General features: G+C 40.1%; 2 pseudogenes; both read left to right on the forward strand.

Moving 5' to 3' along the window:
* Positions 1–179,015: 179,015 nt before the first annotated feature.
* Positions 179,016–179,407, forward strand: LOC100763838 (annotated as a pseudogene).
* Positions 179,408–247,182: 67,775 nt separating this feature from the next.
* LOC113835945 lies at positions 247,183–248,034 on the forward strand (annotated as a pseudogene).
* Positions 248,035–288,358: the final 40,324 nt, after the last annotated feature.

The following is a 288,358-nucleotide window of genomic DNA, read 5'->3' on the forward strand; positions in this document are numbered from 1 at the left end:
GGGAGAACAGAAAGTCCCACCCTAAAATAGAAGGATTTTTGTATACCCAAGCAACTTAGAATGGTGGGAAGAATGATCACCAGAGCCCTAAGCAGGTACATATTTGGTTGGGTCTAAAGATTATAGAGAGTTCAACTTTTATTCCAGCTTGTCCTAGTTACATTTAAATGTCAACCAGACATAGCCTAAAGTCATCTGGGAAGAAAAGCCTTAACTGAGAAACTACCAGATTGGATTGGTCTGTAGGCACATCTGTGAAGTATCATTTTGATTGTTAATTGATGTATGAGGACCCAGCCCACTGTGGGTGGCACCATTCCCTGGAGACATGATTCTGAGCTGTATAAGGAAGTTTTCTAAGATGGAGCTGGTAAGCAACCCAGGAAGAAGTGTTCCTCCATGGTTTCTGTGTCAAGCAGCTGCTCATATTCCTACCCTGACTTCCCTCAATAATAGACTGGACCTGGAAGCATAAGTCAAATAAATCCTTTCTTCTCCAGTTTCTTTTAATATTGGTATTTGTCACAACAATGGAAAGGAAAGTAGAACAAAAATGTAATATGAAACCAACAAGAATTTAACCAAGGGAATTATATGATGTTACTTATGCTTCAAATTTTCCTTCTAGCTTCTGGGATGTAGCAAAAGTTCTCATGGGAAGAAGTATGCTACAGAGGACTGAGACTTCAAGGGATCCAGGCATCCTCTATATTAACTGTGTGAGTTACCGCATTGAATATGTATATGCCACATGTCAGATTACCTGTCTTACCCCTCATTCAGGGTCTCCATGTGACAGGCACATCTAACAACAGTGTAGTTTTCAGACAGGAATAGATATCTCAAGTTAAGTCTTGCAGACACTAAAGCTGTGTCATTTCATGAAATGAAGTATAAATAAAGCAGGGAAATGGACCTATTGGTTAGGCTATATCTGGACTTGCTTAAGTTAGACTTATATCAGACATCTATAAAATACTCAGGAATCCTAATATGGGGAGTGCATGAAGATAGCCAACCCTCACTCAGAGCAATCAGCGATCACATTAAGAAATAATGGCAAGTCTATCTGCACTGAATATAAATGTGAAACATAATGGGCTGTTGCTCAGCAAAATGCTTTGTCATGCATGGACAATATTTCTGATTGTTGCTTGGTTAGAACATACAGTGATTGATATTTCTAATGACTATTGTCTAAATGACACATTTTTATGGGCTTTAGTTCTGTAAATAATCTTTCTAATAGTCATGAATTCTTGAGACACTGAAAAAGCTAAGGAAAACCAAATCAGCAAGGTGAAAGCCATCTCTTGAGGTAAGGTCCAGGAGGAAAAAATAATAGCCAAAAACACATCGGGCACTTTTATAGCTGTCTCTCTTCTCTCTACAGACACCTTGCAGTGAAGGCTAGCAACTTGATTAGCAATGGAGAAACCAAAGCCCACTTGTGTTAGGAGCTTGCTCATTATTACAGAACAAACTAGTAAATATTAACAGTGTTGTGGTATTCACATCTATGCCTACATGGAGACCCCGAGTCTTGTCTATTGCACCAACAAGGTCATAGCCACCAGCAAAGAAATTTCAGTATACATTCAGAGGGACTGATGCAGAGGAAATGCTGAAGAAGCTTTTACAAAGGTGACCATGTGTCCTTCATAGTGAGCTTCCTCTTCCATCACCACTAAACCTACCACGATCTCAAGTGAAGGCTTCCATGAAGGAGGCAGCATGTGCATGGTCTCTAAGCCTAGTCAACTTCTTTATTACCAGCAAACTTTCACACTTCTGTTTTCAAAATTAGTAATACCATACAATTACCAGCCTTTGCTCTTAAATTAATTCACATTAGAGCAGAAACTTGACACACAGAAAGTAGATAAATTTAAAGACAGATATTTTATGAGGATGAGAAATTTAAATTAACAAAACTAATCTATATTTTTATAGATTAATAAATAAAGTGAAATGATAGAGATCCAGGGTCTGTCTCAGGTCCCGAATCAATTTTCAGAAGAGATTCTCTGTCTACCTAAGGAACACCTGTTCAGTTGCCCATCACATCTGCTTTATGTCTTGCTTCTCGCCTTTCAGCCCATCTTCCAAAGCATGCTTTGACCTTTCTCTCTCTCTACTAACCCTGACCTACAGTTGCCTTATTCCTGGTCTTTCTCCAAACCATATTTAGGTCATCTGTTGTTAAATGCCAGCTCAGTGGTTTGTTTTTAATAATAAATCTTATTAGCTTTAAGTGTGTGCTGTTAATAATCTTATATGTTAGTGCAGAGCCTGAGTTCTTTCTAAAATGCCCCAGAAAAGATCAAAGCAATCAGTAAAGTAATTGGATGCAATCTAAGATATTTAAAATTCAAAAACAAATAAAGTATAAGATATTTTAAAGATAGAAGTGATTAAAATTTAAAGTGTGAACTGCCAGGCCTAGCCAAATACATCTTCAAATTCCTTGAGGTTTTCTAATTACAATATTCATTTGCTAACATATGTATTCAAATATATTCAAATGACAAATGGTTATGAAGCATCTAGCCTGTGTCCAACGAACATATTAGATTCCAATGAAGTAAACAAAAAGGATAAGATTTAGTCCACACAATCACAATCTAGTGCATTTCATGATTATTATTATTTAACATACATAATTTACTAGGGTAATAACCTGTACATTTTATCAGTCTGTCACATTAACCAACTGGCCCTCTCTTCCACACCTTTGCAATTTATTAGTAAATATTATCTCCCAAGTAAAGAAATTTCCTTAGAATCTGAAATCACATAAAGTCAATGACCAAACACATAACCAGTAGCACTTGCTACAATATTCAAAAGACTTAGAAAGCATAGAACTAACCTTATGTCTTCATATTAACAACTAATTTTATAGGTACCAAAGAGAAGAAAATACATGGGGCAGATCCTTATCCATGAACACATTGTTTTATAAACACTGCATTGTATTTTATTTCATTCTATGCTGTCTTTTTAATTAAAATATATAACAGTCAATTTTTCATTTAAATGGTACAGTTTATGATCTGACCAGGCAGAAATGAAGTATAGTTTATACTAATGGAGTTTCTAAGCAGCACAAAATTAAACTCTACCATTCTATCAAACACAAGGCAAAGATGGAAAATTAAAGTGAGATACATAGTATGTGTCAACTCAGAGTCCATAGCTTATAATGACTATGACTTGAATAATTGCCAGTATACTTTAGATGCTCAAAAACACTTGCTAGGGGACTAAATGATGTTAGAAATCCCTGAATGAGAAAATAGCTTCCTGATGGGAGAACACTGAAATCTGTATTGATTACCTGGTTTCCAGTTCTTCAAATATCTGATTACTTTTGTCTACTTTAGTGTCTTCATCTATAAACAAGGGCTCAGATTATCCAGCATTTCGTGACTGAATGACAGTGCAAAGCCAGTACTATAAGTAGTATGTCTACTGTGACACATAATATCCTTCTAATACTGAACACAGAAAGATGTGTTCCATGTATGACTTCCAGTAGGAAGATGCTAATTGCAACAGTATATAAAAATAAGCCACTGGCCACTGCAAGTTTAATCATTTCCAGTCAGTATGGGCAACACAAATTGGACTTGTTTTTATTTTTTGTTTTGCTCTTTCATTTTTTGGGGGGTGTAGAGTCACAAGGGTGGAGGGGTGCACCTGAGAGGACTGGGAAGTGAGTGTGATCAGGGTTCACTATGTGAAATTCCCAAATAATCAATAAAAATATTATTTAAAAACATAAGCCCTCAGTATAAAGATATATACCATATCCTATATTATGATTCAGAAAGCTTAGTACCCATGGTTCACAATGATAATATGAACAGAGAGGTTCATAAAGCCATCACTTTATAAAGTCAAACAAGCATGAATTCTACGTTTATTGACATGAGCATGTCTTTCTTGGGCCTATGGTTTGACATCTTCACTTCACTTATGAAGCAAATGAAATGGGGATTGGGGGGGTTATGAGCTGTTCCAGTATGCACAGATAACCAGTTGGAAGCCTCTACTAGAAGTGACCTTATGGAACTGGCAGTTGTTCTCAAAGTACTTGAGAGCAAGCATCTCAAGAAACCTCCAGCTGAAAACACTAATACTCTTCAATGCTCTTGTCTGTCATTTCTTGGTTCATTTTTTAAATCCCTGATTTCTTCCCAACATTTTCCACACTAAAAATCTGAAGAAAAATAAGAAGAATTCAGATAAACATGGAGTCTTAATGTGTTACAAACCAAGCTCGGTAATTGGCACCTAATGCTGGCATTAGAACACATGAATAGAGCAACCACAATGACAGATAGAATGTGAGCCTCACTCTTGATTGTCGATTTGATAGGGTCTGGAATTACTTTGGAGACACACATCTCCGGAAGCCTGTGAGGGTGTGCCCCAAAAGTATAGCTGATAGGAAAAGACCTACCCTGAGAGTAGGTGGCATCTTCAGGTGACTCAGCTATACAAACTGAGGAAAAAGTAGTGCCCTACCTGCCTTCACTATTTTATAATGGTGTGAACCAGTCACTACTTCTGCTGACATCAGGCTCCAGCTGCTTCAGGAATCCACCAGAATGAGGCATCTGTCTTCATAGATTGATCAGCTGTGTGGGTTTTTTGCCTCTCCAGTACATCAATGGCCATCCTTAGACTACTTAAACTCTATTGTGTAAGTCAATCATAAATTCTGTTTTATAGCAATATCACAGAAAATTATCTGTAAGCACATTTTGATAACAGAAAGCAGATATAAAATACCTTTTGTGCCTTTTTCTGCAAGAGGAAATATACTGTTGCTAACCTTATGAACATCGTAGTCTTTGTGAGGAAAGTTTGACTAGCAGAATGACTCTAAAACATCTTTGAAAATGGTTGACCCCATATATTACTCTATCTAAAACAAATTATCTAGGACTGAAGACATCTAACTAAATTTTGTCAATTTCCTTTTCCCAGTTATTGCTACTATTGCTGATTGTGGCTTCCTCATCTTCACAGAAGTAGATCTTAGATCAACTCAGCATGTTTTCTGGAGCTAAGTCATACATTCATTTTTTTCTGGATTTAGGGAGTTTACATACCATTTTTTAAATTGAATTGACAGACATATTCTTCCAAAGGTCATTTAGAGCCTTCAAATAGCATTCCATGTGCTATTAGTACAAACCTCTCCTTACCACCTTGAATGCCACATGGAACAAGAACCTCAAAGAACCAGGACTCTAGGAAAATGACTTCTTCATTGGTCACAACTCTCTTGTTCATTTAAAATGTTTTCATTCCAAAAGCTTATAGTTTAAATCTTTAGGAGGTACATGTTATACTCACCTATTTTATTGGATGATAGGAACATTATTTAATAACAATCTAATATAAAGATAATGATAAAGAAACTACATTTGAGAGTAAGGTGGATTAAGACACACTCAAATAAAGTTTGGAAGTTTTTTCCCTTTAAAAAAAAATTAAAGCATTTAAACCTAGTTGACTTCTTGCCTCAATAGTTCAGCTTATTTATCAGTGTGATGAATAAAAAGAAAAGCTAAGTTATATGGGTAATAAGAAGTTGTAAATTCCCGGACGTTCGTGGCACATGCCTTTAATTCCAGCACTCAGGAGGCAGAGGCAGGCGGATCTCTTTGAGATCGAGTCCAGCCTGTCTACAGAACAAGTTCCAGGATAGGTTCCAAAGCTATAAAGAGAGACCCTGTCTCTGAAAAAAAAAAAAGAAGAAGAAGAAGTTGTAAATCAGAGACAGCCTTCTACCAAGACTGGTGACCTGAGTTCAATCCCAGAGTCCCACATGATGGAAGGAAAGAAACAAATTTACAAGTTTCCCTTTGACCTCCCCCACACCATGGCATGTATGTACACACTTACACACAGTAATAACAATAATAATAATAATACATAAAATATTTTAAAAAATACATAAAATTTAAAAAGATGTTACTAACCATAAGAGAATCAATAAGAATAAATATTTTCCTTGTGTTCTAGATACAAGAAGTTAACTGACAGATTAGGGAGGGACTAGGAATTTCTTATCCTATAACTTAACTGAGAATATTTAACCCCTTGAATATAAAACAGAATGGCCCAGGAGATATTTTATTTTATTTTTTATCTCTCAGACAGGTAAAATAGATAACTGTAATATATTTATATGAGTAAATCTGTGGAGAATTCAGACTAATTGATTAGTGGGAACCAGGACTGTATCCTGCCCTCTGTGGGCCTACACCTGGCTCAGAGGAAGAGTGGGCACAACTTAGGGTCCTCTATAGGGACAAAGTGTGGTGGAATTGGCACATAGCAGGCTGAGCAGCCATCCTTAGCCCCAACAAGTTAGGTTACAAGCAGACTCCAAGTTTCTCATCCAAAGAACTCCTACTGAGGTCATGGTCTTTGTGTGATGCTATGCACCATAAGAAGTCAAGCAGGCCTCTGTTCAAGTGATAAAAACTTCTTCTACTCAGCAACTGACAGGACAAGGAGCCAAGGTGAGGAATAGTGACATACCAGGAGACATTTTAAATGTACCTACCTCATGAGCTATACTTCACCTGGTCTGGTGAGGGGTCTAATCATAACAAATCTTTTCTTTTACTTTTTGAGAATTTTACATATACTACTGTATTGACATCATTCTCCTCTCTCTCGATCTCTCTCTCCCTCTCTCTTTCTCTCTCTGTCAAACACACACACACACACACACACACACACACACACACACACACACACACACGTACAATTCCTCCCAGGTCCCTCCCATTCATTCTCAAGTGGCCTCTTAGTCTGTAATTATAACTATTACACATATATTACTTATATGTATATAAGTTTGTAAACACAACCTGCTGAGATCACGTTATTGTTCATATGTGTTGAGGGATGACCTCGTGGTATTGGCTAACTACCAAAGGACTAAACCAATAAAGGCTGATTCTTCATCCCTCAGCAACCAGCATTTTCCTTTAGCTCTTGTAGGGGTGAATCCTTTTGAGATTTCTCCAATCCATGTTGACCTGCCAATTGGTGTTGTCATTTTTAGGTTTTGTTTAGGCAACAATACTGTTGATATTTCTCAGGTGTAGCTTCCATGTCATGTATGTGAGCAGATGTCTCAACTTAGCCTTCTTCTTGTCATTTTCCCAGCCCCTTCCATGCTGTTCTCTTGTTCCTGAGTTTTATTTTCTATCTATCTTGAACTTTACCCACCCCCCACTTTAAGCGTCTCTTCATAGTCCTACTTCCAATAATGATTTTACCTTCAAACAGCCTTAACCACTTATATCTTACTGATTATCTTATAGCCTATTCTAATTTCTCCTTATCAATTACCCCTATGTTCTTCCAAATAAATGTCAGTAAATACTAAGTCCTCAATACATATTTATAATACACATATATATGGATGAATTAAGGGATATATCTGTTTACCTATATTCCCTACACTTAGTCCCACTCACTGTCCCATTTCTTAATGAATTCCCTGGAACATTATTGTCACTTCCCTGAAAAAAATGCAATCAATCAGCTGAGAGGCACAATATTGCTATAACTATAATACTTAGAATACACAGAAAAGACCATAAGTTAAAAATAAAAATAAGGGAAAGAGGGCTAACTTATCAACTGACTGCCACCAGTAAAATTAGAGCCCTACAAATGAATTTACCTTTGGTTGACTAAAAACAAAAGCTTTCTTAAGATTATTCTATACCCATGTGCCTTGCCATTGAATAATCAACCATAATAATCAATAATAATAATCACACTGTCTTCAATTTGTATAGTATTCTCTGTTCTGATCCCAGATCAATCCAATGTGAATCTTGTACTATGCATTACCATAATGCCATGATGATGGCTAAGTTCTCTGTCACAGTGTTGCTGTTTTGAAAATGCCACTGGAAAATCCAGACAGGTTCATATTTCAAACTGGATACTTCAAATAACAGAAAACTTCCTCCTTTAGCGACAGATCATTTCTTACCTGTCTAGACTCGGGCATTCAGGGTTGGTCATCCAATTTGATAAATGTTGACTTTCTCCCTTTTTCACAAATACTAAGTTAGGTGATTTATTTAAAGCTCTGCAGAAATGTAGTGGACCATGACTTAAAGATACAGATAAGTAAGTTTGGAGAAATAACTATCTGATTGTTAGAACCCTGTAGAGCATGTGAGGTAATAAATGGCTGCATTGGACATGGAGCCAGGAGACAGTAAGAAAGCAGCTTTGGTTTGATGCCCAGCACAAAGTGCAGAGTTTTAAAGTCAGAGCAATTCCTTCCAGGGTACCACCTACTTTCTCTTCTTAGAGTTTAAGTGTGGCTGGATTTATGTTGAGGTCTTTGATCCATTTGGACTTAAATTTTGTGTATGGCAATAGATATGGGTCTATTTGCAGTCTTCTACACACCAGCATCCAGTTATGCCAGCACCATTTGTTGAAGATGCTTTCTTTTTTCCATTGTATAATTTTAGCTTCTTTATCAAAAATCAGGTGTTCATATGTGTGTGGGTTAATATCAGAGTTTTGAATTGGATTCCATTGGTCTACCTGTCTATTTTTGTGCCAATACCAAGCTGTTTTCAGGATTATAGCTCTATAATTGAGCTTGAAGTTGGGGATGGTGAGGCCTCCAGAAGTTCCTTTATTGTACAGGGTTGTTTTGTCTATTCTGGGTCTTTTGTTTTTACAAATAAAGTTGAGAATTGTTCTTTCAAGGTCTGTGAAGAATTGTGCTGGGATTTTGATGGGGATTGCATTGAATCTATAGATTGCTGAAAAGTGGACATGGGGTCAGTCTTCTCAAAGCCACTTTCTGTATCGTCTTACCAACCTTTCACGAGTTTCCTACAAGCCAGCTGTGAAAGGTCCAAGAAAGGATCACTGGAACTTGTGATTACCATTTTTACTAACATATCCAAGAACATGGGAGATCCTTCCATTTTCTGGTGTCTTCTTTAATTTCTTTCTTTAAAGACTCAAAATTCATCTGACACAGATCTTTCACGTTTTTGTCAGTGTTACCCCAAGGTATTTTATGTTGTTTGTGGAAATTGTAAAGGGTGATGCTTCTCTGATTTCTTTCTCAGAACCTTTATCATCTGTATATATTAGGGCTACTGATTTTTTGAAGTTAATCTTATATCCTGCCACTTTGCTGAAGGTGTTTATCAGCTGTAGGAGTTCCCTGGTAGAGTTTTTCGGGTCACTTATGTAGACTATTGTATGTGCAAATAGTGAGAGTTTGACTTCTTCCTTTCCAATTTGTATCCCCTTGATCTCCTTTTGTTGTCTTATTGCTCTATCTAGAACTTCAAGGATAATATTGAAGAGGTATGGAGAGAGTGGACAGCCCTATTTTGTTCCTGATTTTAGAGGAATCACATTGAGTTTCTCTCCATTTAGGTTTATGTTGGCTGTTGGCTTGCTGTATATTGCTTTTGATATGTTTAGGTATGTTCATGTTGTCCCTGATCTCTCCAAGACCTTTATCATGAAGGGGTATTGGATTTTGTCAAAGGCTTTGGAGACTGCTTCCTGAACATAACATCAGGAGCACAGACACTGAGATTGACAATTAATAATTGGGACTTCCTGAAATTGAGAAGCTTCTGTAAGGCAAAGGACACAGTCAACAAGACAAAACAGCAGCCCACAGATTGGGAAAATATATTCATCAACCCCACATCTGACAGAGGGCTGATTTCCAAAATATACAATGAACTCAAAAAGCTAGTCTCCAAAACACCAAATAACCCAATTAAAAAGTGGGGTTCAGAAAAAATAGACAATTCTCAATAGAGAAATCTAAAATGGCTGACACATAAGAAAGTGCTCAACATCCTTAGCCACCAGGAAAATGAAAATTAAAACAATATTGAGATACCATCTTACTCCTGTCAGAATGGCTAAAATAAAAAACACCAATGACAATTTATGCTGGAGAGGATTGGAGAAAGGGGATCACTCCTACTCTGCTGGTGGGAGTGCCAACTCATACAGCCACTTTGGAAATCAGTTATGGTGATTCACCAGGAAAATGGCAATCAATATAACACAAGATCCAGCATAGACCCAAAAGATGCACATTTATACAACAAGGACATCTGTTCAACCATGTTCATAGCAGTATTATTTGTAATAGCCAGAAAATGGAAGCAACCTAGATGCCCCTCAACTGAAGAATGGATAGAGAAAATGTGGTACATTTACACAATGGAGCACTACTCGGCCAGGGCGTGGGGGGGAGAAACAATGGAATCTTGAAATTTGCAGGCAAATGGATGGAACTAGAAGAAACCATCCTGAGTGAAGAAGTAACCCAGAAACAAAAAGGCAAGAATGGCATGTACTCACTCATATATGGATTTTAGATCTAGGGCAAAGAAGTAGCCTACAATCCACAACGCCAGAGAAGCTAGGAAACAAGAAGGACCCTAAGAGACATACATGGTAGCCCAGAGAAGGGGGAAAGGGGCAAGATATCCTAAGATAATGGGGAAATGGGGGAGAGGAGAGAGAGTTAGAAGAGAGAAAAGGTGAGGAGAGGAAGGGATAGGAGGACAAGAGGGAACGGGAAGATCTAGTCAAGGGAAGAATAGAAGAGAGAAGGTAGAGATACCACAATAGAGGGAGCCATTATAGGTTTAAAAAGAATTCTGGCACTAGAGAAATGTCCAGAGATCTACAAGGTTGACCCCAACTAACAATCTAAGCAATAGCTGAGAGGCTACCTTAAATGCCCTTCTCCAATAATGAGATTAATGACTACCTTATATGCATCCTAGTACTTTCATCCAGTAGCTGATGGAAGCAGAGGCAGATACCCATAGCTAAACACTGAGATGAACTCTGGAATCCAGTTGCAGAGAGGGAGGAGCAGTGAGCAAATTGGTTAAGACCAGGCTGGAGAAACCACAGAAACAGCTGACCTGAACAAGGGGTTGCTCATGGACCTCAGACTGATAGCTGGGAAACCAGCATAAGGCTGTTCCAGACCCCCTGGAGGAAGAAGTCAGTTTGGAGGTCTGGACATTATATGGGGCCAGTGTATTAGTGTTTACCCCTGGTACACAAATGAACTTTGGGAGCCCTCTCCACATAGAGGGATACTCTGTCAGCCTAGACACACTAGGGAGGTTCTAGGCCCTGCTTCAAATGATATGACAGACTTTTAAGATCCCCATGGAAGGCCTCACCCTCCCTGGGGAGCAGAAAGTGGTTGGGATAGGGGGTCAGTGGGGGGCAGGAGAGGAGGGGAGGGAGAGGGAACTGAGATTGACATGTAAAAGAAGCTTGTTTCCAATTTAAATTTAAAAACAAAAATAAAATAAAAATAAAAGTCAGAGCAAATGGAACAGGACCCATCTCCCTCTCTGGCCTTACATCTCCTCTCTATCCTCCTGTTCTTACACTACTGGGATTGAGTGAGCTCACATTCTCTGGGGCTCTCTTGATCTGTATCTTACTTCTGGATCTATTCTTGGTGTCTTGAGACCCTGTGTGCTCCCACTCCTGGGCAGAAAACCCTCCAGACTGAATCCCAAAGATGCTCCAATTCCTATTCTCAGGGAGGGTGCCATAGATGGAAAATAGCTCACTGTCCATATGCTTGTCATTCTTCCTGACAGCCCTGACTTCACCCCCTTTCCAGTATTCAAACCTACTCCCTCTAGATTTTCCTGTCTGCTCATCCCTTGCCTTAAGTCATTCTCAGTCTCTTAAATTCTCCTTGTAAACAATCCTCTTAGGTATCCTGTTCTTGCCTCACAAAAACAGTCCTCTCTATAGTAGTCTCCATTTATATTCTGCTACTCCTTGGGCAGCCTCAAAACAATCTTTCCTCATTGCCCTGCCTTTCTTATACCTTAGGGGACATGAAATATTCAGATAATTCCTACTTCCTCCGGCCACTTTCATGTCATCAGTTTCTTTCATTCTGAAGAAGTTTCCTGAAAGTCACCCCTGTAAATTCACATGTTCCCTCGTGCTCCTTCCCACCATCTGGCTAGTCCCCCTCCTGTAGATCAGCCTCAGAGACCACTTTGCTGTTGTTCTAGTTTGGATTTTTAAGAGTCCAGCAAAGGCTCATGTGTGGAAAGGCTTGGTCACTTAGCTGATGGTACAATGAGAAGTGGTGGAATGTGGGTCATTACGAGTTTGCTTCTAAAAGGAGTGTTCAGACCTGCCCCCTCCGCCCTCCTCCCTCCCCATCCGCCCTCTCCCTCCCCTCCCTCTGCCTTCTCCCTCCTCCTCTTCCCTCTGCCTTCTCCTGCCCCATCATCTCTCCCCCTAGTCCCTTCCCATCCTTGCCCTCTCCCTTCTCTTTCTCCCTCCCTCTCCTCCCTCCCCCTCCTCCTCTTTTTCTCTTTCTTCATATCCACCTTGGTAAAGAAGCTTTGTTCCAGTGTGCCTTCTCCACTGAGAAGGTATTTATCATGAGCCCAAAGCAACAAGGTCAAGTGATAAGAATATTTTTTCATCTTTTTGTCTTGGGTATTTTGACACAGTGACAGAACCATGATGGATACAGTTATGTCAACCAGCATCTGTTTGATAGCCTTCAACTCTAAAATCCTTTTCAGCCATTTGTGGATGCACCTCAATAACACATACATCCTTAATCCCCCTGACTTTGGTGTTTCACTTTCCACTCACTGGTCATCTGACCTTAGAGCTTCCTCCTAAAACTGTCTTTTTCCAGGATAGCTTTAAAATCTTAAATTCCAGCTCATCACTTGCAAATACAATTTCTCTTTCTCTGAATCTTCCACCCATTATAACACAGCAATTATTTTTTAAACTTTGACACCTCCAGTCTTCCACTTTGTCCCAATTCACCTTTCCTTTCTACCCTTCATTTATTTTTAATACCCATATTCTCCCTCTCTCTCTCTCTCCCTCTCCCTCTCCCTCTCCCTCTCTCTCTCTCTCTCTCTCTCTCTCTCTCTCTCTCTCTCTCTCTCTCTCCACTCCCTTCCTCCTTCCTCTCCACTCCTCCTGCCCTTCTTCCTTCCTTTCTCCTTTCCTCTCTCTTTCTTACCCACTTCCTTCCAATCTAAATCTTTACTGTAATGCCCTAGCCTTGGGAAATAAGTTGCCATCCTTAATTTTGATTCTTCCCTGTTCCCAGTCACTCACCAATACATAACAATCCTAATTCCTGGAGACAACTCAGTCAAAACTTCCCTGGCAAGAGTCACAGATGATTTCTTCACTGTTGAATGTAGTGGACATTTTTTCATGCCTTTCTCCACCATTTTCAATGTTTTTCCTTCTGCTAATGCTTTAATTTTACATTTCCTTTTACCTCTCTAAATATACTTTCTCTTTCTACCACTCTGAACATTACCATATGTTTTTCAGAGACCCACAGCTAAGCACTGAGCTGAATTCCTGGAATCCAGTTGTAGAGAGGGAGGAGTGATGAGCAAAGAGGTCAAGACCGGGCTGGGAAAATTCACAGAAACAGCTGACCTGAGCAAGAGAAAGCTCAGGGACCCATGACTGACAGCTAGGATATCAGCATAGGACTAAACCAGGCCCCCTGAATGTGGGTGCCAGTTAGGAAGCCTGGGCAGTCTATACGGCCTCCGGTAGCAGAGCAGTATTTTCCCTAGCATAGGAATGGACTTTGGGAGCCCATTCCCCATAGAGGGATATTCTCTCAGCCTAGTCACACTGGGGAGGGCCTAGGCCCTGCCCAAATGATGTGACAGACTTTGATGATTCCCCATGGAAGGCCTCACTCTCCCTGGGGAGCAGAAGAGGGATTTATGGGGGGGTTGTGTGGGACATGGTAGGATGGGAGGGAGAGGGAACTGGGATTGATATGTAAAATAAGATTGTTTCTAATTTAAGTTTTAAAAAAAAGAAAAGAAAAATAAAAATGATTGTTAGTGCTTTTTTTCCACATTGCATGAACTCTCTCTTAAAGAAATCAACACTTTTCCTTCCCAATCACAAAATTCCAAAAGTATGTATTCACTTATTCTTGATTCTGACCTCCAGATATACAATAACTTTTGTACATCTCTAACTAGAAATCAAACATTTCATGTCCCAAGATTTTACTTTCCTTTATCTGTCCTAAAGAACAAACCACTACCCACATGTAGCTCAACAGAGGAACAGGGGTTATCATACGAGAGTCCACTTTCCACTTTATCAGTGTTTTCCCTACATTATTAATCTATACACATTGGCAATCAAAGCTCCTTGGTGTCCCTGGACTCTGGCTCCATCTGCTTAGAAACACCAGCAGCATATTCTTAGATGCACTAATTGCCCTCAGACTGTATCAAAAATAATTTCTTATTAAAACTGGTTTCCAGGTCAATCATACTTTTCAATACATGAACAGAGACTTCACTATGGGTTTGATCTCTATGCTCTGGATTTTGCTTCTGCCTTACCTTGAAGGAATCATCTCCAGTATCACATCCTCACAACATCCCTCTTGCCTTTGAGCCTAGATTAAGAGCTGCATTTGAACTCCAAAGATCACATTGTGAATTGGCAGTTTTGAGTTTCTCACTGCCATCTAAACAATGAATTGAGAGGAGTATAGTATGGATAACAAAAACTCAAAGACAGATATTGGGGTTCAAGCTGATGATCATAAAAGCAAAACAGCCAAGCCACCAGAGAGCTCTTCCCTCTCCCAAGGCTGGGGCAGTCCTGTCCTCAACATTGCTGGAGACTGAATGCCAAATCCTGCATGAGACCCTGAGCTCCTTCTTACATACCTCTCTAGTGCCAGGATTAAAGGTGTGCACCACTGCCACCCAGCTTCTAGAGCTAACTAGTATGGCTTCTGAGATTAAAGGTGTGCACCACCACTGCCTGGCCTCTTTAGCTGTGTCTGGCTTTGCATTCTGATCTCCAGGTAAGCTTTACTAGATCATAAACAATATATCACCACAGAGTAGATTCTATACTCTCATTACATTTTTTAGTTCATTAGATCTAATATAATAACAGACACAGAGTAGGCAATTTAAAATGTTTAGTGAATCAGGGTTCAGAGAAGAAGTAAGAATGAGATAGCATTTCTTAACAAAAGTAATTGTTAAGGAGTAAAAAGACACAATAACAGGAGAAGCATGAGACTCCTGGTAGGACAAGAATAGGCATATTAACAAATGGAGGGGGGACTCTTCTTGTCCAGTGTAAAACAGTTGAGATGGCCACAGTGGCTCCAAGTATGGAGGTTTTATATTCATCATCATTTCTCCCTTTGTTCTTAATCCCAGATGGCTGATCACAGCACTGAAGTCTCTCTAAATTCAGAAGCTAGTGGCAGAATAAGTTCAGAGAAGCATAAAAAAATCTTCCTTTCTCCTCCTCAACACTAAGGCTTGTTTGCATTATGCTTAAAAGACAAAATCATTCTGCAGTACCACTTTTCATAAATATGCCCTGTTGAGATTTGCTGAACACAGCAAAATTATAAAACTCATTTTTTTCACCAGGTTTCTCTGGAGAAACAAGAAAGTAAATTTGACAAAGAAAGATTTGTAGTTGCTGCAGAAATCTTTGGCTTAAAAACAAAGTGTCCAAAAGTATGCATGAAATTAAATGGACTCTGATAGTTCATGATTAAAGAGTTGCCAAGGACACCCTTTTTGAGGACACTTAAGTGATCAAATGTGATACATATGAACCTGGATTCAAGTGGACTTGACTTCAAATCTTTGCCTGGGGCAAGTCAGAGAAACTCTCTGAACCCCAGTTTTCACACTTAATTTAAGCATTTACTTTAACAACTCTTTTGAATGTCTCATTCATTGATGGTGTAACTGCATACAAAGGAAAACCCCAGCCCTCCCAGAGCTCATGGTCTAATGAAAAATACAAGCAGACATTAAGTAAGTAGATGGATTTTAGCCATAAGGGGTGGTTAGTGATCACAAGAAAAGCACACCAGGGTAAGAGGGGTGATGAATGGCAGCATCACGCTGTGTGTGCTGAGCGTGAGAGTTGGGGTGAGCCCTTTGAGAAGAAACCTGAGTGAGAAGACAGAGCAAGCTGTGTCATCACCTACAAGGAGAACATTCTAACTGGAGAGCATAAAGGAAATGATTCTTGCATATCATTATTGCATATTGCAAAAAAAGAAAGAAAGATATACAAGAAAAAGTGGTACTAGACACAGCTATATTGTGATATAATTAAAAGGAAGTTTCCCTTCTGATGTCCATTCTTCATAAATTCTAATCTCCTGGTACTTTGAGATTGTGTCATTTATGACACTAATGTGGACTATTTCAATCGATGAGCTAATTCTATTCACACATAAGCATACACACATATATGGGCACACACACACACATGCACATACACATACACGTACAGAGAGAGAAAGGGAACGTTTGTTCTACTTTTTCTGTTCAGTGGTTTGAAGTTAGATTTCTTCTTTTCCTTATAGAGCAACTTTAAAGTCACTAAGAGCAAATGATGTCATAGATATCACTAAAATGTACTGACTGGCCTTTCTTGATTTTAAAGCAATAGTCAAGTCCTGGCTATAACTGTAGATGCACCCTTGTTCTGCCCTGAGAGGAATCATAAGAGAGTCACAGATAAAACAAGAGGATTGGGAAAATATCTTAGTCAGTGTTCTATTGCTGTGAAGAGACACTATGATCATGACAATTCTTATAAATGAAAGCAGTTAATTGGGGCTGGATTACAGTTTCAGAGGTTCAATCCATTATTGTTATGGTAGGGAACATAGTGGCATGCAGATCAACAAGGTGCTGGAGAAGTAGCTGAGAGTTCTAAATCCTGATCTTCAGGCAACAGGAAGAGAGAGAGACACTGGGCCTAGCTTGTTCTTTAGAAACCTCAAAGCCCACCAATAGTAATACACTTCTTCCAACAAGGCCAGACCTATTCCAACAAGGCCATACCTCCTAATACTTCTCAAGTCATGTCACTCCCTGATGACTAAGCATTCAAAAGTATGAGCCTGTGGAGGTCATTCTTATTCACACCACCAGAGACAGGAGGTCACCAATTAAAATAATTTAGCTGATGAAATTATGGAGATTACAGAGACCTAAACTGAAGAAGATGGAATACTCCCTCTCACCCTTACTCCAAAGACATTGGAGTTCACCCTCCACTCTTCCTTTCCTCGTCCTTGTCACTGTCCCTCTTGCCTAGAGCTAGATCACTGTAGTGGCCACTCATCATAGCTTTCCCAAAGCCCCATAAATGAGTCACTGTGAGATCTTCCAAAGTAGCAAAGTAGACTTATAATCAGGCCAATGCTTCCCCGAAAATTCTTCAAATATTCTGCATAGCTCAGAAAATGTGGCTTATTGGGTAAAAAGCCTGTTTCATATCCCAACATCCTGAGTTCACAGCGAAAGGAGAGAACTCTGGAAATCTGACCTCCATGTGTGCATCATGGTACATTCTTGTTTTCTCTCTCCCTTATCCCTCTCCTTCTTTCCATCTCTTCTTTCTCCCCCTCCCTCTCTCCCTCTCCCTCTTTCCCTCTCACTCTCTCTCATACACACATACATGCACAAGAAAGAAGAAAAAGTCATACTGCTATTCCTGATATTTGAGGCTCTGCAGGCTGAGATATGAGCCCATCTCCAGTTTTGTCTTTATTGGTCTTTCTATCATACACTCTATCCTCCTGGTCCACTCTCTTCTGCTACTTTCCCTATATTCCATATTCTATTTCCAGGTTTTCTCTACCATATCTGTCTTCAACATCCCTCTTCTGTTATAAAGCCCATTTAGAATGTCTTGTTCAGGCTGGAATCCTGAAAATATAAATTATCTCCCTGGTCTTTGGTCTCCAGTTGTTACCCTCATGAATACACCTGTTCATTGATCCAGCTAGTAGTTAATGAGTGACTCTCCACGTGTCACTTAAAAATAGGGAGTGTTCTGAGAAATGTTTTTCTCAGTGATTCCATAATTGTGAAAACATCATACCTACATAAACTAAGTTAGCTATGGCATCTTTAATTAATATAGTCTATAGGATAACCCAAAGACAATTATACCACTAAACTACTGGCAAGTCCCCTGGCAATCTCTATGTAGCTATACTAATAAAAAAAAAGCCCCACCAAAACCAAGGAGTGCTCACGAAAAGTTGTTCTTTTGAAGAATTCCATGTGTGACATATTAAATAGGCACACCACTGAAGAGTTCAACCTCAGCCAGCTCTCTACCACTTCCATATCCTTGAAAAGGAAAGGATTTTGTGAAAATCTTATGAAGACCCAGGAGACTTGTGAGCTTCATAAGACCCATAACCCTGAACCACTAAGAGCATTGTGAACATTACAGATCAAACTGGCTCCTTGCCTGTAAAACATAAAATCTATGATAAGAAAAATCATACTGTGAGATAAGAAAATGTCAGGGTATAAGCAAGAGTTATCCAATGACAGAGACAGAGAAGGGAAATGAAAGGGGGGTAGAAAATTGGATGACCTTTTTGAGAAAGCATTCAACATGTTCTATGTGTGAATTCAAACTTACAGGATGCATGTATCCAAGACTACTAGAGTTACAAAAACGTCAAAAGGTAAATTCAAAGAAAAAAATCATACTGCTAACTAACTTGTAGCATGAGCACACAGCACTCTAAAACCTTAGTAGCCTAACTCTGAAAACTCCAACTTTGAGTAATTCCTGGTATTTGATCTGGAAGAGTATTCAAATATTTTTCCTCTGCAACTCAGCATGCTCCAAGTATGTTGTGTGTATAGTTCCTGATTAAAAAAAAAATAGAGGGGGCAGGGTTGTGTTCTTGTCACTGTTCCTTGGTGTTTGAGAAGAACTAAGAGTTGAATGTGATAGAATATTCATTTAGAATTTCATGTACATTCCACTGATGTCAGTGGATTGGCATTAATTACAATGAGAAAAGACTATCTGATGTATCAGGAAGAAAAGTCAGTCATGTGGAACCGCACACAGCCTCAAGTTTTAGATACGAATTCTGAATCTTAATTCAGAAAGCCTGATGTTAATAAAATCAACACCATGAAAACTTTTTGACCTTCAGATAAAGCCTTGCTGAGGTTTTACATTTTTCCACAATATACTAGAAACAAAAAAAGTATATGCTTGTTTCCCTGAGGCCTTGATCATTCTCTAGTGTTTTATGGGGAAATGTGTTTCAATTTTTCATCAGTACATTCAGAATGGTGTGACCAAGTATGTTTAGTCATATTTCTTTGTACTGCAGATTATCTGAACTGATCATCTTTTCATATACAGTGGATATTAGAATGGTAATGGATGTTTTCATGTTGTATAAAACTTTCTCCAACAAACATCCCCTGGTGATATATTTTAAATGAATAACCCATGAAAAACTATACAGACTATTGTTTCATTCTAAATGTTTTATCATTTCTCAGTACTATAGACAGAGCTACAACTCATATTGCACACATGTATTTTCATGAAAACACAAAATCAAAACACACACACACACACACACACACACACACACACACACACACACACACACACACCTATCAAATGCTCTCAGATACTTAATCCATCAGTAGATTCTGAAACACAAGGGAAGACAGGTGGAAACAAAATAAATTAGAGGTTGTGAAATAAGAATAGGGAAATCCACAGAATAGTAAAGACCAAGCATAATTATACAGCCAAAAGTGAAAAGTGCAACCAAGAGAAAATTTGCCAAAAAGAAGATTTCTTTTCCTAGAAAAATCTTGGATGACTAAGGAAGTCTGAAAGGACAAATAGGCTCAAGCCTGAGCTCTCTGAAGCACCAATACATAAAGCAAGTATTCAACACTATACTAATGAAAATCCTTCCCATTGAATGGTAGAAAACCTGTTTTAAAAATAAATAGAGTAAACAGGATAGAAAGGCCAAAATAGAAGGGTAAATTTCAAAAGAGGACTGAGAGATGACACCACCCTTTCAATTAAGAAATTATTAATTGCTAAGTGATTTTCTTTTGTTGCCTTTTATTGTTTTGGCTTCTGAATTTTTTCATTTTCCTAATTATTCATTGGCAATAAAGTACTTTAATAAATGGTAAGACACAAATAAGTGATTTCCTATGTAACTTACCCAAAATGGCACTGATTTAAAGGAGCTCAAGAGTAGAGTTCTGAAGATGTGAGACTGATTAGTAATCTCTTGCTATGCAACTGAATAGATTTGAGCGAGTCATTTAGTGTCTCTATTAATATCATTTGCTTACCAGCTAACATGCACTCTGTATCACATATGTACCCAGGCATATTGTTCATGTTATCTCATTTAATATTGCCATCAATTAAGTTACACCAGCATTGATCTATACCACTATGGATGACAAAATTATGTCTTAAAGAAATCAAATAACTGCCCAAAATTGCAGCCAGCAAAGGACAGAAGTAGGGGGAAAGTCACAGGGACACTTGTGTGACTTCTAATATTTTCACATATCAAAGTAAAACTTCAAGTTAATACATATTGTAGTTCTCAAACTTCTGCTCAGAATCTGAGACCCCATGAATTCAGGACTCTAGTAGGTGTGTGTGTGTGTGTGTGTGTGTGTGTGTGTGTGTGTGCGCGCGCGCGCGCGCGCGCGTGCATGTGTGCCCTGGTGCTTACAGTATTTAGCACATAGTTAGAACTCAATAGATACTTATTGGATGAAAGTACCTAGAAAGAAATGTTGACCTCACGTCTTCAAGAGACCTCAACACAATTCTCAATGCCACCACCACCACAACTGACATTTCTTTGATGTTTGAAGTTAGTTTAAAACTTTATTTAAGTTTTGCATTCTACTTCATAGTATCAGATATGTGTTTTTTGGTTTTGGTTTTGGTGGTTTTTTTTTTTTTTTTGGTTTTTCAAGACAGGGTTTCTCTGTGAAGCTTTGGAGCCTATCCTGGCACTCATAATGGAGACCAGGCTGGCCTGGAACTCACAGAGATCCACCTGCCTCTGCCTCCCGAGTGCTGGGATTAAAGGTGTGAGCCACCAACACCCAGCATTAAATTTCAATGGTTTGAATAGTGACAAAATATTCAACCCTTAATGAAACCACTTTCCCATTACCTGAGTGAACTTAACAGGTGCGGAAGAGTTAGCACACACCCTGGCAAAGGACACAGACCTAAATAGCCTCTGTATTCCCACCAGCTTCATAACATTCTGCCTTCAGAATAGAGCAGTCCCTCAGACACAATCAAACTAGTAAAACATCAGATGAAACCTCTTTGTTCCAGACATAGTGATTTTATGCCTTCAGTCTGAAACTACATTAGGGTTTCTGGCAGCTGAAATAAATTGGCTCATTTTAAGTTTGTAATGAACTAAAAGCCCTAGATCCGTTTCGTAAGAACTATTGTTAAACAGATATTCCCATCTTATACTGACATATTTTTATTTTTAACATGTATACAGGATTTCCTATTTCATTCTTAATAAAATCAGTCTCAACTCATCACTCTCCATTTTTTTAAACCCAGTTGTGTCATCTATCACAGTAGCCATTTCTTCCTAAATAAAAGTTTAAATATGTTCCTTAAATATCTTCATATTTAGTATGTATTACAAAAAAGGGTACAGAGTTAAAAACCCTAGACATCACCATATGGAATAATATATGATGCCTATGTCTGGAAGAAAAGATTTAACTCAGAAAAGCAGTGTATCAAAACCCTTGCACAAATTATGAGCCATACATTTTTATTAACTATGTCTATATTTATGTGTGTATACAGATGCACACACTCATAAGCACACATGTTTTATCCTCAGCGAGACTATTTTAACCTCTTTTGTGATTATAGTCTCTCACTGGCCTAGAGCTTACCCATGAGGCTAGACTGAAAGGCCAGAAATCTCCCAAAACTTGGTGTCTCTCCCATCTTCAACAATGTGATTTCAGGTAAATGATAACATGCCTGGCACTTTTACATAGACTCAGGAACTCAAATTCTGATCTCCTGCAAGAACTTTATCCATTTAGCTATCGCCAGCCTGAGACATGTTTTTTCATGATTAAATGGATTATCTATAAACTACTGTACACCCTGAATCAGGAAAACAAACAACAATCCATAAACATGTTAGTTGCTATTTACTAATTAACTACCTGTATCTCCCTCTATTTTGACCATAAGATAAGGGAAATAACATTGATTACCAGAGCTATTAAAATGAAAGTCTCTTATAAATCACTGGGTTATTCCTCCTTTTTAATTAGGTTAATATGGAATTACTTGGAAAGCTTGTATTGTTTTACTACCTTTTCTAATATGTCAAAAATAATTAGATTTCTTCTCTGAAAAAATAATGCTACTTTCAATAGTATAGAGGTTTTAGGATGTGCATTTTCCTATCTCTGAAAATTGGGAGCAAGGTTATCTTTGCATAGCAGAGTATCCCTTCTTCCAAACTCCCACCTCTGCATTTCCAGAATTTTCTACTGCTTTTCATCCAGATGTTGCACAATATCCAGATATTTCCTTCATATCTGCCAGAGGACATTCTTTGCCAAGGCAACCAACCTACTGGTCACCTGAGCAGATCAGGACTTTTCCCTAGGGAATCCTCAGGAGGGAGCAAGACTTGTAGGTGTGTAACTTAGTTTGGGTAGATTCTGAGACGTGTTCACAGTCTCTCAGGCAGATCCAGATCGAAGGAGACAATTTCAACATCAAAATTATTGAATCATCAGGGTTCCTCTGCTTACTCTCCTCTCTTCCAAACTTATCCCTTACTTATAGTCTGTGGTTTTTCCAGAAGTTTCCAAAATCTGCTTAACCTATAACCTCACATCTGGGAAATAAGGAGAAGATCAAAAGTAAGACATTTTCTCCAGTCTCCTGGCACTGCTCTTTCTATGTGATTTTTCTGTAATCACTATAGGGGTCAGATGCCCAATCACATCACTTTTGCTTCATTTATACATAGAGATAATTCAGTGTACACTCAAGAAAACCTGTATGTAGGTCATTGCCTTATTGCACTCTGGCTTTCTGGTCCCTCAAAGGAGTCATGCTACTTGTACCTTTTATAGTTGTTCTTCTAGCTACAGGCAATCAGTGGCTATTGAGAGAGGAAGAATAAGTTTGCCCTAGGGAAGGGACCCTGAATAAGCAATCTAATCCCAAGTGATCAGCCCTAGACACCATACAAACAAGGCTTAATGGACTCAGTAGGTTGTATATGTACATATGCATTTATACGTGCATATGTGTATACATACATGTGTCACAGGTGTCACTAATAATTAAAGAATATGCCATTAATTTGGGAGGAATAAGGGAGATACATGAGTAGTTGGAGAGGAAGGGAGAAACGGGAGTGCTATAGAAGCTGTAGTTATGTATAAAGGTCTCAAAAAAAATTAAACTGCTCTTCTCAACGGAGAAGTGAGGGGAAGGCTAAGCAAGATTGCCTCAAGAGATGCAATATCTAGAGATAATTCAAGGTCATATTGAAAGTCTTCTAAAGGAAACTTGAGATTTAAAAAAATTAGTGCTAAGACTGAGCAGTTGCCAAATGATGAAAGTTAAATTAACTATCTATAAGATCATTTGCCATCCATTTATAATATTTAAAGTGACTAATTAGCTTGGTGAGTATTCAAATTGAGTTTTATCAATCAAATTCTTAAAATCCAACCAAGAATTCTATTAGTTTGTCAGCAATACCCCCTTAGATACTTGTAGGAGACACTGAACTATAATATCTGTGTGCTTGTGTGTATATGTGTACTTGTGTACGTATGTATATATGTATATTATGTGTGTATGAATGTGTATGAGACACAGATCACAGAACACTTGTGTGTCCCTGCCACCAAAGAACTTAAAGCTGAAAGGAAAGAGTTGGACTTAGGCATGAACAGGAACAATCCATTTGACGACTTGCCTTTCCTCTAGAGTGATTCAAGTAAAATTGAATTTCTTTGTGAACTCTATCTTACAAGCACTACATTATTCTGCATGAGCCATGGTCTACAGGAAACACATTATGTTACACCACATTAATATTTAATTCATAGACTAGGCTTCAGGGTTTTTAATAGATGGGCACTATTTCTCCTCCTGTACATTGCTAGACAGATGGTGAAAGGAGCAGAACATCCCCACAGCTCCATAATCTCTCCCACCGGGAGGCTCCATGTAGATTAACAACAATGTGAACAGCTCCTTTTGAAAGGTTCAAGAGATGAGACATTGTCACAGTAGAGACATGGAGGGTAATACACTGAGTCTTTGTTAGTCCTCATGGAGATCCATCCAGATCACCCTTATAGAACAAGTGTTTAGCTGATGATTAACATCGCTCTTGGCAAGGACAACATGAAAAATCCTCCTCTGAAGCTGCCACGTGAAGATCTATACTAAATATTCCTGACTCTAAGCTGTACAAAACTCCAAAGAACAAACGAGTCCCCAAGGTTCATGTAGTAATTCTGAGAGCAAACTTAAAGATGTGTTGATCTTAATGTGCACAGAGCCTGTTGTGGCAAAGCCTGTTGTATAATATTTCTATATTACATGTGATTCTGTTAGACACATATAATGAATTTTTCTTGAGATTCAGTTTAAACAATTCATTCTTTTATGTATACCCATCTCTTTCAGAAAGTTGGGCTACTAAACACTTATGATTAAAAGAAGAAAACCTGCTTCCTATTATTTAATTATATTGAAGTGAGTCAGGGATAGCATTGCTGTTTAAATAGGATGGCTTGACATCCTATTTTCTGTGGAAAAATACTTATGGAAACAAAGTAAGAAGTCTCTAAGCCCTTGCTATGGAGTTTTAAAAAATGTTGTTAATGTTCCATTTCACTCCTGCACTATAGCCTGTTGGATTTGTAGATAATAAAGGCAGATAAAAGCATAGGTTTCTTTTCCTCCTCCTCTGATAGTTGTTTGGCCTGAAGCAAATTACTTAATATTGTTGAAGCTCAGTTTCTTCCTTTTCAAAACAATTCCACAAAAGAATTGAGTTCTATGATGCATTTTGGATACCTGGCATGCAGCTGGTACTTGGTAGTACCCGTAGGTAAATAGAGTTCCAACTGGAATTGCAACAGTTACTCCCAACAACGACTTGGAACATGTGCCACTACTCTGGGCTCTTGCAGATTTCGTTCTCAGATCTGGTAGTCTGTTTATAGGTTTGGAGTATTTCCCATGAACTTCCACTGCTAAATATTCTTTGGGTAGTTGAGATGTGTATGCACATGTAGTGGCAAGAGCCAACAATAATCCCTGCATAATGTACCGTGTGAGCATGCCAGGGTAGGGATTCTGGTTGTGTCTACATAACTTGCTATTCATGTAAGTTTTTGTCATAAAAGAGGGTCTAAAGGGCTAGATTTACTCAACTAGAAAGGTCTACCCAGGACATAAAATTATCTGGAAGATGGTGTTAATAGTATCATGAACTCTTATTAAATTCTAATCCTTATCCAGCTCCTTTTCTGCAACCTATCTTAAATGTAAGCTCTTCTAATATGGATTTTTCTGGCAATGCCAAATGCTGAAGAATAAGAAATAATTCAAATCCAACACACGAAATGTCTAACATATAAGTCAATGTCTAGATAAGTGACCCTTTGAAGGCAAGAATTAATGTCAGTTTGACTTTTACTTTTTCAATCACATTATGGTAAAAACTTTCTGCCAGAAAAGGGACTCTTTAAGAAGAAAGTCCCTTTATTGGCTTCCTGCTCTCACTGGAAGCTGTGACTATTAACAATGAAGTTAGTCCCAATAATAACGGAACCGACTGAAATGAGACTATGCCATGTCGTTGCAATAAAAATGAAACACAAGAACAGTTGGGCAAACTGTTGTACTTCCTCAAGCTTATGGCCACCAAATACAAGCTTTTTGTTGGTTTTCTAGGTGATTAAACAGAAGTGGACAGGAAGTTTGGGGTTTTCTGTTGTTGTTTTATTAGTTTTTAAGAAACCCTACACAAATGGCATCTTAATGCAAAAGACCATTGAAGTCTATCAATGAACACATCTCAAGGAAAGTATACAGATACTGTAAGAGAGAGAAGTCACAGGGAAAATGTCTCAGATTAAAGCATTTGGAGCTACAAAACAGGTTAATGTGAGGGGCCAGGCTGGGAGTCCATTTAGTGGTAGAGATCTTGCCTAGCCTCTACCTGTAAGGCCCTGGATCCAAATTACAGAAAAGAACAAAAGAAATGAAAACAAATAATAAATAAATAAATGAATGAATTAAGAGAGAGGGAGAATCAATAAGAAATCTTATATTTTGAATGTATTAGTATTACTTTACTGACATTAAAGCAAATCAGAATTCCTCACTTATTTTCCAAATTTTCCGAGAGTCTCTAAATACATAGAAGAAATATTTTCACACACTATTTTATCCCCTTTTTATTTAGAAACAATCACTTTGCATATAAATTCCTCCTCTCATTCCCTCTCTCTCCCATCTCCCATGCTGCCTACCAACTCCCCAACTCCCCAAACCTACCCCTCACCTGCTCCCCAAGGATGGTGAGGCCTTCCATTGAGGATCATCAAAGTCTGTCACATCATTTGGGGGAGGTCCTAGGACCTCCTCCATACATCTGGGCTTAAATAGTATCCCCCCATAAAGAATGGGCTCCCAAAGTCCATTTGTGCACTAAGGATAAATACTGGTTCTACTGTTAGAGGTGCCATAGCCTGCCCAGGCCTCCTAACTGGCACCCACATTCAGAGGGTTTGGTTCAGTCCAAGGCTGGTTCCCCAGCTTTATGACTGGGGTCCCTGTGTTCTTACTAGGTCAGTTCAGCTGGCTCTGTAGGTTTCTCCAGCACAGTCTTGACTGCTTTGTTCATCCTTCCTCCCTCTCTACAACTGGATTCAGTCCATGAGTTCCCACTTTCCCAAGCCAGCTGTTTCTGCAGGTTTTCCTAGAGTGATCTTGACCCCTTGGTTGGTCACTCCTCCCTCTCTGAAACTGGATTCCAGGAATTGGGCTCAGTGCTTAGCTGTGGATATCTGCTTCTGCTTCCATCAGCTACTGGATAAAAGCTCTAGAGTGGCATTTTAGGGAGGTCATCATTCTCATTATAGGGGAAGGACATTTAAGGTAGCCTCTCCACTGTTGCTTAGGTTCCAAGTAGGGGTCATCCTTGTGGATCTCTGTATAATTCCCTAGCTCCAGTCTGAATGTGAATATGCCCACTGGCCATGTAGGTACTTGAAAAGACTTGTCATTTGATTGCCTGGACTTTTGAGAACTAAGACTTCAGTAGCTTTTCTTTTTCTTACTTTTTCAATCTATTGAATGGGAATCACATGCTTTTCCTATTTTTCATTCTATATAATAGTGTAGTAATTTATTTGTTTTTGAGAATTGTATACATGCGTACAATGTATTTCAATCATATTCACTCCCCATACCCACTCTTGAGCACTTTCTCGACCTCTCCCCATATGTTCTGTTCCCAACTTCTTACTTTCTCTTTACACACACACACACACACACACACACACACACACACACACACACACACACTGAATCCCAATTAGTACTGTCCATATGTACATGGTGGTAGGGTCATCTACTAGACCATAGACAAACTACCAGTAATTATATCTCCAAAGAAACTTTTCTCTTCCTTGCCTAAAAGTCATAGATTATCAATAGCTCCTCAGCTAAATATGGAGGATTCCTTTTTCCTTCCCTATCCATGCTGAAATGTTGACTGCTGGGTCTTCTACTACAGATCTTGTTCAGGCAACAGCAGCTGCTGTGGTTTCTTAGATGACAATGGTCATCTCTAGAAAACAGTTTCCCCTAAGGTCCTTGTGATGGTTTGAAGGAAAATGCCCCCCAAAGGGAGTGGCACTATTAGGAGGTGTGGCCTTGCTGGAGTAGGTGTGGTCTAGTTGGAGAAAGTGTGTCACTCTGGGGTTAGGCTTTGAGGTCTCCTATGCTCAAGCTACTCCCAGGGAGACAGTTCACATTCTGCTGCCTGCAAATCAGCATGTAGCAGCTCCTTCTCCAGCACCACATCTGCCTGTATGCTGCCATGCTCCCCAACATGATGATAATGAACTAAACCTGGGAAACTGTAAGCCACCTTCTCAATTGTGTGTTTGCCTTCATAAGAGTTGCCAAGGTCATGGTGTTTCTTCACAGCAATAGAACCCCTAACTAACTAAGACAGTCCTCCTTGGCTTCTAGTTCTTTCTACCTACCCCACCAAAAAGTCCCCTGAGCCTTGTAATGAAGAGACGTAACACACATGACCACTTAATGATGAGCCCTCAACAAATGCTTATTCTCGGCACTTTAGTCAGTATCTATGTATTAACTGCTATCCACTGTGCAAAGATATTTCTAACAGTAAGCAAGAAGACATGTTCTAGGGTACCTTTCCTTGTATATTGGAACCAGGGGCCTTTGCTTTGTACCCATAGCCATACCTTGCCAGGCCATTCATGGCTCAAAAAGGCCATGCCATAGCTGTATAAGACTGTTGATGAGGTTTTTGGTTTTGCTTGTTCCATTGGGTTTGTTTCCTCCAAAAGCCTGTATAACACCTCATAGACCAGAAAATCTACCCAGCAAGGAATATACTTCCAAGAAAGTGCTAGCTTGATTTCTTCAAGTCATGTGACCAAACTCCTCAGCAATAGTGACTTAACATTAAGTTCCAGTGGGTAACCAAGAGCAATAGCCTGTAGCTTTTTCCAGCATCCTTAGAGTTTGAATCCCTCCACCATAACCCTTCCCTACCCTCTCATCTTCCTCAATTAAGCCTCACCACACCTTTTTGTTGTTCAATTGTTCGGTTGTTTTTTTTTATAATTTATTTATTCTTTTAAATTTCATTGTAAGGGGTTGGGAATTCAGCTCAGTGGTAGAGTGCTTGCCTAGCAAGCACAAGGCCCTGGGTTCGGTCCTCAGCTCTGGAAAAAAAAATTCATTTTACATTCAAACCATAGTTCTCCCTCCCACCCCTCCTTCAGCCTCCCTCACCTCCCCTGCAACCCACCCCTAGTCCACTCCTCCTCAGGAGTAATGAGCTAGCTTGTTGAAATTCATTCTCTATGGTAGAACACAGTGCTCAGCCTTAATGAATGTGAGAGGGTCTTGGCCAACCAATAGGTTGGGACCTAGTGGTGATTTTTTTATCTCATTTGTTTGTTCATTTGGTTGATTTTTTTTCTTTGATAGGTTCTCTCTCTCTAGAATCCAGCTGGCCTCAAACTCAGGAAAATCTTCCTTCCCCATGCTCCAGAGTGCTAGGTATCAGGTTTGAGTTACCATCCCTGACTATTTGTTTTTGTTATTGAAGACTTATTGGAATATTCCATTTCCCCAGATTGTTATTTCCATTTATGACTTATGAACACACTGATTTTTTTTTAAGGAAATGAGCAACAAAGGCTGTGACTGCTCTTTCTGAAAAGGTCACAGCTCTCTGATACCAATAAGTTTCTTCTTTTTAATCAAGAAAATGACTAAGCTCATAACAACCTATGAGAAGACTAGCCTAAGTCCCAGAAAGATGCCAGAGCCGATACTAACATTAAGGGCTGGGGCCATTGTACCAACTCTGGACACATCTTGGTATTTTCTACTCTTATAAATTGTCTCCCCTGCAGGATGCACTGTTCTGTGCTCTGTGTTATTATTAAAGCACATAAAAATAAGAAATTAAATTCTGCCGTCTGGCCTCAAAGCAAGACAGATGTTTAAGAAATTGGAGATAACTTCAAAAATATATGAGCCTTATTTTTCCTGGAGAGAGAGTGAGAAAAAAAACCTCACTAATGATGTTCCTGTAATTACAAACTCCTCTACTGGAAGGTCACTCCAGGAAGGATTACTTGGTATTCAAAACGAATACAGAATCAGTGTGGAACTACCTAAATTGCTTCTCAAGCATATTACTGTAATGATGGATAAATGTGAGAAACTTTACTGAGAAAAATTGTGTCCCAGAGACAGCCATAACTACTTTTTGCTGAGTCATCAGTGCCCTAATTACTCCATAAGCACACTCACTACCCTCCATTCCTGCTCAGGGTAAGTTCTGTCACCAATTTCACAAGTGCTTTCATTACTTTCATATGCTTTTAAAAGTAGAATTTTTTTCTTGAAACTGTAAGATGTTAGATTGTACATATATATATATATATATATATATATATATATATATGACAATTTTCAGAAAAACAGGATTTGGGGTTTGAATATAAGCATGGTACCATCAGTACATTGATTTTATGATTGTCAATTTAAAAAATAAAAGGCTTTAAACCTTGACTGGTTTGTTCAGTGGGGTGATTTACTTTGTTTGTTTCATTTCATTGATCAGTTGGGAAAGCCTGAGACTATGAAATGCCAGCCTTGTTACTAATCACTAGAGAGGATGTCATTAGCTATGCTTAAGCTGTGGCTGTGAAACCACACTCCATCCCTCAGGATCTTGGGCTTGCCATAATGTTATTCTCCACAGATTTTTAGAAAGTCCTCGATGTGGTCATTAACATATCTGTTAATACATTTAAGGTTAGAAGATAAGAATATTCAGAAGGCTACCTTAGCCGGCACTGGGAGGATTTACTGTATACCTGGGAAAGAGAACGTTGGTACCACAAGTGTGGAGATTTTGAAGTTTCAAAACAACACGAACTTCTACTTTTTAGTCCCAAGTATAAGAAGCATGGATGTTGCTGCTCTGGGATAAAACAAGTACAATGCTGCTCATCTGGAAAACCAACCACTCTCCTCAGATGTTTAAGAGATGTATAGAATCCAGTTGTAGAGAGGGAGGAGTGATGAGCAAAGGGGTCAAAACCATGCTGGGGAAATCTACCGAAATAGCTGACCTGAGCAAGAGGAAGTTCACAGACCCCAGTCTGACAGCTGAGAACCAGCATAAGACCAAACTAAGCCCCCTGAATGTGGGTGTCAGTTGAGGGGCCTGAGTAGTCTATGGAGCCTCTGGCAGTGGAACCAGTATTTATCCTTAATGCACAGAATTCCCTATGGAGTGATACTCTCTCAGCCTAGATACACATCAAGGGCCTAGGCCCTGCCCCAAATGATGTGATAGACTATGATGATCCCCCATGGGAGGCCTCACTCTATTTGGGGAGTGGATGGGGGGTGAGATGGGGAGTTGATGGGGGTAATGAGAGGACAGGATTGAGAGGGAACTGGAATTGGTATATAAAATAAGATTGTTTTAATTTAAATAAAAAATAATCAGAAAAAAGAGATGTATAGACTTAAGGAAATTACTAACCAAGGGTGGAACAATACTGGATGGATGGACAGGAAGACAGATGGAGCTGCCTCTCACAAGAGCACAGCCTCTGCAGGAAGCAACGCTGGGTAGGAAAAAGCTGCCCTGTGATTTATGGATCCCTGGGAACACTGTGTAGACAGATCTGAGAGTTAGGAACTCCATAAGAGTTCCATGTATTTTATTAGTTTCACCTCCACTAATCCAACCAGATTTTCATAGTAAATAACTTTTATTTAAATCCCCTTAAGCATCCATCAGGGAGGAAAAGAGGAAACACTTTGAAACATGCCACAACACCATGTTGTTAATGAGGTATATCCACAAGCAGAAACTCTTTAATCAGAGCTGAAATGGCTTGGGTTAGACCAGCCCCTTAGTAACATTAGGAAAGAGAAATACTCAACTCTGGCTCACCCTAATCACCCTGTTTCTCCTAGGAAGGGAGTAAACAAATGTAAGCACAGAGATGAAATTCTTATAAACAGCCAGGAAAAAAAACCCTAGTGGCTAAAAATATTATAACAAATGAAGAATGGTTTTAGATGTACTTATTAGTAGGTCTGTCATGGAAGCATCTTTGGGCTTGAGAATATGTTAATATAAAGTCTAAAACTGAAGAACAAAGAAAACAAAGACATGGAAAATGGCATCCAAGGACTATGGAATGTCATTAAAAGGTGTGATGTATACATAATGAGAGACCAGGAGGAAAATAAAGTACAGAAAAAGAGAAAGTAAAGGAATGATGACAGAGGAGTTTATTTTTTCTAAATCAGTACCAAATACAAACACTCAGATCCTAGAGTTCAGGGACATCAGCCAGCTTAATTAACAAAAACTCCTAATTTGCATTCCAGCCAGGCGTGCATAAAGACTCCTTTCTTCTGTAACCTTGCCAGTATCCCTTATCTTTAGTTTCTTGCTGGTAGCCATGCTAACTGCTCCTCAGAATACTACAGTGAGATCTCACTGTGGTTCTGATCCACAATTCCTGAACAGTAAATAATGAGCATTTTTCCATATGTCGGCTGGCCATTTGTGTTTCTTTTTTAGAAAAGTCAATGCAACCATATGGAATTTTCTCAAAATGATTTAAAGCTCAGACTAGTCTACTATCTACGAATCCGGCCACTTGATATACATTCAAAAGAAATGTCATCCTAGAGCTTTCATCCAGTAGCTGATGGAAGCAGAAGTAGACATCCACAGCTAAGCATTGAACCGAACTCCTGGAATCCAGTTGTAGAGAGGGAGAAGGAACGAGCAAAGGGGCCAAGACCATGTCAGAGAAACCCACAGAAACAGCTGATCTGACCAAGTGGGAGCACACAGACTCCAGTCATAAAACTGGGGAACCAGCATTGAAGTAAACCAAGACTTCTGAATGTGGGTGTCGGTTAGGAGGCCTGGGACCTCTAGCAGTGGAACCAGTATTTATCCCTAGTGCACAAATGGACTTTGGGAGCCCATTCCCCACATGGAGGGCTACTCTCTCAGCCTAGATACTCAGCCTAGGCCCTCACCCAAATGATATGACAGACTTTGATGGTGCCCCGTGGGAGGCCTCATCATCCCTTGGGAGAGGATGGGGGTGGTCAGTGGGAGGCATGGGAGGATGGGAGGGAGTGGGAACTGGGTTTGATAGTAAAATAAGATTGTTTCTAAATAAAAATTAATAATAATAAAGAATAAAATTACATTTAAAAAGATATATCTATGTTTATAAAAGCTATGAAATTAGCCAGAGTCTTGCTTAACTATTTTGTACTAAGTATACAACAATACAAAATACATTTCAAAATAACTAGAAAATGTGAACCTGGAGTTACTCAACACATAGAAGTTTCTATTATTTTAGGATATGAATGACACTGACTTGACAATTCTACACTATAGGCATACAGCAAATAACTGTACATTACTCCCATAAATACATAAAAGTATCATTCATGAAGTTCAAAGACACACCTTTGTTTTAGGGGTCAGTATTTGAACACATGAATTTTTTTTAGTATTTCCTATATAATACTTTTATATATAATACTTAATATAAAATGCTAGATTTAATTTCATTACATAGATTCATTTCATGTAAGTAAATGTTTCATAAGTAAATATTCCAGGTAATAGCACATGGTTCTCTTGGCACATTATAAAATGAAGTCACATTTGCTGTGTCTGCATTAGAAAACATTTTATATGGTTTCCCTCAAGCCTTCAAATTGCTGATTCTCAGGACAGTTTTCTTGTCACCTCTTTCAATGCAGATCTTCAGACAGCTATAATTACAGAAGCACAAACACCACCGTATCCTCTTTTATTGGCATGCAGTGATTCTTAAAAGTCAGCCAGAATCATCCTTGGAGAAGGGGAACCAAGACTACATGCTTCCAAATGTAGTCTATTGTGGATGTTAGAACCCATGAACAATTACTTCTGGACACAATAAAGCATTAATATGCCTTTAACATAGCATATAACACCAGGGTGCTCTTTGGAAAGTTGCCTCTGTTGTTCCACTGAACTTTGATGCCTCTAAGTTAAATACTCATGAATAGTACAGCCAACCTGTTTCTAATTGATCATTGATGATCAAGTACAAATTAAAGGATTTATAAAATTCACACCAGTTTACTGTTAGTAAGTCAGATCTGGATCATCATTTTTTTTTGCCTCCAAAACAAAAACCTTTAATATATATCTGGAAACAACATTGCCTATCTGACTTGGAATTATTCAGGTCTGTCATGATGCCAAAACCAGTCAATTGTCAAATAGGCCTTTTGTGTGGATGTTCATATACATTGTATAAATGCACATATCTACAACTGTGTAAGTGAACATCCAAATAGATTTACATTGGAATAAACATGGATGCTGACTTCTCATCATTTACTATATGAACACATCAAGCAGGAAGTTAATTGTGCCACTTTTGTATTTTCATTAATGTTCCACAGAATATGTATGAAATTTGGCTGAATTAACCGAATCATGTATGTCACAAATATGTTGAATGCAGTAACAAGATCATCCTTTAAGAACCCAAGGAAACATCTCTACTAAGTACATAGTTATAACATATCTATGTCCCATTTTGTTTGAGTCTTAATGCATTTACAGAATGTTCCAGTTGAGGTCCTTACTTGATATAACTGAATTCAGCAGCATTCTTCATAGGATTGCACTCATCCAAACACAAATACAGAGACACCCACCCCCCAAACACAGAGACATACTTCCTTATCTGAATGGAACACATGAATTTTAAGAGGCCACATTCAGACCATATTGATATATCATTAGAAAAATACAAATTAAAGGCATAATGAGACACAACTATGTACTTAATAAAAGGCCAAACTCCAGAACACTGACAGCAAATGTTGATAAAGACACGGGACAGCATGACTGCCCACTCAAGGCTGTTAACACAACATAGTACAGCCATACTCCAAGACTGTTTGCCAGTTTTTTTACAAATCAAACACACACTTACCATACAAAAGGGACAGCTATGAAAATATTTTTTTAATTAGTGGTCCTAAAGCTGTGAGAGTTGAGAAGGAAAAATGAATGTGTGAAGCACATAGGGACTGATTAAATTGCTCTGTGGTTAAGAGTGGGTAATTCACTCTTAGAAGACTGAAGTTTGGTTCCCAGCACCCACATTGGACAGCCCACAGTGACCTATAACTCCATTCCCAGGGGATCAGACACCCTCTTCTGGAGTCCACAGGCAGCTGTAATCACAAGTACATATTCCCACACATGTATACATGCATAATTAAATTATAAAATAAAAACAAATGTATTACAATGTGTATGTATGTCATTATGCATTTGTTCAATCCCATAGAATGTGTAAACCAAAGAGGGGCCTGTAATTTAAACTGTGTACTTCGGATATTAGGATGTGTTAGTGTAAGCTTATCAGTTGTAGCATAAGGGATGATGACAATGGGAGAGTCTGTATGTGTGGGGAAACAGAGTTGTAGGGGAAATCTCTGAGCCTTCCTTTCAAGTTTGCTATCAATCTCTAACTATTCTAAAACATGTATAACACATATAAGGATGCCAGGATAAAACTGACTTTGTATACTAACCTAAAGTAAAATAAAACAATAAGACAAACTAAATATACATTAAGTAATAGAACAACTATTAAACCTAATAGTTTCTTCAAAATTACATATTTTATTTCAAATATGCAATTTGTCATTCCACAGCTGTATTAACAGTAGACTACACTATTCTCAGAAAATATTTAGGTTTAGGATTTTCCTCAGGTCTAATGTTCACTCTTATTGTATGTTCATCCTATTTACACCTGATAGAAGTCCTGGTTGCCTCTGCTCAGCTGTTTCACATGGTCATTTCCATCCCCAATGAAAACCCCACTTCTTGGACCAAAGTCCTCCTCCCAATTGGCTAGCAGACTGGTGACAGAATTCATGTTCATACTCTTTCCACTTCACATGTATGGATAACTGTTCTACCACTAGCCCGTTAATATGGGCATGTCCACATGCCTCTCTCCTCCAGCATCAAAGAGAAAAATCTTGTGTCAGATTTCCTTTTTGTTCTCCCAAATTTTCACCACAATGCATCCTACTAAGAAGTATACGTGCTAACCCTGGTACACGTTGTGATTGGATGTACCATCTTACAAAACCCATTTAAAAACTGTTTTATGGAACTAAAAACATAAGGCAAAAATTGTACTACATATCAAAAATATACCCATGTTACAGAAAGCAACAATTCAGGATAAATGCCAGTGCAGTGCGTTAGCCAAATCAGGATCAAGTTTCTTTATGGCTGTCAGTTAGATTGACTAAGTTGGTTTACAGTCGTCATTCACAATCTTCAAGAAACAACACCATCTCAAGATGAGAAGAAGTCATACTGAACAAAAATTTCAAAGAAACATGAGTTAAGTTTAACAAAGATGAAACATTAGATGACTCAGAACATCAGGAAGCTTGCGCCCCTAATAAAAAAAAAAGTATCAGCAGCGAATCCATGAGGACTCAGTATCAGCACCTGGTCCATCAGGACTCAGTATCAGCACCTGGTCCATGAGGAATCAGCATCAGCAACTGACCCACTGCTTATTGATGAGATGCTAGCTTGCAGTGACCAATGTTTGCAAAGAATCAAAACAGGATTCAAGTTTACTTTCATCCTTCTTTGCCAATATAAAAATCACTTTCCTTATCTATAGAATATTTAGGGGACTGCTCACTTATAGAATTATTAAACACAGTGAATGCCCCAGGTATAAATGAAAGAAATCTATATGCTATTGATTGTATATGTACATAGAATAGTATATTTATTGTATTACAGTTTTGTTCAATAATCCTCTGGCCTCTACGTACACAGTTGGCACAACATTATGGAGCAGTGCATGAGAACAAAATGAACTGTCTCATTCTTGCTCTCCTAAAGCAATGTGTTAGCCTCTCCTTTTCCAATTCCTACTGGAACAAAGTAATGCTATGGTCACATAGTTCAGGGATATAAACTAAATCAAATGAAAAAGTAGTCATGCATTTAGCCAAGGAAAATATTTTCCATCATGAGTCTTGAATAAAAATGTAGTGACTTGTGTTAGGATACTTGGCGCATAAGGATAAGAATACAGACTAATCTACCAACTTGTCTATTTGAATGAATGCAAGCAAATATGACTCACATAATGTGAATTATAAAAATAAGTATTTTTCTATGAATAGTACAGTGATACTTTGTTTGAGATCTAACAAATAAGGCTTACTTGAAGATCAGAGTACAAAGTTAAGCCACTATTTACCATAGAGGCCAGGCAGTGGTGGCACACACCTTTAATCCCAGCACTTGGATGGCAGAGGCAGATGAATCTCTGTGAGTTCAAGACCACCCTGGGCTATATGAAATTGATCCAGTCTAAAAGAGAAACAGAGCCTGGTGATGGTAGCTCACACCTTTAATCCCAGCACTAGGAAGGTGGATACAGGAAGGGATATGGCTGGGCAGAGAGCAGAATATAAGGAAGAGGGGGACAGGAGCTCATAGCATTCATTGTGAGGATTTGTAGAGACGGGATGGCCCTTTTGGTCTGAGGTAGAGGTAAGAACTAATGGCTGCCTGCTGTGCTTCTCTTATCTTTCAGCTTTCATACCTGATAACTGACTCCAGGTTTTTACTAATAAGACCAATTAGAATTCTTGCAACAAATAGAAGGTTTATTTTCTAATGTAAAGAGAAGTATTAAATGTTATTTATGTGCACATATAAGTAAATCATTTCTTATGCATGGGTCATAACTTCTGCATCACAAATCTGGTGAGGTATATATTTTTTTCTATGTATTTGACAGCTACTTTACTGAAAGGTGTTTTATATCAACTATTAGTTTCCAGTCTAGCATACATTTTCCATCTAAACAAAATACCATGTTTTACAATCTACTGTTTGGATAAAATTACATGTCATGTTTGTGAAACAAAATTTTTCTATTTTTTTTTTTACTTTTTTTGAGAACTCCACACATGAACATTATATTTACCTCTCTTCAACTCCTCCAAACCTCTACGATGCCCTTCCCAAATTCATAGTCTCTTTTTAATTAGGGTGTGTATGTTTGTATGTGTATATGTGTGTATATAGTCCCAAGTTCATTTAATATGTTTAACCTATATGGGTTTTCTTTTTAGAAACTGCTTGTTTTCACTCATGCCCAGATGTTTTTCTCAACACTGACCAGCAAAGAGAATCACAGTGAGTTTCTTTAAAATTTTCTATAATTCCTTATCTGGGAATTCTTATTGCCTATTTATTGTTGGCTTTGGCATGTATTTTATATTACACCAAGTTACTATATGATATACTTCCGAATGTTTTTGTAAAGTACTACTAAATTCAAAATATTTTTCTCAAAATTGGCTCAATACTTTTAGTGAACGTGAAAAATGCTGTTTTGTGTGTTTGTGAACCAATATTACATCGTATCGTGTCTCTTTTCCATTTAGGTCTCTCTCTGCAGAAAATCTCTATGTGTTACTCAAATTTAACATTATTACACACAAAATTGTACCAAGCAAGATTTATGAATATTATTTTAACACAATGGGATTCAAAACACAATTGGACACATTTCCATGCTGTAAAGAATGTCATTCCGCTTATGTATTCACTTCCTGCATTGCTGTTTGAGTTAGCATCTGTACAGAATTAGCACACTATTGAAAGATGTTCTGAAAGTGTCCTCCAACCAAAGCACTTGCCTTTTGCTGGATTTGGGCCTGAAGTGTCTCCTCTTTGTTTATTCCCAATATTTTCTACTTAATTCCCCTTCCCCTTAGTTTCCCACTATGTCCCATTCTTGGAAATTCTGTCTGTCTTCTTTATCTTGGAGAAATTGCTGTTGTTGTCATCGCTTACTCACATTCTTCTATAACACTGGATCATAAAATGTCTTCGCGTGGAATACATTTTACAAATTTTCAATAAGAAAGACTATTTGGGCAGCATGGATTTGTCTTGATTGGTGGAGAAAGAAGACAAAAATTTATATGAATGGGGATCCTTCTCAGCACCTCACCCATCTGTGTAGCACAAGTGTGCATGATCGTGTGTGTGTGTGTGTGTGTGTGTGTGTGTGTGTGTGTGTGTGTGTGTTGTGCTTTATTGTTGTTGCTCCTGCTGCTGCTAATTTATTTTGTTTTTACTTGCCTGCCCAAATATTCTTGGATGTGTGATCTTGCACTGAAAATGGGTGACTTACCAGGAACTATGCTCCTAGAGAATAATGACTACCCCAAAACTAAGGAAAAATCACCAATAATATGTGACTATTGCTTCAATACTCAATGTAATCATCATCTCAAGGGATTCTTCATGAAGCTACAAATGTCCTTGAGAAAGACTGTGCCACACAATTTCTGTGAAAGGAAGCATGCCTGCCCAACAACAGATTGTTTTGATGTCCTGGAATAGATGTGAATTTCCAGGGATTGCACTCCAGGATCTAGCTCTTAGGTGTAACTGAAAATTCAGGTTTATCACTTTGCTAAGCTTCAGTTACTTTATCTATAGCATATGGTGATAAAATCCTGCCTCCCAGAGTGTGAAGTAGTCTCTAAGTGATATATGGGAAATAGTGCTAGCACATGACTGTTTTTATAGACCATTTGGTTATAAATTTGTAACTCATAACCAAACTAAAACTGAGCAGCAACTTCTAGACAGTCCATCTATAATACTTAATAAAAATCCAAGCCCAGAGTGGTTTGATTCAGTAGGTCATACTACCTGACTAAATGAAAGATCAGCTTTGCCCTTTCGGTGTGGATTTACTGCTATTTATCTGCACAGTTCTGGCTAGCAACTGATAAATTCTTTAATGGCCTCTGAAATCACTGGAGAAAGCAACAAAGAGATTTATTTGTACATGCATCGAAACATAATCAAGATTCTAATAATCTTCTATGCTGGCAACATAAAGGGAAAAACATAAAAGGAAAAAGTAGATGAATATGGCATTGTTTCCATCAGAGCTGCCAAATTCAAGAATGTTTAGCAGCTTAAAATTTTAATAGTTTATATTTATAATGGAAACAAGAAACTCTTTACAGAGAATACTTTTTTCTGTTTGTTGAAAGAATCTGCATTTTTATGCAGCAATGTGGAAATAACATTTCATGCAGTAGTCTAGACAAGGGAAGACCCATTTTAGCCTTGCTGAAGAACAATGTAGGAAATGCATGCTGTCACTGGTTTTGCTGCCTGGTGTCTTAGTAGTTAGGAATCCCGATGACTTCATTATTTTCTAGTGTACATACAGCATGCGATGAGGACATACAGTTTTATCATTGGTTGCTTGAAGCTAAGGAGTTTGTTGATGAAAATGAAGAGTAGAGGGATCCCTATCATCAGCCATATTTTTGTTAGCCTGAGTAAACATTATGGGAAGCTCGATATGATTCTTTAGACACATGTTCTGCTGTTGGTGGCTGCAGAGGAGTCTCGTATGAGTCACCCACACACAGCTGGATTCCAGGCTGTTTGGGGGAACTCTGCTTTAGGAACTTACTGACCTAAATATGATCTAGCTGTACTATTTGTCACATAATGACTATTTAGTAAGTGTGTAAACATTTAACTGAAGGAGATTGCATTTTTTCAAAATCCACCACTAAGCACACCTTGAGGTTGCTTTACCTCATTACTTCTCTTCCACCCTCAAAACTTTCACATGTCTGGTTCACCATAACTTGAACTCACTATATTACTTGTCCAATCTTACCCTTCAGAACCTGTCATCCCAAATAATCAGAATAAAAGAATATACTCCAAAGATTAGGATTTTTCCACTTTTCTTCTTATAAACCCTTAGCTATGAATGGCCTCTGTTTTCAGGTGACAAAGTATCCAGAATATAAAATGAATTGGTGAAAGCTCTTTTCTTCATTCTATTCAGGCACTGCCAAAGAGGTGGATACCCTGCCCAGATACTACCAGGATGGTAACAATGGGACCTCAACTCCAAATAAGCTAACAAAATCATTCCTTTGAACTATTTATTCTAGTAACAGAGAAATTATCTATTTGAATCAAAATATAGATGATATAAACATAAGCATTCCATATGATGAAGCCTCTAGCCAGAACAGTGACTTTATGTGAAAGAATAAAGACTTACAAGGAAGCAGATAATACAAATGTGACGGAAACCATCTTGAGGGCATTACTTCCTTAGCTTCAACCCTTTCTAAAGTCCAGCTAAAACCTCAGCATCCCTACAGTTGGTCTCCCCCCTGCCCATGAATATTTAGTGAGTACCTACTCTATCTGATGCAGTTTGCTGGTTGACAGAGAGGCCACCGTGATCATGCCAGTCTGATGCTCACCTTCACAGGGCGGCTGAATCATCACATGGAGGTTTTAACCTAACAATAGTTATCCTGAAATTAGCTTGATGGCATCCTAAATAATTCCAACCTGCATTTACTTCAACAACTATGCTACTGCTAACATGTTTACAGAATAAATCATTATAACCTTATATTAAAATCTACTTTTAAACAACTAGGTTGTCAACAAATTTTAGTCTTCATTTATGCCTAACCTGTTTAAAGTGTCTTTGAAGAAAGCTTGAGCCACAATTTAGGACTTGTTCATGACCGGACAGATGTTGAACTTTAATTTTGTTAACACTTATTAAAATCCTGTATTTCTGTGTAAAGTGGAACCACATATTTTGCTTCAAATAATAATTTGTTATTTCCCTAGACTAACTACTCAGGAAATGAATGTAAATTTTACCTCTTTTTCCTCCCTGGATTCTTTGGAAATAAGACATAAAACTCCATGCCTGCAGGTAGCATTAGATCACATCTCTGAAGCCTGCCAAGGCTAACATTTGAAGATGGTAGTAGTGATGATGATTATAATTTAAGGTGTCATATTAGACAAAGAAAAATCACTTACTCCTCTATGAGGTCACCTTTTCAAACTCAGGATGAGCAGGTCACTCTCCTGTTTAATGTCTCACCGGAGTCTTATTGTCTACAAGACATAGTTACTAACTTTGCCAGCACTTAAACCCCCTCTGTGTCTACATTGCCTTATTCCTGTTCTTGTCTCGTTCCTCTCACCAATCTCTATACATGGCACCTCAGTTTCCTCTTCACCACACAGTCTCACCAGTCTGAAAAAGCACCCAGCGAATCCTTTACTTCCAAGCAGAATGACTGGGGTTTTCTCTGTTTTTTGTAGCACCTTTGCATTCCTGACAGCTCGGAGAACTTTCAAAAGTCCTCAAAGCTGTTCCATCTGTGGAGACACCTGTGGTCCTTATTCTACCATAATTGGGCTTTGTTCACAATTCCAAATTGACTTGTTCCATCTTTTTTTTTTTTACTTTGTCCTGTTTCATTCATCTTTGGATTTATGTTGCCATTGTTCAATCTAGCGTTATATGAATTATTATCCACTTCAAGGAAAGAGGAAACTGGAGAATATTTGATGTAACAACAAATGATATATAATATTTTGTGTTTCTCTGGATGAACAGGGGGCTAATTAAAACTCAACCAATCAATAAGCAATGTAGACTTCGAGACAGACAGAGGATCACACAGGTTCAAATGGAAACAGATCCATCATTCTGCTGACTTTAAACACTTAACCATATGGCCTCAAAGGATTGTCATGGCTCTTAAACAAGAAGTATCTAAAGGGACTTAAAACACAGTCTCTGGTCTCAAACAGCTCAAGCAAACCTACCTCTGTCACAGAATATCCTGTGATCTTGGATAAGTTTTAATTTTAAATCCGCTGATAAATTTATGTGAAGCTCATATAAAATGCTTGTGAGGGCAACACAGCAGAATAACTCCTTTTCTTCCATGTCCAAGTGTTTTTGTTAAGGGACTATATTACATTAAGATAGTATGTGTATGCGGACCATGAGCTCTATGTGGATGTAAAGCAAATGTCACCCTGTTACAGTCACATGGCCATTTATAAGATTTTTATTCTTTAGAGTTTTAATTTTCTCATAATCCTTATCATATTCTAGTTAAACAAATTATTCATAGTAAGCTCAGGATAAATCTTATACATTTTGTTGAATACAGAAGTTTCAAACTTCATTGAATTTGGTATATATTTAAATTAAACTTTATTAAGAAACACATACACACAAACATATATCTTATGAGGTCATATACCTCATTAGAACTTATCGGGTCTTTATGATCACTTCAAATGAGGACTTCTGTGGAATATTCCTTTACACTGTATAAATATATGTCATTGTGATTGGTTTAATAACTAATCTTACTTCAGAGGGGACAGGAGATGAACATACCATGTTAATAAAGGTACAGCCACATGACAGAGTATAAGTAAGGAATGTGGGTTAACTTAAAATGTAAGAGCTAGTTAGTAATAAGCCTGAGCTATTGGTCAAGCATGTGTAATTAATATAAGCCTCATTGTGTTTATTTGAGAGTGGCTGTGGGACAGGAAATCTCCAAAGGGCTGACTCTTGGTACTGACAACTGTAGCAACTATCGCAAATGGTTTTTGTAGTACTGAAATGCTTCCTCAACCAGAAAGTGGAAGAAAATAATTGCAAACTAGACATCCAATTAGGAATTAATATCCAAAACATAGAAGGAATTCAAAAATACCAGAAAAGATGCAATTTCAAAATACGTTAAAGATATGAAGAGGCATTTCTCAAAAGAAGACATATGCCCAATAAACATCTATGGAAATACTCAAAAAATTGGTCATCAGAAAAATGCAAATGAAATAAAAATGAGCTAGTATTTCAGCCCATTTAGAATATTTAGCATCAAAAAGTCAAAACAAAGTTCTGACAAGGATGCAAAAAAATGAGAATACATACATTGTTTGTAGAAATAAAAACTAAGAAATCCAAATTGGAAAAATGAAAATTCCACTTAAAAGTAAAAATTTTAATTTTATATTACCTAGTAAGGAATGCTAACTAATGCTTACTAATTATATATCCAAGAAAATGAATTCAGTGTAAGGAAGAGTTAGCTGCACTTCCACATATATTGATCAGATTATTCTTAATAGCAAGACATCAAATCAACCAGGGTGTCATAAACAAATAAATTCATAAGGAAGATGAATTTGCATGTGTAGTGAAATAATATTTATAAAAAGAATGATACACATCCATTGGGAGGGGGAATTAATGGAAATGGAAATCATTATGTTGAGTGTAATAAGTCTGATGGTGAAAAATAAATGGAATGGAACAAAGGTCACTAGAGACTGGGAAGGGTATAGGGAATTAGAAATGAGGCATAACCAAAACCCAGAGAGGGGATGACTGAGTTTGGGTCTCTGTGGCACCGTTGAGGTAACTACTGGCTATCACATTCTAAGGTGTGTTTAAAAATCACTAGAAGAGTAAGGAAATGATTGGTTTTGGAGCAGAAGGAAGGGCTTGCCAGCCTAATTCAGTCATGACACAGGCTGGTGAAACCCACAGAAATATCTGACCTGAACAAGCGGGAGCGTGTGGACCCCAGACTGATGTCTGGGAGGCCAGCACAGCACTGATGCAGACCGCTGAGCGTGGATGTGGATGTCAATGGGGATACCTCGGCATTCTATGGGGCCCCTGGTAGTGGATTAGTATTTATCCCTGGCATAAGAAGGAATTTTGGGAGCCCATCCCTTATGAAGGAATGCTCTCTCGGCCTGGACACATGGGGGAGGGCCTAGGCCCTGCCCAGGATGATATGACAGACTTTGGGGAACCCCCATGGAGGGCCTTACCCTCCTTGATCAATATTCTTATACGCTAGAAAGTAATCTGTGTAATTTTTTTTTTTTTAGAGAAGTCAATGCAAGCAAAGTGGTCCTCCTCACTTTTAAATTGGCCAGTTAGGCACACTTTTTACTTGCTTGTACTACAAGGTTACCTGTTTTGATACTTTCCCCCGGCTTGGGAGTTAGGAATCAATAAGAACATGATTTGAAAACATTAGTCGTAGGGACTGAAATTGAAATGATTAATACTGGACAATTCCAAATAATAAAAGCTAATTTTTTTGTTCCTTTAACTTTAATGTAACTTGTGCTTGATGCTGCATGATTAAAATGTTCCTTTGAAAGGAAAATCCACTTTCCCCCTCTTTGCCAAGAAATCAATAGATAGAATTTTATTTGCTATCTGTCAAAATTATCCTTTTTCTACAGCTGACCACCATCTATAGTAATCGCACTTTCATTAGTGAAACTCAATTTCCTATTATGAACTATGGGTGAAACATTATGTGTTCATAAATCACTGAGTAGAACTTTCAATATCTTACCAGATAAAGCAGAAAGATTGAGTGTTCCCTACAATCCATACAGTATAACCTCTCTCCACTCCCAGACAGTACCATACTTCAAAAAGTCTTTTCACATTCACCCTTCATCCACAAACTTGTCTAGGTTACTCTCCTTTCTCTTTGTTATTACTTCTGATTTTTAAAATATTTTTAAGAATATCATAGATTAATATTGTATTTACATCATATCTGTCTTTTCCTCTCCTGACGACAACTGAGGTGCCCCCCAACTCCCACTCCCTCTCCCTCTCTTCCTCTCTCTCTCTCTCTCTCTCTCTCTCTCTCTCACACCACACACACACAGTGTGTGTGTGTGTGTGTGTGTGTGTGTGTGTGTGTGTGTGTGTGTGTGTGTGTATTCCACTGAGTCTTCTTAGTGTTTCATGTACACTCATTTAGGGCTGAACACTTAGGGCTGGATAACCCACCAATGGGCTCATCCCTAGAGAAAATCAAGTACCCTTCTCTTAGCCTGGAGCTCTTCATCTAGGGGAGGAGCTGTATGAAATTTCTCCCATATAGATAGGCAGGTCAACTGGTGCTGTCATTATGCAGGCATTGTTTGGGCAGCCATATTATATGTCAGTTACTATGAGAAGTGTTTTAAAATATTTCAGTACAACAATGAATTTAGCTAATTCTCTATGTGCTTTTCATTTGTGTTCATTGCCTTCTATAAGTTGTATCTGAAGCATTTTATCATCTCTCAGTTCTTAGCATTTTACCCATTTATTTATCTGTATGTCTAAAATGTTCATTATTGTGCAAAGTACTGTTACTTGAGAACATTTTAATTCAAATATGTACATATATTGAACATATTTCCACATCCCTTTCTGCCTTTCTGCTCTATATCTTCCCCCTTCCATTACCCCCCTCTCTCTCCTGGTCAGTTTTGCTTCCACTTCTATGTCATATACATATGTGATTTTGTGTGTGCACATAGTCAAGGAACTATAAATTAGACAAAATATATGATAGTTATATTTCTAAAACTGATTTAATTCACTTAATATGGTTATCTCCAGTTGCATCCATTTTTCTGGAAATAACTTAATTCTTTTGGGTAAGGATATAAAAGAATTCAACTGTGTGTCCATACCACATTTTCTTTCTCTGTCCTCCAAGGTTGGTTCCATAATTTACATATTGTAGACATTGATATGAATATATTTCTATAAGTAGTTAAATTAGATTCCTTTAGGCAAATACCCAAGAATGTTACAGCCAGGTCTAATTTCAGTTTTATTTAATTCTTTAGATTTTTCTCTTCTACTTTCATTCTTATCGTTGCACGTATACATGCATATAAATACATAAATACGATTTTCTGAGTCTGTTTGTGTTATTTATGTTTATGGTTTTAGAGATGATCACTTGATAGGAGATAATTGATTAGAGTCTCATCCCTGAGGAACATTGGTTCTCTCATCTCAGCAGTCGTTAACTGTCTATAGTCTCATTTAATGGTGGAACTTGTGATGGTTCTTGTCTTTCTTGGCATGTCATTCTGTGTTTTCATCATTCAGGCCTTGTTTGGGCTGCCATATTGTAAAGATCTGTGAGTAATCAACTAGACCCTCAATTATAGCATACAGACTGTGCTGGTTATACTTATATTCTTAGGAATATATACAGCATCAACAACAATTTAAGAAATGGAGGTACACAAGAAAGGTTGGAGGGTGGAAAAGGAATGGGGGAAATAATATAATTAAACTTTAAATTCAAAGTTATTTTTAAAGAAACTTCAGAGATGATTTCATGAGGACAGCTTCCCTGTCCTACATGGGAGACACTATCTCGTAGCAAATGTCCTGGTTTGGTCTTTCACTGTGGCTGATTATCGTACAGTCCCACCAGCAGCACAGTGTCTTTAATACACATAAGGATTTCTTCTTGACATGGGAACCCTAGGAAAATTGTTTATTTTCATTTCCACATACCAAGATCAATTTTACTTACTCTTTAGTGTCTGTCTGCTTGGTGGGTTGGGTTGTTGTTTGGCCATTCCAGAGCTTTGTGCATGCTGGGAAAGTGTTTGACAACTGAGTGCGTCCTTGGCCATCAACCCTTCGTCCTCTGTTTTTTAAGCTCTGGCATAAGTATACTATAACTCAGAGGTTACTCTTATTAAGCTTTAAACAACTAGACATATATAAAGTGTGTATCATGTAAGGTACAAATAGCCATCAAATTTAAGTTATTGTTGTAACCAAAGCCTCTTATCGAAGCCAACAACAATTAATTGTGTATTTCCACAAAATCTAGTAGAGAGAATTTGAAAGGCCATGGCACAAAAGTGATAAATAATTGAGACAATAACGATGCTAATGACCTTGAATTGCTCATGAAACACAGTATGAGTGCATTAAAATGTCACTGGATACCAAAAATGTGGGCAACTACTGTGTCAATTAAAAGCAGAAGCATTTCTTGAACTTTTGATGCTCCATAGCATAGAAAGTAGACTCCTTCCACTGTTGTTTTTATCCTGCAAAACAGGATAAAACTCTGTTTTCTCAGGATTCATCTCATATTATTTTAGTATATATTCCCTCATTTAATTGATTTCAGCAGAAGGATTGTTTAAGTCAATTGGTCCTCAGGGTTTGCCAGAAACAAAAATAAATAATAAATAAATGAAACAATTCAACAACAAAAAAGCCCTTTCAGTTTTGTTTTCATAAAAATTTTCTAAAAAATAAATTGGAAAATACTGAGTTCTGTAATAATTATGGTCTTCTTTCGGGTGAGATCACCCACAATTCATACAATTTGTGTCCTGAATTAGAAACATCTGTACAGTTCAATATGTCATACTTCCTAGGTGACCATGTAGTCCTAAATAGGAAAAGAAAATTATAAGCATGAACTTGAAAAAGAACCTGGGAAAGTGACCAACTATGAACACAACACCACAGACTCGGCTTCCACAGCAGCATGTGCAAATAGCTAAGCAATATCAGCAAAGCAACCACTGGCAGTCAATTTCCACTGAGGGGGAAAGGACTGGATCTCATCCCTAATTCCAACTATAAAAAAGATGCAAGTGCAGAGGAATATTTGCTGACAAATGCAGGGGAAAGGGTGAAGTTAGAAAAATATCATTCCCCTCACCAGTATAATAAATGACTCATACAAGAATCATCACTGGGTACCAGGACCTGCCAGTGAAAGGTCAGAGGTAGCAGGACATTCATAGTCTCTCATATCATCCTACAAGTTGCATATTAATTGAAAACAGAAACCACACTTTGCAATGGATTAATTTCACATTCAAAACCTTAATCAAATGTTCACATTGACATCACTACTGGGAAACAACGTGACTGTCAGTCATCTCAGTGTGAGGTAATAAGAAATGGCCAGCATCAACTGTGAGGTGTCTTTAAGGACTTAGCTTGAGTCTAATCATAAAGAAATAATTTAAAAATGTTGGAATGAAAGACATTTTACAAAACAATATGTCTGTGTTCTTGAAAAAAATTCAATGTCATTAAAATCAAATAAAAGGCCAAGGAAATGTTCCAGATTAAACAAAACCAGAATGACATAATTAGATGTAATGCAAAAGATTTAGTCTCAAATTTTGAATACTTATATAAAGGTTATATGGAGATAGCAGAATAGATAATGCTATTGAATCAACATTATAGATCAAGGGTGGCATTGTAGTTATGTAGGAGAATGTCCTCATCCTTAGGGCTCCAACAGAGGAGGGCAGGGAGAGAGGGGGGAAACAGTGGGAGGTAAGAGGGTTAAGGAGCAAGGAAGGAAGGACAGGCAGAACAAAGAAAAGTTTGGCAAGGTGCTAATAATTGAATGAAGGATATACAGTAGTCTTGCATTTATTGTCCAAGTATGTGTTCCAAGACCTCCAGTGGATGCCTGAAACCACGGATACTACTGCACCTTACTCATACTGTGGTTTTCCCTACACATTCAGTACAATAAGTTATTAAATGCTTATAAATAAGAACAATTGCAGCAACTCACTGTAATAAAATTTCTGGCATCATTTCCATTCTGCTTTAAGGCTGTTATAAAGCAAAATGAGGATTTTTGTACACAAACATTGGGATATCATGGAGTCAGTCAAATAATCACTAATCTGGATAACTGAAACCAGTACCATGTGCCTGAGAGGGAGGATAAAGACTATGTATACAGTGGATTAAAGAACAACTTACACCCTAGGTAGGATGGTGCAAATGGATACTACTTATGACAGCATTCTAACTCTCCATTTAATGCTTCTGACTATAGTTGACCATGGGCAGCTGAAATCACGTAAACAAGCTCAGAGAAGGAGGGAACTATTGTTTAACAACCTTTTTTCTTTACATGTAAGATTATTCAAGATAAAAAGTGGGAGGGAAATGAGATCTGTCTTCCCCTGACTCAATAAAAATCTAACTCGAAAATTTTTCCTAAGAGCTGTGATTAACTACATTTCATAGTAAAGATTGGTAAACACTGAAATATGATTTCTTTTTTAAAAAGCCATGACAGCTCCTTGTGGAGAGATTCTAAGACTGAGACTCAGCATATGGCTGCCTGCAATAATTTGCTATCACAGTCATTCAGGATAAATGTCTAATCCAAAACTGACACCTCAGTAACCCCGCCCACTGAGGAGTCACTGATCATTATGTCAAGTGTATTCATTGTCTTATAATTAGTTGAAGCATCAAAAAATAATGTAACAAAATTATGTATTATTGGTAGTCTGTGAAATTACTTGAGCTTCAAATTTTGGGTTACCACACTGATACAGTAGTTAAGTGTGTTAACAATTAGTATTCATCAAAGTAATTAAAAATAGAAGCCAATTTAAATAGCAATGAGTTAAAGAATTAAAATCCCTGAAACCTAAAATCAGCTGGGTTTTTTTGTTGTTCTTGTGGTTTGTTATTGATGTTGTTATTGTTGTTTGTTTTTGTTTTTCTGGACTATTGTTCCACTGGACTATTTAGACTAAGAATGTTTTCTGAGGGGTGTGTTTAGTGTGTACATTGTTCTCTCATTTATAGTTTGCAAGATTACTTTTTATTCTGATTATTGGCAAGACGTTAGTGGTTACAGGGAAATTACAAATGACATGGAAAAAGTGGGGAGGTGACAAAGGAAATTATGAAGCACAGTACAAACTTCAATGTTGGTAGAAAATTTTGTGTGTTCTTTCTCATTTTCATTAAGTACAAACAAAACAAGAGACTGTCCTAATACTATTCAAAGTCACTACTGTGATTACTATAGCTAATGCTTTAAAAAAAATAGTCTGCAAAAACAAAGCATCATTGAGTTCCATGGCTTAAAAATATGATAACTTAAACAGAAGCCCATGCTTCAGAACTGAATAATTTACATAACAGAAAAACACAATTATTTCACTAAGTGATAATTTACTTATACCACTTCTTAAATGATATGTGGAGATGTTTAATAAAGGCACGAAAAGAACACTGAAATCACTAAACCGCCTAAAGGATTTAATTCTGAGTTAAGACTTCCAGAGGTGACAATACGTCTTCTTAATTAACAACTCTATCTTCAGAGGTCTCTTCGTTCTGTTTTCACGTTTATCCCATGATGTTTTTCTTTCTTTATTCAAGCATGGTAGGTAAATGCCTGGATATGGCATGGTCTTATTCATCAGCATCAGGTTCTCTATGTTAGTTGTTAAGGACCCATCTCGGATTCTGTGTTCTTGCTTCCTAATATCTGCCTTTCTTCCTTCCTTCCTTCCTTCCTTCCTTCCTTCCTTCCTTCCTTTCTTTTTTTTTTTTGGTTCTAATTTTCTTTTTCCTCCATTTTTCATTTAAATTAAAAACAAGACTGTTTTACATGTCAATCCCAGTTCCCACTCCCTCCCTTCCTCCCCTGTCCCCCACTAACAACCTACCTATCCCATACCAATTCTGCACCCCATGGAGAGTGAGGTCTTCCATGGGGGGGGGGGCTCCAGAGTCTGTCATATCCTTTGGGATACGGCCTAGGCCCTCCCAAATGTATCCAGTCTGAGGGAGTATCCCTCTATGTGAAATGGGCTCCCAAAGTCCATTCCTATGCTAGGGATAAGTACTGATCTACTACAAGAGGCCCCATAGATTTCTGAGGCTTCCTCACTGACACCACATTCATGGGGTCTGGATCAGTTCTATGCTGGTTTCCCAGTGATCATTCCCCACTTGTTCAGATAAGCTGTTTCTGTGGGCCTCACCAGCCTGGTCTTGTCCAATTTGCTCATCACTTCTTCTCTGCAACTGGATTCCAGTTCAGTTCAGTGTTTTACTGTTGGTATCTGCTCATAGTAGCACTATTTGTAATAGCCAGAACCTGGAAGAAATCTAGATGCCCCTCTACTGAAGAATGGATGATGGGGAATGTACTGTGTATGTTTATCTTATTGATTGTTAAATAAAATACTGTTTCGCCAATGAGACAGCAAGTTAGATGGGACTAGGAGTCAAAGAGGATTCTGGGAAATGTAGTAGAGAAGTGATGATCCAGGCAGGAAGTGACATAGCAAGGAGACTCATAATTAAGCGAAGGAGAAACAGGAAGGGTCCCTCTTTTCCCCTCCACTCCTGCTCCAGCAGCACAATGTGATCCACCAGCAAGGAGGGACACCAATAAGGTGTCCGATAAGATAAGTCTTATAAAATATATAGGTTTATGATAGTTAAGACTGAACTAACAGATGAGAATCCTAATCATTGGCCAAGCAGCATTGTACCTAATACAAGTTTCTGTGTATTCATTTGGGCCCTAACTCACGAGGGCGGCTGGAGTAAAGCTCACATGTGGTAGTGGGGCTCAGGCGGCTTTTGGCAGAAAGATTTCTCATAACAAATGGATACAGAAAATATGGTACATTTACACAATGGGGTACTTCTTAGTGGGAAAAAAACAATGGAATCTTGGAATTTGTAGGCAAATGGATGGAAATGGAAGAAACCATTCTGAGAGAGGTAACCCAGTCACAAAAAGACAAACATGGAGGCTTGTCTCTGAAGAGGAGTTGGTGCCTTATTTGTGTGCTATGCTGTGAATACTGCTACAGGAAGCTGAGTGGAGAGCTTAGGCAATCTGGGTAACCATGATATGTATTCTCCTCTTGTTCTGATGTGTGGAGCTATAAGGAAGACCACAGGCCATGCCATGGTGAGTGTGGAGGCCACTGTCCCCAGACCAAGAAGAGCAGGTTTGCGGAGCTATCAGAATCTGAACTGCTTGGGCTGGGATGGACCATGAGCCATGGTGGCTGTCAGTAGCAGAAAGTTGAAAACATTCTAATCGATTCCGCCGCCGCAGACTGACCTGGAACTAGGTGAGTGAGCTCCTGCCCGCTCCCGACCCCAGGCCAGAACACCCCACCACCCCCATCCCACCAACCCCGCCTGTGCCTGCCGGCTTGGGCCAGACACGCCCAGGCAGGGAGGAGCTCCCTGTGCCCCAAATCTGGTAGCACCCCACTCTTCCATTCCGCCGAACGACCGAGAAACTAGGAACTAGCGAGGAGACCACCAGGAGCGTCGAGATCATCTAGAGTTGTGGACATCGAATTCCTAGCCCCCACACACCACTGGGCCACAAGAGGAGATAGAGAGAACCCACCCGCACCCACTAAAAGGATATGGGGAGAAGACAGAATAAGATTTCACTCAACAACACAAAGACCAACATGACACCACCAGAACCTAGGGACTCCACTCCGGCAAGAGCTGAAAAGCCCAACACAGAGCATGAAGATGAGATGGACCTCAAAAATTATCTCAGCAAGTTGATAGAGACCTTTAAAGAGGAAACAAGAAAATCCCTTAAAGAAATAGAAGAGAAAGCAAACAAAAAATTAAATGAATTGGAGGAAAAGACAAACCAAAAAATTCAAGAAATAAATAAATCTCTTAAAGAATCTAAAGAAAGCCAAGAAAAAACATCCAAGCAAGTGAAGGAAGCTCTTGAAATAGTTCAAAACATGAAAGCTGAAATACACACAATAAAGAAAACACAGAATGAGACCATGTTGGAAATGGAAAGGTTGGATAAACGATCAGGAACTAAAGATGTAAGTGTATCCAACAGGATTCAAGAGATGGAAGAGAGAATCTCAGCCACTGAAGACTCGCTAGAGGATATACATTCATCCACCAAAGAGAACCTCAAGTCCAACAAAACCCTAACACAAAATATCCAGGAAATATGGGACACCGTAAAAAGGCCAAACCTAAGAATAATAGGTGTAGAAGAAGGTGAAGAAATACTGCTCAAAGGTACAGAAAACATATTCAACAAAATCATAGAAGAAAACTTCCCCAACCTACAGAAGGATATGCCTATGAAAGTACAAGAAGCTTACAGGACACCAAACAGACTGGACCACAAAAAGAAGTCCCCCGACACATAATAATCAAAACACCAAATCTACAGAATAAAGAGAAAATATTAAGAGCAGCAAAGGAAAAAGGCCAAGTAACATATAAAGGCAAACCAATCAGAATCACACCCGACTTCTCAATGGAAACTCTGAAAGCCAGAAGGTCTTGGATAGATACCCTACAAGCACTAAGGGAGCATGGATGTCAACCCAGACTACTGTACCCAGCAAAACTTTCAATCACTATAGATGGAGAAAACAAGATATTCCACGACAAAAACAGATTTAAACAATACATATCAACAAATCCAGCACTACAGAAGGCTCTGGAAGGAAAACTCCAACCCAACGAACATAACTACACTCACAAAAACACTGGCAGTAGTTAATCGAATTTCACCAAACACAAAAAGAAACAGAAGGGCAAAATCCACACGCAATGATACCACCAACAATAAATCCAAAACAAAGAAGAACCAATGAACAATGGACATTAATATCCCTAAATGTCAATGGTCTTAACTTACCCATAAAAAGATATAGGCTAACAGAATGGATACGAAGACAGAATCCATCCTTCTGCTGTTTACAAGAAACACACCTCAATTTCAAAGACAGGCGATACCTCAGAGTAAAAGGATGGGAAAAATTTTCCAATCAAATGGGCTCAAGAAACAAGCTGGGGTAGCAATCCTAATATCTAACAAATTAGACTTTAAACTGAAAGCAATCAAAAGAGATAAAGAAGGGCATTTCATACTCATCACAGGAAAAGTCCATCAAGATGAAGTCTCAATCCTGAACATCTATGCCCCTAATACGAAAAGCATCCACTTTTGTAAAAGAAACATTACTAAAGCTCAAACCACACATAAAACCACACACACTTATAGTAGGAGACTTCAACACCCCCCTTATACCACTGGACAGAACTACTAGACAGAAACTTAACAAAGAAACAAAGGATCTGAAAGAAGTTATGACACAACTGGGTTTAACAGATATCTATAGAACATTCCATCCAAACACAAAAGAATATACCTTCTTCTCAGCGCCACATGGAACCTTCTCAAAAATTGACCACATAGTTGGCAGCAAAGCAAACCTCCACAGGTACAAAAGTATTGAAATAACCCCCTGTATCTTATCAGACCACCATGCATTAAAGCTAGAATTCAACAGCAATACGAATTGCAGAAAACCTACATTTACGTGGAAAATGAATAACTCCCAATTGCACCATTCCTGGGTTGAGGAAGAAATAAAAAAAGAAATCAAAGACTTTCTAGAATTTAATGAGAATGTAGACACAACATACCCGAACTTATGGGACACCCTGAAAGCAGTGCTAAGAGGGAAGTTCATAGCACTAAGTGCTCACATGAAGAAACTGGAGGAAAGTCACATTAGAGAATTGACAGAACAACTGAAAGCTTTAGAGCAAGAAGAAGCAAACTCACCAAGGAGGAGTAGACGCCAGGAAATAATCAACCTGAGAGCCGAAATCAACAAAGTAGAAACTAGGAAAACAGTACAAAGAATCAATGAAACAAAGAGTTGGTTCTTTGAGAAGATCAACAAGATAGACAAACCTCTAGCCAAACTAACCAAAAGGCAGAGAGAGAGCATGCTAATTAACAAAATCAGAAATGAAAAGGGGGATATAACAACGGACACTGAGGAAATCCAGAGAATCTTTAGGTCATACTTTGAAAACCTGTACTCCACAAAATTGGAAAACCTAAAGGAAATGGACAACTTTCTGGATAAATATCACTTACCAAAATTAAATCAAGATCAGATAAACAGTTTAAATCGAACTATAACCCCTAATGAGATAGAAGCAGTAATCAAAAGCCTCCCAACCAAAAAAAGCCCAGGGCCAGATGGCTTCACTGCAGAATTCTACCAGAAATTCAAACAAGAGCTAATTCCAGTACTCCTCAAACTGTTCCACACAATAGAAGCAGATGGGATATTGCCAAACTCTTTCTATGAGGCTACAATCACTTTGATACCCAAGCCTCACAAAGATATGACTAAGAAAGAGAACTACAGACCGATATCCCTCATGAACATCGATGCTAAAATACTCAATAAAATATTGGCCAACTGAATACAAGAACATATCAGAAAAATCATCCACCATGATCAAGTAGGCTTTATCCCAGGGATTCAAGGATGGTTCAACATACGAAAATCCATCAATGTAATCCACCGTATTAAAAGACTGAGGGAAAAAACTACATGATCATCTCACTAGATGCTGAAAAAGCCTTTGACAAAATCCAACATCCCTTCATGATAAAGATCTTGGAGAGAACAGGAATAACAGGAACATATCTAAACATGATCAAGGCAATATATACCAAACCAATAGCCAACATCAAAGTAAATGGAGAGAAACTCAAAGCGTTTCCTCTAAAATCAGGAACAAGACAAGGCTGTCCACTCTCTCCATATCTCTTCAATATTGTACTTGAAGTTCTGGCTATAGCAATAAGACAAGAAAAGGGGATCAAAGGGATACAAATTGGAAAGGATGAAGTAAAACTTTCACTATTTGCAGACGACATGATAGTCTACATTAGTTACCCGAAAAACTCTACCAGGGAATTCCTACGGCTGATAAACACCTTCAGCAAGTTAGCAGGATACAAAATTAACTCAAAAAAATCAGTAGCCCTACTATATACAGATGATAAATCCAATGAGAAAGAAATCAGGGAAACATCACCTTTCACAATATCCACAAGCAACATAAAATATCTTGGGGTAACACTAACCAAAAAAGTAAAAGATCTGTACAATAAGAACTTTGAGACTTTAAAAAAAGAAATTAAAGAAGATACCAGAAAATGGAAAGATCTCCCATGCTCATGGATAGGTAGAATTAACATAGTAAAAATGGCAATCCTGCCAAAAGCAATCTACAGATTCAATGCAATCCCCATCAAAATCCCAACACAGTTTTTCACAGACATTGAAAGAACAATACTCAACTTTATATGGAAAAATAAAAAAGCCCAGGATAGCCAAAACAACTCTTTACAATAAAGGATCTTCTGGAGGCATCACCATCCCCGACTTCAAGCTCTACTATAGAGCCATAGTTCTGAAAACAGCTTGGTATTGGCACAAAAATAGACTGATAGACCAATGGAATCGAATTGAAAACCCTGATATCGACCCACGCACCTATGGATACCTTATTTTTGACAAAGGTGCTAAATCTATACAATGGAAAAAAGACAGCATCTTCAACAAATGGTGCTGGTACAATTGGATTCGGACATGCAGAAAATTACAGATAGATCCATACCTGTCACCATGCACAAAACTTAAGTGCAAATGGATCAAAGATCTCAGCATAAATCCAGTCACACTGAATCTTCTAGAAGAGAAAGTGGGAACTACCCTTGAACAAATTGGCACAGGAGACCACTTCCTGAACATTACGCCAGAGCACAGACATTGAGGTCTGCAATTAATAAATGGGACCTCCTGAAACTGAGAAGCTTCTGCAAGGCAAAGGAAACAGTCAGTAGGATAAAACGACCACCCACAGAATGGGAAAAGATCTTCACCGATCCCACATCTGACAGAGGACTGATTTCCAAAATATATAAGGAGCTCAAGAAGCTAGCCACCAAAACACCAAACAACGAAATTAAAAAGTGGGGTGCAGAACTAAATAGGGAATTCTCAACAGAGGAATCTGAAATGGCTGAAAGACACTTAAAAAAGTGCTCAAAATCATTGGCCATCAGAGAAATGCAACTCAAAACAACTCTGAGATACCATCTCACGCCTGTCAGAATGGCTAAAATAAAAAACACCAATGACAATCTATGCTGGAGAGGATGTGGAGAAAAAGGAACACTCCTCCATTGCTGGTGGGAGTGCGAACTTGTAAGACCACTCTGGAAATCAGTATGGCGGTTGCTCAGAAAAATGGGAATCAGTGTACCTCAAGATCCAGCCATTCCTCTCTTGGGTATATACCCAAATAGGGCATGTACTTACAACAAGGACATATGTTCAACCATGTTCATAGCAGCATTGTTTGTAATAGCCAGAACCTGGAAGCAACCTAGATGCCCCTCAACTGAAGAATGGATTGAGAAAATGTGGTACATTTATACAATGGAGTACTACTCAGCAGAAAAAAGCAATGGAATCTTGAAATTCGCAGGCAAATGGATGGAACTAGAGGAAACCATCCTGAGTGAGGTAACCCAGTCACAAAAAGACAAGCAAGGTATGTACTCACTGATATATGAATTTTAGACATAGAACAAAAGACTACCAGTATATAATGCTCTTCACCAAAGAAACTAGGAAACATGAAGGACTCTAAGGGTTAAATGGTCCCCAGGAATGGAAGTGGCATGAACTCCCGAACTAATTGGGGGCATGAGGGTGGGGGGGGAAGGAGCTGCTACAATAAGAGCAAGAGAAGAGGAGAAGAGGAGAGGAAATGGAGGGGCAGAAACATTGAGTTGGGGGAAGAATAGAGGAAAGAGAGCAAGATGAGAGATACGATATCAGAGGGAGCCACTGTAGGCCCGAGAAGGGATCAGGAACCAGGGAGATCTCCAGAGACCTACAAGGATGACACGATCTGACAATCCAGGCAATGGTGGAGAGGATAACCTAAAAACCCTCCCCCTAAAATGAGATTGATGACTTCTCTTTATGCCATCCTAGAGCCCTCACCCAGTGGCTGATGGAAACAGAGACAGACATCCACAGATATACAATGAGCCGAAATCGGGAATTTAGTTGAAGAGAGGGAGGAATGAAGAACGAAGGGGTCTGTACTAGGATGGAGAAACCCACAGGAACTGTTGGCCTGAACAAGGGAGAGCACATCGACCCCAGATGCTGTCCAGGAGGCCTGTACAAGACTGATCCAGACCCCTGAACATGGATGTCAATAAGGAGGCCTCTGCACTCCAGGGAGCCTCTGGTAGTGGATTAGTATTTTTCCCTGGTGCAAGAAGGGACTTTGAGAGCCCATCCCATATGAAGGGTTACACTCTGGCCCTGGACACATGGGGAAGGGCCCAGGATCAGCATAGGAAGACTTGGTGGACTTTGCTGAGCTCCCGTTGAGGGCCCTACCCTGCCTGGGGAGTAGTGGGTGGATGGGGTTGGGGGGGTGGGCTGGGGGTGGGGGAGAAAGTTTGGGGGTGAGGGGAGGGAGAGGGAGAAGGGACTTGAAATAAGCTTGTTCCCTAACTAGAACTAATAAAATAAAATAAAATTTAAAAAAAAGACAAACATGGTATGTACTCACTTATATATAGATTTTACACATAGAGAAAAGGATTACCAGCCTACAATCCACACCACTAAAGAAGTTAGGCAACAAGGAGGACTCTAAGAAAGACATACATGGTCCCCTAGAGACGGGGAAAGGGACAAGATCTCCTGAGCAAATTGGGAGAAGGGGGGGCGGGGAGAGGGAGCTAGGAGAATGAGAAGGGGAGTAGAGGGGGAGTGAGGAGGGCATAAAGGTTCAGGAAGGTTTGTAGGGGAAAGAATAGAGGAGAGCAAAATAAGAGATACCATCAGAGAGGGAACCAGTATAGGTTTAAAGAGAAATCAGGCACTAGGGAAATGTCCAGAGATCTACAAGAATGATACCAACTAACCATCTAAGCAACAGTAGAGAGGCTACCTTAAATGCTGGCCCCCTGATAATGAGATGGATAACTAACTTATATGCCATCTTAGAGTCTTCATCCTAATGTCTTTCTTACAATGAGTCAAAGGGACCCATGGGTTTTACAGCTCATCAGTTTCAACATGGGCTCTGAGACTCTGCAAGGTTTTATACACACACCCTATCACTCATCAGCAACTTAGAAAGCTTATCAAAACAAAGCTTTAGAAAAAATGAGGTCGGCTGGGTGGTGGTGGCTTTAATCCCAGCACTCGGGAGGCAGAGGCAGGCGGATCTCTGTGAGTTCGAGACCAGCCTGGTCTACAAGAGCTAGTTCCAGGACAGCCTCCAAAGCCACACAGAAACCCTGTCTCAAATAACAAAAAAAAAGAAAAAGAAAAAGAAAAAGAAAAAGAAAAAGAAAAAGAAAAAATGAGGCCTACGTTTGTGACTCCTACATTTGGTTGTTCCCCTTTATTAAATTCTTAATCTTTTCAACATTTTTCTTTTCCTCTGTGGACACTTAATGGAAAAGTTTCTGAAAATACCATCAAATTTACTGACTATAAAATTTGTCATGTGGATGACCATAGAAAATTTATAGTTTTCAAATGAAGTGATAACTAAAAAGTAATTACAGTAAAATTTATATGCAGTTTATATCCCAGATGTTGCAATGTGGCTATTTAGAACGGTTTAGATATAAAGAGCATGACCATAGAGAATGAAAATGAGAATTAGGGCTATGGTGCAGATAAAGGTGACTTCACAAAAGCCATCATTCATTCTAATAACTGTAGTTATTTTGTTCCAAATAATTGTAAGGAAAAAGTATAATCACAAAGTTCAAAGAACATAAATTCCTCCCTCTCCTCCTATTCTGCCTGTTCTCCCACCTCTTCTCACTTCATAATAAAAGCCATTGTTATGTCTACGCAACTTCCCAAAGAAATTTTCTTCCTTAATAAAAAGCAGATAAAAATACTCAGAAGTGGGTAGACATCCCATGGACTTCAGTAAAGCATGGAACATCAAATTGAGGCAGGACTGAGCCCCTCCCCTTGCCTCAAGACTAGACAGTGTAATCCAGCATGGGGAACAGGTTCCTAAAAGCCAGTTAAGTGCCAGGGACAGGGCCTGATAGCACTGCTGGGAGCCCTACATATAGACCAACAACACAACTGTCACATACATACAGGGGGCTTAGGTCAGTCCCATGGAAACTCCCTAACTGTTGATTTAGAGTCCATGAGCTCCCATAAGCTTAGGTCAGCTGTCTCTGTGGGTTCACCCATCATGACTCCCCTAGTTTGTACAAAATTCACAATTGGTCCCTTTGTAATCTTGCATCTCAGTAATCTATAAATTGTCATAAACTATATCAATAAATGACCTCATTGCTTCAAATTCACAATATAACAGCTAAGGAATCACACCTGTGGCCAAGAATCTATCAAAAGAATTATAATGATGATGTAATAGACTCTCAAAGATAGAAAGTAACCTTTAAGTTACTTATTCAATAGAGTTAAGTCCTAGTCTCATAAATTTGGATACATTCATGCAAATTCCAGCTGAATATATGAGCCCAATGCATACAAACAGCAGAATGCTTCTTCAAAGTTCAAGCCCCTCAAAATATGCCCATCAAAAACACATCGAGTATGTTTTTCTTGTATTCTTAGAAGTTGGTTCTATTCAGGGACATGAGTTTAATGCCAAAATTTTCTTCTTACAAAGTATGTGATTTTTTTGTCTTGTCAAATATTCCTATAACATGGAGAAGAATCAAAATAATTCACTTATACAATTCTTCACAACAGTCATTTGTTGTATTTTAATGAAGACTTTAAGTATAGAAACTCCTTCAACGAGTCTGTTTGTTCTTATTTTCCTTCATCTCTGTCCCCAAAATGGCATCAGTGACAGCTTCCGAGAGAAAGGGGGATGGGAGTTCTCTGAAAGAAGGATGTAAAGGGAGAGGGGACACATTCATATTCAACTGCTCTGGCTGAATAGAAAGGGAGGGAAACAAGTAGAAGAGCTAACTCTGAGGTTTCCACTTGCAAAAGACATCATTCTTTTCATTTTTTAAGAACTGCCTGAGTCACTGTAAAGCATATCAAACATAGGTAGAAACCATCACCTAATGAACAAATGTGGATGAGTCATAAGAAAATTCTTTGGAAAAGTGAAATCATTGACATTGTAAACAGCAGGAATTGTCCTGATTGTCTTGAATCATGCTGCCCTCTCTGTTAAATGAGGTAACCTCCAACCACAATATCTGATCTAAAGCCATGGAAACAGTGGAGAAAACATCATTTTTATTTGGTTACTTTTGTGCAGCATTAGGCATAGTTTAGGGTAGTACAGACACACACCCCAACAGAAGCTAAGTAAAATTTCCTTTCCTTGCACTTTACCTTCTTTTCTACCTACCTTCTTCTTCTACCTACTTTACCTTCTTCCTCTTACCTACCAACTAGCGGGACCTGCCCCCACCCCCATTGCACTTCTATGGCCCTTCCCCCATGAGAACCCTCTGTTTCAAACTTGGGAGCCTCCAAATTGTCTAGTCCATGCCCCAATATCCATTCATGAGCCCCATTGCCTCAGGAAAGGCTTGAAGCTTGCAGAACTCAAGGCAGACAGGAATAGAGAATTCATTCAGTAGATGAAAGAAAAGACAGGATGACTAGAAGAAAGCATCATAATTGCTTCTATGGTCATATTCTCCCACTTATTATGAAACATGCCAGTAGCTTTATGGCAAGGTTCAAGAAACAAAAGTGAAAATGGTGCTGGTAGTCAATTGTGGCAGACCTGATACTTCATTTTTTGAGGCAATGCACCAAGGCAGCTTCTTCACAGAGTCGGTTAGATGCAGCCTTGGGTTAATTCTGAGAGTCTGTAGTTTGAGTGAACTACTCAATGTGGAGTTCTGCTGTTTAAAACTAAAATCTTTCACTAATAGACTCCCAGGATCGTTGTGAGACTCAGAAGAAATACCATCAATCATCAACAATATAGGCTGTAAAATGGCAAACATTTACACTTGCCCAGAGTTTCTGTCCTACCTGGCCTCATAGCCATTTAGTCATAAATAATCACACAGAGGCTTCTATTAATTCTAAACTGTTTGCTCAAAGGCTCAGGCTTCTTATTGTCTAGCTCTCTCTTAATTATTAACCTATTTCTGTTAATCTGTGTGTTTCTGTGTTGCCTTATCTTACCAAAGAATGCCCCTATGTTGGGTGTTAGTTGGGGGGGTGCAGGGAGGAGGGGAGGGAGAGGGAACTGGGATTGACATGTAAAACAATCTTGTTTCTAATTCAAATAAAAAATAGGGGAAAATTTTTAAAATAAAAAATTTAAAAAGAAGGAAAAAAAAAGAATGCCCCATGTCCTATCTTCCCAGTAGCTACATGGTATCTCACTGCCTTCCTGTTCCCAGAATTCTCTTCATCTGCTAGCCCCACTTATACTTCCTGGGAAAGACTGACATCCTTATGAGAAGCACATCTGACTGTTTAACTTACTTTATTTTTATCAAATGGCCACTCTTTACAACACTATATAATTTCACTTAGAAGGAATGAACATTAGAATAGAGAATGGATGGATAGAAGAATGATAGATAGATAGATAGATAGATAGATACATACATACATACATACATACATACATACATACATACATTAAATAAAAATTCAAGCAGACACCCACAGCTAAACACTGAGCTGAACTCTGGAATCCAGTTGCAGAGAGGGAGGAATGATGAGCAAAGGGATCAAGACCAGGCTGGAGAAAGCCACAGAAACAGCTGGCCTGAACAAGGGGTTGCTCATGGACCCCAGACTGATAGCTGGGAAACCAGCATAGGACTGTTCCAGACCCCCTGAATGTGGATGTCAGTTTAGAGGTCTGGGCAATCTATGGGGCCTCTGGTAGTGGATCAGATTTACCCCTAGAACACAAATGGACTTTGGGAGCTGTCTACACATAGAGGGATACTCTCTCAGCCTAGACACACAGGGGAGGGTCTAGGCCCTGTTCTAAATGATATGGCAGACTTTGAAGATTCCCCCTACGGAAGGCTTCACCCTCCCTGGGGAGCAGAAAGGGACTGGGATAGGAGAATGAAGGGGCAGGGGAAGAGGAGAGGAAAAGGGAACTGGGATTGACATGTAAAAGAAGCTTGTTTCCAATTAAAAAATCAAAAATAAAATAAAAATTCAAAATCCTCAAACCAAACTAATTTTCATCATGGATTTATTGATGCTTGCCAATTCTGGCAATGTTGCAGTGTTACCTGGTCCTTTCGGTAACAATAGATTTATCTATTGTTGGTATGATTATTTTGACCACAGGCACCATGTGCCATTTATTATTGTGTTACCACTGGGCCTGACATATAAGGTATATGTCAGGGTAGGCAATAAATGTTCATTCACATAAACCAAATCCTCATCAGAAGAACAAATACCTGAGCATTGCATAAGCCTCCCCATTGTTTGTTAGTAGAGGGATCCTGTGTGTGGATAAAGAAGCTTGTCCTGGTTGATAATTTTTCACTTTATTAAGTTGAGGACATTTTTAGTTCTTAAATGGTTAGTAAACTAATCCCATACAATATAGAAACTGTGACTATAACAATGATATTATTTCACTACAAAAAGTCTGATTTTCTTTAAGCCAAAACAATCCTCCTAAGTTCATCTACTTTCCTTGATGGTTACTTCAGGAGTAAGTCTGCTGTGTGTACAAATGTGCTACACCTTAAGAAGGAAGTCTTTATCATGCACCATCATTGTTTGCATCTATGTGGACAGCCATCTGAAGGTGGGGGAAAAAGCAGTTCACTAGACCCAAGACAAATGATAAATGGGTGTTTTATTGGGGAACAACTTACGCAGATAATAGTAAAGAACCGCTGCGGCTTCCCTGCTCCAGAAGATGCAGTGTCTGCTCTTCTGATGCTCTCCATGACCCAAGCAAGAGTGCACACCTCCTCAGCCCCCACCTACTTCTCTACCTTCAAGCAGTCATGTTCGTACCTGAAACCATGCCCCAAAAGGGTGGGACCACTACTGCAATTTTCACTGGCAAGGAGAGATGCCACTACAGCCATCAGTAAGAAGAAATGCCTGTCATTCTTGAGAAGTCAAGTTTACATTTCCTAAGTTGTTTGGTGATTCAAGACTTGTCACATGAGAGCAAAATTAACAGTGTGGAGAGAGGGACAAATGCTGTCTTCTCTGTAAAATGACCATCCCTTACCTAATAATGCTAGTTCCCATGGCCCTTCTCGGAAATATTTATGGAAGAGTATTTGAATGGAATTCTGTCTAAATAATGTTTGATTATCTGAACCACAAAGCCACCAAGCCATTAAGAGTAAATAGACATATTATGAATCTGTCTTCCTAGATGCCCTCAATTAGTCATAGACACTGATCCAAAACTAATTCTAGCTGCATACTTTGGGCAGAGTGAAGCTTTAACTGACTTCTACTCTTTTTTTCTTTGGTTTTTCGAGACAGGGTTTCTCTGTGTAGCTTTGGAGCCTATCCTGGCACTCGCTCTGGAGACCAGGCTGGCCTCGAACTCACAGAGATCTGCCTGCCTCTGCCTCCCGAGTGCTGGGATTAAAGGAATGCACCACCAACGCCCGGCGCTGACATCTACTTATTATCTTTGCAGTAGGATTATGCTGCCTAACATGACTTGAATAGAGAGAAAAACACTGATTTGTGATGATATTTTGTTTATGATCTAACAAATAAAATTTGACTGAAGATAAGAGTGTAAAGCTAGACACACTAGTTAGTCATAGAGGCTAGGCAGTAGTGGCACACACCTTTAATTCCAGCAGCCACACTAGTTAGCCATAGAAGCCAGGTGGTATTGGCACACACCTTTAATCCCAGCACTCAGAAGATAGAGGTAGACATATCTCCATTAGTTCAAGGCCACCCTGAGCCACATGAAATAGATCCAGTCTAAAAGAGAAACAGAGCTCACATAAAAGTGATTCCAGCACTTGGAGTGACACCCCTTTAATCCCTAAGGAGGTGGAGACAGGAGTGACATGACTGGGCAGAGAGAGGAATAGTAGGTGGGAGGAGACAGGAAGCAGTCAGTCTGAGGCAGCAGCCTGAGGAGTCAATCTGAGGATGTAGTCAGTCCAAGAATGCAGTCTGAGGAGAGGATCGCCCCTTTGGCCAAAGCATTGGTAGAGGTAAAAACTCTCTAGTGGCTGGCTGCTTTCTCTGATCATTCACCTTCTCCCAATATCTGACTTTGCATTATTATCATTATTAATTCCAATTGGAATTTATGCTACACTGATTATTCTAACATTTCAAATGACACAAGATTTCTAGTGTTTACTTCCATAAGATGGTCAGCAGGATGCAGAATGTTTCTGACTAAAGTCATAAAAGGACTGACTACTATACAATAGAGAGTGCATTAAGATCATTATTTCCCTCTGAAATGGGAAGGGTTAGAAGGAGGTTTCACTTGAAATTAGAAAAATCATGTGTTGAACACAGATTGGAGTACCAAATATGGTCATGCTAACCTGGAGTTTTTTTCTTGTAAATTCCTGGACTGAGAGATGTACAGATGATTCTATCAAGAACTAACTGCCTAAAAAGCTTGTCCTTTACATATTTTACTAAGAGCAAAAACTGTTTCAAGTCACAAGACTTCTTTTAGAAACAAGAATCAAACCTATGAAAGGGTCACAATCATTTAGTGTTTATGCAATTGCTATAGTTTGAATCTGAAATCCCCCCACAGTCATGTTTCTAAGGTTGCTTCCCACCTAGAACATATAAGCACTCAGGCATTATGCTGGCCTACCCCATCACCTGGCAGAATGCACTCAGGCAGTGCCCTGGTCAGCCCAGGGTTCCATGACTATGGAACCCTAACCCTGCCCACCATGGAATCTGCCAAGGTTCCCCATGCACTTTATCATAATAGAGCACTATTTTGAAGATCGTGAAGTCTTTAAAAAGTGAGTCTTTAAAGTGAAGTCTTTAAAAAGGGAAGAAGGGAAGTTGAGGGAAGAGAAGGCAAGAGAGGGGAAGGGAAGGGAGAAAAAAAGAGAAGAGAAGAGAGGAGAGGAGAGGAGAGGAGAGGGAGGAGAGGAGAGGAGAGAGAGAGAAGAGAAGAGAAGAGAAGAGAAGAGAAGAGAAGAGAAGAGAAGAGAAGAGAAGAGAAGAGAAGAGAAGAGAAGAGAAAGGGGGGTAAGGCCTTTGCAGGTTATACCCAACCTGATTCTGTTCCAAATGCTCTGCTTTCTAGTCTGCCAGAATGTGAACAGCTGCTGCCTCATCTTCCCCTGCTACAGCCAAAGGTGTTCTTCTTTGCCTGTCTTCTTTAATATAGTTTTAAGAGGAATGTTTACGTTCCCAGATGTAAAATCCAAACAGATGATGTGCAAAGGCAAATATGGCAAAGCTCCAGCACAAGGTAATGAAGACGTATTTAATTTACTCACTGTTCAGAAGGATGATTCACAGGAAATGGTAGACATCCCAAGACATTTTTTTCTTTATTGAGTGTCAAAGCATCACAAGTAATGCCTGTAAAGAAAATATCAGCACACAAGTTTAACAAATGGACAAGTTGCTATAACTGTAGGCAAAGCAGTTTTCATACCCTATAACTATGATTTAACCTGATAACAGAAGAACTGTATTGATTTCTTTGAAGTCATCACAGAACATCATTGTGCGTGATGTCACTGTTTTACAGCTAAGCATCTACAAAAGGCAGGAAACAAAAAGTTATAGAATAAATGTCATTGCCATCTATTAGTTGTTACAGATGGCCTTTGGAATATTTGACAACTGTATTCAATTAGAGCATTAGTATCTGCATATATGGGTATTTTGTGGGCTCGCTAAAAAAACAAAAGCTACAAATGAGAAAGGATCCTGTGTTCACCCCATGCTCATGGGCATCCTTCTCCCTCATTTGCAGAGGAGGGAAAAGCTAAAGCCTGTCTCAGCTGTCACTTCTTCTGCTTGTCCCAGTTTGCAGGCCTGTTCTTACAGAATCATTTTCAAAACTGACAACAGTAAGGCATACCATGACTGATAGGCCAGGAGGAGATTTCCATACTGCTGCAGGCTCTCTTAACACCTTAACATTCAGGGAAGGTGATATTTATACAGAAGAATAACACAGAATTTGAGTCAGAGGTTTCTTCTGTCCATTGATTAGAGCTATTGTTTTCCTCCAAATAATATTAAATGGAAAATCCATATTTTTCACCCACACCAGGTGCCTAGTATTTAACACACAAATTATTTTTGACAGTAAATATTAATACTAGGAAAAGGTCATTTAGAATCATTTAGTAACTAAGTGAACACAGTGACTTTCAAGAACCCTTATGCTGAGACATTAAAATCAGAGCTATGTATCTCTATGTCAAAATTTCTCATAGTGACATAATGAAGAAAATTGGCTCATAGTGTGCAGATTTTAGCCATTTGGATTGTCTAAACTTGTTATGTATTTCTAATTAATTGTACCAAAGTAAAAGTAGAATCTACAAACAAACATTCAGATGTTGGCCTGCAAGTCTCCATTTCAAATTTTCTACAAAAGTAACTTATTTTTTAATCAACTGTTACATTTAAAATCAAAAATACATTTAACATCTATAAGTGAAATTTATTTGCAGTTCAAACAACCTGAAATTTGGGGTAACATCAAATAATCTTTTTCCATCACCACCTTCTAGCTATTCATTGGCAAAGGAGGGAATTATAAATTTTTTAAGGTTTTCAAATTCTTTTATTGTTTATTTCTCTTAGGAAAAGGGAAGAAGAGAAGAAGGGAAGTTGAGGGAAGAGAAGGCAAGAGAGGGGGAGGAAAGGGAGAAAGAAGAGAAGAGAAGAGAAGAGAAGAGAAGAGAAGAGAAGAGAAGAGAAGAGAAGAGAAGAGAAGAGAAGAGGAGAGAAGAGGAGGCAACAGAAGGCAATGGAAGGGAAGAGAAGAAAACGTCACATTTCATAAATATTCAGGACAGAAATTTGCCTGGAAGCATCATTTAAATGATGTTCATTATCATGAGATTTAAATGGTAGAACATTGAGTGCAAAGACTTCCAACCAATGTTGATTTTCTTCTTCCCTGTGGAGTTGCTAAATTTACTATTTTTCATTTGTACATCCATGCTTTTCTTCATTATCATTAAACATAGCAAGTGAACCTGGTTATCCACAGTCCAGGCTTTATGCCGCTCAGATTTAATGGAAGCAAGCATCTTTTTTTATAATTTTATTCATTTTTTATTAGTTCAAATTAGGAACAAGCTTGCTTCACATGTCAATCCCTTCTCCCTCTCTTTCCCCTACCCCCAACTCTCCCCCCAACCTCCCACCTGCTTCCCACCCCAACCAATCCTCCACTCCCCAGGCTGGTAGGGCACTAGATGGAGGCTCCCCAAAGTCTACCATATCATCCTGGGCCAAGCCAACGCCCTCCCCCATGTGTCCAGGCCAAGACATGGGATGGGCTCTCAAAGTCCCTTCTTACACCAGGGAAAAATATTGATCCACTAGCAGAGACCCCATAGGGTGGCCAGGCCTCCTGGTTGACATCCACTTTCAGGGGTCTGAATCAGGCCCTGGATGGCCTCCCACACAGCAGACTGGAGGCCATGTGCTCCCCCATGTTCAGGTCAGCTGTCTCTGTGGGATTCACCAGCCTGGTACCAATACCTTTGATCTTCATTCCTCCCTCTCTGCAACTAGGTTCCAGAGTTCAGTTCAGTGCATATCTGTGGGTGTCTGCGTCTGTTTCCATCAGCCACTGGATGAGGGCTCTTGGATGGCATAAAAAAGTAGTCATTAGTCTCATCATGGGGGAAGGGCATTTAGGCTCTCCTCTCCACCATTGTCTAGATTGTCAGTTTGTGTCATCCTTGTAGACCTCAGGAAATATCCATAGTGCCAATCTCTCCTTGGACTTGTAATGGCTCAATCTGATATGATATCTCTCATCCTGATCTTTTCTATACTTCCCCGACTCAACATTTCTGCTACTCCATTTCCTCCTCTCCTCCTCTCATTCTGGCAGTTCCCTCTCCCCTACTCTTATGCTCCCAATTAGCTCAGGAGATCCTGCCCCTTCCCATTCTCAGGGGTCCATGCATTTTTCCCTTAGATTTCTTCTTGTTTCCTAGTTTCTTTGGTGAAGAGGATTGTAGGCTGGTAATCCTTTGCTCTATGTCTAAAATATATGAGTGAGTACATACCATGTTTGTCTTTTTGTGACTGGATTACCTCACTCAGCATGGTTTCTTCTAGTTCCATCCATTTGCCTGCGAATTTCAAGATTCCATTGCTTTTTTCTGCTGAGTAGTACTCCAGTGTGTAAATGTACCACATTTTCTCAATCCATTCTTCAGTTGAGGGGCATCCAGATTGCTTCCAGGTTCTGGCTATTACAAACAATGCTGCAATGAAGATGGTTGAACATATTTCCTTGTTGTATGGACATGCATTATTTGGGTATATGCCCAAGAAAGGAATTGCTGGATCTTGAGGTAGACTGGTTCCCATTTTTCTGAGCAACGGCCATACTGATTTCCAAAGTGGTCTTAAAGTTTGCACTCCCACAGCAATGGAGGAGTGTTCCTTTTTCTCCACATCCTCTCCAGCATAGACTGTCATTGGTGTTTTTGATTTGAGCCATTCTGGCGAGTGCAAGATGGTATCTCAGAGTTGTTTTGTGTTGCATTTCTCTCATGGCCAAGGATTTTGAGCACTTTCTTAAGTGGCTTTCAGCCATTTCAGATTCCTCTATTGAGAATTCTCTATTTAGTTCTGCACCCCACTTTTTAATTTTGTTTGTTGATTTGGTGGCTAGCTTCTTGAGTTCATTGTGTATTTTGGAAATCAGCCCTCTGTCAGATGTGGGGTTGGTGAAGATCTTTTCACATTCCATGGGCTATCATTTTGTCTTACTGACTGTGTCCTTTGCCTTACAAAAGCTTCTCAGTTTCAGGAGGTCCCATTTATTAATTGCAGATCTCAATGTCTGCGCTACTGGTTTAATGTTCGAGAAGCAGTCTCCTGTGCCAATTTGTTCAAGGGTAGTTCCCACTTTCTCTTCTAGAAGATTCAGTGTGGCTGGATTTATGCTGAGATCTTTGATCCATTTGCACTTAAGTTTTATGCATGGTGACACATATGAATCTATCTGCAATCTTCTGCATGTCTGAATCCAGTTGTGCCAGCACCATTTGTTGAAGATGCTGTCTTTTTTCCATTGTATAGATTTAGCATCTTTGTCAAAAATAAGGTGTTGGCAGGTGTGTGGGTTAATATCAGGGTTTTCAATTTGATTACATTGGCCTATCTATTTTGTGCCAATACCAAGCTGTTTTCAGAACTATGACTCTATAATAGAGCTTGAAGTCAGGGATGGTGATCCCTCCAGAAGACCCTTTATTTACAGAGTTGTTTTGGCTGTCATGGGTTTTTTGTTTTTCCATTTAAAGTTGAGTATCATTCTTACAAGGTCTGTGAAGAAATATGTTGGGATTTTGATGGGGATTGTGTTGAATCTGTAGATTACTTTTGGCAAGATTGCCATTTTCACTAAGTTGATTCTACCTATCCAAGAGCATGGGAGATCTTTCCATTTTCTGGTATCTTCTTTAATTTCTTTCTTTAAAGACTCAAAGTTTTACTGTACAGGTCTTTCATTTTTTTGGTTAGCATTACCCCAAGATATTTTATGTTGCTTGTGGATATTGTGAAGGGTGATGTTTCTCTGATTTCTTTCTCATTGGATTTATCATCTGTTAGGGCTACTGATTTTTTTATTTAATTTTGTATCCAGCTACTTTGCTGAAGGTGTTTATCAGCTGTAGGAGTTCCCTAGTAGAGTTTTTTGGGTCACTTATGTAGACTAACATATCATCTGCAAATAGTGAAAGTTTGACTTGTCCCTTTCCAATTTGTATCCCTTTGATCTCCTTTTGTTGTCTTAACAACAGAAAAATCAGTTGGGGATTAGTACTGTACCATGAAAAAAAGAGGGGTTTTAAGATCAGACAAACTAATTTCAGAACTGCAGCTCTACCTTCAGATACTATGTACTTTTCTAAGTTTCCTAGGCTCTCAATTAGTCCCCTCTACTATAAAATAGGACTGATGCTAAGTTTGAAGCGGTTGTGAGAATTAACTGAGGAAGTATAACAAAGAGACAACAACATAGTAAGTGCTTAGTAAGTAATAAAGATAATGTTTAGTATTAAGAACAATTGCTAGGCTCCAAAACTACACAGAGAAACCCTGTCTCATAAAATCAAAAAACAAGAAAAAGAAAAAAGAACAATAGCAAGCACAATGTCATCATCTTTACCATCACTGAGGGTAGGGGCCTGTCAAGCATCCAAAATTGACCACAGTGACTTTCCACACTCTGCATGAAACTTCCTGCTATTTTTCTAGTTCATCATTGAGGCAACAGTAGTACAAAGTCTCTGAACTCATGCCTACCTTGCAACACAGCATCTCATAAGTTTTCTGTGTTTTCATTGTAGATGGTAATCTTAATAATTACTGATTCTATCCATAGCAATAATTTTGAAAACTGTGTTTAGCATTTTGGAAACATAGAAGCAGAGAAATCTTCTGACTCCAAATTTCATATTAATTGGCATACTTCAAAAGCTATCAATGAGGGGTAATTTTTAAAAAGTAATTGGAATGGATGATATGTGAATGATCCCCTGGAGTATATGTTGGCTTTTCTTCCCATAACATTTAAGTGGGTTTGCCCTAATTAAAACAAGAATCACTGAAGGCTTCCCTGCTCCTGCACAAGGAGAGGATACCAGCACATCTTCACCTTCGGTCCCTTAAATTTGTTTCTTCTGAGTTCCAAAATGATTCTATGACCACAAAATCATTTACTTAGGCAAGATATATAGTGGACAAAATGAATAAAAAGCTTCTACCAAAATCTGTTTTTCATAGGTAAGTTATATTTTATTTTCTTTAAAACATATTCATTATTCTTTTTCTTTTTACCCCAGAGCTGGGAAAGAAATCCAGGCCCTCACACATGTTAAGCAAATTCTCTACCACTGCCCTCCATCTCAAGCCCTCATGTCCCTTCTGGCAAGAATAAATAACACCCTGTGTAATATTCCAAATCATAATTTCTCAGGTTTGTTTTTCCACCTTGTGATATGTTGAAGCAAATAATTCTTTCGCATTAGAGGGGTGCTTCAGTGACTTCAGACAACTAGTTATTCTTGTTAGCCACAGTCATCTTTTACATCAAGTGGGCAAATGTATTTGCACTTTTCCTCCTACTTCCAGTCCTGGAAATGGATGTAATTTATTTATAAGGCCTCAAGAGAGGTAGTGTCCTAAACAGACAGCAGTCTAAGGATGACCACTGATGGCAAGAGGTCCTTCTCTGGGTTGCAAAACTGAAAAGCTTCATTTTAAGTGTGTTCCTCTCTCTTGGAATCCATACAATGACTGAATTCATAATCTGACTCTACCCTGAGGGCAGGTTTCAGGCTGATTTACAAGGTACAGAACTTTTAGTCGGTTCTGCTCTCAGAGTGTTATTAATCACAGCCTAGAGGGAGGAGGCTTACACTGAGGCAGGGACACTTGGATCCATAGCTGGAGCTCTGCTTCCTTCAAGGTCATGAGCTTTGGCTCAGTTCACAATTCTGGACATGGTACAGTTTTCTGAACTGCAAAATCATAAAGTTTAGACAGACAATTCCTGAGTATCAGTTCCCATCTAATTTCTATGGGTTTTAGGAGATGCTTAGCTTCCATGTTTTAGCTTGTAAAAGGAAGAGAACAATGAAAATGCTTACTCATTAAAAACTGCATTAACAGTTCAAACTACAACAGGCAAACAGGGAAGGTGATGACTATTTTAGTTTTTGTAGATATTGCCCTTCTGAAAATTTGTGTTTATCTTAGGACAGTGTATTATTCAGGTGAACATACATCAAAACTTTATATAGGGTACATGAATTTTAAGAGGACATCATTTCTTAGATTCTGTATTCACCAGACTTTTTAAAATTATTCAGGTAGTCCTTCCTTCAAACAACCTTCAGTAAGTATCTCTTGGCCTTCTCTGTCAGACACAGCAGCCATTTTGACATCTATATTACTCATTTAATTCTGCTAGAAATCATGAGGGTTAGAAGACTGAGTTTCAGGTACAATATTTATTTTTAAATTACTAAGTAGTATGATCAGAATTTGAATCTGAAGGCTCCTCGCCAAACAGTTTTCATTACACTGCAGAACTGTTGTCTATTCTTGGCCTTGCTCCCATGTAATGTAGCAGAATACAAGATTAACTAAAAGAAAATCAGTAGCTCTCCTATATACAGATGACAAATGGCTGAGAAGGAAATAAGAGAAACATCACCCTTTACAATAGCCACAAATAACATAAAATATCTTGGGGTAACTCTAACCAAACAAAGGAAAGAACTGTATGAAAAAACTTCAAGTCTTTAAAAAAAGAAATTAGATATCAGAAAATGCAAAGATCTCCTATGCTCTTGGATAAGTAAGATCAACATAGCAAAAATGGCAATCCTGCCCAAAGTAATCTATAGATTCAATGCAATCCTCATCAAAATCCCAGCAAAATTCTCCACAAACCTTGAAAGAACAATACTCAACTTTATATGGAAAAACAAAAAAAACAAGGATAACCAAAACAATCCTGTACAATAAAGGATCATCTGGGGGCATCACCATCCCTGACTTCAAGCTCTATAATAGAGCTTGGTATTGGCATAAATACAGATAGGTGGGCCAATGGAATTGAATCAAAGACCCCGATATCAATCCACACACCTATGAATACCTAATTTTTGACAAAGAAGCTAAAAATGTAAAATGGAAAAAATAAAAATATATTCAACAAATGGTGCTGCTATAACTGACTGTCAATGTGTAGAAGAATGCAAATAGATACATATCTATCTCCATGAACAAAACTGAAGTCCAAATGGATCAAAGACCTCAATATAAACCCATCCATACTGAACATCAAAGAAGAGAAAGTGGAAAACACACTTGAATGCACAGTCACAGGAGAACACTTCCTAAATAGAACACCAGTAGCACAGACTCTGAGAGCAAAAGTTAATTTAAAAAAAAAAAAAAAGATCTTTTTCTGACCAGCAACTATAATGCCAAGGGCGCACAGCCTCACTACCTCAGTTTTAACCCATAGGTTTTAATATTGCCAATACTGAATATTGAAGAACTCCTATATTCTTGTACTTTATTTTCCTTTCGTGTTTGCTAAATATTTTTTCTCACTAGGTGACCAACCATGAGTAATTTAGTAACTATAAAATAAACTTTTAGTTTGAAAAGTAGAAATCTTGACAATATAATCAAGAATAACATTTGTTTAGAGAAACCAAAGTAGTAATTTCTCCTTTCTATACAGACCAGTGGAGTCCACTTTTATGCTATGTTGTGGGATGTAATAATGTATTTGGCCAGCTTTGTCCCCAAAGAGTTATTGACAGAATTGTTCAGAAGTTGTATTTTTCCATTATTATATTCACATAATAGAGTTCTCTCTTCAAACAAAATATGCTGGGAAGAAATCCATTATGATGCTGTAATGAATGCCCTTCACCCAATGCAGTATGAAGAGTCAAAGCTGTAACTCCAATCTTTCATCTGTGCTAGAAAAAAATCTATCTCTTGTTCCCAACACAAGGTACACAGGAGGCCTGTCTTTGACACCTTTCATCCTAAAAGGGAACTCCTTCTATAGCCCTCAAATATCTCTCAGACTTTCTCTCCAAAACTTCTCCAGCATTTTTCTATTGACCAAAGCCCTTGTTCCCTTACTGAGTTTCATCCTTTTGCTGCTTGTAGCAGTAGACAGTAATCACTTCTTCCTCTCCATGCTATCTCCTTGGCCATCATGGAATAGCTCAGATTAACTTCTCTTGGTCTCCTCTCACCTCTCTATTTGTTCTTGGCCATCTCCATTAGTGAGTATTCTGCCTCCATCCTTTGAAATATTCCACTATCTTATAATCTGACTTGATACTCTTCCCACTGAGAAGACTTGTCAGCTATCTCTATGTGCAACACACAGATCAATTTATTCCTTCTGGCTGTTCTACTGAGTATATCGATGTAATACAGCTAGATACTAAATAGGTCTCTCTAGACATATCTGTCCCAATTGGAACTCATTATCTTCCCCAACCTCCTCACAACAAAATAGTTTCTGTTGCCTTACCTTAATAACATTACCATAAAGCCAATGCACTCAAATGAGGGGTGAAAAGTTAACTCCCTCTGAGGCCTTTACACAAACACGGTGTGATAACATTTGAGTTTGACACTATTGAACAAATGGTGATGTGCAAGTTTGGGAAGAGCATGAAAGAGTATTCTAAAATTGTAACAGGACTTTTTAAAAGTCATTGAGCTGAGCATGCAATTTCATGTGTTCTTGAATTTAAAGTTCACTTTTAAAATGAAAGACAGCAATAGTAAGGAAATCATTGAATCATCAAATAGCATAATGTGTTTAGAGACTGATTAGAAACTCGATTGGGTTGGATTATGGGGGTAAAATGGGTATTGTCATGCAATGAAATAGATATAAACTGATACCATGTTGTGAAGGATTTTGTGGATTATGACAAAGCCTTGTAATTCATTATAAAAGCATTACCAGATTTCCCATGATCCTCAGCAAACATTTTCTCTACTGGCTTCCAAAATTCCATTCTCTCTGGTCCACCTATCTGTGTTTATGCCAATACCAAGCAGTTTCATTACTATAGCTCTATAATAGAGCTTCAAGTAAGGGATGGTGATGCCCCCCAAATGATCCTTTATCGTACAAGATTGTTTTGGTTATCCTGGGTTTTTTGTTTGTTTGTTTTTCCATATGAAGTTGAGTATTGTTATTTCAAGGTCTATGAAGAATTTTGCTAGGATTTTGAGGGGGATTGTATTGAATCAATAATTACTTTTGGCAGGATTGCCATTTTCGCTATGTTGATCCTACTTATCCAAGAGCATGGGATTTGCATTTCGGGTCTCTTGGTGATTTGGGGGTTGAGAGGTTGGGCACAACAGAACACCAGGTACCCCTTCCTCCAATCCATATTGCAAGGAGATGATAAAACAATCCAAGAGCAATTGTCCCACCTTTTGAGACAAGCCTGAGACTCTGCCATCCTGTCTAAGCTTCACAAATTGAAGTTGAGAGGTCCCAAAGTTAGGCCTCGGGGATTTCAGGTACTGCTCTTTGTTAATTCTTTCTCCCCATCAGGTTATGTTCTCAAATACTAATGTGTAATAATATTACCCCAATCCTATCCTAGCCTTATTAGGAATTGTCCTATAACCACAGTTTTCTGTAGAATAGGAGAGGTGTCGGTGTTCTGATTTTAGGACAGTTTGACGGTTGGTGCAAAGTCCGATTGAAAAATACTCACATGATTGGATTGTAGTCCGGTAATGGTGGCCACAAAACCTTGCTTCAGAAAATGAAAGACGGAAAACAATCCAAATAAGACTGAAGAACTGAGAGAAAATTGGGGGGGGGGGGTGAGCATATCAAAATGAAAGAAAAAGAAAGCTAGCAAGCAAATCTATACAGGAATTGACAAAGCAACTAAAGGAGAATTTTTATTTGTGTTGTATCATGCTGAGTAGGATCTGAGTGAGGAGAGGGGAATGAAAAATGGAAACTGCAGAGGAACTGTTTTGAACCTGGCCTGAGGAGAGGGTGTGAGCCCCACATAGAGAGAGAAAAAGATTGGAGTACTGTCACATCCTGTAAAGAACTGCTTCTCTCTGGCTCGCGCTGGAACTGGTAATGGGGCCATCTGCTTATAATGCTCTCTCCGCGTGTGGCTGGTGCCCAGAAATTTCTATGCCTTCCAGAAAAGTCATTTTTACACTGTACCTGACAGACAGAGCATGTGTTTGTGCTAAAAACACTGCAGGAAAGGGAGACAGGCAGGAATCAAAAAAGCCTGACCTTGAGGGGAGACAGCCATGAACTCTAAGGGAGTGGTATTAGTGGCAGTGAAATGCGGAGGAACCTACTAGAAACAATCTATTAGACCCATACAGCGCTGTGGTGAGCAAGAGCATCTGTTTGGGGTTGCTTTGGGACAAGGCAAAGCATGACAGCCTCATTCTTTGCCTTTAAAATTAATTTATTTCCTTCAGTAAAAGAAGTAAAGTCAACATTGACTTTGAAAACACTGGAAGGGATCCTATCCAAACTGATGAAAGCAAATTCACTTACAATGTCCCTTTAAACCTGACCGCATCTTTGTCACCAATCTTTCTCATGTCATCTCCTTCCAAACACCTAGGCTTTAACAATCTACAAATGAATTATTCCTTTCAGTGCCTCCACGCCCTTGGATATGTGGTTGTGTAGCCCATAATAGGGTTTTCAGGAATTTTTCAAATTGACTAAAGAAAGGTAGAGTGATTTTCTTAAAGGACAAACTTTAACAACATGAAATATTAATTAGCCTCTAGTGATGGAAGAAGAATCTAAGGAAGGTCCCATCATTTGGACAGAGATGTTCATGCAAAATTTCACACTCAGTGGCTCCCTGTGGAAATTGCTGAATTAGAGCACTGGTCTATAATGTGATTATACCTCAGGCTATGTGAAGGGAAATGTTAATAAATACTCCAGAAGAATCTGTCCACTGTGTTTAGTGGAAGGGTTGGTTATTCTGGGTTCTTACAGCATTGTTCATCAAACATTTCTTTGTGACCTTCAGGTAGAAAGCTGCTCTGCAATCACAACTAAAGAGACTAGAGTTCAATTTCAGCCCTGCTCAGTATGCGCTTGTATGACATTTGTAAAGGTTTGAGGGACAGATAATAAATATTTCCATCTTACAGGTCATTCTCATTCTATGTACAATGGCCAGTCAGGTATACCTTTGTACTATGGAGGGAGCCTCAAACCGTGCACAAACGAATGGAATAAGAGCATTCCAATAAAGTATTATTGACAAATCAGGCAGTGGGCTGGGCGTAGCCCACCTGCTATAGTTTGTCCACTCTGTTCTATGGAATGCACTTTTGTAACAAAGTCTCAGTAATGATTCTCTTCAATACTTCTACTTCCTTCCTCTTCCTTCATCCAACTTCCTTTTCCTTTTTGGATTTTGCTTTCTTGGATTTAAGTTATTGCCAATGTTTATAAAATTGTGATGTTTTTCTAGTGTATTCTAAATCAAGAATGAAGAAAGTCATAAATAAAAGTTTTTTTTAATTAATTGCTCCTAACCTTGCCTCATGGTTATAAACAAGTTTAAAAAATAGAAGTTAACAAAATTAAAAAGTCAAAAATATTTCATGTGGGAGGTTGTATTGGGAAGTTTAAAGTTACAAAGTACATTTCTAAGTTTTTTCTCTGTATAAATAACACATAAATAAAAATGCAGAGAAAGCCCCACTGGTGAGGCAGGGGGTACAGAAAGGAAAATAGAATAGTGGAAGTATTAGTAAAGGTAGTAAAGGTATAAGAAGGCAGAAAAGCATAACAAGCCAGCAGCAGTCACTTTTGTCTGACTTCTTTTTTTTTTCTTTTTGGTTTTTTGAGACAGGGTTTCTCTGTGTAGCTGTGGGCCTATCCTGGCACTCATTCTGGAGACCAGGCTGGCCTCGAACTCACAGAGATCTACCTGCCTCTGCCTCTGCCTCCCGAGTGCTGGGATCAAATGCATGCACCACCAACACCAGCTTTTCTGACTTCTTTTTTGTGATATAATGATAGTCATAGCTCCCTGGCTTTATTAGTGCATCTTTACATTCCATTAAAATTATTTAGAATATTCTCTATTCCACATAGTTACTCTCACTGTAGCTGTTTATTCATTTCTGTCCTCAACCCCTTATAAATTAGTTCAGACAATAAATATTCTCAGGTACTAAAGAAGAGTAATATATGCCAGATGCTGATGCATCATGGATATAATGGTAAAGAAAAACGTCGCTGCTTTTGTGACATTTATTTTCCAATGGAGACAGACAATGGAGGAGAGATAAAAACTTCTGGTACAGTAGGAGCACAGAGGGAGAAACTTAGAGAAAAAGAAAGGACAATGCCAGCCTGTCGTTTTCTGCTTGGGTACAGTCATAAATGAAACATTAGAACAAGGTGTGCAGATATCTGAGGGAAGGGAATCCTTGGGGAAGAAACACAAAGTGCTCAATTTAAAAAGAAAAGCAAGTAGAGGTATGGTATGCAAAAAGTAGTTTTTAAAGGTACCCCAACAATTTTTGTTAGATGAAATGTAAACATTGACTCAGCATTTATCAAAATTGGAAGTACTGGGAACTAAAAGAATTGGGAAGAAAATTGGGTGTTTCTTTTCAGCATATCGAGTTTTAAATGTCTTGTCAGACAGACAACTGGAAATGTTGAAAGGACAATTAAAGTTAAGAGACTTGGGGAAGAAGTCAAGACCAGAAATGTACTTTTCAATGTAAGCAAGATGCAGGAGGCATTTAAAGTCAAAGATGGGGGTTAGAAAAATCAAGATGTCTGAAAGCTGAACTCTGAGATACTCCAGATGTACAGGATGTGAAATGAATATTATGAATTTAGGAAGAAAGAATTCAGCTAAACATTGGTGGTGAATTAGACAGAACATGAAAAAGGGTAATCAAAAAATTACGCAAAGAATTTCAAAATTACAAACCTACTGCCTATGGCTCTTAAGGTCATGGACCTATAGGAGAACCTACTGCTATCATTTATCAAACCAGGATAACATTGAACTACATTCTATATGCTCATCCTTATACACACAGGTAGGTGTCTTTCTTCCCCATCAGTAAACAAACACCTTTCTGAAGCAGATACAGAGTACTGCAGAAATATACAACCAGTCAAAATGCAGATAGCAACTGATTACTGTAGGATACCTAATCCTAATACATCTACAACACAACCATATATCTAAGGCTTGGGGACAGTCAAGAAAATGGAAGGCAGAAATATTCTGTAGTCCTGAAAACAGCATGGTATTGGCACAAAAATAGACAGGTAGGCCAATGGAATCAAGTAGAAAACCCTGATATTAAACCACACACCTACAAACCTACACACCTGATTTTTGACAAAGAAGCTAAAGTTATACAATGCAAAAATGAAAGCATCTTCAAAAAATGGTGCTGGCATAACTGGATGCTGGCATGTAGAAGACTGCAGATAGACCCATGTCTATCACCATGCACAAAACTTAAGAACAAATGGATCACAGACCTCAAATAAATCCAGACAAACTGAACCTATTAGAAGAGAAAGTGGGAAGTACCCTTGAACAAATTGGTACAGGAGACCATTTCCTGAACATTACACCAGTAGCTCAGACACTGAGATTGACAAATAATAAATGGGACCTCCTGAAACTGAGAAGTTTCTGTAAGACAAAGGACACAGTCAACAAGACAAAACGACGGCCCACAGATTGGGGAAATATATTCACCAACCCCACATCTGACAGAGGGATGATCTCCAATATTTACAAAGAACTCAAGAAACTAGTCTCCAAAACACCAAACAATCCAATTAAAATTGGGGTACAGAACTAAGTAAACAATTCTCAATAGAGGAATCTAAAATGACTGAAAGACACATAAGAAAGTATACAACATCCTTAGTCATCAGGGAAATGCAAATAAAAACAACTCTGAAATACCATCTTATTCCTATCAAAATGGCTAAAATCAAAAATACCAATGGCAGTTTGTGCTGGAAAGGATGTGGAGAAAGGGGAACATTACTCCACTGCTGGAAGGAGTGCCAGCTCATACAGCCACTTTGGAAATCAGTATGGCGATTCCTCAGAAAAATGGGAATCAGTCTACCACAAGATACAGCAATTCCACTCTTAGGCATATACCCCAAAAAAGCACATTCATACAACAAGGACATCTGTTCAACAATGTTCATAGCAGCACTATTTGTAATAGCCAGAACCTGGAAGTATGAAGCATGGATAGAGAATATGTGGTACATTTACACAATGGAGTACTACTTAGAGGAAAAATCAATGGAATCTTGAAATTCGCAGGCAAATGAATGGAACTAGAAGAAACCATTCTGAGTGATGTAACCCAGTCACAAAAAGACAAACATTGTATATACTCACTTATATATGGATTTAGACATAGAGCAAAGGATTACCAGCCTGCAATCCATACCATCAGAAAATCTAGGAAACAAGGAGGAAACTAGAGACATATATGGTCCCCCGGAGAAGGGGAAAGGGACAACTACTCCTCAACTACCCTGATGGGTAATGCCCTTCCGTGTATGGTTTATCTTATTGGTTGTTGAATAAAGTACTATTGGCCAATGAAGAAGCAAGTTAGTTGGGACTAGGAGTCAAGGAGGATTCTAGGAAATGTAGTAAAGAGAAGTCTTGTGATCTAGGCAGGAAGTGACATAGCAGGCAGACTCAGAATATAAGCAGGAAATCGCTTTCTTGCTCTTCCTCTTCCTCCTGCTCTCTGCTCTGGAGCTGCCATGTGATCCTGGAAAGAGAACCATATTTAAAAGTATACTCAAGCAGATACACACAAAAAATAAATCTCTTAAAAATAATTATAATTTATTACTTTGCTTCTTTTGCTATTGATATTTGTAGGGAGGCTTTCTTACATTGTAAAATTAGCGTCGTAAAGTCAGATGGAGTTGTTTGTTGCCTCTGCAGCCCTTCATTTTTCTTATACAAAATAATTATCACCATCTCTGCCTAACAGTCTTGAACATTTGGGTTGTGTAACATTTGCTGATGAGTAACTGCTTCTTGGCTGTTGGTTTGGTTTCCTCATGGTGTTGATAATGTTACTTTATGAGGATGTTCTTTATAAAGCACTTTTCAATTCAAAAAGTTGTTGTTTTTCATTTTATATATTTATCCATGGCTTTATTTTAAATGCATTTCCATAGGCTAGTAATATATTCTAATACAGTTCCTAGTAAATCCTTTCTAATTTTAAATTTTTCTTTATTTTTTTATACTTTCATATAGATGTGCAAAGAAATAGGATCATATCTGCTCCCTTTATCTCCCCATCACATTTCCTTCTCAATGTGTTTGCTTTATGTGCGTATCCCACTATGTCCAGTTGGTGATGCACATATGTGCATGAGTGTTTGCCATTCACTGGCACATGGGAATCCTGCCAGTGGCTACATCCTCCAAAAAGTAGTAATCCTCCCTCCTTCCTTGAAATAGATAATTTTTAAATAAAATGTTAATTTTTATATCATTTTTATTTATGCAGATGTCTTAAATGTTAGTGTGTGTGTGTGTGTGTGTGTGTGTGTGTGTGTGTTTGCATGCACACACTCTCACATGTGTATACTAGTGCCTGGAAAAGCAAAGCCAGAGCATCAGATATCTGGAGCTGGACTTACAGACAGTTGTGTGCCATCCATTGTGGGTGCTAGATACAGAATTCTCATTCACTGGAAGAGCAGTAAGTACTGTTAACTGTGGAGGCATCTGTCTACCTCCAGCTTTAATTTTCTTAATACTCAATCCACAAAAATGGAAACAAATTCTGACTTTTCGAATCTCACTTTTTTATTGACAATAAATTTTTTTCATATGATATATTCTGAACACAGTTTGCCTTTTGATGCCAAGATAATACTTGTCTTCAGCCAACCTAAACTCATCCAGCTTAGCATTGATAGGAATAGTACAGGGCAGACAATCATCAATTTGTTAGCCATGGAGGAATGCTTATTCTTCCACTTAAGAGAAAATATTTTGATAGTTTAGATAAATAAACTGTGCTCTGCATAAAAGAATGCGCATGTCAAAATATCCTACAATGTAATATTTTCTCTAGGTTAAGTTATATCTTGAGTAAAATTCTCTAAAAGAATGAGCCTCCTTGCATAGTCTAACTTCAGTTTAGTCTGATTTCTTGTTTTACTTCTGTCTCAGTTACTGTTCTATTTCTGTGAAGATACACCATGAACAAGGGTACTGTTACAAAAGCAAGCATTTCATTTGGGGCTTGCTTCCAGTTTTAGAGGGATAGTCCATTATCATTCTGGCACTGGAGCAGTAGCTGAGAGAATTCCATCTTGCTCTTCAGGCAGTTCCCAGAAAGAGACACACTGGGTCTAGCTTGAGCTTTTGAAAACTCAAAGCCTATTCCTTAGTGATAGACCTCCCCCAATAAGGTCATGCCTCCCTCAACAATGCCACACCTCCTAATCCTTCCCAAACAATATTCCTGAGGACCAAGCATTCAAAAAATGTATCTATGAGGGTGATGCAAATAACCATAACTTTACTACCAAGAAGTCTGTCATTTCTACTATATGTTTTTAAAATCCTACATTCTGAATCAGAACTGAAGTCTCCACACATATTTTTGTTTTGTTTTTCTTTTTTTCATTTTTTAATCTTTTGATTTCATTTTACATTCCAACCACAGTTCTCCCTCCCATCCTTAATCCCACCCCCCTCACCTCCTCCCACTCTCCCTCATCTCACCCCTAGCCCACCACCTCCTCACAGGTGCACTCCTCCTCACAGGTCAGAGCTCCCATGAGGGGTCAACATAGTCTGGTACAATAGGCTGGGGCAGGGCCTGGCCCCTCCCCCATGTATTAAGATTGAGCATGGGTTCTAACAAGCTAGCTCATGTACCAGTTTTGTATCATGGTCCTTCTGTCAGGGACCCCTCTGATAGTCCAAGCGTCACAATTGTCTCCCACATATGGAGGGCCTAGTTTGGTTCCCCAGAGTCTCCACAGTTGTAGATCTAGAGTCCATGAGTTTCCACGAGCTTGGTTCAGCTGTCTCTGTAGATCTTGACCTCCCTTGCTCATATGTTCCCTCTTCCCTCTCTTTGCCTGGATTCCTGGAGCTTGCCCTTGTTCTTGGTGGTGGATCCCTGCATCTGGTTCCATCAATTACTGGAGGAGGGCTCTATGATGATAGTTGGGGTATTCATCAATTTGATTACAGGGGTAAGCCAATTTGGGCTTCCTTTCTACTATTGCTAGGAATCTTGGTTAGTGACCCCCTTGTGGATTATTGGGAGTTACCCTAAGCTTATAGTGGCTCTTTCTATGAAGATACATTTTTCATTGCTCTTCCACTGCATCCCTGCCTGTCTAGGACATCTTGTTCCTTCCTGTTCTCATCCCACCTCCCATCCCCCTTACCATCCCCCCATTCCCAGTTTGCCCTGTAGATCTCATCTAATTTTTCTTCCCGGGATGATCCATGTGGCCCTCTTAGGATCCCCCTTGTTTTTGAATATGTTATTCACAAAAAGTGAACAGACTCACTTTTCTTTCTCAATGTAGTTTGCATAAAAATAAGAAGGCTTTAATCTCTCTCTCTCCCTCTCTCTCTCTCTCTTGTGCAGCTAACTTCATGCAACTAGAATATGAAACAAAAGCAATAATGGCCATTTTGACTCTGCTTCTCATTTTCTACTTGAAAAAAAGACAAAACTAAGTTTTATTTTTATATCAGTTACATTTTTTATTTGAATTAGAAACAATATTGTTTTACATGACAATCCCAGTTCCCTTCTCCCTCCCGTCCTCCCCTACCACCCCCCAACTAAAACCCTCCCTATCACATATCCTTTCTGCTCCTCCTGGATGGTGAGGCCTTACATAGGGTGTCATCAGAGTCTATTGTATCCTTTGGAATAGGGCCTAGGCCCAACCCTGTGTGTCTTGGCTCAGGGAGTATCCCTCCATGTGGAATGGGCTCCCAAAGTCAATACCTATGCTAGTGATAAGTACTGAACTACTACAGGAGGTCCCGTAGATTTCTGAAGTTTCCTCACTGAAACCCATGTTCCTGGATCAGTCTCATGCTGGTATTCCAGCTATCAGTCTGGGGAGCAAGAGTTCCCCGATGTTCAGGTCAGCTGTTTCTGTGGGTTTCACCAGCCTGGTCTGAAAACTGCAACCCAAGGAAGTTGAAGACAAAACTAAGCTTTAATTCTGTGCTTTTCTTAATGGTACAAGTCCTTTCATTACTTTTATTACATGGTACTGCCACCTATGGGTCCTATATATAGAATACATTTTATTTGGGGCCTGAGAAGTTTAGAATTTGAAACCTAAAAGTCCATCTAGTCCTCACCTCTTACTTATACATGGAAAATTCAAGACTTGAGCATCTGATGATTTCAGTATAAGCACAGACTTCATCACTAACTAAACCATACTGTGTTCCCATGTAAATGTGACCAAAGTTTTTTTTTCTCTTTTACAATATGAACAAGCATCAGTATCAGATTCCTGACATCTGAAGATACATTGTCTTAAAGGTGAGGAAAGACAGCTATTCTAAACATCTAAGACAGTAAACCAACTAAATACCTCATATTGATTTAATTAATTTGCCTATTTTTTCAGAAATACTTTAAAGAATAAGAAAGCCCTGTATTGTCTTTGAGAAATTTTTTAAGCTATTTAGACTGAGTAGACCTTTATGTAGAAACTTAGGTGTTTTTTAGAGGCCAAGTAAAATGAAGTGGACATAGCCTTGGTAGTACTTTCCAGATAACAAGGCTTGTTTAGGGAGAGCAAAAAAGCACAGCTGTCAATTCTGGTAGTAATGGCGAAAACGTTCTCAATGTCAAGTAACGAGATATTCCAAAGGAAAAGTCTAAAAAATGTTTATATTTCTTTTTTAAAAGTTCAACTGTAATGAAACATGCAGGACTCCAATCATATGGAATCCTGAAAAACTGCTTTCACTTACTTTTATGATACTAGTCATCCCATTTATTCCCAGTTGTGTAAACTGAGTGTGATCACTTTGACAGGTTAATGTCTCTGAAAATCAAGACATTTAATCATTATTTGACAACAAATGCTAAAAGTTACAGTCTATGTTTTAAAAACTGAAATCAGCAGTAGATCTGCCCACACTCTCACACCTACCCATCCATTTGTGACCTATTTTTGAAAAGTTCTCTAAGTTCACATGAAGCAGGGCAATTATGTGGTAGGTTACTATTCTAAGAGAATAAAAACCACGGTAATTGAGAAGTTAGGGAAGTCATAATGCAGAAAATCATAATTCATTTCTTTTTGTATTTATCTTCTAAGGAGATTAAACTCATAAGAAATCATTATTCTATATTTTCAACTTTCAGAGATAATCTATTACAGAAAATTTATTTGCTGGATATGCTAGGCCTAAAATTACTAATCATAAATTAATTTCATGAAAAGAATGGGCCTTACCATTCACCCTCCCCCAAAATGATTGTAACTTTTCGTATAAACAGAAAATAAATCATTTCTCAATTGTCTCTACCTAGAACATGTTCTCATTTACTAATTATTTTATTAAAAGAATATGAAATTATGTGAAGCTATGTTATAGTAACTGCAGCCACATTTTACTAGCATTCCTTGAAATCTTAGTGACTAAAAACAGCAATAATTAACAGTTAAGAAGTGCCTACTAGATGTCAGAGAGGTTGTATTCTAGCATAAGCGCTGAAAGCAAAATTGTTACTTTTCTACAGAGGATAAGGTTATAACTCAGTAGTTGAATGTTCTCCTAGTGTGGAAAGGCCAAAGGTCCTTTACCACATTCCAGAGTTGGGGGAGATCCACAGAGTTCTGAGTTAAACACTTCAGAGAATATGCTTAATTAGTACTTGATCTTGGGGAAGAAAGGTTGGTAGTCTGTCGGGGAAGAAATAACTTTACAAATCACTTTAAAACAATGAAAATCTATACTGAGGAGAAAGGTAAACTAAGTGTTATCAGGCAAAGTTTTGAGAGGAATGTTTTATGAGAATGGATTTAAAAAGCAGTGGGTAGCACATGGCTGAGGCTGGAGTTGGGAGTGTCAACAAAAGACAGCACGCAGGAAATTCTGAATGTGTTCAGGTAATATGTTACCTACTCTGCCAGGAACTTCAGTTAACATTGAATTCTAGAAGACAATCTCAAAAATTCAAGTTGGAATTACTATGAAAATTCTTCTCAGGATAAATGTATGATCAGGTTAGAGTCGGGAAACTACAAAGTTGTATAGACCCTGATATGGAAAGTCTGAAGATGAGTAAGAAGCTAGAGAAGAGAGAATGATGTGGATGAATCTAAACTAAAGATGTAAAGGAAATGGATGGATAGTTGCAAGAAACATGGTGGTGTTAGCATCATATGTATCTTGGCCTTTGGCGACTAGGGCTTCTTATTATTTGTGCTACAGCTGTAGATTCTCCTCCAATAACCGTGACAACTTCACTAGCATCGAGCAGTTTGCTAGGTTTGCAATACCAGGAACGATTCCCTCTTGTTGAGCAGGACTGTGTCTCCAAGTAATAGTGGAATCTTTCTTGACCCATAAAGTCTCACTGATGGAGTGCCCAAATGTGAGCTGAATAAGAAATACACCAATGAACATGCCCAAGCAGATGGGGAAAAGCCCACAAGGCTTCAGCTCTACATAAAGAACTATAGGCAACAGAGGACAGCTGTGAGTGGGAAGGATAGTCATCCCCAAGAAGAGCACACCAATTAGTTATCCAGTATTCAACAGTCATCCCTGAAAACACACATAAAAGTAACATTATATGGTCTGAGCAGGTTATGTTTATGAATATTCATGTATATAATAGACATACATGCATGCAATAAAAATTAGTGTAAAAAGAGGCCATGAACTTGAAAGAAAGAGGGAAGGGTTATAAAGGAAGAAATGTTATAATTATAGTATAATCTCAAAAATAAAATTAAAAACTCATGGCTCAGAATTCTTCAGCAGCAAGGTAAACTCCAGTCACATGATTAGACTCTGACTTTGTTATGTGCTGACCACTGCCATGAGCCTAGTAGAATCCATACAGATGGTACATTTTCAACTAGGGCTCTGGAGAGGGAAAACATGTGAGGATGAGCTGAAGGAGCCCAGCCAGGACATTGCAGCTGACCTAGACATATCTTGCAACCCACGTTAGAAAGAAATGTTTACTCTCGTATGCCAATGTGATATGAAAATGTTTGCTGCTACTTCAAATGCTGTCCAAAACATCAACTTTAGAAAAGTGGAAACATAGACTCAAAATTTTCAGAATCTTTGTAAATAATGTAAACTTCATAATACTTCTAAAAATTAAAATTAACTTACCTTCACATCCTAACAACTTGAGTCGTCATTTGAAATAAAGACCTCACCTACCCACTAGTCTTTATTCATGTAATTTGGAGATATATGTGAATCCTTATAAACTGTCTCCAATAACACGTTAGAAAAAAATGTGCTTTCTTTTCATTTGTCTCTATAGGCTTTTTCAATAGCTACAAAGAAAGCCACATTCCTTGTACTTGGTTTTTACCATGGAAAGCATTATTGTTGGCAAAACTACATCTCTCAGATCCGTTTGGAGCTCAACATTCTGTACTGCCAATTCCACTATTTCAATGGCTCTTAAATTTTCCTCCAATGTTCTTTTATTCTTGAAACCTCCTTTGTGATTTATGAGTTGTTTTGCAGAATTATAACAGCTGTTGACATATAGAGGCAGAACACTAAATTGCCTTCATTTAAATAAACAAGTGACCATGCCAATCTATTTAAATATTTTCAAATAGTATATTTCCCTTGACTTGACCTTTAAAAAAAAATCAATGGCACGGAAACACCACATACGGTGGATGGCATTTCCTTTACTACTCCTATGCAAGGCAGTATTAGAGACTTAAGTTGTGTTTCTGAAGTAAGTGAATAGTTTATTATAGAGGGTTCTGTCATTTATCAATTTATCATCAAAAAACAAACCCAAAATCATTTGAATGTTAAGTGATGTGTGTAAGAATGTTACTAAGTCAGCTCTCTGATTACAGACCATATGTACACAGCAAGTGACGATATTAATGCCCTCAAAGCAAAGCTGAAGCCACATCCTATGGGTGTGTTTTAGGTGTGCAGACATGACCCCTTATAAGTAAGAGGAGAGGCTGGCTTGCTCTCTGGGGTTGTGTTGAGATCATCAGATGGGCATAGACTACATCTTCTGGAGCAGGAAGACTTGGGGGTTATTTACTATTATTTGTGTAAGTGCTTCCCTAATACTTTTTCATCATTTATTTTGGGTCTGGTGGGCTCATTTAAACCCCACCTTCTATTGGTGCCCAACATGGGGCACGAAAACCCACAACCAACCCTGACATGAAGAGTCTCATGCACTACCAAATGAGCTAGATTGCATCATAATTTTGATAGGTATTTCGTTAAATCTGTAATTTAACACAATTTTGAGTAATCCAGTCATTTTCAAAACGTTAACTCCAGCATTTGAGGAGCATGGAAGGTCTTTCCATCACCACTAAAATCTTTTATTTCCTTCACTGTCTTCAAGTCTTAATTTCTGTGATTAGGTACTTAATTATTGTAGCTATTTTCAGTGGGATATTTTTCATAATTTGTTTCTCTGAGAGAACATTATTAGTATATATGAAGTATATCCTTTATATTGATTCTGTACCCTATAACTTTACTGTAAATATTTATTATGTCTAAGAGTTTTCTCATAAATTACATATGGCCTATGTATTATAGAATCATGCCATATAAAAATAGAAATAGTTTGACTATTTATTTTTCTATTTTTATCCCATTTATGTCCTCCTCTTGTCTAATTGCTCTGTAAGTTTTTGAGCACTGTTTTAAATAAGAAAAGGGAATGTGGGCATCTTTATTGCACTCCTGATTCTAGAGGAAATGCTCTTGATTTATCTCCATCTAACAATGTTGGGTATAGGTTTGTTGTAGATACCACCCTCTTTTTAGTACATTTAAGAACATTTCCTGCATTCAGTACTTCGGTCATTAAATCAATACTGTGGCATCTTAATGATCCTACTGAAGTGCAAAGGAAAACCTAAGCCACTCAACCTTTGGATTTTAGTTCTCTTCCATCTTAAAACCTTACTTTGGAAGTGTGCACTTCAGTTTGCTGTCATTTCTTCATCCAACTGTAGAGTGAGCACTGAGAGTTTGCCTTGAGCCCTCACTGGACCATCACATAGTAGCAGTGAGCTCCAGGGCCCATCTACTTAAAGGATGGTGGTAATTCTTGAGCATTTGCTCTCAACCCAGCCTCCAATTTCAGTTCTTGGTTTTACTAAGATAGAAATATCCCTCATCTCAGAAAATGAGAGATTCTCTCCTGTGACTGCCGCATCTGTCACTCTGTCAAGACACACCTCTAAACCTGTATTTCTTATTAAGATTCATCAATTTCCTAAAGGCACAGCTCTGGTGTTAACAAAATTTTATATAGAAATACTGCTCATATGTATTTTATATTTTAAAGACACAAGTTACATTTCAGATATATTTTATATGTTAGGCACCTGAGATGCTATATATAAACTAATGACATATATTACCTGTTAAGCACCTAAAATACTATAAAGCTTGTCCATTCTAGAATTAAAAATTCATTAAATTATAGAAACAGAGACTGTTCTTCAACTTAAATTATAGTTAACCAGATAGTATGTGCATTAGACATTGTCATTACCAGTGTGTGTTAGAAATTACAAATCACATGTTTTTAATTGTTTTTCTAAAACAATCTACCAGGAAAAAAGAATTGCTGGCCACTTTTCCAAAATTAGTGGGTGGAAGCACTAAGCATGTTTGACTGCTTTTGAAAGACTGGCTTAGGTACAGTCTGTCTAAATAAAACAAAAATCTAGACCCTGGCTTCCTCACTTTCCACCTCCATTTTCTCTTCCTTACAACCATCTACACAGCCATGGCAAGACTGCCAAACCATCTCTTTCATCAGTCCTGAGATTTCTTACCCTACCAATGCCTTCCAATGAACTCCTAAGTATTTTGAAAATCAATCAGAGCTCAAAAACCACCACCTTCTCAGGAGAGCTTTCTGAAATTCCCTCATCTATCTTTATGATAGAAATTTTCACCTATCATAAAGCATTATAACTTTTGTTCACTCATTTGTTTTTTTTCTTTTTCCCAGATGCTAAACCTCCATCCCTATTATAAGCTCCATGAGGACCGTGACTGAGACCATTGGTCTCTGAATCCACAGAATTTGACTGTTTAACTCACTATTGGCCTCACTAAAATCTGAGAAACTAGACCTTTGTTTATAGACAATGACTGCAAGTGACTATGCCAAGCCAATTGGTAACCAGCCAATGATGCTTCCCTGTTCCGAAGCAGTCACTCAGTACAATGGAGTATGACAAATTGTACTTGTGTCCATATCCCTAATAATTTTTGCAGGGTGTTTGAGTATGCATTTCACCAACCAATATCCATTTTTATACTTTTCTATTCACACGGAAATGGTACTGATAGGTAGCTGACCCTGTTATCTGATTATTTCCAGAATGATTGCTAATCACCTTTTCAAACAAAGACAATATTTTACGCTTTACATGTTATCACATGGTAAGAATGTCTTAGTCTATGTTCATGCTTGGATTAGTTACCTGGATAGAGCATAAAAAGTTTCTGAGTCGGGAATTCAGATACAGCCGATGTGGAGGGACAGAATCTCTCCTGGGATTCCTGTCTAGCTATCGGCTAGATTTGAAGTAGTGCTTGAAAGACTGACTTATAAACACATTATCTGATCTATGCCAGGCCTCAGAAAGATCCTCTCTTTTCTGGTTTTAACTGGAGGCTTCCTTGCCATGCAGGCCTTGGCATAAGGGTGATAACAAAAAATAGCAGCTTCCTTCCCAAGAACAAGAGAAATGAAAAGAAAAAGGAGAGAGGCAGACAGACATAAAGCAGCAAGAGCAAGCCCTTGGAATGGAAGCCATTTTTCCCTTACGGAAGCCATGTCTCATTATTTCCACCTCTCTCAACTTGTTAGGACTATATCAGTCATGCCTGGATATAGATCATTCCCAACACAATGGCTGAATTACAACTTCAATTTTCCAATGACACTGAAGCAGTAGGCACTCAGGAAAAAAAGAAGAAGAAGAAGAAAAGCACACCGAGAGATTGGAATTGTTATCATTTCCTAGATAGCAGGATGGTACTCTGCCTCAATTCTGGAAAGCAATGAGTCTGAACTCCCAGTCAGCTGCTAGGACATGAGGGGGAATGAACCTTTCATTGGGCGCCTTCTTGCCTCTCCCTCACTAGGTAAGCACTGTGCTGTTTTAAACTACGATGCTTAGTGGGCATGTTGACGACATTTTTGACTCCTGGTATTTCCAGCTTTCTGTGGGTTCAGTATCACCATGGGAGGCTGAGAAATCTGAACAAGGAGTCAAGGATTCTTGAGCCATCTAAGGAGCTACAGTTGCACCAAGCATCTTAGAGGATCCACCAGGATACACTTATTAAAGACATGAAAGCACGAAGGTGTCTGTCACCACACTTAGCTTCTGATTACACACACTTTAATTTTGTTCAAGTTAAATTTATTTCTGTCATGCTTGATTTATTTGAAATAAATGCATGTCTTGGAGTAAATCCCTAAGTTTGTTCCACTAAACATGATGACCCACATCCATATTTCAACATTTAGAAAGCTAAAACAGTAAGATCATGAGTTCAAGGTTACCCTGGCCAGCATACCCAAGTTCCATCCTGTGCTACAAAGAAACCCAGTCACCAAAAGTATATATGCTTGTTATTCCTTAAGAGTCTTAACCTTAACTCTAAATTATGGTTTTGTCTTATACTATAATTTAAATATTAAGGAAATTCTTTTAGTCTTATTCTGAAAACATTATTTGAGGTATAGCTCCATAATTAATTGGTAGCATAGAGCAACAATATTTCAGGAATATTGACCAGGAAATACAATCTCAAATTATCTTCATACAATATTTTAACTCTGCTGAGAGAAACCAAATTTTCAGATGATCAACTGAAGTATATGCAGTTTCTTTGCTTCTTTTACACACTCAGAAATTATGTTAATTAAAAGCGGCTCATAAAACTTCTTGTATCATCAAAGACTCCCAGGGTGGTTATATAAAATAATAATTCAGTTACAAACAACTGAGTTGAGGCTTTATAGGATTAAGAGGAAGTGGGGATGAGAGGGAGTCATGAATCCACACCCAAATGAACTCACAGACTCTGCTACACTTGATCATGGTGCCAAAAAATGATCATATCAGTCTCGTAGAGGACAAATCATACTTAATTGTGTTCTAGCAGTCTATTTTCCTGTTACAGGCAACCTTATGGGAAATCAATACATGAAATGCAACACTGTGCATATTTAAGGATATGATGAACACACCGTTCACTGTCTCACGCTACATCATTTCCTAAAGTGTCTATAAGAAAAGCTCTCCATTATTCATTTTGGGGCTATATGAAGAGTGGCACTGAGAAAACATCTTGACAGATGGCCCTGGCTAGCCTGGAACGCCCTATGCAGACCAGGCTAATCACCACACTTCGTACTTGGCAGTGACCCTGACTCTGCCTCACCAGGTTCTCACTTAGATATATTCAGTGAATGAATGGCTTGATTCTGTCTCAAATGGACCAATCCCTTGTCTCTGCCAGCTTTTGATCACTAGAAATATCAAGTATGTGACCACTTCCAGGCAGGATGTAGAAACTCACAGGTTTAACTTAACGTTCTATCATTATTCTTGCCTTTAGTGGGCTCCATTTTATTTTCGTTCACTTCTTCAAAATAATTTTACTTAATCTTTCCAGATGTTATGCTTCACTATATGTTTATTTAGAGTATATTTCTAGAACAAGGTGGAATATAAGTAATTTAAAGGTGTGAGTATTTTGAATGAAGGACAGAGAAAAACATAAATAGATCAATTTTATATTTGCCTTTCTTGAACTATTTGTATTAACCAAGTCCCTGAAGCTGGTGTTGAAATAAATATCTTATTCTGAACCTTTATGAGAAAAAGTTTAGCTTAGGAGTATAGTCATATCTCCTACTATATCATTTCCTTTTGAATTATGCTTAGTCCTTTTCATTAAAAAATGATTTTACCAAATTATAGAAGATGGGAAATTTTTAAATATTTTTATTAATTATATGAGAATTTCATATAATGTATTTTGACCATATTCAGCCTCCTCCAACTCTTCCCAGATACCCACCCTTTTCCTATCCATACAACGTTGTTTTCTTTTTTTATTTTATGTCCTTCAATTCCAATCTGTACTATTCATGTACTCTTAGCTATAGAGCAAGCCACAAGAGCTCAGTCAGTCTTCCAATGGCCACCCCCTTAAAGTAAACGTATCTAACTCCCAGAAGTTATTAGCTGTCATTAGATATTCAGCTAAGGGTAGGACTTTGTATCTAACTGCCCCCCTCCATGCTTGTATTTGTCTGGTTTGGCTTGCACAGGACTTGTGCATGCTGTCACAGCCAGTGTGAATTCATATTTCTAATTGCACTGTTTTGTTTGGCAAACAGTTTCTTGTAGTCATTTATTGCTTCTGGCCCTCAAAATATGTATGCCCCTTTTCTACGATGACCCCTGAGACCTGGGAGGAAAGGGTGTGATACAGGTGTCCCCATTAGGACTTCTGAGTAATTCCTAGTCTCTTGTTCTCTACACCTTGACCCATTGTGGATTTCTGTTTTAATCATCATCTACTAAAGACAGAAACTTCACTGATGAGGGTTGAAGGATTCACTACCCTATGGGTATAGCAGTAAGTCATTATGATTTTGTGCATCTAGCAGAATAGTAGCAGGTTCTCCCCTACTACATAAGACCTGTCTAGTTGCAGGTTCTTGGCCCTTGTCTCAATGTCAGATGTAAGGGATCCTGAATTTCTTTGAGAATGTAACTGATTACTCCCATGGCGTTCATGCCACTATTACTTCAATGGGTGTGTCTTGCCAGGCCATTCATTGTGGTAACTCACAGGGTTTATGGATTAGTAAGAATGATGATTACTTTTCTCTACTGGCAAAATGCAAATTGTCTTCCAGAACTATGAAAGCTAACCACTAGCTAATAGCCAATAGCTTTCAGGTCAGTACCCCCTTGATTTCACCATATCTTATGAGTCGAGGGTATAGCATCTTTAGCAATAGGATATTACTGTCAAATTCTGGAGGGTAAAGCAGAGCACTGGCAATAGCCAGTAATAGGTAGGTGTCAGTGTGACCCTACTGACCAATGACTCCAAAAGAGGAACTGGAAGCTAAAGAGACCGCCCATGCTCTTGGACTCCTAGGATTAATGTGAAAAATGACCACCAACTAAAAGCAGTTTGTTGTGTCAGTGCAATCCCTACCCAAACTCCCAATGCAATTCTTCACAGAATTTGAAAAATAATCTTACATTACATGTGGAAACACAAAAGATCCAGGGTATCTAAAACAATCTTGAAAACTGATTTCCTAAAAAAAAGACAGAAAGGGGTGAATCCAGATGGGAGGGTATGTGAAGAGGAACTAGAAGTAATAAAGTAAGAGAAAACAGTCATCAGTATATAGTGTGTGAGAAAAAAAAATATTTTTTCAATAAAAAGAAAAAGAAACCTATATTACTAGCAAGCATCTCCGAAGATACCCAACATGTTTGGAAAACCCTGGTATCAGCATATCTCAGGCCCAGAAGCACCACATTGCTGTCTCACAACTGTCTTTGCAACCACCTGGAAGAACAGTTTGAAACAGATGCTCGAGCTAGCCTGCCTGGAACTCAACACAGCAGTGACCTTCTCAGGAAGTCTCAGATGAGGAGAAGGGTCCAGACCGTTCATCCCTTACCTAATTGTACTTAGATGGGAGGCAATCAGCTTGCAGTAACAGATGTCACACCCAAAAAATCATCCTAGGAACCTCCCCCAGCTCCTGCAATGAAATGTTCAAAGGCAATCACAGATTCTAAGATGTGCTCTCTGAGCAGGGCTCCAAGGAGATTTTTTTCCCTTTCTAACAAGGGCTTGTCCATCTTATGAGCAAGTAGATGGTTTTCAATTATCTTTGGAGCAATTGAATTACTTAGCTAATCGTACTCCCCCCTGCTGCCTTGGCCAGAAGAGCATCTAAGTCTGACCTGTGGCCACACCACAGCCATGAGGCTGTGCATTCCTCTTAGATACAGTCCTGTTTCTTTATGATCCTTCTCTCTCTCTCTCTCTCTCTCTCTCTCTCTCTCTCTCTCTCTCTCTCTCTCTCTCTCTCACACACACACACACACACACACACACACACACACACACACACACACACACACAATGCTCGCCTTTGTCACCTATATCCAATTTACGTTATCTGTCTGTCTTTCTGGAACAAAGCATGTTACGGGTTGGGAGAAAAATAAATCCTTACTTATGGGCCTCTTTTTTCCTTGCCTCTAAAGTGACAAATTCAGACTAGGTGATCACTAATCTATGATCTAGTCAAAATCTTGAATGGCTAGCATAATTTTTCGGTACAACAATGAAGTGTCCTCCTAAACATGTCATAGCTCTGAGACATTATTGCAACATTTTTTCTAAACAAGAGCTTAGTCATAAAAGTGAAGAAATATCAATTTCAAAAAGCATTTGTTTCTAAAACATGTAATTGCTTTTCCCTCCATCGGGTTTTAGGATAGTATTTTATGACTTCATAAAACCAATGTGAAAACAGAGAGCACATAAAACAAAACTAAACAAAAAAATCTACTTGAACTTTAATCAACTTTATTTTTTTACTCTTCCACTCAGGTCTGTTTCAGTTTTTAATCTAATTCATCATCTACTCCTTTCACCAGTAAATGAACACAGGAGATTTCTATTGGAGGCAACAGTTTACATTATAGTTTCCAAGTTCTAATAATATGAAAATACTGTGAGTGTATTTAAAGCCACTAAATTATGAATCTACAAATTACTAAATTTATAAAGCACCACAAAATTAACAACACAAGAAGGGGCTGCCTTTTTCCTGACCCAACTAATTAACATTTTATCCTCCTTTTTTACAAATATTCTTGTGAATACACAGGAAGTGGGAAGTACCCTGCTACCTGAACATAACACCAGTAGCACAGACACTGGGATCAACAATTAATAAATAGGACCTTCTGAAACTGAGAAGCTTCTGTAAGGCAAAGGACACTGTGAACAAGACAAAACTGCAGCCCACAGAATGGGAAAAGATACTCACCAACCTCACATCTGACAGAGGGCTGATCTCCAAAATGTACAAAGAACTCAAGAAGCTAGTCTCCAAACACCAAATAATCCAATTAAAAAGTGGAGTACACAACTAGAGAATTCTCTATAGAGGAATATAAAATAGCTGAAAGACTCATAAGAAAGTGTTCAACATCCTAACCATCAGGGAAATGCAAATCAAAACACTCTGAGATACTATCTTATGCCTGTTAGAATAGCTAAAATCAAAAACACCAGTGACAGTTTATTCTGGAGAGGATGTGAAGAAAGGGTAACACTCCTTCATTTCTGGTGGGAGTGCAAACTCATATAGCCATTTTGGAAATCAGTATGGCGATTCCTCAGGAAAATGGGAATCAGTCTACCACAAGATACAGCAATTCCACTCTTAGGCATATACCCAAAAAGCACATTCATACAAAAAGGACATCTGTTCAACTATGTTCATAGCAGCATTATTTGCAATAGCCAGAACCTGGAAACAACCTAGATGCCCCTCAACTGAAGAATGGATAGAAAAAATGTGGTACATTTACACAATGGGGTACTACTCAGAGGAAAAATCAATGGAATCTTGAAATTTGCAGGTAAATGGATGGCACTAGAAGAAAACATCTTGAGTGAGGTAATCCTGTTATGATGAATCTTTCCGCCAAAATCTGCCTGAGCCTCACCGCCACGTGTGAGCTTTACACTAGCTGCCTGCCCGAGTTAGACCCAAATGAATACACAGAAACTTATATTAGGTTCAAAGCTGCTTGGCCAATGACTAGGATTCTCATCTGTTAGCTCAGTCTTAACTATCATAAAACTATATATTTTATAAGACTTATCTTATCGGACGCCTTATTGGCGTCCCTCCTTGCTGGTGGATCACATCATGCCGCTGGAGCAGGAGCCGAGGGGAAAAGAGAGTCCTTCCTGTTTCTCCTTTGCTTAAATATGAGTCTCCTTGCTATGTCACTTCCTGCCTGGATCAGCACTTCTCTACTACATTTCCCAGAATCCTCTTTGACTCCTAGTCCTGTCTAACTGCTGTCTCATTGGCCAAACAGTATTTATTTAACAATCAAAAAGATAAACACACACAATACATTCCCCATCATAATCCAGTCACAAAAAGACAAGCATGGTATGTACTCACTCATATATGGATTTTAGACATAGAGCAAAGGATTACCAGCCTACATTCCACACTGCCAGAGCAGCTAGGAAACAAGGAGGACCCTAAGAGAGACATACATGGTCCCCCGAAAAGGGGGAAAGGGACAAGATAGCCTAAGCAAATTGGGAGCATTAGGGGAGTGGAAAAGGAGCTAGAAGAATGATAAGAGGAGAAGAGGAGGTGTGAGGAGGACATGAGGGAGCAGGAAGGTTGTGTTGGGGAAGAATAGTGGAGAGCAACATAAGAGATACCATAATAGAGAAAGTCATTATAGTTCTAAAGAGAAATCAGGCACTAGGGAAATGTTCAGAGATCTACAAGGATGACCCCAGCTAATAATCTAAGCAATAGTGGAGAGGTTACCTTAAATGCCCTCTCTTGATAATGAAATTGATGACTAACTTATATGCCATCCTAGAGCCTTCATCCAGCAGCTGATGGAAGTAGAAGCAGATACACACAGCTAAACACTGAACTGAACTAAACTGGAACAAAGTTGCAGAGAGGGAGGAGTGAGGAACAAAGGGGTCAAGACCAGGCTGGTAAAACCCACAGAAACAGCTGAGCTGAACAAAGGGGATCTCATGGTCCCCAGACTGATAGCTTAGAAACCAGCATAGGACTGATCTGGAGCCCACAAATGTAGATGTCAGTGAGGAGGCCTTGGAAATCTATGGGACTTCTTGTAGTAGATCAGTACTTATCCCTAGCATAGGAATGGACTTTGGGAGCCCATTCCACATAGAGGGATATGACAGACTCTGAAGATCCCTCATGGAAGGCCTCACCTTCCCTGGGAAGCAGAAAGGGTATGGGATAAGTAGGGTGTTAGTGAGGGTCAGGGGAGGAGGGGAGGGATAGGAAACTGGGATTGACATGTGAAACAATCTTGTTTCTAATTTAATTTTAAAAATGGAGGGAAAAGGAAATATAAATAGCATTCTACGAGATATAGGTGCCAATGAAATATCAGGGGGCTACTGTTGTCTTCATTTGTTATGCATACCTACTGGTTATGTAGGGTGTGTTTCCTAGGCTAGGCCTTCATTCTCAAAATAGTAGAATCAGGCCCAAACAACAGAAAATGTTATGTGTCCTCTCTGTCCAAAAACAAAGCCCATGTGTTCTTTATCCTACCTCTAAAGGAGCAATGAGCACAGGTGTAGAAATCAGAACTGTTAGTATGAAATTGAAAAGCTGATGTGTAAGACAGCTTGAAGAAGACAAAGAAGGAAGTTGACTGCTGTTTAGCAAGATTTCTTGTTCTTGTAATGATTTGCAAAGTTTTGTTGAATTCTCATCCTTCTCAAAAACCAGTGACACGGAAAATGAAGACTTGCATACCACTTTTCTTGCTCCCTTCCCACTTTATTTAACTTTCATATCATCTTGCTAGTTCTAAATTCTTGGATGCATGTTTTTCCTTCAGGTCTTATATTTGGTCTCTCCTAGTTGGGCATGGGTACTTTCTCTGTGGCATAGAGAAGGCATCACAATTAAATCCCATCCCTCTTCTTGCTGACACCCAAATGTTGGCTGCACTGCACTTCCCAGGCAAAGAGTTCATGCATGGATGCTGACAGAAGTAGCACTCTGGTCAGACAGCACTGATGGACATAAAACCAAAGCAACAAGCACTGACCTGTTTGGGATATTTTGGAAACCATAGAACTAGTGAGAGCAGCCACTGGTTTCTATCACAATGTGTTCAAGTGTCATGGGAAATTTTACAGACTTGACCTAGTTCATCCCAAGTACATGACACATATGCAAAGTGTAAAGAGACACTCTGAAGAACACAACAGCATGAGGAAACTCTCCATACAAATAACCAAGTTGTCTCCTGGCTGCTTATCTCCTCTAGACCACCACTGGACAAATAACTCCTGCCTCTGATTCACTGGATTATCTCAGTAGTCCAGTTTCAGTGTGGGCACTTGACAAACCCACATACACTCTGAATATACTTAACCAGCTGTCAAAATTCACTTTTATCAAGTATCACAGACAGAGACTTCATCTTAAATAATCTGTAATTATTACTAAGTCATTATAATAAAGCAAATCTCTGAGACAAAAGACAATAATGAACAGCTTTCACCAGTTTATAAAGCAATTGTATTGACATGAACATTACTCAATACAATCTCACTTCAAACATAGTCCAATTAAAAGTTGTTGCAAATAAGAAAGATGAAGCAACTACAGTTTTTTAAAAATGTTTTATTGTCCCCCCCTCTTAATGATTTTGAAATGCAAGACTGAACACAGTAATTTAATGGCCTTTTAAACTGTCACCTAAATATCATGTTTCTTTTAAAATTATAGCTCCTCTTGATCCTAATGAGTCATGTGTCCACTGCTGTTAAAACCGTGATGCTAATTCCAGGTTAAAGAGTACAGCATAACTGATACACATTTCTGTGCAACCCATTCAATTGCTTTTGCTGTGCGTGTTTGTTTCCACTTAACATTCATTTTGCATTCTGTTTTGTATAGTTAGAAAAGTGAGTCAACTCTTTTAAATAAAAGGATATTTTGTTTCAGAGTGTCCACAGCTCCCCTTACTCATTATCATGAAGTCAGTGCCTAACACAGAGCCTGGCAGTGGACAGCATCAAGTAAACACTGTTTTTAGTAAGTAAAAAAAAAAAGTATAGTAGGATATGTCCAGTTCATATCTATGTGTAATGTGATGCTGTGCTGTGGATTCTGTTAGGGTCTTATTTTTTTTCTCTTTCCCAACCACCAAGGTTTTGACATTTTAAAATGGTCCATTTGTGTCTGTTTTCTTGATGGTTTCTGGACTCTAATCCTTCGTATACTTCAGGTTAATTTTAGTGGACAAGTAACAATTACGCATATTGATGGGGAATAGTTTGATAATTTACTTTGTGTTATCATGAATAATGCTCAAACCAGAGTCACTAGTATTTCTTTGTATTGAGAATTCCTCTGTGTTAATTATTTCAAAATATATGCTGGATCATAGACACCCTTCTAGGCTGGAGAGAATGACAGCCTGTTCTTATTATTTTAGTACATGTTACATCACATTACATAACTTCTCTCTCCTCTTCTCCCACCTTCCTGGCCCTCTAATCATCACTGTTGTGTTCCCTTATTCTATGAGACCAGTGTTTCTGGTCCCCTCATGAGTGAGAATGTGTAGCATTTGCTGTTCTCCACCTGGATCGTTTCACTTAATATAATGTCTCCAGTTCTATGCATATTACCACAAATGAAAGATTTTACTTGGTCAGGCTGAAAAATATTCCATTGGGTGTGTTCATCACACCTTCTCTGTCTGCTCATGCACTTCAATTCATTCTGTATCTTGGCCTTTGAGTAGTATGAGACTAATCACAACAGTATAGATACCTCTTTTGCTATTCTTACTTCTTTTGAATACATGTAAAGTGAGAGGATTTATGGTTTATTTTTATTTCAAAATAACATATTTCTTCATCTCATATCCTACAGATAACAAAGAAAACACTCATTTGACAAATATCTCTTGAATGCAAAAGAAGTGCGAACTGCAAAGGAAAATGAGTACACCATTTATGGTATATCTCAATCTTTCAAATTATCAAAAAGTAAACAACTAATATCTTGAAAAAAAGTGGATAGTAGAAAACGGTAGTGAGTTGGTTGTCTTGTTATTATTTCTCCTTATATATTTCCCAGTCCATTAAATAGACTGAAGCCAGGGCATGTGCTGTGATGGACTGAGAATGGTGTTTACACTCATGATTCTGTCTGGAAAGAAGTCTGAACAATGTTACATAATCAGCAGTGTTTTCCAATGGCCACTGCCCTGTGGATTCTTAAAAACAGAAAATAATAGCAACCTTCCAGTGTCCCATGTAAAGATCAAAATCTTCTCCCAATCTAGGTAGTAAGTTCCCCTATGGAATGGGTCTTGGAATGTGAACACTCAAGAATATATATTATATATAACAGAATCTTTTTTATCTGAGTAATTTTGGAATAACTTAATTTTAAATTATTCAGATTTCTGCTTCCCTTTATCCTGGTCTCATAGCCTCTTTTGAAAACATAAATGGCTTAAATTATTGCTAGGTTTATAAAGATAGATAAAAAATGGCCTGAGAATAAAAGAGACAGTTTGGTCAGCAAAGCTTCCTGTTGTCAGGCCTAATGACTTTGGTTGGAAACATGTCTCCCACCCCCAGACCCACACTGGAAGAAGGAGAGAACTGACTCCTGAAAGTTGTTCTCCAAAGTCCAGTCCATGTCATGATGCACACACATGTACACATAATTAATTAATTTATTAATGAAAAACTTGTAAGAACTTGCCCTAGGCTTATCTGGCACAGAAGATCACAGCAGGAGAAGGAGCAAAAGGTTAAAAACAAACAAAAGTTCTTGAGAGAGATATCCCCCAACTGCAATCCAAATCAATATTTGCTTCTTGCATAGGGCCAGATGCCTCCCCTGCATTCATTTCTGGAATTGTCCGTGTCCTAAAATTAACATCTTAACCAGACACACAAAGACAGCTCAAAATTCTGTCACTGAGTCTCCCAAGAAAGAGATTTGATTTATGCCCAGATGATGGTTAATTCAGCCTTTAATTCTTCTCTGTCACTTACCAGAGTTCTGAATTCTGTCTCCCTGATGAGAATGCTCATATATCAAGGAAATGCAAGTTAATTTTAATTTTTTGTCTAAGCAATTCAAAAAAGAGGATAAATATAGCTCTGCAGATAACTTAGGATGTTTCAAATTCTCTCAATAGTGCAGAGTTGTCACTGTTCTTATTAGTAAATATAACCAGAAAAACTATAACGGTTGGAGGAGACAGACAAGTTTTATCACCCATCATATATTTATTTAATTCAGTTAAAACCTTTCCTCTTATCTATACAGAAAAGAGGAGATTGTGGGGATGTCTTCTGTACATATTTTTCTCTTATTTGTTGACAAATAAAGCACTGTGGCCAATGAGGTAGGATAATAGGTGGGCCTAGGAGACAAGGAGGATTCTGGGAAGTGTAGGCAGAATCTGTTGACATGTAAGCTGCCAGAGGAGTAACACCATGCTGGGTAAGCCGAAGCCTCATGGAAATACTTAAATTAATAGAAATAGGTTAGTAATTAAGACAGAGCTAGCCAAGAAGTCCATGCCAACAGCCAACAGTATTATAACTAATATAACGTCTGTGTGCTTCTTTGGGTCTGATGTGGCTCTGGAACCAAGCTAGTAGGAAAGAATGCTCATAACATCCACTCTACACCAGCACAACACACATCTCCAATTCAGCTTACACAATCCAGCTCTGTCCTTCAAAGTCGCCATGTTGCAGACTTGCTGGTAGGAAGTGTGACCATGTGTAAGCACCAGTACTTACTCACAGGGCCAATGTTACCTGATATGACCTGTGAGAAACAAAACCCAAGGTGTGGTGGGGGTTTTTCAGCAAGATGGCAGCTGTGACAAGTTTATTGCAAGCAATTAGACTTTTGATACCTTTATCAGAAACAGAATACAATGGAGGTTGCCAGGATCAGTACAATTATAGTTTCCAGGATACAATGATATACAAGAGAAATGTGTAAGACTAATTGTCTAGGCAAGCTTCTACATGCTTCGATGACTTCTAAGGAAGACAGAGAAACCTGGGTAGCCTGAACTCTTCACAGCCTAATCTCTAACTTCAAAGGAATATGGAGAAACACAGAAAGTCTGAATACTTCACTGCCTGAGGGCCTGTCTGAGGTTCTCAGAAACTGAAAGACACACATCCCCAGGAGCCACAGACTCTAACCTGAAAAACCTATGACATGTTCTTCTCAAGGCAGCTAGACCAGGCCAACACCGCAATGGTGTCATAACTTCAAACAGCAAACAGGACAAAAGCAGACTTAAGGGTAGAGATGAGGGCTTCACTAGCAGCCATGCCATTTGAGATGCTCTGCAGCCACCGAGGCAGATGAGTGTCTAAGTACATCACAATGGGGAAGTAATACCAGTAAGTGGAAGAATGACTAATACTTTTTCCCAGTCTATTATAGGCCAGACAGGATCCAAAAATCATTTCTTTACCAACAATTCTCACTATGAATCTTTAATGAGGGGGAAAATCTCAACTTTCTAAGTGAGCAGTACAGTCACTGTGTCAAGGTCCTGGAACAGACCAACATTACATCTGATGTCTACATCCATTCTTTCCAATAACTTATGCTGGCTGCCAAGAGCTTATCAAAAGTATTTAAGCATCATCCATAAGAGAAAATGTTGGAAACCCTGAGGTTGAATAATAAGATTCATGGAGAGCCTATGTGACCCTTGATGTCAATCAAGTCTGTGTCATTATCCTAATGACTCCTACAGGTATAAAGAGCCTGCTAAAACTTCTCTTGGGACTGGAGTTTTCCTTTGGATTGTAATCTCTCCACCCACCAAATTCCCCACCGGCTCGATCCCCCTGCTCCAGAGTAGGAACCTGTGCTCCATGCACATCTGAGGTCTTCTAGCTTCCTTTCACACCACTCAACATTGCAATGCTCCTAAAATACAGGTGGTATCTACACTCTTGGAGCCTGCTCACTGACAACACCATTGCATTAGCAATTGTGTGTGTGTGTGTGTGTGTGTGTGTGTGTGTGTGTGTGTGTGTGTGTGCTCGCAATGCTGCAGTATAATACTAACATATGAATCATCAAGGGAAATGAGAAACTACATCACATCTCAGGGTGTTGCAGATAAGCCTACCAACAAGGGCTGAATGAAAGACTTGGGCTTCATGTAAGATCACTGAGCCGACCTAGAAGAGGACCACAGTTCTATCATGACTATGTCAAAGAACAAACCAAGAATCATACCAGCCATCTACCAGCTACAGCATGAGGTATCCCACAAAAAGGATAGATTCTGTAGCCAGGAAATAACCTAAACATACCCAAAGTGGAAATGTCCTGGTATCCCCCACCTCATTCCTTGTGGCAGCACACTCTTTTTCCAGGGCTGACAGCTTTGAACAAATGATACAGAACTAAGAAAAGCTTTGAATGATAAGCCATTCCCAAACACTAATGTAGCCATGAGAAAATTAAATCTCCTTTAACCCAGTTTTTCTTTCCTTCTGTGAATGAAAACTCTTGAAGACAAAAGATACATCCTGAGATAAAGGAAGTTGGATAGCTTTCCTTAAACATCTCAGTGATGTTCTGGTATTGATGCATAACTACTCCCTTGGTAAGTTTACAGTGAATATTTGTCACTACTTTAGAAAGTAGCTTATGCTACAGAAACTAAGGGTACCGAACCACAATGTGCTCTTTCCTCACTTTGTTTTCCTGTCTGTTCAAAAGTAGGTTAAGAAAAACTTCCAGAACTAAGTAAGAGAGAGAAATGACTCTGACATGAGGCTCACTACTATTTTGCGTTGCTCAGCTTTGTGAGGGAGAGGAAAAGTGCCAGATGAGGGGATTTCAGACATGAGTTATTAGATTTGCAAATTAGTATAATGAAAATTACCAAGATGGCTCCATGAATTTAAATGAACTGTATATTATTTTCTTGAATTTTAATAGAAAATAACTGTTCATTTTCTCTAAGAAATAGTTAAGATTGCTTATTCCTTTGCATAAATCAGTATGATCTGCACAATAAAGCTAATAACCCAAGAAAGTCTATAAAATGTAGCCCTGTAGCTTTGTTCCAGGGCTTCGTTCCAGGAGCTAAATAGCAGTTTCTATTTCTAGTCGACTGCCATCTTTATCAAGTTACTTGCTTGACTCAGTGACAGTTTTTAAAAGGCATGTTCAAAAGTAAAGATGGAGTTCTACTCCTTGCTTCTTGAGTTTAAGTAAAATAATAGGAGTGATTGACTATTGTTATATTTTTAAATTATTTCACAATATTTCGAGTGGTTACATGTACATAAAATGAGTTCTAAGAAAATATCCTTGCTATTTTTCATCGTAGAAACACCCATTTATCTTGTGTAAGTTATCCAACTTCCATAATCTGTAAGGAAGCTAAGTACTAAGATATGCAAAATAGTCATTTTGGCTAATGATGAGATATTTGTATTTTAACACTATGTTCTTTCTCATGTGATCTTTTCAACATAGGATCCAAAGATGCAAGCACAGTAGAGTACAATTAAAGAAAAAGTTTCTACAAAGCATGGAGGATGACAGTCCAGCAATTTCAGATTATGGTGTGAAATATACTCAATTAAATATAAGATGAATGCTAGTGGATATTTACCCCTTAACTTATACAGTGTAGCAATTTTATAAATGTGTCTTTAATGAATCTAGCATACTGTTTTGTTTATCTGACATCTATTTGAAATCAAAATGGCTTAAAATATTATGTACACAGTTTTAAATTTAATAACTCACAAAGACTTTAATGTTTAATTGGATAGGAGTGTTTTCTACTTAATTACAGTAAAACACTGTTGATTTTATCTAACTAAAGATTGGCAGAACAAATTAGTCACTGTGTATTCTGATGCTGCGATGATGCCATGCCCTGTAAAACTTAAGCAAGATTTGTTGTATTCTTGCCTATGTAAGGACACGGCACTTGCTGGTTCTCATGATTTCCAGAATTTTCAAACTAGCCACTCCATTTTCCCTAAGTTTGAAGGCTTGAATTTGGTCATATCTCTATTTGCCTTGAAGTTTTCTTAAGGTATTGAACATTCTGGCCTGTGAGATGAATCAGCTACTGATCTATCATGTAAGATATGTCTGCTGCTGCAGCAGGAAAAAAACAGCTGCTATGAGGGTGACCAACTGCTCCCTCATCAGATTTGAGGACCATCTCCACAAGAGGAATTTTATACCTATAAATGCAAATCTGGCCAAAACCTATGAAGGAAGAAGAGGTTGTAGGCCTTGGGGGAGCCCTACCCCTGCTGCTTGGCTAACTTGACATAGCATTAAGTGCCTCCTAGATGCCTGTCTATACCTCAGACAATAGCCACTCTCAGATTTAATCAGAAAAGTATCTCTTTGCAGTGAACAAAGGTGAATGTGGCAATATAGGCTACCCAGAATGCTGAATGCAGAGATTTATGGATGGTTATGGGCTCATAACCATAAATAAGACATATATAAGACCACTTCCTTAACCTCAGGAAACATTCCAGAAGAGGGAGTGAAAATAATATGTGTGTGTGTGTGTGTGTGTGTGTGTGTGTGTGTGTGTGTGTGTGTGAATGAGCTGAAAAATAGGAAGAGGGGCTGTAAACTGTTATTTTGTAAGTATGGTAGACATGACAATCATAAATTCACAGCACTTGTACCTACATGCACTGAGCCCACAGAAATTGGGGCAAGCAGCTGTGGCTGGGGCAGGGGCTCACAGGAGCCTACATCTTACTGCTGAACTATTGGCAGAGCACAGATTCTGGGAGAGGGTGAGGCATAGCATCCACTTTTGTACCCACGGGTTAGCCCATCAAACCCAAGCCCAAACAGATAATTCTGTGCCACACCCAACAACACACAAAGTTGAGAACAGGGGAAATATATTTCTAAGGAAAAGGGGAGGCTGGCAAGGGTGGGAGAGAAGTAAGAGAAGGAGTAAGTAGCCATAATGCATTATATACATGTATAAAGTTGCCATGAAAATACATTAACACAGAGAGAGGGAATTATAAAGAAATCCAGGGGGAAATACCTATGAACTAGGCATAAAATATTTCAACAAAAATAAGCCCAATTTTGTAAGCATGGATAGAAGATTAAAACTATAAATGGAAAAAATGGAATTTAAAGTAGGCCTAAAGTGTAAAAGACCCATCATCATTAGCTGTCCAAATAGATCTATCTAGCCAATGTGAGTTCAAACACTTCCTTCTATTCCTATTATTAGAAATATTGCACTTCAAAATGCCTTCTCATCATCAAAATTCATCCACATCCTCTTCTGTGAAAAGGAACACAAGGAGAGGTAGAACAAAATTAATCCCATGTAAACTGTCAGGAAAGGAATGCAACATCTTGTCATCAGAACATAGGGATGCTTGCAAAGTCCATGTAATATTGAAATCAACAAAGAGCAGCTAACAGAACTCTGCTTGGCCACCTTACAACAGCTGAGGACCAAACAGATGAAGAACTATAATAGATTCATAGAAATTGAGCAAGTGTCCCTTATAGCGTTCCTGAAAGACAGAAATTTAACATAAAACTGCAGTCCTGTAGGAAGGAGTCACTTGGAATTGATTTTAATATAGAGAGAAAGGTTGATTTATGTGAGTTTTCTGTCCTGCTAAGTATGTGGAGTGTGCACTCATACCATCATCTTCCCTATAAATGTAACAAGGGCAAAGAACTGTACCTGTGCTGGCTGGCGGTGGTGGCACCTGCCTTTAATCCTAGCTCTGGGGTGGGGGTGGGGCAGAGGTAGGCAGATCTCTGTGAGTTTGAGGCCAGCCTAATCTACAAAGCAAGTGACAGGATAGGCTCCAAAACATACAGAAACTCTGTCTGGGGTGGGGGGGACCTGGAATGAGTCACATGGTCTCAGTAATGCCACAAACAGTCCCCAAAAAGGAAGAGCTAATGGTGAGCACTGGTCACACACATACACACACACACACCAAAAACAAAAAACAAAAAACAAAAAACAAAAAACAAAAACAAAAACAAAAAAACAATTAAAAAGACTATTCAAAGCTTATGACCTTTGTTGGTCATACCCAGCACAATGGAGTTCCAAAACAATGGAAGCTGAAAATCCCAAAAAGGAAATGCTTGGAGCTGGGGCTGCCACTCTCAGCTAATGTTCTTGCATAGTAATCATGGGGCCATAAATTTAATCCCCAGAGCCTTAATGGAGAAGGGGGTGGGAGGATTTCCTTATACATGCTTTATCCCCTTTCTCTTTGACGATCACACCTCAACAAGTTGGTTCCTTTAATTAAATTGTTAATATATGAGATATATTGCACAGTATGTCAAGACACAATGTTTCGGGGCATGTACACTCTGTAAGGAGAACTTATCCTGCCATTTGGAATAACTGAAGCCTAAATAAGGGACAGATGGTGAGTTTAAAAGTACTGTCATAAAGCAGGTTTATTGTCTTCAAATGAAGCCCAGCCCAGGGCATGCCAGGCAAAAAGATTCCAACTGCCAATGATTCAGCATCCCAATGCAAAGTAATTACTTGGTAATCAAGAATCCATGACTTGAAAAAATTCAAGGAAAATCCCAACACTAGAAGAAAGATATAATAGCATTATGTCATAAGATGTAGGCTGTACTTAAATCCAGAGTCAAGACTTCTATAATGCTTTGAATACTTAACAGTAAGTATAATGGGTCTTAAACTAATTTTTATAATATATGTCTTTACTCTGATTTTAATATTTTTAACCAGATATTCAATGGCCTTAATAAAATGTAAAATACAAAATTGGACACTGTTGCACTCAGTTATAATACTGGCAACTGTAAGAGGTAAGAGGATCTGAAGTTCAAGGCTATCCTCAGCTATCCTCATCAAGTTCGAGGGTAGCCTAGGCTACATGAGACCCTGACTCAAAAATAAAAATCTAACATACAGTCTTTTCCACAAAAATGTTTTCTTTTTGGCTGTGAGACTCAACTTCAAAGGGCTGAGCCATCTCTCCAGTCCAGTTCAGGCCCTACTCCCGAGACTAATTGGGAAGTACAAATAGACTCAATATGAGAAAATAAAGACAAGTTGAGGAATTGTGAGATAAGAGTGGATATCAGGAGAAATGGGAGGATGAATAGAATCAAAAAACATCAAATGGAATGTCAAAGAATTAATACAAATGTTACTGACATTTTTAAGTTTTAATTTTTGTTTTTAAAAATGTCATATTTGCATACAATAAAATATGATCATATCCAACTACCATTTCTCCCTCCAACTACCCCAGATCTTTCCCAAGACTTCATCCTCCCAACTTCATCTCTTTCTTTTTTTTCTTCTTGATAACCCACTAAGTACAATTAGTCTGATTCCCTTAGGTCTCCAAGACTCCAGGTCCTTTTTTGTCATGATTCTGTCCCTTTGGAGACTACCCTAGTCTACATGATTAGAGCATCTTCTGGAACATTCTAGCCTTTTTCCTGATTCTTAGAAGAAGAAACAAAGGACAAGGAATTTCTTCAACAGAGAATACAACCAGAGTATTGTACACATCACTTCTATTAATGCCTTTTTGTCTAAAAGATAGCTGCAATCTATATCTAGCCATCATGGAATCCAGGAAAGAGAATTAAAAACATAGCTCTTGTGCCCACCTACAACAGGGTATAAGGACTGATGTTATTTCTAAAAAAATAAGACTAAAGGAATGGTGACCAGAGAATAATTATTAGCTTCTGCCACAGAAGAATACTGTTCAATGAATTTATAAAGAAGTATTGGGGATTAAAATATGTTCAGACAGTAGGGAGTTTTCTAAGTCCAGCATCAACATCTCTTCCACTGGCACCTAAGTTCCAGTGCCTGTGAATTTTGTCCTAGCTGAGGCAGCAAATCAGTAACAGGCAGCAAAAGTCAGTCAAAAGAAAATCCTGTTCCCTTGGCTATTTTTATATAAACATTAGCTTTTGTTTTTAATTCGTCTAACTTCCCAATAAGGAAAAATTACTTAAAATATACCAATGGAACATGCAAATGATATCCTGGAGTCAACATTTCATAATTATTAGGGTATTATATTCCTTGGGGAAAATAGTTAAAATAAGTAAGAAATGTTATGGCACTTCAGGGACATGTTATAAATTAAGTTTAGGATATAAAGCAAGTGTTTAACTTTTTTTTATTTTGTGCACAGGAACTCAATGGAATGTTACTAAAGTATACCGATGAATTCTTTTTTTTTTTTTTTTTTTTGGTTTTTCGAGACAGGGTTTCTCTGTGTAGCTTTGGAGTCTATCCTGGCACTCGCTCTGTAGACCAGGCTGGCCTCGAACTCACAGAGATCCGCCTGCCTCTGCCTCCCTATTAAAGGCATGTGCCACCAACACCCGGCGAATTCTTCTTTAAAAAAAAAAAAAAAAAAAAAAAAAAATATATATATATATATATATATACATATATATATATATATATATGCAGGCTGGAGAGATGGCTCAGCCATTAAAAGCTAGGCTCACAACCAAAAAAAAAAGTATTTGCTTTTGAGCATCAAGACAATTCATTATTAGCCTGTCAATGAGTGATATTACCTAATAAAGTACATTTTTACCTTCCAAGTACACAAAATTGTTTCCTAAAGCCACACATATTATATACTATATGTATAAATTTTATATTTTAAGCAGTGGAAATCAGTAAAAATTTAATAAAATTTACAACACAAAATATTTTTGAGTAATGTCACCTGGAAAATCCCAAAATGTGCTTCTTCATTGTTGGCAATAATCTCTCTAACATGCTTTTTGTGCAGGGTTTTCTCTACTTATAAAAGGGAAGCACAGGCTACGCAACACCGAGAACTAGAAGCGTATTCCACAGACAGGCCACAGGATGAGCAGACTCTGGGGCAGAGAAGTTTGAAAGACTAAAGCTGAGGGTGGGAGAAGGGAGAGAAATGTCCACAAAAGAGTCTGGAAAGGTCAGAACAAAAGAAGAGACAGCTTCCCGTGAGGTCTAAGAACGTCAAATGTATCCTAAAGAGTGTACCACATGAATGTTAGAGTATAGAGCCAGGGACACTCAGCTCCACTTGCCCTTAAGAAATGCTACTTGACAAAAGTGGGTGAATGGCAGTGGCAAAAAGAACTTGTGGTTAGACATCCATAATGGTAGAAAGAAAGGAGGGATCACTCAGGACAATGGGGTTCACTAAAGAATATTATTTCTTCAGAATCATTCTTTTCAAGGGAATAATAAACTTCAATGATACTTAACATTTGAAAAACCAAATAACAATAATAAAGGTGTCCCAAATAAATATCTATGGAATGTTAAGTTTTTACATATTTGAGATCTATTGCAAGCCAACATGTTAACCAACCAGTGTCTGAAAAACAAATGTGTATGTTTTATTATCTAAGTATACCTTAGATAGCACGCTAAACATACCATATCAAACAAATGAATTCCATTCTAATCTCTTGGGTCATAAAATTTAATAAGGTAATTTGTGAAATCACTTCCAAGTACAAATATTTTCCCTTGTCAGCAACTATGAGGTAACCATGACTTCTTACCCATCTACTAATAGTTTTCATGTGTTTTCTCCTCCAATCCTCATAGCTTACTTAAACTTACATGCACATTTTCAACATTCAGATAATTTCTAGTACAAGAAATATATCAATAAGAAGGTGTGATGTTCTTGGATGTCAATGAGGAGGCCTCCGCACTCTAGGGGGCCTCTGGTAGTGGATTAGTATTTTTCCCTGGTGTAAGAAGGGACTTTGAGAGCCCATCCCACATGAAGGGATGCACTCTTAGCCTGGACACATGGGGGAGGGCCTATGCCCTGCCCAGGATGATGTGGTGGGCTTTGGGGAGCCCCCGTTGAGGGCCCTACCCTGCCTGGGGAATGGAGGGTGGATGGAATGGGGGGCAGGTGGGAGGTTAGGGGAAAGGCCTGGGAAGGGAGGGTTGTGGTGAGGGGAGGGAGAGGGAGATGGGATTGACATGTGAAGCAAGCTTGTTCCCAATTTAAACTAATAAAAAAAAGTTAAAAAAGAAAGTGTGATGTTCTAAAATAGTTACCAGTTATCTATCATTGATTCTGTACCTTAAGAAAAATTAAAATATCTCTTTTTCTAGCATATGATATGTGGAATCTCACAAAATCCTAGTAGACAGGATGATTTAAAATATGGAGTGTATTTGGCAGGGGAGAGAGGGAACAGAAAGATAGAAAGAAGAAGAAATTATCTCTGTAACTTCATATAGGCACTGAGAAAAAAAATGACAGCAGTTCTCAGAAGCCAAACAAATGGCAAGAAACAGCCTTAGGAAGGTATGATAAAAATACATACTGATACAGGAATTTGCCATGGGGATAACCATGAGTCCCTAGAGGCCTTAGCTCCATGTTTACCACAGGCTGCATGACTAAATGACAAGGACAAACTAGATGCTACAGCAGACTGGAAGTTGAAACAAAGACTCCCACAAAAAGATAAAATCCCTGGGAGCTGATGCTACAATTAGAGAAAGAACTGGAAGTTTTTATACAAGGATAAAATAATTAAGAATAACTAATTATGTTGTTGTCATGGTACTAAATGAGATAGGAAATGAGGCACTGGTCTCTTCTAAGAACTCTGTGTAGAAGGCTGATGTGAGATGAATCTGAAATTGATCTCTGTCCTCCATTCCCCACAGGCTTTAGTCAGGACTTTAAAGTGGGCTGTGCTCTGGAAGAAAAGACTTTACATAAATTTCTGAGCCATAAAAACTCAAAATCAGAAAACTCCCAAACAGATGAGAAATCAACCTAGGTATAATAAATCAAATTAGGTATAAATTTCAGTTAAAACTAACAAAAGGTAATGTTAGACCCACAGACTGTAGGTGGTAGAATCATCAGATGCACAACTGAAATAAACGTGTTTATCCTATTTAAAGATGAAAAACTGACAGAGTATGCAACTACAAATTATTTCAATTTTTTCCAACTTTTTTGTTTGAATTAGAAACAGGATTGTTTTACAAGGCAATCCCAGTTCCCTTTTCCCTCCCGTGCTCCCCTACCCCTCCCCCAAATGAAACCTTATCTGACACATATCTTTTCTGCTCCCCCTGGATGGTGAGGCCTTCCATAGGGTGTCATCAGAGTCTTTCGTATCCTTTGGGATAGGTCCTAGGCCCACCCCCGTGTGTCTTGGCTCAGGAAGTATTCCTCTAAATGGAATAGGCTCCCAAAGTCCACACCTATGCTAGGGATAAATACTGGGCTTCTACAGGAGGTCCCATAGATTTCTGAGGTTTCCTCACAGAAACCCATATTCCTGGGGTCTGGATCAGTCCCATGCTGGTATTCCAGCTATCAGACTGGGGAGCAAGAGTTCCCTGATATTCAAGTCAGTTGTTTCTGTGTGTTTCACCTGCCTGGTCTGGACCTCTGTGCTCTTCACTGGTCCTTCTCTGCATGTGGGTTCCAGTTCAGATCGGTGATTAGTTATGGGTGTCTGCTTCTACTTCCACCAGCTGCTGGATGAAGGCATATAAGTCAGTCATCAATCTCATAATGGGGGGGGTGTGTTTAAGGTAGCCTCTCCTCCGTTGCTGAGATAGTTAGCTGGTGTCATCTTTGTAGATCTCCAGACATTTCCCTAGTGACTGATTTCTCTGTAAACCAAAAACGTCTCCCTCTATTATGATATCTCCATTCTTGTTATCGTGTATTCTTCCCCTGACTCATACTTTCTGCTCCCTCATGTCCTCGGCATCCCTCTTCTTCTCCCCTTCTCATTCTCCTAGCTCCCTCCCCCCTCTTCCCATGCTCCCAATTTGCTCAGCAGATCTTGAACCTCTCCCCTTCTCCAGGGGACCATGTATGTCTCTCTTAGGGACCTCCTTGTTTATTAGCTTCTTTGGCAGTGTGGATTATAGGCTGGTAATCCTTACTCTATGTCTAAAATAAATCAATGTTTTTAAGTCTAATCAAACTTTTGTAGTTTGTTGTTGTTGTTGTTGTTGTTGTTGTTGTTGTTGTTTAGTTGTTTGCTTGCTTTAGTGGACAAGGTTTAAACAACTACTCCTTCCCCAGAAAAAGAAAATGGAAAATGATAAAGAAAAACATGAATGTCTATTGAATATAACAAAAGATGCTCAATTTCATTAGAACTCAGGAAACTAAAATTATAATATGATACAACCATACATGTGAGTTGCTTGTTATATCTACTCGTCATTGTCTTCCTTGATGGAATGTAACCTTCCGGGTGTCTTAGTTTGTTTCAAATAAGCGTTGAAATAAAGATAGGTGTGCAAGTACTCCATCAGAAAGATAACTCTAAGAGTCTTGATGAGCAATCTACCATGAGATCCAGCAATTCCACTCAGGCATATACCCAAAAGATGCACATTCATACAACAAGGACATCTGCCCAACCATGTTCATAGCAGCATTATTTGTAATAGCCAGAAACTGGAAGCAACCTAGATGCCCCTCAACTGAGGAATGGATGGAGAAAATGTGGTACATTTACATAATAGAGTACTACTCAGTGTGGTGGGGGGGACACAATGGAATCTTGAAATTCGAAGGCAAATGAATGGAACTAGAAGAAACCATCCTGAGTGAGGTAACCCAGTCACAAAAAGACAAAAACGGTATGTACTCACTCATATATGGATTTTAGATCTAGAGCAAAGAAATAGCAGCCTACAATCCACACGGGCAGAGAACCTAGGAAAAAAGGAAGACCCTAAGAAAGACACACATGGTCGTCCCCCCAAAGAAGGGGAAACGGACAAGATCTCCTAAGCTAATGGGGATCATGTGAGGAGGGGAAAGGAAGTTAGAAGAAAGAGAAGGGGAGAAGAGGAGGAGAGCAGAGGACAGAAGGGAGCAGGAAGATCTAGTCAGGGAAGGAATGGAGGAGAGCAAGAAAAGGGATACCATCACAGAAGGAGCCATTATAATTTTAAAGAGAATTCTGGCACTAGGGAAATGTCCAGAGATCTACAAGGTCAACCCCAACTAACAATCTAAGCAATAGTTTAAAGGCTACCTTAAAAGCCCTTCTCCAACAATGAGATTGATGACTACCTTATATGCCATCCTAGTGTCTTCATCCAGTAGCTGATGGAAGCAGACACAGACACCCACAGCTAAACACTGAGCTGAACTCTGGATTCCAGTTGCAGAGAGGAAGGAGTGATGAGCAAAGGGGTCAAGACCAGGCTGGAGAAACCCACAGAAACAGCTGACCTGAACAAGGGGTTGCTTGTGGACCACAGACTGATAGCTGGGAAACCAGCATAGGACTGTTCCAGACCCCCTGAAGGAGGAAGTCAGTTTGGAGGTCTGGACAATCTACAGGGCCACTGATAGTGGATCAGTATTTACCCCTAGTACACAAATGAACTTTGGGAGCCCTCTCCACATAGAGGGATACTCTCACAGCCTAAACACACTGAGGAGGGTTTAGGCCCTGATCCAAAAGATATGACAGACTTTGAAGATCCTCCAAGGAAGGCCTCACCCTCCCTGGGGAGCAGAAAGGGCTTGGGATAGGGGATTAGTGGGGGGCAGGGGGGAGGGAAGGGAGAGAGAACAGGGATTGACATGTAAAAGAAGCTTGTTTCTAATTTAAATTAAAAAACAAAATAAAATAAAGAGTCTTGATGAGCATTCAATAAAGGAAAGAAAACCAGTAAAGTATTTTCTACTGACCACTTTCCTGTAGGGAAACTAAAGGCCATCCCACTGGAAAAACTACAGATACTGTGTCAAATCTACCCAAGAATGATTTCTTGCCTCACTTGTTGACAGTCATTTCTGAGACATTAATGCTATAGTTTGTCTGAATTGGCTGTATAGTTAAACTTCAATCGGGGACCAGAGAACAACTTTGATCAGAGACATGAAGGAAGATTCTGGGTGTGTGCAAAACTGTCTGCCAGGAACTTTATGAACAAAGAGGATAGAGACAGTTATCAACAACTCACCATTGTGCATATGCTGTGTATTTGTTCTCATTGAAATGCTCCAGGGTCCTAGAATATACCCTGGCACATGGTAGGCATACAAAAATAAACTGTGTTGAACATTGGGAATGAATAAAAGATTGAAAATATTACAAAGAGCTGGGGGTGTAGATGGGTGATGAGTGCTCACTTAGCATACATTGTTAGGCCCTAGATTTAATCACTAACATGAGGAAGAAGAAAGAGCAAGAGAATAAGGTAAGGAGGAAGAATAACCCATCACAAGGAATTTGTAAGATCTCTACAACTAAAGAGAATAGTCTAAGTAGTTCAGCATGTGGTAACTTGCAGATATACCTAAGATGCTACTGTGATATAAATTAAGTCAAAAATGCTTTTATAGCTAAATAGCAAACACTTATCACCTACATACTCAATTTAAGACCCAGAGACAAAAACAGCAACATAAATAAAATTAAGAAAACAAAAAGACAAGAATAAGAATTGCAATAATATATATTTACAGAAAAGATCCTTTTTATGTAGTGCAGGTTGGCTTTTAACTTGCAACCCTCCTAACTTATCCTGATTTGAGTGTGTACATCACACATGGCAAGAAGAAAAAGTAGACAAAATTGTTGTGGAAAAAACTAAATCTAAAGTTAATCTGTAAGTATTTTAAATTGAAAGCCATCTTTGAAAAAACAGAGAGATAAGGGAAACACCAAGAAATAAATTATTAAAGTGAGAACATAACTACAGTTACAATAGTGAGTAAAAGATGGAAAAGATATCACAGGCATAACAGTAGAATGGTCTGAAAATCCCTTTAAAAATGAAACAATCAGTAATTTAGATTGTTATGCAAGGAAAATACCACACTTAAATAGCTTGACAGGCAAGTTGCCACCAAATGGTCAAAGAATTAGCCATCCAATTTTGTGCAAACTGTTTCAAAGATTACAAAGGCCAGGGTGGGAAAAACAGAGAGTGATTAGGTCTTTAGTTACTGCTGCGATGATGCTCTATAGTTTACAAACACAAGTGATTGTATGGCATTGGCAAAGGAAGAGAAAACTAGACGACCAGAAGTGAGCAGAAAATCCATTAGCAGGATTATGCACATATACAGACATCATCTGTTAACACAGGTTTGGTAGAGGGGTCAGATCCAGAGAGGAAACTGCAGAAGAAAATGGTACTTTGAATGGAAAAAATAAAATCAAAGTAAGAGAGAACAGAAAAATTTGAAGATCTATCAGAAGAAAATGAAGGTAAATTATTTTATGATGTCAAAAAAGGAGGAACCTTCTGACAAAACAGGCATAGATGCTAAAATAAATAAATAAATAAAATAATAAAAATGTTTTAAAAGCCTAGCCATGTAGTGGTAGTGCATGCCTTTAATCCCAACACACGGGAAGCAGAGGCAGGTGAATTTCTGAGTTCAAGGCCAGTCTGGTCTAGAGAAAGAGTTTCAGGACCTCCACGGCTACACAGAGAAACCCTGTCTCAAAAAAACAAAAACAAAAAGAGGAATTCAACTACTTCAGAATTAATTAACAATTACCAGAAGTCATTGTGGCATGCATAATCCACTAAAGAGTGTTGTGGAGTTTTTTTTTTTTTTTAGGAATGTTGCATTTGTTTATGCTGTAGAACATTTATTTCAATGATGCAAAGATGTGTTTCATTCTTTTATGTTGCATTTGTTTAACTCTGTGAAGCTGTGAGACTTTGCCTGTCTAAAACACAAGATGGTCTAATAAAGAGCTAAACAGTCAATAGCAAGGCAGGAGATAAGATAGGCAGGGCTGGCAGGCAGACAGAATAAAGGGGAAAAATCTAGGAGGAAAAAAGGAGCAAGATAGAACAATGAGAGGAGGGAGTCAGAGTCCAGCCTCCCAGCCAGCCACAGAGTAAGAGTGAAAGTAAGATATACAAAAGTAAGAAAAGGAAAAAGCCAAGAGGCAAAAGGTAGTTGAGATGATTTAAGTTAAGAAAAGCTGGCAAGAAATGAGCCAAGCTAAGGCCAGGCATTTATAAGTAAAAATAAGCCTCTGGGTGTGTGTTTATTTAGGAGCTGGGTGGCAGGCCCCCAAAAGAACAAAGAGTAAAAGCTAAGAATAAAAAGCAAACAACTACAAAAGAACTGAAAAAGGAATCCTACAAATATTTTTAAAGAAATATCTACTACAAAGAAAATGAGCAGAAGGCTGCAGAAATTTCACAAAATCAGAAACAAAGTAGCCAAATATGCAAAGGTACCCAATGCTTAGTCAACAGAGAAGCATAAATCAAATAACAAAACCCCTTTCAAACACACCAACTTGACCAAAGCTAGATAAACCAGAAGCTTAAAGTAATTGCATTAAGGGTATTTCAGTACACTGCTGGTGAGACTATGAGGTGATGAAGCTATTTTGCCATACAAGACTAGCCTGAATCCATTGTAGAAGAAAAGAACTTACAGAGTTGTCCTCTATCCTCTATCCTCCATGTGTACACACACACACACACACACACACACACACACCATAAATAATAATGATGAAATTAAAAATTTAGAAAAGGCACTGATTTTTGTATGTTGTGTTTATATCTTGCTACTTCGTTGCAAGTATTTATTAGTTGCCTTAGCCACTTTCATGGCACTGTGATAAAGTAACCTGGTGAAAGCAACTTAACATCAAAGGATTCATTTTGACTTTCAGTTCCAGGAGGGGTGGGATCCCACAGGGAAGAGAAGGCATGACAGCTGCAACATGAGGCCAACCTCTCTGGAACTAGAGAGAGAAAAGAAAACAGGATCAGGCCATAAAAGCTTGCAAGAGTGATGTACTCCCTCAAGTACCTAAAGGTCCTATAACCTTCTCAAACAGTGCCACCACCCTGGGACAAAGTGTTCAAACACATTCTAGCCACATTAGTGCTAATGGTTTTCCAGTGGAATCCTTGAGGACTATGGTTATTTGCAGATTCATACTGTCTACAAGCAGGAATAATCTAACTACTTTGCATATGCAACTCTTGCATCTCTTTCTCTTCTTTTATTAACTAGACATTCTATGGAAACATCCATTGTACTAAATGTTATAGATTACATTGACACACCAAAAAATAATTTACTTAATTTTACACTTTACTTGAATTGATGTTTAGCTCTATTATGAAACTGCACATCAGTAGATTGGATGTACCTTTAGATGAAGTCAAAGAACTGAAACTCACTCTGAAAGTCTTTAATTGAGGAAACAAAAAAGTGACAAGGTCCAGTGGAGCATACAACTGGGAATTTCTCAAATTCAAACAGAAGTCAAGAGGAGTTGGGCTTGAAATTTCTTATAAGGTTTGGTAGTTACTCATAGAACAGAGTGCATGCATAGCTGAAAAACAGAAAGTATATGTCCTCCTATTTGCCTAAGATAAATGAAAACATGCATCCTTGAAGTGTTTGTTCGAGTAGTTCTTCATTCAGAAGTCAAAACCTGAAAACAGATCTCTGTCCACTGAAAGGAGTCTGGAAGAACAAATTGTAGTGTGGACACACAATGAAATATTTATAGTCTCTAATTATTGAAATGCCTAATGGTGCAAGTTAGTCTCCATGCATTATACTTAGCAAAAAGAAAAAAAATAGACAGAGGATTATCATATAATTCGGTCTACGTGCATGCAAAACAGCTGAGAGTCCGTCTATAGTGACTGAAATAGAGAGGGATTCTATGGGTTTGGGGATTAATTGGAAATTAGCTCAAAGGGGCAGAAAGTAAGCATCTTGATTGAAATTGCAAGCATAACGGAGTATGCATTTTGCTAAACTCATCAGAATATGCACTGAAGTGTACAGTTCCTTTCTCCACAGACTACCTCTGGAGTATATTAAGGTTTGAATGTGACATGCCCAGTGAAAATGTTTGCTTTGCTAAATGAACTTTTCTCCATCCCTGATCTCTGGAATGAAAAGTAATTTTATTTCCACCTTATTTGATGCACTCCATGAATATTTTTCAGGCAACCTTTTAATAAAGAAGGCACCTAGGGAAAATATATGATGAAATACCTATTGTGTATTTCAAAACATGAGTTGCAATCTTCTACAAGATTTAAATGTGTGGTAAATAATAGATTCAAGAATATTCCTTGTTGTAAATTACTGGAAATGATCTATGCTCATCAATGTCTTTAGCTAGTTGAGAAACTGAAATATACAAGCAATCTTCATTCTGTAAAATAAGATAATGCTTCACTTAAGAGTGAAAGCTTAGAGGGACACAAAATGAAATCAATGTAAGAGAAGGAAAGCAAGCCTCGGTCATTTTACAAAGGTCAATGAGCCCAAATCAATCAGTAAGTGAGAGGGGAGATTGACTGTTCTTGTTGCCTCTCCCTTGCATCATAGGGCTAAATTCTAGTTCCAATAAATATTTATTATTCCTGGGCCAGGAAGATGGCTCAGCAGGCAAACGTGCCTGTTGCCAAACCTGACTACTTGAATTCTATCCCCTGGCCCCATGTGCTAGAAGGAAAGAACTGACTCCCCTAAAAGTTCCATGTGCACACAGAGGTACAGATGAGCATGCACACATGCAAATAAGTAAACAGAAATTGAAACGTTTACAGAAAGGATTTATAGCTGTGTGTTTGTGTGACAGTGCACAAATGTAATCCCAGCACCTGGGAAAGAAAGGCAAGAAGATTTCAAGGTTTCCCTGAGCTACATAGTGAGAGCCCCTCTGTCTCTGTCTTTGTCTGTCTTTGTCTGTCTTTGTCTCTCTCTCTCTCTCTCTCTCTCTCTCTCTCTCTCATATATATATTACTCTCTCACTCTCTCTCTCAATCACTCCCTCTTCTGTTACTCTCTTCCTCTGCACCAACCCTCTTGACATAGTCTACCATTCTACTCTGAAGTTCTGCTATCAACTGAAAACCGAGAGTTTATTCCCAGGAAAATATCCTATTATTGCCCCAATTTCCTAACTAAATTTCTTGAAGTATTAAAAAAAAATAGACATCTGTTAAGAAAAGCTCAAAATTTTTCCTCACTCTAACACAAACATACAACTCAACTCTTGCCCACAGGGCCTCCATATGTTCACAGTCTACTCATGACCTTGCAAAGGGGACATTCATGCTAATCACTTTTTTATTTTGTAAATTTTAGGAGCTTTGCCCTGTGCCATAGAGCAGTGAAGTTAATAGTTTCTCATTTCCTTGAAACTTAGGTTGATTTTTAAGCAAATCTTTGAAGATTTTGCTTAAACTTGTTAATAAAATTTTTTATTGAAAATAGATTCGTGTCTGATAGAATACATCCCAACCATGGTTTCCCCTTCCTCCACTCCTCCCAGCTGTGGTGATATATTATTTATGATTTATTGAAGCTTGTCTGAGGAGTCAGAAAGTAAAGCCAGCCTCAAGATAGAGATCAGGTAGTGGTGGCACACACCTTTCATCCCAGGACTCAGGATTAAGAGGTAGATGGATCTCTCTGAGTTCAAGGCTACCCAGGGCTACATGAGATTAAATCGGTCTAAAAGAGCAACAGACCTCATGCCTTTAATCCCAACAGTAGAGAGGTATAAAATATAAGAGCAGGGTCTTCAGTAGTCAGTCCCAGGATTAGTCTCTAGCCACGTTGAGGGGAGCATAGCAGTCTGAGTGAATCTGAGGAGCAGTGAAGTAGGGAGCAATCTGAGGATCACCTCTTGGGTGTAAACTGAGGTAGAGTTAAGAGCTAGTGGCTGGTTGCTTTACTTCTCTGATCTTCAGCTTGAAGCTTGAACCCCAATGTCTGTTTCTGGGTCTGTAATTTATCATGTTATACCCAGCCCCTCCCTATTCCCTTCCCCAGATACAGTTATTTAAAATATTAATAAATATTTAACAAGACCAGCTTACAAAAGGTGGTAGCTTATGGATCCCGGTAGAAAGTAGATTTGTATTTACTGCATTGCCAATCATAAGGCAAACCATAAACCTTTTTAAATTGTTTTTTCCTAGAGAATGGTGATACTTAGAACTGAATTATATTCTGAAAATGTGAGAAAATTGAATTTTCCTTATGTCAAATGTGTTCAGAAAAGGTGCCAAATTACAGTGCTATTTGTACATCAATGCCCCAGGTAGTTTATTACTATCTCCTGCAAAGACAAATTCTTCAGTGACGTTTGGGAAGAGATTAAACACTCTGGCATATTTAATTTGAAGGAATTCAAAGAGAAACGAAACCATCTTATCAGTGACTTGCTTTCATTTATTATGACACAATGTACTAGAGAGTTTAACCCAGTCTAATTTCAAAATTCTGTCTAAAGTGTTCAGGATCACAAAGGTCAGGAATGCCCTACATTGAAAGCTAAGCTTACTGCAAACAATCTGAGTGGTCTAGATCATGAACAATCTAAATGTTTTTGGAGTGTCTCACAAAAGACCCTACACACACCAAACAAAATATGTTCTAGGAGTTCCAGTGGGAGGAGAAATCTATAGGTTTATATGTTTCTGACACTCCTCCACTGCTGGTGGGAGTGCCAACTTGTACAGCCACTGTGGAAATCAGTATGGCGACTCCTCAAGAAAATGGGAATGAGTCTACCACAAGATCCAGCAATTCCACTCCTAGGCATATACCCAAAAGAAGCACATTCATATAACCAGGACATCTTTCAACCATGTTCATAGCAGCATTATTTGTATTAGCCAGAAACTGGAAGCAGCCCAGATGCCCCTCAACCGAAGAATGGATAGAGAAATTGTGGTACATTTACACAATGGAGTACTACTCAGCAGAAAAAAAACAATGGAATCTTGAAATTTGCAAGAAAATGGATGGAAACCATTTTGAGAAACCATTCTGAGCAAGGTAACCCAATCACAAAAAGACAAACATGATATGTAATCACTCATATGTGGACCTGCTTTATGATACATAGTAGTGACCGTGCTTTATCAGAGCTGTTTTTAATGATGTTGCTCAGAATGGTTTCCTCCCAGATGATGACTGAGAAACTAATTTAAAAAAAAGATGGTGCCAAGTACCACAAGAGTAACAGAACTGTGCTGTTTTCTGGGATTTTGTTTTTTTACTTTGTTGTTGTTGTTGTTGTTTGTTTGTTTGTTTTTGTTTGTTTATTGTTTTTTAAAATGGAGTGTGCTGGATGTCTCTACCATTTTGTTCAAAGGACTGCAGACCTGGAAAAGCTGTTGCTGCTATTGATGCATAACATATTGCCATTATTGCTCTTTTTAGCATATGCTAAAAAGATCCTTTAGGCAATCACATGCACTTTAATATACTCTATTTCAATGTCTCCTCAGTGTTTCTGATTAGATTAGGAATCAAATATTAGCATCCTCTCCGATCACTTTTATCAAAGAACATATAATCTCAGAGTGATGTATTTGAGAAACCTAGAATGCTAATGAGGACTAGCAGCAACAGAATCCATATGAAGTCATGTGGAAAATCCTGATCTAAAACTTGGAGAGTTTTCTACATTTACATTGATATTAAAAACAAGTAGGTAGGTAAGTGTGTAGATATATATGTAGAGAACTAGACAAACAAATAGATAAAAATATATAATAGGCAAATAGTAGGCAGACAGAATTAGTCAAATGATTCTAGTTCATTTACTGTTTATAAATATTAATTGTATTTTTATATATAAATATATAAACACTATCATAAGCCTTTGAAATATTTCAGTGAAGCATATCTTAGGAGGGATTAGCAGATAATGAACAATAAACACAACAAGTGAGAAAGCCATGTATGAGAAATTGCCCAGCTCTTCAAGGAAGCAACACAAGAAAGCATCAGTGATGAAGAGGAGGCTGATGAGAAGAACAGTGTCTACTGAGAAGGGAACTATTAAGCTAAGACTTTGTACTCTGTAGGGGACATTTATTCATTGGATAGTCAAAAAGATGAAAAATCTAAGGTAGATGTTTAGTTATAAACATAAATTTATCTGTGTTATTTAATTCCTCTCAATAGAAACAGCTTTTTAATTTATTTTATTAGTATACAATAATTATAGACAATAAATGGTTTTACTGTGGTATTTTCATACATACATAAAATTTACTTTTATATTCACTCCACATTACCTTCTCCTGATCCTCTCTGGCTCCACTGGTCCCTTTCCTCTTATTTGTGCCTCTTCTATTTCATATCATTATATCAAATCTTATGTGCTTGATGATGTTCAAATGAGTTTCATTAGAAATGCTTACAGCATCCTGGCTAAGGGATTATTTGCAGAAACATAGGCTCTTTTCCAACAGCTGTACTATTTTTGTGGAGTGTCTTTTTTCCTCCAATAACATAGGTAGCGCCTCATCAACTCCTCCCCTCTAGGTATGATTAGGTACTGGGGTAGGTGAGGCCTCTTCCTCATGGCAGGATGTTGACAAGCCCAGTCTTGCATGGCTCTTGTGCTGCTAGCACAACTGTTGTGAGAACAAGAGTGAGAACAAACATAGAACCATCTTCCTCAATGTTTGCTGATCCTTGGAGGGGCTGACCCAGAAGTCCCACATATGGTTGAGTGTCCAATAGTCCCCTATTCTCAGCTCTTTGACTAATTATGAGACAGTTGTTACCACTGCCAGCTACAAAAAGGAGCTTCTATGACAGAAGCAAATGATAACACTTGTGGGTGTGAACATAATTATTTAAACTGCAATTTTATTGGCACATCATGTTCATTTAGTGAAACAATAGCATTAGCTTCTCTGCTAAGGCCTACAACCTCCCAGTCATGGGCTTTTGGCCAGCTTTATAGTATCAAAATACCATACATGAATTCCTTCCTATGAAGTGAGCCTCAAGCTGAACCATAAAGTAGTTAGTTGTCCCTGTTACTGTCTTGCCACTATTGCATCAGTGGGCACTTTTGATTGACTGGCCTGATAATTGTAGCACTCATGGTCCATTGAGCAAGACTTTGGATATCACTTCTCTCCCAGCATCCTGCATAGCATCCTCTGGTACTGTGGAAGCAAGGCAGTATCAAGGAGGCTTCTACTCCAGTTCTATCATTCTGTTCTGTGATTCAAGAATGTGGCATCTCAGCAATAGGATGATGGGGGATGTTCTTCTGTATATATGCTTCTCTTAATGGTTGATGAATAAAAGACTGATTGGCCAGTAGCCAAACAGGAAGTATAGGCGGGACTACCAGCAGAGGAGAATGCTAGGGAGAGAACACAGAGAGGGCCACCAGAGAGATGCCATGTGGCAGCCAAAGGAATAACAGGTCCAGGCATTCTCTGGTAAGCCAAGACCATGTGAAAATACTTAGATTAATAGAAATTGTTAATAATTAAGAGAGAGCTAGCCAATAAGAAGCCTGAGCCATCGGCCAAACAGTTTGCAATTAATGCAAGCCTCTTTGTATTTATTTGGGACCAAACAGCTGCGGGCCCCAGCGGGACAGAAACTCTGTCCACGATAGGGTTTTACCATCTAGTTCTTCTACTTCCAAGAAGGTAACCCACTACTTGTATTGAGACTTTCATTTAATAAGCTATAGATTCTGAGAGGAGCATTAGCCATCCACATCCAGGATGCTTCTGAGAAACAGAGTAAATGTAAACGCTCTGACATCAACACATTTAGAGGCTATGTTCTCAGGCTGATGTTTCAGTCTGACCTTTTATTAACATGTACTTGATTTATCACAGAATACTGGGAAATTCAACATTTTAGTATTTCAGTCTGATTCAGTCTGATCAGCTATTTCAGTCTGATTCTTAGAAAACATGCTGTGCAGAAATATGTAGTGTATACATGTATTCATGCTTCTCACTGAACTCTGTGACAGGTACCCTGATAGACATGGTGGATGTAGAAATTTTAAATGTATATTCAATGACCTGAAGCAGTCTGTAATTGATGATGGTTCTTAATATACTAAATTTGTTAGTGTCGGGAAATGATCCAGATGTCTTACACATATTAACTCATCATCTTGTCTTTGTAACAAGATGATGTTTAAACTACCATTATCTCTTGTATGGATAATAGGAACCTGAAACCTAGTGGCTCATGGGGTTGCTCAAAGCAACAAATCTAGCTAAGGAATCAGGATTTGTGTGCAGGCACTATCACCCTCACAGTGTTCTGACCCAGGACACTCAGAGGATATGAATTGCTCAGTGTGAGGATAGAGTAAACTTGTAGGTAATTATCGGCTAAAATAGGCAAGTGTCAACATCCTCTCTGAATGTGTGTGTGAGAGCATCCTAAGTGTGTGTATGTGTGAATGTGTGTGTCAGCATCCTCTATGAGTGTGTGTGTGTCAGCATCCTCTCTGAGTGTGTGTGTGAGCATCCTGAGTGTGTGTATGTGTGAATGTGTGTGTGTGTGTGTGTGTGTGTGTGTGTATGTGTGTAAAAGGCAAAACACTGGGCAACCTAAGGAAGGCATAAAGATGCTTACTCACAGAGCACTGGGAACTTTATTTAGAGTCTACTTGACAACCAGTCTGCCAGACAAGGTTCACACAGGCCTGGTCTAGGGAATTCTAGTGTCCTCCAGTACACTAGAGGCCAGTTGCTCCCGAAGTTGGTCTCTGTTCTGAACATATTTAGGATGTGAAATTATATTTTCCTGAGTGATAAAATTACTTTCTCTGCATATTAAGTAGTTTTTATGTTCTTTTTAAAATGTTTCATTTGACGATCTCCTGGGCACTGTGACTACTTTATCTAAGGAACGATCTAATACAAAGCTAAGAATGTCCTCCAATATTGTTTCAGTGTTTTTAATAATGATGAGTATAGCTAGTGTAAAGTATTAACAGCTCCAGAAGGATGAAATCCAAGGCATTAAAAGTTGCACTTCAAGATTCATATATAAATACTATTGATATTTTCAAAGGTATAAAGAACTTTTTACTAATGGCCAACCAGAGCATTACTGAAGATTATTAAGAATCAGGCAAGGAATAAATTATACAATTTATTCAGTTGACCTTACCATGTTCTTTCCAATAACATGCTATTTAAACTTGGTGATTTGTTGCTGTTCCACAGGGAGGAAAAAAATCCCAAAAGAGGACAGACTTCAAAATGACATACTTGTTCCATATATTTGTGTTTTATTCCATATGCATCATTAGTTTAATAAAAGAGCTTTGTAACAGGAATTAACAAAAGACACAGAGACACATATTGGGGTTCAAGCTGAAGATCGGGGAATCAAAGTAGCCGGCCACTAGCACTCACCTCTAGCTCAGGCTAAATGGGCTGATCCTGTCTCCACAAGCTCTCACCAAGTTTCAGATTGTAACCTCTCCTCAGCATGGCTAAAGATGAATGTTCATATCTTAAGTATGACTTGAGAATGAATGCCTCTCTGAGACCTGGCTTCTGTCTTACATACTTCCCTAATGTTGGGATTAGAGGTATGAGCTATAACTCTCTTTTACACTGATTCACTCTTGTGTAGATCTGGGTGGCCATGAACTCAAAGAGATCCATCTACTTCTTAATCCTGAGTCCTAGGATTAAAGGTGCATACCACCACCTCCTAGCTTCTGGCTGCTGGGATTAAAAGTGGGTGCCTGGCTTCTATAGCTTGTGATTGACTTTGCTTTCTGAACCCTCAGGCAAGCTTTAATAAATCATAACTACAAGCTTAAGCAGGGTTAAGAGAGCACTATTTACATTTCCATAATGACATGCAATATGTTTAGGAGTTCAGACTTTGGCAGTCTAAACCAACCTTAATAGAGACAACTCAACAAGGAAGAATGCCCCAAAGTCTATGTCCTCTTAACAACCTCTTGGGAAGGAAACAATGAATCAGTAGAATTCCCCAAATGCTAAAAGTAGAAGAGACAGGACAATTCCCCACCATACCACATCACACCCCACTCTACTCAAAAAAATAAAAAACAAAAAACCACTCTGAGTGGTTGGCTGGCTGGGTGAATCACACTATGGGTCGACAATCCTAATATGTTTTTAAAATGTCACAAGTTATGATCCTTAGAATCTGTACTGAAATACATCAAACCACCCAGAAGTGGTTATATCATATTCATTGTTCTGAGATTACCAAGGAGCAAGAGATATCTATTTAAATGTTTGCATTTAATTTTTTTTTTGCATTCGTAACAGCTAAGAGGAAAGTCAAAGTACTAGTGCTAGTAAACTCAGAGAGATAGGTCTCTCTCTCTCTCTCTCTCTCTCTCTCTCTCTCTCTCTCTCTCTCTCTCTCTCTCACACACACACACACACACACACACACACACACACACACACCAAGCGTCACACAAATAAGAGGATGTTTATGATGTCAAAGGGGTGGACCAAATTGCTAATTTGACAACTTTGGCTCTAGCTTCTGCTTCTTACTTTAGGTTGTTCAATAAGCTCCCAGAATTCCTTGCTCATCTTCCTCATAAGAATTCACTAACATCTGCCCACCACCACCACCAAAAATAATGTATATGAATATTAAATGAATTTTTCATAGGAGAACACTGTCAAAGTTATAAAAAAAAAACTTCCCCAATACACGACATTATTACTGAGTAAATTATAAGTAATTTATCATCAAAATCCATTAGATCAAGAAGATGATGAATGTAATTTATAATGTATCTTCTCTACTTGAAGACCATCTGGCCAGTGGGCATTAAAAGAACACTGATCCAGCCAATGATGACAAAACACAAAGGAGTTGAATATTTATAGGAGTCATTAAATGTTGTTTGCTTAGCCCCACATTTAAAGTTGGAAAATTAAGCCATTGTCCTCTGTTATGACAAACCTGGAATGAAATAATCACCAACTTTTCAACATTTGGTGGCAGCAGCTATGAGAAAATCCACCTGTTTTAGCATTTTAATGAAAATAAACAAGTTCCTTTAATGAAATGAACTAATTGCAATCTACCCTCAAGCTCAATTCTATTCTGTAGACTTCCTCAGCTTCATTTTATATCCCTTTTGGACAGCAAAATAAGATCTCAGGTTAGATGTTCAATGATGCTAATCATCCCTACTGGGAATAATCGGAAAGAGAGCCTGAAAATTCCAAATGGAAACCAGACCTCGAGCTGACAGAAAGAAGGAGTTGTCTGTGTTGGTGTCATGAGGCAATAAGAACAATTACATAAACTGGAACTAGGCAGCTGATGGTGTCTATGAGGAAATATAAAGACATATCCAAAAGCAATATGCATGTATCAGTCTTCTGTTGCTGCTATAACTGTAGAAGCTTGTTTTTTAAAACACACATTTATCATCTTGACATTTTGGGATTCAGAACTATGACACCAATGTTACTCAGGCAAAACCAGTGTTAGGGTGTTGATGTTTTCTTCTATATGCTCTAGGATCCATGTCCTTGAATTCCCCAGCTCTGAGAAGCCACCCACATCCATTAGCTCGTGGCCCCTTTCTCTATCTACAAAGCCAGCTATGGTGAGACAAGACCTTCTTACACCACATTCACTCTGATCACCTATTTCTTTCTTCTCAGACATTTAAGGATTTGTGATGAGATTGGGGGAAAAAAGATCTCCCCTGAATTTTCAAGTATAATCACATCATCAAAATGTCTTTTGCCACGGGACATAACTTAGTCACAGGTTCCATGCATTATGCATTAGAACATGGGGATTTAGGGTATAGAGGTAAGGAGTCACAGTATTCTGCCAGTCATGGTGCTATCGATAAGAAGTTATCACATTTCTTTTATTCTTGCTCTTTCGATCAGCTTTTCATGCATCAATCAAAAGACATGAAAGCAATGAGCACATATATCATTCCCCTGCCCAGATTCATTCAGTGCCTTCTTGACCTTCAGATTAAAGCATATAATCTAATAACTGCCTACAATATTCCATTTTACTTAGCCCAGGATATTTGAATCATTTGTCTACTGTCTATAGCAAGAGATGTATTATAAAACCATAACCTAGAACTTATACACAATTGTGATAATTTCTCTATTTCCCTACCACCACTCCCCTGGCAATAAACCATGCCCACTCTATTTTTTTCTTTAATTCTGCTTACAATACACACAACAACACCAGTCAACGTATCCTTGGAAGCAATTAACATCAACAAAAGAAAAAGACATGGTAAGGACACTCAAAGAGTCAATGAATCCTAACATGGGATTGCCCTTCTTTCAAGCTATAACTCCTATTGATGCCCATTTTTGAAAGATCCTTGATGGAAATACTTCCCTAGAAGTTCTCTGGGCCTATTTCCTCACCTCCTTAGGTAGCTAATCATTGTCCCATTCTCCAAATCTCCTCAGTCAGCCCATCTGCCACAACTGCTCTGCTCAACCCATATCCCATTCTTTATCCTACTCCAGCTTCCTTTACAACACTAATTGTTGTTAGGATGTTTCTTTTCTCCTACTAAACGAAAACTGTACTAGGACTGTTTTGTTTCTTGGAGGGAACCCAATGCCTGAGTCAGGCTTCCTAACAAACACATAAGGGCAAAAAGTCTCATAAACTAAGAATGAAATAGGAGTAACTGTGGCTGAGCAGATGAATTGGCACAACTTCAATAATATACTTTTAAAAAATTAATAGTATTATCTCACAGTAACTTGTATAGTTGACTATAGTTATTGATAATTATCCTTACTGGTTTGCTCTACCATACTAGACACTGAACAACTGATGTATTTCTAATTATTGAAACATCTCTGGGAGGAAGTTACTTTTACAAAATTGAAATTCAGAAAGGTTTGGCTCCTGGTCCATGCTTGACATGGACTGTAAAATTTTGAATTTTTTTCTCTTTTTTTCTCCTTTTTTCCCTTTTTTTATTAGACGGAAAATTATTTTAGCAGACACCCACAGCTAAACCTTGAACTGAATTTTTATTATAGTAACATTTGTTGTCAGATATCGTTTTAAGCAAATTACATAAAATGCCCTGTCTTACTCAGTGTTCTATTGCTGTGAAGAGACACCAGGACCATTTGAACTCTTATAAAAGAAAGCATTTAATTGGCTTACAGTTTCAGAGGCTTGATCCATTCATTATCTTCATGGTGGGAAACATGGCAGCATGCAGGCAGAATGGTGCTGGAGAAGGAACTGAGAGTTCTACATCCAGATCCTCAGGCAGCAGGAAGAAAGAGACACTAGGCCTGGATTGGGCATTGGAAAACTCAAAGCCCACCTCCAGTGAGTGACACACTTCCTCCCACAAGACCACAGTTCCCAATCCTCCTCAAGTAATGTCACTGCCTAATGACTAAGCTTTTGAATGTATGAGCCTAAGCATTTGCATTCAAACCATCACACTCTGACATAAGCTTCTCAAGGGTGTGTTTAGCTCACAATTCCAGGTTACATTCCATCAATGAAGGGAAGTCAAAGCAGCAGGAACTGGAAGCTGTTGGTCACATTACATCCAATCAGGAGCAGAAAGCCATGAAATATAGCAACTCATTCAGTCCTTTCCCTAACCCTGTGAAACAGCACCACTCACATTTAAGATGAGTCTTCCCACATCAACCAACACAAGCAAGGAAATCTCTCACCAACAAGCCCACTAGCTCACATAATCCAGACAGAAACTCATTGAGATTCCCCTCCTAGGTGACTCTACCCACTGTACACTGTAAGGTAGACAATTGAAACTAACCACATCAGGCTCTGTCATTAGTCTCCCATTTATAGATAACAAAGGTCAGGCATCAAACTTGCTTTAAGTCATAAAGCCATTGAATAAAGGGACTAGAAATCTAACACAGGCAATCTAGGACTAGAATGACCTTATAGCTATCATACTCTTGCTGCTGAAGATGACATCCAGGGGCCAGAAGCAGCAACACCAAAAGGCTGATTAGAAATTTGTTCTCTTGCCCCCATCTCAGGCCTATATTCTAATGAGATCCTTGAGGGATTGCTATATGCAAATGCTGTGCAAAGCTTGGCTCTGAATTATGCTGCCTTTGGGGCAGTCAAGCAGAGATGAGCAGAAATAAGTTTATGTCACTAAAATGACACTATGAATAATATTTTAACTAGAAAGATTTAATTTCACATGATTTTAACAGAAGTAAGAGAATTGCTGACCTTCAGATAAATGCTTATTCACCCCGAAAAAAAAATTGCATTCCTCTTAAACAAGAGAAAAAGTCTAAGATCTTGAAGCCATTGTTTTTCTTATAACTCCATGCACTGTTTTTCTTATAACTCCAGGGTCTATCAGCTGATTTCTCGCTATGAAAACTGTGTCAGACTATTGCCGGCTGTTCTTCCTCTGTCTTTCCTGTTCTTCCATATTCACTCTGGTATTTCACCTTTTTCATCACTAAGAAATGCAACATTTCCATTCCATGTCACCACCACACATCCCTGGCTTTTGTTCAGTATCTCTTTGGACTCAGCAATCCTTTTTGTCCTTACCTATGCTGAGATCAGTGTTTTTGATTTCCCCCATGACCAACTCTTACTCTTTTTATAAGGGATGATAGTTATTATATCCTATTAGTACTTTTATCTTGAAGAACACTCGCCTTTACAAATGTACATGAGCCAGAAGTGTGGCTGACTATTTGGTGTTGAGATTCATTCAGAACTTTATAGAAAGGGCTCCCTGCCTCCCACCATTGGATGCTGAGAAGATATCTAAAGCTAATTCTAACACTGGCCTCATATCTATGCTTCACTTATGCCAGGACACTTTTTTCCATCCTCTCTTCATCTTTACTATGTCAGCATAATTGTTAGCAGAGTGTATGGTAATCTAGATGATCATATATACACAACTCCTCTGGCTGGCTATATCTTTCCAATGTGATCTTTTTCTTTTCTTTCCTTGTTTTTTTTTTTTTTTTTTTTTTTTTTGGTTTTTGGAGACAGGGTTTCTCTGTGTAGCTTTGGAGCCTATCCTGGCACTTGCTCTGGAGACCAGGCTGCCCTCAAACTCACAGAGATCTGCCTGCCTCTGCCTCCTGAGTGCTGGGATTAAAGGCGTGTGCCACCAAAGCCAGGCTCCTTTTCTTTATTAATCTCACAAAATTCTTCTCAAATTCCTATTCAGAGCACATCTTCCCAAACATTTATTGCTTTCTGTATTTTAAGGACACATTCTCCAATTAGAAATCCCTTGTCCAACATACAAAGCACCACTCTGTAATTATTTTAGTTCTTTTTATAACTTTCTTCCTATTTATTGAAACTACCTCAAGCCATTCTTGATGGTACTTATTTGATTTTAACCTTGGTCTGTTCTGTCACTTACTATTTGAAGCATACTCTTAACTGCAATGGAATTAAGTTATGTCTACAGTCATTTCTCGTGTCTAATTCTACTGTTTTATCATAATGCCTTGGGGCTCTTGCTTTATCAAATTCATGATCTTATTATATTTTTCCACAGCATAAAACACATTTATAATCTATTTTTCCTTTCTTTGTATTGTGTTAATTTCAGACTCTCTTCAGCATGTATGTTCCACTTGTTTCCTTTACAGTGGCATAATGGTTTTGTCATTTCTTTTGCCTAAATCTCCAAAATTTCATCTTAGAAATCTCTTACCACAATATATATTCTGTAGTTGTTTTATGCCATCCCAGACAAAAGTGAAAGACTGGGTGTTTGTGATATTTGTTTTTATGATGGGCATGGAAGAATTGAGGGATGAAACATACTCTAACGTAAAAGCAGTCCTTAATGAAAAACAAACACACTACTTGAGAATTACTACAGGAGGGTACCTAAAAAGGGGCTTCATGGGATTTTAATTATTTCCATTCACATATCCAAGTTCTAATTAAAGTGGCCCCAAATTCCCATGTGTCCCTATTTCAGATGATTTCTGCATCACACTTTATGATGAGCAAGTTTGCTTTCATAGCATTGGGATAGAGTAAGACTCCACCTAGCCTTGGAGTAGCTTAAAAGGACACTAACCAATAGGCATGTTCAGAGCTACCAAAATGCCCTGAGAAACCTCATCTATCTTAAGTATAAAAAGTAGCTACTTGAGCACAGATTATTGTTCTCAGTACTTTCTGTGAATTTATCTCTTTATGAAGTGCAAAGTAAAATCCAGTGCAAATTCTGGATGTTGTTGGCAGTTTTCTTGTTTCCTTACTTCAACCGCCTTGATAAAAACCAAAAACTCTAGAGACATAATTCCCTATGTTTCTAACTGAAGCTCAATTTCATCTGTTACTCCAGCAAGATATGTGCTCTTCCTACAATCTGAGGTTTACAACATGCACTTGATAGACTAAATGTGGAGACTCTATGAAATAACATAGATAAAGCATTTGAAACAGTCCTGTTTGACTTACTGAATCTTCACATGATGAAGAGAGAGGGGTATCTGAAAGGCACTAATCCCATCATGGGTGGCCCACCCGCATCACTCCATCTAAACTCATTTCTTCCCTAAAATGTTTCATATGCTGTTTTAGTTTGCTTTTGGTTGTTGTGATAAATTACTGGCCAAAAGCAACTCAAGGCTAAAGGATTTGTTTTTGTTTGCAGGCTATCATCCAGCATTGAGGTATGACTGGGCAGGAATTCACAGAAGGAACCTGGAGACCATGGAGAACCGCTTCTTGAGTCTTGTTTCAAGGCTCACATCCAACTACTGTTCTTATTCAACCCAAGATCCACCTGCTAAGTAATGGCACAGCTTCACAGTGGGCTAGGCCCTCCTCCATCAATTAGGACTCAAGAAACTGTCCTCACATGCTTGATCATACACTATGACAGAGACCATTCTTCACTTGAGGTTCCATCTAGGTGACTCTAATTTGTGTCACGTTGACAAAACAAAGTAACCAGCATACCTAAAAATAATATCCCATTGGGAATTTGGGATGCAGCATAGGAATTTTTGGAAGATGAAAGTACTCACAATACATCATTTCCTGCTATGCCTGTTGAATCATTAGAGAGAAATGCCTTATGTAAATTTAGTAAGGGCCATGTTCCAATGACAGAAGCTTTGGGGAAGACCTAGCTCCTAAGCTGAAAATTATTTGTTTACAGAAGGGCAAACCAGACAAAGAGAAAGAAATTTCAGATAGTGGAGACAGCTTCCATTCACTTCTTTACTTATTTATTTGACATTTGTTCATTAAACACCTGTTCTGTGCCAGGAAGACAAAATGCCGATAACAGAAATTGCAATGTCATGGCAGATACCAGGAAGAATGTGGAAGAAAATCCAATAAAATAAGAGGATGTAATAATGGAAGGACTGCTTAGATGGTGTGGTATAAGATGACCTCTCTAAACAAGCATCATTAAGAAGAAGTCAAAATAAGTGATGTCCAAGAAGGGCGTGGGGTGAGCTATGACATGGAAAGAGGAAACCTCAGAACTTCAGGAACCTCAGAAATTCAATATCACTACATTTTTAGAGGAAAACCTTGGAGAGGGACAGGTGTCACATACACTAAGCTATTTAACATTTACCCTGTGCTGTCAGAAGTCTCTGAAACACTTTAAGAAAATGGATGTCACAATCTTACTTGTGCTTTAAATAGGTTACCCTGGAAACGGTGAGACAGTGTACAGAACAGATCTACAACAGAGCTGGTGGATGGATAGGAAGCCTGATGGGAGAGGACATGAAGAATTCTGAAATTATTTAGAGGGAAAACAGTGAGGTTAGGCAGACAAGGTCAGACAATCAGGATCCTAACTCCAAAAGTCAATGCTTAGGATCAGGATTCGAACATTGCCAATGAATGAAACTGGGGGGAACAGGTGGATCCCAGGAGTTCGTTCTGGACATTACTGGAAGGATGGAAAGCATGAGGGCCAGACAGTACAGTTTCAAGTCAAGAGAATGTTGACTCTCAACCCTGCTAAAGCACAGCTCACAATCACTAACCTGGAGTAGGCCTTTCAGACCTGCAGGACACTAGCAACAGTCTGAGCTCATGTATCTGTGCTGCACAATTGATTTTGCTTCCACAGTATTGGAAAAGCAGAGTCAATAGTCATTTGGGGGAAAAAATGACCTTTCCCTCACAGTCCTCTAAAAGTCACCCTGTTAAAAGTGCGTCCTTTGACTGGCATGTACTCGCTATATGAATATAACATCATTTTGCCATTTTCTTTAGTGGCTCCATGATAGATTCCTTTCTTTCTCAAAAGACTCATGGTTCTTCTTGCTGGCAACACACTAGGTTGAGCCTCAGAAAGACTGACTTCTCCATGTCTCTGTTCTCTCGTTAGGAGAACACAAAATGGCTTCTGGAAGAAATTCACTGACATTATGTATGTGACACTAGGTAGGACAGAGGCTTATCCCTAATATGTGTTCTATGAACGTTGGTTCAATTTAGCTAAAGTTTGGAGTTTACGGCATGCTGGCTGTCTTCATGTCAACTTGGTACAAGCTGGACTCACTTGGGAAGAGAGAATCACAACTGAGTAATTTCCCTACCAGATTGGCTGGTAGGGCAAGCCTGTAGGAGATTTTCTTGATTGATGATTGATGTATGAGCTCATTATAGGTGGTGCCACCCGAGATGATGGTCCTGAGTACCACAGTAAGGCAGGCTGAGAAAGCTGTGTAAGCTCCTCCATGACTTCTGCATCAGTTCCTACCACTAGGTTCCTTCTCTGACTTCCCTGGATGATAAACTGTAAGTTGTAAGCTCAAATAAACTCTTTCCTCTCTAAGTTGCTTTTGGTCATGGTATTCACAACAGCAAGAGACACATATGAAATAGGAGAGGGGAAGAAATTGAGAAAAGCACACCAAAATCTGCGGGTGTAAAGCTAAGACACTGAGGTTACCCAAGGATTTTTAAGAAGAGGGATAATACAGCCAAAGCTGCTAACAAAAGCCAAGCTAGAGCAAAGAAATTGGTTAGGAAATATATGTGATCATTCAGGCAAGAAATAATGAGATTCGACTGTGCTGGGCAGAGAGGACAATGTTCTTTTAGGATGAAGATCAGTGGTATAAATGAAAAGGGAAGGACACTAGGATGACTGAGAGAAGATTGTATTCAAGAGGCAAGAACACAGGAGGCAAAGCAAGAAAGGACGGGAAGAGAAACAGGGAGACTGGAGAAGAGGGTGAAGACACAAGAAAAAGAAGAAATAGAGAGAAGGAAGAGGGGGAGGGAAAGGGAAGGGAAAAGAAGAAAAATGGAGAAAGGGGGAAGGTCACCCATTGGACATTCTCTCTTGAGTGGCTCCAATTATTTAACAAGTATTTGTGAAGTGCCACTTCACCTAAGAGCACAGAGTATTCAGCCCTGAATACACATGGCTGATTCTGGCCCTTGTGGGACTTGATTCCAGTACAAGAGATAATTAGACAAAACAACTTGAGAATTCTGATCTGAGTGGGCTATCTACATGTATGAAAATGTCATAATGAAGCCCGTCATTCAGTTAAGATATACTAATAAAAAAACATTAAAGAATGTGATTCAGGAAAAGAGACTACGGTATTTGAAAGCCCTGAAAAAACACCTATAATACCAACCTGCCGGGCAAGACATGCCCAGATAGGCAGTAACAACATAATTGTTATGAGGATTACCAACCACTGTCTGATTGATTTTGAGGCCAGCTGCACAAGAAGGAGCCCATACTTGTTACCATAAATCACCCACAAGTTTGTTATAGGGGAGGTCATAGGCCTTTGCAAGAACTTAATCCTGTAGCTTAGTTAAACTGACATAGTGTCAAAGTACCATCTCTGCTCAATGTGTATGTTTATACCCATCAACAAGCACCACTCTCAGTCAGTCAGAAGGCATTCTTTCCTGTGAACTATGGAGGGAAACAAACATTTATGGTAAAGCTCTGTTAGGGAAAAAAAAAACTCCTTCTAATTAAGGGAATAGAATCAAGCCGGGCGTTGGTGGCTCACGCCTTTAATCCCAGCACTGGGGAGGCAGAGATAGGCAGATCTCTGTGAGTTCGAGGCCAGCCTGGTTTCTAGAGCGAGTGCCAGGATATGCTCCAAAGCTACAGAGAGAAACCCTGTCTCGAGGAAAAAAAAAAAAGAATAGAATAGAATAGAATCTCGGGCCTGGGTGGAAAGCTAGCATTCCAGTTGGGCTGGGTCAATCACTTGGCCAAGGGACCACCCTTAAGGAAGCCAGTCCCATCTCTAGGATTGTTGAGATGGGCCAAATAATTAGTCCTTTAATGAAATAATATGCTTTTCCTTCCCTGTATCCACATCCCTGACATGATAGCTTTTGGGCCCACAGCCATGCAGCTTTTGTCTAACCTCACTTTCTTCTTTCTTTATCCTCAGCATGCTTTCCTCAATACTTTGGCCTCCTCCAACTTGTTGAGTCTCTTTACTCTTATAAGCCTACCTTCTGGTCACATGGCTGCTTGTCCACCATATCGGATTAACATGCTCTGGATTAAATGGCATAGTTTTTGTTTTTCCTTCTCTCTTTCATTCTCTTCCAGGCATTTGATGCCATTTCTGGAAGGTGGGGTCCTTTTATGAGGTTTTATTGCTTTGTTTTATGTGAATAAGTGATAGTCAGCATGTATGTCTGTGCACAGCATGCATGTGATGTTGGTGGAGGCCGGAAGAAGACATCAGGTCCCCCAGGGACTGGAGTTACAGACAGTTGTGAGCCACCACATGGTTGTTGGGAATTGAGTTCAGACGACTGACCCATCTCTCCAACCCATGATTTTTCTTTCAAATTAATAAAATTATCCTTGAGCTTCTACTTGAGTCTATTATTAAATTCTTGTATTAATGAGTCTAAGAACCAAAGGAGAAGACCCAGTTTGCCCTGTATTATTCAGCAACCACAAAGGGAACCCAAAATTGCAGTAACAATAAACTCATTGGTGTTAATAAATTGTGAGGCAGTACACTCATTTAATTCCAGTACTCAAAGGCAAAGGTAGGCAGATTCCTGAGTTTGAGGCCAGCCTCAAACTGGTCTACAGTTTGAGTCCAGCCTCTGGTCTACAGCGCAAGTTCTAGGACTGCCAGGGCTACACAGAGAAACCCTGTCTCACAAGACCTATACCATCCTTGCCAAAGCTCAGGGAATGTTTCAGAAAAGGGGTTAGAAAGAATGTAAGAACTGGAAGACAGAGAAATGGGCTGCAAAACGCCATTTCTAGGCAATGAATAGCCATTGCCATCATGAATCTCAACAGCTACAATGATTATACTGGTTCTACACAAGAAATGGCCTATTAACATAAATGCATGGATGGAGGATTGGCTCAGGAGACCCTACCCCTCCCTGCTGAACTATCTCCCACTGACTCATGGGAAGGAGGAGACATTGCTTCATTTGTGTACTCACTTGTCTTTATACCAGGTTCCAATAATTAGTCCCAATATCATGCTCACACAGATATCCCTGGTTAAACTAAATGGCTCACAAAACAAAACGAAAAGTAGTAAATATGGGAAAGGCCCGGGTGTGGATGATTGTGAGTTAATAGTGGTGGAAGGGAGGTAAAAGAGGGTTCAGGAAGCCAGGCAGTGGTGGCTCATGTCTTTGATCACAGCACTCAGGAAGATTAGAGGCAGAAGGATCTCTGTGAGTTAGAGGCCAGCCTGGTCCACAGAGTGAGTTCCAGAACAGGCTCCAAAGATAAACAGAGAAACCCTGTCTTGGGAAACCTAAAAAAAAAAAAAAAAAAAGCTGGTACAGGGAAAAAAGTAACCACAATGTACTCTGTACACTTATGAAAGTCAAAAACTAACTAAATTAAGAAAGAAGAAAGAAATGCCTCCTTCAAGGATTGCTGCTGAACAAAAAGAGATAAAGCCAGGAATGTGGAATGTGTCTGTGCAAACCAAGTCACAGCCGTCTTCCTTCAGGATCCTGGTTTTGGTTATTCCAAGGTTTTACAGAAAGGACAGTCGTTTCACATGGCAATTGTCTTTATAATTATTTCTCCATCATGCTCTCCATAGCTTTTACTTTTTCACATTCCTACAACAATATTCAAGGTTCCCGATTCCTGCATGTTCTCTCTGACACCGATCTTTTCTTTTGTGATCTTTCTTGTCTGTGGGTTTGACTGGCATTTCTCCCATGCTGAGTCATGATTTGAATTTTCTCTATCTGTTGTTCCTTGATGCATCTTCTTTTGGAGAAGTGCCTTGCCTATTCAAGTTTTTGTCCGTTTTTAAATCAAGTTATTTGAGCTTTTGGCTACCAGGCTCCTTACATATTTTGCATATGAATTACTTGTGTAATGCAGGGTTTGCAGACATTCTCTTCAGTCCTTTCATTGTCAGACGGTCCCTTCATTTTTCCAAGGGAGTCTGTTCTCTAGCTATGCCTTCCTTGGCAGTGTTTTTGTTGTCATGGCCCAAAAATCACAATAAAATGAAGGGCCTTTCCCATATGTTTTCTTCTGGAAATTTTATAGTTCAGAGTCTTTAATCCATAGTGGGTTGATTTTATATGTAATATAAAATAAGAGTCCAGTTTCATCAAAGTTTGGATAACTGTGTAAATATTTAATAGTAATAATTGTAGGCTTCTTGAGAATTCAAAATCTAATGCTTTTCTTCTTCTAGATATGAACTCAATTTCCAGTCACTTTTACTGTGTTAACTCAAACTGAGAAATTAAAGTGATTCCAGGTTGGTTGACACAGTGGGGTGTCAGAAACCACATAAATTCTTGAAGTTTGATGGATACTGCCTTGTATTATTCTCTAGCCTGGAGACAAGGTGAGGATTGCTTAGTAATTTTATGTTACTTTTTGTTATAAGCCATCTTAAAATTTATAACTAAAAAATCTGGAGTTTTTCCAGAAAAGCTCTGAGAAGCACAAGGTCTTCCAGGCAATATATTATATCTGTATTATATAAAGTGTATAATAGTTAATATCTATGACAATACCTGATAATTGTTACATGATTTGTGTTTTGTAAGATGCTTAAGGGGCCAAAGAGATGGCTCATGTGGGAAATGTTTGTACATGAAGATCTGGGTTCATATCCCTAGAACCAAGACTTAAAAACTAGGCATGGCTTAGCTCCAAGCCTGACCACATCGGTCCACTCCAAGGTCAATGAGAGACACTATTTCAAAAATATTAAGAGTGAGTGAGGAAGACACCCAAGGTTGACCTCTGGCCTCCAAGTGTGTAGACACATGTGGACATTCATCTATGCACAGACAAGAACACAAACAAAAATCAATTAACTGATTAATTAATTAGATTAAAATGCTTGAGGAAACAAGGAGTGGACCTATTCTCCCCATGAAACAGACTGATCATTTAACATCAGCCCTTTAAAATGATGCTTGTGATCTCTTCCCCATGTTACCTCCTAGAAGAGTGGGCATAGGCATCACTAAATCTATACTTCCCTCCCTTAGGTTTCTCATGCAGATACAAGAACCTACCCTCCTCTTTAGAAGCAATTTTCCTTTTACATGTGTGCACATGTGTCAGGTGAAAGAAAATGCTTGTGAATTCTAGCTCCACAACTTACAAGCTGTGTGACCCTGCAAGTTACTTACATGACTCACCCTCTGGCCTTCACTTTCACAACAGAGACTTCTACCTCAAGAATCCTCTAAGGGGTAAATAATATGGTTGCTTTTGAAAGACCCCCCAGAGGCTCAGGCCCCCAGGATTTCAGCCCAGGACTATGGTGACCCCAATCATCAGGCAGAGATGAAAGCTTGATGCAAACAGCACAAGACTTTATTGCAGTTGTTAAACAAGCTAACCCCATGTTAGCTCGGGCCTTTCATCCATCCAACATGGCAGATGGCTGGGGAAAGACGCCGAGAAGCCACTGGATAGAGATCTTATAGGGCAGCGTAAGGGGAGTGTCTAGGGATATGCACAGGCTCAGGATTGGTGTGCCTCCAGGCTTGGAGGACTTGCCCTGTGTTGATTGGTCAACTGGTTGTTATGGCCCATAGGCCCTCCCAGGGCAGTTGCTATGCTCTGCACATCATTGCTGTGCACTTGTCCGTAAACCACACCAAAAGCCGTAAAGCATAGCACCACCAGCTAACTAACTTCTGATTGGTTCCTTGCCACGAGGCAGGCATCTGACCTCCTAGTGACCAAGGCAAGGTCAGACAAGCATGTGTTAGGCTGTTATAACTGCCGAAATGGGGAGCTGGTCCCTTCACTTTTAAGCAAATTTTATTAGTTTTCTATGCCTCCATACCTTTAACTTTATCCATTATTCAAAAACAAAACAAAAATAAAGCCATTCCATGGGATTACCATTTTAAGTTTAGAAATGGCACCCGTTAGTGTTTTCCTGACAAAAGGGGATTGTTGCCTTGAGCGTTTGTTAATTGCTGTTTTGATTTTGTTGCTGTGGTTAGTACCAAAAACTATTCTATCATAGTCAGAGGAAGGGAGCTTTGTGAGAGTCATTCTTTGGAATATATTAAGACAGTTTTTTTTAACTTAAAATTAGGTTAGAATTTTAAGTAGATTTTCTATGTTTGATGAGAATGGTCCGTATTTCCAAGGGACAGAAGTGCACTCACGTCTCTGCATCTTTACATCCATCTCCATAGCAAATCAATCCTGTTTAATGTGTAATTCAAATTCTCCCTAGCCTGAATTTACTTTCTATTTACTTCAGAGAAGCATAGGCTTTATCCTAATAGGATTCAAAGTTTTATCAATTTGTCCTTGTAATTCTGTCACTCTCTTTTAAGTTTATGTATTTTAAACCAGGTCATTAGGCATATCCAGGAAGGTGGTATTTTGGCTGCACCGCTACACATAGCCATCACCCCCAGTGCTGTTTTTAAATTTTTATTACACTCATTTTGTGTGGGTATGTGTATGTGAGTACGCACGCATATATGTGTGCATGCTCACAACTATGTCACATTACGTGTGGAAGTCACAGGACAACCTGTGGGAGTCAGGTCTCTGTTTCTATCATGTGGGTCTTGAAAACTGAACTCAGGTCATGCAGCTTGGAGGCAAGTGTCTTTAGCCCCTGACCCATCTTGTGGACCCCAGCATTCATGTTCATGTTGCTGTATTAGCATGTGTGTGTGCGTGGGTATGTGTTCATTTGTACATGTGTGGGAGGGGGTATGCATGTATGAACTCATTTTCAGCAGGGGTCATGTGATCTAGAATTTCTCAAGGGCTTGGATTTATACAAATATCTATACAGAGAAGTTCATTATTTGTTTTTCTGGGGATCTCAAACATGCCTGAAATGGTTTACCTATGAGTTTTCAACACACACTTGTACTACTGCAAGAATAAAACAAGTTGCATTATGGGATTTTATTTCTCATCAGTGACTCTCTTACCCTCATTTAGAGCCCAAAATTCCCAGGAAACTTCATTGATTTCCCCCAGTACTCTCTATTAATGAGGTAGTTGTACAAATATATGTGTTTTATGCCAAAGCAAGCCAGGATATCCCGGCAGTTTAAGACTTTATTTCTTATTCTCCTGTGGCTCTTCCTTTGGGCTTCCTCTTTATTATATACTTACATATTTCATTTTTTAAGTCCAACTTTTATTTTTTACTATTTTGGTTTTAAAAGAAGCATTATACCTAGTAGATACATTCACAGGTAACATTAGAGGTTCCCCTGTACATTAATTTGCTCCACTTTGTGGCTATAACTTCAGTCTCAGTGCCTTGTTAACACATCAGCTAAGAAACTCAAGCCTTGATATAAAATATCACACTCTTTTCTATCATTTACTCATCTCTATTGACAGTGTTAAGAATAATGTAAACAACTCATTTATGTGTTCATCTGTGAGATTGTTTTCAGAGAGGCTTCACTGAGGGAGTAGGTATTTCTTCAAAGCAATCACCCTCCAATGGGTGTCTTAGACATCAAGAGATCCAAGATAAAAGAAGTGGGCACTTACTTTTCTTCACTTCTGTCTGAGCAAGTCTAAGATGCTGCTGCCAATCTCTGCTGACATCTGAGTTCAGATTCTTCAGCCTTTTATTGTGGACTCAATGTTAATGACCCTCCTGAGAATTCTCAGCACTGGGCTGGAACACTGAGGCATCTGGATTTGTGGACTGAGCAACCACTGGGTTCTCTGATGTACAGGCAGCCATTGTTGAACTAAACTAACACAATAAATCCCCCTTGGTCACCCATACACACCCTATTGGTTTTATTCCTCTAGAGTATCTTCCCTGATTTGCCAAGCTTAAAGCTACACTTGGAGAAAAAGCAGAGCCAAGTAGGTTCAGGTGGTTCTACCTCAGTGCCCCTTGAATTCTATGGATCTGAATTGCTATGCACCCCTTACTTCCTAAGTTATTCATTCCCTTCAGAAACTGAAGCTATGCACAGAAAGTTACTGTTCTTTACATCCAAAAATATATCTTCCTTGGCCGGCTTAGCGATACTTTCATTAAGTTCTCTACATAATGACTGGATATTTCCATTTCCTTTCTGCGAAGTTACTTGCCTAATTAAAAGCACTTCAAGATCTAAAACTGAGGCACTGTGTTTTACAGAAGAGCCAATTAAACGACTGCTTGGGACGTTTTGTCACAAAAGGCAATCTGAAATAAAAATGAATATGTAGCTTCCTGCATTCGAGCAAGCATCATTGTTCTCGACATTCCTCTGAAGTGTAATGCCCTTGGTCACTATACAGAGACACTTAAGTGTTAAACATGTTAAGTGCCATGTTTTCAGTTACATGCATCTCTACACGGGCTTTATTAGGAAGAAAGACATTTTTAATCAAGTAGAACAGAATTAGATAGTATATATACTACATATTATATATGCTTGCGTGATGGGGGAGGTCCTTCTGTGTATATGATCGTCTTATTGGTTGATAAATAAAGTACTGTTGGCCAATAGGAAAACAAGATAGGTGGAACTAGGAGTCAAGGAGGATTCTGGGAAAGGTAGAAGAAAGCACAGAGTCACCATGTTAGCCCAGGAAGACATGACACTTGCCGCTGGTGTCCAATAAAATAAGTCTTATAAAATATATAGATTTATGATAATTACGACTGAGCTAGCAGATGAGAAATCCTAGTCATTAGCCAAGCAGCATGTGTACCTAATATAAGTCTCTGTTTGTTACTTAGGACCTTAAAGTGGTGGCGGGTGGAACTTGGACAGCCTGGTAGAAAACATGTGGCAGCAGGACTCGGGCGGCTTGGCAGAAAGACTTACTGTTACACTTGCGTGAATAAAACCTTATCATGAAACTCAAGTTGCAGTGAGTGCTGTTCAAGGACAAAAGTAAACTGGGGTGGTGAAGGTGGGGTTGTAATGGGTTCATTAGACCCAAGATAAATGATAAATGGGTGTTTTATTGGGGAACAACTTACACAGAACAAAAAAGAACCTCTGCAGCCTTTCTCTGCTCTTCTGATCCCATCCATGACCCAAGGGGGGGCGGGAGCGGGGTATGGCCACTGTTACAGGTTCACAGGCAAGATGCCACTATAGAGTGGTAAGTGAATTGAATTGTGGAGTTGTGTAGGAAAAAGTGAGTACAAAGTGAGTAAGTAGATCCCTCTGTGAATAAGAGTGAGCCCCTTAAGCCTGAGGATTGGGATAGACTTTTCATACTTCAGAAAAACACCCAGTAGCTTCACCAGTTGTTTGTTTATCTTCAGCCTTTCGGGGGCGGGGGTTACTAATGGCATCATTTTCATAAGGGAAACGGGAATTGTATGGGCTCGTCATCTCCAAATAATCACTGTGTCTGGTGGTAAGATCAAATATGATCATCACGTCTGAGTAACTCCTTTAAAAAGACATAAGGCATAATTTTAATGTTCAAGTGTTCATCACATCTTGCTGTCATTCCCTCAGTAGAGAAGTTGCACAGGTAAACTCACACTTCCTCATTTGGGTAACTAGGGTCTGAATTCGTGTCTTTTTCCTGCCCACCTCCATGCTCTTTAATAAGAAAGTCGGTGCTCACCCAAAATAGTATGTTCTTACTCCAGCCATCAAAGGTTTATGGCATCAGCAATACATCTTACATTCAGGGTCATATGATGTCTTGGGCTGGGAGACAAAGCTGGTCACCTCTGTATTCCTCTACCCTTTTCCATTGCCTATTTTTATTTCCTTTCATATCTCTCCTGTTTCTTGTGGTATCACTAGCCTATTAATAATGACCAAAAAGATTAAAAGGGAGAATATTATGGAAATGTATTATACAAAATTCTCTAAGAATAAATAAAAGTATAATTATTAAATTAATGTTTACTTTTAAAGTAGATGGTGTATTGTTGTTAATTAGTGTGATGTGAAGGCCAAAATTTCTTACTCTTCTCTAAAAATAACTTGATCAAATGAGTGTTTTTGACTTACCAGGGGCCTCATCCTTAAAGCTATATACCAGTGATGGCCACACAACCAAGAGTTTATGTGCATCACAAATTGAACTTTATTTTCTAAAAGAAAACATAGAAGGAGGTAAGGAAGGGGAAGTTGATCTGAAAGGATCTGAGGAGGTACCAAGAATATGGTCAAAATATACTGTATGAAAATCTCAAAGAACTAATAAAAAATGAATGTTTATACCAGAATGAACTAATGTTTAAGGAGATAGACATTTTTTACCTTGAATTAAGCAATAGGCAAAGTATACAGATATCTACATGGTACTCACTAATGTGCATAATTTTATACCCATAATATAAAAAGTAGACTTTAAAAAATAAATTTATATTCAAAACTTAGATTGTATCATGGGCTTTTAATGCTTACACAGAAAACCTGTATTCTTCAACCTAAACAGATAATAAAAACTGTATCCCCCCCCAACAACCATGTTGTTCAATTATTTAAATAGTAGATCATTCCAGAAGAATGATTCCTCATACACAATTTCTGATGGCATAGCAATTCCTGTTGTTGATTTAGCAGGTGAAAAGCATGACAGCTATTGTAAATAAAGCAAAAATCTTATATGCAGATGAAAATGCAAGGCAATAAAACTCCTATTCTGAGTAACATGCCACAGCTCAACATCCAAGTGATTCTTTATCTCCTTCAATGCTATCAGCTGGGGGAACAGATTCACTTACTTTCACAGGCAACGCTGCCTGTCCTTAGAGAACCCAGGGAGTTTCTCTTCCAGAGTTGTTTCCGGGCCTAGTGTCCTCTGTGTGGTTGTATTTCATTTCACTGAGACAGGGTCTCACTGTGCATCCCCGTTTGGCCTTGAACTCACAATCCTCCTGCCTCAGCCTCCTGACTGCTATGTTAGAGGCCTGTATCCCCACCTCTGCTACATGTTGTTGTTGCTTTTATAACAGTGTGTTGCAAATCATTGCCCATGAAAGCGTTCTTCTTGTTCCTTTCTAAAATCACATTTAATTTAAATTAGGTTTTTAATAATTGTTTTTAGTTTTTGAAATAATATAATTATATCATTTCTACCCTTCCCTTTCATCCCATTTCCTTACATCTTGCATGTGCGCTCTCTCTCTCTCTCTCTCTCTCTCTCTCTCTCTCTCTCTCTCTCTCTCTTCTCTCTGTCTTCTCTCTGTCTCTCTCTGTCTCTCTCTCTCTCTGTCTCTCTCTCTCTGTCTCTCTCTCTCTCTCTCTCTCTCTCTGTCTGTCTCTCTCTCTCTTTCTCTCAAACCCACATCCTCCCTGAGGACTAATTTTCATGGTACCAGTAAGCTTCATGCAAGCATCCAAGGGAAGGAAGCAAAGTTTTCTACTCAGATATGATGCGTGTAAACCATGGCTTATGAACATGTGACAATGACCAGAATGACAAGACAGCCTTAGGAATGCATCTGTGGCATTAATTGGACCTTAGACCCATACATCAAGAGAAAAAGCATGCCTGGTACTGGAGACCTAGGCATTACCCAGGGTTAGTAAAGTGTCATGGGTCTTGGTGATGAACCTTCAACTTCCACTTTACTAAAACAGCGTAATTCCTAACTACATTCTAAACATGTATCTCTATCTTCATGGTCACTCTTACTGCTCAGCAAAGAAACTTCTCTTTGCAACATTGGAGAATATAACAAAAGACCAAAACTGATTTTAAAAATGCAGAGAACATAAATCATGTGGTTCCCAGTCCCAAATGATCCATCTACAACAAAATTAAACTTACTCAATTGATATGCAGAAGTTAAACATATTGATGAGCCACATGGCAGCATTGTGTTAAGCTTGGGTAAGCACATCTAGTTCCCCAAATATTTATCACTTCATTATGGTAAAACATTCAAAATCTTTCCTTCTTGCTTTTTGAGATGTACTGTGCACAGTAGTTCCCTATGGCCACACAACTATGGATAGCCCAGAATGACTTCTCACTCCATATAACTTACTGAAACAAGTGTTCAAGTTCAGTAATATATTTAGTTTTCTAAATGTTAGGTGGTGAGATTGTGAGTTGTTGGGGGTACTGGTGCTAAATATGTAATTAAATTTCAAAGTCAGTTAAGACGGGAACATAACAACAAAACCAGGGTTCTCGCCCCTAAGGTTCCTCAATAACCACTTAGTATTGTTGTGTTTCTTGTGGGAAATTACTTTTTCCTCGTGGCTTATTATTCACTCTCCTCTGACATCTTTAAAGAAATTTCCTGGAAATATTTCTATCTTGGAGTTATATAAGATAATTTTTAACATCTGCTTCAAAATAGGCTTAAGCTATTCAATAAAGCTAAATGTTTTTGAGGGCAACTTAGAGTATGATTACTTGAGTTTTATTTGCTTTGGGCAGGTTTTCTTAATCTCATAAAACTTGAGTTTTTGGATTTTTAGGCTTTTATTAAGTTCCTCTGAAGCTTATGGGTACGTCAAAAGTTGTGCAGGAATTCCAAAGTTATTCCTCCAAAGAATATTCAACATGTTTGTTAAGTTCTGCCATTTAAGATGTATTAGTCCATGTAAGTATATTTTGATTGGATTTCATCTTTTTCATATTTGGTGAACCATATCACTTTTGTTAAACTGTAAAGGACAAAAATTACACATGTTCAAGCATCACAATGGGATGTTTTGATATGCACATAAATAGTATGAAATTTCAAACAAATTCATTAACATGTCTGTCATCACACTTACTTTCCATAAAATACTCCAAAGCCATCATAAAGCTATAATGCATTACCTCTACTATGGCTCCACTGCTGTTCATTAAGTCTAAGTTTCTTTATCTTTGTATCCATTCACTATGCAAATATTTGTGTAATGCTCCCTTTGCTTGAGCTAAGAGGTGGAGTGAAGTAACACAAAGAGTGGTTTCTTGGAGCTAAGGAGTACCAACTCTAGCTGCCTGTAAAGGCACTGGTAGTGCTTGTCAACCTTTAAAGGTTATGGGAATTAAGTGGAGGGACTGTCTTAATCTTAACACTATGGAATCGGGCTGCAGTCAGAAACACATCCCCAGAGCTCTGAAAGGGGAAATCCAAAAATACCATGTCTAATATTTATAGTCTGACTCTTTTTTAGGCTCTGACCCATTCTCTGTACTCTAAACCTTTTTGGAAAATGTTGGAACACTGGGTGAGCAGGAGACCTGAAGAAGCATTCAGTTCAAATGGTCATAGCCAGAAACCTGAAGACAGGAAAGGTCTCTGGATTCCTGAAAAGGATGATCACAGCACAATTTGCTTCTACAACCTCCAGCTACTAACTGTTGATGTGTTATACATTGTAGCGTGAAGCTGAACTTACTCATGAGCTCTTTTTAATCAGGAAATACAGTCACATGCATGGGGGGGGGTCTGTGAGGTAGGCTCTTTTCATCTTCTCTTGTCATCGGTATTTTCTAATTATTCTAATGTGAACAAATAGAACCATTATGTTAGTCAGCATCGTGATGCTGTAACAAACACCTCAGAGTCAAGTTCAGGGAGGAAAGACTGAAAGGTTTACTTTGACAGTTTCAGATGTTTCAATCTGTAGCTGCTTTGGGACCCTGTGGTGAGGCAGAAGATGATGGTGGAAACAGAAAACCAGAAGAAACTTTGCAAAAGGAGTCCTTAATTGGTCTAGATAGTAAATGGCTGGAGTCAGATATAGAGGAAAATGCTGAGAGATCAGAGAGAGGGCGCAAGCCACAGCACACCTTCTCTCCTAAGCATCTCCACAGAGAACAGAGTGATTTCCTGTTTGTCCCTGTTTATATACTGTTACTGCCCAGCTATGTCACTTCCTGCCTGTCTGTACAGACCTCCAGACCTCTATGGTTAACTAATGGTACACTCCATTCTCTGACCACCAGACAGGTTTTATTTGTGCAAGAAAGATATCACCACAAAACTTACTCACATTGCAGCCAGGTAGCAGGGGTTGGAAGCAGGTTCCTGATATCCCTTTCAAGAACTGGCCATAGTGATCTGACTCCTTCCATTAAACCCCTACCACTATCTTCTGGTAGCACCACAGATTGGTGACCTAGATGTTAGCACTTGGGCCTTTGGGGACCATTAAAGATCAAACCATAACAACGTGATAATTTTAACTCTGAAGAATATAACACTATGAGAGCCACATGCAAAAGAAACACTATAGTGCAAGTATGTTCCCATTCTTTGCTGGATGGAACAAATCTGACATCAGGGTTCTACGAAACAGTAAAAAAAAAAAAAAATCAGATCAGTCGGCTATTCATACAAAAACCAATTAAAAGATTCATCCATTATTCTGGATTTAAGGACATTTTAATCTGTGAAGTTAAAAAAACAATGCAAATAAAAATACACAGTCCACATTAGTTTCATCATTCATGTCTGTTTGGGCTCATTAAAAATAGATTTTTTTCTTCCCCCTGTTGTTTTGTGCTCAAAAAAATTAAGGCTCTTGTTCTCATCATACTGTTAGGAAGCATCCTGGACATAAACTTTCCCAATCTGAAAAAATGGTGTGATGAGTCCCAGAAACAGTGGACGAGAATTTAATTTCTCGTTTTCCCGACCTTATTGTTGTTTGGTGTTACAGCGCTCTTTGGCGAGTACACAGAATGAAAGATAACATTTGTTCCCAATAACTTACAAGAGAGTGGGGAATCTCAACAAGCTTTTGCAAAGGGCACAGTGAAAGCGAAGTACTTTTGAGTGAATTACTGTGGAGAAAAAAAGATTGCAGTATGTGAGAACTTCTGTTTGACAGTCTTTGACTTGAAAATTACATGGTATCCATGTTATTTCTTAAGGCATTCATTTTCTTCAAATTAGACATTGGTTCAAATACTCTTTTTAAATGTCATTGCTTGGAGGTATGCATTTTCTAGGTGGGCAAAAAAACACAGTAAAGTATGGCCTAGCATTGTCCCTGAGCTTAATGGTGTCCATTAGTCTTATACTCCAGAATTTAATGAAAAGGATTTTAGAAACTTCTCAGAGCACCACGGTGAGAGAGGAGGTGGGAGGGTAGGTGGAGGATAAGGAAGGAGAAATAGGACATGCTGTTTCTGCATATTATTTTTGCAGCTTTTCCAGAAGAAATTATTTTAGTTTATTTTTAGCTTTCAAACCAACATTTGGAAAATGCACACTGTTGTTGAATGAAGCACAGAGTTTCAGACCAATATATTATCACTGCTTATATTAGAGTGAAATAAAATTATCTTAGATTCTGTAAATATCGAGTATCTCTAAAACTGGTGGTTTTTCCAAGCTACTGAGTCCAAGGGCAGTAGGGTAGGCAGAATTTGGTCTTCCGTGACCTTTGCCCCTAGTGTTACTCCTGTGTTGATGTTATATAAGCACATGGTGGAAGTCGAACTTACTCTTCAACTGACCTTAAAATAGTGAGATTGTCCTCTATTATCCACTGAGAAGAACTTAACCACGTGGCTTTTAGAAGCAGAGATCTTTCTCTGGTTATTTACAAAACAGCACATCAGAGACTGAAAGGATGAGGACTAGATAACACCATCTTCAGTTTGAAGTTGAGCATGAAAAGGAACCAAATTCAACCACAGCTGAAATGGGCTTGGAATGGATTTTTTCAAGGGCATGCAGATAAAATGCCCTGCCCAGCCAACTCCTTGATTTCAGCCTCAAAAGAAGAGTAGAAGATGCTGTTAAGCCACACTTCATCCAAATGTCTGACCCATAGAAATGTGAAACAATGACTGGATACAAATCTATTTCATCTATGATAGACACCAAATGCAGCCACAGGGTGAATGAAGCATCCAGACAGTCACAGAAGACAATCCCAGACTGTGTGAATCTCAAACTCACACTCTTAAAGACAATGCCTGACATTATTAACCACCTCCCCAACAAGCAGGTGGGCACACCACACCATTTTATATCACTGTTCATGGATGCCCTCCTCTACCAATGCCACCGTTCCTTGTTATATGGTGAAGTGCATGGATGAAACTAAGTCATTTGAGAGCCCCACAGTGACCCACATCCCACAGATTCAGTCACTAGCTCATAGGCTTCAAGGTTCTGCCACTGGCTATTTGGGGAACCCACAACATACTCTTCATGTTGAACTAGACCAACAGTTAATGTGTTGCACAGAAGTAATTACAGATAGGAAAGCATCCTAAGATTTCTCTTTTTTACTGAAAATACATTTTAATACAAGATGTTCTGATTATTCTTTTCCCTCCTTGAACTCTTCCTAGATTCCCTCCTCTTCCTCACCCACCCAAATCCACATTCTCTCTCTGTCTCTGTTTCTCTCTCTGTCTCTCTCCCTGTCTGTCTCTCTCTGTCTCTCTCTGTCTCTCTCTCTGTCTCTCTCTGTCTCTCTCTGTCTCTCTGTCTCTCTCTCTGTCTCTCTCTGTCTCTCTCTCTCTCTCTCTCTGTCTCTCTCTCTCTCTCTCTCTCTCTCTCTCTCTCTCTCACACACACACACACACACACACACACACACTGGAATACAAACAGGTATCTAAAATAATGATAATGATAAATAATAATAAAATTAGATAAAATAAAAACAAACCGTAAAAGCACAAAATCAGCAAAAAAAGAAAAAGAGCCAAAGAAAAAGCTCACCACAAATATAAACACAGAGATGCACCTGTATGCACACACAGAAATACCATAAGAACACAAAACCAGAAACCATAATATAAACACAAAGGACCTATAAGGAAAACAAACACAAAAACAAAAACAAAAAGCACTAACAAAATATTATGAGACAAAGAATCTCCAAAAATACCAATGAGTTCATTTTGAGTTGGCCATCCACTGCCGGGCATGATGCCTGGCCTTGAAGGTAGTTTGTATGCCCAGTGAGACTCCATTGAAGAAAACTAAATTTTCATTTGAGAGCAATTATCAATTGGAGATAGCTTCTGGGTTAGGTGTGTGGCCTTGTGGCCACTTCCCCTCTCATGCTGGAACCCCTCATGTGCCCAGACCTGGCAGGCTCCATGCGTGCTGCCACAGTCTCCATGAGCTCCTATGTGCACCAGTCCTGCTGTGTTTAGAGGGTTGTGTGTCCTCTCTGGCTTTTATAATCTTCCCACCTCCTTTGCTGCATGGTTCCCTGAAACCTGAGGGGAGGGATTTTATAGAGACATCCCACATAGTACTGAATGTCCTACTCTTTGTACATTCTTTCACTCTCTGCACATTGTGCAGCTGTGGATCTCTGTATTTGCCCTCACCCATGCAGGGGAAAACTTCTCTGATGATAGCCGACCAAGTCACTGATCTATGAGTACAGCACAATGTCATTAGGAGTCATTTTATGACCACATTCCTTTAGAAGAACTGTAGTTATTTGGCTTTTCCTAAAATCCCTCACATATCTTGTCTGATTCTTGGCCACCATAGCAGTGTTGGGATTGGTTCCATCTCGTGGAATGTTTTAAATCCAATCAGATATTGGTTGACTACTACAAGCTTTGTGCCACTATTGAAGTAGCACATTTTCAGGCAGGCCATCATTGTGGATAAAAGACTTCACAGCTGGATTGGTGTTTATCTTTCTCTTCTAGTAGCATCCAGAGTACCTTCAAGTACTATAGGGTTGAAAGCTTTAGGTGGGCACTAGCTTGACATCTCTGTGTTCAATGAGTTCTATAGGTGTTGTCTTCAGCAAGATGACCTTACTGTCAGATTGTGGACAATGAACAATAGCCTTGATGATAACCTGAGTTGTTTGGGAGTTCTCATAGGGCCCTTTGGCCAACAATTCAATTATATGTAACACATTCGTGACACTGGAAGCTTCATTTGGTGACAAGAGATATCCACTTGTGGCTACATCTGTCCATTATTTGGCAATTTTATTCATATCATCTTCATATATACATACATACATACATACATACATACATACATACACGCATATGTATTAAGAAGTTCCTACTCTGTTAGTTTTCTATACAACTCCACAAATGGTCCTTGGTTTTAGCTGTCCCTCCCCATATTCCTTCCCTCACTCTCCCTCTTCATCCTCCTCCCTGTCTGATCTTTTTATCCCTGTCTCCTCATGTCTATCCATAACTATCTATTCTATTTCTCCATCCTAGGGATATCCATCCCACCCCTCTATTACCTTACTCTAACTTCTGTGGTTATATGGATTGTAGCTTGCTTATCAAAGACTTAACAGATAACATTCACAAGAAAGTGAATACATGTGTGTGTGTATGTGTGTCTGTGTGTGTATATTTATATAGAGATAGATATATAGAGATAGATAGATAGATAGATAGATAGATAGATAGATAGATAGATAGACTATATTTGTCTTTCTGGGTCTGTGTTATATCACTCGGTATGATTTTTTTCTAGCTCCCTCCATTCACCTGAGAATTTCATAATTTAATTTTTAATGGCTGAGTTGTATTCCATGATGTATTTCTTCTTTATTAATTCTTCCATTGATAAACATCTAAGTTGTTTCCATTTTTTGCTATTATGAACACAATTGAGCAAGTGTCTCTATAGTAGGCTGAAGCATCCTTTGGGAATATGCCCTAGTTATATAGCTGGATCTGGAAGTAGAACTATTCCCAGATCTCTGTGAAACTGCCACACTGATTTCCATATTAATTGTACAAGTTTGCATTTCCAACAAATGATAAGGACAGAACAAGGGGTGCAATATTCCTAAATATGAACGATAGGAAGGAAAAATGGAAGAATATAACAAAAAGCAGTAAGTACCTTATGTGCATTTTATCTTTGATGCAGAACCACCCTTCCCTTCCATTTGTAAATAAGACCATAGAGTCAAGTATGCTAGCTAACCTCAATTTACATAGCCAGTAAAAAATGGGGTCCGGATTTGAACCTGGACAGCAGCACATTAAAGGCCATGCTTTTGCCTTTGTGGCTAAAGCACTATCCAATCTGATTGAAGCTATAGTGTTTAATACTGGGGCTGGGCTGAAATCTTCAACACTGCTCTGGTAGACAAGAACCTGAGACTAGATAGGCCATGGACCTATGGAAAACCCAAGTATGATAAAGGAACGTAAACAGAAAATGACTCCTAATGACATTCTGCTATACTCATAGATCAGTGACTTGCTTGGTCATCAATCAGAGAATCTTGCCTCTGCATGGATGAGAACAAATACAGAGATGCACAGATGCACAATGGGCAGAAAATTAGAGACCTTGGAACATTCAGTCCTACATGGGATGTGTCCATAAAATCCTTCCCCTCACGTCTCAGGGAACCATGCAGCAAAGGAGATGGGAAGATTATAAAAGCCAGAGGGGACACACAGCCCTCTAAGCAGAGCAGGACTTATGCACATGGGAGCTCATGGCGATGTGGCAGCATGCACAGGGCCTGCCAGGTCTGAGCACATGAGAGGTTCCATCATGAGAGGGGAAGTGGCCACAAGGCCACACCCCTAACCCAGAAGCTATCTCCAATTGATAACCACTTGTTGGTTTTTTCCTATACCCATGCAAACTCTTTTTCATCCCCCAGGCCTTGTGATCTCTCACATACAGTATCTCCACAATGTGTTGAATCCACTTCTTCCCCATCCAGACTCTCAGTTCATCCCCATCACAGTTGCCATGCTACTCAACCAGAACCAGCAAGGTGGTGATTTAAAAAAAAAAAATTGATGTCTTCTCCACAACTCCAGCTCTACAAACACTCTGTGACTAACTTGAAATATTTGTTTTACATAGTTTGTAGATTTTTCACTACTGAACTAAGATAATTCATAGAAATGTGACTGTAATTTACTGCTGTTTCTCCATTTTTATCACTGCATAATTAAAACCTACCATGGACTAGCACTGTGGGGAAACATCGCTGTTACTCAGTGTACATCTAATTGACCACACAAGAAACATCCCTTCTCCCAGCATCCCTGTTCCTCTGTAGTGATGTGTGCACATAATTCTTAAGATTCCATTAAGTAGCAGCAAGCCATAGCCTTTCAAAGGACCTACACTCTGATTCTCTAGTTATAGGACCTGAAGATGCTTCAGGCTGGAGGTCTTTGAACTAAGGGCATGAGGGCTCAGGGAAGTTACATGTGAGTGAGAGCAGAATATATAGAGGAAGCTCTGATGATGTCAGTGCTCTTTCTCTTCTGACTGTATTCCCTACAGCCACAGTAGCTAAGGCATCTATTGCAAAGCTGGAGACACAAGCTCTTACCTTATATTACAGGAAAAGACATAGCACTATAGTGTACAGTGAAATGAAAGTAGACTTTAAATTCCTAATAGAACCGTCATCCATTTCTATAGCAAACATGTCTTAATTAACAAGGTCTTTACACAGGAGACATGCAGAAACAAACAACACATAGTCACTACCTTCAATAGTTCACATTCTAGTTAGAGAATGGTATTCATATAAATAGATACATTTCTGTTAATAGACTTTACTGGCAGCAAGTAGTTCTTTAATAGGACATTGTGGTGCTGTGAGTGAGAATGTTCCCCACAGACGCAAATATTTGAATAATTGATCCATGGTTGGTTGGCACTGCCTGGGGGGGTTGTGGTTTGAAGGTGGGGTTAAAATGAGTCTACCAGACTCAGGATAAATGATAAATATGTGTTTATTAGGGAAGCACTTACACAGATAAGAGTAAATAACCACCATGGTCTTCCTGCTCCAGAAGATGCAGTCTCTGCAACCCAAGAGGGTGAGAGCCCCTCTTCTACCTTATAATGGGTCGTGTCTGCACCCAAAACCATGCCTAAAGGGTGTGGCCACCACTACAAGGTCACTGGCAAGGCCAGATGCCACTAGAACCTTTGGTAGAAGAGAAGTGCATCACTTGGGGTAGGTGTCTATAGTCCGTCCCCATTTTCTGTGTGTTCTTTGCTTCCTGCTTGCATTTCAAGATGGTGCTCTCAGTTTCTTGGTTCTACTACTATGTTTGCCACTTAGTGCTATGCCTCCCTGCCATCATCCTATCCCTACCCCTCTAGAACCATAAACCTGTATAAATTCTTTCTTCCATAAGATGCTTTTAGTCATGATGTTTTATCAGATCAACAGAAAATTAACTAATACATATGGAATGGACATGAATTTTAGAACCACAGAGATAATTCAAATCTCACTTTTGCAATGTGCTCTGCTCCATCTCTCTTAGAACATCAAGCTCACTGAAGAACTCCAGTTTCTTTCTCTAAAAATAGAAACAGAATATTCCCCTGCAGGAAAGTAAAAGGATCAATGGCTGCAAACAGAGGTGTTATTGAAAGGACCCAGATCCTTCTGTGGTCCTGTTGGTTCTAACCCTCCCTTTGGGAAGGAATAGTGGAGAAATGAGTGAGCAGATTGTAGATGACATGTCAAGTGCCTTGCAGAGTGAAGTCTGTTAAAGGCATTTGGTAAATAGTAGTTACCACTGGTGACAGTACTATGGAAACACAGTCTCTTCATGCCCCTGCTACTTAAATAACTCCAGGTTTTACTCCTCTCTAAGTGTCATCAGTTTCCCAAAGGATGTATTCCTTACAATACAGAGCTGATCTGTTTCACCTCCCTCTTGAACACATACAGCTCTGAACTTTGGGGAAATCTTGTGTCTTGGGCACTAACAGTGGCCAGCAACATCTGCAACTCTACATCCCTTATCTATACTGCTTACCAGCATTTGTCCATACTCCTCTGTTCTCTTCTTAGAGCCAATCCCTGCCACCTGTCATTTCTCCTGCCTCCTGATTGTGGACATTCTGGCCCTGCTGTAGTCCTTCCCTACCAACCAGGGCTGTTTTTTCCGGTCCATCTGAGGAGCCACACACCACCCACTCAGTGCAGTATAATTTCTCTCTCTGCTTTCCTATTTGCCCCTCTCCAAACCATAATCAGGCTGAGTTTTCCACATAAGTTCATGATGACGCTCTCAAAACCTTCAGTGGCTCTCATTCTGTCACCTTTTCCTGAACATGACCTTGGATATCCTTTGCCATCCCACCCTTTCTCTGTTCCAGGCTTACTTTGCACCAGCCACATTTATCAGTCTGGGGCTCCATGAAACCTAAGATTGTTTTCCCTTCACTGGCCCCCATTGTGCAGAATGCTGTCCACTAGTCCTCTACAGGCTTCACCCACCTTTTCATCCCCCTGTCTTAGCTATTTCTGGGAGCCCTTTCCTAAACAAAATTAGGACCCTGTTATTCTCGTTCACCATAACCTTGCCTCTTCATTCATAAGATTAATTACGATTACAATGTTGTTTCTTTAAGTATTTGCATATTTTACTTATTGGCCTTCCTTTCTCTTTTGGGGACAACCTTAAAGGTGTGACCTCTTTTCTCCACATTGTAAGTGTCAGAAACATATTTCTATAGAAATGCAGACAAGAGAATGCCATGACAACTTAACTCAACCAAAGTTTTACATTATGTGGTATCTTCTGAAATGAAGACACAAAAGATCCAGAAGAGAATATTTTTGAGCTTACATTTAGTGTAGCATGAGCAACCACATGGAAATGCAACTGGCAAAAAAAAAAGATGAGCTGCAGCTATTATGAGCACTTTCTCAGAAACCATGAGAACTGGAGTTCAAATCCAAGCATCCATGTAATAAGCCCTGTGCATACGGATAATCCCAGCCCCAAAGTGGGTAGAGAAGGGAGGGTCCCAGAGCTTGCCAACTTCCAGATTAGTAGAGGAAACAACAGGGAGAGATCCTGCCTCAAAGGAATAGGTGGAGAGAGAGGAAGATGTTCAGTGGCCTCTTCTGGCCTCTTTGCACATGCACACACATACAGAGAGGGGGGAGGGAGGGAGGGGGAAGGAATAAACAACTTGGGAGGAGAAAGAGTGGAATGTGGGATAAATAAGAGACTGAAAGGAGAAACCAGATTTTTCTTGGTTCTGACATACACATAAAAGAGAGGCAATAGTGCAGATGAGGGAACATTACATTTAAAGGAAATAACATTGTCAAGATTTAGAAGTGAGACAAGAAGTCAAGATAGGTAAGGTGTCCAGCATGGCCCTCAGGGATCTGACTTTCAAAACAGAATGGGTGCCTGGCACAGCCACTGGGGTGGTGCACCCTGAGATGGGACTTTCTGGGGCAGTGCAAAATAGAAGAAGAAGAAGAAGAAGAAGAAGAAGAAGAAGAAGAAGAAGAAGGAGAAGGAGAAGGAGAAGGAGAAGGAGAAGGAGAAGGAGAAGGAGAAGGAGAAGGAGAAGGAGAAGGAGAAGGAGAAGGAGAAGGAGAAGGAGAAGGAGAAGGAGAAGGAGAAGGAGAAGGAGAAGAGAAGGAGGAGGGAGAAGGAGAGGGGAAAGGGAAGGGGGAGGGGGAGGGGGACGAGGAGGAGGAGGAGGACGAGGACGAGGACGACGAGGACGACCAGGAGGACGACCAGGAGGACGAGGAGGACGAGGAGGAGGACGACGACGACGACGAGGAGGAGGACGAGGAGGAGGAGGAGGAGGACGAGGACAGGGACGAGGATGAGGACGAGGAGGACGAGGAGGAAGAACCACAACAACAACAGGACTTTCATGTTCTTCTCTTGAAGAAGCCATTTGTCTCAAATACCTATGAAAGGGAGAAGGGTACTTCATCCAAAATCATTTGCGGGTCTAAAAGGCAAAGATGTGAGAGGAGTAGACTCAATCCACTCTTTCTTCCCAGATTTCTCTCCACCTCTGACCTTCTCTGAGACCAGCAAGGGAGAGAAGAAAGATCTACAGAGCTGTCCACTGAAGCAGAGAATTGACTGTTTTCAAATGGCAAAACCTATTCTCCATGTGGACAAGCGAATTATCACAGAACAGTCAATGGGCCTGAACAATATATCCAGCTACTTTCACACACATTGTCCATTGCCTTCAAAGACAGGGGTTTTAACCCAACTGAAGATGCTAGGGCTGAGCTTTTTCCCTAGCCCCAGTGAATTTCTTTGACCATGCAATGAAGCTGACCTCCTACATGCAAAGCATGCATTTCCAGGTGGTTAAGCACACTGGCAGCAAGGTCTTTGACCACACAATAGAATAAAGTAATTGGCCTCCACAGAGATCAAAACCACAACCTTGTCCTTATGTGATCGTCTTGTTGCTGGAGTGCTTAAGGCAAACACTCGCCATCACCAGGCTGCAGAACATTTTATTTCCCTTCATACTTGGAGGGTTGTTGACTTATTAAAACATGCTCAGCCTTTCAAATTAAGCCACTGGGTAGAAGGGAAGCAAGTGATGTTCCTATATATTATCAAATGGAAAAGCTCTTACAAGATCTGCTGTGGGCTTGAGTGATGGCAGGTACCAACCAGGTCCTGGAATCCGCCTTGGAGACGAGCAAAAACAGCTCCCAGTGCTGGTCCTTAGGTCTGGGGCGCCTCTCTTAGCCTAGCCACGTGCTCTCACTGCCACCTGCTGGACGCGGTGAGCATACGTTTCTGCTTCCCTTACTGGGGAGCTCCTCCCTCATCCGGCTTTTCCCCTGTCCACTCCAGGATGAATCATGGTATTCAATTGATCACAAGGTCTTCTGGAGGGTCCCACACCGAAGAAAGGAAGGTGGGAAACCCTACACACTCTGACATTGCTGTGTGAGGAACAGAGCCCAGGGAGCAGAGGCAATAAATACAGTGAGCGGCTCCCTGGAAGCACTTCCCACACCCCAGATTCCAGCTGTCTGCATTTCTGACCCTCAAGGCTTTGGGACCACCTTCTGGGAAACAGAAGCTTCCCGGAATCCCTTTGAACGTGGCCAGGTACACGCCTCCCTTGTGATTCTCAGGGCAGGCAGGTTTTCTGCTTGAGAACATAATGCCTTTATTTCACGTAACCACAAGCAGCGGGCTCTTCTTAAAAGAATGTCATGGGAAAAAGTCCCCTGAGTTAGAGCAATTTAAAAAATTAAAGGCTTACTGGACCTGCTGAGGGAAAGCCCATCCTCCAACACCCGTCAGCCATCACAACTTCTAGACCACTGTTTTCAACCTTTGGGGAGTCTAGTGATCCTTTCACAGGGTCTTCTAAGACCATCGGAAAACACGGATATTTACATTACAATTCATAACAGGGGCAAAACTACAGTTATGAAGTAGCAATGAAAATAGTTTTATGGATGGAGGTCACCACAACATGAGGGACTGTATTAAAGGGTCAAAGCATTAGGAGGGTTGAGAACCATTGCTCTAGACTTTTTCATTTTAATTTTTGCTCCGTGTCTCATTTTACAGACAAAGAGCACTGAGCAAGGATTCTCAGCACATCTAGACAAGGACACTAGACCTGGTTCCAGTCTGGAATAGAACGATAGGCTGCCAGCTGCCGGTGGTGAATGCTTTTAATCACAGCACTCTAAAGGCAGAGGCAGGCAGATCTCTGAGTTCCAGGCCAGCCTCGTCTACAGTATGAGTTCAGGGATAGTCAGAGCTACACAGGGAAGGGAAAGGAAAGAGGAAGGAAAGGAGAAGGAAGGGGAGGGGAGGGGAGGGGAGCGGAGGGGGGGGGAAGATAGACTGGAGACAAATGTTGGTTGAATGGAATCTTTGTACTTTTATAAGGGCTCATTTGTCAATGGTTGACCTTAATTCCTGAGTTAATGGAGTCCTACTCAGAAGGCCTTTTCTTCCACCTGTATCTTTTTTTATTTGAATTAGAAACAAGATTGTTTTACATGTTCCCACTCCCTCCCCTCCTCCCCTACCACCCCCCAACTAACACCCTACCTATCACATATCCTTTCTGCTTCCCAGGGAGGGTGAGGCCTTCATAGGGTGTCATCAGAGTCTATCTATCCTTTGAGATAGGGCCTAGGCCCACCCCCGTGTGTCTTGGCTCAGAGAGTATCCTTCTATGTGGATTGGGCTCCCAAGGTCCACACCTATGCTAGGGATAAGTACTGAACTACTATAGCAAATCCCATAGATTTCCGAGGTTTCCTCACTGAAATCTATGTTCCTGGGGTCTGGATCAGTCCCATGCTGGTATCCCAGCTATCAGTCTGGGGACTAAGAGCTCCCTGATGTTCAGCTGTTTCTGTGGGTTTCACCAGCTTGGTCTGGACCCCTTTGCCCATCACTCATTCTTCTCTGCAACTGGATTCCAGTTCAGTTCAGTGATTAATTGTCCACCTGCATCGTGTAGAACCACCTATGGTTCCCCCTAGCAGTTTGGTGTTTAACACTGAGGTCTTTAAACTCTCTAGAGCTGGGTTTTTTTGTTGTTTTTTTTTTTTTTGGTTTCTTTTTTGTGCAGGTGATAGAAATGAATCTAATTTTGTTCTTCTACATGCAGATACCTAGTTTCCCCAGCACTATTTGTCGATGACACTGTCTTTCCTCAATACACAATTTTGGTATCTTTGTCAAATATCAGTTGGCTGTAGCTATATATCGTCATGTTTGGGTATTTTGGTTATTGTTCCATTGGTCTATATGTCTGTTTTTGTGCCATTCCCATGCTGTTTTTACTAATATAGCTCTATAAAATATCTTGAATAGTAATTCTCCTTTTTCCTCAGGATTGCTTTGGCTCCAGCATCTTCTGTGATTCCATATGAATTTCAACATGCCTTTTTTACTAGTTCTATGGAGAATGGAGCGGATTTGGGTTGGGACTACATTAAATCTGTAAATTATTTTGGGTAGGATGATTGTTTACACAGTGTTATTTCTGCCAAGCCATGAGCATAAGAAGTCTAGACTTTTCCCCCATCTCCTTCCTCAGGGATTTAATGGTTTTACAATATAAAGGTGTTACACTGTAAAACTGAAACAGCCCATAAGGGCCTATGTGTTACAGGCTTGGTCACTAGCCTTTGGAACTGTTGGAAGATAGTGGTATAATTAGCATGTAGGGCCCAGTGGATGGAAGTTGAGTCTTTGGGGAAACATCCTAAAGGGGGAATTCTAGGACTCGATGGCCACTTTTTCCTCTTTCTGATTTTGCCTTGTAAAGATGAGCATGTTCCTTCCCCCAAAGCATTGAAGCCAACAAACCATGGACTAAAGCTTCTAAAATCATGAACCATGAATTTCCTCCTCTCAGAGTTAGTTTTCGGTTAAAATTTTTTCATGAATATATACAGTGAAAAAATTAATATAAACAAATTAAGAATCAGAGATTGCCAGCCAGATTGACAGATCTGAAAGTAGACTTGGAATGCAGTCATTCCTTTGCAAGATCAGTCCAGCCCCTTGCCTGCCATTCCCATTTCTCTCAGCCAAGTGAGCTTGAGTCAAGCATGGCCTGTGCTATAGTTATCTTTATAATCTTTTTTTAAAAAAATTCTTTTCAACTTCACATTTTTTCAGTGCCAAGAGCATGTTTTATAAAATCATTGGTTTCAGTTACTGCAGTTCAAAACATTCTGCATGTGTCTTGTCTTTACTAAAATAGTTCAGTGATAGTCGAAATAAACAACACTGGGTAAGACACTTAGGAATCTGAAGAAGAATCCCTCTGAATGGAAATAAGAATAATGTCACTATTGCATTTTGCTTTCTGTTGGCTATATTTAACACTAATTTTAAAGCCTACTTGAATAAATGATATTTGGCATAAACTTTGTAAAATACTTGAAATGGAAAAAAAAGATGGAAAGATCCAGAAAATATCTCTTGATGTCACACATACAAAAAAAATGAAATTCAAATACGTTTTGACATACCTCAAAAACACAGTCACCCAGGTTATGCATATTCCTGTGGTTACATAGACTGTCAGAATAGTGAAGAGACTTTAAAGCATTCTGAATAATCATTTTGGAGACTACATTATATAAACAAAACAAGCACAAGACAGAGACTCTTCTGTACCCACATCCTCCTTTATCTTCGCCAGTGACTAATGCTGTACTGTGCTCTTATGCTTAGAATAAATACCTGCAGCATTTACACTCCTCTCTTTCTTGCCCTGCTTGCCCTCTGATAGTCAGGCAGTAAATCCTAAAGTAATGACTTAACAGGAAGATTTGTAAAAACCAAATTAGTGTCATTTTCCATGAACAATTTTGTCAGAACTAAAGCAGGAAGAAAGGAAGGAAGGAAGGAAGGGAGGAAGGAAGGAAGGAAGGAATCACTGAGAACATTTTTATACTTCCAACCAACATTTGAGCTTCAACAGTGTCCCAGTGTCCCAGGTGTTTTTCTGGGTGCAGAAATTATAAAGATAAGCATGACATTATCTCTTGTATGGATGGATATCTTTCTAAGGTCATGGAATTCGGAAGACTTCGTTAAATACAGTTTTTGTAACTGTATTTACAATTGAGAGAATACCTTGTTATGAAAAACTCTTTTTTAAAAGATGTCTATTTTACTGGACTTTCCATGAAAATCTGAGTATAGTGATACAAGCTCCAGGCCAACTCATCTATTTTCTGCTACACTTGACACAGAATTATCTGTGCTTTCCAGAAATACCCTTCACCTACTCCAGGAATTTAAATTTATACAAAATGTTACATAAGCTGTTCATTGAGGGCAGAGTTTGAGTAAAACATTAGAATATAAAGAGGTTTTGTAGCAAAGTATCATATGAGACAGAATTTGGCTGATATTCAGGGAAATCACTTGCAGATATGATGGGAAATGGCATTCCTATAAGTGGAAAGGAATCATGCAAGCAAAATTATGGTATCATAAACTTTGCAGCCCAGCCTTGGATGCCAGAGCATTCTAGGAACCCCTTGAGGAACGAAGAAGCAAACTGATACAAGTGGAAAAGGGATTGAAACACCAATCCCAAAATAAGGGACTGTTGAGGAAGAGGCCCTGGCTCATGCCCTAAATCCACAATGCTGCAAAAAGCTAAATAGACATCAAGGTCCAAGATCAATGTGACATGTATTCCTGGCTTCCTGTGGATGCTCAAGGCATGCAATGAGTTGTTCTCACTAAGGAGTCCTACACTCATTACAGGTTATGAATAAGGCTACCAGGAGGGACTAGACAGCCCAAGTTAATCAAACATCTTATATGGAACCAAAAAGAGCCTTGGGAAAGAGAAAAGACACCAGTATGGCCAAGTAATTTTTGTTCAAGTACAGATGAAAAGCTAATGGTCATTGTCAGTATCAATGACATCACCATCATCAATACCATCAATACTGTCAATACCATTGCTAATGGACACAAATTCCCACAGTGCTCTCATCATTTGTCAGGCACCGTTTCCAGCATTTTATGTATTATTAACTCATTTTATCCTTCCAACAAAAGGAGACTGGGACACACCAGAATTTAGTCATTTCTCTGGGATCATCCCCTAAAAGTGGTCCAGCTTCTACAATAGTTGTGTTAAACTAGTATAGCCAGCAGCACCATTTCTCTAGGCTGCACTGTCATGGTACCCTCTTATATTTCTGCTTATATTCCATGGCTTCCTGTCTGCTTTGTTGCCACTGGGATTATCAGTCAACACTTGCCCCTGGCAGCAAAATTCTGAAACAGAAAGAAGTACAAGCCAGGACAAATCTGTGAATGCACTGTGAACTGGAAAAAGTTCACCATCAAATTGGCCAAAGATGCAGGAAGACCATAGTAAGAGAGGTAAAAGGGTTTGGAAGCTAATGAACTAACCGTTGTCACTGAACATGGTACACCTCCCCTGCCCCAAGACTGCCAGCTAACTTCCTTCCTGTAAAGAGAAGTCCAATAAAATTTCCATCTCACAGGAAGGTCGAGTTGGGGGAAGAACAGAGAAGAAGAGCAAGGAAAGAGATACCTTAATAGGGGGAGCCATTATAAATTTAAAGAGAAATCTGGCACAAGGGAAATCTCCAGAGATTCACAAGGATGACCCCAAATAAGAATCTAAGCAATAGTGAAGAGGCTACCTTAAATTTCCTTCCTCTATAATGAGATTGATGACTACCTTAAACATCATTATAGAGCCTTCATCCAGTAGCTGATAGATGCAGAATCAGAGATTGACAACCTAACATTGAGCCAAACTCCTGGAATCCAGTTGTAGAGAGGGAAGAGTGATTAGCAAAGAGGCCAAGACCACGTTGGGGAAACCTACAGAAACAGCTGACCTGAGAAAGTGTGAGCTCAAGGACCCCAGTGTGACAGCTGGAGAACCAGCATAGGACCAAACCAGGCCCCCTGAATATAGGTGTCATCTGGGGGGCCTGGAAAGTCAATGGAGCCTCTGGCAGTGGAATCAATATTCATCCCTAGCACACGAATGGGCTTTGGGAGCCCATTCCCTATAGAAGGATACTCTCTCAACCTAGATACACAGGGAGGGCCAAGGTCCTGCCCCAAATGATGTGACAGACTTTGATGATACCCCCATGGGAGGCCTCACCATGAGGAGTGGTAGGGGGTATGGGAAGTCGGTTAGGGGAATGGGAGGACACGAGAGAGAGGGAACTGAAATTATTACGTAAAATAAGATTGTTTTTAATTTAAATAAAATATCAATTAAAAATTTTCCATCTCACTTTTCCCCCGACCGACCCAGGAACAAGGTGAGTGAGCCTCTACCCTTACCCAACTCCCGCCCAAACCATCACTCACCCCAACCCCCCCACCCGCTTGGGGTAGACACGCCCAGGTAGGGAGGAGCTCCCTGCTCCCTGAATCTGGTAGCACCCCACTCTTCCATCCCTTTCCGCCAACCAACCCAGGAACAAGTTGAGTGAGCCTCTGCCCTTACCCAAACCCCGTCCAACCATCATTCACCCCGACCTCCCCCGGCCTGTGCCTGCCTGCTTGGGGTAGACACCCACAGACAAGGAGGTGTTCCCTGAATCTGGAAACATCCCACTCTTCCATCTCTTTCCACCAAACAATCCACAACGAGTGAGGAGACTAACAGGAGAGGCAAGACCATCCAGAGTTGTGCCCACACACACCACTGTGTCACAAGAGGAGATAGAGAGACCCCACCTGCACCCACTAGAAGAAGATATGGGAAGAAGACAGAATAAGATTTCACTCAACAACAGAAAGACCAATATGACACCACCAGAATCTAGGGACTCCACTCCAGCAAAATCTGAAAAGCCCAACACAGAGCATGAAGATGAGATGGACCTCAAAAATTATCTCGGCAAGATGATAGAGACCTTTAAAGAGGAAACAAGAAAACCCCTTAAAGAAATAGAAGAAAAAGCAAACAACAAATCACATGAAATGGAGGAAAAGACAAACCAAAAAATTCAAGAAATAAACAAATCTCTTAAAGAATCTAAAAAAACCCAAGAAAAAAAATCCAAACAAGTGAAGGAAGTTCTTGAAACAGTTCAAAGCATGAAAGCTGAAATAGACACAATAAAGAAAACACAGAATGAGGCAATGCTGGAAATGGAAGGGCTGGATAAACGATCAGGAACTAAAGATGTGAGTATAACCAATAGAATTCAAGAGATGGAAGAGAGAATCTCAGCTATTGAAGACTCGCTAGAGGATATACATTCATCAACCAAAGAAAACATCAAGTCCAACAAATCCCTAACAAAAATATCCAGGAAATATAGGACACCGTAAAAAGACCAAACCTAAGAATAATAGGCATAGAAGAAGGTGAAGAAACACTGCTCAAAGGTACAGAAAACATATTCAACAAAATCATAGAAGAAAACTTCCCCAACCTACGGAAGGATATGCCTATGAAAGTACAAGAAACTTACAGGACACCAAATAGACTAGACCACAAAAAGAAGTCCCCCCGACACATAATAATCAAAACACCAAATTTACAGAATAAAGAGAAAATATTAAGAGCAGCAAAGGAAAAAGGCCAAGTAACATATAAAGGCAAACCAATCAGAATCACACCCGACTTCTCAATGGAAACTCTGAAAGCCAGAAGGTCTTGGATAGATACCCTACAAGCACTAAGGGAGCATGGATGTCAACCCAGACTACTGTACCCAGCAAAACTTTCAATCACTATAAATGGAGAAAACAAGATATTCCACGACAAAAACAGATTTAAACAATACATATCCACAAATCCAGCACTACAGAAGGTCCTGGGAGGAAAACTCCAACCCGACAAACATAACTACACTCACAAAAACACAGGCAATAGATAACCTAATTTTACCAAACACAAAAAGAAACAGGAGGGCGAAATGCACACACAAGGACACCACCAACAATAAATCCAAAACAAAGAAGAACCAATGAACAATGGACATTAATATCCCTAAATGTCAATGGTCTTAACTTACCCATAAGAAGATATAGGCTAACAGAATTGATACGAAGACAGAATCCATCCTTCTGCTGTTTACAAGAAACACACCTCAATTTCAAAGACAGGCGATACCTCAGAGTAAAAGAATGGGAAAAGATTTTCCAATCAAATGGGATCAAGAAACAAGCTGGTGTAGCAATCATAATATCTAACAAATTAGACTTTAAACTAAAATCAATCAAAAGACATGAAGAAGGCATTTCATACTCATCACAGGAAAAGTCCATCAAGATGAAGTCTCAATCCTGAACATCTATGCTCCAAATATGAAGGCACCCACATTTGTAAAAGAAACATTACTAAAGCTCAAACCACACATAAAACCACACACACTTATAGTAGGAGACTTCAACACCCCCCTTACACCACTAGACAGGACCACCAGACAGAAACTTAACAAAGAAACAAAGGATCTGACAGAAGTTATGACCCAACTGGGTTTAACAGATATCTATAGAACATTCCATGCAAACACAAAAGAATATGCCTTCTTCTCAGTACCACATGGAACCTTCTCAAAAATCGACCACATAGTTGGCAGCAAAGAAAACCTCCACAGTTACAAAAGAATTGAAGTAACCCCCTGTATCTTATCAGATCACCATGCATTAAAGCTAGAATTCAACAGCAATACGAATTGCAGAAAACCTACATACTCGTGGAAAATGAATAACACCCAATTGCACCATACCTGAGTTGAGGAAGAAATAAAAAAAGAAATTAAAGACTTCCTAGAATTTAATAAGAATGTAGACAAACATACCCAAAGTTATGGGACACTCTGAAAGCAGTGCTAAGAGGGAAGTTCATAGCACTAAGTGCCCACATGAAGAAACTAGAGGAAAGTCACATTAGAGAATTGACAGAACAACTAAAAGCTTTAGAGCAAAAAGAAGCAAACACACCAAGGAGGAGTAGACGCCAGGAAATAATCAACCTGAGAGCTGAAATCAACAAAGTAGAAACTAGGAAAACAGTACAAAGAATCAATGAAACAAAGAGTTGGTTCTTTGAGAAGATCAATAAGATAGACAAACCTCTAGCCAAACTAACCAAAAGGCAGAGAGAGAGCATGCTAATTAACAAAATCAGAAATGAAAAGGGGGATATAACAATGGACACTGAGGAAATCAAGAGAATCTTCAGGTCATACTTTGAAAACCTGTACTCCACAAAATTCAAAAATCTAAAGGAAATGGACAGCTTTCTGGATAAACATCACTTACCAAAATTAAATGAAGATCGGATAAACAGTTTAAATCGACCTATAACCCCAAATGAAATAGAAGTAGTCATCAAAAGCCTCCCAACCAAAAAAAAGCCCAGGGCCAGATGGCTTCACTGCAGAATTCTACCAGAAATTCAAACAAGAGCTAACTCCTCAAACTGTTCCGTACAATAGAAGCAGATGGGATATTGCCAAACTCTTTCTACCAGGCTACAATCACTTTGATACCCAAGCCACACAAAGATATGACTAAGAAAGAGAACTACAGACCGATATCCCTCATGAACATCGATGCTAAAATACTCAATAAAATATTGGTGAACCGAATCCAAGAACATATCAGAAAAATCATCCACCATGATCAACTAGGCTTCATCCCAGGGATACAAGGATGGTTCAACATACGAAAATCCATCAATGTAATCCACCATATAAACAAACTGAAAAAGAAAAACCACATGATCATCTCACTAGACGCTGAAAAAGCCTTTGACAAAATCCAACATCCCTTCATGATAAAGATCTTGGAGAGAACAGGAATAACAGGAACATATCTAAACATGATAAACGCAATATACACCAAACCAATAGCCAACATCAAACTAAATGGAGAGAAACTCAAAGCATTTCCTCTAAAATCAGGAACAAGACAAGGCTGTCCACTCTCTCCATATCTCTTCAATATTGTACTTGAAGTTCTAGCTAGAGCAATAAGACAAGAAAAGGGGATCAAAGGGATACAAATTGGAAAGGAAGAAGTCAAACTTTCACTATTTGCAGATGACATGATAGTCTACATTAGTGACCCAAAAAAACTCTACCAGGGAACTCCTACAGCTGATAAACACCTTCAGCAAGGTAGCAGGATACAAAATTAACTCAAAAAATCAGTAGCCCTACTATATACAGATGATAAATCCAATGAGAAAGAAATCAGGGAAACATCACCTTTCACAATATCCACAAGCAACATAAAATATCTTGGGGTAACACTAACCAAAAAAGTGAAAGACCTGTACAATAAGAACTTTGAGACTTTAAAGAAAGAAATTAAAGAAGATACCAGAAAATGGAAAGATGGGTAGAATTAACATAGTAAAAATGGCAATCCTGCCAAAAGCAATCTACAGATTCAATGCAATCCCCATCAAAATCCCAACACAGTTTTTCACAGACATTGAAAGAACAATATTCAACTTTATATGGAAAAAATAAAAAACCCAGGATAGCCAAAAAAATCTTTACAATAAAGGATCTTCTGGAGGCATCACCATCCCCGACTTCAAGCTCTACTATAGAGCCATAGTTCTGAAAACAGCTTGGTATTGGCACAAAAATAGACAGATAGACCAATGGAATCGAATTGAAAACCCTGATATTAACCCACGCACCTACGATTACCTTATTTTTGACAAAGTTGCTAAATCTATACAATGGAAAAAAGATAGCATCTTCAACAAATGGTGCTGGTACAATTGGATTTGGACATGCAGAAAATTGCACATAGATCCATACCTGTCACCATGCAAAAACTTAAGTTCAAATGGATCAAAGATCTCAGCATAAATCCAGCCACACTGAATCTTCTAGAAGAGAAGGTGGGAATTACCCTTGAACAAATTGGCACAGGAGACCGCTTCCTGAACATTACGCCAGTAGCACAGACATTGAGGCCTGCAATTAATAAATGGGACCTCCTGAAACTGAGAAGCTTCTGCAAGGCAAAGGTAACAGTCAGGAGGACAAAACAACCACCCACAGAATGGGAAAAAATCTTCACCGATCCCACATCTGTCAGAGGGCTGATTTCCAAAATATATAAGGAGCTCAAGAAGCTAGCCACCAAAACACCAAACAATGAAATTAAAAAGTGGGGTGCAGAACTAAACAGAGATTTTTCAACAGAGGAATCTGAAATGGCTGAAAGACACTTAAGAAAGTGCTCAAAATCCCTGGCCATCAGAGAAATGCAACTCAAAACAACTCTGAGATACCACCTCACACCTGACAGAATGGCTAAAATCAATAATACCAATGACAATCTATGCTGGAGAGGATGTGGAGAAAAAGGAACACTCCTCCATTGCTGGTGGGAGTTCGAACTTGTAAGACTACTCTGGAAATCAGTATGGCAGTTGCTCAGAAAACTGGGAATCAGTCTACCTCAAGATCCAGCCATTCCTCTCTTGGGTATATACCCAAATAGTGCATGTTCATAGAACAAGAACATATGCTCAACCATGTTCATAGTAGCATTGTTTGCAATAGCCAGAACCTGGAAGCAACCTAGATGCCCCTCAAGAAGAATGGATTGAGAAAATGTGGTACATATATACAATGGAGTACTACTCAGCAGAAAAAAAGCAATGGAATCTTGAGATTCTCAGGCAAATGGATGGAACTAGAAGAAACCATCCTGAGTGAGGTAACCCAGTCACAAAAAGACAAACATGGTATGTACTCACTGATATATGAATTTTAGACATAGAGCAAAGGATTACCAGCCTATAATCCTCTTCACCAAAGAAACTAGGAAACATGAAGGACTCTAAGGGATAAATGGTCCCCAGGAATGGGAAGTGGCATGAACTCCTGAGCTAATTGGGAGCGTGAGGGTAGGGGGGAGGGAGCCGCTACAATAATAGCAAGAGAAGAGGAGTAGAGGAGAGGAAATGGAGGGGCAGAAATATTGAGTTGGGGGAAGAATAGAGGAGAGAGAGCAGGATGAGAGATACCATATCAGAAGGAGCCACTATAGGTCCGAGAAGAGATCTGGAACCAGGGAGATCTCCAGAGACCTACAAGGATGACACGATCTGACAATCCAGGCAATGGTGGAGAAGATAACCTAAAAGACCTTCCCCTAAAATGAGATTGATGACTTCTCTTTATGCCATCCTAGAAACCTCATCTGGTGGCTGATGGAAGCAGAGACAGACATCCACAGATATACACTGAGCCAAAATCGGGAATTTAGTGGAAGAGAGGGAGGAATGAAGATCGAAAGGGTCTGTACCAGGTTGGAGAAACCCACAGGAACAGTTGGCCTGAACAAGGGAGAGCACATCGACCCAAGATGCTGTCGGGGAGGCCAGTACAAGACTGATCCAGACCCCTGAACATGAATGTAATAAGGAGGCCTCTGCACTCCAGGGAGCCTCTGGTGGTGGAGTAGTATTTTTCCCTGGTGGAAGAAGGGACTTTGAGAGCCCATCCCATTTGAAGGGTTACACTCTGGCCCTGGACACATGGGGAAGGGCCCAGGCCCAGCACAGGAAGATTTGGTGGACTTTGCAGAGCCCCCATTGAGGGCCCTATCCTGCCTGGGGAGTGGTGAGTGAATGGGGTGGGGGATAGGTTGGGGGTAGGGGAGGAGGGATGGGGTGAGGGGAGGGAGAGGGAGAAGGGACTTACATGTGAAACAAGCTTGGTCTCTAACTAGAACTAAATAAATAAATAAATAAATAAATAAATAAATTTTAAAAATTCCATCTCAAAGTGCTACAGGTTGAGTGACATAAACAATAGAAATGTATGTCTTACTGTTCTGAAAGCTGTAAATCCAAAATCAAGCTATCCGAAGGTTTTAATTATCCTGAGGCCTCTCTCATTCCCTTGTCATCAATGGTCTTTCCTTTTTGTTCATAACCACTTTGAAATAACCCCTTCATCTTCCTAGAACAGCAGTCCTGCCAGATTAGGGACCTCCCCCATGACATCATTTAACCTCAGTTTTGTTTTTAAACACCTTATTTCCAAATCCAATTACAGTACAGACTATGATCTCCACATGTAAATTATGGAAAAAGCAATTCATAACATAGTACTGGAATTAAATCCTATAGCAACAAAGCTTATAAACCCAACATTGTTATCCAGGAATGACTTTTGGCTCTTGTACATGGAAACCCCTAAATTCCCTCTGAGGTTTCAGCTACCCTCAAATCAATCACTGAGCCCATGATGATCTGTTCCTCTGTCTTTGGGGTCTTCTCTGACCCAAGAATCTTAAGGATTTGACTACTCTATAGTCCCTTGTGAAAGCTGATGATACAAAATGGAGTTAATTAATCCCTACCCAAGTACATCAGAGTCAAGAGATGGTAGAGACAAGCATGAGAGTCATACATAGCTGTTCCAATGCCATCTTACAATCCAAGTTGAAAACTACATAGACCTATCAGTAACTGTAAGATTAGAACTCTGACATAGCAACTACAGATTATTGCTATGTCCCACCAATTCTAGCAAACTACTGCCAGCACCATGAACTCACCTTGAAGGCATCCTGCATGACGTCACTCCTCTGTTACTGTGCTTTCTGGACAACATCACGGTCTGTTCATCCTGAATGACAACTCTTCTGTTATTTTCAAGTCAACTCTTTGATCAGAGATTCTTTTCTCTGGCACTTTAATAGCTGGAGGACACATGAGAAGCCTGAGCTTTCTAATGCTCTCCTGCATGCCCTAGTATTAATGCAAGCACATACGTGTTGCAAGGCATTATGATATTATCAATTTGGGGGAAAGGAATGAGTATTTTCATTCAGTTTCATGTAGTAGCCACTGAGTGGTGTGTTACATAATATAGTACATGGATGTAGGAACCAAAAATGGGGGAAACTGCGGTCCCTAAGCTCATAGAGCTTATAGTAGTTCATTGGGAACATAGTCATTGTCATCTTCCATAAAACATATTCCTGACAACCAGCAAAAGAAAGGAAAAAAACTACAAAATCCAGTCCTCACTACAAAACAATATTGTACTGCTTGCGAATACCAAGTAGATTTTTTCTTTATGCAATAAATGTCAACTTTTCCTTTAATAGGCTTTACTTTTACAAGCCTAGGAAGAGAACAGCAATTTGTTAATGCCATTTAATTGATTAAAATGGCACAGTCCCTGGATTTTTCAGCTTCCCCACATTTGCTTCTTCCCACAGGGTGCCTTGAAACCAAGCTGCAATGCACTATGGTTGGATACCTTGAAGGAGGCTAGGGAGTACATGTGTACTCTGCACACCTCAGTTGCAATGCAAACAGATCAGTGAGGAACATGCAACTCCCTCTCAACTTTCATCTATCCATGGATCTGCCCCTGATCCTATGCAGGTCAAAAGAGACAAATGGTGCTACCACTGTGACTGTATGTTCCTTTGAATAGAAAAGTGAAACAAGCAAAAGGGTTATACAGTTTGAGTATGGGGGCTGGAGTGGTAGCTCAACAGATAAGAGCACATGCTGTTTTTCCAGAGGACCTGGGACTCAAGTCCCAGAATGCACAACCATCTGGAAATCCAGTACCAGGGGAATCCAATACTCTTTCCTGTCCTGAGTATACCAGGCATACACTTGATGCACAGATAGATGTAGATAAAGACATATAATATAAATAAGTAAAACATTTTAGAAGATTTGAATGTAGATCTAAAGCACACTGCAGCCAGAGACATCATAAAGAGTCACAAAAAGTACTCCATTCAGGAAATGTGAACCATGGAACACTGCACAACGAGTTGAGCTGGTTTCAACAGATAATCTGGTAACTGATTCAAGTAGCCAACTCAAGGCAGAAATACCACCCAGGTAGTGGGAAAATCTCCTGTTCTCACTGAAAGAGGCTAACAGGCTGCACCTAACACATTTGGGCCACTCAAGTAATAATCACCATCTATGTGCAATGAACATATTTGTGAAATTTTTTTAAATGTTGGTGTTAAAAGAAAAAGAAGTGCAGTTAATGGGAAAGGAATCTAAAAAATTAAGGTCACACTTTTTTTTAATCAGTGTGATTTGTGTGTATGCATGTGAGTGAGTATGCATGTTTTATATGGATACAGGCATGCACGTGGCCCGACATGCCTGTGGAGATTAGATGACAATCCCCCACGATAGTCTTCACAGCCTACCTGTCTGGAACGGCAACTCTGGTTTACGGCATACTGCAGACTAGCTGGTCTGTGCACTCCTGAGAATTTTCCTGTCTCTGCCTCCCATCTCATGGCAGGCATGCTAGGATTACAGATGAGTGCTACTATAACTGGCTTGATGAGGCTCCTGGAGGCCCAAACTCGGGTCCACACTTGCGCCACACTCCACGTTTCCCACTGAACTGTCTCCACGCCCAAAAGACCCAAATTGTGATAGACTCTGCTTTTCACTCTTACTTAAGGAGAGAAAAGGAAATACTAGAAGCTATGAAGTCTATGCTCTTGCAGTGGTGGGGTACTCAACACTCCTTGAGGATCCCATTTCCATCCCACTTGAGTAACAAATGGCAGCTTTTATTTGTTTGAAGTTTCCAGGGAAAGACCCAGCACAGTGGTTGCTGTCATAATACCCAAAGAAAAATAATCACTTCGAAATAATTGATTTTTGTTGCATACATATATATATGTGTGTGTGTGTATATGTATAAAGTGCTGTAATTTTGCTTCAAATAAAATCTTTTTTAAAAGCAATTACTATTTCCTATTATTGGAGCAGCTTTACAGCTATAGCTGACCAGCCAGGAAAAAGGCATAAAGGATAGAGAACCCACTCAAAAGTCTATGTGCCCCATCCTGCCATGTGAGGAAGATGAGGAAAAGAGAGAGACAGGCTCTAAGATAATTGATTCTAGTAAATGTAATGTCCATTTATGCAGCTCAAACAGCTCAAACAGTAAAGTCTAAACATACCACATAAGACAGTCTCCATCTGAGAGCTGGAGAGATGGTTCAGCAGTAAAAAGAGTTTACTGCCAAGGTTACCTGAGTTGAATCCCAGGGAATACATACATAGTTGACAGAACTGACTCCCTCACATTGACATCTGAGTTTCACATGCCTTGTGCCCTTCTCTCCCCAAATAAGCACACAAAGACATATTATTAACTGTTGGCTGATGAATAGGGTTTCTTATTGGCTAGCTCTGTCTTAATTATTAACCCATAACTACTAATCTATGTATTTCTACATGGTCTTATCTTACCAGAGAATGCCTGGTGCATCCTATCTTCCTGGTCTCACATGGCGTCTATGTAGCAGGCTCCCTCTGCCTACCTTTCCTGGAATTCTCCTCATCTCCTAGTCTGGTAGCCCCGACTATCCTTCCTGCCTGGCCACTAGCCAAACAGTGTTTTAGTCATTAACCAATAAGAGAAACATATATACAGAAGAACATACATTTAAAGCTTTTGTATAGATTTTTTTATGTGTATAAGTGTTTTCCCTACATGTATGTATGTGTTCTGTGTGCATGCCTGGTGCCCAAAGAGGGCAAAAGAGAGCATCAGATCCCCTGGAACTGGAGTTCCCAAATATCAATGAACCACCATGTGGGTTCTAGAAACTGAACCCAGGTTCTCTGCATGATCAGCCAGAGCTCTTAACCACTGAGCCATCTCTCTAGCCCAGATCTTCAGTAACCGGGTTTGCAAATCAAATAGCTTTTATAAGTCAAGGCCTTGGGCAAGATGCAGCATGACCACACAAAACTTTTCCTGAAGGGCCTGTAGCTCAAGCTACTTTCCCAAACACTCATAGTCAGATAATTAGCTACCACAGTCACCTGAGAAGAGACATTAACTCAGGATGACAACCCTGTCTTCAGTGAGTTAATGTCATTTCAATGCCAAAAAGACAGAGAGGAGGATAGAAATCACAAAATGAACAGATGCGTGGTCTCACTGTTTATGGGTTCCTTAGAAATCTAAGACATCGAAATATGTAACATCTGTTTCATGATTCTAATATGATTGTATAGTTGAATAACTGATTTTTAGACTTACACATTTTAAATTAAAATGTGTAAATGATTTGCTTGGTTTTGTACATATGATTAGAATTTATTAAAAGAAATTGACAAGTGCGATATTTTGAAATTCCATTGAGTGGATAAACTACCGTTTGAGTACTAGAGATAAATTACTTGTTCCAAGCACTTAGTTCTTAGAAAAAAGCAAATCTATTCATGTTTAAAATGCACAAAGAGGGATCTCCGTGGTCCCCAGCGCTTGCCGGCTCCATCCTGCCACAGCCTTCCGCTGCCGGCACCATGGCCCTAACCTCAGTGCCAGTTGAGTGGATTGCAGCCATGACATTTGTTGCTGGGACATATGCTCTCGGTTACCTGGCTTTGTTACAAAAAGTTCTATGTTAAAGATAATCATACCAAAGCTACAATGAACCTTCAGATCCAGAAAGACTAACCCCAAGGTTGTGAACGCTTTCAACATGGAGGACCTGGAAGATAAGGCTGTGTACTGCCACTGCTGGAAGTCCATAAAGTTTCCGTTCTGTGATGGGGCTCACATAAAACTTAACGAAGAGAGTGGAGACAATGTGGGACAACTGATCATCAAGAAAAAAGAAACTAAATGGACATTTTCAGTGCTGCACCCCAGAGTGTTGTGATATCACCTGATTGTTTAATTAGAATTAACCAATGAGATGCTCACTCTGTTTGATTGGTCTTCCTGAGTTGTAGATGTGGTTGGTACCTTGCAAATCACAGATTTATTCATTTATTTTTTCATTTGAATTAGAAACAAGATTGTTTTACATGAAAACTCCAGTTCCCTTGTCCCTCCTGTCCTCCCCTACCACCACCACCCCCCAAATAAAACCCTACCTATCACATATCCTTTCTGTTTCCCCTGGATGGTGATGCCTTCCATAGGGTGTCATCAGAGTCTATTGTATCCTTTGGGATAGGGCCTAGGCCCACCCCGGTGTGTCTTGGCTCAGGGAGTCTTTATGCGACTCCAGGGGACCTCTATATGGAATGGGCTCCCAAAGTTCACACCTATGCTAGGGATAAGTACTGAACCACTACAGGGGGTCCCATACATTTCCAAGGTTTCCTCACAGAAACCCATGTTTCTGGGGTCTGGATCAGTCCCATGCTGGTATCCCAGCTATCAGTCTGGGGAGCAAAATTCCCCGATATTCAGGTCAGCTGTTTCTGTGGATTCACCAGCCTGGTCTGGACCCCTTTGCTCTTCACTCATCCTTCTCTGCATTCCAGTTCAGTTCAGTGATTAGTTGTGGGTGTCTGCTTCTACTTCCACCAGCTGCTGTACGAGGGCTATCGGGTGGCATATAAGTCAATCATCAATCTCATTATCAGGGGAGGGCTTTTAAGGTAGCCTCTCCTCTGTTGCTTAGATTCTTAGCTGCTGTCATCTTTGTAGATCTCCAGACATTTCCCTAGTGCCTGATTTCTCTGTAAACCTAAAATGTCTCCCTCTATTATGGTATCTCCATTCTTGTTATCTTCTATTTTTCCTCTGACTCAACCTTTCTGCTCCCTCATGTCCTCTGCATCCCTCCTCTTCTCCCCTTCTTATTCTCCGAGCTCCCTCCCCCCTCTTCCCATGCTTCCAATTTTTCTCAGTGGATCTTGAACCTTTATGCGACTCCAGGGGACCATGTATGACCTGATGATTCTCTGGATTTCCTCTGTGTCTGTTGTTATGTCCCCCTTTTCATTCCTGATTTTATTGATTTGCATGTTCACTCTCTGCTGTTTGGTAAGTTTGAATAAAGGTTTGTCTATCTTGTTGATTTTCTCGAAGAACCAACTCTTTGTTATATTGATTCTTTGTATTGTTCTACTAGTTTCCATTTTATTGATTTCAGACCTCAATTTGATTATTTCCTGGCGTCTGCTCCTCCAGGGTGTATTGGCTTCTTTGTGGTCTAAAGCTTTCAGTTGTGCTGTTAATTCTCTAGTGTGATTATTCTCCTGTTTCTTCATGTGGGCACTTAGTTCTATTAACTTTCCTCTTAGCACTGCTTTCAAAGTGTCCCATAGGTTTGGATATGTTGTGTCTGCATTCTCATTGAATTCTAGGAAATCTTTAATTTCTTTTTTTTATTTCTTCCTTGACCCAGGAATTGTGCAATTGGGTGTTACTTAATTTCCATGAGTTTATAGGTGTTCTGTAATTCATGTTGTTGTTGAATTCTAACTTTAAAGCATGGTGGTCTGATAAGATACAGGGGTTATTTCAATTTTTTGTACCTGTTGAGGTTTGCTATGTTGCCAAGTATGTGGTCGATTTTAGAGAAGGTTCCATGTGGTGCTGAGAAGAAGGTAAATTGTTTTGTATTTGGATGGAATGTTCTATAGATATCTGTTAAGTCCAATTGTGCCATAACTTCTATTAGTTCCTTTGTTTCTTTGTTAAATTTCTGTCTGGTGTTCCTGTCCAGTGGTGAGAGTGGGGTGTTGAAGTCTTCCACTATAAGTGTGTGCGGTTTTATGTGTGATTTGAGTTTTAGTAATGTTTCTTTTACAAATGTGGATGCCTTTGTATTTGGGGCATAAATGTTCAGAATTGAGACTTCATCCTGATGGATTTCTCCTGTGATGAGTAGGAAGTGACCTCCTTCATCTCTTTTGATTGATTTTAGTTAAAGTCCAATTTGTTGGATATTAGGATTGCTACCCCCGATTGTTTCTTGGGTCTATTTGACTGGAAAAATCTTTCCCCAACCTTTAATTCTTAGGCACTGTCTGTCTTTGAAGTTGAGGTGTGTTTTTTGTATGCAGCAGAAGGATGGATTCTGTGTTCTTATTAATTCTGCTAACCTGTGTCTTTTTATAGGCATGTTAAGACCATTAATATTCATGGATATTAATGACTATTGATTGTTCATTCTTGTTTGTTTTTGATTTGGTGATGGTGGTGAAATTATGTGTGGGATTCTATCCCTTTTTCCTTTTGAATGTTGGTAAAGTGGGACTATCTATTGCCTATATTTTTTCTGGTTGTAGTTAACTTCCTTGGGTTGCAGTTTTCCTTCTGGAACTTTCTGTAGGGCTGGATTGGTGGATATGTATTGTTTGAATCTGGTTTTGTCATGGAATACCTTATTTTCTCCATCTATATTAATTGAAAGCTTTACTAGTTATAGTAGTCTGGGCTGGCATCCATGGTCTCTTAATGTAGGTAGAACATCTATCTATTCAGGACCTTCTTGCTTTCAGAGTTTCCATGGAAGTCAGGTGTGATTCTGATAGGTTTGCCTTTATATGTTACTTGACCTTTTTCCTTTTAATATTTTCTCTTTATTCTATATGTTTGGTGTTTTGATTATTATGTGGTGAGGAGACCTTTTTTTGTTGTTCAGTCTATTTGGTGTTCTGTAAGCTTCTTGTATTTTCATTGGCATGTTTTTCTTTAGGTTGGGAAAGTTTTCTTCTATGATTTTGTTGACTATATTTTCTGGGCCTTTGAGTTGGATTTCCTCACCTTCTTCTATACCTATTATTCTTAGGTTTGGTCTTTTTATGGTATTCCATATTTCCTGGATACTTTGTGTTAGGGAGTTGTTGGATTTAAGATTTTCTTTGATGAGTCTATTTCTGCTAGTGTGTCTTCAACTCCTGAGATTCTCTCTTCCATCTTTTGTATTCTGTTGTTTATGCTTGCGTCTATAGTTCCTGATCATTTACCCAGCTTTTCTATTTCCAGAATTCCCTCAGATTGTGCTTTCTTTATTGTCTCTATTTCAGCTTTTAGGTCTTGAACTGTTTCCTTGAGAGATTTGTTGATATCTTGTATTTTGGGGGTTTGTTTTTTCTTCCATTTCTTTAAGGGATTTCTCATGTCCTCTTTGAGGTCCGCTATCATTTTCATGAAGATGTGTTTAAGGTCATTCTCTTCTGCTTCATCTGCATTGTAATGTTCAGGTCTTGCTTGTGTATGGTTCTTAGTCTCTGGTGGTGTCATATTGGGTTTTCTTTTGTTGAATGTACTTTTACATTGTCCTCTTCTCATCCTTTCTTCTGGTGGGTAGTAGCAGGAGTGTCTTCCTCTCCTGGTGGGTAGGGGACCAAGGTTCCTTTCTGGTAGATGTAAACAGTTCCAATACTCTGATGTCTGTCCTCTTCTTGTGGATGAAGGTGGCACTGTTACCAGGGCCTCAGCAGTGTCTGGGTGTCTGGATCATGCCCCCAGTGAGCTGGGACATGTGGAGCAGATCCCGGGTGTCAGATGCCTTGCAGCAGGGCCACACAAGCAGAACCAGAAACAGCCCCTGGCCTACCTGGGCCGGTGGATGGAGGCAGAACTGTGACTGGGGCCTCGGCAGTGTCCAGGTGAAATCACAGATTTTGTATTCATGGTATCAGCCTTGCTATTGGAACATCGTGTTGCATATTTGTTGAAAGAAGAGATAAAAAAGAAATGCTAAACTGACCTCAAAAGTATATGGCTTATTTTGGTCTTGTAAGTATTCGTTCCTTTACAATAATGGTCTTAGGATATAGTTGTCTCTTTAGGTTAACGTATTAAATTATTCTTAAAATCAAAAAAATAGAATACAATGCATAAACAACTGGAATTAGTTAAATTAACAACTAAACTCTTAAACTGATAATCAGTCTGGTAGATTTATAAATAAAACAGATATTATGACCTGATTTCATGGGCCAACTAAAAAATATGTGCATTTGTAATTTTTCTGCATCAAACTCTAAGTTTTAAAAGAAAACAACTGCAAAGTCTTCCTCTGCAAATGAGACCACAGCTTTCCTTCATGTCTTCACTGATTCTGGCCTCTCAGGAGTTGGTTTTCTGCAGAAAAAAATCCTGATCCAGAAAGAGTCAGCTTTTCAGGAGTGGGGGGAATCATTGACATACTAAATGTGAACCTGTATTTAATCTCCAGAAATAAAATAATAAAAAGTCAAGTTCCAATTAGTGTCTGGTATTTCACCCCATTTCTAAAACCATGACTGCCTAATATATTGGGTTCTCAGTAAAGGAACTTCCTCTTTTCCATCTTCAGCTCTAGGACAATTGAATTTGCATTTTCTGTGTCTCTATCTGTATCCAGAGAAATTTTACAGGGCTTTCTCACTCTCTATTGGAGACTGTTTGACTCTTTAGGGAAACTAAAGAATGGAGCTGGGAAGCTGGCTCAGTGGACGAATTCACTTGCTGGGTATCTTGAAGATCTGAGTTCAAATCCCCAGCATTTTCATGAAAAGCTGTGCCTGGCTGTACATGCTTGTGATGGGAGATGTCCTTCTGTATGCTGTGAATATATGTTTGCTTTATTAGTTGATGAATAAATTCTGATTGGTCAGTAGCCAGGCAGAAAGTATAGGCAGGGCTACCAGACTAGGAGAATTCTGGGAAGAAGAAAGGGAGAGAGGAGCCGCCAGAGGGAGATGCCATGTAGCTGCTGAGGGAGCAACAGGGCCAGGCATCACCAGTAAACCAAGACAAAGTGGAAATACATAGATTAATAGAAATGGATTAATAATTAAGACAGACCTAGCTAAATAAGAAGCCTGGGCCATCCATCAGTCAAACATTTTTTAATTAATGTAAGTCTCAGTGTGTTTACTTGGGATTGAAGGCAGCGGGACCACCAGAAAATTCCATCTACATGCTTGCAAACCCAACACCGAGCAGAAGAAAACAAGCAGATCCAAAGAACAGCCTGGCTGAAATGCCACACTTTCAGTTCAGTGAGAGACTCTGTCTCAAGGCAATAGAGATGGGAGTGATAGAGTGATACAGACCTTTACTGGCCTCCATATGTGTGCATGGGTGTGTGCACGTGCAAGGTCTACCCACAGACAGTACTTCCCCAAAAAATAAATAAATAAAAGTGAGAGACTAATGCCCATTGTTGCAGAAGCAATTGTAAATGTTTACAACCTGGGCTCCATAGAAGCCTGAACAGAAAGGAGCAAAGTGCTGTAGAATTGGGAACATCCTGAAATGAAGGTCCAAGATGTTATCTTAACATTCCCATAACTGAAGGATTAAAAACACTATCAAACAAATTATTTAAAGCTGTAGAAGAGACTAGTTAAAAATTAAAATTGTAAGCACAGATTATATACATATATCTAGAAACACATATGTATATAAATCTAAAAACATTAGGAAAAAAACAAATGGAGACAGCAGGCTGTGAGCAGCCTCTTCATCCATTGCAAAGTGAGAATCATGTCACTATACATTATCTGTAATAAATATGTATTATATGTTGTAAGCCAAGAAATACTGTCTGTCACACATTACCTGGAATGCACTATCCAGTATAATAATCACCAGTCACATATGGCTTATAAGCAGAAAAGATTTATATATGTATATTTATTTCAAGTTGGCATGACCCACAAGCTTAAAGCAAACCACAAATTTTGAAAAGAATGTAGAAATATAAGTTCAGCAATATTTCTGTGAATTGTGGGTTGCAATGATATTATGTTAGATTAATGGGTTAAATATTATCAAAATTTCATATATATGTACTTTTCCAACATGGCTACTAGATAATTTAAAATTGTTGATGTGGCTTACATTAAAATTTCTATTAGACAGATGATTTTAAAGTTTGGGCATTAGGCATCAGAACTAACATACAAATAAGGGTTGGCCTCAGGGAAACAAAACTAAGAGAAAAAAATACATAGAACTGAATCTGTGTCGGTGTGTGTTTACGTGTGTGTGTGTGTGTGTGTGTGTGTGTGTGTGTGTGTGTGTGTGAGTGGTGTGTGGGTGTGTGTATGTATGTGAGTGGTGTGTATGAGTGTGTGTATGTGAAAGTATGTGTATGTGTCCAAGCTGCAATTTAGAATTGGGAGACAGCAGCATACTCCATTACCTAGAACCTATGTTTTAGTGAAAAAGATGGGTAACAAACAAACAAACAAAAGTAATTTATAGCACAGTTCTGTGACTTATAAATAGTCTTCCATATTTTTAGGGGTTTTTTTAATACGGAAAGAATACATATTGCTTGGGTAGATTGTGTTGGGCTCAGGGAAGAGGTGGATATTTTAAAGATCTCTTCCTGAGGAAGTGGTTTGAAGAGGAATCTTGGGTGCTGGAAAGGACACTACTATGAAAATCTGGAAGAAAGGACATGATGCTCTCTATAAAGAATGGCTTCAGGTGGCAATGGACTGAATATGCAAAGCAACACAAAGAAACGTGGACCCACAGAAGACAGGGTGAGGATGAGAGCAGAACGAAGCAAGACACAGACGCTGCCCAGTGCCCTGCTGCTTTACAGTGCCCTGCAAGCACTGATACAGACACAGATTTTTATTCCAAGTAGGATGGAACGCATCCGATGGGTTCAAACAAGAAATGAACTAACAGGACTTCTGACTTAATGACCATTTTCTTCTGGAACTATAAATAGTAAGTTCAAAGAAAAAGATCTCATTACCACTTTCAAGGTTAGTTAAGTAAGAATAATGAAATCAGAATTCTGAATCAAATGGAGAATTCATTATTCAGTGGCCACTGTGAATCAACAAACAGATAACTATTCCTAGTACTCTGTCAGGCTTCACTGCTCAGTGACTCTTGAAGGATAATTTAGTTTTCATACTCAAAGTCTTCAGAGAAAACAAATACTTTCTTACTGGTCCTCTCTAGTGACCAGCAGTGTGTGGGACACTTGTCTCCCAGTCCTCAAAACATTGCTACAAGAGTGCTAAAATGACCCATCCCATAAAAGTTTGAGACAAAGGCTCAAACTTTAAATGACTTGTATAAGACTTTGATCCTTTTATGTTTTTTTATGCTGCACACACTGGTGTGTATATAATCTTACACATTCATATTCCGTGATGTACATATGGAAAGCAGAGGACATGTTGTGGGAGTCAGTTCTCTCTTCTGGCTAGTTGCTCCAGGGGATCTAACTAAGTCATCAGGCTTGGAAGCAAGTGCATTTGGAGTAATGTGCCTTCAAAGGATGAGCCATCCAGTCAGGCCCTGTCTAAGACTTTAAGCCAATAAATGACAGATCTTAGATTTACACACACAGCTTTTCTGATGCAAAGCACCAAGCTATTTTTAAAGCCCTCTTCTCAGTCACAATAGGTTTCTTTAGCATTTTAAAAGACAAATATCAAAATGAATAATCTACTTGGAGGTAAATAGTGGTAATTGCTGTCAGTTCCCAACAGTCAATTATTAAAGATTCAACAATGTAGTATAATTTGCTTGTAATTATGCAACTTGGTAGTGGCCAAGCTGGGATAATTATTAGATTTTTCTCAAATGCTTCTATTGTTAGCCAATCCCCTCTTTGAAAATTCAAAAATATAAAACCGTAAATTGGGCCTAAGCATGAATATGAATTTCCAAGCAATAAAGGTTAATTAAGCTGTAGAGATGCTTATGAAAAGAAACAGCCACAGGTACAAAAATAAGAATAGTTGAAGAGTGATTTCAAAGAGCCTACTGAGAAGAGAGGCAGCAGCTCAGTGGGTGATGGACAGTAATAAGGCAGAGCCCCACAACCATGCTAGGCTGATGCGTGCCGATCAATCAAGATTCCTACACAGTATTCTTTACACACTATGCTTTGAATTGAATGTATGCTTATTTTGTGTTTCACCTGTGACATCTCAGTAAAATTTGTGCCATACTGGTGAGAATATACCAAACCCTCCCCCTCCAAAACATGAATGGTATTTTATTAAGATATATATATATATATATGTATGTATGTATGTATGTATGTATGTATGTATTGTGTATGGTCACTCATTGCCATTGAGGCAATTCAGTGAAGTAAATAGAGAGGAAAATTCTATTGCAAGTAGAGTATGTTTTAAGGTATATTGGGGGGAAAATGAAGTCTTTGGGATTGTTTATTCTAGCATTTTAAAAGTGTATTCCTTCTCACCATGGCACCAGAGCACAGTCAGGCTTTAAAAAACTCTGTCTTAAATGAGTTTTGGAAGGTTATGTGTTAGTGTTCCATTTGCCTGACCTTAGCATCTCCTATTTTCTTTAAGTCTTTCTTCCTAACTATCTCAGGTACAAAGCAATTTCCTTTTGAATTAATTTCATTGCTTTAAATTTGCCAACTTACCATGTTTTTTTTTAATTTCTTATTCCGCTTTCAAAATTAAAATAACTACATGATGTAAGCAAATGTGCATTGCGTTTTTTCCTTTTTAATTAAAAATTATAATGACTTTGATATCCCATATTTTGTGAGACAAAACCCAGGACATAGTCCCCAAAATAGCTACAGGGAATAATGAAAAATGCAGTCTTCTTGAGCACCAAGGAAGAGGAAACTGAGTTCATTAATATCCAGCAAGTCTCTAATGCAAAGAGAAAGCTCAACTGCACAAAGGAAAGGGCTCAGATTTCCTTTTATAACATGAAATTTAACATTTTATCCGAAATTTCATTTACATGTATATGGGGCTATATGTTTTAAATTTTTTTTTGTTTTTAACCTTATAAAGAAGAGGTATTTCAAGCTGCCACCACAAAGACATTCACAATGACATTCTGCAGGACATGTGAACTCCTTTATCTATGGCCTTGGCTCATTCCAGGATGCAGTCTTGTTAAAGATGATGAAGACGAAGCTCTGGACAGCCCCAATGCCAAGCCATGCCCAGTCAGAGTTCAACAATCCCCATTCCAATAGAACTATGGTTGAATTTGGAGACAAGAATCATGCATTTGGGACATTTGGGGTGGAGGATAAAAATATCCTCCTGACCCTATTCTCAAATATTCAGTGTTTCTTGAGCAGTGGTTTTCAACCTTCCTGATGTTACAACCCTTTAATACAGCACTTCATGTTGTAGTGACCCCAGCCATAAAATTATTTCATTGCTTCTTCATAACTGTAATTTTATACTATTATGAGTTGCAATGCAAATAACCTAGGTTTTCTGATGGTCTTAGGCAACCCATATAAAAAGGTCATTCAACACCAAAGGGGTCGCCACCCACAGGTTGAGAACCATTGCTCTAGAGTCATTCAATAGGAAGGGAGAACATTAGTAGGCAAAGGCAAGGCAACCTGATTACACCATCATGACTGTAAGAAGTGTAGATAAAAGTGCTTTAGATCCAGCCTTGAGTCAATTCTTAGGTGGTTTCATTGCCTATGCCCACAATGTAATGAAATTTGGCAGAGAATGGGATTGAGTAGCTAATTATAAGCTTTATAATAAAATGTGTATCTTAGGGTTCCTGTTGCTGTGAAGAGCAACTCCTATAAAGGAAAGCATTTCATTGGATGACTTACAGTTTCAGAGGTTTAGCCCATTATCATCAGGACATGGTGGAATGCGGGCAGACACGGTGCTGCAGAAGGAGCTAAGAATTCTAGATCTTGATCTGCAGGCAATAGGAAGTGAACTGTGATACTAGGAGTAGCTTGAGCATGGGAAGCCCATCCCCACATTTCCTCTAACAAGGCCACACCTATTCCAACAAGGCCTCACCTCACTTCCTTTGAGGGCCATTTTCTTTCTAACCATCACAATGTGCTATGCCATAATGGATACACTGTCCTACTGATGAGAGTTCCTCTCTTGAAAGGATCAAACAGTAAGAGTACAGTCATCAAACAGAGCACCCAAAGGGCTTCACTATAAAGTGTGTAGCCTAAGCCATACCCATAGTACCAACTAACACTGACTTCAAGATTCCATACATTTAAGTCTCCCTGATGTTAAAGGAGGGGAGGGGTAATTACCTGACCATACATCCTTCTCTTTGCTCTGAGAATCCCTGCCTTAACAATTATGCTGGGAAGGCAAATATCAAACAGAGAAAATCTTGTTTTATACTACAAACTGAATAGGTGATCTTCTTCAGTCTTATCATTTCCTATAATGGATCTAGAACTTGAGTCATTTTCAATTCAAAATAGCATTCTGTTTGCTGTTTGTGACCTAATAAAATGTCAAAGATTATCTATACAAAGAAGCAGACATTTCCAGGGTTGGGAGATGGCTCAGAAGTTAAAAGCACTGGCTACTCTTCCAGAGGACCCAGGTTCTATTCCCAGCACCCACATGGCAGCTCATAACTGTCTGTACCTCCAGTTCCAAGGGATCTGATGCTCTCTTCTCCCCTCCACAAGCTTCAGGCACATACATGGTGCATGGATATATTTTCATGCAGAACACTCATATACATAAAATAAAATGTTTAAAGAACTGGAAATTCTAAAGAGATAACATGAACATGGCACTCTATAGGCATATTTTCCAAAAGTATGCATATATATCCAGAATTGCTGGTTTAAAAAAAAAAAACAGGAATGTAATTATACCCAAGCTAGATCATTAGGATTTTAGTGGTTAAACCAGGTTGGAGGTAGAAATGATAGGAAATCTTGATCCAAAAGAGAAATACCGGGAACTTCAGAAAGCTGAAAACCAGGTCTCGTTAGCATGATGGGAGTGAATAATTCCAGGAGAGCAGAGCACAACCGTAAGTGTAAATTAGACTCCCTGTTTCTTGCTGACTAAACTCTGCATGCTGCAGCTTAAAATGCTTGTTTCTTATCTAGAAAAACATCTGCTTTTTGCTTCTAAAAGCAGGTTCCTGAGGGAAGTGGTGATCTTTCCCAAGGCAACTTGATTAATAGCAGGCTTCCAGATATCAGCTAAGAGACATTTTGAAGCCAGCAACACTGAGTAACTGTTTCCACAAATAATCTTGATATATTTCCCTTCTCTTCAGAATTTTAGACAGTGGCGCTTGGAGATGCTTTTCTTTCTGCATAGCATTTGTACCTGATGCTACTTTGCAAGTGATGCTTGCCAACCACCACACACCTGGGCCCTGGGCAGAAAGATACCTTGCTCCCAGAGAGCTTGTGGCGAAACGCCATCTAGCGAGGCATAGTATTTAAATGGGCATAACATGTCTGACGAGACTAAAAAGGTTGCTCCCAGGAGTTCCCTTCATTTCAGTAAAGTGAAAATACAAGAGTGGAACTCTGTTCTCAAATACACAGGGGTGGGCAAAGAAAGCTGAGTGCAGTATGAGGGAGAGCAGCCCTCGTGCTGGGTGAACAGAAAAATGCTTCAAGAACAAAGCACTACCAGTTGGCTGCTTTTTATAGTCCTAGAATATACATCACAGCCCTCACTTTGTGAAATTGCCTATGGGGCCAAAGTGCTCATCAGATATTGAAAACTTCTGTATTTAGAGTTCCTCTGCCTTTTGACCTTAGCTGCTAAGATTTCTGTCTAGCAAGCTTACTTCATACCTAAGCGATCTTGTGGGAGATGGTCCTGGTTTTAGGAGGATTACAGCGTGGAAGGACCCATTGTTTTCCTGTAAGAACACCCTACGTTTTTCCTTGTAAGTCTTGAATCAGATAATTCATTGCACCTGCACTGCTGGAAGACAACGTTGGCTCATTTTCACTTTTTAAAGGGTCTTATGAATTCTAACAGCCTGGTGGTGGCTTGAAAACTTGAAATAAGCTCTGAGATGAGAGCAGAAATGGGATGAGAGGGCAAAGAAGATGGAGGAGAGAGAGAGAAACAGCAATTCTTCATCAAGCATTAGGAAGTCTTCGAAAGAAAGAAAGAAAGAAAGAAAGAAAGAAAGAAAGAAAGGAAGGAAGGAAGGAAGGAAGGAAGGAAGGAAGGAAGAAAGAAAGAAAGAAAGAAAGAAAGAAAGAAAGAAAGAAAGAAAGAAAGAAAGAAGGAAAAGAAACGTGAAGACCTGGTCTCTGATGCCTGGACATGAAAGCTCGAGCAGTTCTTGACATGACCATCATTGTAAGAACTGAATTTACAGTGTTTACATGAACTGGGCCCTTTACAAGTCTTATCTACTTTAATCCTCAGAAAAAGAGAAATCTTTATATCACTTTCAAGCTGGAGAAACAGATTCTGAAAACTTAATCAGCCCAAGGTTCAAAACTAGTGGATGTCAGACCCCAGGGTTTTCACCAGCTGCAAAGACAATGGTTTTCAAAATCACCCACCCTTTCTGAAGTCATGGTTACCACTCTTTCCAGGGTCAGAGGAAAGTGTGTTTTTAGCTTTTTGCCACAATGTCTTAAAGGCAGTAAAAAAAAATTAATTTACTTCTCCTGGGTCTCAGTAGCCTAAAGAGTCACAGATGTTTGTTGGACTTGGTGGGCAAGTTATCAGCATCGGGGCTGATATACAATAGCTTTGCTACAATGACTGGCTGTGCTCTGTGTGGCCTCTCATATGGAAAAGCAAGGCTGAGCCTGTTCTCAGCACAGAGCAGGGATCCTGGAAAACAAATCATAGAAGTCTCCCTGTGCCCCTGGGTTGGAGCCTGGCACACCACTTACACTACATTCTATTATTTAAAATAAGTCACAAGACCAGCCAAGATTGAAAGTGGCCTATTTTAGACTATAAAGTCACATTGAAAATGGCACATATCCTTGGAAGAGTGAAAAATTGGGATAATTTGCCATCCTCTACCTTAGAATATGTGTAAATATGCTTTGCAAAGTACGGACTACCATACCACGGCATCCTTAACTAAAATCTGCTCTCACTGAAAAATGTCAGTACCTCCTCAGCTCCAAGGACAGCTTGTTTTCCAAGAAAGGAGACAATATCGTGTCAGGCTTTTCCTGCATACTCTGAATCCAGATGATGTCTCCTTTGCTTCCCGAGGTCCTCCCCCTGAGAATCAAGCCACACTTACATTCTACTAAATTAAGAATGATTCCAGGATTTAAAAAAAAAAATCAAGAAGGAAAATGTCTGAGCGTAGTGTCACTTAAGGCTGCCCTCTATGAAAGTACACATTCCATCTTTTTTATTGAGGTATCCCATTTTCTTTCAAAAATCAAATCCCAGGTTTGTAGTTTATAACACTTCATAATTCTGACTCTACAGGACCCAGTCTAGACAGGCATCAAGCTAGCCCCAGCATTTAAACAAGGCCATGAAATTTCTCATGATTGAGAAAAAACAAAAAATGCTGATATAACCAGAAACTCTAGAGATTACAGCGTCTCTGTCTCAGAACTGTATTTGTTAAGTCTCCCCTAAACAACTTCCAAACAAGCCGAGAAAGCATGTGAGCTCTTATCACAATATCACACCATCTCAGGAGGCCATTTAATCCCACTGTGGCTGGCTGCACCCTGGTATGAGACAGGGAGACTTGAAAATCCCCATGTTCAAGTTACACCCCAGGGCAATTCAGTGGAGTCACCAGGCTTGAGATACAGCATCAGCATTATTGTCAAGCATCCCAAATACCCTTGGGGTTGAGAACTAATCCAAGTTCATACTTTTTTTTGCCTAAAAATGGAAGTTTTTGTACTAGACTTCAATATGTAAGAGGTTATAGGTCTATTTCTGTCTTTGATTTGGGGACTTTTCTATTAAATTCTTTTAAAGCAATGCCAAGTAAAAGTTCCTTTGGAGTCAGAACTGATGTTATATCCCTGCTGTTACTATTGGCTATATGATTTGGATCATGCTATTTAACCTATTTTACCACTCTGGGTTTCAATTTCCTTCTAAGATATATTATATAATCATTCCTACCTGATGAGGTGTTTTAAAGAGCAAAATAAGTATATAAAATGCAATATACACCTGCTTTTTTTTTTCTCTAAGGGTTCTTGATGAAGCTGCTTGCGTCCCTGAGGGAATGTGGGTAGTAAGCTGAAGCAAAAGGAAGAAGACTCCGTGTGTACTAATGGGTTTGCACACAGTGATGGAGCCCTGTTGATGAATTTCACATATGTCAGGGAATTCTGATTCTACTTCCCTCGGGGCCAGTTACTACTCTAGGTCGGCACGACAGGATCTACCCCACAGGGCATCTAAATGTCACTTGCTCTTATGTCCAGACATATTAGCAATGGGTGTTTATCTGTTTTTATTCATCTGTCCAACAGGCCTGATTCAGCAGGTATTGGGGAAAGGCCACAGAGGGAAGTTTGGCCAAGGACACAGCCTCAGACTCTTTGCCACAGTAGCTAAGGACCACAACATCATCGTTACAGCAATCATGAAGAGGGGAAATGATTGCGGAATAGTGGAGTCACTTGCGTTGCCGCTCGTAAGTCTCCAGCTACACTCTGCAGAAGAGTGTGCTTACTTGCCTGACATCTATAAACAATCTGGTACCACAGAGCAAATGTGCTTTTTCCTCTCTTTTTCTCTCTCCACAGGTAACAAGAGATGGATTTCCATTTAGGGGAGAGAGAAGAGAGGGAATGTGTTTTTAATGATTAGATATGTTATCTTGTTTGTGATTCATTTTTCTTTAATCGGAGGAAAATCTATACAGATTAATGTCGAATAGTCAGGAGCAAACCAAAAATTAATTTTTTAAGATTGTTGATTAATTACATACAACCAAACACTTTATTTTTTCAGTGCTTGAAATCAAATGCAGTGCTTTGTGCTGGCGAGGCAATAATTCTACAACTTAGATACAGCCCAATCCATATATTTAGATGATGGTTATTTGGAGTGGAAATTTGTCTCCCCTAGTAGTTTCCCACCCCACACGCTAAAACAGGCCATGTGGTTTATCTCCTCAACCTAGGTCAGAAACGGTGCCTTTAATTCTTGCATGACACAGAGGGGTCAAACAGAGGCTATTAATCTGTGTTGGTGCAGCTTTCCTTAACTACATTTTATTTCTCACTAATTCAAGTATTTCCTCATGCTAATGTATTTGGTGTTCATGCATAGGGAATACCTAGCCAACCTTTAAGTCTGTAAAAACTGTAATGGTCTTAATGGAAAGTAGGTGTTGATGTGTGTTGTCCAAGTCATTGATCATTATGTGTCAGTAAAATTAACCATGCTATTAAAAAACCAGGTATCTACTTTTTATATATTTGAACATCTCCATCCTCTCCATTAGAGGTCTGTAAACACAATACTCACTGAAACTCTAATGGTAAATTACAATTGGCAACTATGCAGAGTAAAGCTCAGCCATCAACCCTTCATTTCGAAATTGCCAGTGACTCTGAGAAGGGCACTGACTTCAGAATCCACTTTACACAGAAGCCTAATCAAAGCCACTATCTACTTTTGTAGTCCAGTACTGATTTACATAGCCACACCCCCCTGGTTTGTATATTGCCTGGGGCTGCTTTTCCACTCTGCCAGGCAAGGCTGATTGTGACTAGTCTGCAAAGCCAAAAGCATTTCTTATCTGGCTCTTTGCAGGATGTTTGCCCACCCCTTGTCTCAAAGGTATGCTCCATAAAACAGACATTGCTATAAACTTGGTGACCTGCCCATAGTGAAGGTCCTTGCACATTCCTCACACAGGGGAGTTTTGTTAACATCTCAACCACAGAGCTACTTTTCTGGTGGAAGTCCTCAGAGAAAAGAAAGGCATAGACTTGGACCTTATTTATTGATGAAGCTGAAAAGGTCCTGAAGTGCTGGGGTCCAGCCTGTATCAGTCTCATGCTACAGAGGCCATCTATTCTAGACTGATGTCTTTGGAACTGTGATCGGAACCAGTTGAACAGCCCGGGGTCCAACCCTGAATGGGGAGTGTGGATGAGGGAAGTCCTAGCTACCCAACACCATTAAGGACAAAACAGAGCCATTTTGTCATCTCAGGAGGGCTCTCAATCAGTACTGGAGACCACAGTTTATTCCGTCATCATCTTAAATAACTTTCCAAAAGCAGGGCACTGGCAGAAGACATCTATTATCAAGTATAAAGGACTGACTAGGAAACATTTCCTTTAATCCTAGAGATAGTCCTAGAAAGCAGGTACTCAAGCCCTCAGACATTCCATAAGGGCAAGACTCACCAGTCTCAGGCTGGGTGTAGGTTCACCCAAGGCCTAGGTCTTTTGTTATATAAACTAGGAGACAGTCTACAACTTGGCCAGGCCATCCCCAGGTAACCAGCCTGTTGGGAAATGTACTGTGTATGTTTATCTTATTAATTGTTAAATAAAATACTGTTTGGCCAATGAGACAGCAAGTTAGACAGACTAGGAGTCAAAGAGGATTCTGGGAAATGTAGTAGAGAAGTGGTGATCCAGGCAGGAAGTAACATAGCAAGGAGACTCATATTTAAAGAAGGAGAAACAGAAATCGTCCTTTTCCCCTCCGCTCCTGCTCCAGCGGCACAATGTGATCCACCGGCAAGGAGGGACGCCAATAAGGCGTCCAATAAGATAAGTCTTATAAAATATAGAGATTTATGATAATTAAGACTGAGCTAACAGATGAGGAATCCTAGTCATTGGCCAAGCAGCTTTGAACCTAATACAAGTTTCTGTGTATTCATTTGGGCCTAACTTGGGCGGGCGGCTGGCGTAAAGCTCACACGTGGCGGTGGGGCTCAGGTGGCTTTTGGCAGAAAGATTTATCATAACACCAGCCAACATCTAAAAGACAATGGGAGTCCTGAGCTCCTGAAATTGAGCTGAGGCCTATTCGGAAATATTATATCCGGGCCTCTACACTAAAGAGGGACAATCTCTCATTCCCCAGGCAAGAAAGTTGAGGTGGGTCTCTCAGCATTGGCAAAGAAGAGCACCGAAGTGGCCTGCAGCAGGTTTGTTTAGTTAATAAGGTACTCTGGGAAGTTAGTCTGTTCCCATGAGGATGGAGAGTTTTGCATGCAAATGCAGTAATAGCGACATGGTTGGGAACCTTCAATTCCCTCTTATTCCCTGAAGCTGTTGAAGATGCTCGCTAACCTAGTACACTTCCACAGCTTCATTAGGAAGTGGTCTGCAAGCATGAAAGAACACCTGTGAAACAGACTTAGTGGATTAAACAGACACCAGAGAGAGTATCAGCACACACTGTGTGATTATCTACTTTCTCCAAGTCTTGGATTTTTTTTTCTTAAATATGATAGTCCATATGAGGTACTACTTTGACTTTCACTGTGTCTGCCTCCTCCTTGGAGCTTAAGAGAGAGACCAATCTAATTCTGCTGTGTCACAAGAGAAAGAAATTCAGGGTGGTTCCTTGTCTCCGATACACCCCAGCAACTGTTCTTACATCATTTATTTTCCTCCAAAGGTTCTTTAAATTTTATTCCTGAGGAGGAAAGGTCAGAGACAAAACTAAAAAGTTAAGGACTGTAAAACCTAAAAATCACAGTTGCCACTCATTTTATTATTTAATACTAGGCACTGTGATGGCCACTGGAGGAAACGGAGGCATCAGACATGCTCCCCAGGCCCCAAGGTCAGACTGCACATTGGAAAGCAACAAGAATTAGGAACACAAAGCAAAGCCCACAGTATAGTGAAGGATGCTGTACTGTGTAAGCCAAATAAGTCCTTTCCTCCCCCAAATTGCTTTTTGGTCATGGTGTTCCATCACAGCAATAGAAACCCTAACTAAGACAAGGTGTGAGTATGAAGTTTGATATTCAAAGACAGGGAAGTGAGAGAAGACAGAAAATATTTTCTAAGTGGGCTAACAGTGAAGCCTCCTTGGAGTTTTGAGTGGGAGACAAGCATGGAAGAGAAGATTGGGACCTTTAAGCTTCTCCAATGTGTACCCTACAGCCATGAAGGACTGACTGACTCCTAAGGAATCCTGGTAATTTACTGAAACACATTTAGAAACCCACTAACAGAGCCTAGGCTAAAGTCTCCAATAGACCCATCCATGGCGGTGCCAGTGTTTTATATCTGCAGTGCTCATACGTCAACCACTGCAAGGCCTCCCCCCTCCCTCCTCTCAAGGAAGTTATCAAGATAAATCAACAAGATATATGAAATGTCTTGTGCACCATACTTGGGAATGCCATTTTGAAGTCATGCTTCACTATTACTTAAAAGGAATATTAATTCAACATGACAGAAGCCACCTGTATTTTCTAGAAATAAGCAAGAGTGCTGGGTTTTAAAGAACATGATTGTAAAGTATTTGGACAGGAATTGCCAGTTAATGAAGTGGAAATAAATCTTCAAGGAATTAAACTGGGTATAGGATTTCAGCAAAACTCAAATCTTCCCACAAATCATTCTTGTTGTATGTATGTATTTATTTTGCCTTGTATAGCAACTATAGAAATGACATTCTGTTCTGCTGTTTTCAAAGATAAAACTATAAAGTCGAATTTGGGGGCATGTTGGCAGTAACCATATAAGCTACAGACACGTGTGCATGAACCCACAGGCTGGACACTGGAGTACAAGTTAGCATGAAACAGAGTAATGGAATCAGTCACTTCTTCCTTTGCCCCATACATGCTTCTGTATATGGCTCCACCACAGCACTGGACACATAGACAAGGCAACCTTGAAGAATAGGGCCGCCATGTCTTGTTTATGTCTGGATCCTGGCCACAAAGCCCAGCATATGGTAAGTGATTTTGAAGGTATTGCTGCACTGGGCCATCCTTGGGTCCTAAGAACCAGCGTTCCTGGTTCTCTCTGTGTCTTCCAAAACCTAGGCTTGTACACGTGATTGACACTGACCTGGAAAAGTGTTCTAAGTAATAAATAAGGCTCAACACAAACGTTATAACCAAAGCTTCCATCTTGCCAGTTAGGAAAAAGAAAACACAAGTTAATTTCTTTTCCAGACATGAAACTAAGGACACTCACTCTGCCTGCTCAGTTTATAACACACACAAAAAAAAAAAAAAAAAAAAAAAAAAAAAAAAAAAACAGCACTTGCTTACTCAAGTCACCTGATGTCAATCAGCATTGTCTACCTAGATCTGAACAAGAAGCATTCTGAGGGGAGGCTGGTGCTTCAAGCAGGCCCCGGACAGCATCTGTGAGAGGACTGAATCTCAGGCATTAGAGGGAGGCCTGCCTTCGTAGTGTCAGGGGAGCCAAGGGCCTCAGACCTGGAAGCAGCATCACAGGGAGCCACCAGCCTTGGTCCTGCGATCAGAATCAGAGAGCTTCAGGCCCTGATCAGAATCAGTGAGAGGCCAGAATCCTGGCCCTGAAGCAGCATAACAGGAAGGCGGAGCTTCAGGCCCAGAACAGCATCAAGGGAGCAACTAGCCCCAGACCTGGGGAGCAGCACCACAGGGAGCCACAAGCCCCAAACCTTGGAGTAGTGTCAGAGGGAGGTCCAGGAGCGAAGAGTGATCGCTAGACGAAACAGCAGCAGTTTCCAGCAGTAGCTTCCAGAAACTATCTCAAAAAAGTTACTTTGGGAAAGAGCGCCTGTGTCCCTGCCAGCATCCCCTGCCATTTCTCGGTTGGAGATACCCTGTTACTACATCGACTACTAGACCTCAGCCCCATCTACACCTCCAATGGGAGGAGCATCCACCAGAGCTGTAGCCCCACCTGCACCTCAAGGAATGGCCACCTGAGCATTGGGCCCACTTCCACCAGGAGGAGTGTTCATGAGAAGCTCTGCTCTACTTGTGCCTGAAGGAGTGGTCAACAGAGCCACATCCCCCAACTATACCAATGGGAGAAAGAAAGAACTCCTGAAGCACAAGCTCTGCCTATACCAATTAGAGGACAACAAGGCAAGAATACACTCAACAATATAAAGAACAATACAGCACCACTAGAAACTAGAAACAAGTGGTGCTACAACAGCAGCAAGACATGAACATCCCAACACAGATGAAGTAGAAGAAAATGACCCAAGAAGTAATTTTAAGAGGATGATTGGGACCCTTAAAGAGGAAGTGAAAAATTCTCTTAAAGAAATGGAGGAAAAGACAGACAAAAAAATTGGAAGATATCAACAAATCCCTTAAAGAAAACCAAGAAGAAACAATCAAAGAAGTGAAATCTGAAATGGAGGCAATAAAGAAAACACAAACTGAGGGAATTCTGGAAATGAAAAATCTGGGTAAATGATCAGGAACCACAAATACAAGCATAATGGAAGAAAGGATTTCAGGCACTGAAGATAATTTGGAGGAAATAGAGTCATTGGTCAAAGAAAGTTTTAAATCCACCAAATCCTTAACACAAAGCATGCAGGAAATCTGGGACATCATGATTCTGTCCATAGGGACAGAAGAAGGAGAAGATATCCAACTCAAAGGCACAGAAAACATAATCAATGAAATCAAGTAGAAAACTTTTCCAACCTAAAAATGGACATACCTATGAAAATACAAGAGACTTACAGAACACCAAATAGACTGAACCAAAAAAAGAGTCCCCTTGCCACATCATAATCAAAACAATAAGCATACAGAATAAAGAAAGAATATTAAGAGCTGCAAAGGAGAACAGCCAGGTAACATACAAAGGCAGACCTATCATAATTACACCTGACTTCTTAATGGAAACAATGAAAGCCAGAAGGTCCTGGTTAGATGTTATGTAGACACTAAGGGACCATAGATGCCAGCCCAGACTACTTTACCCAGCAAAGCTTTCAATAACCATAGATGGAGAAAACAAGATAGTTCCTGATAAAACCAAATTTAACTAATACCTATCCACAAACCCAGCCCTACAGAAAGTACTAGAAGGAAAACACCAAACCAAGGAAATCACCTATGTCCAATGCAAAGGCAACCACATTTGTAAAAGAAACGTTACTAAAGTTCAAATCACACATAAGACTTCACACAGTTATAGTGGGAGACTTCAACATCCCACTCTCACCACTGGACAGGACCACCAGACAGAAACTTAACAAAGAGACAAAGGAACTAACAAAAGTTTTGTTTTGGTTTGGTTTTGGTTTTCTGAGGCAGGGTTTCTCTGTAGCTTTGGAGCCTATCCTGGCACTTGCTCTGGAGACCAGGCTGGCCTCGAACTCAAAGAGATCCGCCTGCCTCTGCCTCCCGAGTGCTGGGATTAAAGGCATGCGCCACCAACGCCCGCCTCAGGAACTGACAAAAGTTATGACCCAATTGAGATTAACAGACATCTATAGAACATTCCATCCAAACACAAAAGAATATACCTTCTTTTCAGCACCTCGTGGAACCTTCTCAAAAATAGACCACATATTCGGTAACAAAGCAAACTTCAACAGAAACAAACAAACAAAAAAAAATTGGAATAAACCCCTGTACCCTATCAGATCACCACAGCTTAAAGTTAGAATTCAAGAGCAATATTAATTTCATAAAGCCCACAAACACATGGAAATTGAACAATGGTCAACTGAATCACCATTGGGTCAAGGAAGAAATAAAGAAAAAACAAAAGACTTCCTAAGATTTAATGAAAATGACCGAACAACACACCCAAACGTACGGGACACAATGAAAGCAGTGCTGAGAGGAAAGTTCATAGCACTAAATGCCTACAAGAAGCTGGAAAAGTCTCAAACTAGTGAGTTAACAGAACAACTGAGAGCACTAGAACAAAAAGAAGCAAACTCACTCAGAAGGAATAGACAGCAAGAAATAGTCAAATTGAGGACTGAAGTCAATAAAATAGAAACACAGAAAACAATGCAAAGAATCAATGAGACAAAGAGTTGGTTCTTTGAGAAATTCAACAAAATAGACAAGCCTTTATCCAAACTAACTAAAAGATAGAGAGAGAATATCCAAATTAACAAAATCAGAAATGAAATGGGGGACATAACAACAGACACTGAGGAAATCCAGAGAATCATCAGGTCATATTTCAAAAACCTCCACAAAATTGGAAAACTTTAAGGAGATGGACAATTTTCTAGATAAGCAGCATATATCAAAATTAAATCAGCCCAGGTAAACAACTTAAATACAACTAAAAAAATAGAAACATTTAACAATAGTTTCCCAAACAAAAAAGCCAGGCCCAGATGAATTCAGTGCAGAATTCTACCAGATGTTCAAAGATCTAATACTCCTCAAGTTATTCCACACAATAGAAACAGAAGGAACATTGTCAAACTCTTTTCATGAAGCTACAGTTATCCTGATACCCAAACCACACAAACACAGAAGTAAGAAAGAGAATTACAGACCAATTTCCATCATAAACACAGATGCAAAAATACTCAATAAAATACTTGCAAACAGAATTCAAGAACACATCAGAAAAATCATCCACTATGACCAAGTAATAATAACCAACCATCAGGACCAAAAGCATTCCAACAACACAGAGCTTTCATCGTGTGTTGCCATTGCTGTTTGGTTTTTGTTTGTTTTGTATGTGTTTGTTTGCTGCTGCTGCTGCTGCTGCTACTGCTTCTGCTACTGCTGCTGCTGTTGTTGAAACAAGGCCTCACTACACAACCCTGGAACTCACAGAGATCCACCTGCCTCTGCTTCCCAAGGACTGGCATCAAAGACATGAGCCCCAGCTACAGCTGGAGCGTTCCCTTTCTAAAGCATGACCGTTTCCCAGCAGAACACATCTGTTTGCCTGGAACTGAGTCACTTCCCAGAAAAACAGTATTTTTCAGTGCTAACTGGAAAAGTGCCAAATTGGAACCAGGTGGTCACCCAAAAGCCAATATTCTCTTCACCATATAAATCCATGTCCTTAATACCAATTTGATAAAATGTTACCAGTTTTGTCTCAAACACTTAATCCCAGCAAGAGACCTTTGATAATAAATAGAGCTTGACAGTTGTTCTGCCACTATGGCCCCTGTAAGAGGCATAAAACTCTACCCACTCATTATAACAAACAAATAATCAAAACTAGGGCCTAGATAATCATGTCGAATTTCCTAAAAAGAGTTTCTGTGTCTTTAAATATTTAAGTGTTTAAAGATCCAAGAGGAAGATGACTCTCATGAAACTGAGCGCCAGGAAGTCAGTCCTATTACAGGCTGGGCTGTTAGTCTGTCCAAACTAATCAAATCTCACACCATAGCTGCTAAAAGAGACCATGGAAGGTTCACAAAGTTATGCTGATTGCTTATCTTAGGAATGGATCCAGAATGCCTTGCTGGCAAGTCACTGTTCTGACACTGTAATTACCCTGTAATGCCTACCATTCCGAGGAAGATTTCAGAGATGTGTTTCAAGTCTCCTACAGCATTCCCCACCAATGGAAGTGACGATAGTGTTTCACTTGTCTAGAAGTGGACTTGAGATTCTGGCTGCGTGGGATCTCTCTATTCATACTAACATCTTCCCTCCAACGACAATCAGTAACCTCAAAAAAACAGGTTGTCAGAGATAATTAGCAGGAAAATATTGCTGGATTGACCAATCGGATGTCCACAAAGTAAAGGATGAGCCAGGCATTTTGCTGGCACTTCAGACTCATGCACTCATATGATCATAGCTCTTCCTTCAAGATTCTTATCATCACAGGGAGTCGAGAAATGAGAAGGCTGCTGTTCTGTTTTCGCTGGCTCCAAGGCCACAGAGCTAGTGTGAAACAGATCCTCAGCCTGGGTCTCTCCAGGACTTTTCCCCCATCTGCCCGTGACATACTGCCAGACACACTGCTCACATGCCCTATTCTGGGTGCAGGGTGGCATGTGGATCATACTGTATATGTGAGAAAGTCTCACGGACAAAAGGGGATGTCAAATTGCCCTACTGAAGGGAAAAAACACTACCTTACAATTAAAGGGGGAAAGGCTAACCATTGACCAAATACCACGTTAGTTTAAAAATAAAGTAACTAAGGTGTTTTCTATTACACCCACAGTTGACAAATTGTGAAACTCGTTAACTTCATCCGACATGCCACAATAAAATCTCCTTCTTACCTACGGATGATGAAAGCTCCCAACTAAGGCCCTGCAGTCCAGATACAAAAAATGGGGAAAAAAATGCAGTAGTCCAAGTGATGAACCCTCTTGGCTAACTTAAAGTGGTAAGATCAAACAGTGTTGTTTTTGAAGGAACTCAAAGAGATATATTAGAAAGTGCCCCATGAGAAGAATAGACATGTGGCATGTATACTCTCCCCAAGACTCATTCTTAATCCCTAGCATTTATTCTTCACTTATCCCCTTCCTTAGAAATAAGCAAAAATGAAACCAGAAAGGAACTTCTAGGACTTTCGCTTGGAAAGTTAACATTCCAGACTCCTGACCTTCCCAAGGATACCAATAAGCTGATTTTACAGTCTGTTCTCTTGGCTTAAATCAGTGAAGAACATCAAGTACAGGGTCTCGATGTTTTCAAAGACAAATTTACTATTGCGGAGGGTGATGCTACAAACAGCCAAGGTTTTGATGCCCCCACTATTAATAAATCCCCTTGAGTCCTTGAAATATTCACAGGCAGATCACCCAAAAAGCAATCTGTCAGCCCTCAGAGTTGAGTGCTATGAGACCCTATCCCAGGCTTCTCATCCTGGTAACTTTTCTTTGAGTGTATTTGCCAGGTGTTTCTGCCTCCTTTGTTCTCATACACCCTGGGAATATGCCTCAGCATCACTGGCACTTCAGTGTCTACCATGGTTCCCTGCTGAAGGCAAACCTTTTAAAGGGATATAGCCAGAATTTCTACAAACTTACTATTTTTTTTGAGGAGAAAACACATTACTACTACCTTTAAAACAGAATTTGAGAATTGCCAATTTTTTCCTGTGATGCCAACCTGAAAGAGGACGACATAATTGACTTCATCTAAATAACAGTAAACGCAGCTTTATAAAAAGATCATTAAAGAAAAGTCTGACAAAGGTGTAGGATTGGTGCATGATACAAATATCAACCTGAGTTGATTATTACAAAATGTGTAAGTGCTCAGAAAAACCATATTGTACCCTACAAAATTATACTACTATATATTAAAGATATGGATTTCTGTACTTCTGGAAGGGATCCAAAAAAAAGCTCTCTAATCTTAAATTCTCTAATCTTATTTCTCTGCTTCAACTAAAGTTATGTAGGTTGAGACAGGCACAGGAAGTTCTACCAACATTTGTCCAACTTCACTGAACAACTAAAGAAAGAGCTTGATTTGAGCAAAGTCTCAAGTAATACAGGATGTTAGGACCCAGTCTTATGCAGACCTCAGTATCTGTGGTACTATGTCTCCGAAGTGAAACAGCTTTTTGGTTTGGGTTTTTTGTTTGTTGTTTTGTTTTGTTTTTTACTGCCATTGGTATCTCGGCTTTTCTGGGCAAGTGTTTGGGGCTTTATTTCAGTTCAATTTCTGTTTACAACAAATAAAAATCAATGAATGATCATGATCAAATGGATGCTGACGAATGGGGTTTACTCACACCAAAGCACTAATTAGCAGTTCTCCCTAGTGCATTCCAAGTACAATTCATACTATGATACAATTAAAACAAGAAACTTCGGGCCACTAAGGATGCTTGGGTGTAGGAGAAATAGTCTTCCTCGAGACAGAGCTCCCCACAATGGGTTATACAATGCCAGGTGGTCAGCCCTGCATCATATACATATAAGTGACATTATGCAACTGAACAGATTGAATGTATATATTTAAGAAGGTGTGTGTGTGTGTGTGTGTGTGTGTGTGTGTGTGTGTGTGTGTTCCTAACAACAATTAAAGAAAAAATAAAAGGTTGTGAATCTGAGAGAGAGCACATTAGAGGGCTTGGAAGGAGAAAATGAAAGCAGAGAAATGATGTCATTACCTTTTCATTTCAAAAGTACAAATTTATTTAAAACAGCAGAAGACACTTCGGGAGCTGGAGAAATGATTCAGTGGTTACGATCATTTGTTTCTTTTGCAGAGGACCCAGACTCAGTTCTCAGCATCCACATGCTGGCTAACAACCATCAGTAACTCCAGTTCCAGAAGACCTGATGATCTCTTCTAACGTTAGTGGGCACTTCCTGCACACCTTTCACAATCTTTCTTGCAAGCAAGATGGCCATAGACAAAAACAATACAAGAAGAAGAGTTCAAGAATTTGAGTCTGGTCTATGCTCAGCCTGTGATTAAGAGCTTACCAGACCCAAATGACCAGGGATCAAGGAGCTGTACGCCACTAGTGGAAACAGAGAAGTGGATGAGCAACTCATCCCTTTGGCTGTCGACATCTTCAACTCCAACCTCCAGACCCTGTGCATCTGATCCCCTTATTTTGGTTGGTTAGCTCATCTTGAAGTTCACCCCTTGTTTATTTCCAGTTCCCCTCAAGGTGAGCAGAGAAAATGAACCAAGATGAAAGAAAAGAGCAAATGAAAGTATGGGCTATAGATCTTAGCAGAGTAATCAAAAGAAGAAATAAAAAGGACTAAGAAAAATCTCAAGTGGTGTTCATCATCCTTAGAAATCAGTGAAATACTAAAACCATTTTGAGATTTCATCTTACTCCAGTCAAAATGGATAAGATCAACAAAATGCTGACAAAAAAATGCTGGCAAAGATTTAGGGAAAGAGAAACCTTCATTCAGTGTTGGGAGGATTGCAAAAGGGGGCTGGAGTGCTGGAAATCAGTGTGTAGAATACTCAAAAAGCCAAAAATAAATCTTCCATGTGACTCTTTAGCATATGCCCATAGGACTCAACATCTTACCCCACAGATACTTGCTACTGTTCACAGTAGCTAGGAAATGGAAACAACCTAAATGTCCTTCAGCTGATGAATGGATAACGAAATGTTGATACATTTACTCTATGGGATACTATTCAGCAGTGAAGAAAAATGAAATCTGAAACTTAATGGATGGACCCAGTGTATATCTTATCCAGTAAAGTAACCCAAACCCAGAAAGACAAATGCTGTGTGTTCTATCTCATCTGTGGTTCCCAGATCCAGATGTTCAGATGTGAGTATGCGACCTAGAGTAACCACAGAAACCAGAGAAGTACAAAAGATACTATGGCTGTATGGGGAGAGGTTAAGAGAAGAGACTAGCAGGATAGGTGAGGGGTGAAACTGCAAAAAGTAGGAGGCTGTTAACTGGAAACAGAGGAGGGAAGATGATAAAAGGGGTAGAAGCAAGATAAATGACACTAAGGAAATTTGAATAAGACATGGGGGATTATTATTATGTTGTTATTTTACATTTACCAAAAATGACATATAATATATACATAATAGATGTAGTTATATATCTCCCACTGAGTCTGCTGGTTAGGAAGTCATCTGCAAGACTATGTCCTCTAGATATCACATGGAATTTGATATACCTATCAAATCTCCTGAACATGGCTGTCAAAACAAGACCTGAACAATTCCAACACCAGTTGACATGCCAGTATGGATGGGGACTGTCTTATGAGGTCCAGCTCTAGCCAAAGGCAATTAATCACTGCAAAGAGAAGGAGGATCAGTCTTCTCTGGGAATGAGCCCCCTAACTGGTTCCTCAATATCAATACCAAGTGTTCAGCTCTAAGAACATACACGTCCAAATAACACTGAACAAGCTCAGCAGGTCATGTTTGCTTATTTATTCCTTTGTGTGTCTGCACCTGTATATATAACAATAGTAATTTTTAAAGGCCATGAAATTGAGAGGGAGACCAGAAAGTGGTGGAGGGGTTAGAGGGAAAAGGAGGGGAAAACACTATATTTTAAGTAAAGATAAAATTGAAAACAACAAGCATGACCGCCGTTTGAACAGCTACATGGGAAAGCTTACTACGGGAGACAGGCTGTCATTCTCACCATCTGGGATTACATGTGCATTTCAGTTCTCCATACTAAACCTGTCTCTCACTAGCCTGGGTACAGGGAAGTCTCCAGAAAAGATAATCTGTTCCTTCCTGAGTTGTGAACTGTTACTGACTCTCCCTTCAGCTTCTGATGCCTTGCGAGGAAATGCTGAATCACACAGGCTTGTTTTCCCAGAAAGAAAACATCTGGTTGCAAATTTCTCAGGCTCTGTAACCCCATCCCTTCCAGTGCAGCCCAACCACACAGATGTTCCTACCCCTTTGTTGTTCCAAAGACAGCACATAGTCTTTCATTCAAGCATCTTGTTATCTTCATGTCTCTGTTAATAGTTCTTCTCTTAAAAAGAAGAAATAGTCAGAGCCAAAGAAAGCTGAGCCATCTGGAGCAAGGCAAAGCCAGTGTTCTGTTAAGAGACTAGAGTGGAGTGGCTGTCAAGTACTCCTAAATACTGCCATCTGCACTCAGGTCCACCCTGTATTCAGATCCAGCAGTTTACAATTCTCTGTCCAAGGGGTTGGCTAGGTCCACAAGTGGGATCATGAGAAGCATGACAGGGAGAGAGTGCAGAGAGATGGCAAGAACATCTGTTAAAAGTCAGAAACTCACATTTGTTAAGTTGTGATGGAAGAAACTCGAGTCTACTTGACTCTCTAAGTGTGGCGATTTATTCATTTTCCTAGAGTCATGATACGATAGTGTTTATTACATATGAAATGTATGCTGAGTGATTGATAGTGCTTTGCTATAACAACTAGTGGCAGTATAGTACAAATTTCTGAGCCCATGTTAGACTCCAAAGCCAGCTGTGGTACCACTCACATGCCCAGGAGACAGAATTGAGTTAATGGTGAAAAGTGGGAGGAACACTACAAACAGAACCAGGGGCTTGGGAGGCCTGCTAGTAACAGAACCCCAGTAGGACTGTCTGTACTGGGAGAGAAGCAGCAGCATGTTGGTGGTGGCCGCACAGGAGGGCGCTCAGCAGTGCTTGCATACCCTGCGAGAGAGCCACAAAGGAATCTAATGTATCTTCCAGACACTGGGAGCTATAGAAGGAAGGGACCAAAGCACATCCATGTGGCCAACAGTAGGGAATAAGAGAAGATAGGAAGGCCAGGCTAGGGAGAAGATTAAAGCGTAGACAGAGATGTAAGTATTCAGAGATGCATGGGGCACGTGGGACAGAGAGAAAGTCGATGATACATAGACAATATATCCACCAGGAAACCATAGACGGTGGCCCATAAATGTCATCATACTTGAAGTGGTCAAAAAATAAGCAAGTGCAATCTATTGATGGAAAAGGCTAGAGAAGATGATTTTTAAAAAAAGAAAAACAGTTAGGACCCAGAAAATAAGAGTTCAAAAAAGAGGGGCTCTAGACGGGATGACTCTTGGCTCTCTGACAGCAGCCATGGCCTGAGAGCAGATGGCTATGTGACCCCTGGGTCTGTTCCAGGCGACCTCAAAGCAATCAAGGATGCTAGTAAGCTAGGGCTACCATACTGTGTTAACAGGATGCTCCCAAAATGGGCCATGCATTTACTCAGTCACTGATTTCCTTAAAGGTCATTATCTTGGCTATAATTAGAGGATTTTAATGCTAAATTAAACATAAAAGGCTGCCTGGGGTGCAAATGAGAATAGTGTGGAAGGTTAATCTTGTCCTTCTTACCACAATACCGTGTCATTCATGGCAAAATGAAATGGGCACTGTACTATATAACCTGGAGCCCAGGAGCCCCATGCAGTATGGGAGAGAACCAGGGAATATGTCTTACTTTTCTCCTGCCTTGTCCTTCAGATAGCTTCAGTCTGGTGACTTTCAGTCCTTCCTTAATTTTATCTCCTGATGTCCCCAACCCTATGTTTCGCCTCTGATCAGATGACATGACTTAAGCAAATGAATGACTAAAGCAACCACTAAAAGAGCTTATCGATTGTTAAGGGAAAGCAGAATTGGGAGAAAAGGAACTGTTCAGTATCTCTGGACAATGACCTAGAAGATAGGAGGGATGTATGAAAAGAAAGCATCACTCCCCAAGACAAGGGTCTTCAGCAACAGCAGGCATGGAAATTCTGAATCACAAGTCAGCATTTGTCCTGCCCCTCTGGATCCCTGGGAAAATTATTGAACAGAGGAAGAGAAATGTTCTCATTGGCACTGAGGAACACTATGGTCTTGTGAAGCTTTAGAGGCATCTTTAGCCTCAAAATACAACTGAGATCCAGTGTTGGGGAAAGGGAAAAGACTGGTCATTTTGAAATTTCATCTTAGTTTCAGAAATACAAATGCTGGACCTGAGTCTTAGAATCAGTGGTATTCAGTGACATCATTCATGACAGATGCCATGGGAGCTCATGAGATTCATGAGGAGTGATGATTCTACACCCTCTAAAGTTAGTTAAAAATCATCTAACTGGCTCAGGCCAGTGGGATATTATCAGAAATGCTGTCCTTTCTAGCTAACATGTCATCATTTGTCTCTCCAGATCTGACTGTCCTTCTCTGCCACAGTAGACACAAGACCACATGATGGATGTGTATGGAGGGATATTCTACGAGAAGGCAAAATTTTATCATCTTGGATCTTTGAGAAATCTCAATGAAAAGAGCCTAGCTACAAATCCAACTAATTGTAGATGTATGGCACACACAAAATATTAACTTCGACTACTTTAAACAAAAGAGATGTTGGAGGTGTTTGTTATACAGCACAACCTGGCCAAAGCAGCATCTTAAATTTTAATAAGGTATTAGCCTATTTTGCTAGTCAGTAAGTTAGGAAAGCTATGCACTGCACTGGTATTACTTTCAAAAATGAAGATGAAACTTGTCTTAGTGGGGGTTTCTATTGCTGCAAAGAGACCCTATGATCATGGCAACTTGTTGGGTTTTTTTTCTCCATTTTTTATCTAAATTAGAAACAAGATTGTTTTACATGTCAATTCCAGTTCCCTCTCCCGCCCCTCCTCCCCTACCCCCCACTAACACTCTACCTATCCCATACCCTTTCTGCTCCCCAGAGAGTGTGAGGCCTTCCATGGGGGGGGGCTTCATAGTCTGTCATATGACCATGGCAACTTGTATAAAGGAAAACATTTAATTGGGGCTGGGCTGGCTTTACACTTGCAGAGGGCTAGTCCATTATGGTCATGGTGAGAAGCATGACAGCATGCAGGCAGACATGGTGCTGGAGAAGGAGCTGAGAGTTCTACATCTTGATCCACAGGAGACTGCCACACTAGGCCTGGCTTGAGCATGTAAGATTTCAAAGACTGACTCCACAGTGACACACTTCCTCCAACAAGACCACACCTCCCAGTAGTGCCACTCCCTGTGGACTAAGCCTTCAAGCACATGAGACTATAGGGGCCATTCCTATTCAAACCACCACAAAAGTCAAGGAAGATTAATCAAATTTCTCAAAGTCACATAGCTAGTGTGAAGTGTATCAGGACAAGAATTTGTACCCTCTAACACAACAATGATCCCCACAGTATTTTTGCCATCTCTACCTCTGCCATCTCCATTGGCTCCTTACTCTGTCACTAAAAAGAATACAAACACAGACTTCCTTAGTTTCTCTGGGGAGATGAATTTCTGAATCTTAATCTAGCTCTTTAAACAGCACCAAAACATTCAAGAACAGAAGAACAAAAAAAAGTAATCCATAGCGTTTAAGACACAGAGTTGGGGGTGGGGGAGGCACAGCTCAAATCTGGCCCAATGGCACATGATATGCTAATAGGTAATACATTCCAAAATGATAAAGAGAGGGACACTAAAAGGAAAAGTAGCTTCACAGGCAAAGGAGCTGGCTTAGTGGGTCATGTATGTTCTGCACAAGTATGAGGACCTGAGTTCAGAGTCCAAGATCTCACCTAGAGCCATGCATCTGTTGCCTCAGCTCTCCCATGGTATGACAGAAGGAGAACCTCTGGAACTTCATGGGCCAGCTAACCTGGCCTATGCAGCTAACCCGGGCTATGCAGCAATGAAAAGCAAATGACATTGTGTCAAGCAAAGTGGAAAGTGGAAACTGACACTTGAGGCTGTCCTCTAATCTCCACATGCAGGTCACCTCACACTCATGCCCACACTCATACTCATGAGCATAGCATACACAAAAAAATAATGTTTAAAAAATATTTTCATAATCAGTAAGAGGAAAAGGAAAAAGACTCCCATCCTAAAGTAAGAAAGGAAGAGAGGGTATAATGCAGAAGATGGATTTTTCATGTTTCACAAAGCATGCTTTACATCTGGGGTAGAAGGAGAGCCCCAGTCACTGTTTGCTTTGGAGTTGTAAGCAATCGTGGTGTGACATCTGTGGAATTCCAATCTCTCACAGAAAGCAAAAGATTCTCTCAACATAAATAGAAGGTCTGGGGTGAGGGGTGGTTATGACCCACTGATGCCACTCAGATTTCAGTCATGGTTCCGGAACCCTGGATTTTTACAGATGAAATTGAATCTATAAAAATTAACATTTCAGCTTGAGTTCCTGAATAGAAAAAAAGAGTGTCCTTGGAGTCAATCCCTAAGGTCAGAATACAGAACACACTGCTAGGAGCAACACCTGGCTCTCACAACTTGTCCTTGGTGTTCCTGGCAGCCCTGTATTTGAATAAGGAAAATGAACTTTCTTGTTTGGGGGAAACTCTCGCAGCTATTCCCCTTTTCCATCACACTCTCTCCTCAGTGGATGCCAAGCCCTGAGAATGCTGCCCTTCTGGGACAGAGTTTTCATTTCTGGTCCACACTTGGTTGAGCACTGGGTTCTGAAAATGTCAGTTTAAGACTGTCCCGAGGGCTGGCATGTTTGAATCCAAGCTTGTAAGTGTGACCCTGTCAACCCCTCTGAAATTCTAAGCAAAGAAATGCTTATAAAAATCACCAAGCACTCATTTTTCATGCCATGCCCAAGCATCTGTGGCTGCTGCTTTCAGTAACTCAGTGAGCTAACCTTGGCAGGACCAACAGCAGTTGGAGTTTGACACATCTTCTCTGGGATGATTTGGGGGGCGGGGTTGTATAAACACTGAACATTCTCTTCTTACAACACCAGGCTCTCCCTCATTGCTTTTGGCAAGACAGCAAATCTGATGAGCATGTAACTAAAAGGATTTTCTAGGATTATAGAAAATAATACTTGTGTCGTGGAGTGCAGTGAATATCCAGGAGGCAGACATTCTGTCATAGAGGGTCCCTTATCCCTTTCCTGTTGCGCAAAGCACTGTTTTCCACAGTTTAGTTCTACTGTTGCTTCTTTACGAAGAGTCCAATACAGCCCCAGCCACAGAAGGCATCAACAATTATTCATATCCCTTCAAAAACTGGGGGAGTCTATGGATCCCCCTCTCTAGCAAAATATACACAGGCACCCTGTTGGTAATTCATCAGGATAGCACATCCTCCTTTTCCCATGTAGACCCCAGACTTATACCTCTTTACCATGAAACGGTACATTCATGTAGGAATTGCCAGCTTACACTAATTGATGAGTTTGCTTCCTTCCCCCTACAAGACATAATCTACCGAATAACAGCAGGTTAGCAATGTAGCTCGGTGAATACAGTGCTTGCCTAACATGCCTGAAGCCCCAGGTTTTATTCCCAAACCATGTGTGACACAAGTGTGATGACACACAGCTATATCCCTAGCACTCAGGAGTTAGACACCAGAGAATCAGAAGTCCAAAGCCATCCTTAGCTAGATAGCAAATTCAAGGGTACCCTTGAATTTGTTGTTTGCTTATTTGTCTATTTGTTTGTTCAATTCCTCTTAATATTTTTATATAACAGTTTTATATAACAGTTTCTTCAAAGCCAAGGAACTTAGCCAAGAATGGGGTCACACACTTAGAATCCCAGGACTTGAGAAGTGGATGCAAAAGGATAAGGAATTCAAATAATCCTCATTTACATGATGGGTTCAAGGCCAGCTTAGGCTTCGTGAGACCCTGCCTCCACAAAAGAAAACGAAAACTCAAGAAACTCAAGCTGTCTCAGGGCACATTGCAGCTATCAAGTAAGGAAGCAACATAAATAAATGTCTCCTAAATTGTGGGTTAAGGTTTGCAGGCGTGTGCAATATTAGCTAGAATAGGTATTTCAGCTCTAATGAACTCTGTCCACCCTGTTTCTGACCTTTGGCTTCTCTGTGCTGAAAACACCAAATTGCTGATTTGATTTTTCACTGAGGGCTTCTGGGCTTCGAGGTGCTTCCATGTGCCTTTGCAAATGAGGGTGCTTTCGAGGGCAACTGTGAGGCTGTCCATCGTTTAATGACAGTTCATTGGCACCTGGGGAGCAACCAAATACTGCTGCAGTCCCAATAACTCAGAAGCCTCCGTAAATCATTCTGATGAGAAAGAAGGGCTAAAGCAGAGAAATTGCTTTCTGCCACCTAGAAGAGAAAGGGAATAGCTTAAAGACGTCCTTTAAGTGTGGCCTGTTTTCCAGTAACCCATCCCTCAATACTATCATCCCAAGCTCTTGTGTGTTCTCCAGAGTCCTCAGCATTGGAACACCCGAGAAAAGAAAGGTATTAATGAAAACATTGACCTGCATCTGTCTCCGACGTCTGTGCACATTAACCCCTCTCGTGCATTGAACAATTATTTGTACAGATTTATTTGCTAGGACAAGACAAGCTGACTACTGAAAAAGAAAAAAAAAGGAACCAACATGTCAACTATAACAAGCCCATGTGTCACAGAAGTAATTCTCTATTGGAAAAAATAATCCAAGGCATTTCTTGTTTGTTTCCTGGATGCCTCATAAGGCTCCAAACTAGTAGAATTCCCCCTATTTTCAAGAAATGGTGTTTGATGCTGTCCTAGTGTTAATATGCTATGGGAAGGGAGATAAGGAACATATAGAACTAAGTTTGGGAGGTTTAATGGAGCCAACTGGAGAGTGGGGTACAGTTCTGCCACTCATGTTCTCTTGTCTACACTAACCTTCTGGGGAAATGAGAAATATAACCAAGCTGTGCTCCTAGGAAAAGAAGGGATTAGAACTCTATGAGCAGCTGGGTCTTTTGTTGTAGAAATAATATAAATACTAATTACTTTAAAATCAATCTCTGGTCAACACTTAATACGAATACAGTTTACTAGCTAAATTATTCAAGTGCTCACCTATGCATTTGTTGAGGGGCTACATATATATATATATATATATATATATATATATATATATTTGTGGGGGGGTGAAAATCTTCACTAGCAGGATAGCTTATACTCTAGCATACTAAGAAAGACATTCTATAATTAAAATATGTAGAAAACATACAGTGACAAGTACTAAAAAAATAATAAAGTAAGAAGGATATTGAGAATGGCTGTGGGAAGTCTCTTACAACTTCAGACAGAATGGGCAGGGCTTGTGTCAATACCTTGCTCACAAGCTAAAATGTTTTCCCCAAAATACATGTGCTGAAACCCTTACCCCCCCCCAGTATTCAGCTAGGAATAGAAGATATAAAACTGAATGAGGCCATAGAGCAGGTTCCCAACCCTGTGAGACCATGCCTTATAGGAACAGGAAGAGACATACTACACCACATCACACCCAGATCTCAGATTTCAACCTCCAAAACTATGAGAAAATTAATTTCTGCTACACAAACTGCAGTCTACAGTAATTCACTATGATATCCAGAACTGATCAAAACACTATCTGAATTTGGTTTAAAGACAAATGCTTTACATTCTTATCATAAAGGACAAGCTCCATGAAACTCAAGAAATATCGCCCTCTGTTTTGCTTGCCAAGGTCATCTCTGGCACATACTATTGTAGTGAGCTCTGGAAGTCTTCATTTCAGATACATAAATCAACCACGACCTGCTCCAAGAGAAGCTACCAAGGTGACAAAACAAAGTCATGGCCACATCTGTATTCCATTGCCATTTAGACATCAACAACCAGCGTATTCCAAGCACTTGCTATGTGTTTGGATATCTTCTCTACTCAGTAATTTTTCAAGATAATAAATAAGTCAACAAAGGTAGAAACAAGAGATGTGAAGTAATGGAGATCGTTAAGCAAAATAATAAGAAAGAACAGACTGGGAGATGGGAGAGTTGGGAAGGCTAGGCATGGAAGACCAGGGATTAAAAGCCATTCTAGAGAGATGCAAGCCATGTGGAAAGCTGTCTCAAAGACAGAAGGCGTAGCAGGGACAAGCTCCTGTAGTGAGGCTGTACTCAGTAGGGTTAAGTAATAGAAGGAGACAGTGTCACCAGTCCATTATGGACGAGAGAGTGTGGCACTGTTCTCGGTGAAAAGCAATTGAGATTGGGTACAGACCTGTAGACTATGGCAAGGAGCTTGGGCTTCCTTTCCTAAGAATAGTGAGAAGTCAAGGAAGGGTTTGACCAGGCAATAACATGATAAGGATGCATTAGTTTCTCATTGCTGCTGTAACGAGTTAACGTAAACATGGTGCCTTCCACAAGCACAGACTTATTTTCTGACCATTCTGCAGGCAGGCCAGAGTTACCGAATCACCTTCAGTGATCTGGAGTGCTAGTAGACTGTACTCTCCCCAGTTTCTAAGGAAGAACCCCCTTTTTATTAATCTTTCCCAGCTTTCTGAGAATTCCTCGCTGATGGCCAGCGTCTCCCTTCCTCGTATCACTCCAAGCCCTTGCTTCTATGGTGACTTTTACTTTCCCTCTGCTCCATCTTACAAAGACAGTGATTACACCGAGAGCCTGCAGGATCCATCCTCCACCACAACCTCTCCACCTCAACCCCGTTAATCATACCACAAACACAGTCCCTTCCTCCAAATGAGGAAACATTTAAGGATTTAGGAATCAGGACACGGATGTCGTGGGTGCTGGTGGGTGGGGGGACATTATTCAACCTGCCATGGGAAACTTCTAGAAAATTCAGTTGGTAACTGCTTTTCCCAAAATATGTCTGCACCTCTTGATGATATTGTAAGCTGGAAGTTTCCCTACACAATTAGCTTGGAGCAATTAGATGATAGATGAAGCAAAATTAAGGACTTCTTTTTTACCTTTCAGAGCCTCAAATGCGAGTATCCAAGATGAAATAGAAGTGTAACTTACACAGTCATTGAACCATTTGTTCACACAGAACATCTTAGAAAACTGGTGTTCTGTGAGACACGTTCTGAATGGCCCTGGCCTCCCAAAGCCTCCGGGGGAAATAAGATGCTTTGAAACATTTAAAGAACTGTCATAGAAAAGATGGAGTGGGATTATGTAAGGCCCTGGATACGAAACCAGAAATCAATGAGAACATGACAGGGGTCGAGCTTCGCCTCAGTAGTCAGCCTTCTTACAGTCTACAAAGCTGCAGTGAGAAGGGCTTCCCAACTATAGTTTGTTTGGCCTCACCAAGGGTTATCACCGTGGCCTGTATTAATATTTCTTGGCTTTTCCTATAATTGAGTATCAGTTTGGGGATGGGATAAGATGCACATTCTGCCTCTGCATACTCAGGGCAAGGCCAGTGGTCCTGCAATGCTCACAGAGGGGTGTTAACAGCATCAGAAGATGAGGTGAGGCTGCAGCACAATGTAAGAGTTTAGGCCACAGCATCTTCAAAAGAAGCTCCCTTCTCCTAACAATGGGGCCTATGAACTATTGCAAGGACAAGGAGCTTCCCGAGTTTGGAGACTCATCCTTAAAGGTAAGGGTGACTTGTGACCCAGTGAAACTACAATATGGTGGATACTAGAGGAGGCATAACTACACATTAGACACCCTGTTCTGGAAAGGAATGTCTTCATCTTTTTTTGAGACAGGCTTTCTCTGTGTAGCCCTAGCTGTCCTGGAACTCACTATGTAGCCCAGGCTAGGCTGGAACTCAAAGATCCACCTGCCTCTGCCTCCCAGTTGCTGGGTTTAAAGCCACCACTGCCCAGGCTTGGATTTGGGGATTTTTAATATGAGAGCTTTGTCAGTGACGTTTATCACAAACACATTTTTCCCTTGATAACTTACCATTTTCTTTTATTGTGTCCATATGTTCCAATGGGTGAAGGAATGTGGGCAGATGCACACACATTTATGTGCATACATGTACACATGCAAGTTTGTGGAGGCCAGAGCACAATCTAAGGTATTTTTCCTCAGGAGCTGTCTATCAACATTATGTTTTTTGAGTTTGGAGGGTTTTTTTGGTTTTTGGTTTTTGGGTTTTTTTGGGGGGTTGCTTGTTTGTTCTCGTCTGGGTATTTCAAGGTAGGGTTTCTCTGTGTTGCAGCTTTGGCTGTCCTGGAACTCAGTTTGTAGACCAATCTGGCATGAAACTCACAAAGACCTGCCTTCTTCTGCCTCCCAAGTCCTGGGATTATAGGTATGTGCCACCATCATCTGGCTTACCTTATGGTTTTGTTTTTTTTTTGTTTTTTTTTTTTTTGATGCAAACTGCATGAGGCTTTATTGTTGTTTAACGAGCTATCCCCATGTTAGCTCGGGTCTTTCATCCATCTACCAAGGCGGATGGCTACAAAAGACAGTTCGAAGCAGCTGTATAGAGATCTTATAGGGCAGCGTAAGAGGAGTGTCTAGGGGTACGCACAGGTTCAGGATTGGTGGGCCTCCAGGCTTGGAGGGCTTGCCCTGTATTGATTGGTCAACTGGTTATTATGGGCCCATAGGCCCTCCCAGGGTGGTTGCTATGCTCTTCGCGTCATTGCTGTGCGCTTGTCCGTAAAGCACACCCAGAGCCATAAATCATAGCACCACCAGCTAACTTCTGATTGGTTCCTTGACACAAGGCAGGCACCTAACCTCTAGTGACCAAGGCAAGGTCAGAAAAGCACGTGTCCAGCTGTTATGGCTGCTGAAATGGGGACCTGGTCCCTTCATTCCCCCATTTTCTTTTTTGGAAATTTCAATCATGGAATCAGGGAGTGAGAGATATTGGCATCCCCATGCAAGGGAGTTCCTTCTGAATTAGCATTTCAACCAGGGAAAATGGGCCATGTATTCTTTCTCATGCTACTTCCTGCTGACTTTGGGACGAAGTTAGGGACCCAAGAAGGTTGAAATGCTAGTCAAAAGCAAAAAAAAAAAAAAAAAAAAAAAGGAATTTAGGAAATGGGGATTCCATCAGGAGCTTCTGGTTGGCAGATTCTGTTACAGAGACAGGGGGTGTCCATATCATCTGGACTCTGGTTCACATCCACAGCACATCCAGGGCTCGCAGTCTATTTAGAACAGCCTGTAGTCAGCAACTGATACTCAGATGTCTGCCAGAAGCAGAAACCTGTTTAAGACATATTTAAACTAGGAACAGAAGTTAAAACTTATTTACTGAAGCCCACAGTGCAGAAAAAGCAGATATTCTAGATCTGTTCAAACAGCAGGAACATATTTATAATTTTGAGTCCTAGCAATAACTACAGATTTGGGCTAGAAGCATGTACATTTTTTTCTGTCCAGAGAGTCAGGTATGAATTGCACAGAGGTATCTTTGGCCTGATGAAAAGCCCTTTAAGTTTATACCTAGATGACAACCAAATAAACCTAAAAACCTTGAGCTTGTGCCTGAACAATAGATAGTCATTACTTTATCAGCTAACATACTGACTATAGCCTATAGTGGATCTGACTGTCTGATGCTGTCAAGCTGACAACCATTAATATTTCAGAGATCTGAGAAGGGTATATTTTATCCGAATCTACTAAAAAGTGACAGAAGCCAGTTAGAAGCCAGTCCATATACAGTTAGCCATACCCAAGTTTCTCCATTACCGCTGGAGGCAGATGTCTCAAAGAACAGCAATCTTCGCCAGGCCTATAAGGTGAGAGGGTTTTTTTCCTCTATGTAGAAGAAGGACATGGAAAAGACTTGTTTTGTCTAGGCAAAGGGGTACAATCAATTTTCCAGTGTCCAGCAGCTTTATCCACAGTCTTGGCCAGGTCCTGGCAGGCAACAGGTGTCACATCTGAGCATCTCGCTCACTGGTCCAGGTGCAGGAACTGGGGTGCCTCAGAATCTTCTTTGGAGACTTTGGGTCACTGTCAGGATCTGGCAGTCTGTCTGATATTATAAACTTTAAAGATAACATTTTAAATGCCATATTCTGCAGGTCTCTGAAGCATTAGAGGTCTGTTTGTAAGCACACAGGTGGCTAGATAAGGTCTTATTTCTGTAATTTTCAGTCTGACTGTAACTGGATTTAGCTTAGTAAAATAATTGAAACTTAGCACAGCTGAATTTAAAACTGCATAGAGTTACTTTATATTCCTTAAACAGTAGCTACATGTACATATTTTTTTCTGAGACAGGGTTTTTCTGTGACTTTGAAGCCTGCCCTGGAATTCGATCTGCCAACCAGGCTTGGCCTTGAACTCACAAAGATCCACCTGCCTCTACCTCCCGAGTGCTGGGATTAAAGGCTCACATAAGCCACCAACTCCCTAAACTTAAAGATGTGTGCCACCAATGTCCTAAACTTAAAGGCATCAGGGTCTTTCATTATTAACCCAGTGCTCGCTGATTAGACCAGGCTGAATAATGAACCTGCCTGATTTATCTCCCAGGTGCTGGGATCACAAGCAAGTGCTATGCCCAGGGTTTTAAGAAAGAACCTTGGAATGAAACACAGGTCCCCTTGCTTATAAGCCAAGCACTCCACCAGTGGAGCTATCTCCCATGCCCTGCATTTTTTTCTCCCTTAACAGTTTCTTCTAATGAACAAAGAATATTAGCTTTGTAAAGCTGGGCTGTCTTTCTCCCTCACAGTTATATTGGCAGTCTCCTGTTTACAGAGGACTATTATTTTATCTTTCACACTTAAACTACAAGATACCCAAAAGGATTCATCACCACACATGTAACTATGCAAAATTCCAAACATATCCAAGATTTAAAGAATAATATAATGTCCCAATGAATCTTTTACCCACCCAAATTGTGGATTGACGGCCAATCTTGTTCCATTTTTGCCACTCATTTTTTATTATTTAAAACAATTTTAAAGTTGAAACATATTTTGATCATTTCTTCCCTACCCCAAATGCATTCAGATCCTTTCCCCCTCCCTATCCATCCAACTTTAAACTCTTTCTCAAAAAAAGAAAAACGAGTCCCCCAAACCAAGAAATCAAAATAACAAAATAAAATGCACCCAAACAAGAAAACGTCAAACTGTAACCAAAGCGCGCGCACACACACACACACACACACACACACACACACACACACACACACAAAGTGGAGTCTGTTCAACTACTCCTGAGCATGAGATCTACCCTGGAGTGGTTGATATGCCCAGTGTCATTCCACTGGAGAAAACTTATTTTCCATCTCCCAGCAGGTGGTTAGCCTTTACCCTAATGGCTAGGTTTTCATTCATTCCTTTATTCATTCATCCTTAAATATAACAAAGTAAAATATAAGATAAAACAAAAACTATCAAACCGAAGTTGGACAAGACAAACCAATACAAAGGAGCCCAAGAGAAGGCACAATAATCAGAGAGCTACTCATTCACAGACTCAGGAGTCCCATAAAAACACTAAACTGGCAGCCATAATGAAAACGCAGAGCACCTGGTGCAAATCGGCGCAGGCCCTGTGCACGCTGCCTCAGCCTCTGTGAGATCTTATGAGCTTTGCTGCTGTTGGTTTAGAAGGCCTTGTTTTCTCTGTGTCCTTCATTCCCTCCAGTTTCTATACTCTTTCCACCTATTCCTCCAGGGATGGTCCCTGAGCTCTGAGCTTTCATGGAGACAACCCATTTAGGGCTAAGTGTTCAAGTGTCTGGCTGTTCCATCTGCTGCAGGAGGGAACTTCTCTGAGGATGTCTAAACAAGGTACTTATCTATGAGTATAGCAGAATATCAATAGGAATCATTTTTTGCTACATTTTTCTGGTTTTTTAGACCACTATTATTTAGCTTTATCCTAGGTCCCTGGGCTATCTAGTCTCAGGTTCTTGGTTACCCAAGCAGTGTCAAGTATCAAATCAGGTATTGGTTGTTACTCCCACCAGCTTTGTGCCACTATTGCACTAGTGTACCTTACAGGTAATACACCATTGTAGATGAAGAGTTCGTGGCAATTTAGTGTTTGCAGTTCTCTTTTGATAGCATACAGTTCCAAGCTGTACCAAGGACACCAAAACATAGGGGTGAAGGCTCGATGAAGGCACGAGATCTGCATCTCCATGTTCAATGAGTTGTATTTTCACCATACTTCCTTCCCTCTCACCTTGTTTGCTATGAAGCAAATCTCAGTAAGTCATTATCGTTGCATTCAAAAATACATTAGCATTCATCTCTAATATATAACTGTTTTTAACCACAATGTAATCAAATTTTTTAATTCCTTTAAAATCCTTACTGTCATTAAATAGCCAGAGAATATTATTCTTCTGATTGTCTCATTAAAGTTTTTTTTTTTTAATATAGATGGTTTTCTTAAATCATAGCCAGGTAAAGCACATATTTCATTAGACTGATACTCTTCTAAAAAAACCAATCTTACTAAATTTTATTTTCTCCCCTCTATTATTCTTCCTAAAGGAGCATTTATTGAAGAAACTTGGTAGTAAAGAATCTCTTCATTCCTGAGTTGCTATTTGCTAATGTCATTTGATACATCACTGTGTCACTTGCAAACTGATAGTTAAACCCACAAACTTGGATCAACAAACTGGGTCATCATGAAAAAACAAACAAACAAACAAACAAAAACAGAGCCATCCTTATTGCTGCTTCTAAGTGAAGGGAGAAAAAAATTCAACTACATGAAATTCTACAGCAAAATTACAGAGCCAGGAAAATGACCCATGATTGCTTGATTCCAAGGAACTTGAGGATGTGTTGAAGAGATGAAGCAGAAAATGTCTTTCAGGATGGCAAAACCATTCTGCATTACTCTCTAATAGAGGACACGTGTCCAAACTTACCAAAATCTATAGACCTTCATGGCAGAAAAGGAGTTTTCTTTCTCAGAAAATTTTAATGTATCCATTTTTAGGAAAAGCATGTAGGAGGTTAATATGCCCCAGAATGGGATACAGACCATGTGGAAGACTCCAACTGTGTTATGAAACAGCCTGATTGTTTCAGGGGTAGGGGCTTGATGGACTAGGTCACTTTGGGAATGAATCAAGCCTGTGAGACTAAATGCAAAGGGTTTTCTCATAAGTATGGTGTACAGGAAGTGCTCTAGTTGATAACACTGATTTCAGTGGGATATAAGTTCACAATTCTGATGCTACTATTGTCTTATTTTTCTATCACTATGATAAGACACCATGATCATTGCAATTTGCAGAAAAAAATAGTTTATTGGGGGCTTACAGTTTCAGAGGGTGAGTTCATGACCATCATGAAGGGAGCATGGCAGCAAACACAAAGGCATGGTGCTAGGGCAACATCTGAGCGTTTCATCTTGAGACACAATCATAAGGCTTTTGAAATCTCAAGACCCACCCGCAAGTGCCACACCTCCCGGAATAATGCCATACTTTCTTATCCTCCCCAAATAGTTCCACCAACTGGGGAACAAATATTCAAAGATATGAGCCTAGGGGGTTTCATTCAAGCCACCACAGCCATGTATATATAATATGCTTTAGTTTTTTAATTGTAATAGATGGTGACCTAAGTTACTCACTGTTGAAGTGAAAAAAATATAGGCCAACAACTGAAGGGATCTAGGCTGAAGCAGACAACTTAGACCTGGGGATATGTACATATAGATGGTATTTAGATATGGAGAAATATTTGCATATAAAAGTACTTATTGATATGTTCATATATGAGTTGGTATACACATACATTTCCTCATTCCATCATCTGGAAAGACATAGAAACACCAGTGTGACTGTCACCACCAGTGTGACTGTCACCCAGATGTTGGTTTCTAACTTTATTCTCTAATAACTGGATCCAGGGTTTCTCAAAAAAAAATGGATGGTTCTAGAGCTAGAAAACAAATCCTATACAACAAACCCTACACAATAAATCACCAGCATTTTATTGTGATAGAAGTAAGAAAATTGATGGGAGTCTGTCAAAGCAACTGAGGTACCAATAGAAAAAGGTCCCAATCCTTTGTGAGCAACAAAAATGAATAAATCAATAGTGATGTTATAACTCAAAGTATAAAATAAATTACAATTGCCAGTATAACCAAATAAAGGAAAAAGTAACTCTTGTGGGAGAATATAAATTTAAGTAGATCTATCATCTATCTTTCATCTATCTATTTACCTATCTATCTATCTATCTATCTATCATCTATCTCCTTCTCTCCCCTCCCTCTCTCAAACATGGAGCACAGCTCACCACTCCTCACTTCTGGACAGAGCCTAGAGCCTCTGTCTGAAAGAGTATATTACAGAAACAGGGGAAGGTGACTTTACATGGGAGACACACATAGCAGACATGAAAGAAATGGCATTTTTATATAACTTGGATCCCTGATGTCTTTCGAGGGATCCCTGAATCTCTGATTGTCTTTCAAGAGAACTCACCACCAGTCTCCTTCAACAGGAGAGGCAGGGCTATCAGAACTGTCAGTCATCCATGAAAGTGAGGTAGGACCATGTAGAAGGGAGAAGGGACCAGAAGGAAGGAAGGAAAGAAGGAAGGAGGGAGGGAGGGAGGGAGGGAGGGAGGGAGGGAGGAGGGAGGGAGGGAGGAAGGAAGGAAGGAACAGCATGAATAGATGTGGTCAAAGAAACACGCATCAATGAATGTGTTTTCATGGAAGCCATGTACAATGAATACATGAATAAAAAAATCAAACGGCATCCGACATCAAAACTGAGGAAAACCTAACAAAACCGAAGTTCAGGGGTGGGGGGTGGGTGTCTAGAAGACACGAATGTTAAGTGTGATGTGGCATATATGAGAACCTGGAACAAAGAAAAAGACATTAGGTAAAAGCTAAGTAAATGTGAATAAAGTACGAACTTTTAGTTAATAATATTGTGTCAATATTGGTTTGTGAATATAAGAAATTATGCCAAACCAACACAAAACATTCGGGGTGAAATTGAGTATGAGCTATGTAGAAACTCTTTACAATTTTGAAACCTAACCTCAAGCCCCTTTCTTCATTTTACTTCATTTCATTTCCAGAACTGGAGATGAAACTCCAGGTCTCACAGGTATTAGGCAAGCACTCCTCCACAGAACTACATTTTGAGAACTAAAATCAGTTTTTGAAAGTAAGTGTTTTGACTCATTCCAATTACAAGTGCATGTTCTTCTCATTCAGCAACATTTTCACTTTGTGCATTAGTTGCACAGGGTGCCAGGGACAGAAGAAATGGAGCAACATGAGGCAGGGCACCCAACAAAGGCTACACTCAGCTTTCAATCCGTTCATGTATCTTTTGACTGCATAACAACTGCGTGAATAGCAGCCAGTGGCTTAGAGGTAAGATGGGCACTGTCTGAAGGCCAGACTTTCCCCTGGCTTCTTCTTTTTGGTGAAATTCTAGCCCTCTTTGCACCACTGTGGAAGGGGCAGCCCACTGTCTCTTATGTGGCAACAACAATCTCCTGAGGCCCTTTTTAGTAGCAATGATGACACTCCGTGAGACAAAGTGGCTGACAAACACTGGGTCTTTTACAGTTTCCTTTCTTACATTGTCACTTCACAAAACTAAATCAATAGATGCTTAAACCGAAATAAGACTTTATAAAATCCTCATAGCTGAGAAGACCAGAGACAGATCTGGGCAGGTATAATTCCATTTATGAACCCTAGTACTGTCCTCAGAACCCAGTAACCCTCCATGTCTTGGGTCTTTGCCTCCAGCTCCATTTCCAAGTTCTGCATAGTGGCCCAAACAATTCGGATCGCATCTTCCCAAGTTCAAGCTCACCACCTAGAGACCCCGACTTTCATGTCCCCCAGGTACAGAATGGCCTGCTTTGTTTTTCCTGATTCCAAATGGAACAGAGGTCCATCTCAGAAGTAGGGTTGCCCCTGTGCATGCTCACAGATGGAGGTGGGTGCAAGAGTGATACACACACACATACACACACCACACACACACATACACACACACCACACACACCGCACACACACACACACCACACACCACACACACACACACACACACACACACATACACACACACCACACACACCACACACCACACACCCCACACACACATGCACACACACACCACACACACATGCACACACATACACACACGACACACACACATGACACATACACACACCACACACACCACACACACATACACACACCACACACCACACACACACATACACACACATACACACACCACACACCACACACACATACACACACACATACACACACACACCACACACACATACACACACACACCACACACATGACACATACACACACCATACACACACACACACACAAGCTGAGATGAAGGGAGACAGTTCTGCTAGAAGAACAATGGACTACAGTGGAGCACGGAAAATGGCGGAAGAGTAACAAGTCTCCAGGCAGAGCAGAAAAACTACCGCATACAAGCGTGAGAAGCACACACAGAACCCTAGAGTACCATCCTCTCTTTGATAGCCAATCATTTTCTTGGAGTATATCCTTCCATGGCCCTATGTGCAGGCTTCGGTGGCGCACTTGATGGATCTGCCACATTCAAAACCGTTCTCTGTTGTCTGCATCACCCACGCAATACACGGCTCCACATTCCCTGCCTGCGCCAGCCTACACTTCTGTCTCATCCACACTACGAGAATTGATGGGGGATGAGAAGGAAAACAAAAATAAACGACCCCACAGAATTAAGAATTTGTGCTAGGATATTTTGTGAAGACCTTCTCTGGGTTTTCAGCATGAAGCGGGGGAGGGGGAAGGGGGGTCGGGATTTCAAGGCACTTCCAGAAAATGAAAACGCCTAACCCAGTTCTGACAAGATGTCTCAGGAGCTTTGAAGTCACTTGCCCTTCTCGCTGGATCCACTACTGGTCTGCAAAATGAGGGCAAAAGATTTACAAAGAACCTGCAAGCTCTAACTATAAATAATGCCATGACAAACTGCCAACAACCAAGCCCACTCTCTAAGCCTATCAGTAACTTTCCCTGAGCCATTCTTTTTCTGGTCACAGACAAGGAAGGGCAAGTGGCAGCACGCATGCGCAGTGTATATGCGGCAGCACGCATGTGCAGCGTAAGCACCTCGGAGTGATTCCCAAGTCACATTACAATGCCACTGGGCAAGCAGTGGGTATTCAAGAATTGCTTGCTGATGGCACAAGTAACAACAGAAAATGGAACCAAGACAAAGGGAGAAAAAGAATAATAAAAATGTTTACTTCTCTGGGTTTCGTATGGCAACTGCTGGTTGGAAGGTTTGTCTATTCCTGATATTGGTGACAGGCCCAATAGCTGGAATGAAGGTCTGCCACTACGGCAAGCTCCCACAGAGGCATCCTGTCGTTGCTTACTAGAGCTGGCTCCCTTACAGATTTCTGAAAGTTGGCAAACTCTCAGTTTTCAGACAAAGTGCTAGAGAAGTCGGCGTCAAGGTCAGGCAGGCTCAAGCCTGTAATCTTACAGTGGAAAGCATAAATGTGCAAGAAAATCCAAGCTTCATCATACCGGGTGCCTGGGTGATGAGTGCCATGTCACAGTATTCCTATGCAGAGCTGTAGGTCCAGAGACCTCCAATAGGGTCTGTAGGCGTTTCCTGTTCCACTCAGCTTTTCCTACACTTTGACAGCACTGGCCACAAATGACGCTAATTACTCATTTCACAACCACAGGCCCCTAGCATATCCATCTTCCCTGTCACCAGGCTGTCAGTAGCCTCCAAGCTAATCTGCCCTTGGCCTCTTGTTCACCACCACCATCAGCTCTGTTAGTTACCTCAGTCTCCCAATTCTCCCTTGGTAACACGTTGCACGTGTTACTGCCTCCTTTGCGTCTTAGAACGTTAATCCCTTCAGCACTTCTTCCCTAGAGCAATGCCCTCTCTATAACAAAGTTGGATTTTTGAAACACATTTTGTCATTGTCACTCAACAGCTCCTTTTTTTAAATGGCTCCCAACTTTTACAGAATGAACCCAAACTACTCATCTAGATTCACTCTTAATCTAATTGCACCCCAAGACTTTTCTCTAATACCCTCCACAGAGCTATTCCTGAGCAGCCATCCAGAAGGGGGTCCCCTGTTGTGTCCCCGTGCTCTCCCACCTCCATCTCTTGACTTGACTCTGCCTTCCATCAAAAAAGACCATTCTCCTTCCCACCCCTAACTCGGCCCATCTGTTCTACCTTCCCTGGCACATCTTGATTCTCTTTTGTCAAAGGAATGAACCTCATTCCTTTACTTTTCTAACTACTGTACTTTATAGCAGGTGTAACATTTGTCTTTCTATATGCCTGCCATAACTGGTGCTCTCATGACCTTCAGCTCAGCTCATCCACTGAAAGCATGCAGGCTCTAACTCCTTCCCAGTGACTTTCATACACATCCTCTTCTTCAATCTTCACAACTACTTTACATTCAGTTACTGCCATTTTTACCATATCATTCATTTATAGAAGAAAAAAACTTAGGCACAGAAAAATTCAATGGCTGACTCCCAGGGACCCACAGGTAATGAGTGATGCTAACCTGAAGAGCTGTTGGGTATCCCACCAACAGCTGAACACAGCTGAACATAAGGCAATGAACACAGCTTGGGCTCTCCAGCTGGAGACTAAGTTAAATTTCTATTCAACTAACCAGTGAACACTGGTGATTGTTCCATTGCAACATGTTATACAAACCAACTCAGGTTCTCTGGCTCCAGCCTCACACATTTTGCTGGTGTTCTTGTAGATTTTCTGCTCATATTTAAAACAGAAAGCTAAATAGACTTAGTTTCCTTTCTCCCTTTATAAAGTTGCTTTGCCTCACTTCTTTCCAGGCCTGCCCTCTCTTACCTGCCCCCACCCGTAAAGTATGCAGCTCCATCAATAAAGATACCCCTGTACAGACAAATTCCTCACATCAGGAAGTTGTAAGGAATTTAAACAGATGGGATAAAGACTCCTCATCAAAGTTCTGTGTCTGAATCTTTTCTTCTTCTGGACCCATTAATCTGTTTAACAAAGAAAAAAAAAAAAGAAGAAGAAAAGGCCATTCTTTTAAAAGCCAGATGATTGAATGACACATTTCTTTTGTCACAACTTGAATGCCATGACTATGCTCCAGATCTACAGGTGAGTGTGTACTTTCTGGGAAAGTGACAAGCCAGCCTTATTGCTTTTGTGTGGGAAGCATTTCAATTAGCAGAGAAAAGTAAGCCCCATCAGCTTCAGGCATGGAGTCGAATACACAATGAGTGGCATTTCTTTTCTGCAGGAACACTAATTAATCAAGCGGAGTTGACAAGGATAAGTGGTCTCACAAGGCAGGGAAGCAAAGGTTCTTGCTGCTTTCTAAACGGTCAAAGTATCTTTCCCAGCACCCTGCTTAGGGGTGGTGCTTACAGTTTCTGTGGGCGCTAACTCCATTTCTAATGTTGCCATAGCAACACATGTGGGCTAGGTTTTTTTGTTGGTGGTGGTGGTGTTTTGGTTTGGTATGGTTTGGTCCATTTTTTCAGGGTACCAGGTGAAACTTTTAAGGAAAAGTCTTTGTTGCAGTAGTGCAGGGACATGAGACATGATGGTGCGTTGAGTCTAAGCTGTTAGCTTCTGTTTGTGTGGTCCGTTTTCCAAGAAGACTTGGACGTGTAGGATCTAGCATACTTGCACAACAATCCTGTAAGGAGAGGCACAGTTGGCCAGAGTTTTACAAATTTTACAAGCAAGAAAAGTGAGAAACAGAAAGAAGGACCATGAAAACTGCAAAGTAAGGAAAGATTCAGGAGAAACATATTAAAGGGTCTAAGATTCCAGGCCAAGAGCATAGAAATGGACAACACTATTTTGTAATTACCAACAACTGATAACGTACCTGCTCCTCTCTCCTTTTCTATTGCATGTGAACCTCAGTCAATCCCACTAGAGATTCTGGAAGGGGAGTATGGCGTTTGGACATAGAGGATTAAAGGGCTGCAACTGAGATCATAAACATGATGGAAGCAGATTGCATAAGCTGTTTGAAGAGCTAGCATGTCTGACAAGCAGATTTTAAAATACTAGAAAAACAATGTGATATGGTCCTCTGCAAGGGAGAACCAGGCTGTTGTGGGAGAAATAGATGCAAAGATGGTGGCAAGGATAGCCAAGAGGCAACTGCAGAGGTTCATAAAATAGATAACAACAGCTTGAGTGGAGATGGGGAGAAAAGACAGTGGAAGTGATCAGATTCCAGACAGGTATCAAGATAGACTATAATACTTCTTGATGCTTAGACATGAAGAAGACGAAGAAAAATCAAGGATAACTTCATGGTCTTGGACTTTAAAAAAAATGGAATTGCTATCAAGGAAGAGGTAGTCTGCAGCCGATGTGAGTTTGGCAGGAACAAGGAGAATGAGAATTCAGGTTTGAGAGATTTTCAGCTTGAGAAGACGATCTGCCTTTCAAGACATGGTGCCAAGCAGGCAGCTGGATATAGGAATCTGGAGTGTGAAAGTTTGGACTGGTCCTCCGAGTTGCTGGCACACAGAAAGTAACTATAGCCATGGAACAGGATGGGATTTGAAGGAAAGCGAATGGATACATGAGATAACAGAAACCATTCCAATGGTAGATAAGAGGGAGGAGGAAGACCCAGCAAAAAGTTAAAGTGATGGTGACCATGAGATGTAGCCCACTGCAAGCCAAGTGTAGACAGTGTATCAAAGGCTCAGTAAGGAGCATTCATGTGAAACCAGGCTAACCATTCAAGGAAGAGAAACATTATCTCAGATAATGTTGATAAGAGCAATTTTTTGCTCTAAGGAGGGATTTGAAAAATAAAAAGGAATGATGAGGCAGGGGTAAGAAAGTTTAAGATGCATCCATCAAAGGTAAAGATCATAGATGCTGTTTTCCAGGATTTTTGATGCAACAAGTAAGAAAGAATGAAGGGCCAGGCTGGTGAGGAGAAATTCCACTGTTTGAAGAGGGGAGGGTTACAGTAGTATGTTCATAAGAAGGGATCCAAGAAAGACCAAGAGTCAGTGATGTCATTGAAAAGATTGGAAGAGTGACTGAAGTCACAATCTGAAAGAGCAATATGGGTGTAAAAGGAGTTCTTAATTGGTCTATATAACAAAAGGCCAGAGTCAGATATAGAGGGAAATGCTGAGAGATCAGAGAGAAGGAGCAAGCCACAGCACACCTTACCTCCTAAGTGTCTCCAAAGAGAAGAGAGCAATTTCCTGTTTGTTCCTGCTTATATCCTGTTACTACCCAGCTATGTCACTTCCTGCCTGTCTGTACAGACCTCCAGACCTCTATGGTTAGCTAGTGGCAAACTCCATTCTCTGACCACCAGACAAGCTTTATTTGTACAAAAAAGATATCACCACATAAGAGGTGGGGATGTGGAGCAGAGGTGATGCTAAGATTGGCTTTAGACAGGAATGCAGAAGCACAGAGAATGTGGTGCAGACGCTGGCAATGGAGCCTCTTCCAAAGGCTTTAATGTTCTCAGTTCAGTAAAATATAGTCACCATCTCCAAGCAATGTGGGGGGAGAAGGTATTGAAATTTGGAGGTGTGCTTTGAAGGCACAAATAGGAGTGCTTCACTGATCTTTGAATTTAAAAAATAATCACCTGGCTATGTACAATGGACAACTTATGGAACATGCACACATGCCCTTTGGTAGTTGGAGGTATTAAAACAATGTACACACACACTCACACACACACACACACACACACACACACACACACACACACATCATTTTCATTCCCCATTTCTTCTGCAGCTGCAAGGAAGGTGGTGGGGTAGAGGTGTGGTGGTTTGAACAGGTATGACTCCCAAAGACTAGTGTGTCTGCTTGGTCCATAGGGAGTGGTACTATTGGGAGGTATGGCCTTGTTGGGGGAAGTGTGCCACTACAGAGACAGGCTGTGAGGTCTTATAGGCTCAAACTATGCCCAGTGTGACACCGTCTCCTTCTTCTGCTGTTGCCTACAGATGCAGATGTAGAACTCTCAGCTCCTCCCCCAGCACCATGTACATGCTGCCATGTGTCCCCACCATGAGGATAACAGACTAAACCTCTGAAACTGTAAGCCAGCCCCAGTTAAATGTTTTCCTTTATAAGAGTTGCTGTGGTCATGGTGTCTCTTCACAGTGATAGAAACCCTAACTAGGACAGGGCACAAATGCTTTCCACACTTTGTTGTTCCAAAAACCTGGGATTTGGTCCCAGGTCATTTTTTTTTTCTCTTCACTTTGCAACCCTAGACACACATCTGGGCTTTCTGGGCTTGTTACACAAAAAAAGGGAGGAGGAATGGTCACATGGTGTGACTCCTGGCAGAGATCAGAGGCCAAAGAGCTACACCACCTTCTCAGAGCCTCCTGTTGTCCCAGGGTTCTCTATAAGTCTCTCTTGTTACTCTGAGCTATGCTTCCATTTTTCTTCAACCCTTCCCCAAAAACTTACCTTTGAGTGGACTGTGTCAGAAAAGCCTCCTCCAGAAGGCTCTTGGGTGAAAGATCAAAGAAGTGGCTTTGTGCTAGGCCATTCAAGACCTGAGAAGCCTGAGAGTCACCCATCAAAAGTGGCTCTATGGTTTTAAAATGGACACAGAGAAATACCTTGATGTCCCTCTCAGATTTAATCCCAACCTGTAATCGTGCCAATTCCCAGCTCCAGCTAAGCCAAATCATCCATTTTATCTACTCCTGTTCCCAAGCTGTTGAAAATTACAAACGCCTGCTGACCAGCCCCCACTGCAAATCTGTTGTTCAGCATCACTTGCTCGCTAATCCTTTTATTCATTCTTATTAACTGTCTAGCCCGCTCCTCCATATGGCAGCAATTTGGCAGCAATTTAACTCTATTTTACTCTTCTCTGATACCCCACCCACTTCTTTCAGAGCCTCCTGCACGATAACAGTCACAATGCCCTTCACCTCAGCTCCTCTTTCCTGCACCTCGGAGATCTGGTTTGCTTTGCCCAGCCCTCCCTGGTCTCCAAAGGTGGACAGGAAGAAACGAATTCCTTTTCTATTGTTAACTATGAACTTTTTATCTCATCCTTCCCACCTCTCTAGTATTTTATCACATAAACCCACCCCTCTCCTCTTACAAGCCCTATACCTCTCTCTAGGTCTTTCCTATATGTCCTCTGATGGGGGGAGTCCTTCTGTATATGTTTCTTATTGGTTGATGAATAAAACACTGTGACCAAGGAGGCAGGAAGATAGACGGGACTAGGATGAGGAGAATTCTGAGAAAGGTAGGCAGAGAGGAATGACCAGAACAGTCTCCATGTAGACCACAAAGGAATAAGAGGTCTGGACTGTTCGCCAGTATGATAAGACCACGTGGAAATACATAGATTTCTAGAAATGGGTTAATAATTAAGACAGAGCTCAAACAGCCAACAGTTTTTATGATTAATATTAATATAGCATCTGTGTGTTCATTTTGGGGCTGGAAGTGGCAGCAGGACCTGGTGAGACAGAAACCTGCCACAACAATCTTCCTCACCTTTTTCCCCAAGACAGTAACTGTCTTTCCACCCAACAAGATCACACCCAAACCACACTGTCATCCATGACGGACACCCTTCCTTCACTCTCAGCTTCCTAGGTGTCTTCACTATTTTATGGAAAACATTTTCTCCACTAAGTGACAGCTCCTATCACCTGTCATGCCCCGCCATTACACACACACACACACACACACACACACACACCACACACACAGAGAGAGAGAGAGAGAGAGAGAGAGAGAGAGAGAGAGAGAGAGAGAGAGAGAGGGCTTTTTGGGGCTATTTTGAGAAACCAAGTAATCTAAACCAGGCAGGAGCCTAGTTGGTAGAGCAGGTCACGCCTTTGACAATTGAAGCCCAGACCCTGGTTCAGGCTGCTCTGCTTCCTGGCTTACCACAATATCAGGAAACCTCCAACACTCACCCCTGCTAACATGAACCCTGCCATGCTTTCTCCACTACAATGGAAACTTGGGCGAAAATAAACTTCTCCTTTGATTTGTTTCTGAGATTGACTTTGTTTACCACAGGGCAGAAGCACCAGATAGACTCTTTTCATTTGTTAGTTTGTTTTGTTTTGTTTTGTTTTGTTTTGTTTTGTTTTGTTTTGAGACAGGGTTTTTCTGTGCAGCTCTGGCTGTCCTGGAACTTGCTCTGTAGACCAGGCTGGCCTGGAGCTCATAGAGATCTGCCTGCCCCTGCCTCCAGAGTGCTGGGATTAAAGGCGTGCACCACCCGCTGGCATACCAAATTGTATCATCCCATCCTCCACCAACTACTCTTGAGCAGTCGCAAACACTGATTCTTCTGTCTTCAGCTCCTCCTTTCTGTGTGCTTCACCTCCCCTGCCCACCCCTGTCTACTCTCAGCCCTTCGGTGTCCGCGTGTTCTGAGGCAGTTTACTCTTTCCTTTCCCCCCTTCTCTGAGCACACTTCTTGTCAGGCAATTAAACCTGTTCCTTTGGACTATTAACCATACCAACATCAAAGACTTGAGGCTATTTCACTAGCGCTAACATCCTTTGTGAATCTCAGTTCCTTCTGAGGCTTCCTATTTTTATAGAAAATACAACCCCATATTTCCCCACCTTCATCCCTGCCTTAGATATTCTAGAACTGCTCAGAGAACTCATCACTCTCCCCACAGCATCCCAAAGAAACCGATTCTCCTGCTTCCTCTCTTCTGTCATTGTCATGTCTCCCTAACCTCCTGCATTGGCCACGATCTTCCATTTCTTCCTGTGTAAAAATCCAGTTCCCCCTCATGACTGAACCTCACAGTCACCAAATCTGTCAACTCCATGTCCACTTCCAGCAGTGCTGCCTTCAGCATTGATCACGGAGGCTTTATGAATGGAAATTAATCTTGACTCTCTCTCACGAACACCCCCAGGAGATGATGTATTACACTGGCAGTTCCAACAGTCACAGGGAGATGAGATCCCTGAAGAAGTCCAGTCAGTGAAGGAACAATTGAGAGCAAGCAAGACCAAATTCATAACTGAGCAGACTGATGCCCTCACTCCTACTGCTGTCTGGTTAGCAAGGGAGAGACCAGTGGTAGGGATGGCAAGTATCACACACACACATAAATGCTCTTTAACTGTTGAGGCATGTGAGAACAAGGATCGTATCTTAAGGATGCTAAACCTTGCTTTGCCCAGAGGAAGGAGTAATATCTTCCTGCAGGACCACCAGGAAGGTTTTCTCCCTGCAAATGGCATAAGAATGCCAGCACATGTGCATGGCTGTCTTTTTATTGGGCGGGGGGAGGGGGGAAGACACTGCCACCATGGAAATAGACACAGAACACCAAGGAATTGTTTTGAGTTGAAATCAGAACTTCTCTCCCAAGAATTTGTCTCATCAGGAAAGACCATTCCAGTCATGGTTTTACCCTCACAGGACAGGCAAAATCTGATAACACCAGAGTACAAACAAGGTATTTTCTCCAGTCCCCTTCTGCTGATTCCGATGTTCTTGTGATTTATCCAAACATCAAAAGAGGCAGGAACATGTTTCTCAGCTAAGTATGTTTCCTCTATTGTCAATGAACTCATGAGGCAGAGACAGCAGACTGCCATCAGCCAAGAACCAGCTTTGCTAACCCAATGGTTCAGACACATTCATTATTCTCCACCTTCCGCCTGTGGGGGCCACATCTTAAGATCTCGGGGCTCTTGCCTGCTTCAGCAACCTGATGTGGGAACAAGCAGCCTGTTTCCATGTCCCTCTGCATCACATCTATCATTTCTCTTCCTAGTTTCATCAAGATTTATGGGGATGGCTGGCAGCAAAGAGTCAGCAATGATTAACTAGAAGAGATGCCTCTAAGTCACAGATCAACTCACTTCCTCCTTTGGCAGTCTGAAGAAGGCATCGCATTTCTTCAGGTTCTTTTAGCATTTGAATCTCAGTAATAAATGAGACCTTCAGTTTCTTGCTCCATTAGACAGTGATACTGACACCATCTAAATTTGGGGGCTGATTCAGGATGGGAAACAGGAAAGAAATTTTTCAATGACCATCTCCTACCAGATAGCCTCGCCGTGCACCGTGACCTCTCATCTTGCTTTATAGGCCAACAGAGGCTCTGCAGTCACTTCTCAAGTGGTAGGCAAAAGGAAGTCTCCAGACTATGGTTTATGCAATAAATACCTCAACATGAAAACCAACATTGATCAAATTACCTCTTCCAGGTTAACTCAATCTTCCCTTAACACTGAAATGCATTTGGCAATATAATGGTCAGAAAAGCAAGCAAGGGGCTTGGAAATGTTCTCTATTAATAAAATACTTGCCTTGCAAGCATGAGGACTTGAGTTAGAGGCCTGGTGTCCACATTTAAAAAAGAAAATATGGATACAGTAGCACATGCTTGTATCCCAGCATTGAAAAATAGGAGGCAGGAGACCCTGGGACCTCACTGGCTTGTTTCTCTACTGACAATGAACTTACCAGGCAAATGGGAAAGGGCAGAGATGGTCAGATGGCCACCAGCCAACCGAGGCCAGCTTTGATAACTGCATGGTTCAGACATATTTATCACTCTCCTCCTTCTGCCCATAGGTGCCTCATTGTAAAATCTTGGGGGCTCCTGCTTCAGCTTATAGATAGATAGATAGATAGATAGATAGATAGATAGATAGATAGATAGATAGAGCCTGTTTCTACCTTCCTCCATATTGCATTTATTATTGCTTTCCTTTTTTAAAAAAATGACGTATTTATTATGTATACAGTGTTCTACCTACATGTACACCTGGATACCAGAAAAGGGCACCAGATTTCATCATGGACAGTTGTGAGCCACCATGTGGGTGCTGGGAATTGAACTCAGGACCTCTGGAAGAGCAGCCAGTGTTCTTAACCTCTGAGCCATCTCTCCAGCCCCCTATTATTGCTTTTCTTAGTCACCTAGCCTCGTCAACCATGAGCATTCCAGGCCAGCGACAGACACAGTCTCAAGGAACAAAAAAAAATGAAAGAGGTGTACATGACCTGGTGAACAACACCCAAAGTCGTCTTCTGTTTGTGTGTGTGTGTGTGTGTGTGTGTGTGTGTGTGTGTGTGTGTGTGTGTGCAAATGGACATACACACACACATACAAAGCAAGCTCACTGAGTAGGGAAGAGGTGCAATAAAGCCTGTTCTTGTAAGTTACTCATTACAGAAGATAACTCTGAACCACTGGGAGAGGGGAGAGACGTTGCTAGACACTTTTAGTAACCAACCAGGAGAGCCATAGACAATGAGGACTATCAGACCATACCCTCATTTGTTTTTAGACACTTTTAGTAACCAGGAGAACAATAGGCAATGAAGACTAGCTGACCATGCCCTCATTTTTTTAGTCCTCCAGAGTCGCTTGGTGTGAGTTCATTAACAGCTTTATCATTGAGGGGACTCATTGCTTGTTAATACTTTAGTACTTACTGAAGATGGAGGCTTCTGTTCCACCTGGTCCTGCAGCTGTTAAGCCCTAAATAAACACACAAACACTATATTAGTATTTAGACTGATTGACCTATGGCTTAGGCTTCTTATTGGCTAGCTCTGTCTGAATTATTAACCCATTTCTATTCATCTATGTATTGCCACGAGACTGTGGCTTACCTTTAATCCGGCATGTTACTCCTTCGACAGCATGGCCTCTCTCTCCTTTCTCCCTTCTTGCCCTCATTCCTAGTCTGGTAGCCCTGCCTACACTTCCTGCCTGGCTACTGACTGATTAGTGTCTTTTTTATCAACCAATAAGAAAAACATACATACAGAAAAACATCCCCCATCAAATTATTAATAGAATTCCATGTCTATGCAGGCTCCAAAATACAACTACAGCAACCATGCATAGTACTTCCTATATACTGTAGAATTTTTAGTATGAGTATCATCCCTCACCCCTCACTTTCAACAATCCTATTCTGCTAATATCTCACTTCTCCCCACCTATGACCATCAAAGTGTCTCTATTTTTATTAGAAGTCTCTTTTTTATTACTGTTTTTAAGTAATTTATTTATTCTTGTTTTATGTGCACTGGTATTTTGCCTGCATGTGTGTCTATGTGAGGGTGTCAGATCTTGTAGTTACAGACAGTTGTGAGCCACCGTGTGGGTGCTAGGAATTGAGCTCAGGACCTCTGGAAGAGCAGTAAGTGCTCTTAACCTCTGAGCCATCTCTCCAGCCCTGGACGGCTCTCTTAAGAGGCAGAAGTCACCCTTGCCTGAGAACCACTGCTATAAGAATAAAGGATAAAGGAAGCAAGATGTGTAAAGTACTTAGCCCTGGTCCAGGCACACAGGAAAAGTTCCTCAACTTGACCCAGGAGAAGACAGTGTTCTACAGCAGAGGACTTCACTCTGCTGGCAAAAAAGATAAGTTTGCCTTCCTGAAGCACTCCCTTCAGAGACCTTGATGGCAGAGACGGCCTAATAAAACTTATAAGCACCTTCCTGATTACCTCTCCCTTTCCTCTATTGACTGGTACAAGCAATTTGTTGGAAAATAGACTTTATTACCCCCTCCATACTTGAATGCCTGCCCAGCCAAAGATATTATACACTATAGAGAATATTTTTATTGGATTTTTACAAACAATAAAAATAACCCATCTGGTATCACCCTCTCAATCTTTGCTTAGAGGCCATTTTGTTATAATATGGAAAGTGTGGCTTTCCAGACCCACAGTAGAACACTAGTGTATCTCCTTAACCCTTTGACGCCCAGCTCTATTCTGCTGCACCCAAAATACTAAAAGCAGCAGTTGGGTCACATGACTGCTCCCAAGAACTGGGTGTGAGCATGGTTATTAGGATAATTAAGTCTGACCTTCTCTTCTGCTATCTCTCTGCACATGTTCAGTCAAATTTATACCAGTTGCCGTGCTCCAGCCCCATGGTCCTTGAACTCACAACTCCTGCCTCCTTTCGCTGTGGAAATCCAGATGTATGAAAATAATGTCTGCTCCTCAATTTGGTCCTCTCTTTTTTCCAACTAAAGGTTCACTTATTCATGATGCCACTCTGGCCTCAGTCATCCTGGTGCCTTTCTTTGAATGAGCTTGGATTTGCCAATGGAATCTTAAAATGAAGTGCTACATGTCACACTGGTGGGGTGATCCTACCCAAGAGTTAGTGGGCCTGTATTACAGCCCATAATAAGCTGTCTGCTCAGTAGTCTCAAAGACTCATAAGCTTTAGGCAAAGTAAGATCTCAGGTCTTTTTCTTGCAAATCCCCACCTACAGAGTCTATGCCAGCACCCTCTGTACTTGTGGGTCATATTTTAAGCTCAAATATGTAGCAATCTATTTATCATTTCCATTTCATTTCAAATCTCAACATCTTAAACCAAGACCAGGTTATTGAGACATAGATTCTAAGTCAATCTTCAGCTACTCCTCCTTCCCCCAACTTTTTCCAGCATCTTTAAACCCTCTTAAATTATGACTGAACAAACTATTATCTTCATCAAAACAGGGTGGGTAAATCATAGCCAACAACCCAAACCCAGCCACAGTCTGCTTTTCTAAATAATGTTTTACTGGAATGCAGCCATGCTCATTTGTTTATATTATTATCAATGCTGCTTTCCTGCCACCACAGAGACCATTAACTGGACATAGATAAGAAATATCTACCAGCTGGCCCTTTATGGAGAATGTTTACCAAAACCCCCAACCTAAGCCTTAAAGTATACAGAATAGAATAAAGCCTAAGTCGGGTTGCTATGGGTTTCCCGTTTGTTTTAAAGTCACTAAGCAGTATGTTTGGAGATTGTAGCTCCCACGGTTTTGAGTTCATGTTAAATGTGATTTCCAGAGAGGATTCTTCTTGTTTCGGTAAATGGCACTTGACACAAAGATCCACAATTGCACCATGTGCAGAGTCTAGAGCAAGAGACTTGGAAGCACTCAGCTCTAGATGGGATGTCTTCATCCTTTCTCCTCTTGGCTCAGGATTCATGACAAAGAGGAGTTGCTGGGTGACACCAAGGAAAGAATGTTTTCCAGATCCAACGGGTCTGATGCACCTATAAACTCACAGAGACCAGAGCAACAAGAGTAGGACCTACCCAGGTTCAAGCCACATGGGCTCCAACACTGAGAGGGAAAAGTAGATCATCAGGCCCACCGTAACCAGGAAGCTGTTTGCAGTTGATGCATGCTGGCAAAGGGGAAATCAGTTTTCTCCAGTGGAGTGTCACTGAGTATGTCAGTAACACCCTAGGGCACCCCCATGCCCAGGAGTAGTTGGCCAACACAAAATGAAATCCATGCTATTTTTCCCCCATACATTTTTTTTGTTTGGTTTGGTTTAGCAAATTGTTTTTTGTCTTACTGGTTTTTGTTTGTGTTTCGATTTTCCTTGAGAGTAGTTTTTTTTTCTTTTTTTGGTGTGTTTTTTTCTTTTGAGAAATAAAGGGAGAGAGAATGAAGTTAGGTGGGTAGAGGGAGGTGGGAAGGATCCCAGAGAAGTTTGGGGAGGGAAACATGAACAAAATATATTATGTAAAAGTTTAAGTAAAAATAGCCGGGCATTGGTGGCACATGCCTTTAATCCCAGCACTCAGGAGGCAGAGACAGGTGGATCTCTGTGAGTTCGAGACCAGCCTGGTCTATAAGAGCTAGTTCCAGGACAGCCTCCAAAGCCATAGAGAAACCCTGTCTCAAAAAAAAAATTTAAGTAAAAATAATTTTTACATGGAAGGCCTCACTCTCCCTGGGGAGCAGGAATGGTATGGGATAGGTAGGGTGTTAGTGGGGGGCAGGGGAGGAGGGGAGGAAGAGGGAACTGGGATTGACATGTAAAACAGTCTTGCTTCTAATTTTAAAAAAATGGAGAAAAATAATTTTTAAATAAAATGTAAATAAATTCGGTCATCTATAGGGCTCTGTTATAAATTCAAGATAAACTCTGTTCTTGGTGTAGCTTGAGCCTAATAATCCCATCAAAGTAAATAGGATTCATTAGCATAAGGGGAAAGAATGGAAGTAAATTCTTAAGGAAGAGTAGAAGACTGAAGGCAAAATTGATGCACAGGAGCAGCCAGAGGCCTAGGACCAGAGAAACTTCTGCAGAGATGAATGGACTTGTCCAGTGATAGTTAATGTTCTCCACTGGGTATGTAGAGATGTGATGTTGCTCCCAAGGCAGAAAACTTCAAAAGTTACCATGGTTGCTGCTTAAAACAAGGCTCTCTCTTAGTTTGTCCTTTAGATGGGTGGTTCCTTATTAAACCTACCATCGTATTAGAGTCCAAAATCCTTGTATGGAAGTTAATTCTCAACCACCCTAAATCCAGAGAACTCAGGCCATTTGTGTCCTTTTAAACTCTGGAATATTCTCTTGTTTCCAATGAATAGTTCTCCCAGATGCTCCCAAGAGCAGAGATCAGCTGTCTAGATTACACAGTGTAACGTTACCTGTTCCAAGGAAAAAATATATATATCCACTTTTGAACACGTGGAAAATTAAACAAAACTACTCTTAACAAATACTGAGAGTGGGAACATGAGGAGATGGGTCATTTGCCAGGGACAGAATGTTGCTAGTCATTCAGAGAACAGGGGTTGGGACCTGGCCGCCTTGGATTTAAAATCTTTACAAGTCGCTTGACACTTCTGTCCTCATTGGGTTTCTAGTGCTGAGACCAACACTATGACCAAAAGCAACTTAGTGGAAGGAAGAGTTTGTTTCACTTTACAACTCCAGTTTCACACTCCATCCCTGTGGGAGGTCAGCGGCAGGAACACAGAGGCAAGAACAGAAACAGTGACCACAGAAGAAGGCTGCTGACTAGGTTGTTCTCTATGGCTCACTTAGCCTATTTTTATATAACCCAGCAATTAGTACCTACTATGGCCTGGACCCTCCTCCACCAATCATTAATCTAGAAAATGCCCATAGACATGCATATATGGGCCAGTTTGATAGAGGTATTTTTTTTTTCAGATTGGAATTCCTTCTCACCAGATGACCCTAACTTGCATCAAGCTAACCAAAAAAAAACTAACCAGCACACCTTCCAAGCCTCAGTTTCTTCCCCTGAAGAAATATAACTAATAGCAATTCTTCATCACAGGGCTTGTGGAAGGACAAATGATATGATACATACAATGTACATAACACCTGGAACCCAGTGAGCACTCCGAAAAGGTTAGAATTCTGGTGATAATTCCCCAAATGCTCTTCCACACACAACATTGAAATTCTATGTGTCACTTAAAAGTTGGGAGAATGAGGGCATAAGAATGTCTGGGTTTTCCCAAGGCAAGAAACAAGCTCTGGGCTGATGTGGAAAGAATGTTCTCAGTCGTTGCCTACCAGCAATACGCCATCAAAGACACTGTTACGTTAAATAAGCAATCACCTTTGTTTTATTATTTTTCCAAATAAAAATCACCCATGTTGAACGTGAGCACCAACTGCCCAGGTGTTCCCACGTCCTCCAGCCCTGCTGAGTACCCTTTACCTGCTAAAGAGCTATGGCTCCTTTTAGAGTGAGGCGTATTGTGCCCTCATGGGAGTGACCAGGGGTGACTCGGGGTGTCAAAGGCACCACTTGGGCTCCTTCTCCTTTGCTCTCCCACCACTCTGTGGTCCTTGCAGGTTTAGCACCACCCAAAAACTTACTAATAGTTCAAATCCTCAGACCCCACTCCAGGCTCATTAAATCAGAAATAAAAGGCATCTATATGTTAACAAAGCCTCTCAACACTGTCCTTATCTATGGGGTCAGAGCTCCATTATCACCCTTTCCTTGTCTAGACTGTGGGATTAAGAAAAGAAAGAAATAAAGACAAATTCTACTACTAAATGAAAAACTAAATTTGGGGACCTCTGGGGCCTGCCACAGACACTGGGGATGTGGTTCAGCTGTTAAAGTGCTAGCTATGCTATGAATTTAATCCCCTGGACCCATGTAAAAAGCCAAGTATGGGTGAGACAAGCTTGAAACCCCACCACTGGTGAAGCAGAAACAGAATGGTCCTTGGGACTTGCTGGTTTGCCAGCCTAACCTAAGGGCTGAGCCTTGAGTCTGTAAGTGGCCCTATCTTAAAAACAAGGTTGGGTTGGGTCATTGGTTAGCAAGATGTCCTGTGGATAATAAGGCTGACTTCCAAGACTGGTGACCTGAGTTTAATCCCCAGAGCCCACATGGTAGGAAGTGAGAGTCAAGTCCTGCAAGTCATCCTCTGACTTTCACATACCCATACCGTGCTTTGGCCTATGTGCATTCACACAGAGAAAATAAAAGAGAGAGGAAGAGAGAGAGAGAAGGAGGGAGGGAGGGAAGGAGAATTGCTCCTGAGAAGTAACACCCAAGCTTAACCATTGGTTTCCATGTGCTTGTGGGAACATCTCTCTCTCTCTCTCTCTCTCTCTCTCTCTCTCTCTCTCTCTCTCTCTCTCACACACACACACACACACACACACACACACACACACACATCTGTACCTCACTTCAAAGCCAGGTGGCTACAGCCTTCTCCTTACATGGGAAATCACCATCCTCAGCACCTCTCACAGAGGTTACATTTATTTCCCTTGGCACCTTTGATGTCTCTAGCTTTGGCTTCTTCCCTCCCCTAAATACTTCCCTTTCTCAGGTCAGCCCTTGTAAGGACAGTCTTGTTCTCTCCCTCAGAGCTTGTAGGGGAAGCTGTAGCCACGCCTTCTTAGGGGCTGGCTACAGGAGTACCTGAGGGCTTGTGAGGGCGTGGTCAGAGTGAGTAGGGGGACTGCGTTTTCGGTTTCGGTTTTTCTTTGCTTCTTGTGTACAGACTACCACCGGCTGGCTGGTTCGCTCTGTAAGTAAGGCTTTTCCCTATTAAATACCCTTATATTTCTACCTGACTCCGTATTGGTAATTACCTACTATAATAAGAGCTCTTTCCTTTATTTTCTCGAAACCCTTTGATAAGCTCAGAGCAGACCAGCCGGAATCACTCCCAGGATTCCTGTTCTCCTGACTTCCTGCCCCACCCCTACTAAACCCACCTGCTGCTCAGTCTTCTGAAGCTGCCTTAGCTCCAAACTTTCCTAAATAAAGGCAAAGCACCCCGACCAGAACTTGATGTCAAGTGTTTTGTTTTATTTTATCTGCACCCATAAACGGCTATAATAACCTCATATATTTAAGCCAATCAAATTTAAAGGACATAGAAGGGTTTAGGCATAAGGAACACTTCCCAGAGTGTTTATTTTCTTTTTTTTTTTAAGTGGGTTACTTGATGCTAAATTTTAACGATAAAGTGGCCCTGGTTTTATTGAAGCATTATTTATAGACAAAATTTTCCATCCATGTTGCCATCTGCTTATTTCCCTTAATTGCTGGAAGTAGAGATTCCTTAGCTGATTAAAGTTTCTAAATAAAAGAAGTGTTTAGTTAAATGATTGAAACACTGCGAGGAAGTATGAAATTCAAAGAACTGTTTCCCTAGTTACTCTGTTTATTCCCTAAGTTTACTTGGTTGGTTAAAGTCACACTTGGGTGGTTAAGGTCATACTTGAATAATTGAAATCCTACTTGTTTGATTAAGATTACACTTGGGTAGTTGAGGTCATACTTGTTTGGTTAAGATCACATTTGGGTGGTTGAAGTCATACTTGGTTGCTTAAGGTCACAGTTTGTTAAGGTCATAAAAATGATGGGTTAAGGTCAGACCTTGTTGGTTAAGGTCACACTATGATGATAAGATGTCTGCAGAGGCTCTGAACGAGTATCCAGAGCTGAGCACTACATCTTGAATTTAAGTCTATAATCCTAGAGACAGTCTGTCCTGTCCTTTAGCTCCAAGTTTGCAGGTGAGGAACCCGATGCACTGAGAGACAGACAGATCACACATCATCACCTGGACTAATGCCACACACCAAGCCATAGAGGTGAGAACAAGTCCTGTCACATGGAACCCACAGCTCAGGCTCCTCAGCACTCTGCTTGACATGGCCTTCTCCCACTGAGCCATACCTTTCTCCCGGAAACTCCACAGAGCCACTCCCTCCTGAGACGCCTAATGCGGGAGCACTGTTCTGTTACAAGTGCACATAGTGATAAGCACCGGAGATAAAAACTGGACACCTGGGATAGGAACCACAAAGTGGCAGTTCTGAGAATCCCTTCTGGAGACCAAATGCCAGAAGAAAAAAAAAGTGCTGCTTCCTGGTTCTTTGACACCTATTACACCACCTGGAAGCCACACTTAAGAATTTGAATGATACCTCATGGGTTGGCTAGCTGAATTGACCATCTCCCCACGTCTCACCCCAATCCTGCCATCAGTCCTTATGCCCCCAGACTAGCAGCTCAATGGTACCTCATCTAAAATTCATTTGCTACAATCCATGGCTCTCATTCTCCAAATTACAGAACAAGACCCTGGATGTTCCTGACTCAGTGGAAATTTTGCGTTGACTGTGGGTATCTGGCACCTGGGCCCCTGACATAAAGCTTACCTGAAATAAGAAGGGCCTCTATCGAATTCAAAGATACCCTACTTTTCCTGGATCAGTACTTTTCTAATGTGTTTTCCGCTCAACAAATTGAAATGTATATTTAAAGGAAGGAAGGAAAGAAGGAAGGAAGGAAGGAAGGAAGGAAGTTTATTCAACCTTAAGGCCATCTAGGTCAAGTGACAAGGGTCCCTACAGTAGACTGGCCTTATCTGCAGGGACTTTCTCTTTGTACCCACTATAGCAGCTTTCAAAGCTGCTGTTTCTTTTCATTGTTTTTGAAAAGTGATATTTTTTTTCTTTTCTTTCTTTTCGGCTCAGGCTTTCTTCCCTTTCCTTTGGGCATCTAAAATGTTAGAATTCTGGGAATCATTTCAGGAGCCGGTTCTGAACAGCCAACCTTTATGAGCACCTCTCAGAGCTGCAGCAACTCAACTGACTTTGCATTTTTCAGGGCTGCCCTGCTTCCTGCAGAGGCAAGATAGCAGCCATCCAAACACAGCTACCACTAGCAGGTTTCTGTCTGCCTCATCCAGGGCAGCTGTCCCCTGGATGGCTTTGGTACCGTGCCTATTCAGAGACAAGGCTCTCTGATGAGAGACCACTGGCAGGAAGACAGATGTTCAGAGACAGACAGCAGGAATTCATGCAAAGATGAGGGGGAAGTCTATTGAGACAGAGTTGCCAGGAGCCAATTCACAGCCCTGGCTGCAGAGAGTAGCTGTTTCTACCTCTGAAAGAGAAGCTGACTGGCTCTTCTCTAAGCCTCTTCAAGGGAGACTTCCTCCACGCCAGTTTAATTCTCATCTGCTGGCTTTGAAAAGCCTCGTCCATGACTTTGCTCTATGCTGATTTTTTTTTTTCTGTTACAGGGCTTTGTATTTTTCCCCATGATGATGCAAATACATTTCTAACATCCAAAGCCTGGAACTGCTTCCCAACCTCCCCTGCCTGGAGAGAAAGGAAACCCTACCCCTGTTATTCTACCTCTGTTCATTCCAGCATTCACCCTTGCAAAGGCACAGCTCTTACTCCTAGGGGAATAGATAACGTTTATTCTAAAGACAAATATGAGTGACGGTTGCCTCCAAATGCAGTGTCTGAAAGCAGTAAGAGTTTCATCAAGTTTTTTATAGTTGCAGAACAAAAGAAAGGCACGTTGCAAATACGTGGGTAGGAACATTTGATTACAGCAAGGAATTCTCTGCTACAAGCCTCAGATGTTGTCTGACAGTGTTCTTAGCCTTTAGGTTGGTGGAAGTAAGCGATCTGTTACATTTACTACATCTCAGATTGCTTCATCTGATATTTACAAGGATGCTAGGTCAGAGACACAGGGATGGGCTACTAAGGAGCTAAAGATAGCTCAAGATAATTTGGTCCCACATCTGCGGCATTACAACTTACTACAGGCACAGGAATTCTAATTACTTAATTGGCTTTGTAGAATCTTTAACACAGGTGTGTCTTTTTTCAGAGAAGTCTGTTTCACACACTGACAGTAGTCAGGGGACTGAAGTATTCTACTGTGAGGTCTCTTTCTTCATGAGGTCTTCTTTTTTCAAGAAGAAAATAGACCCTATTGTCTCTGGAGATCTCATCTGGGCTTCCTGAGAACAGAATTCCAGGGATTTCCACAAAGGGACCCCTTACAGAGTATAGAACCCAACCCCAGAGACCCTGTGAAATTCCCCAGAGTTTATTTGAGCAAGATGAGAACCAATGTTGTAGGATAATCTTTTTGTGCCCTGGGAAGATGTGTCTCTGTCAAGGAACCTTCTGACTGGTTTCATAAAGAGCTTAATGGCCAATAGCTAGGCAGTAGAGGATAGGCGGGACTTTCAGATAGAGATAGGAACTCAAAGGAAGAATCTGAGAAGTGGGAATTCACCTGAAGATACAGAGGAAGTTGGAATACACTGTATTGAGGAATGGTAACAAGCCATGTGGCATAATGTAGATTAATATAAATGGATTGAATCAAGTTCTAAGAGCTAGTTGGAAATGAGTCTAAGCTAAGGTCAAGCTTTCATAGTTAACAAGAAATCTCTGTGTCATTATTTGGGGGCTGGCAGCCCAAAGAAAGACCCATTACAAAGACCCATGGAAAAAGACAATTCCCATTTTGCAAGAAGAGCTGAGCAAGATATAACCCTGTAAGATCTCTTCCCATGGAAAACCCGCAGTGGCCAAAGTGACTTTCATACCCACATGGAAAGAGAGAAAAGAGCTGACACTCATTCAGCAGCTCACAGAAAGAGAGAGGGAGAAGCCATAGCACCCTGTGGGGAGCTTGCATGCATGGAGGGGCAACAGTTCCAGGAACTGACAGATCAGCTGATTACCACATGGACCAGGCTGCCACCAGCTAGCCTCCTTCTCAGCTGAATGTATCAGGAAGGCTGTTTTTTGTTTTTGTTTTTGTTTTGTTTTAACTGAAACAGATTAACTTTCTTTGATATTTGTTTCAGTTTTTAGGGTGCAGAATGATATGATGGGAGGCTCTGACTGCTCGGAGGTCACTGAGCAGCTAGGTGATGGGGTTAAGTCGTTGAGAATTTTGATCATGTGCTTGATGAAAATGGGACAGTGAAGTACAAATATGGATGGCTATCCCCACAAAACCACCCTTGGGGAGGAGCTCTTTCAGGACTTGATCAACTTCTACCTCAGCTACACAGCCCTGCTCAGACTGCCCAAGAAGTGTGAAACCTTGTTGAGTTCCAGGATGGCATGCTAAACATTTTGCCCTTTGGACACAGCTGCACCCCAGAGAAAGAGGATCAAGTTCTCTCAACTGAACAAAAAAGGAGAAGATCTGGGAGACATTTGTGGAAGCCCTGAAGACAGAATTTGCTGAGATTCTACTGAGGAGGCATGATAGGTTTCTATGTCTTATCCCCTAGGACTGGTAAATGTGATGCTGCCTAAACAGCCTGGACGAGACAGCTTCAACATCACCCACTTCTTTGGGAATGAGATCAGTCCTTGTAGGAATGACTTTGAGTTCTATGCAGACCCCTGACCATTAGTCATGGTTGTGGTCTCCCCTCAGAACACTGTATTGAGATACAAAGAGCTTTTCTTCCCAGAGACAGGTCAGGAGACATGGCAGTGCCCACAACTGGGCATTAGGACCTTTAAAGAGCTCTGGCAAGGCCTGAAGAGAGAACCATGGGGTGCCAAGGTTCCCCTCTCTCTGGCCAAACATGTAATAACATCCTGTGACCACCTCAAGGCTCACCCACCCAGCACCAGGGTCTGTGCTGCAACTATCCCCAACCAGATGGCTCCTGATGAGACCCATTCCTGCTCTCTCTACACTGATGGCCCTGGCCTCTGATGCTGCTGGTCTTTGGGACAGAACAGGTTTCACCCCAGAGGGAGGCATGTAAGGGAGGCTATGGAGCCTGCTAGCCACAGACTGACATAAGGAAGGGGACTTTTTCACAGATTTTAAAGTTCCTAATGATAAATGGTAATAAGTAATAATGATGATGATGATGATGATGATGATGATGATAATAATAATAATAATAATAATAATAATAATAATAATAATAATAAACAAAGTGAATCAGGTTACACCCGAAGACCCTTCCACCTATGCCATTTTACAGGGCTCCTTACCCAGCAGCCAGCTCTCCTGCTTTCTGCAGATGCAATTAATGGTTTTACTAACACCATGGGACAATTTTGCCATCTAGTGACCACTTTAAAAATTACAACCTCTTCCCTCTAGACATCAAGAGCCTCACCACTCTAGACTTCTAAACACAGGTATTGTTTCTGAAGACACAAACACACAGAGAGAGAGAGAGAGAGAGAGAGAGAGAGAGAGACAGAGAGAGAGACAGAGAGAGAGAGAGAGAGACAGAGAGAGAGAGACAGAGACAGAGAGAGAGACAGAGAGAGAGAGAGAGAGAGAGAGAGAGAGAGAGAGGTGGAAATGGTTAGGTACATTAGTGTACGTCAGGGATTCAGTACTTTATAAACTACTAAAGGTAAATTTGTATTAAAGAAATTGGCTTGCAGAGGTTTCTGGAGTGTGCTATTGAGTAGGAAAAAGAGCCAGATTGCAGAGAAAAAATCTTAAAACACACACACACACACACACACACACACACACACACACACACACACATACAAACAATGGGAAGAATATGTCTAGATGAACATCAACTAAAGAAAGAAAATCACAGGTCTGAATGATATACTAACTTCCCAGCAAATTATCTGGACAAATAACTTCAAGATAATGCCAAAAAACATTACCAAAGATACTAAAGATGGCCCTGCCTTGGTGGGGGATGTCCTTCTGTATATATGTTTCTCTTATTGGTTGATGAATAATTGGTTGATGTTTGGGCAATAGAGGCAGGGAAATAGGTGGGACAAGGAGACAAGAATTCTGGGAAAGGTAGACAAAAAGACAGCAGGGAAGCACCATGTAGCAGAGGAAGGAAAGGGCCCAGGCCCAGGAAAGGGCTGGCACAGAGTGACAGGCGGGTGCTGAGGAGAAAGAAGCCAAGAGCTTGAGAAGGAGAGGAGTCAGGAGCAGGAACAGTCAGGTTGCCCAGGACCCAGGGTGAGAGAGGGAGAAGCCAGGATATCAACACTGTGTAATCTTGAGTACTCCATCTCTAGAAGGTCAGACGGGGTTAGATGACCAGCTGTCACTCAAATTAGATAAGATACTGGGCAACTGAGTCAAATGGAGCCTGCTCTGTCCTAACTCCATTGATGGGGGATGTCCCTCTGTATGCTGTGAATATATGTTTCTCTTATTGGTTGATAAATAAAGCTGTTTTGGCCAATAGACAGGCAGGATGTAGCCAGGCAGGAAGTATAGGTGGGGCTACCAGAATAGGAGAATTCTGGGAAGAGGAACAGGGAGAGTGAGTAGACAGGGAGACTCCATGTAGCTGCCGAGGGAATAAGAGACCTGGATATTACCAGTAAGCCAAGACTACATGGAAATACACAGACTAATGGAAATGGGTTAATAATTAAGAGAAAGCTAGTTAATAAGAAGCCTGAGCCATAGACCAAACAGTTAATAATTAATAAAAGCCTCTGTGTGTTTATCTGGGACTAAATGACTGCGGGACCAGGAGGGACAGAAACTTCTGTCTATACTCCATGGTTCTGGGAGTTTGTCTTTCTGATTAACACATCATTGATTCAAGAATGCCTTGAGTTCCTCCAGCCCCACTCCACCTCAACAGCACCTGGTGGAAACAATCACACATACACAAAGAAGACCTAAGGCCAGGGTGGAGGGAAGGAGAGGGGCACCAGAGTACGGTTGCTACCTCCCTCTCACTGCACAATGCCTGTCATTTACTAAATGCATGTTTCTTGAAGTAAATGTCTGTTGGTGACCTTGCCTTCTTTGCTTTGTTGTCCATTTAACAAAGACATGGCATGTTCCTCGGCCATTGAGAACAGTGCAGTTAGACATCATATTGCATTACTCCTCTTGGGCCACACAAGTGATAAGTGACTCCTGCTCATACTTCCTTACAACCAAAATCCCCCATAGCTATCCATCATTGGCTGCATTGCCACAGAAGGATTCCTCATTGCTCCCAAGTGCATGTTCATACACAAACCTACTTAAACAAATCGATTTTACTAAGCCAGTTGCTGTTTAACAGATTTTGGAACAGAGACATACAGTGGAGTACACAAACATGAATCCACACATACCTGAAAGCAATCACAAAACCAAACACTTCTAGGAGAAAACTTAGGGAAATATCTTGATGACTTCAAGTAAGCAATGTCTTCTTAAGAGAGACTAAAGACTCCTGGTTCTTGGGACTAAAGCAGTGGCTCAGTGGTTAGGAGCACTCACTGTGCATGGAGAGGATCTGTGTTCAGTTCTCAGCATCCACATGGAGGCTCACAACTTTCCTTAACTCCAGCTCCATAGATTCTTCTAACCTCTGTGGGCACCAGGATGCACACAGTACACACATTCATGCAGGCAAAAATTTAACAAATTTTTTGTTTAAAAATACTCATGTACCATAAAGAAAAGAAACATTAGATTTAAAAATAATTTTTAAGAGAAAAGATAAATTATTGCCTGGATGTAGCTACTTGTAGCAATATGTGACCAAAAAAAAAAAATACACAAAAGCCTATGTCCAGCATATTAAAATAACTTAGACAAATTGTCAATAAAAAGATTGAAAAGAACGCTCTGTTTAAAATATACAAAATTCATGCAAACACTTCTAAGTAGATACACCACAATGCCCAGTGGGTACATTCAGCATCAATTAGACATAGATGAAATAAAAAATTTTAAAAACAACTAAATATTACTTTACTCCCCATAGGATGATGAAAATCAAAATGTCTAATAAAAAAATGTATTTTACTTCAGCTCTTAAACACTGATGGTCAGTGTGTAAGTGGCACAGCTGTATTGGATGACTGTGAGTTGACAGTGATTCAGTTCTGCAGAAACTATACATCAATCAAAAAGAATATTTTTGCCAGTGTATAAGGAGTGAACAGTCCCTTGCCATCTCACCAACAAACATCTTACCTCTATTTTTCTTTGCTGGCCCCTCTGTAACATAATGGCAGCTGTTGCCTTGCAGCTTTGTTTCCGATGAGTCTATCCTAACGTGCTGTGTGAAATCTCATTATTAGATCTGGAAAGACCTTTGGCTCCATTTGCACTACCCATCCGTAATATTTTACAAATAAATGAATGAAGACCAAAGAGATGGAGTGGTTCGCCTACAGGCTCCCATCTGTCCAGATCCTCGAACCCGAAGCCTAGGGTTTCTTCCCACCCTTCACCTCTCAGCCTCTCCAGTCAAAACTGGAAGGAGAGATCCCCAGAAGAGCAAGAGAGTGTGAACCCCTGACATTTGCAACTTACCCTTCATCTCTGAAATGCGATTTTCTTAAGATCTATGTCATGGCAATTGCTTGATGTGTTTCAGAGGAGAGAAACTTTAAAGCTGAAAAAGGAAATAAATGTCAGTAAGCTTCCTGCTGGCTCCCCTGAGAGATGCCTGATCCAGGAGGCAGGTGCTGAGTGGGATAGATATGACAGTGCCAAGTTGTCCCAGGCAGGCATGCATGGGAAGGAAGCAGGCTTCCTTAGCTTCCTGATCAAGTCTAGCCAGCCCCTAGCCATTGCTCCTGGTGTTATTCAGCCTGTAGCAATGGAAGCTGATGTAATTGTTGTGAAGTCCCCTGTCCTCTGCTCTATCTCTAACTTCCTACTATCGTACCTCTATGCAGCCACTGCTGAGACTAGTGGCAGGAAGAAGTTTAGATGATCATCCTCCCCCAACCCCACTCCCCACCTATGAATTAGCATTCAACCCCGCCGGATGTTGTAAGAATACAGAGACAAGAAGATGTCAATCCTAGGATTCAGGAATGTGCCCCTCAGCTGAAGACAGAAGGCCAAAAGTAATAGGGAAATGGTTGAGGGTTGCTCATCTACAATCAGATTGAGGTGATAGATTATCTATGATTTATTAAAGCTTGCCTGGGGATTCAGAAAGCAAAGTCAGCCTCAAGCTATAGAGATCAGGCAGTGGTGATATACACCTTTAATCCCAGCAGCCAGAAGCTAGGAGGTGGTGGTACACACCTTTAATCATAGGACTCAGGATTAAGAAGTAGACGATCTCTGTGAGTCCAAGGCCACCCAGATCTACACAAGATTAACCCAGTCCTAAAGAAAAACAGCTCACACAAAGATGACCTTAGCATCTGTGATCACACATCTTTAATCCCAGCACTATTGGGGTATAAAAGATAGGAGCAGGGTCTTTGGTAGTATCAGGCATTCATTCTCCAGCCACATTGAGGATTGGAAGACATTGAAGTCTCAGGATTCTCCAGCCACACTGAAGAGAGGTGACAGTCTGAGGTTTGGTGGAGCCAGGATCACCTTTCATTCTGAAGTAGGGGTAAGAGCTAGTGACCAGCTGCTTTGCTTTTTTGATCTTCAGCTTGAAGCTTGAAGCCCAATATCAGTCTCTGAATGGGGAAACCTGTGCCCAGATCCAACCATGGATGAGGGAAAATACCTGGGATGTAACAAGATTCCTGGCAATTTAGAGCCATATGTAAGACGATCCGGTAGAAAGCTGCTCTGGGCATAGCTCCGCCACAGCTCTGTTGGTCTCTTCACAGCATGTGGCAGTTTAGAATTTCAAATCCAATTCTTTGTTTGCTTGTAGGATACCCATTCCCCACCTGAGCAAGTTTCCCAGGGCAGCACCTGAGATTCTGCAGGCACCCAAGGAAAGCTAACTTGGAGATTAGTAAATGAACTGTGACTCCCATGAAACACCCTCACTCTCAGAGAGGCAAAAACTCTTGTGTTGTACAAAGAACAGATTACTGGAGATTCCAGAATTGCAGCCAAGAGTTTTTCAGGCACAAAGCCATACTCCAGAATACCTGCTAGGCTCGGCCACCTGTCCCACTGCACCGATTAAAGAGGCTGGTAATGATGAACGATAAAAGAGGAATGTTGAGCCAGGCATTGGTGGCACACGCCTTTAATCCCAGGACTCGGAGGTAGAGGCAGGCAGATCTCTGTGAGTTCGAGGCCAGCCTGGTCTCCAGAGCGAGTGCCAGGATAGGCTCCAAAGCTACATAGAGAAACCTGTCTTGAAAGACCCAAAAAAAAAAAAAAAAAAAAAAAAAAAAAGGAATGTTGATTCCATGTGGCCACACTGGGAAGCAGGACAGATAAAGGAGCCAAGTGACACCAAGTCCACCTTCAATCCAGGTACTGACGTAAGCTTTGGGTTTAAATGCAGGAAGACTTGAGGGTAGAGCCAAGAAGTATATGGAATTAAGCAGTCCTATTCAAAACACTTGCTGGTCACTGTCCTCAGGCTATAAGGTTGTCTGAGGAAATGCATGTCATTTGAAGGGACAAGCTGGATCCAGGAGATGACTACTTCTGTCCCAGAGTGCAGACCTCCCTTCTAGATCATTGTCCTCATCCAGAGTTGATCTGACCTGCAAGATTTTGCTCTTCCTGGAATCCAAAGTGGCCACAAGCTTATCTATGTGCCTGCAGCCTTGAAGGGAGATGAACTCAGTTAGATGGGCAGTGCTTGAACAATTAACGTGGCAACTGAAATAAAGATGGTGCAAAGGGAACACTTTCAGCCTTCACTTAGGCACCTTGTGGGTCCACATAGGAAGTCAGCACCTCTTAGAAAAACCTAAGTGTCTGTCTCAGAGTCCCATCCAGCTGAAAAGTCCCACCACTATGCCATTAGACAGTGACAACACCCAGCATCCATCAAGAGCTCTACTCGTGTTCAAGCACTTTCCCATCTATCAGTTAAACCTCACAAATAGCATTTTCACCTTTTATTATTATTTATTTTTAAACAGAGATGCCATAGCTTCAAAAGAGAGAGCTGGCTTGCCCTAAGTCACTGCCTTAACTAAACAGGAAACAGTTAAGCTATCTCCAATAACTCCAAATCCAGTTTTCCCTCTGCTCCCACCATCATCCTAGCTGTGAATGTGCATCAGATACAGATATGCACTCCTGTCCCATTGCTACCAAAAGTAAGAGGAGACTTCTGGACATTCCTCCTTTGCTAATGACAACAAGGCCTATTTTAGTAAGAGGACAAACTGCCACCCCTTAGATGAGAGGGTTTGAAATAAGAATGAGGAGGGTTGAAGGCAATCTCCTCCTGAGCAGACAAAGAAGAGACAAACCAAGAAGGAAAGATTCAAATGAGAAAGAGAGTGTCCCTAGCCCGTGACCAAACAATGACATCAGATGCAAGTAACAATTTATCCCCCACACAGGTAAGGAAGACCCAGCCTGCTCTTCGGGAAAGAGCGGACGGCCACTAACCTGTGTCTGCTCCCCCCATGCCACCTGTGTTTGCAGACCCCTTTGTCTTGAAGAACAAAGCACCAGGCATCTGTTGAAGCTCTCCTTGTTGGTAACAATGCCAACCTTGTAGATTTGCATAAATGCAACCCTCTCAAGACTATAAAGCCTCCCATGCTTAGTATCTAGTATAGCAAAGCACTCCCAGGGTGCTGTGGAGTGATAGGAAGTGCTTTAAATTGTTTTAATGCATTTCAGCCTTATCTACAACATCCTCCCTCCATCCCAGCTTAACAAATTTCCATTTTGATTATGTTTTGGAAACACTGACTTTTTAAAATCAGAACCTGAAAGAAGAACTGTAACCCTCTCCCCTGGCCAAGCCCCTGTATCCTTTCTGTGGCCCCACTACAAGTGTCAGCTTCTCCCCCTGGGTTTCAAAGGTAACACAGAACTCCCTTCCCTTTCCCGCACTCTCATTGATGTTCCTTCTGACTTCCTTTGTCTCTTTCATTTTCATTTGTAGACACATACATTGTCTTGCCCTAAAGTCAATCTTCACTGAAGTCTTCATCAAGTCTTCACTGAAATAGAAAATAGCCATCTCCCTGTCCCTAGATAAAATCGGCTGATGCAAGAGAACCAATGGAAGTGATCTTTTCAATTTATAGAAACTCAGGTTATAGGATTCCATGTATGAAAAGGAAATGGGGGGTTCCCGGTTCTAAATGGGGGTCCCTCATACTAAAGACATACCTGTGGCAGTTGGGAAAAACGTATGTGTCGGAGAGAAAAGAACGTTAGCTTGAGCCCTACCGTTCTCTGGTTCAGGAGAAGACAGGAAGATGAGTTCAACATTAAGTACCAAGAACCTTGTGACCTTGAATAAGATCTTCACTAGTGAGCCACTTCATCCTGGATTCACTGAAACCAGCTACTCACATGCTCAGGGAATTCCAAACGTCACGTAGAAGTATTAGGTGTCCAAAGAAGACATTCTAGAGAGACAGAGGAGAGAACCCCTGATCTCTTTTATTTTATTACACTAAAACAAGATTTGTGGGCTCTCTCTGCTTCATAAGAGGAAGTGTCTCAGCTGTCTCTGTGAGCCTAGTTTCTTATCACCTACCAAAGATCTTAATTATTTGATGAATGAAAAACACCAAAGTAACAAGATGGGGATGAAGTTAAGACGTAGTCTTGACATGCCTTAATAAGTATGATGACTCTGGACTCAGTATTGACATTTCTGTCTATATCAAGGGAGGCTGAAATGATACAACAGACTTTTCTTATTTAGTGTGGTACCTACAGCATTTTAAGTGAAATGATATGCATTCTTGGATGTATTGCTATGCCAAATATACTCAACAGTGATCCCAAAGATCCTAATTGAACTCCAAAGAACCCAATTCTCAGGGACTTTTAAAATAATAGATACCATATATTCTGACCCCAAAGATGTGCTTATTCCAAAATTATACTCAAAATTGCATATAAAAATCTGAAGCCAGGCATTGGTGGCACACACCTTTAATCCCAGCACTCGGGAGGCAGAGGCAGGCGGATCTCTGTGAGTTCAAGATCAGCCTGGTCTCCAGAGCAAGTGCCAGGATAAGCTCCAAAGCTACATAGAGAAACCCTGTCTCGAAAAACCAAAAAAAAAAAAAATCTGAAAACAAACTACCCACAAAGAGAGACACTCAATAACACACAATTAAAAGATTTATATGACACCATCAATTTCCACTTTGGGAGGGAGAATATGAGGCATTCCTGGATCCCACATGTCCCAACAGTGCAGAAAGGGGGTGGGGCAAAGAAGCCTAATAGCTATCCTAGAACCTGAAGTCAGTAGGTCATTAGAGTCCAAACTTGGCAAAGGAGAGAGTAGAACACTGACATTCCTAAGTACCCAGTATGTACCCACCTCTGAACAGACACTGTACACACATCATGTCTTTGGTACCCACAACAATGGTCCTCCATCCGTAGAAATATGCTAACAAAAAAAGGAAACTAGAACAGAGACAGCAAAGAAGCATCAAAGCCATAACTCAAACTCCAATCTACAAGACCCTCTGCCCCCTTTCTTCTGTCAAACTATAGAGACACACTAACAAAATTATAAAAATATTACCAAAGAACCAGGGTCTTCACCTTGATGGTGCCATCTGCTCTAGGTATATAAAGAAACCCTGAAATTGGCATAACTGTTTGAATAAGAGATTCCAGAATTTGGCTACCCAGTGTGCACTCTATGCCTCCTCTTTCCTTAAGAAAGTCATCTCTGTTCAACTCCATCATATCCCTGTATATTCCTCCTTGATACAGAGAGGATTAGCACATCAGTTACTCTGGGTGTGGATCCTAATGAGACAGAGAAGATTGATAAATGGCATTTTTCTGATGAAACTTACTAATCACACAGAGCATGTTAGATCTTAAATAATCCAACAAATTAAATGGAATCATTTCACAAATATTCAACACTTGAGAAAGACAACTCACCTTCACTCTCTCCATCTCTTCCCCATCTCGCTCTCTTGCCTTTCCCTCTCACCTAAATTTCTTACATGAAATTGATAGCCTATGTCTTGCTAATTCCTTTTGGTGCCTATCTGTAGCTTGGTCCTCAACACTGCAAAATAAAATAAAATAAAATAAGGAGGGAAAGACAGGAGGGACAGAGGGAGAAATGGAGGTTGTTAAGAAACCTAAAACCGAGAGACATCTGATGCCAGGGATCTGCCCACCGGATCCGAACTCCGCAGTGGGATCCAACACACCTGGACACTCCCAAGGCCCTGGTGGCAGTTCTGCCTCCATGCACGAGAAGAGGACAGACATCAGAGTATTGGATCTGTTTGCATCTACCAGAAGGGAACCTTGGTCCCATAACCACCAGGAGAGGAAAAGACTCCTGCTATACCCACCAGAAGAAAGGATGAGAAGAGGACAATGTTAAAGCACATTCAACAACACAAAACCCAATATAACACCACCGGAAACTAGGAAACAGACACCAGCAAGACCTGAACATCACAATGCAGATGAACAAGAAGAGAATCACCTTAAAAACATCTTCATGAAAATGATAGAGGATCTGAAAGAGGACATGAGAAAAAATCCCTTAAAGAAATGGAAGAAAAAAAAACAAACCAAAATGTGAGATATCAACAAATCTCTCAAGGAAGCAGTTCAAGACCTAAAAACTGAAATAGAGAAAATAAAGAAAGCACAATCTGAGGGAATGCTGGAAATAGAAAAGCTGGGTAAATGATCAGGAACTACAGACATAAGCATAACCAACAGAATACAAGAGATGGAAGAGAGAATCTCAGGAATTGAAGACACCCTAGCAGAAATAGACTCATCAACCAAAGAAAATCTTAAGTCCAACAAATCCCTAACACAAAACATCCAGGAAATATGGGATACCGTGAAAAGACCAAACCTAAGAATAATAGGCATAGAAGAAGGTGAAGAAATCCAACTCAAAGGTTCAGAAAACATATTCAACAAAATCATAGAAGAAAATTTCCAAACCTAAAGAAAGACATACCAATGAAAATACAAGAAGCCTAGGAAACACCAAATAGACTGAACCAAAAAAAAAGGTCTCCTTGCCACATAATAATCAAAACACCAAACATACAGAATAAAGAGAAATTATTAAGAGCAGCAAAGGAAAAAGGTCAAGTAACTTATAAAGGCAAACCTATCAGAATTACACCTGACTTTTCCATGGAAACTCTGAAAGCAAAAAGGTCATGGATAGATATTCTACCTACACTAAGAAACCATGGATGCCAGCCCAGACTACTATAACCAGCAAAGCTTTCAATTAATATAGATGGAGAAAATAAGATATTCCATGACAAAACCAGATTCAAACAATACATATCCACCAATCCAGCCCTACAGAAAGTTCCAGAAGGAAAACTGCAACCCAAGGAAGTTAACTACAACCAGAAAAAATATAGGCAATAGATAGTCCCACTTTATCAAGAGTCAAAAGGAAAAAGGGATAGAATCCCACACATAATTTCACCACCATCACCAAATCAAAAACAAACAAGAATGAACAATCAATAGTCATTAATATCCATGAACATTAATGGTCTTAACATGCCTATAAAAAGACACAGGTTAGCAGAATTAATAAGAACACAGAATCCATCCTTCTGCTGCATACAAAAAACACACCTCAACTTCAAAGACAGACAGTGCCTAAGAATTAAAGGTTGGGGAAAGATTTTTCCAGTCAAATAGACCCAAGAAACAATCGGGGGTAGCAATCCTAATATCCAACAAATTGGACTTTAACTAAAATCAATCAAAAGAGATGAAGGAGGTCACTTCCTACTCATCACAGGAGAAATCCATCAGGATGAAGTCTCAATTCTGAACATTTATGCCCCAAATACAAAGGCATCCACATTTGTAAAAGAAACATTACTAAAACTCAAATCACACATAAAACCGCACACACTTATAGTGGGAGACTTCAACACCCCACTCTCACCACTGGACAGGAACACCAGACAGAAATTTAACAAAGAAACAAAGGAACTAATAGAAGTTATGGCACAATTGGACTTAACAGATATCTATAGAACATTCCATCCAAATACAAAACAATTTACCTTCTTCTCAGCACCACATGGAACCTTCTCTAAAATCGACCACATACTTGGCAACATAGCAAACCTCAACAGGTACAAAAAATTGAAATAACCCCTGTATCTTATCAGACCACCATGCTTTAAAGTTAGAATTCAACAACAACATGAATTACAGAACACCTATAAACTCATGGAAATTAAGTAACACCCAATTGCACAATTCCTGGGTCAAGGAAGAAATAAAAAAAAGAAATTAAAGATTTCCTAGAATTCAATGAGAATGCAGACACAACATATCCAAACCTATGGGACACTTTGAAAGCAGTGCTAAGAGGAAAGTTAATAGAACTAAGTGCCCACATGAAGAAACAGGAGAATAATCACACTAGAGAATTAACAGCACAACTGAAAGCTTTAGAACACAAAGACGCCAATACACCAAAGAGGACCAGACGCCAGGAAATAATCAAATTGAGGGCTGAAATCAATAAAATGGAAAATAGGAGAACAATAAAAGAATCAATATAATGAAGAGTTGGTTCTTCTAGAAAACCAACAAGATAGACAAATCTTTATCCAAACTTACCAAACAGCAGAGTGAACATGCAAATTAATAAAATCAGGAATGAAAGGGGGAAAATAACAACAGACACAGGAAATCCAAAGAATCATCAGGTCATACTTTGAAAACCTATATTCCTCAAAATTCAAAAATCTAAAGGAAATGGACAATATTCTGGACAGATTTCACTTACCAAAATTAAATCAAGAACAGATAAGCAACTTAAATAGACCTATAACCCCTAATGAAATTGAAGCAGTCATCAGAAGTCTCCCAACCAAAAAAACCCCAGGGCCAGATGGCTTCAGTGCAGAATTCTACCAGAAATTCAAGGAACAGCTAATACCAATTCTCCTCAAAGTATTCCACACAATAGAAGCAGAAGGGTCATTGCCAAACTCTTTGTATGAGGCTTCAATAACCTTGATAGCCAAGCCACACAAAGACACAACTAAGAAAGAGAACTGCAGATCAATATCCCTCATGAACATTGATGCAATAATTCTCAATAAAATACTGGCAAATGGAATCCAAGAACACATCAGAGAAATCATCCATCACGATCAAGTAGGCTTCATCCCAGGGATGCAAGGATGGTTCAACATAGGAATATCCATCAATGTAATCCACCATATAAACAGACTGAGGGAAAAAAACCACATGATCATCTCACTAGATGCCAAAAAGGCCTTTGACAAAATCCAGCACCCCTTCATGATAAAGGTCTTGGAGAAATCATGGATAACAGGAACATACCTCAACATAATAAAAGCAATATACAGCAAGCCCACAGCCAACATCAAATTAAATGGAGAGAAACTCAATGCAATTCTCTAAAATCAGGAACAAGACAAGGCTGTCCACTCTCTCCATACCTCTTCAGTATTGTCCTTGGAGTTCTAGCTAGAGCAATAAGACAACAAAAGGAGATCAAGGGAATATAAATTGGAAAGTAAGAAGTCAAACTTTCACTGTTTGCAGATTATATGATAGTCTACATAAGTGACCCGAAAAACTCTACCAGGGAACTCCTACAGTGATAAACACCTTCAGCAAAGTGGCAGAATACAAGATTAACTCAAAAGAATCAGTAGCCTTACTATATATAGATGATAAATTGCTGAGAAAGAAATCAGAGAAACATCACCCTTTACAATTGCCACAACCAACATAAAATACCTTGGGTTAATGCTAACCAAAAAAGTGAAAGACCTGTACCATAAGAATCTTGTCTCTAAAGAAAGAAATTAAAGAAGATACCAGAAAATGGAAAGATATCCCATGCTCTTGGATAGGCAGGATCAACATAGTAAAAATGGCAATCTTTCCTAAAGCAATCTACAGATTCAATGTAATTCCCATCAAAATCCCAACACCAGCCAGGCGTTGGTGGTGCACGCCTTTAATCCCAGCACTCAGGAGGCAGAGGTAGGCGGATCTGTGAGTTCGAGGCCAGCTTGGTCTCCTGAGCAAGTGCCAGGATAGGCTCCAAAGCTACACAGAGAAACCCTGTCTTGAACACCCCCCAAAAAAAAAAAACCAAAATCCCAACACAATTCTTCACAGACCTTGAAAGAAAAATTCTCAACTTTATATGGAGAAACAAAAGACCCAGAATAGCCAAAACAACCCTGTACAATAAAAAAAACTTCTGGAGGCATCACCATCCCTGACTTCAAGCTCTATTATAGAGCTATAGTCCTGAAAACAGCTTGGTATTGGCACAAAAATAGACAGATAGACCAATGGAATAGAGTTGAAAACCCTAATATTAACCCACACACCTACGAACACCTGATTTTTGACAAACAATCCAAATTTATACGATGGAACAAAGAGAATATCTTCAGCGAATGGTGCTGGCATAACTGGATTCGAACATGTAGAAGACTACAGATAGACCCAAGCATATTGCCATGCACAAAACTTAAGTCAAAATGGAGCAAAAATCTCAACATAAACCCAGCCACATTAACCCTATTAGAAGACAAAGTGGGAAATACCCTTGAATTAACTGGTACAGGAGACCACTTCCTAAATATTACACCAATAGCACAGACATTGAGATCTGCAATTAATAAATGGGACCTCCTGAAACTCAGAAGCAAACGACACAGTCAGCAAGACAAAACGGCAGCCCACAGACTGGGAAAAGATATTCACCAACCCCACATCTGACAGAGGGCTGATCTCCAAAGTATACAAAGAACTCAAAAAGCTAGTCTCCAAAACACCAACTAATCTGATTAAAAAGTGGGGTATAGAACTAAATAGACAGTTCTCAATAGAGGACCCTAAAATGGCTAAAAGACACATAAGAAAGTGCTCAACATCCTTAGCCATCAGAGAAAAGCAAATCAAAACAACTCTGAGATACATTTTACTCCTTTCAGAATGGCTAAAATCAATAACACCAATGACAGTTTATGCTGGAGAGGATGTGGAAAAAGGGGAACACTTCTCCACTGCTGGTGGGAGTGCCAACTCGTACAGTCACTTTGGAAATCAGTATGGCTATTCCTCAAGAAAATGGGAATCAGTCTACCACAAGATCCAGCAATTCCACTCTTAGGCATATACCCAAAAGAAGCACATTCCTACAACAAGGACACCTGTTCAACAATTTTCAAAGCAGCACTATTTGTAATAGCCAGAAACTGGAAGCAGCCTAGATGCCCCTCAACCGAAGAATGGATAGAGAAAATGTGGTACATTTACACAATAGAGTACTACTCAGCAGAAAAAATAACAATGGAATCTTGAAATTTTCAGGGAAATGGATAGAACTTGAAGAAACCATTCTGAGCGAGGTAACCCAATCACAAAAAGACAAACATGATATATACTCACTCATATGTGAATTTTAGACATAGAGTAAGGGATTACCAGCCTACAATCCACACTGCCAGAGAAACTAGTAAACAAGGAGGACCCTAAAAGAGACAAACTTTGTCTCCTGGAGAAGGGGAAAGGGTCAGGATCCCCTGAGCAAATTGAGAGCATGGGAAGAGGGGGGAGGGAGCTACAAGAATGAGAAGGGAAGAAGAGGAGGGATGCAGAGGACATGAGGGAGCAGAAAGGTTGAGTTAGGGGAAGAATAGAAGATAACAAGAATGGAGATACCATAATAGAGGGAGACATTTTAGGTTTACAGAGAAATCAGGCACTAGGGAAATGTCTGGAGATCTATAAAGATGAAACCAGCTGACAATCTAAGCAACAGAGGAGCGTCTACCTTAAATGCCCTCCCCTAATAATGAGATTGATAACTGACTTATATACTATCTGATAGTCCTCATCCAGCAGCTGGTGGAAGTAGAAGCCAACACCCACAACTTATCACTGAACTGAACCGGAATATAGATGCAGAGGACAAGTGAAGAGCAAAAGGGGTCTAGACCAGGCTGGTGAAACCCACAGAAACAACTGATGGGGGAACTCTTGCTCCCCACACTGATAGCTGGGATACTAACATGGGACTGATCCAGACCCCAGGAACATGGATTTCATTGAGGAAACCTCAGAAATCTATAGGACTTCCTGTAGTGGTTCAGTACTTATCCCTAGCATAGGTTTGGACTTTGGGAGCCCATTCCACATAGAGGAATACTTCCTGAGCCAAGACACCTGGAGATGGGCCTAGGCCCTATCCCAAAGGATATGATAAACTCTGATGACACCCTATGGAAGCCTCACCATCCAGGGGGAGCAGAAAGGATATGTAATAGGTAGGGTTTTTTGTGGGGGAGGAGTGGTAGGGGAGGATGGGAGGGAGAAGGGAACTGGGATTGTCATGTAAAACAATCTTGTTTCTAATTCAAATAAAAAATCTGAAAGAGAAAAAATGAAACCTAACACCATGGAGGCTAGAGAATTTAACTTGGTTTTCAATTAAGGAGCTGAAAGCTGAGAGAAAACCTTTGGCAGACTCATGGTCCTAAGACAGTAATTTGGCTGAGCAGCAAAGATGCTTCTAAGTGAATGGATGAAAAGAGTAGCTCTATTTGCCCCCATGGCATGGGCTAATGTACATGATATTCTTCATTCCCTACTTATAGATTCAGAAAGCTCAAAAAATGTCAGGTGGGAGCCCAGGATGGTGGGATGAAGGGAGTCTTGCACAGGGAAGAGGGAATTGAGGAACTAAGGGTCCGTGTGACCCTCTGGGCACTTCTGATAGGCTGAAAAAAAAACAAAAAACAAAACTATTCCCAGACAATCAGTGGGGTGGGGAGCACACCAGTTCCTAATAGACACTGTTCACCAGAGCAGTGGCACCATTGAGAAATTCCCTAAGACAATTAATGGTCTGTGAACCACTGCCAGGAAGTTAAAGAGCGAGGAAAGGAAATGAAGGAATAGAATGGGAGAGAGATGCCCTCATTTGTGAGCCCAGATGTGATGTTCTGGAAAAAAAATATCTAAAAACCTGAGTTTCGAGAATGGAAATATGGCTTAAGTGGCTAAGTGAGCTTCCTCCCCTTCCAGAGGACTCAAGTTAATTTTCCAGATGTGGGTCATATGTCTCACAACCACTTGAAACTCCAGCTCTGGGAACTTCAATGCCCTCTTCTGGCATCTGAATGTACCCACGCACATATGGCATTCACTCGCATAGACTCACACACACACACACACACACACACACACACACACACACACACACATTTAAAAATTAAAAACAAAACCCTGAATTTCCTACAATCAATTTTTGATGACTGTGTGGCTATCTCTGAATTCATGTTTAATTCCACATTTAGTTATTTCACTTGAGCAATGAAAGTCTCATGCAACTGCAAGTTCCCGAGTCCTAAGTGGGCTAAAATATCTGGTTACTCCCAAAGCACCTGTTAGGGATGACTTTAATACCCCCTCCAAAACCCCCATTGAAACCTAATCCTCAGTGCAACAATGTAGAATTGCAAATGCTGGGAAGTGATTAGGTCATGAGATCAGAGCCTTGGTGAAGGGTAATAGGAGTGAATTAGTTATCACGAGCTTGGGCTTTTCTCTACCTCTTGTGACCATGTGTCCCGTTGCCATCTGCCAAGGAATGATGCAGAAACTAGGCTGCTTCCAGATACTAGGCAGATGCCAGCTCCCAAGCCCTTGACCTTTCCAGCCTTCAGAACTGTGAATGAAACCAAATGTTTATTTACAAAGTTTCCATTATGTATAAGTAAAATAGACTAGGAGACATCACCGGCTCTCAGACTGGACAGGTATTGGGCCAAACATCTTCTTGGTCGATAGCAACATAGTTCAAAATAGAGCACCAAAGAGAAGGAATTTACTAAGCCGAATGTGGTTAGCCTCTTTGGAAATGGAAGTGCCTCTAGAGAAGAAAAAACCCACACCTGGAGAACCAAAGAGGGCCATAGATGAAATCAAGATATAGGCAAGAGTCTTCCGTTCACTGAGTACAATATAGCAGATGTCAACTCTTGCTTACTTTGGGAAACTGCCAAGCACCTAATGAGCAAGAGAAAGGCTAGTTCAGAGACCTCTTAAAAAATAAATTAGCCAGGGAACAATTAAAGGCCTTAAATGGACAATTAGCCCAACTGGCAAAGACTTATAAATCTTTCCTTGATCAAAACAGTTAGTTGAAATTATCTGCCTTCAGAGGCAAATTACTCTTTGTGAAATTAGTAGATGTGGTCATTAGAGGGATGAAGGGCTACAAGGAAAAAGGTCAATTTGGCACTTATTCAGAAAAAAAAAAAGAGCTCTGAATTCTTTACTTAGAGCCCCATAATTAAATCAACAATGTAACCTAACCAACACAAGTGTCCTTGGTCATTATTTGGATATAATAGGGTACTCGGTTCTATTATCTAGGAGCAGAAAGGTTGTATACCAAGCCAAGCCAAGGAAACTAAAATCCAGGTTGTCGGCTATGGTAGCCACATTCGGTCCTTGGATGGAACACTAGGATAGAGGTGCCTGGTGTTTCCAAATCTGATCTACCTACTTTGATCCTTATTAATTTTCCCACATTGATGTGTATTTATTGTCCAGAGAACAGTATTACATAAACACATTTTCATACAAATATATGATTACTTTGAGCATGTTTCTCCCACCTCCTCTTACCCTCCCTTTTCTTGTCCTTGGTCCCTCCCTCAGTCCCTTTATTGTTATTGTTTTGGGAGAGTTGGTGTGTATGTGCATGTCTATGTGCATGGGTGCATGCATGGGTGCATTCATTTATGCCTCTGTGAGTTCATGTGTGCACACATGCACTCATTCCATTCCTTTGTAGGCAGGTGTGTAAGCAAATGAAAGCCAATGGTCAACCTCAATGTCAGTCCTCAATCGTCATTTACCTTGCCTTTGGAAACAAGGTCTCTCATTGGTCTGGTGCTCACTAAGTAAGCAAAGCTAACTGGTCCAGTGAGACACCCCATGCCACCTCACCCCCAGATATTAAGTACATGAGTTCTTGGAATCAAATTTAAGTTCTCATGTTTCCAAGGCAAGCAAGTGAGAAGAAATCACTCCCCAGTGACCTGTTAGTCCCCTTTTCATTTCTAGACAGTGTCATATCTACTTTCATGTCAATGTGTATTTATTGTTTTGTTGTTTGTGTGTGTGTGTGTGTGTGTGTGTGTGTGTGTGTGTGTGTGTGTGTATGTGTGTTTATCCATTCCTAGTTGACAGACACTAGTCCAATTACTATGGAAATCAGTATGGAGGTTCCTCATAAAAATTAAAACTAGGTCTATCATATGACCCAGATATTCCAGTCCTAAGTATTTACCCAAAAACCTCCATATCAGCATATCACTGAGATACTCACACATCAGTGTTTCACTCTCATTTGAAGGCATCCTGTCTTCTGTGCTCATTGTAGAATGAATGTTTAATTAGACTCATTTTAACTGCTCTATATTGGATAGTCCAGTAGCTTAGACAAGTGCTTCTCAGACACTTAGCAAGTCTCAGACACTTTTGTTTGTCATACATGAAGAAGTATAAATTGTTGACATGTAATAAGACTATAGATGCTGCTGGATTCCATAGATTGCAAGGATAATCCCTACAAAATCCCATAATCTCAGTAGTGCCACTATCAAAAAAACCTTGATGGAGATATGTTAGTTTCACATTTGAACTTAATCTAAATAGAAAAAGTAAGGCTTTCATTGATAAATTAGTGGCACTAGCATGGAAAACAGATATATTCAGTTGATTAGTTGGTTGGAGATAAAAATCTCTAGCCCAAGATGACCTCAAACTCCCTACGAAACTGAGAATGACCTTTAACTTCTGATCCTCCTGCCTCCACCTCCTAATGCTGGCATTATAGACATGCACCATGGTCTTAGTTTGGTTACTATTACTATAATAAAACACCATGACCAAAGAAAGTTGGGAAGGAAATGGTTTATTCCATTTACACTACCATATCTCCATTCATCATCAAAGGAAGTCAGAACAGAAACCCAAGCAGAGCTGGAACCTGGAGGCAGAAGAGTGTTGCTTGGTGTCTTGCTATCCATGGCTTGCTCAGCCTGCTGTCTTATAGAACCCAGGACCACCAGCCCAGGGATGATGCCACCCACAATGAACTGGACCCTCCCACATTGATCACTAACTAAGAAAACGACTTATAGCCATCTTATGAAGACTTTCTCTAAATTGGGGTTCCCTCCTTTCAGAATACTCTATCTTGTGTCAATTTGATGTATAACTAGCCAGGACAATTGACTGCCTGTCAACCTGGCACATAAATGTATCACTGTTAAGCCATAACCTTTCCTTTCTTGTTCATCCCCAAGATCTCACCTTAACATCAACATCACGAGATAAACATTTTACAACCTTTAAAAGTTCCACAGTCTTCACAAAATCAAACACTTTAAAACTCAGTCTCTTTTAAAACATAAAATCTCTTTTAAAATCCAGTTGCTCGACTGTGGGCTCCAGTAAAATCAAGAGGAAAGATCCAGGGCACAGAATCCAAACAGAGCAAAACCAAACTCCAACAGTATAAACAGCTCGATTTCTAATATCTGGGATTAACTTATGATCTTCTAGCCTGCTCCGAAGGGTTTGGGTCATGTCTCTGTATCTGCCCTCAGCCACAAACACATATAACTTGTCTTCTAGGCTCTGGCTGACTCCACTCCACAGCATCTGCTCTTCTTGGTAGTAATCCATGATACTAGCTTCTCCAAATTGCTGGGGTCCTGAGGGTCACTTTCCTCCTTGGGTATTGCTGGCCACTCGTCTGCAAGGGAGGAAGGAGCAGAAGTAGCAAGCAGAGTTCGGACGATTGTGAGTTCAACAGAAATAGCTTTCCAGGAGTGAGCTTCAATAAGACAGCTCAACTTTATGTCAGGATAAGGGGAATGTATAGGGTGGTGACAATAGCTGGAGCATCACCTAATTTGTGTTTGGCATCTTTATCCTGTGATACAGCTGGAGAACAACACCTAGTTATCATGTGGCAAGGGGGCTAGCATTTGCAGAGAACTGTATCAAAGGTCATACTTAAGATAAGTTAGGCATCCAAGCTCAGGGACAGCTTCCAAATAAGGCCAGGCATCCAGTTCTAGAGACACTAAGCGAAAACGCAGTCCCTACATTCCCTGACCACGCCCTCGCAAGCTTGTGATGGCGTGGTCAGACACACCTGTAGCCAGCCCCTAAGTAGGCGTGGCTACAGCTTCCCCTACACTATCCAAATATGGTGGAGAAGGAATCCCACTGCAAAGGGAGTTCTCCATGTTACACCGAGCTCAGAGCGCTATCCCAGCATGGTGAACTGCAACCTTAGGCAGCAGGGTCTTCCAACAGGGTCCCTTGATACAACGGGGCTGCATCTTCACCAATACCCTCTGCTGGACTCTCTTTAGAGACTCCATCCCTGCCATATAGTGCGAAACCCCCCAGCTGCTCTCCATGATCCCTTCATGCCTTCAAAATCAGTACCATCTGGGTGACTACCAAGTTTTACACTACCAAGTTTGGCTTCCAGCATGATGTACAACCATGGCTACCTCTGGACCACAGCTTCTGTGTACTGACTCTGAGAAAACACTTCCCAGAAAACCTCGCCTCGGTGATGCTAGCCTCTTCTTAATCACAACTGATCCTGATTCTTCAGTCCCAACTAAGCAACATCCATTGTCCAAGCAAAGCAAAGGTCTTACTTTAATGGTTCTAGTCTCTTGTTAATCACAACTGATTCTTCAGCTCCACTGACAAGACATCACTGTAGCAACCGCTCTTTTTGGACTATCTTTTGGTAGCCAGCCCCCAAATAACAACATGGAGACTTCTTATTAATTATGAAAGAATGGCCTTTAGCTGAGGCTTGTCCCCAACTACCTCTTATAATTTAAACTAACCTGCTTCTATTAATCTGTGTTGTGCCACATGGCTTTTGTTTTTACCTCTTTTCCCTTTCTGTTCATCCAACTTGTTCAGCATCTCCTGGCATCTATCTCCATGTGCCTATATTTTTCTCCTCTTCCTCACTCTCCCCAGAAATTCCACCTATCCACTCCTGCCTAGCTATTGACCATTCAGCTCTTTATTAAACCAATCAGGAGGCACCTTGGCAACGACACATCTTCACAGTGTACAAAAATATTATCCTAGAACACATCACAGATTCTTCACACAGAAGGCTTGGTAGCGTCTTTGCTTCCTCTGAAACTCCACAAGCCAGGCCTGCATCGTCTGCATTGCTCTCAACTTCCAAGCTACTACAGAACAGCTCACTAAGATATCAAACACTCAATGGCTTTTCTAGCCCAAAGTTCCAAAGTCCTTCCACAATCCTCCCCAAAACAACATGGTCAGGTCTGTCACAGCAATATCCCACTATCCTGGTCCCAACTTGTCTTAGTCTGGGTTGCTATTTCTATGATAAAACACCATGACCAAAGCAAGTTGTAAAGAAAAGGGTTTATTTGGTGTAGGCTTCCCCATCACAGTTCATCATCAAAGGAAGTCAGGGCAGGAACTCAGACAGGGCAGGACCCTGGAGTCAAGAGCTGATCTAGAGGCAGTGGAGGGATGCTGTTTACTGGCTTGCTCTCCACAGCTTTCTCAGCCTGCTTTTCCTATAGAACCCGGCCCAGGAATGGCACCACCCACAATGAGCTAGGCTTTCCTCTATTGATGACTAATTTAAAAAATGCCATATAGCCATTATGTAAAAACATTTTTTTCAAATGAGTTTCCCTTCTTTCAGATAACTCTAGCTTGTGTCAAGTTGACATGACAACCATCATGACCCATTATGACACCCTGGAGACAAAACTCAGGTACTCATCCACGCTAAGTAATCACTCTACCAACATAACTCTATCCCTAGACCTAGGAATGTTATTTTAATTGAGTAATCAAATAAAAATTGCTGAGAAATGTCTTTGCATGTTAAATTTTAAAATGATAGTTTGGGGGCTACAGGTTATGCCATTGGAAAAATCCCTTCTGTGCAAGCATGAGGACCTGAGTTCAGATCTCTAGTACTCTCATAAAAAAAAATGGACAGGTATCACACATCTATAACCTAAGCACTGGACCAGGCTAGGGATAGATGGATACAGCTGACTTCCCAGAGCCCATTGGCCAGTCAATCTGCCAAACTGGTGATCTCTGGCTTCAATAAGAGACCCTGTCTCAAAAAACAGAGTGGAGAGCAGTGAGACCACTAATACTAACCTCTGATAGTCACACCTCACATACAAACACACACACACACACACACACACACACACACACACACACACACACACACACACACGTACATGTACATAGGCCACTTCCACAAAAAAAGTATCAACAATTTTTGTCTTTTCCTTAAAGCAAACCTGTCAGAATTTTTCTCTTTGCCCGAAGCTCCAGCAGCTGGGCTTGTGGGTGTGTATATTATTCCCAAGCATTCAACATTTATCGCCAGAGGGAGTCCTTTGACAACAGAGCACATATTAAACCAGTGACTAGAAGTGTGGAGATTATATATGTTAATTTGCATTGACAAACTCACCTCCCTGGTGCCTGCAAAGACTCTAGCTAAATATGAGGCTTCCCTTACATTATCAAAACTCAAAGAAACAGGAAAGCCAAATCCCTCCCATGGGAACATAAAAACATGAGCTACATGATTCAATAAGAGTTCTTAGGAGAAATGGCAGCTCATAAGCAGAAAAAGAAATATTTTAAGGAAAGTTGCAACCTTCATATTTCCCCCTCTAGTTATCTTTCTCTAGAGGGTAAAGAAGTGCCCTTTGAAGCCTGCGCTGCTGGCAGGCCAGCCTTCGGTAGATAATGTGCCTGACAGACCATTGCCCCATTGGGATTTTAATTGGAGTTTTGGCATTGTTTCTTGTTTGTGCTATAAAAAGTCTTTCCCATCAATTTAATGCTATGAAGTAACAGCAAGAGAACAAGTGTGCCATGTGGCAGAGCCCTGCGTTCACCATGCCACCAACTCTGTGACCTTAATGAGTCACCTGACATTCTCATCCAGGCTCTTCAAAGCCCTGGGCCCAAGGAGGGCAGTTTGGGCCAAATTAAATGTCTTGCCACTGTTCTTATTTCTGCCCCTAGAATACTTTTGGGTTTCTAAAGAGTAAGCAAAAATAATATCCTTGCGTGCATCCTCTCTGCACGCCCTCAGTTCCCATTAAACTGGATACCTTGCCTTGGTGTGGTACATTGATAAGAAGCCCATATTTGTCCAAGGTCACTTCACACAAAGATTCTCTTGTTATCCCATACAGTATTGTGTTCTGCTAAATACACATCCTCATATATCCTTTATTTCCACATTACAGGAAACAGTTCCAGCACCCAAAAACCTTCCCACCTTTTCATCTCTTCACAGCACATAGCTTTACTCTTTGAAAATGGTTGTCACTGGAATTGTATCTTGTGTGGCCCTTTCAGACCGGCTATTTTCAGCTAGCAGCATGCACTAAGGTTCTTCTATGCTTTCTCATGGTGTTATAGCTCATTTTTATCATTGAATGACATTCCCCCGTATGAATGTGCCTCCATTTGTTTACCGATTCACCCACTGATGAACACGCAGGCTGCTTCCAACTTTCACGGGACCCTAATGACTAGGATACTGTGGGTGTTTTCATGCACATGTTTGCCATCTGTGTATTTTCTATAGGCAAGTATCTGTTCCATTATTTTCTTTTTAAGGATTTTTTTTTTTTGCAGATTTTCTAAACTAGCCATTTTTCCAAATACAGTGTTTACTTCCAGTCTGCAGAATTGTCTGTTTATTCCCTTGCACAAATTGAATTATTTTTCAGAACATACAATCTTAAGGTTAATGAAATTGAACTAAGTCATGTTTCTCCCATGCATCATGATATGATCTATACACAATCAAGAGTCATTGCCACACTTGAAGTTAGCTGGATTTTCTTCTCTGTCGCTTCCTTGATGTTATGTGAATCAAGGACAATCCACTTCAGTAAAGTTTTATAAAAGGTGTAATGGTGTTTGCATACACACGTGCAGCTGTTTCAATACCATCTTTTGAGATCTCCATCCTCTGTAAGATTGCCTTTGTTCCTTTGTCAAAGACAAATTCACGATGGGTGACAGTATCTACCAGATTATCTGTTGTAAAGGTATAGCTATCCTTTAACCTACATTCCCCTATCATCTTCAGAGTAAAAACTGAAGTAATATATTGCTGGTTTTCTGATTTTATTCCCATTTTCAACATTGTGTTGGATGTTCTGGATCCTTTGGTGTCCTGTACGAACTTTAAAATCAGCTTGTTGACATCCATGTGTAATTTGTAAGGGGTTTTACTGAGGTTATCTGTAGCTATAGATTAATGTGGAATAAACTAGCATCCTAATGATGTTGAGTCTTCTTGTATGAGGACAAAGACTTTCTCTGTAGCAAACCTTTAAACTTTCTCTTCAGAAACCACATGAGCATGAAGGGAGTGGTGTACAATACCAAAAGGTACGTAAGAAAGACATCAGCCAGACTGTGGTGGCCCAAGCCTTTAATCCTGGCACTTGGGAGACAGAGGTGGGCAGATCTCTGAGTTGGAGGCCAGCTTCATCCACAAAGTGAGTTCCAGGACAGGCAAGGCTATTCAGAAAAATCTGTCTCAAAAAAAAAAAAAAAAAAACACAAAAGAAAGACTTCCATCAGCCTCGGGCCTCCACATGTCTATGCCTACACACATGAGAACGTACACAGAAAGCCTGTCCAAACATCAACATGCAAAAAATATGTTATTTTCACTTAAATTTCTCAGAAGAAACTGCAAAAAACTGGACATTCAGATGCTGAAGACTGACATTGAGTGCCTATCTTGTACTATACTCACAAGTCAGCTAAAAATGCATGGAACTCTCTTGTTATCTAAGTCCTCACTGTCAGTGGAAACCTGGGCTTTTAATATACTGATAAGGAGTCCAGAGAAGGCAAGAGAATGTTGCTTGAAATAAAATAAGAGCGATCCCGGCTGAGCAAGGCTAACCCCTTGGTGAAATTAACTTTTGGGAGCCTGTGAACCACCAAGGAGTTAAGGAGGATGGTGTAGACTATTCAGCCACTATATCCAGAGTGTGGATCCAGCCCCCCCACACACACACACACACACACACTCCACGCTGCAATAATAAATTACAATAAAACACAAGAAGAGGACAAACTGAGGATAGGCTGCTCAACAGGAAGAGAGGAGAATTTGATCACCTGAAATTTCTCAGGCTTCACAGATGTAAAAGGACATTAAAATCAAGAGACTCAATATCAAGAATTATCAATATTAAGTCAGCAGATAAAGGCACTTGCCACCAAGCCTAGAGTCCTGAGTTCAACTCCCAGGACCCACATGATAGGAGAAAACTAGTGCCTGTAACTTGTCCTCTGACTGCCAAATGCCTGTTGTGGCACATAGACATACACACACGCACACGCACACGCACACGCACACGCACACAACAAGGCACACGCACACGCACACGCACACGCACACAACAAGGGAGCTTTAGAGAATAGACCAAGAGTGTGGTTTTATACCATCTTTTGCTAAAAACTGACAAAGAGCAGAGATCTCATCATTCAGTTCTGAGAAGGAACTGTCAAGAAGTTAAAGGTGTGCTCACAGATGTTCTCAGACAACCAGGTGGCCTCCTGGAAGCTTAGAGGTGTGAACCCTCAGTGATCTCAATAGGAGACAAATACTAAAGGGGTTTAACTCAAAATATACCTGTCATCATGGCTTGTGTCTAGTCGCCCAAGCATGGGGAAAATCCTGCAGGGATTCTCAATGTTACTGAGAAAATTGTTTCAGTAGAAATAATGCCCAAGTTGGACAAAAATAGATGGAAAGGGTTTAAGATGAAGAGACTGTCCAAATCCAACTGTCAGTAAGCTCACTGATAACACTATGCCACCGCACCCGTGTGCAAGCTGTCGTGAAAGGAAAAGGATGTTCCAGAGAGCAGTACCAAGAGTTCAGAAGCTAGAGGCAAGGGTTACAGAGACACATTCAGTTTTCCAAAGGTTTGAGTATTACAAAATGAAATGTTGAATGAAAGAAGAATGAATAAAGATAGCCAATACTCAAATGCAGTGTATTTGAGTGGTAGTTTGAAAAATACTACTAAAAAAGACCTTTTTCAACTATCAGGAGACATCAAATAAAGATAGTACTAGGGCCAGGCATTGGTGGCGCATGCCTTTAATCCCAGCACTTGGGAGGCAGAGGCAGGCGGATCTGTGTGAGTTCAAGGCCAGCCCGGTCTCCAGAGCAAGTACCAGGTTAGGCTCCAAAGCTACACAGAGAAACCTTGTCTCGAAAACCCCCAAAAAAAAAAAAAAGTACTAGGACTAAACCAAATTAAATAACTTTTCCGTTAGATATAAGGTGCTGATTATATTGGTTACATATTAGAAGGTGTGTGTGTGTGTGTGTGTGTGTGTGTGTGTGTGTGTGTGTGTGTGTGTGTGCATGTTGAATGTATGTGTGTGCATGTATGTGTAAATGTGATAAAATCTTAATATTTTGTCATTTAAAAATTTTTTGTAATTATGAAATGTGTCAATTTTATAATTTTTTATAATTATATAATCTGGGCCAAGCCATATGTGAGTTCTCTGGGCTAGTGTGGATTTTCTGTAATCCTAATAGCAGGTTCTAAATAAAAAGTTGAAAATAAGTATTGCAGAGTCTTATAAACTTAGGAGTAGTTTGTCCTCAGAACACATACATTTTTACTACTATTTGACTTAGCACACGAAGTAGTGGGCTTAACTATTGTATTTTTTATATGTGTATTGTTGCATTTCCTTCTCATTCATTCCTGTCCCGCACTGCTCTCGCCACCCACCCTGCACCCTCTTTTTAGTCCCCTCCTTCTCCCAAATAACTCTCCCTTCTGTTTTCCTGTCACATGTAAAATACACATACATTCTCTTTTTTGTATTCACAAGCAGTCTTATTTACCTATTTATTTATTTATTTATTCTTCAGATGTTTTTTATTTGAATTAGAAACAAGATTGTTTTACATGTCAATCCCAATTCCCTCTCCCTCCCCTTCGCCCCTCCATCCCCCCAACTAAATCCCTACCTATCACATATCCTTTCTGCTCCCCAGGGAGGGTGAGGCCTTCCACGTGGGGGAGGGGTCATCAGGGTCTGTCATATCTTTTGGGATAGGGCCTAGGCCCACCCCAAATACTCATACATTCTATGTCACATAAATGCTAAGTTTGAAAGTACAAGCAAATAAATACAATACTTGGGGGAAAATGTTGATAGAAAAATGGAACTACATCAAAATGTTGATCACTAATATGCTGTGAAATGGCCATCTGGGATTCCCCCACTGTTCCCTGCCTTTGTGTGATTAGAATTCCATTATGAAATAGTCACAATGCTTAAAGTCAGCCGGAGCTCTAAAGACAAGCACTGAGACATAACGCACAGGCCACCTGGTATCAAACAGTGATGTCTCCCTCAAACCTTCTCATTTCTCTAGTGTTGACATCCCATTTTAAAGAGAGTAAACTAAGAATTTAAGATCATAAGCACTTACTGAGATAGCTGGGGCCTTCAGTCACTCTTTAAGCTGCCCCCAGCTTGAAGCATTGACATCCTGAATTATTCAACATCTTGGCTGTACAAACAGCTTATCACTAAAGTCGGTCCATGATTTGTTCAGCTATGTGGGTCCTATCAACCATGCTACAGTGTACCCACACCTAAAACATTATGTTGTATATGACAAATACATATAATTTTTATTTGTCAATTTAAACAAATTTGAAAAATTAAAATAAAAATAAGGAATTTTTGAAAAAATTTAAAATATGATGGGTTACTCTTAAAACCCATAATGACACATTCTCCTGAGATATATATATTTCCCTTACCCAGCCAGCTGCATTTCTTTTTCTGCCAAGGGTAGCTTGCCATTCACAACCACTTTACACATAAGAATGCCAACTTGTTCTGAGGGAAGTGACACAGAAAGAGGGGATGGCTGAATTTCTTTTTTTTTTTTTTTTTTTTTTTGGCTGATTCCAAAACACTGAGCCAACATCTCTGGCCCTAGTCCCTGAAATGCAGGGATCACCTATGTCCTACAAGCACAAAGTCACAGCAATAGAATATGACCAACCAAAGTCTCCCAGAGTTTCAAAATGTATGTGACCACACCTGGTTCTCCCCTTGCACCTTTTAAGGCATAGCAGTGTCTCAGAAAGGACGATCCCAGGAATGAGATTTGCTTTCTGTCATTTTTGTGAAGACCCCAAAATAATTATAAATTCCCCATGTATCAAAGTGATCTTAAGTGTTTCCTTTTAAAAGTTCAAGTAATAAACATGGGGATAACATCCTTCAATGATCTGTGAATTCCTGTTGATATGTTCTAGAATAATACCAAAGAGTTGCCCCAAATTTAATAGCTAATCTACCAGTGTGAGCTTGCCTATTTCTGCCTAATCATATATATTATCTACCAAAAATTGGGTCATCACAATTGATGGAAATGTCTGTAATTTGCAAGAAACAAAGATTGTTTTTAAGTTTTTCACAATAATGATTATAAACAAATCTGCTTATCCAGCTATACCTTTGAATCTAGAAAAGCAAACTCCTTTTATTATGAAAAAAAGTTTTCCCAAGAATCCCTGAGTTTATCAAAGTACAAGTAGGTCTACCCTGAGATTCTGAAATAGAAGATAAAACCCAGAAACCTCGATTTTTAACAAGCTTCTCAGGGAATGAGGGACGGGGGCTGCTGTTCAATGATAGAGCATGTGCTTGGCGTGTGTGACAGACTAGGTTCAATTCCCAGCCTAATAAAAAAGAAAGGGGCCAGAAAGAGGAAAGGAAGAAGAGAAGGAGGGGAGGGAGGGAGGAAGGGGAGGGAGGGAGGAAAGGGAGGGAGAGAGGGAGGGGGAGGGAGAGAGAGAGGGAGGGAGAGAAGACAGGCTTGAGAACTATTAGTGTACAATACCTAAAATGTCATTTTAAAATCATCACCACTTATTCATTCAAATGTCTATTGCATGACAGAGATTAAACAACAAGTAAGACTCAGCATGCATCCTTGGTGTTCACTGTGTTCACAGTGGTCTGTGAGGCACTATCGCATTACGGTGTGACAAGTGAGTTAACAGCCTGTACAAAGGACACTGGGAATATAGGAGACAAATTGTTTAATTATACCCAATAAAGCAAGGACAGCTTCCCAGGAGATGTGACATTTGAGCTGAGACTTTAAAAAAGAAGTTAAGTGTTTAGCAATTGAAGAGGAAAAGACCAGTTCCAGGTAGAGATCCAGAAACACAATAGTGCAGGGCATGCTGGGAAGAAGTGGAATGCCTGAAAAGAACAGAGCAGAAGGGATGTAAGGTGAGAATGGGCAGTGGTCCATGGATGGCAGACCCAAGAAGAAGGAAAGAACCTGTGTCCATATCCAGGGGTGCATTTAATGATTTGAATATATGTCTTCACTAAGCCTCATATGTTAGGCACTTGGTTCCCACCTACTAGCACTATTGGAAGGTGATGGGAGCAAGAGATCAATAGATTAATCCACACATGGATTCATAACCCCATGGCATCATCTGGAGGTAGTGGAAACTTTTGGAGTTGGGGCCTGGCTGCCTGATGCAGGGCATTTGGAGATGTGTTCTTATCCCTGCGGGACTCCACTTCCTGCCCACCAGGAGCTGAGACACTTTGCTACAGCACATGCTCCCAGTGCCTTCCTCGCACCAGACAGGCACAGAAACTATGGAACCAAGACACCATGAGCTGGAACTGATGAGTGTCTGAGCTGAAATAAATCTTCCTCCTCTGTATTCTTATTATTTTGTCATAGAATTTAAAACCTTATTAATGTGGAAGTTGCCCTTGGTTTTTTGTTTGATTTTTTATTCATACATCTTTACTTGCAAGTATCCATTGCAAAGAGTCATTGGTCTGGTTCAAAGCTTCTAGTTTCTGCCTTACTATCGATGGTGGGATATCACTGGAGCCCCTCTTGGTTATCCTGCTGTTGCCTTGTGTCATGGAGATCCTACAGCTTTGGGTCTGCAGGGCTGGTCTCTTGATGTGCTCCAGCAGATCACAGATGGGGTGGATGTGAGCATGGGAGAGCTGGCCCCATTACTCGTCTGCCATGTGACAGCATGGGTTAGGGGGGAGATGCACAACCCCACCTTACCCCTGCCGTCTATCAGTGCCTGAGGCAGCTGGGAGAGCTGGCCCTGAGCCTTTTGTTTTTAAGAATGGTGGTGTATCCCCTACAGAAGGCCTCACCATCCAGGGGAAGCAGAAAGGATATGTAATTGGTAGGGTTTTAGTTGGTGGAGGGGATAGGGGAGGGCTGGAGGGACAAGGATTGACATGTAAAACAATCTTGTTTCTAACTCAAATAAAAAAATTTTAAAAAGTATGGTGGTGTGACAATACCTGCATCTTAGAAAGATAACTTTGAGGTCCATATGGAGAAGAGAGAAATTGCCAGCAAGGAAATTAATTGGGATGATACACGGGTTCTGTTTCAGAGGGAATCCTGAAACAGGGAATTGGCCATGGCAATAGATTTGAGAGAGTCTCTAGGTAGAATATATAGAAAAGGTGGATATTGCTAAAGAAAAAGATTACTATGGTGTCTTTTCCAAATCCTGCTGTAATCTCAGTTCCGTTCTCACCTAATATGGCCACCTTCCCAGGAGAAAGACCAGCTGGGGAAAATTTCCTTTTCCTTCTGTTCTTTTTCACATAATTAGAAAAGAAAATGACACCAAATAACCAGTGTCCAATCCCTTTAAGTAAGGAGAAGATCAAAAGCTATCATGACTGTCCCCTGTGGCGGGAGGGGCTCCGGAGTGGTACTGTTTAGCCCTGTGATCCCTTCGTTATACACGATGAAGAAATGGCAGTTAGGAAAAATAGATTAAGTCACTGTGATACACAAGTGTTCCTTTAAAATGTATATTGCGTCTCTCAGTGTTAGCTGAGATCTTTGGCAGGTGCGACAGTCCCTCTGCATAGGGTCCTCCCTGCTAATCTTTCTGTAAAGAGGTTAAAGCTAGTTAAAAATCTTAGATTTGCCAGTTTTTCTCACACTGGAAAGGAGTTTGGGGGACATCTAGTGGATCATCTGCAGAATTACATCTTTCTTTAGTATTATTTAATATAATTTATAAATAATCATTGTTAACAGCGTTAATATCGTTTTTAAACATTTTTAATATCATTGTAAGTTTGGCACATTGGCTACTTGTATTACATCAGTGGTCTTTGCCAGCTCTTGCTTGTATGATTGTCTCCCCCCCCTGTACCCCCCACATACACCCTACCCCCGCCAAGGTCTATGTCTTAAAGATATGCTTCCTAGGGTGGCCTGGAAATAGTGGTGCCTCCAGAAGGTAGGCCCTGATGAGGAAGGTTCTTATGTCATTGTGGATATACACTCAGTAAGGACTGTGGGACTCTGCTCTCTTCCTTTTTCTCTTTATTTCCTGGCTCATTAAGTTCCATCATGTGACCTTGTCATAATGTTCTGCCCTCAGCAGATACCCACAGCAAACAGGGACCATGGACTCAAAGCTCCAGAGTGGTGACCCCCAAATAAACCTTCTTCCTTTATGATTTACTCTCCACAAATACTTCATTATAGTACTAAGAAGCTGACTAACCTCTCTGGTCCAAAGCCTCGTCCTAGCCCGACTAGTTGAATCACCCACCTTTCTCAAGAGAAATGATATCCATTCAAAATACAGGTGTAATTGTATAGTTTAAATATATACACTAAGTATGACGAATAAAAGCAGGGGAACTGATTCCTAAAGAAATGATATTGGTTTCGTATGTGGATATTTGGGCATGAAGTAATGGCAAAGCAGTCAAATGCTTGCACTTCTGTGTGGAATTGCTAGGCATGCCATAGCAGCCAGTGCAGACAGGCACAGGGGTGTGGGGGTGACTGCCACAATGCAGGCATCAGTACACTAGCGTTGTCATCTTCTAAAATGGAGACCGACTTGTGGTAAAGCTGAGAACAAATACATATAGGAGCTGGGGAGAAAGCTCAGTTGATAACGTACTTGTTACACAAGCATGAAGTCCCCAGCACCTATGTAAAAACCAAGCCTGGTGGTATGGAGTTATAATCCCAGAACTGGGAGGCAAAGATAGGAGGATCCCTGGACCTCACTGACCAGCCAGCCTGGTCAAATCAGGGAGCTCCAGTCTCAGCAAAGGACCCATATCCATAAATAATGTGGAGAGCAGCCGGGTGTTGGTGGAGCACACCTAAAGGCTTAAATCCCAGCACTCAGGAGGCAGAGGCAGGCAGATCTCTATGAGTTCGAGGCCAGCCTGGTCTCCAGAGTGAGTGCCAGGATAGGCTCCAAAGCTACACAGAGAAACCCTGTCTCGAAAAACCAAAAAAAAAGAAAGAAAGAAAGAAAGAAAGAAAGAAAGAAAGAAAGAAATGTGGAGGGCAATATAGGAAGATACTCAACACCGACCTCTGACCTCTATGTGTGTGTACCCGCACACATACACACATACACACGCACACAATGACAACATATAGTCATCCCCTCCCTTTACATGGTAGCTGTATTCCCAGAAAATCCCTTAAAGTAATTAGTGATACGTGTAGCTCAGCAACGCTAAAATCCAGTTCAGACCACTGCAAACCCCTTTTCTCACTCCAAGAATGCCTGAAACATGCAGTGGTTATGCTTTTTCTCAACTCCTCCAGCTGACAGGAAGTAAAAACCCCGAACCTTATTTAGAAACAAGGACTTCAGGAGACTCTAAAAGTTAGATGGAAAAAGCTGTACTCATTTATGCCCTGAGAATTCAAAGAATGGCATGATGGGGAGATAGCTAAGCTTTGTTTTTCCCTGTTACATACCAGATTGGATGCTGAACAATCTAGCAACAGAAAAATGCACACCAAAAAAAAAGCTTGTTTCCTATATGCAAAGGACCGAGGAAGAGGCATCAATTGTAGCAAATAAGAGAACTTTAAAAATATTAACAGCTTTGTTGTGGTCAAACATTATCAAAAAAATATACTCTAACACATCCCAATTCATACCAGCAAGGCCAAGCAGGGAACATATAGAACATATACTTCCACTCTCAGCTGACACTAATGAGGCTCCCCAAACCCAACTCCCCCCCCCAAGGAGCAGAGCCAGAGAAACCCACAGCAAAGCAAAGTTCAGTCAATCCTCTAATATATATATATATATATATATATTATATATATATATATATATATATTTGGGAGAATTTAGGGAGAATTTTGAAAGCACCAAGGGACAGATGACACCTTCCCTACAGTGGGAAGATAATCAGGATCACAAGGGACCCCTCACCAGAAATCCCAGAGAGCTGGAGAAACGAAGGAAAACAAAGAGAAATCATCAACGTCAGGCCTATCCTAAGAGAATGCCTAAAGAAAAGCAGTTTCTAAGTTCTTTAAAATATCAAGAAAGAAGAAGGGGGACTAGAGAGATGGCTCAGTAGTTAAGTGCTCTTCCGGAAGACCTGGATTCAATTCCCAGCACCCACATGGTGACTCACAACCATCTATAACCCAGTTTCAAGGGCTCTAAGTCTCTCTTCTGGCCTCTGCAGGCACCAAGTACACACCGGATGCACAGATACACTTGCAAACAAAACACCCACACACATAAAATAACAATAAATAAAAAGAAAGAATGAAGGTTAGGTAGGTGTAGCTCTCACCCCTCATCAAGAAGCCTTTCCCCGCCACAGACAGAGATGTTATGATAAAGTGTGGGGAACCTTGGTGGATTCCATGGCAGGCGAGGATAACCTAGGCAGAGGGACAAACATGCCAGGACTAAAGTGAGTTTTATTAGAAAGGGGAGGGAAGGGGGAATGAAAACGAAAAGAGGTGAAGAGACACAGAGACAGAGAGAGGACAGAAGAGAAGAGAGAGACAGAAAGCCACACTACCCAAGATGCAGAACAACTGACTGTATGGTTCCCAGCCCCAACTAATACATCTACAACAAAATCCTACACCAAAAGTTTAAGGAACATTGCAGAGGGGGGAAGGGTGTAAAATCCAGAGGACCATAATGTCAACGGGGAGATAGTGTCTTCTATACATGACAGGGAAGCTGTACCCAGGAAATTTCAACAATGTGGTTGCCTGAAGGAGTCCTAAAAATGACATCACCAATTGGCATACCAGTGTGCATGGGGAAAAATCTCACAGGGCTTTACCCTTAAAAAAGCTACAGCCAAGAGAAGGAGACTCAGTCTTTTCCAGGGACGAGCATCTGATGGGTGAGCCAATCCCAGGAGGTTAGCCCTGAACACATAGGAGCAACACTAAGTGATCTCAGCAGGCTGTATTTATAAACTTATAAATGTACATATCGTGATTATGATTAAAGGCCTTGAATCTGAGGAGTGGGAGAAACACAAGAGGAAATGGAAGGAGGGGTGATGAGGAGAACATGTAGATAAAGTCTTCGTATATGAACTTCTCAAAAAGAAAACAGAGAAAGAAAAAGGCATGTGCAAAAAAAGAAGGGGGGAATCTTGAATTTTCTGAGTTGTGTTTTAAGGCTGAGGTGAAAATTACACTTTTATGTGGTCCTAAATGTCTGAAGACAGTTTCATTAAAGGTAGGGAAGAGAAAATGGGCATAGAGAGAAGTGTCTACTTCACTCATACTTGAAAATGATGACACCAAAAGCGTAGACTTTGCTAAGACCATGGCAAGGAGAGACAGACCATCTAAAACAACCATGAAAAACATTATGTGCTCAAAAGACTATGGGCCTAGGTCAATATGAGTTCAAGATCCTGCCACTGAGCTGAATCCCAACACTTGTGTCTCATTTTAAAATCAAGTTCTCTTTACCCAATCACTCCTTCCCTTCTTTAAATTCTCTCAGCAGTCTCTCTAGAAGAGGACCTCATCCAGACACACATGGCCACACTCGGGTAGAGTTATAGACAGTTGGCATTGTGGTGTAAGTGTATGAAGGTTTGAACATGGGTACAAATGTGGACAATAGTGAAGCCTTTCTCCTAGACCTTTTGGTGAATAAATGGTTGCAGATAGATGTGGGAGCTGAATGGTTGTTGTGGAATATTATTTTAACTGGACAAAGATACGTTACATTCGCTTATGCTGTGGAATATTACTTTAACTACGAGAGGGTGTGTTGTGAGGTTTCTGCTGCCTGTGTTAACGATGTAAGGATGTTGTTACACTTGCTTGTGCTGCATTTGTTTAATGATGGAAAGATGTTGTTGTGTCACTTTGCCTGCCTAAGGCACCTGACTGGTCTAACAAAAAGCTTAATGACCAATAGCTAAACAGAAGAGGAATAAATAAGTGGGCCTATCACAAGGAGAAATCTAGAGTCAAGAAGAAAAGGAGAAATGAAGGAGGAGCGAACTAGAAAGAAAGAAAGGGAGGCAACCAGCACCATCCAGAGAGCCTCCAGTCATCAGACACAGAGTAGGACATATAGGAAAAAAACGTAAAAAGTCCTGAGGTAAAACATAGATGAAGAGAAACAGGTTAATTTAAGTTAAAGAAAAAAAAGCTAGCCAGAAGTGAGCATAAGCTAAGGCCAAGCATTCATAACTAATAATAAGTCTCTGTATCATGATTTGAAGCTGGTTGACAGCCCAAAGAGAAAGCCTTGTACAAATAGTGTCTCCTAATTCTATTATCAAGAGTCCCAGTCATTTCAGACAAGACACACTCTGATGGCTAAGCGATGGATGCTGGCCACATAGGCATGAGGCAGTCTCAGTACAGTACTGATTCTTCTGCTCCTGTCTCCATTGCACAAGATGTCTCCTCTACACCGATGCCTTGGATTTAACCATGTGGTTAACACCTTTTTTTTCTTGTTATTGTTGTTGTTTTGGTGATGGAATTTTTACCAAAAGATTATTTGCTTTGCAAAAGTCTCAAATTAGTCAGCTCATGGTTGCTGCTTAAGAAAAATAATTGAATTCTAAGAAGGCATTGGAGAAAGCAACTTGACAGGACTGTGTTGCTTCTGTCTCCTGTCTCTGGCTGCCAGACACTCTTGTCTACCCACAGATAATTTGTGACTGAGTTTGTATTAACACTGATTCCTGAAGGGAGAAGAAGCCTTTGTCAACCTGGGATTGCCATACCCAAGGTTAGTGGTTCTCAACCTTCCTAATGCTATGGCCCTTTAATACAGTTCCTCATGTTGTGGTGACCTCCAACCACACAATAATTTTCATGGTAACTCCGTAACTGTAACTTTGCTACTGTTATGAATTGTAATGTAAATATCTGATAGATATTCAACCCCCAATGGGATTGAGACACACAGATTGAAAAGCACTAGCATAGGCACTTCAGCATACTGAACTCACTCTGGGTAGTAAAGTAGAGCTGTCATTTCTGAGTCTCAAAAGCAAAGGGAAACACTTTGAGTTTTCCCACTTTGCCAAAGAAAACCACAGCAAAGGTATCTAGTCTGAGTCTCCACACTAACCATGATGAACTTAACACCCCCTTTGAAATGAAAACTGAAATGTAATCATCCATCTATGTCAGGTAACCAGGTATTTTGTAGAACTTAGAAGATAAACTTTTAGCTAGTAATTAACTCAAATTTTTATTTTCTATGGGATAAGTCATTTTTCAAGACTCTCCCATTTCTCCAATGTGACTTTTAAGAAACCAGTCCCAGCACTACAAAAGAGGTGAGCACAAATTTGTCCGAGCTACTCTTAGTACCCTTAATTCTAAGCTGTCAATGAAAGGTCACCATTCACAAAGACATCTAACTACTCATCAGGCTGTTCATGAAGGTGACAATGTCCATTTACTCCATGATTCTTTTATAGTCAAGCCCTCTAGTTCCAAACTCTTCTCTCTTTCCCTTTAACACTGCCATAACAAAACACTACAGACTAGACAAATTAATCAATATGAAGATACCTACACAGGGATTTAGAGACTAACAGCCCGGGACAGAGATGTGCATAATACTTTGGGTGTAAACTCTGCCCTTAGCTTGCAGGCGGCTCTCCTGCTGCCTGTGCCCATGGCCAGGCCTCTCTGCACCAGTGCTGCCAATACTCCAGTACTCTCCTGTGTCTCCACATGTCCTCCCTCATGTGGACACTGGTCCTCTTAAGAACTTGTAGGTATGCATAGTTCAGCTCAGAATAACACAATGTATATGGAAAATTCCAAGTCATGTCAAATAAGAAAGAGCCCACCCCACGCCTAGTTTAAGGGTCCTGTGGTTGCTTGGGACATTTTGAAAAACATGATGCCACCTTGGCTTTAATATTAAAGGCAGCATACTTCTTGGTCCCTCAAGGAAAACCTTCAAGTTCTTTTACAAGATCCTTTACTTTTTAATTTTACTTATACCAAAGAGAGGTTTTCCTCATTAAAATGCAGTCAGCTTACATGAGCCTCGGCTGCAGGTAAGACTTCTCTACATATCATTAAAGTAATCCAGAGGGGGAAAATGTTTCTTTTCTAGCATGGCAATGGTTGTGGAAGTGAACAGAAGTGAACACATTAGGACAAAACTCAGTGCACTAAAGACAAAACACACATGATGCAGGAGAAAAAGAGTGGAATAGCTTCAATGTTTTATCTTAGGAAGCCAGGAAAAGACAAGTCATTCTCTCAGGAAGATATGCGGCAAGGAAGAGTTTAGGGGAAAAGGAGCAGAGGATAAGTAGTTCTGTTTGGGGTCTGTGTAGATTTAAGGCAACTTTCAACTCAAGTGAGCATTTTGACATCAGTACACAGTTTGATTTATGAGCCTACAGCTCAAGGAAGGTCAAGAGTGAAGATTTACATTGAGGAGCCATCTGCATATAGATAAGCTTAATACTAGGGAACTAAATTAAATCCACCAGGAAAACTGCGTAGATGAGACCCAGAGAGCCGCCTGGAAGTCACACAAACAAGAGAGAGCAGGTAGAGAGAATGAAAAGGAACATCCAGTGAGATCAGTGGTGGGGATCAGACATGAGAGGCTACTGTCTTAGACACCAGGAAAGCAAGTGCCTGGGTTATCATTGCTCCCAAATTAACACAGATGGGCTAAAGGTTAACTGCGTTTCTTAAAACTTTGAATAAATCATTCCTACCTCAACATTCCCCATAAAAGAAACTGTGTCAGGGTCATGGACACTCCCTACTTCCAAAATCCATAGCCTGGGTCTAATACAGAACTAAAAAAAATAGTCATAGCTCTGGCTCCTCTCCTCTATTTCAATAACCTCACATCTTTTGAAATTAATACAAGAGTCTTCACAGCCATAACAGATCATCAAAATCAGCCACATTATTGAAAGGACAATACAAAAGGCAATTAATATACATACAAACATAGATGAGGATATTAAAATTAGTTTAGTTTATTGATCTCACTTAAGGATCAAAATGGTTTTGGAATAGCTAATTTAGATACTTGTATGTTTCATTTGTATACATTAACAAATTCCTTAAGATTGGTATGACTAGAGAATTTCATATAATCATTCCTTGTGATTCAAACACCTAATGAATAGCTATGTCTTCAACTATGACATAGGGAGTCTTTTTCCTCTTGGTGTATATATATTGTATACATGTATATATATTGTGCAGGTTAAGGTATCAAAGTAGGACTAAAGAGCTGAATCATCAGTTAAGACCATTTCCTGTGCAATCCTGAGGACTGAAATTTGTAGTCAACCACCCACATATCAAGTCAAGCATCCTACAAATGCCTGTAACTACAGTTCCTGGAGAACCAATGTCCTATCTGCCCTTCATGTACCATGTACAAGTACCTGTACACAGAGAGAGGGGGGCAGAGAGACAGAGAGATAGTTTTTCTTTAATATCAATCTAAAGCTTTCTATCACACAGGCCACAGATGCTGAATGTTGACTAGTTTACTTCTTATTGGATGTGTTGCTCTAGGGAATAAATTTTAAGGAAATTGTTAATTGTCCATACCTTGTGTTTGAAACACTTGGATCCACTACAAATATTACCTAACTCAGTATTCACTGATCCACAAATTGTCTCTTAGTAAAACTATCATGTATAATAATATCTTAAAAGTAATTTGGGCCAGATGGTGGTGGCCTATGCCTTTAATCCCAGCACTTGGGAGGCAGAGCAAGCAGATCTCTGTGAGTTCAAGGTCAGCCTGGTCTACAGAACAAGTTCCAGGACAGCCAGGGCTGTCACACAGAGAAACCCTAGCTCAGAAAAGAAAAAATACATTAAAAGTAAATGATTATGATAGCTAATCTTGATTGCCAACTTGATTACCATAGAAACAAACTCTGGGTGTGTCCGAAAGAGATTGTTTAGATTAAGTTCATCATTATGGGAAAACCCACTCTGAACGTGAGCAGCACTACTTCATAGTCTGAGGTCATAGGCTACATATAAAGAAGAAAGCTAGTTGATCAGAAGCATCCATCACTCTCTCCTTCCTGACTGCTGCTGAGGCCAGTTGGACTTCCTTGGCATTTTATGTACACTTTCAGGAGGCTCTCAGATCCTCTGACACCTGCACCTCCTCGGTTAGTGAACCTGCATATATGCCTTCTCCTTATTTTTCATCAAGGATTAAAATTGTAGAGTATTTAAAATACACTGAGTTATTCTGTTCTCTAGGGAACCGGGCAAGCCCCACTGAGAATTGTAGTAAATGTCCCAAAAAAGCATGTGGGGTTTGAGAGGTTAGGTGCTGTCCCTGGTCCTGAAATGATGGACACAAGGTCAAGAGGTGCTGTCCAAGGTTTCAATTGTCTTAGACCAGTGTTCTCTAAGTGTGGTCTCCACTCTACCTGTATTGAAATCAATACTAATTTAATTAAATGCTAATTTAAAAGCAGAATCTGGGACAACTCAGGGCCACTGGGTTAGAGTCCTCACAGGCATTTTAAAGATTTTCCTAGAAGATACTCATGCCTAATGTTACAACAATGTCTACCATATGCCAGTACCACTTTGTTAAAGACGGGAAATCATTTAATCCCATCTTAACTCACTGGTCACTGGAAATACAAAGATGCCTTTAATATTATCTGTACTAATGACAATGTTAAAGTT

Source organism: Cricetulus griseus, chromosome 5 (assembly GCF_003668045.3).
Source record: "Cricetulus griseus strain 17A/GY chromosome 5, alternate assembly CriGri-PICRH-1.0, whole genome shotgun sequence".
Taxonomy (NCBI): domain Eukaryota; kingdom Metazoa; phylum Chordata; class Mammalia; order Rodentia; family Cricetidae; genus Cricetulus; species Cricetulus griseus.